At 37.0% G+C, this 242,102-nt stretch overlaps 5 protein-coding genes and 1 long non-coding RNA gene across 6 annotated transcripts in view; 3 read left to right on the top strand and 3 right to left on the bottom strand.

Moving 5' to 3' along the window:
• The first annotated feature begins 3,694 nt into the window (after positions 1-3,694).
• LOC140155011 (P2R1A-PPP2R2A-interacting phosphatase regulator 1-like) lies at positions 3,695-26,575 on the top strand. Its single transcript, XM_072177681.1, has 8 exons — positions 3,695-4,445; positions 12,983-13,070; positions 13,650-13,741; positions 15,204-15,255; positions 18,663-18,779; positions 19,453-19,591; positions 20,425-20,497; positions 21,664-26,575. The coding sequence occupies exons 1-8, from the start codon at positions 4,135-4,137 to the stop codon at positions 21,815-21,817; spliced, it is 1,026 nt and encodes a 341-aa protein (XP_072033782.1). The 5' UTR covers positions 3,695-4,134; the 3' UTR covers positions 21,818-26,575.
• An 8,131-nt stretch (positions 26,576-34,706) lies between these two features.
• LOC140154206 (methyltransferase-like protein 22) lies at positions 34,707-36,430 on the bottom strand. Its single transcript, XM_072176808.1, has one exon. The coding sequence runs from the start codon at positions 36,123-36,125 to the stop codon at positions 35,064-35,066; it is 1,062 nt and encodes a 353-aa protein (XP_072032909.1). The 5' UTR covers positions 36,126-36,430; the 3' UTR covers positions 34,707-35,063.
• A 13,141-nt stretch (positions 36,431-49,571) lies between these two features.
• On the bottom strand, positions 49,572-122,932 carry LOC140155010 (tyrosine-protein kinase RYK-like). The gene is made up of 14 exons (XM_072177680.1): positions 122,693-122,932; positions 66,872-66,993; positions 66,023-66,122; positions 63,866-64,000; positions 62,429-62,518; positions 60,281-60,425; positions 59,605-59,702; positions 59,068-59,184; positions 58,702-58,806; positions 57,389-57,585; positions 55,017-55,126; positions 52,711-52,870; positions 51,607-51,743; positions 49,572-50,634 (listed from the first exon to the last, which is right to left on the bottom strand). Exons 1-14 carry the CDS (start codon positions 122,811-122,813, stop codon positions 50,523-50,525), a joined length of 1,749 nt encoding a protein of 582 aa, XP_072033781.1. The 5' UTR covers positions 122,814-122,932; the 3' UTR covers positions 49,572-50,522.
• A 6,831-nt stretch (positions 122,933-129,763) lies between these two features.
• LOC140155009 (uncharacterized) lies at positions 129,764-147,958 on the top strand. Its single transcript, XR_011859334.1, has 8 exons — positions 129,764-129,892; positions 135,580-135,685; positions 136,091-136,205; positions 136,916-137,163; positions 138,153-138,235; positions 138,447-138,565; positions 141,307-141,338; positions 147,626-147,958. It is a non-coding gene; the product is annotated as an uncharacterized lncRNA (long non-coding RNA).
• Positions 147,959-155,796: 7,838 nt separating this feature from the next.
• On the bottom strand, positions 155,797-161,669 carry LOC140154364 (uncharacterized). The gene is made up of 7 exons (XM_072176930.1): positions 161,272-161,669; positions 159,730-159,970; positions 159,058-159,154; positions 157,984-158,297; positions 156,906-157,156; positions 156,409-156,509; positions 155,797-156,082 (listed from the first exon to the last, which is right to left on the bottom strand). The coding sequence occupies exons 1-5, from the start codon at positions 161,667-161,669 to the stop codon at positions 157,016-157,018; spliced, it is 1,191 nt and encodes a 396-aa protein (XP_072033031.1). The 3' UTR covers positions 155,797-156,082; positions 156,409-156,509; positions 156,906-157,015.
• Positions 161,670-219,957: 58,288 nt separating this feature from the next.
• Positions 219,958-242,102, top strand: part of LOC140155008 (aqualysin-1-like) — a 62,774-nt gene continuing 40,629 nt past the window's right edge. Inside the window, exons 1-4 of the mRNA XM_072177679.1 lie at positions 219,958-220,071; positions 222,077-222,214; positions 226,582-226,714; positions 237,147-237,253. Coding sequence (XP_072033780.1) covers positions 219,964-220,071; positions 222,077-222,214; positions 226,582-226,714; positions 237,147-237,253 — 486 coding nt within the window. The 5' untranslated portion in view covers positions 219,958-219,963. The remainder of the gene's footprint in view (positions 220,072-222,076; positions 222,215-226,581; positions 226,715-237,146; positions 237,254-242,102) is intronic.

Here is a 242,102-nt window from a genome sequence, read left to right as displayed (position 1 = left end):
ATAGGGGGTCTTCGGGTGACAGAGCATGTGTTCGTAATTTACAAATATGGTAGGCCTACTTGATATGTACTTGGGTTTGGTGGGGACTGGGAGAGAGCAGAGAAAACATACCAAACAGGGAGGTAAATAAGGATAATTCAATATGGCCAATTTAATTTAATTTGCCCTCAAATAATGGAAAGTAATTTACTGGGTGGGCAGCGATAATCATGGCATCCAGACGTTTGGATGGACATGTAGACCTGTTTATGCGTTCAACATGGCTTTGATGTCAAAAGTGGACTTTCCCCCTAATGCATCTTATGCCAATTTTTTCAATGCATATTCATGTAGAAACGTTCAAGAAAAATTGTAGGCCCCCTATAACATAATTATATTTCAATTTAGGTATTTAGAAATCTTATACTAGTAATCATGCTAATTATCACTCACCATTACTCCTACGTTGAAAAAAAGCAGTAAAATTAGATGGTAATTCTTATATGGTGCCCAATTTTTGTGGGCAAAATAATTTACTGGGTGGGCAGTTTTGGGCAATGGGCAAGTTGAATTTACTGGGTGGGCAAAATAATTTACTGGGTGGGCAAATGCCCACCCAGGTAACATGTTATTTCTCCCTGATATCAAGCACCTACAGACACCCAACCCTCATCTTCGTCAATATGACACGCCCCTCTACATTTTGGGATGGGGGACACAATATCAAATCCCCCCCCCCCTCATCCGTTCAGCAAATAGCCTACTTCCTTGGTCTAAGTATATAGGCTTACAGGCAATATTCGGTATCTTGATTTTTGACTAAAATAGTATGAAATTATATATTTTTTTTTTGACAAACTGGCCTATACCAGGCGCAAAAAGATTCCAACTAGAGAAACAAAGAGAAAACACAGTTTCTTCAATGAAGCGTTAATTATTTAAAGCAGTTTTTATTTCCGGTTTTTACTTCTGTGTACTTTTCATAACTTTCATTTTATTTGTCAGTTCTTTTGTTTCAGTTTTCTTTTTTCCCCTTTGTTTTAAATTCAAGCCAAACGCATAAATTAGCCATTCGCCACTCTCACTGCACTAGTCAAACCAGATGTCTAGTCTGTGGAGTTTTGAATAGGCCAGTTTGTCACTTTTAAAACGGGACCTCCGTCTAATCAAATGCTTGTAACTTTGCTTCTTGAAGTCACATTTGATTCAATGTGGTGTTATAATGTGCAGGATAAGCTATAGTGCATCTATTTAAAAAATACCCCAATATTGTTCAGTTTGGAAATTGTGATTATTTTCCTAAAGGATACTTTATTGGCACAGTATAGGTTTCTACTCCAAACCTATAGAGAGCGTAGAAATATCAGACTTCCAGCCCCACACGCATAATTCCAGACTTTTTCCTCCAACGACTTTTTTACTCTTAATTTATTTGCTAGAAAAGAACTGCAAACTAGATAGGGCGGACAAATTTTCAAAAATGTTTACCAAATTTGTTTGATTGATTGCTAGCGCCTATTTATAGTATACAAATATTGACTGCTATGAGGGGCATGGTTAATATTATAGGCCCAAGGTGATCTCAAAACCATGCTATGACCCGAGGCGCAGCCGAGGGTCATACTAGCATGGTTTTGAGATCACCGCGGGCCTATAATCTTAACCATGTCCCGAATAAAGCAGTCAATATTTGTTTTATATACCGAATTAATATAGATTTTTGTCATCTGATTGGTTAAAAGGCCTATTTTTATTGTTCATAGGCCATGGTAAAATTTACAAAGAAAGTATTTCGTTATGAACCGATCGCGTCACCGCAACTGGCAGGCATCGCGTTGGCACCGCGTGCGTAATGCGAACACGCCATCGCTCGCGTAATGCGAACACGCCAACGCGCGCGCCGATGATGTGAAAATGACTATTCCCGCTCTTTTAACCAATCAGATGACGGGAATCTTTAGATGAGGTATATAATAAATATTATATACCTCATATATAGATTCCTGTCATCTGATTGGTTAAAAGTGCAGTCATTGAATTTTACCATGGCCTATGAACAATAAAAATAGGCTTTTTAACCAATCAGATGACAAAAATCTATATTAATTCGGTATAGACCTTTTTCTCAGACGTCACCAATCAATCGATATTGGGGTCCAGCATTCGAGTCATCAGCACCCAAACGCAAATACCGCGCCGGCGCGAGCGATCAACTTTGCGCCACGCTATGCGTCCTGCGCGGAATTGCCAGCTCGCAATACGCGTTTAGTTCTTCACGGTGTAAAAAGTAAACAAAAATGTGAAACAAAACAAAGATTAATTTTCAAATCTAAAATAGCATGTATTTTGTGGTATCAAAACAAGCTGAAACAAAGATAACCAGTAGGCCTATAAAGTTCCATTTAAAAAATTATTTTATGGAAGCTAATGTGAAACATGACAAAACAGAGGAGAAAATACGCAGTATTTGGTGTTTTCACACTGTGGGCATGTGGGAAACGCACGTGTTGTTTGTTTACATCTGAGACCCCAATATCGATTAGGTGACGTCATCAGAAAAAGGTCTATATAAAACAAATATTGACTGCTTTATTCGGGACATGGTTAAGATTATAGGCCCGCGGTGATCTCAAAACCATGCTATGACCCTCGGCTGCGCCTCGGGTCATAGCATGGTTTTGAGATCACCTTGGGCCTATAATATTAACCATGCCCCTCATAGCAGTCAATATTTGTATATTATTAGTTCTTCTCCTTTTTTTGGCTCTTCACGGCCCCTATTTGATATTATATACCTCATATATAGATTCCTGTCATCTGATTGGTTGAAAGTGCAGTCATTGAATTAACTATGCCCGCAAAATGAACTATGGACCGGTCCATGGAAATGAACTATGGACCGGTCACGTGCGTGCACGATCAAACACGCATTTTTCCCAGCGTAAAATGATATTACGCACGCGTTAATGTTTTCACGCGTTATAATTACGCAGAAATCGCAGATTGTAATCTATGTGCCGTTCGCATTGAAACTATTAATTTCTCTTCCCAAAATCGATGCTTTTAACCAAACAGATGACAAGAATCTTAAGATTTGGTATATAAAACAAATATTGACTGCTTTTTATTCGGGGCATAGTTAAAATTATAGGCCCGCGGTGATCTCAAAACCATGACTATGCCCCTCGGCTACGCCTCGGGGCATAGTCATGGTTTTGAGATCACCTGGGCCTATAATTTTAACCATGCCCTCATAGCAGTCAATATTTGTATATGATATTGTGTCCCCATCATCCCAAATATTTGGCCAGCCTTTTATGGCAGTTGCAGGGGGCTGCAAAATTCTTCTTTTTTTCCTTTTGTTCAAATAAAAAATTGAATTTTCTTTCTTTCTTACTTTCTTTCTTTCTTTCTATTTTTCTTTCTTTCTTTGAAAACCCCGCCTACTTCACGAGCATAGCGCCATCGGTTGATTGCCCTTGTTTCAGTCGCCGGCTTCATCGAAATGAAGGCAAAAAGTGTCATGCAAAGAAAGACGTGATTGGTCAATCGTACTTCTACAGGAAGTTTTGTATCAGTGACATTAATCCACAGAATAATGAACTATTGCAAGTAATTTGTATATTTCATAAATAGTTGATGCAAGATTGAGTCGTACGTAAATATTGAGTTTAATCTGTTTAAGACAAGAAAAAATGAAGCTCAATGCTGAGGGTCTTTTGCTCAAGCCGTCCAATAGCCCACAGTTTTACATGCACTGTTTACATCTGCTTGCTGCGCATGGGCAGTTTGAGCTGATAAGACCGAAACAAACCTAAAATTGGATACTTTCAAAAGAATGAAAATGCTTGCATATTCCTTCAAAACGAATGTGAACATGAATCGAAAGGTGCAGTAACGTTTCTCTGGTATAGCTCATTCTTCATATTGATCGTTGAAGATATTTGAGTCCTGGTTTTCGAGGAAAAGTTGTATACAACAGGGGGTTTGGCAAGTTTTGTGTGTTGTTGTGAATGCTTGTCATGCTTGTGTGTGCAGTGTGTGTGTATCAACAACAACAACATTCATGCATTGCTGGTTATCAGTTCATTTATCGTTACAAAATTGTGTAACGACTTAACTTTAGAATTGGGAGAAATCAGATTGATTTGACTCATGGGAGACAGCGACGAGAGTAGAGGGAGTGACAATTCTTTAGATGGAGCTAAAGTAGAGAGAATGGAGATTGACCGTCCTGCAGTTGTACCACGAAATGCTCAAGCTGTAGTGAGAAGAAGCTTGTCAGGATCATCAGATAATCAGTTGATCTCAATGGCAATAACGAGCGCAAGTGGCGGATCAGGGTCCTCATCTATATCTCCTCCTGCAACTGTATCCTCGGGGAATGTCGGAACTGAAAGAGATGCAACTGGTGGCTTGCTGAGAAGATCAAATAGTGCACCCATGTTTAATGGACCAAACATGAGGTAGGACATTTTGTTTTATAATTCAGATTTCAGTGACTGCTAGTGCTACTTCAGTAATTATTGGATCATAGATCATGAGTATATGAATATTTTATAAGCCTATAAAAGCCATAAATGTACACAATTTTTAAATGAATTTGGTTAATAATTTTATTACCGTTTTACGGTAACCTGATTTTTTTAATCGTAATGTTTGTTTCCATATTTTGCAAACTTATTTTTCATTCAAAACATCAAACCGTATTACAATTGTCATATTTTTAACATCAAACCGTATTACAATTGTCATCAAACCGTATTACAAATTTTGTCATATTTTTAACTTACTTATTTTTAACCACAAGGCTGTGAGTGATTATCCCATCATTTAACTATTGTATTGACTTATATCCCAAAAATTGCCCAAGAAAGGTGTTCCTCTACATCACAGGGCTAATTCAGATGACTGGAAGATCAGTGATGATTTTGAGAGTAAAGATCTTATCACGGCAGAGATCAACGATCTTTGGAATGAGTTCAAGTATAGGGTGGAGTCGTCAATTAAATAAGAAATTAAGAATGTGCCAAGTAAAGCGGTAACAAAAATAAATATTTCACCATGGTTTATATGACAGCGTTCAATCAAGCTAATTAATTTGACTTGCGTTTGGCGGACAGAATGGAGGAAACTTAAGTGAAAGATATTAAAGGAACTTTTTCTAGGGTGAAATTTTGTGTAGAAACTGAATCTGACATAAAAAATGCATATAGATCATCAACTTGAAAATTTTCCCCATAGCACTGTTACAGGCCTATTTCTGCCCAAAATCCTCAAATTTGAGCGAAAATTTCTGTTAAAAAAATAAGTCCTTCAAAATGGAGATACTTAGGGCTAAACAAAAAACATGATTGCTCTAGCGAAAGGTATTGGTAAGAGTAACATGTTCTTTGTTTAGCCTTACACCTCCCAGTTTTGAAGGACAAAATCCATTACTTTTTTCACACCCTCAAAATTCTTAGGGGTGGGGGTAGCATAGGCCTATTGCAAGTTATTTTCTTTTCTGTAAATCTAGCTTATTTGTTATATCCCCGGGGTTATATCACCATTTGGTCGCATGTCATGAATTGGTCATCTTTTGTGTAACATAATGTAAAAGGAGGAAAATATCACCAATTGTGACCCACTTCAACACAACTTTTAATAAATACATTTTAGACCATTAAAAGTATATATTTCTGGAAAGCTTATATTACAAAGATGCCAAATCAACAAAATATAACATCATAATACAGGGTGGGTAAGAAATATACAGGGTGGAACATCAACAAAATTAGCATCTTTAACCCCATATTTTTCTTTTCTGAAAGCTATGTAGCTCAAAATAAATATGGATTCAGAAACACATTTTATGGGCCCTTCAAACAAATTAGAAAGAAAGAGTTATCCTTGTGTTAAACATACAGGGTGGTCAAAATTTGTAAAATAATTTTACAATTTTTATGACATTTATCAATTAAAACTTTTTCCCTTCATTTCTGGCACTAAAACTAATAGCATTATATTGAATTCCTCATCAAATTTCCTTAAAAATATGTGTACTTTTAAATAAGCAGGATGACTCGGGCCAAAGATGGGCCATTTAGAAATGTCAAAGCATTACGTGTACACTTTGTACAGTAACATATGGCTCAAAATAAGCTAAGGTGTCATAAAAGTGTAACACACAATTATTTGTCCAGCTCTTTTCTTTTGGTCTCCAACCAGGTTTAAATTATAGTATGCACATATATCGTTCATATTACACTAAAAGAATGATAAGTTATAGACCATTTACTTCACAAATTTAATTTTCTAGCCCTTGCGTACGTTATATTTGACAGACACAATTTTGATGATTTTCTGCAATCAAATAAAAATTTATAAAGTATTACATGTACATAAGGTATTTTGTGGTTATTTAGGTGTAGGACCTACAGCAACTGATTGTGGAAAAAAATGTGTTCAAATATTACAATAAGGAGGATAAATTGTTATAAATAAAATATGTGTGTCTGTCAAGCCATAACATACGCAAGATGTCTGTCAAATGTAACATACAGAATAATAATTTGGCAAAAACAGTAGTTCAAGATGGGAAATTGAATAAAGATCACATGCAGTTTATAAATCACATGTTTTAAAACACTTTTATAAACTCTAAACTATCATCATAATGTGAACATCAAGTGATTTTTAATTTTTTTAAACGTATGGCGTATGTTACTATTGACAAACACATACAAAACTATCGTTTGTTACTTGCGTACAAATGTTTGACAGACAACACTTAACAATGGATTGTGTCATCAAAAAGCTTCTCCTCACAAAGTGATAGTGCCACAAAGCTAGGTGGAGCTAAATGCTATGTCATGTAGCATAATTAGCTGTATCACCCTAGTTTAGCAGGAATTACAGCACCGTCTTGCGTATGTTACTATTTGACAGACATTTCAAGAAAAATTTTAAAATTGTTATATGTTCAAAAAGATGGCAGCCACTTACAAATTGATTATAATATGGAGAAATGAAGTTATTTACAATAGATTTACCCTTTAGTTTATGCTTCAAGTCTTTGTTTATAAAAAACTGAGGGACTTCAAAATCAATCAAAAGTTTGACAGACAATAGTAACATACGCAAGGCAAACTTTTAAATCCTTTTTTGATCTGTTAACTTATAATTCATAATGCCTCTTTCTGTTTTGTTTATTGGTTTACTGCACCATTTTGGGAAACAGGTCACATGAATTTCTATAAGGATCCATAAAAAAAATTAAAAAGCTGTTGAAAAAAGGCGTTTCTTGGCATGTTACAAATAAAAGTGTAAAAATAGGCATTTTTACAGCTATTTTTTAATTTTTTTTTATTTAGAGTGAAAGGATTTTACTTAAATTGTGTATGCTATGTCTTTACTTCCTAAACTTGCCACTAAACTAGCAAATATTCCATTTCTATAATTATTATTTTAAAAAAAAGATGTCAAAATATATGGCTATAATATGACACCTTAGCATATTTTGAGCCATATAGGAAAAACTGTCTTAATTAGCATTTAATTAGGCAATTAATTAGTTACATCTTACAGTTGATCTACTATGGGGTAGATCTACAATCCAGGATGATATGTGCAATTTGTGGTCCATGCTAGTTGTAGGCCTACTTTTTAAGATACAAAGGTTTCAAGTTTGCCATATTTTCACAATTTTGCAGACAATGGTGGACGACATTATTCATGTGGCAACAGCCAATATCGGCAATACTGCCTGGACATTAGACGCCCCGTGCCGAGTTGTGTTTTTAGCTCTATTGGCTCATAATTACAGAAAAAAAATGCACAAAATATATTTCTCAGTGAATGTAGCCGGGAGTGAGTGGGACTCGATCTCGGGACCCTATGCGAGTATGCGTGGCAGGCGAAAACTTTACCATTACACCACGCTAACCGTGATACACAGTGGAGGAAATTTGAAGTATATATCATAAACATACCGTGTGTTATTCATACAAAACATTCAAAAAACAGTACAAAATGAGGTTCACTGTCGAACCTCCAACGGATTTAGACTGATAAAATAGTACTTAATAACATGCGTACAGTTTTGGAATAATTTGAGACATTTTTGTGTTTGCACGTGAAAAACCAATCACGACGTCAAAATTCAGTCAATCTTGGGCGCCCCCCCGCAATTTTGTGTACAACCCTATGGGGCTCCCCCGCCCGGCTCCCCATTGACACATCTTACATTATTACATATTGAAGTATAAATCTCAAAGTAGTTGTCCAATTGACTTGGGTTTTTTTTGTATTTGACAAAGAACATAATTATCTACAAAATGACACCTAACTTTCCACAATAGGTACTATACTCTTAGAATAAACCAAACTTGAAGTGTGAAGAAAGCATTTTCATGTTACGGCTCATCCATTTTTGGGTGACCTGTTTATGACATGCGACCATTTACATGTAGCTATTGAAATACTGAGCAAAAAGACACTTTTAAAAAACATCCCTATAGCTTAGGGCTGCTAAGAATACGCAATTGCGTTATTTGCGCCGCAATTTGCGTATTTTGGCTCCAATTACGTTTTTTGACATTTTTGAAAAAATCTAGATACATTTTTTTTTTTTTTGGTTTTTTTTTTGCGATTTTTATTTATTTTTCGCGTTGATTTTGAGAGTCCCTGGACCTAACATCAAGTGCTACCATCATTTAAAAAAAAAATTTAAAAAAAAAAAAAAAATTGGAAAAAAGATACAAAAAAATTACAAGTTTGTATCCAAATGTGACCAATTTATTTGTAACTTGTGTTCACTTCAAAATCTATCTAAGATATAGACTTGTGTACAAAACCAATGCATTTTTATATCTTCAATGCAGTGAACACAAGTTACAAATCAGTCCCATTTGGATACAAACTTGTAATTTTTTTGTATCTTTTTTCCAATTTTTAAAAAATCAACCACAAATGATTGCAGTACTTCACTCTAGGTCAAGGGACTCTCTAAATCCATAAAATATTTTTAAAAACGCATTTTTTTAATTTTTAATTTTTTAAAAAAAATTTTCAAATTTTTTTTACTTATGATAGCACTTGATGTTAGGCGCAGGGACTCTCCAAATCCTGAAATTTTTTTTTTTAAATCGCAAAAAAATTTTAAAAAAATAAAATTATTTTTATATATTTTTTTTAGATTTTATGCTTTTTAGCGGAAATCATGGATTTTTGCATTTTTGGGAAATCGGGTGCGTTTTTTGGCCTATTAAATCGCGTATTCTTAGCAGGCCTACTATTATAGCTCATACCATTGTGGAGATATGGCATTTTCAAATCGAAAATGAGGCAAATATTATACTTTTTTCCAAATCAATTGTCACCAGAACCTTTGAGTTTCTACCCCTGCTACGAAAATAAAGAAATATATGGATCCCATTCAATGCTTTTAATATCACAATTGTACCCTTGTTACACAATTAGCATAGAAAATTCGGCACTATTTGATAGTTTTCATGTTCATTCACTCACAGGAAATTAGCAAGTCAAAATTTTTGTCACCCCAAAACGGCCATTTTTTTTTTTTTTTTTACCAAAAATGAATTTTTCTCAAAATCAGTGAAAAATAAGGGTTTTTAAGTGCCAAAATCTGAAAATATGTGACATCTTACCCCTAAAAACATTTTAAAAGTAATCAAGAATTTTGACTGTTTTCACTTTTTCACAAATTTGTCCGCCAAACGTAAGTCAAAGCTTGAACGCTGTCATATCAAGATATAAAATGCTATCAGAGGCATAAAAGAAGGGCATACAACACAGCCAACCGGAATGGGCTCCGACTCATAATTGGAAGGTTGCAGGTTCGAGCCCCGGCGGCGACGCCATCATGTTGTGCCCTTGAGTTCAAGGCACTTTATCTCGATTATCTGAGAGTGTGACCAGCCAACCCATTGGGTGAGTTGAGATGGACTGACCCATGTGTACTGTAAGTATCACTACAAAACCTGAATGCCATTATCAGTATGTGGATATATTCATAGAATTTGCAAGTGTACTTTTGCAATGTGCGTCGATACTCTTTTGAGGTTTTGCACAGTACTGGAAGAAGAAGAAGAAGAGTTGCTTGTGTTTCAGTCACAATAGCTTTGGAAACTGATACAGATTTGTTTGCAAGAGCAGGGATGTAGCTCTAGGATATTTTTGGTGCTGGGTGGCATTTGACGAAAATCTTGCAAATTTGGCCATTTTTTGCTAAAATGGACCAAATTCCTAACTAAGTCAATAAAATAGTGAAAAACCACCCACTGTAGCTACGTCAACCCTGTGCAAAAAGAACAACTAGGGTCACATTTTTGGCCTACATTTTTTGTATACATTGTATGTGGGGCTTATGTTATCATCCAAATGGTTGTTTGTTTGTTTGTTTCTTTATTTCTTTGTCCAGGCGGAAGCAAATTCATAAAATCCATTCTTCAGCTCCAACGCAATAACCGATCAACTTCAAATGTCTTCAGAATCTTGCATCCTATGTATACCTTTGTACATAACCTAGCTGTCCGATAAATTTGTGTATCGGTCGCCTGGAGCTACAAAATAGGATTTTTTCATATCTGTAGCCTCTTCATGGAGTGCATATACATCATATAGGCCTACTTTATGTGCAAAAGTCTCATTTGGTTCGGAATTTTTTTTTGTTAATGTGACATGCCATAACCAAAAATCACATTGTTCACCAAAAAACACATTTTTCACCAAAAATCACATTTTTGACCAAAATCAAATTTTGAGCAGAAATCACAATTTTACAGGTTTTTTTCATATCTGTAGCCTCTTCATAGAGTGCATAGTTCATATACTTTATGTGCAAAAGTCTCTTTTGGTGTGATTTTTTGTTGTTAATGTGACATGCCATGACCAAAAATCACATTTTCACCAAAAAACACATTTTTGACCAAATTTTTGCAAAAGAGCACATTTTAAGCAGAAATCACAATTTTAAGCAAAGTCACATTTTTAGCCAAAAAATGATGTTTTCTACTAAAAAAAAGTGTTTTTTTTTTACTAAAAATCATGTTTTTAAACAAAAAAGATTATGAAGACATAATAGTGATAAAATTGGATGGATACTTTCACATGATACCTGAATTTTTCGATCTTGCTAGAGTTTTCAAATATCACGCTCGAGCTCAACCGATAAATTCAGATATTGCAAAATTTAGAAAATCCCATAGGAAAATTGCCAAAAAATTGCTTGTGCCCTCCCAATCAGACCCGGTGCCCCCCAAATTCCCAATCATGGTCATGTGCTCCCCAATCGGATGACCCATGCTACGCCACTGGTGGTACCATACTTAAAATAATAGCAGACACTTCACAAAATGCAATGAAAACTAATACAAAACTTAAATTTAAAACTCGCAATGCATTTTTAGTGTGTAAAATACAAGTACCTCTTTTCTTGTCACGCTAGCATGTAGCTAACTCCTGACCATGGGCAGTGAAAATTTGGCATATTTTTTACATGACAGCTACATAATGTATGACACTACAAATTGCTGTGGTTAAAGAACACCCATTATTTTTTAATTTGTACAAGAAATCTACATCTTTGTTCAAACTAAATCATTTTAAAAATAGAAAAATATTGCTTGCATAGTGCTATATTAAAATGTGTCCATATAGGTTTATTTTTTTTATCCTTTGCAGTATTGAGTTCTTAAACCATCATGAAAGAATATTATTTATCACATCCTAGTGTCACCACCGTTAAGTTCATGCACTAATTAGTGTATATCCTCTTCATGGGTTTCCTGAAACAAGGAACCTTAACACCAAAGGATCTATGGTGTTATGATGACAACTATATCCTCTAATAGCATCAAGGTGTTTGTGATCAATTGGTTCAAGACATTAAATGCGATGCTGTTTGGATGTTGCAAGTTTTGATGCAACACTTTTCACACCTTTATTTTGTAAGAGCTCCGGAGTTCCTTAACTTGCTCCTACATGTAGCTCTATTTGAGGAGAGTTATTTATTGAGCTCCTTGTTCTTGTTCCAGTGATTTTTATGCTGACAATTTCCAATTGAGCTCCTTGAACTCTTAGACAATTCCATGAGTGTAAAAAAGAAAGCTCCATCAAATTCTAGGTATGAGGGCCTGACTTAGTCTTACAAAATTATGATTTAAAGTAGAATTTACTAAGTATTACATGTACACATGGGAAAAGTTGAAACATACAAGACTTGCTGCAAATGGGAAACAATATCATTTTCATTTTCACAACCCAGTTGTTAGAATTTTCTTGTTAAAAAACAAATTTGAATTTTTGGGTCATATTTATGTTTTTCTCCCCTTTTTCAAACCTTTAAACAGGGATACTCCTAATTATAACTTTTACTTAAGGGACCGTTCACAAACACTTGTAAGGGGGGCCTGATGCAAAAAGGGGGGCCCTGAAAAATTTGACCCTCCTAAGGGGGGGGCCTGAAAAAATGACCACAAATTTTCCTGGAAAAATTGAGTTTATATGCTTTTCTATGGGGTTGACCCATAATTTTCATGTCAAAAGGGGAGCCCTGAAATTTTTGAGGTCTGTAAAGGGGGGGGCCCGAAAAATTTTCGCGATGAAATTTTTTTGCATCAGCCCCCCCCCCCTTACAAGTGTTTGTGAACGGTCCCTAAGCACAGGAGGGAAACGCGATCGCGGTATTCGCAGCCGCAATTGTGTTTTTTGGGTGCAATTGCATTTTTTCAACCCCCCCAAAAAAATTTTGTTACAAAAATTGAAAAAAAATTACTAGTGTTATTGAAGGTTGAAATCAGAGCTGGATAAAGTTGCACATTTTGTTACTCTTGTTTCTATTGAAAAGCCAGGGACATATTGAATTAACATGCATTCCTAGCTGTTCAAAGCAAAAGTAATTAAACAATTAAATTACAATTCTCCTGTTTTTTGTATGTTACTATTTGAGTACTCTTCTAAATGTTTTACCTTGATCCGTTCATGTTGTTTTACATTTTAGTGATGACACACCAATATTTCAACCCATCATAGAGAGGCAGAGAGTTAGACGCATGAGTGCCAACCTGACAAGTCCCGGATCTAAAACTGTGAGTAATCTCATATGTTGATAAGCTATGCAAAGGCAAGTGTTGGAAAACCAAATTAAAGGGAATCAAACATGGTTTCATCTAAAGAGGAATCAAAACATAGTTTCATCTAAAGAGGAAATTATTACAAATGAAATGAAAGGTAAAACTTCATGTATCTAGTTTGATTTACTTATTTCTATTCACTTGATCATAGAATTAAAAATAGTTATGTCTAAAAATAGAACTGCCCTACATTCTGTACATACATGCAGCGCTTTGTGAATACATATATGTTATATTGTACATTGATCAGTGAATTTTTAATATTCGTGGTACAGTAACATCCACTTCCATAATTGGCTTCAAATACCCAGATATTTGCATGATATAGTGACAAATAGTTTTATTTTGTGAAAGCATGCTCAATGTTCAGCAGCCACAAAGAAAGAATCTGACAGAATTTTGGGTCCATGGCATGGGTGATAGCTCCGCAGGTCACCTCGAAAGACCCATTTACAAAGGTTCCATCAAAAGTACTGTAGCAGGTATTCTGGGGACCATAAGGTACTAAACATTTGTTTCTTTGAATTTGTGTAGGCGTCATCTTCAGTACGGACCCCATCAAGAATAAGTCAAATAAAACAGGAAGAAAGCTTAGACATTCGGAGCAGAGAAGCAGTTCACGAAAGGTAAATTCAGTAGATTGTTGAACTTGGTTTCAAACTAACATACTACTCTTATAATGTCTTGCAGCATGTAATTTGGTACAAAATCATTTACTAAATCACAGGAAACCCCATCTTGACATTGACTTTCATTGGCGGTGACAGTTACAGTTCTTTTGAACTTTTATTATGATTTATGAAATTGTTTGACATGGAACATGTCCATTTTGACTTTCAGAACATACATGTAGTACCTAATAAGTGCCCCATTCCTAAATTGTTTTAAGTGCTCAGAGTGCTAATTAGGCTATACAGTGGATATTATACAAATATATCCTGCCATGAGAGGTTCTGGGTTAAAACTATGGGCCCCGAGGTATTAATTGATCTCAACGAGGGACCATAGTTTTAACCAGAACTTCGAATGAAGGCAGTATATATTTGTTTTATATACTTCATTAATATGTTCTTTGTTCATTGATTGGTTAAAAGAAAATTATTTGATGTTTTGACTCTCCAGCTTCTATCCTGAGTGAACAGCACAACCAATTCAAGCACAACATATATTTTGCCCCTCAAAAAAACTCGAATAGGCTAAAATCGGGCTAACCAATTACAGCAGCGCAAAATCATGCTATGGCAGTTTCGCGTGCGTGAATTGTTCCGTCGCATCGAATGCGCGCACGCGGAAGGCAAGGCAAAAGTACTATTTACGGCTTGGAGGTACTATTTACGGCTCATCCGGGACATTGAAAATACTATTTACGGCTTACAGGTACTATTTACGGATAGGAGTACTGATGGCAGAACTATTTTTGGTCATGTGATCCACTTTTAACCAATCAATGAACAAGAATATATTAATGAAGTATATAAATTTAATTAGTTCGTTCGTGGTGCTGGATTATTGCAAATGTAAATCCTTGACAGGAGTTTAGTCAGCTTTCAAAGTTGCCTGCCTTTGTGCACCACAAGAAAATAGGAATCTGGGGTTACTTGATTGGGTAGGGGGTTTTCAACTGGAATAACCCATTACTGCACTGAAATTGCTCGTTTGTTGCATTCCTTTGGCAATCTTAAAAGTTTGGTAAGATAAAATATGTTTTCAGTAGTCATACACTGTATTGAATAGGCTCATGAATGGGTTCAACTTTTTTAGGCTGAATATATTTTTTCAGATTTCCCTGACAGAAAAAATAGTAATGCCTTAGTCCTTGACTATAAAAATGGCTGTTGATCTAATTGGATGGGATCATTTATTTTTTACATGTGTATGACATCAAAGCTTAAAACTAAATGTCCTTGTCAACACTGATCTGATTGTATATGAAAATAAGGGCCCTTATATCTACTAAATAACTAACCCCATTTTAGCTCAGGACCATTGAAGTGAACCAAAAAGTCTGATATATTAAAGCTCTATGAAGGGACCCCTTTGCTGTAGCTCAAACTCATGTGTGATTTGTTACTTCTATTATAATTGCAGAGAGGTCCAGTCAGCGTTCCAAATCAGTCATTCATGGGATGGTTTACATTTGGTAAGTTTGGAGCCTTAAGGTGGTACTATACACCCCCTGATAAATTTTGTGACTAATTTTGCATTTTTCTCCAAAAATAAGTACACACTGGTAACAAAAGTTATGTATATTATAGGGGCAATGAATTCAATTACTTCACTGAAATTTCAGTGATTCAAGACAAGTGGTTCATTATATATGTTAAGAAATGAGGTACATTCTATCGGTATCTCTTTTCTTATCATAAATAACATACCTCTTGTCTTGAGTCACTGAAATTCCAGTGTAGTAACTGGATTCCTTGCCCTATAATATACTTAACTTTTGTTACCTTGCTTACTTGCTTATGTCGACTTGTCTAGTCGGACTCCACTGATGGCCCTCCACACAACTCTGTTCTGCATGCAGTTCCTAATGTCTTGTCTCTCTATCCCAGTGTCCTCCATTAGTTGCTTAATGTAATCTTTCCGTGGTTGTCCTCTTGATCTTTTGCCATGCATAGGCTGCCACAGCAGAGCTCTGGAAGCTGCCTCTGTTTCACTTCTGGCACAGTGTCCAGCAAATCTCATCCTTTTAGCTTTCAGCCTCTCGGAAATTGGGGAGAGATTGCTGTACAGCTCCTTATTGGTGGTGTGCGACTGCCAGGTAACATTTGTTACCAGTGTGTTATTATTTTTTGAGAAAAATGCAAAAATAGTCACAAATTTATCAAGGGGTGTAGTACCACCTTAACTGCATTCATATTTTCTGGGTGATATGTGATTTAAAGGTATTTCATACACTCTTAGATAGCGAGAACCAATCACAGCAAGCGTTAGAAAAATCCAAACGTTAACTATGCATTGATTGTGTATATGCATGGGCACACACTCCGCATTCTATGTGCAATCCTTTCGGACACATTCATTTTTCTTGTGTGTTGATGCATTTATATTTGCTTGTATTTTCCAACACTTTTAGGGATAATTCGTCGTCCGTATTCCATAGTGGCGTATAGTGGGGCGCCTCGAATAAACAACTTTTCGAGAAAATCGGGTTTGAAGAAATGCCAATTTAAAATCGAGTTGTGTAAATCAGACATTCATTATATTTTGTAAATGATGTGAGATTTCTGTAGTAAACTAAATAGATTTTATTGTTATATATTTTTCAAAAGAAATAAATACATACTATTGCTGGCAAACTGAAAATAAAACTATACGTCACTATGGAAAACAAACAAAACGCAATACCCTAACCTAACGTTAACCGTACACCACCTCGGTCGCCGTGTAATCCCTATGACGTTACTTTCGTTGTTCGTATTCCATAGTGGCGTATAGGTCCGATACGATGTACGCCACTATGACATACGATGTTTTTCATTTTGCCGATATTTCATAATTATAAAATGTGTATAAAAAGTGGCGTATGGTCGATACGCCCACTATGGAATACAAAAATGTCACTTTGTAACTATATCGCCACATTTAATTAATTAATTACTAATTAATTAGCTAATTATGACTGATGAGACTTAGAAAAAATGAAAGAGAACATCATTAAAAACATATGTGCCAATTTTCAAAAAAATGACAAAAAATCAGTATACGTCACTATGGAATACAGCCAACGAATTTTGTTATAAAACAGCAAAAATCGCATGTTTTTCCTTTTCATGTTTGAAATACGTTAATGAAGGCATACTAGTTGCTTGAGAAATTAGATAAAATATGCACTTGTGCTGATGTTAATGTGTGCATTATTTTGTCTAATTTCTCTCCCAACAAGTAATACGCGTTCATTAACCTATAAATAACGTAGTAGGTCATAGCTACTTTTCCTGTCCCAAGTCTTACATAAGGAGGGTCCAAATGGAATTGAAAATTTACCTGTTTAGTTTTCGACCTTGTGCCAAAGATATCCTTTGTACATTGTAGCAGAAGGTACTCAACGTCAACACTTTCATTCAACCCATGAACAAATGTTTTCAAAATTGTGGTAAACTAATGAGATATTGATGATGGTACATGTATATTTAGTTAAAGGTATGTGCCTTACAGTGCCACAGTAATTGGTCATTGTTATGTAAAAAATCTTTTATATAGGGGCAATGTAAAGTACAAGTCTCAAGCAAAAACAAAAGGTAACCAGAAAGAAGTGGTGGATTCCCATTAAGGATCCAACTGTGTTTTATGTTTTAAAAAAAATTTTTTTTTTTTAATAGACTTTGTATGTGCTGGATCATGTCATCATTATTCGCTGCCGTAGTGCACGTTAGTAACCATTGGTTACTGGTTCAAGCCTGGGCTCATACACCTGTTCCGAATTTAGATATGCCATAGGCTAGGCACCGGAGTTTCGCGCGATTTAAAACGGCAAAATGCGCGGCCGTTTTTTTATAAAGCGCGAAAATTCAAGTCAAAAAGCGCAAAAATGCGTTTTCCAGTATTTACCCTGCTGCTAGTCAACCACTCAACCAGGAACATGGAAAACCATTGCAAAAACAATGCTAGTATAAGCTTCCAAATTAGACTTCTATTTCTTACCTTTTTTCTCTGCTGAAAAACATCACAAAGCAGATAATTATCACTTGTTATTTCCCTCTTCGTGTTCCGAATAAAATATTTGAGCCTTTGCTACACTGGAAATTATAACCCCCCCTCCGTGTATATAATTTTATTCTGAAAACATTTTAATACCCGCGCGCGTGGGAAATCTCTAGCATGCCCGTACGGGAAATCTCTAGCATGCCCCGTACCGCAAGAGTGGGAAACCCGTCCTCATATGACGTGACAGGTTTCCCACTCTTATCCCTGAGCCAAGAAAGAGTAAAGCTGACGGAAACATCACATCTCAGGAAGTGGATGCAGGAAGTAGGCCGATAGTTTATTAATTACATCATTAATTCACCAAATCCCCAGAGTTCTATTCAACATGTTCAAGTATTACTTACCATGTTTATAAACTATTGCGGATTATATTTTACAACTTCTGGAAGCCTGGTGAGTCATTATTTTTTCGTCGATGTTTGCATGAAAACTATTTATTATCAGTTTGTGTTTGTTTATTGGTGAATTTACATTGAAAAGTAGTGTGTTTGGCAAATTTCTCAAAATTCACGATGGACCACCAAAATCGCGATGGACCCCCAAAATCGTGATTTTTTTTTTTGCGCGATCGCGCGAAACTCCGGTGCCTACCATAGGCTTTATGTAGTGATCATTTCGATCAGTGGTTCGTAATAAAGAAAGCGTGAGCCAGTTGGCTAGCAATGGTCATATACTAACATGACATGCACTACGACAGCAAATATAAAAGCTGTGCACTACAAACAAGTGGTCAAAAATAACTGGTCAAGTGGTCAACACACACTAAAAACAAACAGGCAACAATTCATTGTTTGGGTGATTACTAATTGTAGGTTGCACTATATTTTCTTTATACAGGATGAAAGTATTAAAAACCTGCGGACTGAGAGTGGTTCAAGATTTTCGGATCCTATTAGTATAATACCACCTAATTTACCACTAGCGTCGTCACCGTCACCAACAAGAGTTGGAAGGGTAAGACTACAGACACAAATTTTCCGTTTTCTAAAAAGCAAATTCCGTTTTGTGCATAGCAATACCAGTTTTCAAATTGCAAAATAGCACCCTCCAGTCTCAACATATGCAGACCATTATTATTAGCATGAATTTGGAGTGTTTAAGGCAAAGCAAAGCTTAAAATGACATTGATCTGACAAAGTGTTCTCCAAGAAGTTGGAAATATAAACTGGTTTTCCACCATTTATTTACTGGTAAAACAGAAAATTCTTACTAGGTAAGACCATGACATATATCATGAGACTTGGTCAAGTATAATGAGCAATGGGCTACAACATATGAAATCTATGATATTCGAAATCCATGGATTTCATTTGTAGTCACCTATTTAGGTAACTTCATTTGATATTCACACTCCTAGTATTTGTTTAGTGTAAGCTTACACCCTGGAAGATTTGTCATTTAAACTTCATTTTGTCAAAACTATTTATAAATTAGGATTTTCTTGAAAATGAATCCCTGCATTTTACTATGTTGGCCCACTTACATAACACATAAGACACCAAATTGTGTACCATTCTTATGCCTTTGTCATTACTGAATATTAAAAAGACCCCTGACTTTAGAGATGTTGTAAGGCACTCAATTACATTTTGGTAATAATTTTCCTTGATATTTATTCTATCCACAGCAATGTTTCTCCCCATCCATGCAGATATCAGTAAGAAGTAATTCCTTAACACCAAGTCCTATTCCCAGTCCAACCAGGTCAACATTTACGAGACGGAGCATGAGTCCTGTACTCAGGCCAAGTACACTCAAAAGAAAATGTAAGTTACAAGCATAAATATATCACAAATCATGAAGCTGTAATTATAGTAATATCTGCTAATTTCATGTTTGTGTGTCTCATTTTAAATTGATGTAACACCATGTTGGATTTTGTAGTGGCAGATTTGAATCAGTGCATTTTTGTGGTTGGCCACCAGCGTAGGGACAGATCACCCGTCTACACGTGTGTAGGGATTAATTTAGCGTACACAATTCAAATCTGCCACTGTAAAACCCAACATGGTGTTACTCTCAACTTGAGACGAGACAGACTTATGATTATCAAAATTGCAAGTGTACATTTGACCATCAGATTTCAGGCATTTGTGATGGTGTTTCAGGCAGGCCTCAAATTTTAATTTCTTGGAGCACCCATTTTCAAGGCCACTGGGCAAAGACAAAGAAGGTCACCGAGCCCAACAAGTGATGAAGAATGCCTTGAAGTTGACAAAGTCTCTGGGGCACCAAGGCCAAAACTGAAAAAGAGCAGGCAATGGCCTTGGTGGCCTCCCTGGAATTCGAGCCCTGGTTTTGGGCAATAACCTGCAATAGGGTCACCACCAATATGATAAACAGGTTTTGACAAATTTCACGCATTTTACTTAAAGCCACTTACAATTCAGATTACATTTTAAAATTAATGGCATGGGAAAGACTTGACAAAATTTAATACAGTGTGTTTGGCATTACACACATACACAAATTTTCAAATCAGTAATGACAGTGGGTGTGCCCTATGCTGTCTGCACACTTGTTCCAGTTTCCTAGTAGAATTGTTTCATTTATAACACTTTTATAATACCTAAATGAAATTTTCTGTGGCTTTTAACAGATGATAGTGATAGTGATGTTACCCCACCCAAGAGGCAGCTGTTATCATCTCCTACACATCCAAGTACACACAGGTAAGGCTGCCATATGTTGTAAGCAAATAATTATATGACTGTAGTCAATTCAACAACACTAACCAGTTCATTTGAACTCTTATGCAATTTTTAAAAAGGGTGAGATAATTGATGAGAATCTTTCCAAGTTTGTGAATTAAAGAGAACCCTAACACATGTAGAGAGGGAAATAAGGAAGCGTTTCATCTTGGTAAGGGCTTTGAGGATGAGAATAATCAAGTAAGGAACTGAGGAAGAGACATTTAAGGGGGTACTACACCCCTGCCCAATTTTGTGCCTATTTTTGCATTTTTCTCAAAAATTATAGTGCATTGGGGACAAGTATATATATTATAGGGGCAATGACTACAACTACTGCACTGGAAATTTTATTTCAGCACAGACAACAGTTGTGGGGTTACAGTCAAAAATGAAGGAAAACCAATATTTGATCAATAAATCAATAACTACTTGCCTTGAGTTGCTGAATTTTCAGTGCAGTAGTTGTAGCCCTTGCCCTATAATATACATATCTTACTTGTCACCAATGCGCTATAATTTTGAGAAAAATGCAAAAATAGGCACAAAATTGGCCAGGGGTGTAGTACCCCTTAAGTGAGGAAATTGGAAGAGAATCCTTCTGGCAAGGGAGTTGAAAGCAAACCTTTCTAGTGAGGCACTTCAAGACACTTGGAGGCACTTGGGGTTTAAGTGAATAAATCAGGGAAGAGACTCTTTATAGAGCGGGAATTGAGGAAGAGAATCTTTTTGATGACAACTTTCAATGTGTCTTTTTGTTTACAAAAATTACTGACTTTTCTATTTTCAAGAATTACAAAAGTATATGAATGTTAAGTATATACACTTAATAGATTTTGTAGCCCATTTGAAATTTTCCAAGCTCTGGCTGTGTATTGATTATTATTAACAAAACAAAACAGATGAAATGAGTATTGAGACTGAGCGAAGATGATCTTCCTCATGATTGTAATTGGCTGGTGATTGGAATTCATAGAAAGGGTTGATTCTGTTTTAAAAGAGAACATGCTGCTTTCAAGAAGCTCTTACTTTAATCCTCTTCTGCTGGAATATAAGTGTTTGCAATATTTCTACCAGTACATGAAAATCCCATTGCCTCTTTTAGTCATCTTTGTTTTTCTTTTGTTCTGTTCTTTTTTCACTCACAGTATATGCAGCTTAAGTTCAGATGATGCAAGTCCCCCCACGCACCTGCACTCGGATGCTTCCAGCATCTCTGGTCTGTCAGCAGCATCAGTCTCCACCAGTGGATCATGTTTCTCATTTAATGCAGCAGTAAACAACAACAACTCACAAGTATGACCTTCAATGTGTTGCAGATGCTCTAATTTTTTATTTAGAAAGATGTTATTTTATTTTTTATTGTTGAATATTATTAGTTTTGTAGCCCTAAGTGGTTCATTTGTGGGAAATTTTATGGCAAGGCTATGCTTGAGTTGCGTACCTATAATGTGATCAGCTCATAAAAGGCAGGAATTATTCGGTTTTTGTTATAGAGTCCCAACTTAATGCCTGGCAATTCACAAAAGCATACATCAGTCGCGCAATATGTTAAGGGCAGTTCACGTAGGTGCTGCGCTCAGCTGTGTGTACACCGTTCTATATGAATCCACAATTTTATGAGTACCGCCCCGGGAGTATGGTACCGCCTATTACGTATGCTTATATTTGACACCATCAAGATCTTGTGCTTATTGACCTCGCATTGCTTTTTGTATTCAACAACCTTTTTGCAGGAAAATTCCATATATTCTTGACTCCAATTCTGTGTGATCATATTTCTCCTAAGTTAAAAAACAGATTATCCAAATAGTTCAAATCCATAATCTATTAATCCACAGCCCAGAGTCTAAACCGCTATAATACAAGGAGATATTCTTCAAAGCAGAGCTAGAATTTCATCACACATTGTCATCAATTTTGATTCTTGTAACTGTAACTACTCTTTAGAATTTGAAAATTTATCCGAGTCAACTTTGATTCATGCAATCTTTCAAGAATCTATGCGAAAATCGATACATGGAATTACGCTGAAAGTCTTAACCTTGTAAAAGAGTAAAGTTTAATGATCTGTATTGATGAGCCTTCCCCTACATTACCACAAAGCTCCTATACATATACCGGTGTTGATTATAAAAAGAAATGGAGTACAGAAAGAAGCACAGGATGTTGACATCACCAATAAGCTGCCTATTTAATACCTATACTTTATCAAGCACACAGTCAGGGACTTAGCTAGGAAAGTAGTAACTGGTGTAGCCCAATGCTAAAATATGCAGACATGTACTTTTCCCATTCCAAAATTTGGTCAGAAAGGGAGTGCCCAAGTTTTTACCCGCTTCTGCTGTCTTTTCAGTTCGGGTGTCTCTTTTAAATTCATGTTCTAGCTTTGTTATAACTTCAGGGTATTCACAAATTCAAGTCTAAAATTTCTTTACAAATACTAAAAGAAAGATATTGCAAAAAAATAATATATATTGTGTATGATAGCAAACAAAGTTATTCAGGAAAATGTTAGATCATCAACATGTACTCAGGTGTAATCGATAATCATGTACAGAAACATTGTAAAATTTAAGCAAAAATGGTGGTGTGTTTAAGGTGATGGTGTTGGATGACAACATTTTACCAGAATAAGCTATAAATTACATGCATTGTATTTCGTTACGAGTTACTTCTGAAGTAACTAACATACATGTATAGATACTTTGTTCTTCTGTGTGCTTTCACCTTAGATGAAAAAACAAATCATCTGATCTCCCCTGCAACTGATATTGGTCTATGTTGGCACTCAATTGAAGAAAGCTTTCTCTTCTCCATCACTCCTATATGTGACACGATCAAGGGAAATGAGTCAGAGTTCGCTAATATTGATTTTGAGATATTGGCAAAGAAAGTATTAAAATTCTTTTGTTTTATATTGTTTTCATCGATTGATAAATTGATGTAACTTCACAAAGAAAAGTCATAACAACATGGGGTTTTCAGTTTCTGAAAGCTCTGAATGTCCTCTTAAGAAACATGTGGAAAACTCATTTTCGACCAGGGACGACATGTGACTCATTCCCCTTGATCATGTCACATATGTTACTCATTGATTTTCTTGAGTCATAAGGTCAACAGCCAATTGCTTGATACTGTAATACAAAATGATTTCCCATTTAATTCTGGAATATATAGTGGCAATCATTAAGTTTGGAATCCTGATGCTATACAAGGCAAGAATTTTGTACTTTTGCATCAAGCAATCATCTTCATATCAAGGTTAATATTTTGTAACTAGGGCAGGGCTTAATGGAGTAAAGCAAAAAGGTTAAAACCATTTGGGAAAAGTAGATGAAACCGACTGTATTCTGTAGATGTTTTGGTCATCAAAATCAAAGTAAAAAATAATACCAGGATGATATCAGTGTGACTTTCGCTGCACAAAAAAATGTCTGTTTGGTTAAAAAGTCTGAAATATATTGAGAAGTGAAGAGATTTCAAACAAAAAATAACCAAATTCACCATCTTGGATTTAAAAAAGTCTGCATAGAATAAGATTGTGAAGTGTGAAGTTACACCTTATGACCCCTTCTTTGGTTTCAAAAGAGCAACCCATAGTTTTGAACTGTTTGCACATCCGTGGAGGGGAGGGTTATGTTATGATTATATTTCTGAAATTTGATAACAAAATATTACTTGAAATGAAAATGATCATTAAAGTTTGCCAAATAAGGAGTTGAAAATAAATGTTTCCGAATCATTGAATAATTATATAAATATTAGTAACTGAAATATATGTATATTTCCCTTTTTTTCTTTCAACAATTTTGTCGACTCCTAAGAAGATTGAAATGAACGAGCATAATTTGTGTATTTTTCATGGAAGGTTAATAGGACAGTAACTTAGGTCAGCTGCCATTAGATTCCCTACAAAGTGAAACAAGTGGTACATGTACTTGGTGTTCACATAGTGGGTCGCTTAGCGAGACACTTCCCACACTCATCTGATATTGTCAGTAATCATTAATTTGGTGAAAATGAAAACAAGATATGTATCTGACACTGGGGACCTTTGCTATGTACATAATCAATGGATATAAGCAGCATTGGGCTATTCCAGTTGAAATCCATACACCCCCTATGGAACACATGACCTTAATCTCCCATAGAGGGAGTGTAGATTTCAAATGTAACCCCATTTGAAATTCATACTCTTGTGTGGAAGATTAAGGTCATGTCTTACATGGGGTATATAGGTTTCAACTGGAATAGCCCATTGATTCCCCCCACTTGAAATCAAATCAGATGAAGGTGGAAAGATTCTCACCAGTGCATGTAGGAGTTCAAGCATGAAAGGGAAGCAAAACAAATACATTTTGTTTTCTTCCTTTGGTATGTAGCGACATGAATCAATAAAGAGGAGGGATATGTGCAAATGTACAAATTGTATATAGCTACAATAATTATATGTGTATATTTATATTATATAAAACAGAAATGTATACTGTTATTGTAAATAGTGTATATACACAGAGTATACATAGGAAAGATTATGTTTTGTACACCAGAAACTACATGTGTATTTGATACTGTAGTGGGTTTTCATTTTCATTGAAAAAAAGAATTTCTATTCTAAATTGTGGCGCTGAAACTTTTAGTTTTTGCACTGGATTTATAGAAAATGAACCAATCCACCTTATGATGCAAGGCATATGTGACACGATCTGGTCCATGGGGATCAAAGGCAGCAAATTTCAAATTGAGATAAGGGCAAAAATGTGGAGTAAAAAACAATAAAATACATAAGAAAATAGACATCATAAAACTTCATAACTTTAGAACCAAGTATGTTATACCTTTGTTTTGTTTAGTATATGATAGCCTAATGATTGTATAAGGTTATAATTATAGTAACTCAATTGTCAAAAATGCCTCCTTTGGCCCCCCATGGAGCAGATCATGTCACTTATTGAAATTACATGCGTGTGTTTTTAATTAATTTCATATGTTTAGCTTAAAATTAGATTGTTAATGTAGATTTGTTTACAAAAACATTTGAATTGCGAAATATAGGCCTATTCTTTGGTTCATCTCAAGATCGGTAGTGATGTCTAATTGTACACATAAGGTTATTGTGCAAGTAGATAATTCATTTCAACATGTAATGCACTACTCTCTGTTCAATTAGCTTAGATTCTTAGAAATGGGGTTTCAAATTGAGCTTTGGAATTTGAAAAGTATAAATTACATTTATATAAGGCTGTGCTAACACTATTCTTTGATGACTTTGACCACAATTTTTTTATTTTCTTAAAAAACAAGAATCTAAGCTAATTGAACAGATAGTAATACTTCGCTGTAATTAAAGAATACTTATTCCTAGTGTGAATATTGCTTTTTTTGAATACATACATATAAAACCATATCCTCTTTCATAAGTTATTTTGTAAATTGCTACTGGCACTCATTAAACAATGTTACTAAATAAATATGTCAAAGCTGATGGTGATAAGGCAGTCCAATGGATAAGTTGGTCAAGGAATTTGAGTATTAGCTTTTTATAGCCTGGTGCACTTTTTGTGTGAAACCGAAAGTAGGTAAAAAAAAGGAGATTTGCAGGTAAATCCATGTTAACATGTACATGGAGTGGCTGTGACATTATCTTCAGGCTATAATCTGTCACTGAGCTATTTTGTAAAATTCTGTCAAACACACTACTTGTGACAGATACTCAAGTCTTTTTTGACCTGTATACAAAAGAACCATGATACAGGCCTAATAGTTAAGTGTACATACACATGAAGGAGTCAAAAGGTCCTGTAAGGGTTATTATAGTCCATTTTGTGAACATTAAATGCTACTCCTGTAAATTACAAGCTTTAATGACCAGACTGAGTTAAAAGCTGACCCACGCTTCATAAAAGCTTTTTCCCAGGTTAGGTCAAAGAGCATATTGTAAGGGTCAATAGGGGTGGGTCATTTTATTGTGTTAGCTTCTTCGCTACAGTCAAATTAGGTTGAACTGTAATATGTACCTCAAAAGTAAAGGAGATAAGTTGAAATGCTGAAATGTGTAGCAGACCCAGGGGGGTCACTCCCATTGTGGCCTGTACACCATCCGCGATAATCAACTTTTGAAAAGCACCCTAAACAAGGATTTAACCCTTGGCTAAAACAATACCCTAAACAGGGATTTTATTCCTTGCATCAAATTTCATACCCTAAATTTCATTTCAGCGTATTAGCAATTGCAATTTTGCTACCCTTTTTCCCAATATTTCATCTTTTTGACGCCCTAAACGCGTTCCGCGCGTATAGTGCTTACCCACGAAAAACTACCCTTTTACGCGTTTTCATTATCGCGGATGGTGTACAGAGCCACAATGGGAGTGACCCCTCGGGGTAGCAGATAAGTGAGAAAAGGCACTTGGAATATAGCTGCTGTGTGATTGTTAAGGCGTGTAGTATTCACCAGAGAAAAACAATGTCGGTATTTGAATTAGTCACAATTCATGTCTGTGCCTCGGAATAGTGCTACTAGATTGATGGCGCATTACAAATGCTTATTATTATTATTATTAATACATTGTAATCCATACAAACTCGGGGAGCTAATCCAGGCTGTGAATGTCAATTGTGGAATGTCTAGGGTGTGTCCTGCTGAGCTGCAAAGTCTCAGAGTTGTTGGTAAATGGTTTATGGAATGCTATGGGCAGTTAGTGGTCAGCGACAGCCTGTAAAATTCTTTGAGGCTTGTGGATCAGTGTCGAGGCGTTGTGCCTGTGCAAAGTGCACTATAAATCACTGCACTATTTTTAATGATCACACAGAGAAAAGCGTTAGTACATTGTACATGACTTTTATTACTGTTTTGTCTGATAATTATAAATGTCCATAAACATTGCACATGTAGTGATATAAAGTACCAACTTTGTTGAATATGGTATTCATAAAAAGACAGCCTATAAAAAGTCTTGAACAGTGTTCCTTGAATTGTAGAACTTTTCACTTAATGCACACAGGTGCTATGTATGCAGGAACCACCAAGTAGTATAAAGCAAGATGAAACTTAAATCACATTACATTTATGATTAAATGTAGGAGATTCTTTGTCAGATAACATGTGATGTCATCATATCCCCAAAATGATATGATAAACATCTTGGGTGATTCATGACATCAGATGGGATCTGAAATATTTACAATGTGAAGATGTATTGTTGTGTTTGAAGTTTCATCGTGTTTTATTGATTTTGTACTGTACGTCTGAGCCTATTTTTCTCAGTATAGGGCGATTTCACAAAAGGTCGTCAGTTCAAATCTGCCTCCAGAAGACATGATGCATGTATAAAGCACAAACAAAATCCCCAGTTGAAGTGACATCATTATTGATTGGCTCATTTGCTTTGTACTTGTTCCATGCATCATATCTTTTTGGAGGCAGATTTGACCAATCACCTTTTGTGAAATTGCCCTACACTACTTTTATAATATTCATGAATGAATATTATTGTTCATAAATCAACCGTTCAATTGGTACAAATAAGTTTCTTTGTACTATACAATATTAAACATGTGCGCAGATGATGTGCACACATACATTTCTCTGATTGGCTTAATAATTGCATTGAAATTAGTCAGATTTATTTTTAATGTTGCCCAGTCAGGTAGTATAATTAATGATATTTGAATAGCTTTTTTTCGGGTCATACAAGAATGTAAATTGCACTCAGTACACAATACCTCTCGTCCATTGACCCGTGCAATATTTTTTCAAAGCCATTCAATATTATAAAATACAAATATTCATGAATAAATGTTACCATGATATCCTTTAAAATGAAAGATTTCAATTGATGCTTTTCAGGAAATGCAGTTTCCTACATTTTTTGTATACTGCGATGAACAAACTTTAATTTTTAGCCAGAGCCAGCGCACATAAAGGTTGAAAAAAACACACCAACCAATACATGTAGCACAACGCTCTAATCAACTGAGCCAGAGAAGAGCGGAAAATTAAAATCTATAGGTGTTGGGTTCAAATGATATTCATCACATTTCAAGTGGAAGGTATTAAAACTGCATTATAATAAATGCACAAAGTCATATAGGGAAGAAAATATACCCAATGCACATATTTCAGCTCTTCTACAACATGCTTCTGTGTCTCAGTTGGAGCCTCTTGTGTGTATTTGTTTGTTTGATTTATTTCTTCTTTAACCTGGGACACTCAATCAGTTTAAAATACAATTAATCATTGAGGCCCAGGTATTACGAAGGTCGCCGGTTCACATCCAAACTTCATGTGTGAGCTGATTGCTGTAGGAAAATATTAATTAAAATTGTGTTCATCCTATTAACAAGTATAATATTTTCATCCCTCATGAAGAGCTTATTTCCAAACCGTGTTAAGTCCTCACTCCACACGTGTCTGATTTACCTGTGCGATAAATTGCTATGGGTTGTGATGCTATGGGTATTATAATTTCAGTTGGATGCACCATTACAAAGCAAACAATGAATGGGCCTTTAGTAATAATATTGTGTGAGGCCTTTGATTCCCAAATGAGAACAATAGTCTGCATATTGTTAACCAGCATTGTTGTGGTAAATAATGGCTTGTTGATGGTACAACTCATTTGTGCTAATGTCAAACTTGTCAAAGTATAAATTGTCATTGTATCACACAAGTAAATGAGAAACTTGTGATTGTGGACTTAACAGGGTTTGGAAATAGCTCTTTATTTCCTGCTGTTGTGCAGTTCGAAAACACTATTGGACCCATTCATAACCTTTGAAACTTTATACACATGATGAGTAAATTTATTTTCAAAACATCCAGAGTTCAGCAATAGTAGAATATTAACATTGATATAATAAATATTTTACAGTAGCAATTTCTTTTTTTCATCAACTCAAATTGATAGGATTATTATTAATTCTAGCTGAGAACACAGATTTTGGGTTAAAAAAACAGGTGCGTCTATGACAACTCTTTATGCCAGTTTTTATAACAACCAAGGCTAACTTAAGGCTGCAATAACTTGAGCCAATCTTAAGCCTGTACAACAAATCTTGTGGTGTATGACATAGACATACATGTATATCTCCTGTGGGGTGTCACTCAATTATAAAAGTGCTACCAGTACCCATGCTACCCTGAATGGTGTAATTAATGTGCTACCCTAAATGGTGGAACTGTAAACATTTAGTACATGTACCCAAAAGGTGTAACCATTTCCTTCTAAATGGCTTAAGGGATGGGGTATGAACGTTTGGACAGTATTTATTGTGGGACATTAGAGCACATCAGACATATCGAATTGCATTCTGAAAACATAGAATGTCCTTCTGATATCAAATAATTTTGATTTTTTGAAATTTGCAATGTAATACACATTTTATGGCAAATGATTAAAATTGATATTTTTGATATTTAACAGTACTCGAAATAAACTTTATAAATCTGATGATTTATACTTAAAGTGTATGTAGGTATGAAGATATGGATTTTTTTTTTTTTTTTCCAACAAAAATTAGGTCTTTTTGGGAAAAAATCCATACCTTCAATATGAAAGGTCAAAATTTTCAATTGATCGTCGGCTTTTCCTCCCAGCTACATACATGTACACTTTAAGAATATATCATTAGATTTATAAAATTTATTTCGAGGACTGTTATATATCAAAAATGTGAAAAATATCAAAGATTGTCATAAAATTTGTATTATATCATGAATTTCAAAAATGAAAATTATTTGATATCAGAAAGACATTCTTCGTATTCAGAATGAAATTGATATGTCTGATGTGCTCTCATGTCCCACAAAAATACTGTCAAAACACTCATTCCAGATCCCTTAACATCACTTTTTGAATTATTGATGGTAAAAAAGAGAGACCCGCCAATGACAAGATGGCTGAAAATGGATCCCTACTTGGCAAAAAATGTTGGCAGCACTGTATGCTCAAAATCAGGCTGTTTTCCACTGTTTTGATTAATGCGGATACGTAGCATTTATATGCGAGTGATGCCCACAGCAAAATCTTGCTCGTCAACAATATCAGTTAAAACTATAGTTAGGATGCGGAGTAGATATACATGTATAGAGTGAATGTCATGCCTAGAGCTCAGTTGCTGATGTTATACATGAACCTCAAGTAGCAAAATGACATATCCTTGCTAAGGGTCAAGATCATGCTGTACATGTAAGTGCATCTGCTCTGTCTCTGGACTAAAAATCATTATTCTACAATAAAGTAGACTGTTTTAGCATGTTTCTTAATAATGGGTTTGTACAGGGTGTCCCAAAGGTCTCGATACCATTTTAAACGTTCATAACTCATAACTCCAGCACGCGATAACAAAAGTGAAGGTATCGTTGAAAAGAAAAACTCTGGCAATTTTTTGACACCAAATTTGACATGTAAACCCACTAACATAATAAATAATCTACGGTGAAACAGCTGGGCACATTACACAAAAACCATACAATAAGTTTACAGCTCATCTCCGGATCCCAACTATCCATTACCTCCTCTCAACTTCAAGACCAATGTCTCTCCATTCAATTCAATTGCAAATATCAAACAGTTCTCGTATTATAGAATTAGACTATCAAGATGATATACAACACCAGGAATTGTGTACTAATGCTTTGATTTTATTCAGAAATCAAGCCAGTAAAAGCTATTTTCTAAAGTTGTGTAATATTCCATTCTTCAATTCTCTGCTCTCTCACAACCTGCACAAAATTCCTGCACCAGGAATGTAAGGACATAACTCTTAATATTTCGCAGTGGATGATGAAAGACGGAGAGGTGAACATTTAAAGTATCGTTCTTCATATTGTAATTGCAAACACAAGGAAACAACCAGTTGTTTTCCATTACAAGTGTTCAAAAGTCAAGGCATATTCTAAGCATTAATAATAACACATTTGATCTTCAGTCGATGCTTCATCATCAGTGTGATCAGGGCCAGGGTTGAAACTTCTATTTGAATATATAACCATTGTTAGATTGGAAATTCTATGAAGAAATGTTTTCAATATATCATCATCAGCCATATCATAACAGAACAAGATAAGCTTTTTCTTCCAAATTTTACTAGAATAGAAGGCGAGGAGCGAAGTCTAAAAATCGATTTTATAATTCTCAGCATAAAGCGCATATTTTTGATTACCACTATTGACATGTTGCATTTTAGTTGCATTGTTCATTGGTCATATATGTCTTATTAAAAAAGGAAAATTTATCATGTTTGGCATCCAAATAATTGCCCGAATTTACTCTTTTCAAATATGTATTTTGATTTTCCCTCGGTTAATCCTAGCGAAAGATATGACGGTTCAAAAAGGTATCGAGACTTTTGGGACACCCTGTATCTGGAAATTGTACAAATGTAAATATGCACATAAACAAATTGTAAATCAATGTATAGATGTATAGTTTAATAAAGCTATCCTACGTTGAAGTTAAATAAACATGTTTTTGTGGGGTTTTTTTTGGTCTCTTTGTATAATTTGTCATTTGTTGCTTGTGGCCATCTCCTACTGACCAAATACACAGAAACGTTGTACATTATGATCAATTGTTTTCATTAAAATAGTGATGACAACTGGAGAAAGTCCCAGTACAGGATAATGGTGAACACATTGGACTAGTATAGTATTATATGTAGTAATTTAATATCAACCATTATTTGCCTACTAGCTATTGGTCAGTTGGTCAGATGAGCACAGAAACAGCTCCATATGGCAGTTCATTTCTAGAAACATTGGAAACTCTTAAGGGGGTACTACACCCTTGGCCAATTTTGTGCCTAATTTTGCATTTTCTCAAAATTATAGCACATTGGTGAAAGTAAGATATGTATATTATAAGGGCAAGGACTACATGTACAACTACTGCACTGAAAATTCAGCAACTCAAGGCAAGTAGTTAATATTAATTTATTGATCAAAAATTGGTTTTCTCTCATTTTTGACTATAACTCCACAACTGTTGTTTGTGCTGAAATAAAATTTCCAGTGCAGTAGATGTAGTCCTTGCCCCTATAATATACATCTTACTTGTCACCTATGCGCTATCATTTTTGAGAAAAATGCAAAAATAGGCACATTAAGTAGGGGTGTAGTACTCCCTTAAAAAAATGGACTAATCCATATGAAATCCACACCCCCACTGAAGGAGACTTAAGAATTCCAACCAGGGTTGTAGCTAAGATGTGTTTAGTGCTGGGTGGCATTTGATGACAATCTTAAATGGACCAAATTCTCGACTTATTTTAAATAAAATTGAACAAGTTTGACCTCTGAGTGGTGGGCTCCAGTGCTAAAATTGAAGCAGAGTGGTGGGCTCAAAAACTGAGATGTGGGCTCTGCCACCCACCACCTCCCACAGTAGCTACATCCTTGATTCCAACCACTAATGCCAGATTCAACCATTTTCATCCATAAAGAGTGAAAAATTTAGGAATTTTCTAATTTGAAGCCAAATATGAAATTCTACACAATTATCTCATTAAGGGCTGGGGTATGAGCGTTTGGACAGTATTTATTTTGGGACATTAGAGCACATCAGACATATCGAATTGCATTCTGAATACGAAGAATGTCATTCTGATATCAAATAATTTTGAATTTGTGAAATTAGCAATTTAATACACATTTTATGGCAAATCATTAAAAATTGATATTTTGATATTTAACAGTACTTGAAGTAAACTTTATAAATCTGATGATTTATACTTAAAGTGTATGTAGGTGGGTTGAAAAGCCGACGATCAATTGAAAATTTTGACCTTTCGTATTGAAGATATGGATTTTTTTTCCCAAAAAACACCAAAAAAATTAGGTCTTTTTGGTAAAAAAATCCATATCTTCAATATGAAAGGTCAAAATTTTCAATTGACTGTCGGCTTTTCCTCCTACATACACTTTAAAATATATCATTAGATTTATATAATTTACTTTAGGACTGTTATATATCAAAAATTAAAAAATATCAAATTTTTATAATTTGTCATAAAATTTGTATTATATTGTGATTTTCAAAAAATGAAAATTATTTGATATCAGAAAGACATGCTTCGTATTCAGAATACAATTCGATAGGTCTGAGGTGCTCTCATGTGCCACAAAAAATACTGTCGAAACGCAATAAACGCTCATTTTAGATCCCTTAGGCCACATTCTTTAGAACTCAACTGGATCAAAAATTTGCAAGTGGAACTAGTACAACATTTCCACTGAGCTGGATTGACCATAAGGTGCAACTAGAATTGAGATGGCATTGAAATCTTCCACAGGGGTGTGCAGATTCTAAATGGAATAGCCTAATGAATTTCCTGAATACAGAGATTTTTATTTTCACCTTAAGACTGTTGGACTATTTTGCAAAAGCCAGTACCGTAAATATAAATGAAGTGGTGATTATTATTCCTTGCGTTTTCACCTTTAAAATGGAAGTTAATCATGATATTATCTCATCTGTAAACTTGTACAAAATAAGGGTTTCCATTTCTTCAAGGTTTCATTTTTAAAATAATTTTGTTGGGTTACAATGCTTTTGCTAAGTGCAATAACTTGGATGAATTTTGTGGGAATAACAAAGTTGTTTCTTGAAAGTGATCCAATGTGTAGACTGAAAATTTAATTACAACAATGACAAGAATTATTTTCAATTCATGCAAATCCTGATGCTCAGAATCAAGGCTAATGTAACTAATTTGTGGATTCTTGCCAAACTTAAAACCCTATTTTGTAAAACAACCTATGACCATGATATTATTTTAATCAGTGATTTTCAAGAACTTTGAAATGAAAATATAGGGTTTTTATGTTAATCTTTTAATCAAAAAATCCTTTTGATCAATGAACCAAATTTGTATGATTTCTGTCAAATTTTAAATTTGTTATTCTTTATTCTAAATGTTGAAATAATAATTAGTAATAACTGCCTTTAAGGGTTGCTGTAATAGCAATGTATTAAATGAAAGAAATACCACTGGTTATTTTGGCCATTTAACATGCAGTTCTATAGGAGGACATATAGTCATTACAAAAATTATGACATTATGTCGAACTTGGCTGTGTTGACAAACACAACAAATTTGGCTGATTCCATATATCTAATAGTGCAAATTGGGACATGTGTAAACATTACAAATATGCAAAAAAATCAGGTTTAAAAAAAACCCCAAAATGTGACTTTAATACAAAGGATTTAAATGTAATTTGCTCTAAAGGCTTATATGTGAATGCTGGAAATGTCCCTCCTGAAACCAGTAACGAACTGGTAAAAAGGCTGAAAATGGACAGGAGTGGGTTGGGCAGCAAATAATATTTTACCTGTCAAAGGATGGAGGGAGGAGGTCAGTCAATTTGGAACAAAATTTTAGGAACATGTTTTAATATTGCAGAATATAACATTGAATTTTGATAACCAACATTTGGGCAGGTGCAAAAATGGAGGGTTAACATTTTGGTATGCCACTTGGAAGCAGGCACGCTATTACTGCAAATCCCATCAAAGTACCACCAGCACATGCTTAAAAAGCATCATGGACCACCAATCCTGGATGAAGCCGTTATTTGCCAGAGTTCAATCTGTTTGACTCTGTTGTAATTAAAATATTGTGTAAAGTCAGTAGATATCTGGTTTACACTGAATTGCACAGGGCTACCAGAAGATGAAGATACCAGATTGGTTAGATGGCTACGAAAATAGTCATACTCCTTGCAAGTAACATCCAAATCTGACAGAGTAAAATTGTACCGCCTTTCGAGTGAGATATAAGTCGTCTTCTTTCTTCCAAGATGCATGATTCTGACTAATGTCTTAAAGAATGCATCAGTAAGGTGATTATCATAGATTACATCTGCTGCAAAAATCACAGATGCTTTTGCCAAGTTTTTTTCATCTTCATTTCTCCAAGAAAATGAATTCGTTGGATCTTTATTCAGTTCTGTTTTAGTCCAATCCAATTCTCGTACAAACACAACTGGTGATTGCGTGGATGAATTGTCAAATAAATGGCTATTATTTTGTATATTTTCTTGACATTTGGTCAAGACTTGATTTCCAACATCTGTACAATACACCGTCTTAGCAACCATTGCCATGGCTATGCTACTCAAGCCCAATCCACCACCCAACTCGACTGCAATAGAATCCTTAAACTCTGACACCTTGCTCAAAATAAAATCACACATCAGTAGACTGCCTTGCCACACTTGTAGACCAACATCAGCTAGACTAGTACTCATACAATGGTCAATCATTATAACGTCCGTTTGACTTTCTGGGCTTGTTTTGTCATCTGAAGAATGTCTTTTAACAACAAGATCTCCATCTTCATCCAATTCAGCTTCTGTAACATCGGCCACCATGATTTGATCAGAAGTTGTGGGTTCAGTTTTTGATGTATCACTATCATCAGAATGAACTTCTGTACCGGTACCTACAACTTCTTGCGGGACTCTAAATGTAAATCGGCTCTTGTAATAATAAGTGACTTCATCAGCACTAGTTGGTCCAACAGCAGAAATGTTTTCAAGTTTTGTTGGTTGTAAATAGACATGAACATCAGATAAAACATCAAACTCCTGATTATCACACATGTTTACTGGCTTGTACACCGGTTGTATGTTTCTTTCCTCACGTGTACATTATCATTTATAACTGAAAGTGGAACTTGGAAGACTGCACTTTTTGGTAAGCTTAACTTAGTACAATTGGTAAGCTTAAATATACTATCATGTTCTCGACGTTAACACCCATTTGTCGTACTTCTTTTTTCACTGACATATCAACGTAGTCTCAGGTCATACAGAGTAATACAAAATGAAGCACGATGAGGATAGCCACCCTCAGAAAGCATAGTTATATGACAATTTGATTGTGCTTTCAAGCTCGATTTGCTTTGTTTTCCTCCAGCAGCTATTCGTAGTGTGTGACCCACACAAAACAGCCCGTCATCATAAGGGCGCACACCACTTGCTGAAATGCACGAAGTTACCCGTGGGGGGGGGCTGTTATGGGGAGAGACAACATTAATTTCAGTTGGGGGAAAGATCAATAAATTTTTTGTGCAAAATTGTCGCAAAAAGTGGACATTAACTTTGGTAGGCATGTTCATAAAATTTTGAAATTTAATAAATTCATCTAAAATTGCTTTCATTAAAAAGAAATCATTTAACTTAAAAAATGAGGGGTCAATCATGTATGTAGGCCTACAATTGGCAATGTTATGAGGAAAAGTAGCTCGCCTGAAATTCCCAAATTGTGTGTCCCAGCATTATCAATGGCTTCCTATCTCTTAACATGTGTGTATGTATTTTAGGGCCAAATTTTTGAGCACGCAGGGCCATTTTACAAAAATGTGCTAATGTTTCATGAAATGTGGCTTTCACTACTTCATAGTAAGTAGTATTCCACAGATGCATTTTTTCTAAAAATCATGCTAGGTTGGAGTTTTGAGGGTCAAAATCCAAATTTTCTTCATTTTCCTATTGGATTACACAGTTAAGGCAGGATCTTGGTGCACATGAAACATAATGAAGCCCGCCCTCACATGTTAAAATGTGACCATGGCTAACTTTGGGTTTTTACTGGAGAGGTATGGAGAAGTCCCATTCAGTGATCCTAGCTCAAGTGTAAAAAAGTTAAAATTGTTTATAGGCCTAACTGGTTAAAAGTGAAGGATAAGTCATTCAAATTGTCATTTGCTACTTTTGAAATGAAAGCAAAAAAGGAAGAAAATAGCAGTATTTTCCCCTAATTCTTGCAGGGCCACCCTGGCACATCATGACAATGACAAAGGTACCAAAATCTGAATTTTGATCATTTTTTATGATTGTCCAGATGAGCAAATCACAAATCTTTTTGCAGCAATAATTCATTATTTTGCCATATTATTGAAAAATTAGAATACTCTTACAGTTTCATGCATTGTGTAAACAAATACACAAAGGTACAAAACAGTACACAAAGGTCGATATACTATATAAGTTGTACTGGCAGTACAGCTGTAGTAGGCCTATATTGACCTGTTATTTTCTTGCCTTTTGAAGTTTTGTTTACCACTTAAAAAACCCAGATGTGTTAAATAATTGATGTTCACAAAATATTAAGGAAAAAGTAAGAGTCACCCCATCAAATGTCAAAAACAAGCGCCATAGACAGGGACAAACAATTTGCGCGGGAAAAAAATAGCCAATCGTGCAAAAAAAAGCAAATAGCAAGGAAATTCTCATAAAAAACGGCCACTTGTGCGGAGATTGCACGGAACTTTTATACATATAAAACACAGGAAGAAAAAAACATGTCAAAATATGAAAGTATTTACCTGTCATGCAGGGTATATGTATTTTTAGCATTATGATATCTTAATCATGCAATTTGTGGCAATTTTTGACCATTTTAGGTATTTTGGCAGCCGTTTTGAAAAGCGCTCTCTGTCTGGAGTTTCCCACCATTTGACCATTTCATACTATTACTTTTACATGCTTCAAAGTACAAATAAAAACCCACACTTTCAAATCATAATTATTTCCTGTGATTTGGTCACAAAATCACTATTTTCACCACTCCTACTATACATACTTCCCACAGAATTAGAGATGGTCCCCAATACGCGAAGTAAGCAACACTGGTACGAAACATTTAAATAAGCAAATGGTTACATTCATGTGTTTGTTAATCTATCGTTACATTACTGTGACGCTTCAAACAAGGCTGATATTTTGATACAGACAAACAAAAGACCATTTTTGTTTACATTTCATAGTGAATTGCGCAGGAAAACACACATTTCGGAGAAAAGGAAAATTTTGTGGCGCGAACATCGTTGGACCCTGGCCATAGGCATAGAGGGACTGCTGTAACCACTTTTTCATTTTAACCTGATCAAAATAGTTACAAGAATCAATATTTGGATGGGGTGGGGGCTATGGCTATCTGGCTAACTTCAAGACTGGTAGGATATTTTCACATTTTAATCCAAGTTTTATATTGATTGTTCCAAGTAAAATGCTAATATCTATTATTATTACACCTCATATTCATTAGTAAATCAGGCCACTTAATTGGTCAAACACAAATGACACAACCTATTTCACCTTGCAATAGTTTTCCCTACCACCACGATAACCTCATCTCCATAGTCAAAGTTCAGTCAAAACAAATACAACATGGTTTGTATCGCGGAAATAGGGCTCACAATTTTCCCTCAGTACTGGCTTTGGGCCTATATCTCTTATCACCCTCCAGCTTCGAGTGATAGGCCCATAGCCAGTACCTTGGGAAAATAGTTTGCCCTATTTCCCCTCTAAACATGTAGTATGTGTATACTATTATAAGTATCCACAGGTCCAAGGTAATTAATGAGTCGTCACTTGAGGTGGAACTGATAATAAATGATACTTACTTTTTACTATAAGAATAAAAATAAAAGTCCAAATCAAAATTGATTGTCATGTAAGGCGTAATTTATTTTATTCCTCATCCATCACATTCTACCAATTCGTGATTCACATGATATTTTCTTATAAAGAGTACATTATATGGTAACAAGCACTTGATGTCTAATTTGCATATTATTTGCATATTACATAATGAAATAAATATAAATATTTACATCATATTTTCATTTATTACAAGACAATTACTTTAAAAAGTGATATTTCATGACTTCCACATATACATATGCAAAAAACTAATCTTTAACCTTTGGTTTCTATTAATTAATAAGCAATGTACCAAAACATTCTGCTGTAACTCTTGCAATCCCCTCAAAGGGACCTGTACTATTCCTGATTCAAAAAAAATATAGTACTTATTGTTTTGGATCAACAAATATTATCCTGTTTTGCCAAATCCCAATCCTTTAGTTACAACACATATCCAGATCTGTGGTTACAAGAAAGTTAGAAACAAGTAATAAAAGTCTAATTTTAACTTTTGGCAAATTGTGGAAATAAGGCCAAAAAACATGGCTTTTTAGGGTGTTTATCGTATGCTGTTACAATAAAGCCCAAAGACTAATTTCAGGTTATGCATTTTGATTTTTGGAAAATACGTTTTTTGATCTTTCATAATCAATGAACAAAATTAATATAAAATATTAAAATTTGACTTTTATTACCAGTAAGTATTATTAACAACAGGATTAGAATTTGAATAAGTTTCATTTGCAAAAAAACAGGATAATATTTTCTGAATCCAAACAAAAATTAAAATTAGTGCTGTATATTTCTGGAATCAAAAGTTTGTTTGGATTCATTTTTGTTATACATGCATCAATGAAGTCTCCACTTACACTCATGTAAATTCACATAGTGTGTGCCAGCCATGCATTATGCAATGCGCAACTAGCATAGGTGTTGCGCCCAACTGTGTACACACCATTCTATATCAGTACACAATGTTATGGGTTTAACAAATATTTTTTGCCTATTATAAGCCAAAAAAACACTAGGCACTAATGTTGTGCTTTGCTACTCTTCACACTAATGAAAGCATCCCCTCGTGATATGCTGTGACCCCCACTGAAAATATGGAAAAATGTTAGAACTTAAGATATACCAGGCTACTAAAGTTCTCTCACTTGTGGAAAGAAATGTCCCATCTAGATGGGCTCATATCCAGGTTAGGGTTAGAGGAATCCACATACATATCACTTTGGAAAACTTCTCATTTTTAACTTGCCGCCAAGATTACACAGATGCTAATTGTCAGGATTAAACTTGTAGCAATGTGTGGCATAATCAATGAGCTGTTTCAATATATACTATGCCAATAAAGTATCCTTACACTTGGAAAAATAATCACAATTTCAAAACTGAACAATATTGGGGTAAATTTGTTTTTTAATAGACGCACTATCTAATCCTGCACATTATGACACCACATTGAATCCAATGTGACCTCAGAAGTAAAGTTACAAGCAATTGAATAGACGAAGGTCCAGTCTTGAAAGTGACAAACTGGTCTATACAAGGCGCAAAAAGATTCCAACAAGCGCAACAAAGCCACAACACCCTTTCTACAATGAAGCGTTATTTAAAGCAGTTTTTATTTCAGTTTTTACTTCTCTGTACTTTTCATAACTTTCATTTTATTTGCCAGTTCTTTTGTTTCCGTTTCCTTTTGTTCCTTTTGTTTTAATTTAAAGCCAAACGCATAAATTGGCCTTTCACCACTCTCAAACCAGATAGATGTCTAGTCTGTGGAGTTTTGAATAGGCCAGTTTGTCACTTTTAAAACTGTACCTTCGTCCAATCAAATGCTTGTAACTTTGCTTCTTGAAGTCACGTTGGATTCAATGTGGTGTCATAATGTGCAGGATTAGATAGTGCATCTATTAAAAAAACAAATTTACCCCAATTTTGTTCAATTTGGAAATTGTGATTATTTTTCCAAGTGTAAGGATACTTTATTGGCGCAGTATATTTGTAGAACACCTGTTTGATGAACCAATTAAGCTGTATGCTCTCAGGACATTGGCACCAGCTCACTGAAAACCCTGAATTGCACGCATACTATGGCATGAAGATGGATACCAAACTCTAGATAAACAAAGTTGAATAAATTCAAAATTACATATTTTTGCACATTAAACTTCCCCGTGTACAGCTGATTAATTAACATCACAATGTGTGTATGTGTCTAAACAAACCCCACTTGATTTTCCCTTTAGCTATTTCTGTAGGAAGGCTATTAATTGGGAAGATACTGATCAGGAAAACCAAAGGATCATACATATTACTTAACAACATTGGTGAAGCTGCACCAGAGTACAGCTGCATCAGTGTAGAAAGATGCTATTATCTTTAAAGCACCCATACAGGTTACTCCTTCATGGAATTTTACACAAACTTAGGGTTGGGGTTAAGGTTAGGATTAGGGTTAGTTTAGGATTAGGGTTAGGATTAGGATTAGGGTTTGGATTAGCTTACACAAAATAATTACATGAAAGTTCGATCCTAAGTTACAAAATTAGAGATCCAATCTCTCTGCAAATCAATTCCAAGATCTCTCCCTGTCATGTTGATGACTGACTTCATGTCGATGATGTTGGATACAACTATAATGAGCCATAGCTAGTATGTGACAGCAAACCACGGAATCAAAAGCAGAGAGCCTGGATTTCCTCTACCAAGACATGCAATAGCGCGGTCAGTTATGTGGACAAAATTGTGGCTATTCGGATCCGTCGCTCCGTAGATGCAGTTTGCACCATGAAGCGTTTCTAGTACCGCACACAAGCACTGATTAGTTTAAGGGTGCATTTCTAGCAAAACACAAATATCCCCAATATTTGCCCCATGTGTGTACATTGTATCAAGATAATGGCAAAGTCCTGGTTCTCTGGTTTTAATTCTGTGCAGCAAACTTGTCATAGCTATACAATGCTTAAGCTGAATATATTTAATTTGGTTATTACTAGTACATATACAGAGCAAAAATTAAAGAGAAACTTATCAATACCAATATATCTGATATTCTAAATAATACACATATAAGTTGGCCAATAAAATGGCTCTTACCCGCTTGTGTGTACTTTTTTAGTTAAATTCCAATTAATTAATAATTGCTAAATAATAATTTTAGCCTTGTACAGTCGGTGATGTCAACGTGCCGAGGTAGCTGTTATGCAAGCGCTTCTAAGCCCACACTTAAAATGTACACGCTTACTTCTAGCCCTTAAAATGAACGCTCACAGTTTGACGTTGCACGCAATGAACGACATTTGCACTAGCACCACAGACTGCAACTGGCAAATAAAGTAAAGTCAGGAATTATACAATGTTTTAAGCAACAAAACATAAATAACACATTTTAATATGATCAATAAATAGCTGATAGAATACATGTTTGAGGTATACAAAAATAATGAATACTTTTTACATTACAATAATAGGTTAATTAATAATATTAAGAGGTTATATCCAAAGCTAGGAAATGGTGGGTATAAACTTTTGAAAATGCACCATGACAACATTACCCTGTTTTTAGTGGAAATGATCAGCATTACTAGCCCATGCAGTGCCACTAAACGAAGGCATTTATATTATGCACAAGTTGAAATCAAATTCACTATACGCTATGATTCATGAATTCACATTGATTCATTTTACATTCAAATGCGCACAAAGGAAGCACACTGGTATGTGTGTGTCAAACATTATCAGTGAATAAAAAAAATAAGTTTATAGAATGGGAAAAATAATTGATGGAAGTTCTTTTTTGGGTAATTTGTTCATTCAGAATGACAATTTCACAATGGTAACTTGTAAGAAAATCATTGAGGAACATTTACAATATTGAATGATTATAGGTTATAACTTGTTGTTAAGGAGATAAATTAGACAAAATAATGCACACGCGCTGATGTTGAATTGGTGATGCGTCTAATGCACGAGCCCCGAAGGGGGGAGAGCATTATTTTGTCTAATTTCTCAAGCAACAAATAATTTTACACATTCATTAACCTATTTCATACATGAGAAGAAAAAACAATTGATTTTTGCTGTTTTTATAACAAAATGATCACTAAAAAAATTGGAAAACAGAACCAAATATAAATGCATCAACCCGCCCAAAAATGAATCAAGCTTACATTACGCGAACGTGTGTGCAAGCACTGCGAGTAGTACACGGAGTGCACAATATACACAATCAATGCATGGTTTGGATTTTTCTAACGATTGCTTGGTTCGCGCTATCTATGAGTGTACGAAAATAATATGAGAGTAATTCAGCAAGTAATATGTAATTTCATATGTTCTGTTGACAGGGAAGTGGTTTGATATAAATCAACAAAATCAATGGTATAATCAACAATCAATTGTGCACATAATTTGGCAATTTATTGGGCCATTCCAGTTGAAATCCATACATCCCTATGGAAAACATGACCTTATTAATCTCCCACACAGGGTTTGTAGATTACCGATGGAGTCGCCCATTCAGGTAAGTCCATTTGAAATTCACACTCCCTGTGTAGAAGATTGCAATAGTCCATTATTATTTCATAAGACATCTTCAAAATAGCCACAAATTGCACTTGTTTGATAATGCTGCTGCACCTCTACAATCACATCAGTTTTGGATTCTCTGCCCCTCACTATACAGAAAGCTAACATTTACTATTTCATTAAAATGTACTGTTGCCAGCAAGATAAATAATCAATACATTCTCCTCACTATGCAGATTTATCTCATTTCAAAAGCCACATCTTTATCACTCTTCTTGAATTTGAAATCATTTGCATAATGAACAATGGGTCTACTCATTTTGATGAAGCTAGCGTGTCCTGCGTGCTCAGCACATTTGGCAACTTTTAACAGCCTGACACACGTTGTGTCGGATTTTGTCAATATTGCAAATTTCCAAACAAAGAGGAAAATCCCCTCATTTCTTGAATTCATTCCCATTTTCTAATCACATAGAATGGCATATTCCAGTTGAAATGATACACCCAATATGGAAGACATCACCATAATCTCTCACACAGAGAGTGTGAAGACTACACTACTGTGTGGAAGATGAACATCATGTCTTCCATTAGGGATGTATGGATTTCAACTGACATTGCCCTATGTGATACTGATGGAAGATGTTCTCTGATAGCAAACCTCCTTACAACACAGCCACCTTCACTTGCTGTAGTTTTAATCTTGTTCTTTATCTCCTCATATCCCTAATTTATGAAAGCCCTGCCCTCCTAATGTCTAATCTGTGTTTGACCCATGTTTAATCTGTATACACAATTTTAAAGGTTGAGAGGCTAATAAGCAACAAATACAACAACATGGTATTAATGCACAATACCGTAAAAACTCAATAGTTAGCGTCCAGGGGGGGGCAAGCCTGTATGGGGCGGGGGCCTAAACTAGGGGGGGGGGGCCCAAATAGACAATTTTGCCAGGCTTATTGATAATAATCGTATGGTATTGCATATCGTATGGATTCCAATATCTCTCTTTTCCTCCCCTCCCTCTCTCTTTTCTCTGTTTTTTCCTCTCTCTCCTTCCTTTTTCCTTGCACTAGGGGCGGGGGGCCCAAATAGGCAATTTTGCCAGGGGCGATCGCCCCTGCCCCCGCAGCTACGCCACTGATTTGCTTTAATACTATCGAGCACTTTTAAAATATGCAAACATGAAGAGTCCCATCCATAAAAGTGTGAAGGGTTTGAGCAAATCATCGATACACAGTTATATACAAACAATTAAAGCTGCAAATGTGTTGTCTCAGCCCCATTAGCTCAGTTGGTAAAGCGCCGGATTTTGGTACAATTTCATGTTTTCAAAAGCGTTCGATAGTAAGCACATATGCTAACTATCAAGTTTTTACGGTATAGGTTTGAATTTTACTAATAAAAAAGCTATAGTTGATTTTGAGTATTTATCACTATATGAAAATGTATAGATTACTATGTAATACTAACAATGACCAACAAACACCGGTAGCTAGGAAACTTTGTGAAAATATGAATGATAACATTATTTTTGAATATATTTTTGAAATATTGGCAAAGGATTAATTTTCATTCAAATCTTATGAAATGGCACTGTAGACATTTGGAGAACAGCATAAACTGTCTCTTATGAGAGCAGTTAGGGCACTGACCACAGTTCTGAGTCCTAATATAAATTGTCATGTATCATTCTGTGCATCAAAGTGTTAGTCAAAAGCATTATTCAGCCAATTCTCAAGAATGACATTTTACTCAATCTATTGTTAGTATTTATCTGATATTGACAAACAGTACATATTTTATTTTTTATAAAACATCATTCACTACGATTCTTAAGAATTTCTGGTTAGTACTTAAATTAATCAGATATTGAAAGAGATAATTTGAGGATATATGTTAAGTAGGATAAGTAATCAGAAAGACTCAACTAAAAATGTATAGATCAGTACAAATTACATTTTGATAATGCATTATCTTCTGAAGCTTTACTTCGTTTCACATGGAGTTTGGAAGTGATGTAGGTGTGTACATTGCTGGTTGCAGTAACACAAAGCTAATGTAATCCTGCAGAGATTAGGTCATGGGAATGAAAGTTTCTGATTTGCGTCTGTCACTTTCAAATCATATGTGGCCGTTTTTCATTAGTTCTTTCAGTAGGCTTCTTCCGCAATGTAATTGCAAGCTACCACATCGGGTCCATGAATACTTAAGGTTATGAATTATTTTAAACTGTTGTGATTTGGTAGTTCACAGCATCTTACGAATGGTAGTGAGCTTTGGCAAAAACTGCATTGCTCAATTCATAGCGATCGTGTAGAAGAATTAAAATATCACAGCTATACTTTTATAGGTACTGCAGTTCTTGAGTTACGTTGTAAAGAGGGCTGAAACAACAACACTTTTGTAAAACGTACATAACTCATTAACAACAATAAATTAAGCAAGTTTGCAAAGTATACGATTTGTAGAATGAACTTTGCAAAACATCAAGGTGTTGTTTTTCAATAATATATTGATCTAGACAAAGAAAATCGATTTTAGGTTGCTTCGACCAACAATACCTCGTCTACCCTTAATATGCAGGGCGACACTGACATCATGCTGCTTATTTCCAAATTGGTATGGTGTGAAATGGAGAAGTTCAGTTTTATGTGCTTCGGAACTTGAAATATTGATTTCAGAACCTTGTTTTGTGGAAATATTGAAAATATTTTGAAAATAATGAAAATTTCATGTGGTAGGTTTCCATACAAGAGCAGTTTGTTGACACGCTTGTAGTGCAACTGCGTAAAAGCACCGAAAACTCCAGGTGAAATGGAAGTAACATGAACAATTAGCCCTCAAAAAAGGTGTCATCTCACTTTTGTCATCATTTTTTGTATCATGAATTTGGCAATAATTTAATACCCTGTATAATAAAGACTAACTTACGATAAAGTCCGCATTTAACGTCAACAGTCAAATTTTGCTCTGAACAGACTCGGACATGACAAATGAATTGGCTGAAATTCTATTGGTTACAGCAATTAAATTACATGTATTTGCATAAAATGATAAGGAGACTGGTCAAACTGACTAGCAGGATATTTTCGCTGGATTCATATTTTGCTATATATTTTCCTATGCAAACACCCATTCATGTGTTTCAAATTTGTTGTTAAATGTCGCTCTTTTATCGTGATAATTATTAGCTCAAAATCAAGTTTTCAAAATGCTTTAAGCAAGAGCAGTTTCCATTGAAATTCATTGTGTTTAGATACTGCAATTCCAAAATTGTACCCCTTCCCCCATTAAAGACTTGCTGTTCAAAATTGATCGCAAAAAAAGGCACAAATAAAACCCTATGCGAAAAGTTCCTACTTGACAGTAGAATTTAATATCTATCTATATGGATAGTGCATACACATCAAAATTTCTCTGTTGCATGATACTACAAGGTAATTTGCCATGCTTGAGGTTACACCTAATGAGTTGTGCAAATTAAATTGTGTCACATTCATGAAAATCGCATGACATACCATATTAAATCTAATTAACATCTCAGACACTTCAGTCATTTTTGGGGACCCTTATTTAAATTTACACACATTCACATTCAAAAACTCAATAGTTAGCGTCCAGGGGGGGGGGGGGCAAGCCTGTATGGGGCGGGGGCCTAAACCAGGGGGGCGGGGGCCCAAATAGACAATTTTGCCAGGCTTATTGATAATAATCGTATGGTATTGCATATCGTATGGATTCCAATATCTCTCTTTCCTCCTCTCCTCTCTCTTTTCTCTGTTTTTTCCTCTCTCTCCTTCCTTTTTCCTTGCACTAGGGGGCGGGGCCCAAATAGGCAATTTTTGCCAGGGGGGGGGCGATCGCCCCCCCCTGCCCGGCAGCTACGCCACTGATTTGCTTTAATACTATCGAGCACTTTTAAAATATGCAAACATGAAGAGTCCCATCCATAAAAGTGTGAAGGGTTTGAGCAAATCATCGATACACAGTTATATACAAACAATTAAAGCTGCAAATGTGTTGTCTCAGCCCCATTAGCTCAGTTGGTAAAGCGCCGGATTTTGGTACAATTTCATGTTTTCAAAAGCGTTCGATAGTAAGCACATATGCCAACTATCAAGTTTTTACGGTATAGGTTTGAATTTTACTAATAAAAAAGCTATAGTTGATTTTGAGTATTTATCACTATATGAAAATGTATAGATTACTATGTAATACTAACAATGACCAACAAACACCGGTAGCTAGGAAACTTTGTGAAAATATGAATGATAACATTATTTTTGAATATATTTTTGAAATATTGGCAAAGGATTAATTTTCATTCAAATCTTATGAAATGGCACTGTAGACATTTGGAGAACAGCATAAACTGTCTCTTATGAGAGCAGTTAGGGCACTGACCACAGTTCTGAGTCCTAATATAAATTGTCATGTATCATTCTGTGCATCAAAGTGTTAGTCAAAAGCATTATTCAGCCAATTCTCAAGAATGACATTTTACTCAATCTATTGTTAGTATTTATCTGATATTGACAAACAGTACATATTTTATTTTTTTATAAAACATCATTCACTACGTATTCTTAAGAATTTCTGGTTAGTACTTAAATTAATCAGATATTGAAAGAGATAATTTGAGGATATATGTTAAGTAGGATAAGTAATCAGAAAGACTCAACTAAAAATGTATAGATCAGTACAAATTACATTTTGATAATGCATTATCTTCTGAAGCTTTACTTCGTTTCACATGGAGTTTGGAAGTGATGTAGGTGTGTACATTGCTGGTTGCAGTAACACAAAGCTAATGTAATCCTGCAGAGATTAGGTCATGGGAATGAAAGTTTCTGATTTGGCGTCTGTCACTTTCAAATCATATGTGGCCGTTTTCATTAGTTCTTTCAGTAGGCTTCTTCCGCAATGTAATTGCAAGCTACCACATCGGGTCCATGAATACTTAAGGTTATGAATTATTTTAAACTGTTGTGATTTGGTAGTTCACAGCATCTTACTTTAATGGTAGTGAGCTTTGGCAAAAACTGCATTGCTCAATTCATAGCGATCGTGTAGAAGAATTAAAATATCACAGCTATACTTTTATAGGTACTGCAGTTCTTGAGTTACGTTGTAAAGAGGGCTGAAACAACAACACTTTTGTAAAACGTACATAACTCATTAACAACAATAAATTAAGCAAGTTTGCAAAGTATACGATTTGTAGAATGAACTTTTGCAAAACATCAAGGTGTTGTTTTTCAATAATATATTGATCTAGACAAAGAAAATCGATTTTTAGGTTGCTTCGACCAACAATACCTCGTCTACCCTTAATATGCAGGGCGACACTGACATCATGCTGCTTATTTCCAAATTGGTATGGTGTGAAATGGAGAAGTTCAGTTTTATGTGCTTCGGAACTTGAAATATTGATTTCAGAACCTTGTTTTGTGGAAATATTGAAAATATTTTGAAAATAATGAAAATTTCATGTGGTAGGTTTCCATACAAGAGCAGTTTGTTGACACGCTTGTAGTGCAACTGCGTAAAAGCACCGAAAACTCCAGGTGAAATGGAAGTAACATGAACAATTAGCCCTCAAAAAAGGTGTCATCTCACTTTTGTCATCATTTTTTGTATCATGAATTTGGCAATAATTTAATACCCTGTATAATAAAGACTAACTTACGATAAAGTCCGCATTTAACGTCAACAGTCAAATTTTGCTCTGAACAGACTCGGACATGACAAATGAATTGGCTGAAATTCTATTGGTTACAGCAATTAAATTACATGTATTTGCATAAAATGATAAGGAGACTGGTCAAACTGACTAGCAGGATATTTTCGCTGGATTCATATTTTGCTATATATTTTCCTATGCAAACACCCATTCATGTGTTTCAAATTTGTTGTTAAATGTCGCTCTTTTATCGAGATAATTATTAGCTCAAAATCAAGTTTTCAAAATGCTTTAAGCAAGAGCAGTTTCCATTGAAATTCATTGTGTTTAGATACTGCAATTTCAAAATTGTACCCCCTCCCCTATTAAATACTTGCTGTTCAAAATTAATCGCAAAAAAAGGCACAAATAAAACCCTATGCGAAAAGTTCCTACTTGACAGTAGAATTTAATATCTATCTATATGGATAGTGCATACACATCAAAATTTCTCTGTTGCATGATACTACAAGGTAATTTGCCATGCTTGAGGTTACACCTAATGAGTTGTGCAAATTAAATTGTGTCACATTCATGAAAATCGCATGACATACCATATTAAATCTAATTAACATCTCAGACACTTCAGTCATTTTTGGGGACCCTTATTTAAATTTACACACATTCACATTCAAAATACAGTGAATCTGAAGTCAGACAATTGATGGAATTTAATAGTTGTACACATGAAGTGAAAGGGGGGTGCTTGGACAGTTGTTACTTGAAAGAAAACTTCTGCATGGGGCACTTATTAGGTGAGGGGGCTAATTATTAGGTCAAATATGGTATTTCAAAACTTGTGGAAGAAAGGTTTTTGAACTACTGAAGAAGCCATGTAGAGATAACGAGTTGTAAAGCTTGTCTTGGTTGAACACCTTTGGCTAATGTTAATATGAATTACGGAGCTGTGTTAACTGTGCTGTTCATTAACATCAATATCTCTGCGTACATCTTTGGTCATTCATTCAATGATTCTGGTGTATACATGGACACCCTCAATATATGTCACCTGTACAATGCACAGATGCAATGTCATCAAACAAACTGTTTACTTGTCTGGAAACTTAACTTTATATTTTTCAATAATAAATCTCTACAGATGGACATGTTAGTTTATGTTTAAAGAATTTTTAGACACAGTTTTGAATTCTGAAAGGTGACTAAATAACAGAATAAGAAACCAGTTTAGTTTCACACAGCACTGTTTGTTTAATTGCATTACAAATGTTCACATACACTGGTACATGTGTGTTCTCATAGCATCTTTGGTTGGTCGATGGGAGCGTGGGTCAGATTGGTGGTTTCAATTTTACTTAAATGTAAATACCAAGAGCTCGATGGAAGTCTGTGAGAGCTGCACAAAGCTGTGTGAATTTGGGTCTGTCTTGTGGCATCAAAGCCCAACAGCATGCCATTAACGAAAACCTGCGTAAAGAAAGGAAATTATATAAATAGTAAGAAATAAATGACAACAATAGAATAAAATGTATTTATGGAGTGATATTTTCTACTTTATTTAAAAATTCTTGCCCTCAGTTACAACTAGCCTGGGTCCAAGGCTGGGGCTAAAGTCACAGCAAAGCGGGTTTTTTTTTTCAACTTATCTCCTTTCAAAGCATCAATAGGAAATACTGCAAGTATGTACCACATGGCATATGCCTATAGCTCAACCATTGCTTATGTCAGACACACCCTCATGAGTCAATGGTCAAATGTTGTGATAAATTGTGTTGGTTTCTTGGATGTTTTTCACAGTGTAATGGCTTTTTTATTATGGGTCAAACTCAAATATCCTACAGTATCAATGGTCATGGTCAGGGAATTGGGAGTGAGAGTAGATCTGGTTAACACACCATTGTCATCCGATTTAAATTCCTGAATATAGTATCAAATTATTAAGACAGTAAAAAACATCCCTTAATCTCTGTAATACCTTAAAATATATGACACAATCTGATCCAATCAGACCAAAGGTGTCAATTTTGAAAATTGAGTGATTATCACCGATATTCAATCATGCTATTGCTGAAAGCCTTACATCCCCAGCACACTTGGTTGTCAAGTTAAAAGCTGTTGTAATGCCAATTTCTGTGTGTATTTTATTTGGGATTTATTTTTTTCCTATTTTTCCCAGTACGTCAATTTCACAACTGTCCCCTTTAGCCTGATTGAATCAGATAACATCACATCTAAAAAATATAATTAAGTAGTGTGATCACACAAATTCATGCTTACTGCCAAAATCAATTTTGGAAGTTCAGTCAATTTGGATGGAGTTGTCAGCATATATTACACTATTTTATGAACAAGAATAGTAAATTAGAATACAAAGAATAGTAAATGGTAAAAATGAATATGGATAGCATGTGACCGATACAACTTGACCAATGGACTTACAATTCATCTGGACAGCTAGGAGGCTGTGCCATTCTGTAACCACTCTTCAAATATGATGCCATCTCAAATGGATCTAAATCTATGTATGGTGTCTGACCTAATGTGACTAGCTCCCACAGTAGTACTGCAAAGGACCACTGCAATCAAACATATTGTACAAAAATGTTAAGAACATAGCAAATATTGATTCATCGAGCCACCCTTTGACAGAATGAGGTTAGATTAAGTACAGAAGTACATCAAAATCTTATATATTTTTTAACCTCAGAAAACTGGTTCATCCGGCAATTTTGTTGACATGATGAACAAACCTCAAATTCTAACTATACTTTGATCAGCTCGTAATCGGCGGGAATTGTTTGGCTTTTACCACTACGCCGAAAAGCAGACCCATGTTGAGAGTGATATAGATGACCTGTCTGGTCTATATTGTGCATGTTAAATAAAGTATAGTACTTCAATTAATAATTTGTGACGCTTTCTCAAAATAAAATATATTGATATTAATCTGTGATGTTATAAGGCCCGCCGATTACGAGCTGATCAAACTATAAGCCACTGATCACATTTTGTTCTCATGGACAGCAAGAAGACATTATATACAGGATTAACAACATCTGTGTTGCAGTCATTCATGTTGTGATTACATGCAATTCACAAAAACCATACCAAAATTCAATCTTTCTTACTCCATTAGGTTAAAACAGGTTTGTTTCCTATTGTTGTGGCTGCTTTTTCACACTGTTTGACTTATCAATGGCAAAAATTATTCATTCTTTGTTATTGGGCATCAAAAATGTCACGGCTTATGCTCACATAAATTTATATAATCATATGCCTGTCACAGACCACAGACTACACAAAGCTTATCCAGCATAAAGATCTAGCATAAATGCACTGCATGCCATTGTATATCAATCCAGAATATTCTGAGTCTCACCATTTATAAGTCTAGACTTACTTACAAATTCGGTAAAATATGAATGCACAGACTGTTACTTTGATTTGATTTATTACTCTCAACTAGTCAATCCCTACGATGCTCAGTTCAGTTAACCTTTAACCCTGTGAACTACACCCTAAATAGTGAGACTGGATACTTACAACATCACTAGCAGTGCTAAATCTCCTATCTATTAAGCTTTCAATAGCCATCCACTTGACTGGCCGATTCTCATTATCTCCTAAACAATGGTAGTCTCCAGGAAATAAGTCCCGTGCCAATGCATTGTCGGTTATTTTTAAATTATAATCTTCATCAATTCTGTGATTGCAAGAATAGAAAAAACAATTTATGTAAGAGGCAATTAGTTCATTATCATTGTGGTCTACTCATATTGGTAAACACAAGATGAATTATAAACCATCCTCTTGCAGGGTTGTTAAAACTTTTTAGTGCCAAGGTGCAGTTATTTGGCTTGCCAAGCTGCAGTGAATGACTCTCAACTATTATTTTATAAATTGAAAAAAGGCGTTCAATACCTGAGATTTGGGTGGTTTTAGCCGAATATGGAACATAAATCACCCAATAGGGCAGAAAAGCATTTGACTTTAAAAAAAATTCCGGCACTTTATGGGAAGTCACCAACGGATCAATAAATGGTATTGAAATTCGGAGCTTCATAGACTTAAAACCTTTATAATTCAGCTAAATTAAATGGAAAATACTGCTACGGCCTGACACTTGCAAAAGTACCCAAATTTTAGGCAAGTACTGGCATGCTTTTTTGAGAAGCAGGGAGTGATCCCCAAGTAGCCAGAATGTGCGCCCAAGGTGTCCCATTGTATTTATACCAGATGTAGAGTGGTATTATCAATTTCATTTTGTCATACTCTCTACTCGAGATGGTTTATATTAACCTGTTAATCCTCAGTATGTGCAAATCGTAATGATACAAAAAGCTCAAACTCACTTCCTTTTTATATCAACAGCATAATAAAAGCAGACATGCCTTATACATGCTGTGATTGCTCATCCTCGAAGGAAGTTTGGTTGCAAACAAGATGCTGCTCTAATGTGACACCTGTGACATTAAACCTTCCCTTTAACTTATCAGTTTCACACAAACTTGCATCATATAGTAACCAAATCCAATTTGACATTAAAAGCTTCTCATGGTATAGTCTAAACATATCTTATTCAAAGTTGATCAATGTTACCTACTTTCATATTAATCTACTAAGATGATCCCAAAAGAAGTGGTATATTTGCATAAATTAACCTTTAAATCTTTTAACTCTGTCAGCTTTTAAGTCAAATGCACTTTGGGGGGATCATGTTTCATAACAAATTTCAGCGACTCTTATTTCTATTCGAGGCGTTAAGAGCAGGGGATTACAAAGACGTGAGATTCTCACATTGGCAAAGAGGGGCGCAGGTTAGTGACTTTCAAGTTACTTTAAGCCTATTATGAAAAGCTTTTTTTAAAATTATTTCTAAAGGAATGTGCTGGGCCTGTCAAGTCTCTGAAATTTTAATCTAAATATGCCCAATTTGAGGAATTATAGAGGTAAAAAAGAGGAAGAGTGAGTGGATGGGAGAGATGAGTAAAACCAAGATAGGATGTGTGGAAGGGAAAGATTAATACAGAGGGAGAGAGAGAGAGAGAGAGAGTGAGAGGGCAGAAGAGAAAGAGAGCTGGAGGGGGCGAGACAGATGGGAGAAAGAGATAGAGAGAGTGAGGGGGAGTGAGAATGAGACAGGCGGCGGATGACATGATCGCGCCGGCAACTTGTGAAACCGCCCGGCCGTATGGCTTTTTCCAATATAGTGGGTTTAGTTTGTGGGGTTCATTATCGAACCCCAACGGTTTTAGCTTGTATTTATATTATTTATCAACATAGGCCTATTTGTTTGTGATATTTCAAGCGTTTTAAAATTTCAAAATAATCCCATTCAATTACACGGTTGACGATGAAAATTTACTGAATTTAGAGAATGCAATGCGCCACCACCTGGAATGAGATAAAGAAATTACAGAGCCAGTGAGAGAGAAGATATGAGGGGAGAGAAGATGAAACAAGATAAAGAATGAGAAAAAGAGAGGGAGGAGAAAGGATAAGAGAGCAAGATACATGGAGAGAATGTGTAAAACAAGAAAAAGAAGCACATTGCCAGAGTTGTACATATGTGACACGATCTGGTCCATGGGGGCCAAAGGAGGCATTTTTGAAAATTGAGTTACTGTAATTATTACATTATACTTACAATAGGCTATCATTTACTGAAAACACCAAAGGTCCGGCATACTTGATTAAAAAGTTATGGAGTTTTTTGATGTCTATTTTCTTATGTATTTTATTGTTTTTTTGCTCCATATTTTTACCTTTATCTCAGTTTCAAATTTGCCGCCTTTGGCCCCCATGGACCAGATCGTGTCACATATGGACAGTATATAAAAGATACTTACACACAATTTCTAGCTGCTAAATCTCTATGTACTATTTTTCTCTTCCCCAGGTACATCATACCATGGGTTATTTGTATTGAAAGCTGTACTAGGTCTCGAGTTGATATTGACTGTAAGAAAACAAACAAACAGGTGCAATTTGAGCAAAAAAATGAGCATTACAAGGGAAATCCAATATGAGTAGTATGAATATTGCAGTTGGCATCCTAATCATCATATAATTACATACACAAACACTGGAGAGGCAACAGATTGCGGCATATAATATCCCATTTCACTTTTTTAATCCATCGTTTAAAGGAGTATTTCGTGATCCTAGCATCCTCTTTTTATGACATTTTTCAGTAGATATCCACGAAAAAAGCTTATTTCCAAACATTCAGTTGATTCCGATTTTGCGTTTGCGAGTTATGCATGATTATGTGTATTACACTGCTCCATAGACAATCACAATGTGTTTAATTTCGTTCTGGTGCACCAGAACGAAATTCAAATTTGGCGATATTTTTGCTAAACAAATTAATCTGCAAAGAAATATTTGGTACATAAACATTATGTAGCCAGAGGTATCCAGTGGTGTAAAATCTCAACTTTTTTGGGAAATGTGGGGGATGAGGCTGTGGATCACGAAATGCCCCTTTAAGTGCTAACTTTAAGTTGCTTCACATCTGCACTGTTGAAGGTATCTATTGAAACAGAACAGTGTCCCGGAGAACCATCTGAAGGCAAATCTGTAAACAATAACAATACGCCTACAAGGACACCTGCAGCACATTTAATTTACAAAATACATTCTTGCCAGCGTAACCTAATTGTGATTGAGTTTTTATGCAAATTCACAACATTCAAATTCAATTTGGTCTCATACTAAGTTTGAAATAAGTAGGGCACCTCCTGGCTACATGTTAACATGTTCTCATTACCTTCAACACACATGTACAATTGCACATTTTGGTCTTCAAATTTTAAAATTATCCTTTGCTAGAAATTTCATGATCAAATCAAAAAATTAACATGAAAAAACCTGAAGTAGATGAGTGCAAATCTGCCTGTTTAGTTCATCTAGTTCTGACTGTGATATTAATGACTACAAGCAGTGTTGCCAAAACTTGTCAGCGTCAAGGCGCGGCGCATTGACTCGCCAGGCCGCGGTAAGGATTCTCAAGTAGCCCAATTTTTTAAGCTTCCAAAAAGCGCCCAATACCGGATATTTGGGTGGATTTACCCGAATATAGAACGAAAAACACCCAATTGGGCGGAAAAACACTTGACTTTTAAACATCCGGTACTTACTGGGAAGTTACTGACCGATCAATAAATGGTCACAAAACCCATTGTAAATTCAATTTAGAGCTTCAAAGACTCAAAACCTTTATAAATCGGCTAAATTGAAAGGAAAGTACATCAAATTACTGCCGCGGCCTGAGACTGGCAAAAGTAGCCCAATTTTAGACAAGTAGCGGCATGCTTTTTTGAGTAGCGGCATGCTTTTTTGAGTAGCGGCAAGTGATCGCCAAGTAGCCCAATTGTGCGCCTAAGGCGCGGCGTTGGCATCACTGACTACAAGCACAAAATTTAATCAGCAAATGGCTATTCCAGTTAAAATCTATACACCCCCCATGGAAGACACAACCTTAATCTTCCACACAGGGAGTGTGAATTTCAAATGAAGTCCTGAATGAGTGACTCCATTTGAAATCTACACCCCTGTGTTGGAGGTTAAGATCACATCTTCCATATGGGGTGAATGGATTTCAACTGGAATAGCCCATTACAGTATCAAGGCAACAGGTGTATGAAAGATGTTTGCACTGTGGGGCAAATTTGACTAAGTAGATTAAGCTGCAATTTGAAAATATCATCCAAGAATATCAAAAGCTATTATGCAAAGATCCAAAGTAAAGTAAAGCAAAGTACTCACTCACTCACTTGTTCCTTCATTTTTTTTGCTTTGAATTTTTTTTTTTTTATTATTGTACTTCACATCATGTAACATAAGATTAGCAATTTAGCATGTTACAGATTCTTGTCCCTACCAAGAAAAGTAGTGCATTTTACAGATTATCTACATTATGACTTAAGCCCTAGGAGATGGACAATGAAAAATACACAAACAAGAAACTGTTAATACCATATTCCGCCATATTTACAATTTTTCCTCAAACCAATTCTTGCATTTACAGATTTAGAACAACTGATCCTTAATATGTATGTTTGGACTCACCTTGACGCATTACATACAAAGTCATATAACATACACAAGTTAATTACAAGACATCAATACTTCCACTTTGAATGCACCCTTATATATATACAACAAACAAACACCCATACACTCACTCACCCACACCCTGCATACTAAATCAACTTACTTGATGTGTGTCTCCAGGCCCTATTCTACCATTTCTTAAGAACTGCTTGAGATTGCCTAGATTCATGTAAGGAAATATGACAATGGGTTTGCCCTCTAAGCAGACATTCATAATGGATAAGATATTCTTGTGACTAAGGCCCCGTAGCATACAGCTCTCTCGTAGTAACAGGTTCTTTTGTTCCTCTGATGCTTGATCTGATGATAAGTAAGATGAATACAAGAAAAACACACATTAGCTACTTGATAATCGCATTAATCATGCATGTGCTAAGATGTGTCAAAGGCACAAGTATTTCAGTTTCAGCAGATACACCACTTGTAAAAGGATTAATTAAATCCACACCCTTATCAGAAAAGAAAAGTTCTGAACTTTATATTCACCTATTCTTTAAAAATTTGACTTATGTCCACCTTGGTATATATGAAATGGATTAATTTTCATGAATTGATTTTATTTGATTCTGTTAAACTTCATTCCAGAAAATTCTAATCCAAGCTGATTAGCTAAACCTTCTTTTGTACAAGTCAACTTTTTGTTCAAATTTGTTGAGAATGATTATGCTAACCAGTACTGGATTTCTTTGAGCTAAACCTTTTAGAGCTTTCAGACACTGAAATCCCCAAGTTGATATGACTTTTCTTTGCTAAGTTATGTTAACTTATCAATCGCTGAAAATAATATGAAACAAAAGAATTCGAAAAAATTCTTTGCCAATATCTCAAAATCAATATTAGCGACTTGTCACTTGCTTAATTTTAAATAGTATTTAATATTAGCATTAAACTTGATAAGGGCAACTAAATAATTTTAGTAAACATTGTTTTTCTGAACATTAAGAATTTTTTCATTCCAACATTGATTACTCTCGAGGTCCACCAAATTCATGTATTCTTCCATTTTCTGCTTGCTGCTTTGAATTTTTTTTTAATTCAAATTACTGATCCTGAATTTGTCAAAGGTGTTATTCTGGTATCTATATAAATTTAAAAAAAAATTTTGGATTCATATAGAATTCAAAACACTGTAATTTTGCTGCAACTGGCAAATTAACACATCAGATCGCATCAACTAGACCGGTTGCAGCTGAACCTGGCCCAAACCTATCCGCACTTGGATTATAACATCCACCAATTCACACAGTTATTTTCTATTCTAGATCTTCCACTGTTACCAAGAAATTGGCATGCTATCTTTTGGTAGAAAAACACACACATGTATATCAATTGTTTGTTTACCTCCTCAAACATCACTAGTAGTTCTTGTTACACATAATGACTAGGTTGTTTATACTTCAGCTTAGAAGTACTTACCAGTGACTGCTTTAATAAAGACTTCTGCATCAGTACCATCTTGGTATTCCTCTGTACTTGAGTTAGACATTATTAATTTCCCACGGTATACTCTGCCAAACGTACCTGAAACAAAAGGAATTATTATCAAATGAAACAAGGCTAACAATTTATAATTGAACTTATGGATTCTAAACTGGTTTTATGTAAAGTTGACTCTGAACTTTCTACTACTGAGTTGGCTTTAAAAGCCAGAAATGAAAAACCCAACTAAGTACTTGAATGTTATAAAATAACCACTTTCATGCAAAAAATAACCATCTGGTCTAAAAATATTGAATAATTCACCAAAATTCTTGTCATATAAAATGCTAACTACTTTCTCACCTTCTAGTAGTACATCCCCTAAGCTTAGTCTGTTTTCTTCTATGATAATATCAGCAAGTTTAATATGATAATCTACTGGTTCTGGTTTTTGATGTTCATGATATAAACTGGTATAAGCTGGAAAATTTAAGCAGAACAGAAATATATGCGAAATATTAGTACATCACCTAACAGTACAACAATATATCTGGGTCTACTGTATAGAGGTCTAGAATGACTGGATATTATATATTAGACACATAAGGATACACCATGACTGGGTCATAATCTTAGGCCTCTTCTTTTTTTTTTTTTAGCTGCAGTGAAACAAGTGAATGTCTATAGTATTGACTCATTGGTGCTTAATTTGTTCTGATGTGGCTTTTGTTCACCTCTGCATTCTTACATTCAAAACATACAACAAAGGAATATATAAACAAACACAAGTAAAAAGTAAAAAAAAAACCTGCAGCTAATATATGTTCATGTTCATCAGTAAACAATTAACTTGTAAGTGCCACATTATAACTAAATTGAGAGATGGGTATGTGAAGTTACCTTTTCCATTTGGGCCTCCATTACTAATGATGAGTGTAGGCTTGGTATAACCAGCAGCATTGTGCCCTGATGGTATGGTAGTAACCTGTGGTCCATTACTGGATACAAGATAAGAATACTAACATTAAATCTGTCTGGATAATCTTCTTCAATGTAGAGCACTTTCTAATTTTCCTATTTATCTTAGGGAATGCTTTAGTTTTCATCTTTTTTGAATGTTCTCTTTCATAAGATGCACTGGTTTAAACAGATTCAATAGTAGATCATGATCACAGTAAGAATTATTTCAAGACTAGAAATGTTTACAAATTAAGAGAATATACAATCAAATATGCTGAAGGTATAGAACAATCAATCTTGTTTTCTCCAATATCATGGTGTTTGTTGTCGCTGGGCAGGATTCCCTCCTCTGTATATTTTCACTGTTACTCATTTGGCAAAACAGGGACCAGCACAAAATGTCAACTTTGAAGGTATTTTCCTTTTGCAGGGGGCATCAATTAACTAATAAGAAACAATATTTTTAAGCATTTAGGCAGTTTTTGTGTCTCCTGCAAAGTGACAATACCTTCAAATTTGACAATTTATACTGTTCCTTGTTTTTCCAAATGAGTTAACAGTGAAAATTTACATGGGAGGTTTCCTGCCCAGCAACGATGTATAAGATTTGTCATACCTTTGGTCCTGATCAGAAGCCCTCATTGACTTTACATGCACAAATGCCACCAGCATAACTAGCATGAGAATGATCCCACACACAATGCCAACTGCTATGTAGAACATACTGGTGGATGTCACTGCTCCAATGTCACTATTTTCTGCTGAAAGAACAGAAGATAAAACCACCATGATTCTTATTGTTTAGGGTTCATACCACTAAATCCGCCTGTGAAGCGGTTTCCGGTAAAAGTTTATCACGCCTATAGTCCCAACTTTGCATAAAAATTGAAGAAAATCGGTACAATATTAACAATTTTAGTGTTAAAATTGTGTTTTACTAGATTTTGTGAATGTGATCTCTGCAAATTTGAAAAGAAAATGCGAAAATTTGAGTGATGTTTACGATTATGGGCGCATGAACACACGAGGTCAAAACGCGGTTAGCAGTCGAATGTAAACACGGGAAAATCTGGCCTTTTTATTTGACGCTAATTTTCTCAAAAAGTAGACGGAATATGTTATGCAGAATTTTGTTCTGATTAAGATGATATCAAATATATATTTTAAAGTAAGTGGTAACTCGACTTATGGCCTAAAACGCAACCCCTATTTTGCACGTAAAGTCTATGGAAAGCTATTTTGTGTTATGTACCCTTTATTTAGAAGCAAAATGTCCTGACAGCTGATATTAAATCTGAATGAACAACAACATCATAGATGTCAAGTATTCATTATTTTCTTCACAACAGCGGGGGAGGGGGGGTGTTGTCCCCTAAAATTTATAAGATATCAGATTGTGTGCATTTTTGGAAAAGCATAGAATGCGCTAATGAAATGGACAAATGGGCAAACCTGAAAGCTATCTGATGAAGACAGAAATTGAAGTTCCATACTTTGATTGTGCAAGCGAGGCTGGATTTGGGAAATCCTGGCTAATGATTGTACGCTAGTAGTCGACACTGAGGATAGCAATTTACACTTAGAGCAAATTATTTCCCATGTTTGCAGACACTGAGGATAGTTTTGGATACTGAAGATAGCAATATACTTGCAATGTTTTATGAAGACACAAGACACTTTGATCAAATTTATATTGCTAGGTATTTGGTGATGCATCTAGACAACATATTTTGTACAGATAATCCCTGCTAACCCCTTTAATGTGTTAAAACAAAGCCTTGTTTGCTTCATCACATATGCCGACTGGGTAATGTGACCAGACACATTGCGGTACTCCCTAAAAGCATTAATGGAATAGGATTAAATAACAAAAACAGCATTAGCCCTCCACTTACAGCAATTTCTCAACATGCCGCTAACACTTCATTACAAAATTTTGATAACAAATATAAACTGTAAACTTTCCTTGACATTCTTGGAATTAGTATTACGAAGACTTACTTCACTTAATCCAATCAAGCACTCTAAGAGGCATGGCTCGGATAATTTTCATGTTTGAAAATAATATTCTGAAACCACTAGTTGTATGTTCTGAAAATTGACAGAACATATCCCAATATCAGCATCATTCATGTTAAACGAGCCCTGCTATCTCAAAGAGTTCACCATGTTGTCGTCAAATCGCGCGTCGTATGCGTGCAAATTAATTCCATGACCCTAATCACTTACGAGACTTGTCATCGGCCCACAGCAAGCTGTTTGATTAACCATGGAGTAATGCTTGCTGATGAATCTCTATGCCGCATATCCCCAGAGGACGGAGGTGCTCCGATGATAACAAGTATGGTGAATGAATTACTTATGTGGTGATGCTCTGAAAATCATGTCAATAATGCCTGTATTGTTTAGGGACCACTAAAAGACTGTACAAGGCATATTGACTTGACTTAATTTCCCCCTGACTGTTTTCTTTCAATTTGACCTTGATTTCAACTTTTCTACATATTGGATGAAACTTTGAGTCTCCTGCTTGATCAAGCAGGATGTGATGCACTTTTAGCTTGATGTATATGAGTTTGAACAAATAATATGTATATATAGTCCCCTTGTATTCAATTCAGTCAGTCCTTTGCTCACTCACACACACATGACGCACACCCGCTCACTAGCTCGCCTACTCACTCACTCACTTGCTCAACCACTCACCCAACCAACCACTCACTCACCCATGTAATCATCCACATAACTCAATTATTAAACTTACTGTATGCAACAGAGGCATTAGCTATTTTATCTGGTGGGGGTATGATTGATTCTAGGTCTGGTCGATATGTTCCTTCAACTCGACTTTTATCTGCAATGATAGAAATAAGATGATTGGAAGAAAGTGAACTTTCTACAGCAAAATGATGTAATAGTTGGAAACATGCAAAAAGCTTAAAATTGTTGTCCCTTCCTCCATATTCTATCAGACATTATTAAAGTTTATGTTACTTCTTCCATGAATGTTGTACACATTTATCCTTTTTCTGAAAATGGGACCTTCTCAAATCATATACAGTTCACAGGGTACTTTTTCCTGCAAAAGTACATTCACTACAATGTTGAAAATTTTCTTCTCTTTTGAGATGTGGAATTGATATACTGCATACAACACCCATTTTGTACATGTCTGTGTCCCAACAGTGTCTTGACATATTTTAACATTAGGCTTGTTCAGACGGTCGCTTGTAAAGTCGCTTGTAACTACATTCAAATGTAAACTTGTATGTAGTGCCCGTCTAAACGCACTCGCATGTAGCTACATGCAAGTTACAAATGACGATTTTACATGTAAGATATCTTACATGTAGCGAGTAACATTCAAATGTAAGGCCAGTGTGAACAAGACTTGCATGTTAGCTCGCTTGTAAGCATGACCTTGATGACCCAATCCTATTCTGATTGTGCATAATCATGGCATAATTTACCAGTGAAGGTCACTCTTACAAGTGAGTTGGCTTACAAGTAAGTCCCGTGTGGACACACACTCGCTTGTAGCATAATTTAATTGCTGGCTCGCTTGTAAGTAACATTCAAATGTAGGCTACCGTCTAAACACACCTAAAATATAAGCCATTTTTGCATTTTCAGAAATCTCAGGCTGTGCATCAATATCCGGGTCTGTTTGAGAGATAACCAACCCAATCTCCTGCATTGACGATGCGTGTGATTAACCACGCCTGAAAGAGATTCCCTCATGATTTTACTTTCCTGGTTTCACACTAGCAGTTTCTAGCTAGCTCATCAATACCTTAACTTATGCAAGTGTTCAGAAGACATCAACACCAAAAAATATGCAAAACACAAGTGCAACGTTCACCCTCATTGAACTACTATGGTGAGTCCTCAATGTTTATCTCTCAAAAGTCTTATTAGATATTACCCACAACGCACTTTGATCTGAAATTGCAAAAAGGGCTTATTTAATGGGTACCACATTATATCACCAATATCACTCAATGATATGAACTCAAGACAGCAACCATTTTAATAGTGAGCAACATTGATGAGCTTGAGATCAAGATGGCACCATTTTTTTACATTTAATAGTGAGCAATATTGGTGTTGTGAGCTTGAGATCAAAGCCTTTTTGCTGATGACTCCTGTCAGCTTGATATACACTGGCTACAACAATAAATCAAAAAGCAATCACACTTACCCCTTAGACAATGTTTCCTCCTTTTGAAATTTAAGACGGTCAAATTAACAGCGGAGTGAAGTGTCAAGTTAACTTGCATGAGGACTCCAACTTCACCAGCCCCATTGCCAGTACAATCTAAGCTGACCGCGAATACTACAGATTTAAAAGATTATGTAAATTAGCTCATTAGACTATTCATGTATGCATAGATTATGACATCACAGACTACAGACTTGCATGATGGTACCAGGGAAGATGCCAACCATGCCAGTTTCTGTTCTTGATGCATTCCAAATTGATAACAAATCCTTGCCATGATTACGCATAATGTAAGAGGCTATTAGAAACCTGATATAGGATATCATCAACATGGTTTGCATATCACACATGGAAATGATACGGATTATGTTTCTCTCTTATGAGAATGGATGTAGCTACACATTCCATAGCAACAACATCAGGCTATTCCAGTTGAAATCCATACACCTCTATGGAAGACCTTAATATCCTACACAGGGAGAGTAAATTTTAAATGGGGTAACCTGAATGGTATATACACCCCCTGTGTGGGAGATTCAGGTCATGTCTTCCATAGGGGTATGTGGCTTTCAACTGGAATAGTCCATTACTATGCTTTTACCTTGTCATATTTCTATTTACTCATTTTGCACTAATAAATTTGTACTTTAGCAGTATTTTGAAGTGAATCAGTTCATCCCCTATCTCAGTACAAGTCCTCTATTTGAACAGACACTAGATGTCTGTTCATTGAAGTATCTCTTCAAACTTAATGTGATGATATCAATGATTCTAAATATACATGTGTATATCTCAAATCATGGTGTAATCTCAACATCACCCCTAGTTAGCTGGCTGTGTGTTATGTGTGCTGATAGATGGGATGAGGACAGGACATTTTGCTATGGCAAGGCAGATAGGGAGTATTGTTTCACATATTACACAATAAAAATGTATTTAAATTATTTGAACAAATATATACGCAGTATGCTTGCAACAGCTTTAGACCTTTTTAAGGTTTGGAATATAAAATCCCTCATATTAGTATGTGCAGGGGTCCAGATGTCCAGATGGGGAAAAGAAATTTTCATTGACAACAGACAAGCAAGCAATATTTTGCATGTCATGTCATTTGGACATTTTACCAGTCTCACAGGGCACATTCACATAATGATTGTGCAGCCTTATAATTGATCAGAACATGAATCAAATAAACCAAAGTTCCTTATACTCGTGGATGGTATTCACAATCTGTCATTTATAAACCTTCTTAAAATCTTGACGTGCTAAAATCTATTGCACCTTATGTAATCTGCTTTTAAAAGAAAAACCTTAATCAGTGCTACATGTTACATCAAGCTAGCACTTAAACTAATGGTATACTTTCAACATTTGCTCAATCATCAAGTGAATGAAGTACTTCCAGTAATGTACCACCAAATGTTTGGCACCACTACTACACAACAACAGGAAACTATTCATGTGACATTAAAAGTTTTTCCCAATGTGTGGTGGGAATAGGTTTCTATATTCAGATCAACATCTAGAGAGATTTTGTAGTGTTTACTCACTGAATGCTGGCCAGTATAAATACTTGGATAAAGGACAATCTAGGTTAATACAAACACAAGCAAACTACTTCACTTTAAAGTGTTTTTTTATCATTTGTTAAAAAGTGTACAAAAAGCTATCACTTCTGTCAGTCTACATGTACAGCACTGTAAGCTCATATTTCTGTTTTTCAATATGATTTCTCGTTTATAAAAATTTATATCTAGTTGAACAGAAATATTGTTGTGTATACAGTGCATATAAATATTACAAATTGGATTACACCAGGGATTGAAATATCATTGATCTTACTATGTCAGCAAAGTTTTCTAGGCTGTTATACTGGGGATTTTGATTAATGTTTTTTTGATTTCTTCCGTGGTCGGAGCTGTGCGTATCGCGAGTGAAACACACAGGCAAAACACGCTGATTGGCTGATCAGCAGTCTTGACAACAAGATGGTTTACCCATTTGTCGTCGCCGTGTATAAGGGGAGGAGACCTCGTGTCCTCGCCACTTCTACGTGATCGCACGTACCTCCACCATGGAAGACAAAAAATTAACTTTAATACCACCATCCTGTTTACGAGTGTATCATGGACTCACCTGTCTCTACTTTGGGTACTTCTCCATCATAGGTTATGTTGACTGTAGGATGCCGTAATAAGTACTGATTTTCTGATTTTAAAGACATAGAGTAATATACCTGCAAGGGGGAAAATCATCACAAAATTACCTTCCTCTCAATTTTGCATCACATTACAAATTTGCTAAATATTAGATTTCACTTCAAGGCATGACATATAGCAAATGTGATATTTCTTATTCAAATAGTGAAAATATCTACATTTAGTGGATAAAATGTAATAACTCCATATATGCCTTGATTGTGTTCCTTCTTCTGCTTTTGCTAGTAATATGCTACAAGTTATTTGAGCATCAGCATTGTTAAAACATGCCCCTGTCTGAATTGACAGAAACTTACCAAACAAATATGTGACGTGTCATGTCAAAAGGAGACACTTTTGGGCAGGTTATCAATTTTGAGGTTTTTGCATATCTTAAATACAGAGATATTTTGCTCCACAACGCCGTTTACCCCAATGAAATCGGACATTCCTAAGCGAAGATATTGAGTTCGTAAGTTATGGTATTATAAAATTGAAAATTGAGATATCGGCCTTTAAAAATATTATTGACAATGTTGAGAGTAGGAATTACCTTGAAAAATGTCTCAAAAAATACAAGATGCCAGTTATATTCCGGTCTGAAACTATCAGACAATATTTTAAACATTATCAATATCATAAATTTGCAACAAACTCAAATTGTGAAAAACTCACACCGGGCAGATTTTTGGCTATTTCTCCATTTACGAATCTGCCCAAAAGTGTCTCCTTTTGACATGACACGTCACATATTGAGACAAACAATAGAAAAGACAATGTGACTTACTTGACTATCTGTATACCAAAAGAAGTACAATTGTTTGATTTCTGCTCTGACTGGCATATTGAATTCTAATGCTGCCTCTCTAACTTCATCCTCACGTACATAGAATAGCTCTGCTGGCAAACCTGCAAGTAGAATAAAACAAAACAAAAATATGTTTTATTTACTACAGAAAAGATAATCAAGAACATTTTAAAGAAATGTGTACCCCAGAGCAGAGAAGATTTTCTCATCTTCTCTGCCCAGAGTTATCAGGAATTTCTGTTGTGTTGAAAACAAAGTACAAAATGAATCATACATGTAGTTGAACTATGATAGATGTCCATAAGTCAAAGCCGTCGATTTGTAAAAAGAGAGGTGAAATACAGAGAAAGCAGATTCGATTCCACTAAATGGCCAGCAGGTTCCAGTGACTGACAAAAGTCCAGTTACCATGAAGCATAAACTCAAGGCTTTCAGGGCTGGTGAAACTTGATGTTGACAACAGCTCGGAGATGGTAAACCAGGGTTTCATGATACTTTAAAGGGGCAATTACTAGTACTGGTTGCTAAATCAGACCTTTGCTCAAAATTCAGATTTTCAAGATACAACTACGAGCAGCCAATGCTGAGGGTAGCCATTATCACTTACACAATGGGTTATTAGCTATAGTTTGAAATAAGCATATTTATAAGTTATAATAATCAAATTGATACAATTTATGTTATCATTCGGTGGAGGAGTTACACAAAATGTGTTTTACCAGGAAAGTAGAGTTTCCTGGTTTTACAGAAAATCCACTTAGGAATCATCTGATCCCAGAATCAAAGTTGAATGCTCGTATTGGGCTATTCCAGAAAATAGATGCACACCCCCTATAGAGGAGTTCGGATATCCGGACTTTTTGTCCAGTCGTGACTGTTGGAAATCCAGACTTTAAAAGTGCCCAAAGGCAAAAAAATCCGGCAGAACAATAGTTCAAAATCAGAAATCCTCAATTTGAGAGCTCATTTGTAACATTTCCGTGATTTTTCCTTCATTTGATTGGATTTCCAAGCTTTTTCCAGTAACATTGGAAACTGGAATTCCAGTCGTTTTCAGAAAGCAGACTTGGAAATCCGGACATTTCTTCGATTGAAAATTTACTCCTCTATAGGGGGTGTGCACCTATTTTTTGGAATAGCCCATTAAGGAATGTTACCACTTTGCAACCTTTCTATTCCTGGAAATACATTTCAACTGCATACTTAATAGCAACATACATGTAAGTTATAATTAACCTTAATCTATAGCTCAAATGACTATAATCTAAAAGAGTAATATCAAGAAGGATGTTTGTTTGATGATTCTGTTCAGTGCCACTGATGTCCCCCTTAAATAGCATACAGTTTCTCTCACATAAAACTACGCAGTCAGTTTCCCTGAGACTTTGTTTTTTCACTCATTACATTATATACTCCTCTCTATCATCCATAAGGATGCAGTATTTTCCTTTCAAATTTATATATATTCTCTTATTTCAGTCTCATACTCTAGCTAGGTATAATTATTTCTACTTTTATGTAAGTAGAACACGGAGTAATAACACACAATATTTACATATGGTTCAATATTGGCACCTTGCTCTGTTTATAAAGCCATGCAAACAGAATGCATATAGCATGAAAACTATCATTTTACCATAGACAAGCAGACACAGGTCGCATTGAATTTCACCGATTACACAGAACAGCTTGATATGACAAGCTGATCGATTCACAAGCCTGGTCTAACATAAAATAAAACCACAAAATTGATATTGATACAAATATAACACACATTATCAAAATATGATATCTTTTAAGATGGAATTTCTATTTCAAAACCTCTCGCATCCCTGCTGCCATTTGCTCCTTTGATCATGAAGGTGACCTGCGTAATTATCACACCCCCAGGGCTGTGAAATCCGAGTTGGCTTTGTTGTATACAGAAACCTATGTGAACAACTGTGCTGTGGCATTGTTTGAGGGCATTGCCATGGAAAATTGAATGGGCAAATCATAGAGTATTAGCTGAATATATAGCAGAACTGCCTATGGAGGGATATTTTTTTTTTTTTTTTTAGTCGAGAGGGTGAACTAGAGTTTCTGTATTACAGAATTTTACACAAAGTACGACCTTTGTAGATTAAATAAATTACAAAATGCTACCATTTTATTGCAATTTTCTTTGACTTGAATCAAGACCACAGTTTTGCAACTATTTTTTTTACCATTTAATTTAAATATCATTAATTATCAATATCATCATCAGACATCAAGCGTAAAAAATTGTTTGATTGGCGTAACCCTGCTGACAAAAACCTTTTTTGTTACGTTTTCAGAAAAAGAAAAAATTGACCTCGACTTCATTATATTGTTTTTTAAATTTGGAATAAGATATTTTTATTGATATTTTTTATTTAATAGCATTGATTTTGAAAATCCAAATCTGATATCTGTAGGCCTATTTTTTGCAGTTTAATATTGTGATTTTTTGTGTGGCATATCCACATTGTTTTTATTATTTTTTATTATGACAGTATTAACTATAATATATTTTAAAAAAATTGATTGGCTGACTCTGAGCTTTTTGGATCCTTAAGCCAATCAAACAGTTTTTTCTCTATTTTTATGCTTCTTACATCTGTATACATGACCTTTGTATGGCTAGAATAAAATTGCCAATTTGCCATATGCTTTAATGATTTTACAGTCAATATTCTGCCTCATAATAACTTCTAAACAATGAAAAAAAATCAATAGGCCTAAAGTTAAATAAATAGTAATGATAAAATAACCAGCTATTCAAAACATAAGCTTCCATAAGCTTCCTGACAAGATGTTAACCCTGTAGGTTAAATACAATGCATAATTAATTTCATTTCATCTACACTATTACTCATCCAACCACATCAAAAATTTATACCAAATTCAATGCCAAAAAGTCTGCTATGAATTGAATAATTTGTGCTGTTGATGCAAAAAGTCGTTAAACCAAGACATCTGCTTACCCGAGTTAATTAATCTCAGCAACCTCACCACACTATGAAGTGGAAAAGTCGTCAGCACGGATATGACTAACCCATCATCATAAATATGATTGTGCTACTACTAGTAATACCGTAAGCACCAGATACATTATACAAAAGTCAATTTATATTGATGAAATCATGTCTAGTCTAGATTAAAAACCATATAATTAATATTCATTGAACATGAAATTGATTATGAGGCCTGAAGTGAGAGCACTGTCAGGCAATGTAACAGGTCTAAGCAAGAAGTCACTCCTATAAACCAATAAATCAAATCTGATATGTATGAATCAAATTTAAGGTGAGCAGGATCAGTTGTACTGGTGCCAGTTATCAGTGAATCATCATCTGATTTTTTTTCAGTTTGTTCATCAAATGGTTAAAAAGTAAAAGTGATTATTTGCTGCATTTCAGTAAGTTAAGTATAATATTATACTGCTTGTTAAAACTTATGACAACTTCAAGTTCAACAGAAATACAATAAATACCAGTATATATCTGATAGCACTATGATAACAATGTAACACTGGTGCTTTCTACATCCTGCTGTGGGTCACAGAACTGTCCCCAACTGCCAGGGTTTACTATTATCTCAGATTCTCAGTTGAACGAATATCTTCATTAGCCTACCAGGAATGATGGTCCTCTTACCATGCTTACACAATTAAACATCACATGGTAATAATTTACTCCAAATAAGTGTCTTTCCTCGGAACAATTAAATAATATTAGGATATAGGCCTACAGCTTCATATAAATCCAACCTCTTTTTTCAGGCCACATGGGACCAAGAATTGGCCGGATAAATGAAACATTTTGATATGTGAATTATCTAAAGTGCTCAAACTGGAACAACAAAAGAATACTTAGTACAAAATAACATTGTTACCATATTCCATTGTAATTTTAAACAATGAAAGATGGCATTTGAATGCTGTAAACTAAGGGAACAAACCAAAAGATCGATGACGTCCTATAAACGTAACTAGTTTCGTTTCTCAGCCGACCCCCTCCCTCCCTGCCAGAAACGTAATAATGAAATGTTGAAAATTTTGACATAATAATTATATTGACACATTCTTCAGACCGATGTTTTGGTACAAACGTAATCGAGTATTTTTACCCCCTCCCCCCTAAACGAAACTAGTTTCGTTTATAGGACGTCATCGATCTTTTGGTTTGTTCCCTAAATAGATGTCTTTCTGATGCATTGCCAGAGCATGAAATTACGGTGTCAAATCATTTAAAAAAACACATGTTTTCGCTATGAAGATCACACATCCGGATAACACACAAATCCGTAGATCCGGATAAGAGAGGTTAGACAGTACAACAAGTCAGGCAACTGATGCATTGTTTCTCATCATAACCAAAGGAACAAAATAAGGCAGCTGATATATTGGTTCAGGAAATGGCAAACTGTTACTTGAGGCATAGCAATTATTATCACCATGACGATGCTGCCACTTTGCACTGATTTGTTGGATATTTGACAAATCCGATCTGACAGCAGTGTGTAGTTAAGCCATTGCCAGACTAATCCTGACAGACTAGCAATGAAACACACAACTAGAACTGGAACATTGAACCTGGCAGATGGACAGCCAAATAAATGCTAGAATGGACAACTGCATTAAAGTGTAATTTACTTGCCATTCTCAGAACAACATACATGTGTAGATGATCTGCCAGTAAAATTGACTACAAACCTGGTCTATATGCAATAACTCATGAAAGTGATTTTGAGGCAAGCACAAATGAATCTACTTCAAACATCATCTAAAATGATATGAGATACATTCATGAGCAATTGAGCATAGTGTTTCTAGTGTTGGTGAAATAGGCATAAGGAGTATCACTTGCAAAGTGATAGTCACTCAACTTGAGGAGTCTTACCAAAGTGTAAAATGATCAAAGATCACTTTTCATATTTGAGATAATTTGCATTTAAAAACCACTGTCTCTTTTACACTATGAGATTTTAAATCTTCTAGTTTAACTGATTTTGAATTTGGCAAAATAATCCTGAAACTCAAAGCAAACTGTTCAGAAATTAGTTTACATTGGCCACAGACTGTGTTAAAAAATTGTCCTATATTCTTCTTCTCACTTTTTTCATTTATATTTAGAGTGTCAAACCTTGGTGTCAAACAGTCTTCAAACTATCTTCATTCACTCCCCACATACTTGAAGCAATTTAATTTTGATAAGAGAAGCTTTTCCTTAAATTCACATCATGAAATTGCCTAGAAAAAAAGAGTAGCTTTACCATTTTACCCAGGCGTTGATTGCACACATTTTTAGTGACATGCATCCTGGCAGGCAGGCAATCATGTCATCATCATTTTGATTGATTTCCATCTTGATTACATGACAACACATATTGGGTTCAAATTTCACTCAAAATTGATGATTTCTTGTCATCGGAGACACCTTGATTTTCCTCAATATTCTAGATCAGTTTCCTTGTTTATGATGACTATACATGTAATGATAGTGAGGATGCAGGTGATGATGAATCTGATGGGTACTGATCTATGGTGATAGTAATGGTCCATCTATGATATCAAGATTGACTTGATCTACTTTTGGGGAGCAATTTTCTTGAAATTAAGATTACTAGATGAAACAAGACCTTGCATGAGTCAATAAAATTATTTAATACTGCTCTGATATGCATGCTACAGTACATTTGCTTATTTTACTAGAAAACAAATTTATTTCTCATTCATAATAACACTGACAGACCACTCCAACGCTTCAAAATGCGTTTCATGCTTTTTTAATTCCAGAAATGCATTAGTCATTATCTGAAAACAGGAGTGAATGCGCTGCAGCAAAAGAAAAGGGATATCCTTCTACTAATGGTGTAATCAACGAGCTTTTAATGACGCCTCTCTAATTACACACAGACAAGGCTGACAAAGAGATATGAAATGAGATGTACAAAAAACACTTGACTTAATGGTACATTTGTCTGTCAATTAAAGCTCTAGTACCATGTCCGTACATTTTGGTTGAATGTATCTCCAGATAAAAGCTTGTTATTGTTAAGCATGAACCTTGAGGTCTAATGAAAGAGAGCAGCTAATTGGCCAAAAGTATATTATGAATGTATTATATTTTTTATTCATATTATTATTGTTCTTTTCATTTGTTTTCTGCCAATCACTCAAATTCGAGGCCTAGCCTTGGCAGTGTTTACTCAGAGGCCGTATATGTCTCAATTTTGGCCCAGTGAAAATTTTTTTTGGGCACACAAATTTGTAATGCTGTATTACAATTAGTCAATTTGGGGACTTACTGAGCCAAAATTGGGCGAATTTGGGAAGAAAATGTTTCATTTGGCGCACCCAATTTCCAGAGAGAGTAAACACTGAGCCTTGGTATTGCTTTGGTCTCAAATTTGATCTTGGATTTTGGTGTTGGAAAGGGTGGTCTCGTCCTTGGAGGGTGGTCTTGGTTTTGATCTTGGATGGTCAGATCTTGGGCCATGACACAAAGAGAAAAATGCACAAGATCATCTCTATCTTGTTAATACTAATATCCAAAGAAAGAAAGACATTCACTGTTGATGCATTAAGTTTCCACCCCTCAGTTCCACATTGATTTTATCTTCATCAAATTAAGTAAAAGGGCCATGTTTCAGATGTGACACATTAGGATCGCTTTAGTGCATCTTACAAGAAAGCAAAGCAATGGAAGATGGTTTTTTGTTTGCAAGTTTCCTCTCAAACTCTGTCATTACACTATTGCCCTTTTACTTTTAGCTATATTACATGTGCCTCAAAATTTTTGACGCTGAAGCAAAAATGAGTCATTTGCCAAGTGAGATCAAATGACATTTTTTCATTTCCTGTCATTTTCTGACCTATTTTATAGGTTTCATCCCATTGAAAAATGGATTTACTTCAACTATGGTTATATTCCATAGAGATACTATGCTGTCTGAGTTCCTCATTCTCTACAAATCAAGCAGAGAAAATTCTGGTAATGATTTTCTTCTTCCAAGTTTCACATCTTGACGGTCACTAGGTGACCACACCTTCAATGTTGCTGACCCATGCCTTTGGAACCTGCTCCCCCGGTGTTATCACTTAACATTGACTATGTGTACGCATGATCGTTCCCAATTTCGAGAAAAAAGGGGTTATGTTTAAACTACGTTCGCGAACATAAAATGTTCGCGATATTTAAAAAATAGGGTTGTTTTTGGCACGACGGTGTACTCGAAATTAAAAAATAGGGTATGGTATATTTTGTGAATCCTGATGTTGAAATCATTATACCATTTCTTGCTCAATTTACTCCCGGATTTCACTTTTGTGAAACTTTTGTGCATTCAAAGTAATATTCAGGAACTCACTTCCCAGTTTGGCCGCTGTGTTCTTTGGTATGTGTTCTAGAAATGTTAAAAAAAGGGGTGCTTCTGTAAAAGTGTACTTGAAATGCAAAAAATAGGGGTAATTTTTAAGGCTAATTTGTACCCGTTTTTGTGTAAAATAGGGGTAACAAATGCTGAAAATGTTCTTGAAACCAGCATAAAATAGGGGGGTATTTTTGACTTTGGGAACGATCATGCGTTACGCCTTTGAATAGGAAGTGACAACACCGGGCCTGCTCCCTCTCCATATCACACCTTTCAGTCAATGTGTTTTTAAGAATTGGTAAATGACACACCTTTTTTCCTATCTCAGTAATGTTTTGCTCCATGCATCATTGTTTATTATATTTAATGTTTCTGGGTTTTAATGTTATACATGTACATCATGTAGTTTAGTCATGTAAGGTACATAACTTATCATGTTGCTTTTTTTAAAATACTTATTGTTGTAAGTGATACTGTATTACTTCTTATAATTTTGTATGTATTATTGTGTTTTTAACTATGCTATTAGTGGTAATATTTTAAAATAGCGCTTAATTTAATTAACCCTAACACTAAATAAATCTGACAAAAACTTACAAAGCAAAGCCACTGTGCATGCCTCCATCCCACGTGATGTGAAGACGCGATCAGTCTACAAAAAAATGTACGTCATAAACGATGTATACGCACTGAAGGTGGCCCGGCACCCAAGAGATCTAGGATTCGAATCCTGAGGGAAACAAACAACTTTTTTGTTCATTTTCTTCCTTTAAAACTTCCACCTTTCGTTTCCCAGAACCAGAAAGCCCTGGTCCCATTAGGGTTAATAGCAAATGATTTCAAATCATTTTTTGCCACCTGCTGCAGATACTCTGGCTGTATAATTATTACATTTCACAACATACCTGTCTATGATTCTGACAGATACAACAAATCATTTAGTTACAGGTGGTGCAATACATTAATTTATTTTATCGGTTACTTATCCATATATACTATTTTATTGTTCATACCAAAAATACAGTGAAACTGAAAGGGTCCTATGAAAAATATTGTGGGGTATATTATGGTTTCAAGTTATTGTAAAAAGCAATCTTAATAAGAATTTTCTACTCACTATATTCCCAAAAAGATATTTATATTTTTGTAAGAATATCATAAAATATGGAGTTTAAAAAGAGAAAACATGCATACCAGCGGTTGAGGTCATGATCATGTGATGAGTTGGTCATTTGTGTTCAAAAATTCCATACATCACTTGCAAATGTACCAGGAAAAGGGTCTAGGACAGATATTTAGGCCTATGTAGAACAGAAGCCTTGGTCCACAAAGTATTACAAATTTCTCACCTTTCCTCCAATTTATTTTCCTCTCCAGTCTTTACCAACTCTCTACCTAAAATACACTTTTATCTCTTGATTTTTTCTTTTAAATTTCTACAAGTCCCACACGTCATACACAATGAAGTTAATCTACATAATTATATGTTGCTGGACAACTCCTTTTATAGGGATTTTTATCATTTTCCTTCCTTTTCATCTCTCAAAGGACTTCATTCAAATCTCTGCATGCACTACAGTTTGTTTGGCTTTTTAATTTGCAAAAATTATTTGTTTTTATGTCATTATCATTGTCATTATCATCATGTAAATTCATATAAGCGTGCGCCAGTCACACATTATGTAAAACAAAACTAGCATAAATGCTACGCCCAACTGTGTGTACCCTATTTTATATCAATACACAATGTTACGAGTCTCATTTTGTTCGCCAATCATAAGCCGAACAAACTATACGTCCGTAATTTGGCCACTGTGATAGAAGCATCTCTATCTATCTATCAGTAATAGGATTATAAGCTGAATGAAAATAAAATAAGTGGATTTAAAATAAAATAAGTGGATTTAGAGTTTTGTAGGTTAAGTGATACACAGGTCGAACAAGTTTTGATATGAATACATAAATATAAGATATAAATCCCATTGTACTCAATGTGATGTGATCAAGACGAGATTCAATTTGGACTCATCTTCTGCAAAACTAATTACCATATTTACCTAATTAGCCCCATCCCTAATAAGCACCTGTCCTAGGCACCTGTACAACTGAATTCTGTCAATTGTCTCAATGAAATTATCATCTAAACCTTCCAGCTTTACTTATGTTAACTTCAGTTATAATGCTGTCTTTATATTATTTAGGCCATAAATTCCCAATTTTCACTTTAATTTCATCTTTTAAATAAGCACCCCAAAGAGAGTGACAAAGAATTTTTTTAAAGAGCCAGGTCCAAATATTAAACACAGATCAGGTGCATTTGCCCCCACCCCACCCCAAATATTTTTCTTGCACCACCAGTTTTGAGGCAAACCTTCCAAATTACATAAATTTCAGTTTTTTGCGGCAATTTTGCGCAAAATTTGTTGATTTACCCACCCCCCCCCTGAATGTAGGTTTTCAAGTTTATCATTGAACTAATATTTGAACATTAGGCAATACCATGTATACATCAGGCATGCATTGCATTTAGGCCTTCATACTACAGTAAATAATTAAACCGGAATTTGAATTAGAGCGTAATTGATCAGTATAATTTGTAAAATATGTCAAATCAAATTGAATCAACCAAATTTAGCGCTTTAATAATGTCTACCTAACCAAGTACGCAGGCATGCACACGTAATTAACAGAGAACATTCCCTGGGGAGATAATAATTATTGCACTTGAAAAGGTCAGGTGCGTCAATAATCAATACAATGTTTTGCTGCTGGATCTTAGCAATGCTATTAAAAACAACTTAGACCAAATTAGCCACAAAGTCTAGAAATACATAGACAATTAGGCTATAGACTATATGCCTACACAGTCAGTCAACAATCCAATAATGTTCTGTTCGTTCAATAGGAGAGACTCATTATTTGTGCTTATCTATGGTACATTTGCTAGTTCGCTTATCGGATCGGTACTGATATGTGTGTCATCGGCAAGATATCGGATCAGATAAAAAATAATTAAAAAACTTCACCCAGCGTTGACAAAAAATACTTTTTTTTACGACATGGCATATTAAACTGGACATTAACTTTCGAATTAACTTTTTCTTTTTTTTTTTTTTTTTTGTTTCTCACCTTTCCAACCTTGAAAACAAGTAGGCCTAGCTGTTTAGGGTCTAAAACTTCTTTTTTTCAATTTTTTAATTATTATTTTAGTATCGGATCAGATCGGATATCGGCCGATAGTAGGAACATCAAAATCGGATATGTGGACAAAGTCTCACATTTTTTGAAAAACCTCTCAATCCCAGAAATTTGTTCTTGTTGGAGGATTTTTTGTGAAAAACCTAAAAAACAAACAAAAAAACTCTCAATCCCAGAAATTTAGGTTGGAGGGGAGGGGAACCAAACAATTAATTTTATACAGCCCAATACAAAAAGATGTGGATGAACAAAGTTCATTCTGTACTTTGCTATTATATGCATACTTACATGTATGCAGGATGTTGGAATGTGCCTATGTGTATGCCAAACAAAACAAAAATATATGAATCCTTTGAACAGAATATTGCTTTAGTTGCCCAGAAGGCATTAATCTTCTATTTAATATGGCCCTACATTCAGCCACTTTAGGGGTAGATAGAAGTTCAATGCTAACATTTTTGAAAATTAGGGGCTACATTAGCCTATGCAGTTGCACCCTACCCTAAAATTTATGCTCCAAACCTTGGTCAAAAGATGAAATCCACAAAAAAACTATCATGATCATTAAGCAACCTCATATCAGTTTTGTTGCAGCTAATACAAGTCATCCAGGGTGAACTTAATAGTAGGGATGCCCACTCTCAATACAGTTTCCACTAGAACGATTTTTCATTTACTGTGTGCGTGCACTCACACACGTATTGTCTATGGAGAAACTGATCGATACAAGAAATCCCAGGCATGTTAAATGGCGTACATACTTGTTTTGATCCAAATGTAGGCCTATATCAGGGTGTTTCAAGAAATTCCTGATTCCACCAGAAAACATTCACCAAACTTTTTCCTGTTTGGTCAGTAAATAGAGAGGACCTTCTTGCATGAAGAGATCAACTTTTTTAATGAAAAATTTAATGAGATGAGAACTACAACAGGTTGAAGTGACACCATTCCGTGCATCAGGTGTTCAAACGCAATTATCTCCGAATTTGGAGTGAATCAGACAAGCAAACTTACATACTCATAAAATTTAACTATTTATGAAGACAAAATGTGTAGGATGTTAAGAAATTTAAGAATGTTTAAGCCTACCACGGCCCATCTCAAATCATGCACTTCCCGTGCACTTCTCACTACCATGTCCATTTCATAGGGAGTATAAAAACCGGGGACCATCATGGCTTCCATGCACACAGTGTAGGCCTATTGCTCAATGTAGTAAAGATAACCTTTGAGTTGGAGCAAATTTCTCAAAATTGGTAGTGATTAATGTTACCAAACTTATGCCATGATGAAATATAATAATTTTTGAAGATAAAATGTGCTGACCTTAAAAGATTGAACAATGTTTAAGACTACTGCTTTTCATTTGAAATAATGCACTTATTGTTCATCTCCTCTATGGAGATATTTTCCATGGCGGCCATCTATGATCATGCTTGAGGTTTCAACAAACAAACCATGGGTTTTGAGGTCTTATAGTTTTTGTTGTATGTCAACAAAATCGATTAAATTTTAAGGATGATCTTATTTTCATGTTGTTATAAGCAAATATAATGTTCCAGATAAGATAGTTAATAAATACATTAAGAAAAGGTACCTTAAAGTTGCACTTTCTGTTAGTATTCCTTTTTGGACTTTAACTTTTTAACATGTTCTAGCAGCCCTATATAAAACCGTGACACTCAAAAGGCCATATCTCTGGAATGAAACGTCCGATTAAGATTATTTAAACGCCAAAATGTTTCTTTCATCAATTCCCATCCAATAAGTTAGGTCTGAATCAATTTAAAAGTACTTCAATTTTTAGTGGACATGCCTATTAATAGCAAACTTGGTGGTCCCTGGCATTTTTGATTTCAAGGTCTCTATTCTCAAATTCATGTTCACAACCAATTTCAAGGATCTCTTGGGAAGCATGCTCCATAGCAACCAAATGATCCAAGGGTCTGCTGGGATATTTCACTCCATAACAACTAAATTATTCAAGACATGGAGTAAACATGGATGATGCCATATGTCATGAACTTTGAATGGTATTACATTCTAGGTTCTACAAAAATTATTTTATTAAAGTTTCTTGTAATGTCTCATATAGCCCATTTCTACTGAGAGTTGCTATCTGTCACTGTTTATGTGAAGCTAAAAAAAAATAAAGAACACAAATTTATTCTACTTGTACAGTAGTACATGTAGGCCTTCTTTCTGATAATTATAAATTCAGTAAATTGCTGAAGACAGGACTACTATGTCTTGTGTTTGCCATTTTTTTGTTGTTGCTGTTCTTTCAGCTTACCCAGTGTATCAGACCTGGCTCTCTGGTTTCAGTGGATACAAGCTGGTATAAAAGGGGCATTGCCCAGAAAATAGCACATACAAAATAAAGAGTATTGTTGTGCACACGGTTCTTACATTATGCAGACTGGCAGACTGGAGCAGACTGGCAGACTGGGGCAGACTGGCAGACTGGGTTAGAATATGAGACTAGTATCAAAATATACCATTTGGTATACTAGTGGTAGTAATGTCAGGTTAGAACTACCCCTAATGGTGGACAAAAATTATCAAGGTCATGTCAGGGTCATACAGGCTCAAATTGCCACAGATTGTTGCAGGTTCTTAAAAATTGGTGTGAAGGAAAGCGAGACAACAAGCTACAACAAATGTCTGACGTAAAATCGATATATGAATACGTATAATATCTGGTAAAAATATATTATCGTTTTTATGTCATCAAACATACGTTAGAACTTAAGGGCTGTGCAATAATTATGAGCCCTGGGTGAGGGTAAAATTCAGGGGAATTTTTGGCGAGCCAAAAGGGGGGAGCAATTTTGGCAAGCCGAGAGGGGGGAGCAATTTTGGCAAGCCGAGAGGGGGGAGCAATTTTGGCAAGCCGAGAGGGGGCAAGCGATTTTCGGCACACACATTTCATGGGCGTCTTTTGAATAAAACATGCTAAAAGGCTTAGGAAAACGGGTGCACGGTACTGAAACGCTTTAATATGCAAATTTTCCTGCTACTAAGCTGCAACATTTATCAAGACCATTTAAGGTTTGTAAATTGGGATGTGCAAGGGGGGAGGCAAAGAATTTTTGGCGGGCCGAGTGGGGGGGCAAGCAATTTTTTGGCGAGCCGTTTAAATTTACCCCCCCACACAAAACACACTGGGGCTCATAATTATTGCACAGCCCCTAAACATTTAAATACTGAAAATAGAATGGGAATAGATTTAAAAAAATACGGTAGATATGTTACATCAAATATTTTACATCGAATAAAAAGTCTGTAGGGTGATAGGGTCACTAACACTATTAAGATTTGACAACCACTTTCCATCCTATTTATCATAAATCTAGGCCACCACACACTATATGGACCACAATGACCGCATCCCAATGGCATAGCCCAATAACCTGAATTAAACAATCATAGTGCAAAATTTGACCTGAAGTTGCAGAGTATGAGTTTTTATCCCCATATTTTTGAAGGTCATTCAATGAATGTACAAATGTATTGGGATTAAAGAACTGTGCCCCTGAAAGATGAGCATGTTGCGCAGTTGCGGATCCTAGTGACACTATGTGTATTATCCATTATAATACTAGGAACACAAGAGGATGAATTCCTAGCATGAGGGTCAACCCAAATACATTGCTCAATACAATAGGGGTATTTTGTTAAATAATTGAATTGAATTGAATACATACAATTATTAAGTATGACCTGTTTACACAGCAACTGTTGTAAAAAATTACAGTTTTATAATGATGGAAAGTATTTCATGAACATGCAACAATCCAGTCTGCCAGTCTGCCCCAGTCTGCCAGTCTGCCCCAGTCTGCCAGTCTGCCCCAGTCTGCCAGTCTGCATAATGTAAGAACCGTTGTGCACACATACAAAATAAAAAAGAGTATTGTTTTGCGCTCTCTATAGATGAGGTGACATGTGTTTACATTTGATACGCCCTCTGTTGGTCTGTGATCAAAATTGTCAGGCAAAAAACACTATAGTTTACATGGAAGAAGTTGATTTTTATTCATTAACTTTGGTTTCAAAGCAAATAATACACAAAATGGTATCAATCTTGTTTATAAATGCATCAAGCTATATACATAATATCACACAAAACTTCAAAGGTTTTTAAAAGTTGAGTTTTTAAGAGATTTATGTGGTCTGTCATAGACACTTCTGTGTTATTTTGCCTGCTTTGAAACAACAGAGGGCAGTCTGAATGTAAACATGTGACATCATAGGTCACCTCATCTATACACACACTGATAGGCGCAGGTTTGCGACTTAATAAATATTTTGATGTTTTGATTCAGCTCTATGATATCTTGCAGTCACAAAGTCTCCCAAAATGATGTTTGACATGCTCGGAAGACAGAGGTTTTAATAGATGTACGGTCATGTACCCCTCACAGTCTGCTTCATGATTTCCCCCAACACCTGTTCAACTTAAGTTCACTGACATCTAGAAAAACTGATGTCTATATACATTTAATTTGTTAGGATTGTAGGACTGATGCAGACAGAATAGGACAAATGCAATATGCAGTTTTAACACATGATACTATGGCTAAATGTACTACAAAATGAAAGGAAAAAGGAGATGGAAAGTACTCATTTCTCTCCAATTTAGTGGGTGGTTCAAGTTCAACAGATAAAAAAAATCATCAGAAGCTAGCTCTAGTATAGAGCCTCCATCAGCCATTCTTGGGCATGTTTGTGGCCATTACTCATATTAAGCAATTTATTAAGGTCTGCTACAACCGTTATCCACAATCAATCTGAGGTGGTGGGAAGGTTTCGGCCTTGGTGTCTGCGCTACGCGCTTCTTCTCAACTCGGCACCGTCTGTACACGGCACGCTTTGGTACCAGCGCTATGTGCCTTAGGCATTAATGTTGTACATGCCTCTTCTTCTTGACTTGGCACCCAGTGTTCGATTTACCACCTGCATACCTGCACCAGTGCATGTAACATTCCCTCTGTGCATGCAGCTTTTCACTACCTGCCTGCACACGTGCATGACAGTCAGTCCGATTGGGAAAAACCCAATCTATTTTTAGCGCAACATCTTCTGACTTCATTAGAAGGGCTGGCACAAATCGCACAATTGACAATTCGCGATACCCCTATCACGTGAGAACTGTCACTTTTTTCATTGACTTCCCTAGTCTTCTACACAGCCAGTTTGCATCGGTCTGATACTCGTCCATCCTAACGAACATTCGCGATAGCCACATACAGTCTGGTCCAAGACTATGACTTCCCTTAGAGGGCTAGCGTAATGTGACATCATATGCCACCAATTCCTGATACTCTCGCACATGTAGAAGAGTGTCATTTTCATTTCATTGAAAAAAAAAAAGAACCGAATTTAAACCGTGGGAAATATTTGTCTACGTCGGAAAATAATCATAATAATGTCCAGCAAAAAGGAAATAGCTCAAAAAACACTTGCATCATTCTGGAAATTGTGTACCTCGTCGGCGACTAGTTCTAGAACAGATGAAGCCACAGCATCCAGTGTTTTGGCTGAGAAATCGGCGAGTGAAGGGGCGAGTGATCGGCACAAAAATGACACTGACAGGGGAGCGGAAATATTATTACAAGCAACTGACAATGATCGTGATTCAATGTGATTTTATGTTTGCTTTAATTTTGGTGCATGCACACTTTTTGCTGTGCATGTAGAAATTTTGGGCTACATGCACCAGTGCAGGTAGGAAAAAAATTGTAAATCGGACACTGTTGGCACCGCATGCATTGGCCGTATCATCGCTATGTGCCTCTGCTCATTTGGACATCACGATCTGAGGACACTGATCAAGTTTTATGAGCAGGTTGTGGTTGCATTGTTTTATATGAAAATGACACAATTTCACTGCAAAATTAGGTTATACCACTGGATTTTGCATTTTGGATCTATAATTTACAAAACATGCAATGATTTTATGCATAATGGACACAATATAACTTTACATAGAAGTATTAAATTTAATAAATATTAAAGTTGAATTGTAATAAAGTAAAGTAATAACACTGCCGGAGGTACTATAAAAAGCTAACATTTCCCCTTTTTAAAAATCATTATCACAAAATAATTAATTTGAGAACCTGGTACGTCTTTTTGAAAATTTATTCCAAATCATTTAACTTTTGACATCAATCATCACTTAAAGAGTTCCAAAATAGATTATGTGCTAATCAATGACTTCAAACATTAAAACAATAAATACATAGCATACATTGACATAAACTGAACAGCATCAAAATGGCTACAGCACACAGATTCTTAATATCACCCACCATACCAGAGAGCTGGCTGGCTGGCTGGCTGGCTGGTGTATTTTGCCAGCTTATAATAATTGATTTCAACCTGGTATGGGATTCTGTAGAGGATAGGCAGGAATCTACTTCACACATTCTTATTACATCAATCACATCACCATCTTGTTCTCAAAAAAGGTCAACTCATCCAAATGATGAAGACAACCATGAAGCAACATTGCGACAGATAGAGAGAGAGAACATCATACTTTGCATGCATGCATGCATTGCAAGCGAGCGAGCATAACAAAATAAGGTTCATTCACATTTATACGATGTGTACAAGAGACAGCGAATACTGCTAGAATTTTGGTAGATGATACTCCCGGGATGATACTCTTCATTTTCTCAACATATGTTGCAGTGTTACAAAATACTATTGATTGAGATCTAATTAATTTATTTTGCTATTTTACATAAATGTAAGAAACCAATACCCTACCTTGGGATTTGAGTAAGGTTAGCTCCCATCTAGTATCTTTCACCCTCATCCACTTTAAATGAGCACCTGTCCCCCTCCACATACACTCCCCTCACCCAGTGTGTGTTCACTGCCAACCGCGGACATTGTGTATTGCTATATATTGTGTTTCCATTGCCTAACCATGGACAGATTATTTGTGTGTATGATACAAAACAGAATTGTACCCATCAACTCCAGACCGTATTTTTTACACATGGTCCACAGTTTTGAGCAAGTATCGCTCAATGCATTTAGCATGCATGCGGTCTATTGCAGCAGTTAAACTGCAGACGGGCCTCGGTTGTAGGAATGTCCACGGTAGAAAGCGAACAATATTGCGTAATGCGTATGTCCGCATTTGGCGGTAAACATGGTAAACACATACACACACACCCCCACCCCTTTTAACCCGCAACTGAGGACATGAAAATTGTGACATTTCTTTTTTCATAAATATTGAAACTCCAGACTTATCACAAATCTAATAATGCTGTGCCGTGGAGCTGATGTCCACAGTGTTTGTATACGTCCATGATTTATGAGCTTAAATTCATGTATACGAAAGTCCACGGTTGCTGGTGAAAATAGGCGCAGCCCCCTCTCCCACCCACACACACACCCCCTACATCCTGGTTGCTCGAGTTAGATGCAAATTTGAGACATTGGATGATATCAAAACTATATTCAAGAACCTGTTTGAACTGCTGACACACTTTTAAACTACACAACATGTTGTTTGTGCCAGTAGGGACTATTAACCACTCCTTGAACTGAGAAATCACACAACATGTTCAACTGTATTTTTAGGGTGAAACACAGCAATACCAATTTGACATGTTTGAACTAATGCCAAAAGGTACTGTATATTTCGTTTTGATATTATTTGCTTGTTTTCATCTCCGAATTTTTTCCCCTTTATCAAAGTTAACAGTTGATTAAGTATGATTTTGTTTCTATTTTGACACAAAAAGCACAAGACGGTCAAGACCTGCACACAAACCATTAATTAAATGCAAGCAAAACTGTTATCTGTAAAAACATTTTTCCCATGCACAATTCTTGATTTTGCACATTGATCTTCATTAATTTCAATATTGAAATAAAATTTAATTAATTCAAAAAGGTGGCCTCAAAAGCCAACCAAAAAAATCTAACAAAATAAGAAGGCAAAAATGGTCTGAACTGGCCAGTGTCACCTTGCATTTTAACTCCATCCCTAGGATACACAATCCCAGGTGACAGTCAGGTACTGCAGTGTGTATTTTATAATTTCAATTGCATGCATCATTGATTTGATCTTGTCATCTGGAGGAGAAGTCGTCAAATATGCTGGAAGCAGAAGCAACTAGGTAAGTCTCACACCTTGGGAACTGAGAAGTAAACAGTATACAGTCAGTTGACTGCAGTATGCTGCAATGTACATGTGTTACTTGGGAATAGCTGCATTATAAAAGTGCAAAGAAAAAAGATAGGTTTTCCTGTATCTTTTATGATTCCACTAACTTCCATGTGCATTTCAAGGGCATATACCAATAAAGATTGTGAATTGTATTCAAAAATGCCCCAAACCGTAATTTAAACCCTTTTCGGGCTAATGACCCTTTGGCAAACAGGTTGTTACCGTGAGGGCATGATGGCACAAGGGTAAAAAACTTTAACTCATAATTGTGGTTGTAGGTTCGAGTCCCTGCAGCCCCATTGAGTTGTGCACTTGGGCATGGAATTTTACAGCACTTTCCTCATCCCACCAAGGTGTAACGGGAGCTGTACAGAATCTAAATGATAAGAGCCACTTGCAGCAGCTTTTTTATTTGCAACTTCCTTGGCATACTTCCTTAGCATAACAAGGGTATCCTATACAAGAAACACTCTCACTTATGAATAATTCTAAGACCTTAATACTACTAATGAACAGCCATAAATAAAATTTACAATCTAATGAGTAAAAATATTTCACCACATCTCAGGAATCGCTGATCTTCTACATGTATTAACATGATGCTTGGATTCAAGGGATTGAGATTCTATTATGCTGCACACATCTTTTAAATTAACTGCTCACAATTAAAGGATGGTCCAATTTCATCAGTCTATTTCCACCTATGTCTTTTAATTGAATGATATTGACACTCACTCCTCACCTATGGAATGTCATTCCTGTATTTCATTCCATTTTCATGATGTGAGAACCCAAAATGTGTAATTAATGTCCATACTGTGTGAAAATAAGTAGGTATAATGAAGTTGTTGATTGAACCATTCTCCTTTAAATGCTGAGCTGAATACAACTGAAATCTGGACGACAAGAGTTAAATGTCATCATAGTCATCATCGACGACATCGGTTGGTTGTGTCTTGATCTAGTGGGATCAGTATTATTTATCCTATGAGGTCAGCTGGAAAATAATTTATATCATCTCAGGATTTGCTAACCATCTGCACAGTTGTGATTTACTATTATTTTACTAGAATGACATAATTTATCTATCATTTCCTTTTAGTCCACATCCAAAATTAATTTTTATCTCCATTGTGCATTTATTTAACTAAAAAATGAAATTAGATAGATGTGATGTTCGAGTAGATAAATATTATTGTTATTGTCATTGTAAGCTCATCTGTCATACGTTGATGTTTGATGTGGGTATTATATTATGTGGTTGTAATTCATTGCATTTTGGTGTAAGTGTGCATCTTTAAAAGAAGACAATAATAAATCAAAGTGTCCATTTTATAATAAGTACACAACTGTAGTAAAAATGTTCACACCATGACGAGATATACATTTTCTAGGTTGGTACCATAATACCTTCTGCATCGCCTCCTACTTCAACCAAAGTAGTAACTAGTAGAACTAGTTAGATGATTGATAAAGTTGTCAACTACCAGCATGAAATCTCTTGGGAGTTGTTGCTTCCTAGTTAAAAAGGAAAATGTACACATAGGCATCTCAAAGAGGAAAGATGCAGGAAGTTTGTCTCCCATCACGATGGCATCTTCAAATGCTACTTAAAGTCTTCATTGTGAATAATTGCATAAAACCCATCATTCCTGGGCTACTTAATGAACACTGATTTGAGTACAAGTGTACTGTACACTTACATGTACAGTTCAGTCCATACGGAACTGACTTCCATATGGTACAACTTGCAAACTAAAAAGATGGATAGTATACCTACATGTACCATTAGATTAAGATACTTTATTGATGCACACTTTATAGATTCTATTGCTCCTGACAAAGTTGTTTATATTTTCAGAAAGTGATGGTTCATAAATGTCTTATCATGCATTCCTAAAAATACAATTAAATGAATTTATTGTGTATTGTAAGGAATACTGATGTAATGGGCCATGGCAATGAAATATCTCTGCTTATATCTGTCTGCCACAAGCTTCAGGAAGAATCAAAGTATACGGTAAACTACATTACATTGTACAAGTTATATAATTAATGAGACTGCCTTGACAAATTTCAAAAGCCATTTCAGTAATGGCATCGTGATTGAGTAATCAATTTAAAGTTATGACATTAGAGGCTTTGATTAATTGGGTAGTTTACATAATGGCATTTTAGTTAATGAGATCAGAGCCAATCAATTAGTTTGATTGGTATTCAGTATTACCTTATTGCATTTTGTTATCAGCAGTTGATAGCTCATCATCATCCAGACTTTATACAGGTACTCACTGTTGGCAGGGCACCCTTTTTAAAGGGTGCCACTTGGAAATTTAGAAAATCCTTAAAAGGGTGGGGGTTTAAACTTTGTTGGTAAAAAGGGTGGATTGATATAAAGGGTGGGAGTAAAATAAAAAGGGTGGGAGTGCCAGCTAACCAGCTAACAATATATTTTCATTGAATGATAAAATAACCACAAGAATAAGTGCCAAACCACTGCCAGCAAAGGCATCGCAAGATAAAATTCCATTTGATGCATGTTTACATCCACTAGGTTATCGTGTGATGATAGGTGCAGAATTCAGCGTACTTGATTTACTTCAAACCAAATTGCCTGTGACTTCATGATGTATACAAATAGGGGGAAAAGCAAAAAGTGGTGGGGGTCAGGGATTTTCAGTATAAAGGGTGCCTCAGTAAAAAGCGTGGGGGTCAGGAATTTTCAATATAAAGGGTGCCTCAATAAAAAGGGTGGGGTAAAATAAAAAGGGTGGGGGTCAAACCCCACTGCCAAGTATGTACTGCTATCAGCAGTAGATAGCTCACAATCATCCAGACAGTATGTATTTTGCTATCAGCAGTAGATAGCACTTTACATTTTGCTATCAGCAAAAGATGGCTCACAATCACTGAGAATACATATTTAGCTATCAGCAGTAGATAGTTCATAATCATCCAGACTATTTATATATATATTTTGCTATCAGCAGTAGACAGCTCTTCATCTTCCACATTATATTTTGCTATCAGCAGTAGATAGCTCATCATTATCCAGTCTTTGTATTTTGCTATCAGCAGTAGATAGCTCACCATCTTCCACATTATATTTTGCTATCAGCAGTAGATAGCTCTTCATCATCCAGTCTTTGTATTTTGCTATCAGCAGTAGACAGCTCTTCATCTTCCACATTATATTTTGCTATCAGCAGTAGATAGCTAAGTCGAAATCATCCAGACTATATATTTTGCTATCAGCAGTAGACAGCTCTTCATCTTCCCAATTATATTTTGCTATCAGTAGATAGCTCATCATCATCCAGTCTTTGTATTTTGCTATCAGCAGTAGATAGCTTATCATCTTCCACATTATATTTTCATCCACACATGATATTTTGCTATCAGCAGTAGATATCTGGATAGCTCATCATCATCCACACCACTTTATATCTTGTTATATACTTCATTAATATATTCTTGTTCATTGATTGGTTAAAAGTGGATCACATGACCAAAAATAGTTCTACCATCAGTACTCCAATCCGTAAATAGTACCTCTAAGCCGTAAATAATATTTGCAATGTCCCGGATGAGCCGTAAATAGTACCTCCAAGCCGTAAATAGTACTTTTGACCATGCCTTCGGCGTGCGCGCATTTGACGCGACGGAACAGTTCAATCTCACACTACGATCAGATAGCGTGATTCCTCGCTGCTGTAATTGGTTAGCCCGATTTTAGCCTATTCGATTTTTTTGAAGGGCAAAATATAGGTTGTGCTTAAATTGGTCGTGCTGTTCACTCAGGATAGAAGCTGGAGAGTCAACCAATCAATGAACAAAGAATATATTAATGAAGTATATAAAACAAATATATACTGCCTTTATTCGAAGTTCTGGTTAAAACTATGGTCCCTCGTTGAGATCAATAAATACTATTTTACTTCGGGGCTGTGCCCCTCAGGAAAATAGTCATTGATCTCACCTCAGGCCCATAGTTTTAACCAGAACCTCTCATGGCAGTATATATTTGTATACTATCAGCAGAAGATAGCTCACAATCATCCAGAATATGTATTTTGCTATCTGCAGTAGATAGCTCATCATCGTCCACACTTTAAACCCTGCTATCAGCAGAAGATAGTAGCCCTACCATAGGGCTTCTTTTCTTTACCACGCTATACTCCGAGACACAATATACCCAGAGAACTGCTAAACCCAGTGCACTGTGTTTTTAGCAGTTCTCAGGATATAACATGGTGTTTGGAGTATAGTATATTTTAAAAAAGGGCCCTGTGGTAGGGCTAAAAGATAGCTCTTAGTAATCATTGAGAATATGTATTTAGCTATCAGCAGTAGATAGCTCTTCATCTTCCACATTGTTTTGCTATCAGCAGTAGATAGCTCATCATCATCCAGTCTTTGTATTTTGCTATCAGCAGTATAGCTCATCGTGACATCGTCCACACTTTATACCTTGCTATCAGGAGAAGATAGCTCCAAATCATTGAGAATATGTATTTTGCTATCAGCAGTAGATGCTCATCATCATCCAAACTTAACAATTTGCTAATAACAGAAGATAGCTCACAATAATCCAGAATGTATTTAGCTATCAGCAGTAGATAGCTCACCACACAGACTTTGTATTTTGTTATCAGCAGTAGATTGCTTTTTGTCTTCCACACTTTATATACTGCAGTAGATAACTTATAATTATTCAGACTATACATTTTGCTATCAGCATTAGATAGCTCTTCATCTTTCACATTTTATATTTTGCTATCAGCAGTAGATAGCTCATCATCATCCATCCATCTTTAAATTTTGCTATCAGCAGTAGACAGTGTATCTATATCCACACCTTATATTTTGCTCAATAGCAGTAGATAGCTAGCTCACAATCATCCAGAATATATATTTTGCTATCAGCAGTAGATAGCTCATCATCATCCACACTATTCAATTCAATGTTTATACTTATGGAAATCAAGTTGAATTAAATTGTATGCATGATTTTGTTATCAGCAGTAGACAACAAATAAATGGGTGTGATATCAATTTCTTTTTCTACATGCTTGTCACAACTTTACATATCATCTTTATCAGGGTATTGGGGTTGAACAAACATGAGAAAAGGTATGCCTAAAAAGATTTTAAGAAAGGAAATTAATACCTTTTGCTTTTGTAAAAGGAAGGAAGACGTCAATAAGGAAAAGTTCTTCTAAAAGGAAGGCGATCATCCTGCATAATGGATTTTGCAGACATGCTTTTACCATAATGTTCCTGCACATTTGCGGTTTCTATTAATAAAAAACATGCTGATGAAAACAGTTTTATAAATGCAAGGGGTTTTGAGGTCATGTGAGATGACATTCCTCGAATCCATAAATCTACTTCACTACTTCAGTCATTATTCGCTCCTTTCAGTGAATTTATTCTGCACTAAATACACATATTTGCTCCCGTGTGGATACAAGGTAAATAAAACACATGCCGCTGCAGAACAAAGGCTGCAGCAAAAATGTGAAAATGCTGCAAAATTTCTGAGTTTCTGACATTTGGTTAATATTAAGAACAATGAGGTAAAATATTATAGCGTAACTTGTCACTAATACATGTAGAACACTGTAGGCTTTGTTTTCATAGAACATGATAAACACATGCACACACCCAAAGGTGGGTGAGGTCTCCGAACCACATTGGCTTTCTGAAGGTTTCTATCCTGCATCGCTCTCATAAACTCTGCTTTGTCTATTCTCGTGGACATACAATTATGTAAAAACAAAACATTTGAGAAAAAGGGATGCCATCCTCCAGTCAGAATTAATAGGTAAATTTTCACGGGAAAATTTTCTGGACATGTGACACCCATGGGCGCAGACATATTAGCATTATGGAATGTGACCCCGAACACAACGGGTGGTCTTCCAATGTATTTGAATAGGAAGAATTCCTCTTTTGATGCAAAATAAATAACTTGTCGCAAGTTAAAAATATTATGGTAAGAGTTTCCGTAGATAAATATTTTTTTCCATAAGTAGAGATTTTTGAAATTACGTTTTGATGATATTGTGAAGAAATTAAGATTGCATGATATTCAATAAATTTGCAATACACAAATTTCTATCAAAATTGCGGCCACGAATACTATTCCAATTCAAAATTACTAAGACTTGAATAGCGAGGTCACCGATGGGGGTCAGAGATCAGGCTTGAGGTTACACTTACATTGATACGCATTGGTCACGTGTACAGAAAATTTTCCTGTGAAAACATACCCATTAATGTTGACTGTCCTCCTAAGAAAATATCACATTCTCCCTTTAATAGCTATATACAGAGCATTAATGGTAAATCCAGCAGGCTCTATTACAGGTCACTTCACACTCCTCACACTATCACTCAACCAAGTTTAATGCCACTTGTCACAATTTCATTATGTCTATGTGTCTGCAGGATCCTTTACTGTGAATCACATATATAATGTATAGTGTTCAACATTTTATGTTCAATAAAAAACCTGACTCTACACTTGAATATCAAAAGCATATGTATCCTATTAGGCAACAAATAAAATCCTGTTCCACAGGCGGACTGACCTACTTGAGTGGGGATGGTCGACTGGGTCTTTGAAATGTCTGGAATCATGAAATGACCCAAAAAATCACCAAAATCATACAGCATGTTTTTCCCTTTCTTGGCTTTATAGAAAACAATTGTAGCAAGATTCGGGTTTTTTTCATCTATTTCATTTATCATTACTAGGAGCTTACTTCCACATTCCACAGCACTCCCATTGGAAAAGACTGCTGAATGCTGATATCTAGTGTACATTGTATAATTTTGTATATTTTTTTTTCCTCAACTCAAACGAATAAACAGGCATTACCATGTTACTTTTGGTGTGTACTACACATGCATCACATATTTGGTACGGTATATGTACCTGTTGTGTTTAGGGGTTTTGCCTACAGTACAGTATCAATATGCACTTTTTATGAGCCAGCCTATTTGGTACAGAATAAACTATAGTTTCATCTCAAAACTAACAGGCACAATGATGAATGATCAAATTAACATCCAAATATACCCAAATAATTCAAGAAACAGAGTATACAATTTGGCTTGCGTCAATATTCTTTTTTGTTTGATCTGCCGCCTGATGGATAATAATATAAGCCGACAATGTAGTGGTAATTATGATCGATTAAGCTTTAGTGCATCAGTTATCATATACATATATCAAATGTGAGCTGCTTCATTTCAACTCATCATTTCTATATCACAAATATCATCAATATAGTAATTTTCTCATTTCCATTTAAATTGTGAATTGAGTGGAATGAGCTATTCAGTAATTGGGTGTAGGCTTTTACAATGTATGCCAATACTAATAATATCCAAGAAGGCCAATATTGACATGTATTTAGAAAAACAATGTGGTGGGTTAACAAATGAGTAGACTGAGTGAGTTTTGAAAGGTCTCTTCAATCCAAAACATCAGAAATAGAAATGGATATTGGCCTTGTGTACCTGGTCAAATACAATGCACTTTTAAGTTTTGGTAGATAGGCCCTGCACTGCAGCTTTCTGTGCTTTCAGCCTGAGAAGTGAGAGTTCTCTACTCACACTTCCCTGTTTCAGCATATCTTACAATCTGGTACTTTTTAGTAGCTGATATGATCTGTTAATACCATTGACCTAAATTTGGTTCAACAAAATATGATAACAGGCATGTAGTAAACAAATTACTTACCAAGATGGTGAATACCAATTGAAATCTAAATCCATATTTGACCAAAAATATCATTAATAAATATGCCTATGGGTTCTCTAGGTTTATCATCACTGGCACAGCTTGCACAGCTCCCCTGTATTTGAACCCTTCCCTTGGCAGAAAACAATTGAGCCATTATTATTTTAAAACCAAAATGACCCATCTTTGTATTTTTTTTTTTTTGAGTACAAACATACATGCTGCTGGTTCAGTGGCTATTATGAATAACTGTAATAATATGATTAAAACCTATATTTGCACAAGTTCAGCATAAAGAAACCAAGCTGATAAAAAAGTAGGTCAGATTATAAGATGGGTAATTTTTCAATTAAGCAAATCAACCATATTGCCTCTGGCGGGAAGAAGATCACTCCTCTTCATTTTATATAATGCATATTAATTTAACATGGTCAGGATGCAAGGCAGAAAATCTTGCCTGGAATATTAATTTGACTTGGCAGTATCGCACAAAACATCAATTTATTTCAGCTAACAAGAACAACTTCCTGCAGCTTACCATGTTATGTTTTTGCTTTATATCTTGAAGCAATAATTGCCCAATAATTGTCCCATACTTTTTGTAGTGGTAGCTCAGAGTAGTAGTAGTTATCCTTGTTTCTTGGCATACACAAAGTTTACACAATGTGATCTATGATCTCAAATTCACTGCCACATCATGTGAATTTTGAAGTACAATATGACAACTACGGTGTACCCTAAAAACAAAAACATTTCTACAAGGAGGTCCAATTCTTCCAATTTACCAAACAATATACAAGATTTTGAAGATTTTCAGGGGAAAGTGACAGCAACTTCAATTTTTGGAACAAATATTTTTCTCTGATAGGCTGCGCAGACCCTTGTATACTGCTGTTGAGTCACTGTTAGTTCTGCCTTGTTTGTATTTCACTAACATCAAAAAACAATGTAATGTAGGCCCCAAACCAGTGCTTGTAAATGAAAAGTGAAAGGCATACTCCCAAGCTACACACTAAAATACAATGTTCAATAGTCGTGTTTACATTTTGAGTTACACCCGGCGTAAACTTACGCTAACATTGATTAAAATTCCACAAATATTTTCCCTACTCCTACCGCGTGTCCACACCTAGCCTACTCCTAGCACTACGCCGACTAGTTTCACCAAGCATTCACTTCTGGTCGGTACAAACATTGGCTACCACTTCCGGTGTTTCTGTGACCTTTGTCAACCGCGCGATATGTAATTTCTTAGTTCCGACCAACTAAAGGTCAAACTTACTCCGGGTGCCAGGCGTAATCTGCGTTTACATTGCAACTTACGCCTGGCGGAGGTTACACAAAGCTCGCTACTCCTGACTTTTGTCAGGAGTAAATCGTCGGACGTCGCCTGGCGGAACTTACGCTGACCATCGTTCACACTGCACCTACTCCTGGCAGCGCATACCGCTACTCCTAGCAACTTGCGCCGACCAAGTTCCGCCGGGCGTACGTCCGAATGTGAACACGACTAATGTCACATAACATCTAAATATGGACCCCTGGGCATATACCCTGAGAATGTCCTTAGATCTGGGTTCAAATTTATTCTCCCTGAACTCAACTTGCACTTCACCTGTTAATGAACACTTGATATAATCACCTATAATAAATTATTTGATAAACTCAATTAAGATGGCAATAAAGGTACTTATTTACTGCCATGCAATCTTAGCTCAGAGGTGCTTGCTATTTGACATCAAAATTGTATCTCTCTCACTATTACAGAAAACCTATATGGACAACATCCATTGTCACTCACCAAATCTGTGAAAGAGACTCATCTAATTTTGACAATGACCTTTTACTCTTGCTGTACATAAACTTGGGAGCAGAGTCACGCAACCCCTTGTTCTAGAGGCCCAATTGAGCAGTTCTTGTTCTTGAATAGTTCCTTTCCTATAGACACCAATGGGGAAAATGACTGGATTTTCCATGTTTCATTCCACCTATCAACAGGATAAAGCTACAGGGGTACTCCCAAGTTTTGATGATTTCCGTGCAATAGCCAAAATGAAAATTGGGTGCTTTTCAATGCTGTGACTGCTTGGCAACACTGCTTTTAAGCAGGGATGTGAGTAGTCTTGGTGGTCCCAAGCTAATAGCATCATGCAGTGATTCCCCATTTACAGCACTCATCTCTACATGTACTTGACCTTTAATGCCCAGGACCCTTATGACACCATGTCTTCTGCTAATCATCATGGAAGTTCATTCTGATCCTCAGATGGGGCCTCCGCAATGGATGTAACTGGCATGTCGACCTAAAATATGCGAATAAGATTCATTTGCAGTGTCTCATCACTAACGTTTTTAAATTTTCATTATTTAAATCAAAAATAATAAAAACCATATAACAATCTAAGGCAACCGCTTGGTGAATAAATATCAAATCATCCAAGAGGCAAGATTTCCTTCCGACCTAGTCTGAAAGTAGGCATTTTACAAACAAATGTAGATCAAAGAAGCTATAGTTTTTAGCATGTTTAGTTTTTAAATTGCTGTATTTGCTTTTCCAGCATAAGATTTCATGGGTTAGGGGATTCATGATTCAATGCGTAATATCAACAGCCTTACATTACATGTTTCCTAAATTTGCACGTAGCAAGATGACAACATGTATACATTACAATGTATACAACAAAAGTTTAGTTCATTCAATATCATGTTGGACAGCATTAATAGTGTTGATATGTACTTGAGTCTCCCAGTCTGACATCTCATCCGTTCATTTAACATTCAAATCCAAAATAGCCAGTGTATCACTATCAAAGTTTCCGACAGTGCAAATAATGCTTGACAAGATAAGATATGGAGCCGTATACAAAGCTGATCAGATTTCATTTCTGTCCTCTAGCTCTGGCAATATTTGCATTTAAACACTTTCAGCACTAGTCAGCAATGATAGGATGAAACATTTGTGTTTAGGTTACTTAAAGCCATTTGTATTTGTAACATTTCTATCAAAAATAGATTAGTATTTCTTTTCAATAAAATATCAGCTTATGTCAGATACATGTATGTCCCCTTTTAATTTGAAGCCGAACGACTGAGTTAGAATTTACTACATTGTACCAGCGCCACTGCGTGTTACTCTGTTGGTTGAGCTACGGTCTTAATAAGATGGTTTATTCAAAATCTTGGATTTTGACGAAATACAGCACCTAAAGTCTTGATTTTTGCAGGGTATCTTAGTTTACTAAAGTACATTACAATTGTGTAAAAACCAGGATTAAAAAAAATATTGAGGGTGTCCTCCTTAGCAAATATTACAATATGGCTTTAAGAAGTTAGGCATGTGTACAATGATAATTCAACATTTTAAATTGACAACCACACCCACCAACCCATCCAATGACTTTCTTTCTGTTGCCCAATTTACAAAAATTGGCAAAATTTTAATATCAGTTTCCAACATGTTCAAGAGGAAAAATGTGATTTTTCATTATTTTTGCACAGTAATTTAATTAATAACCCCTAAAATTTTATTTGTCAAAACTTGTTGATTGATCCCGTTTCAGATGCTCCATATCATGTACTGACTACTGAAAATGTTACTCTTCGATTATTCTCATTTTGGAATTGCTGGCCAAACCCTAATCACTTTCAGACCCCAAACAGTTACAGGAATTAATCTTCATGATAGCTAGATGAAGTAGATCCATCACAAAAATGAAAATACCCACAAAAATTGTCACGTCTGCAACAGTCATGCCTCTAGCATACCACGTCTGCCATGTATGCTCTGATCCCTGCATATCTCATGAAATCACAGAAACATCACCCATGGCAGAAAACAGTAAAATAATAACAGAATAAAATTAAGATACATCATTTAGGTACTGATGGGACTAAGTGTTGCTGGCTACATAGCTACAGTGGCATCTGTACACAAGATTCATCGCCTTACTGATGAGGATGAATATTGAAAAATCAATTTGAACATCCCTGGCCCTTAATGCAGTGTCGGCAAGCTTTGCTCCATCCGCCTGCTTTAGGTAATCATGTCACGGCGTCTAACGTTTATCCAGCTCAAAGAGATATTATTTAATAAGCTGATGGATGCAAGCCTGTGAAGATCTAGAGTTTTTTTCTTTATAACTTCTTTGTTTCTCTCCCTCTCTCTCTCTCTCTGTCTCTCTTTCTGTCTCTTTCCTGTGTATATTATAAGACTGGTTAGGAAATGGTAATATGTTGTCACTATTTAGAACACAGTTTGCTGGTTTAGATTAATGATTAGTATAATTACAGTATTCATCCTATTTCACTTTTGCGTGTCATACAGGCACATGTATTTGATTGAATGTGGTTGTGTTGGTGGGTGGATCTGTGAATGCAGCCAAGGGGTGGTTTTGGAAGCTCAAGTTCCCCCACCCTGTTCAAGGCTTAAAGGAAATCTGTACCATAAACTAATCAATGGCTAATATAGTTATATACCCCTAAATTAAACATACCAGACGGTCTATATGAATTTCGGAATATAAAAAAAAAAAAAAAAGCACTTTTAATCCTTCGTTTCTGCGATTCATGGAAGCCGCCATGATAGCTGCTTGCGAATCCTTTCTGCCACAAGCAGTAGTGTAACCTTTCACACAGACCCTCGGCTACCTTCGGCGAGCGTGTGTTGCTGTGTGGCATTCGCGACCCCACAGCTTAATTTTGGTTTTAGTGCTGTTTTTACACTTTTCGTTCTCAAAAGACATTGTTGATACATTACCGTGCTTTTAAAATACATTTTTTTATGTTCTTCTGTAGTTTTATGGGTAAAAATTGTCGCGTTTTCTTTTGAACGAATGTTGAATCTGAACTTTGGTAGTATTCGCTTCGTGTCACCAAAGTTCACAAGGGACGAGGCTTGTGGCACGGATTTTGCTGGTTTCAAAATTGGGGTACCGTTACAGCGTAATAAAAATACATCGGGTATCAATATGGCAGCCACAAATGGATTGCAAACTGACGGCTAATCGTCGTAAGGAATTAAGAATTTCTCCTTTATTTGGACGATATATAAGCTTGGGACTTTTTACTGTTTGTCGCTTTTTATTATTGCTGCAACTATATAGCCATTGATTAGTTTATGGTACAGATTTCCTTTAAGAATACGACTGAGAATGAAGGGCGATTCACATTTTTCTCTTAGAAAGCCCTCATTTAATGAGCAACACTCAATGGATGGAGGTGAATTTGTTTTCCCCTGCCCGTTACAAAAGATAGATGAGTTATTGGCCTATTTTAAGGGGTGACATTTCCACCCCATGTGCATGATTTTCCTTTAGAAGGAAAACACCCAAAACATGATATATTAAATATTGGCCTTAGATCGCAAGATCTGTAAATATTAATGTGATTATTGGCTTCCTTGATTCATTTCGTATAAAGATCAATGTATTGCCATTAAGAATTACACTGGGAAAATATGCCTCCTGCACATCCTACTCGCCTTAAAAAATCTCATTGCACATGTCTGGATAAAATTGCATCTTTGAAAATGTTCAATGAGGAGGGTGAGGATGAGGAGGATGAGGATGAGGATGAAAATGAGGATGAGGATGAGGGTATTGGAAATCATAGAATTCATTTGTGATCAATACAAGCACAAGAAAGTTAGTCGGATGTCAAACAAAAATCACTTTCATAGTTTATTTGTTTATATTCAACAGGCTACTGCACATTAGTCCCAAACAAAAATGTTTGGTAGACTCATAACCGGTGCGATCTTACCTTTCCGATGTTGATTAAGATACTTCTTGCATCGATCCCGAGATGCGGAAAAACCAATAGTCATTTTGTCCCACATAAATGAATAAATAACAAAAACCCCGATCCCCGAGTGGACTCACCCATTCGGTGACGTCACACACGATAATCATCCCTTATCCGACTTGGGCAGCCCCTACTCGCCAAACTTGTAGGGGCGGCGGGGTCGGATAATCAACATCGGAAAGGTAAGATCGCACCGGTTATGAGTCTACCAAACATTTTTGTTTGGGACTAGACTCAGTACACCGGTCGATCTTACCGCTCGATGTTGATTAAGATACTTCTTGCATCAACATCTGAAAGATCGATCTAGCAAGTAACCGACGGATGGAGGTACAAGATTGGCCAGCATCTGATAAGGATCGGGAGAGTGGGTAGCATGGTAATCGCGAGGTCAAACTATTTCCCCCCCCTCACGGCCGGGAAACAGAAAGACTACGTGAACAGACAAAAACCCCTGAACTGAAAGTGCAGTGGTTAAGAATAGAAACACTGGTTCTTACCATGTTGGAATTCTGATGGTCCGCAAAACACCTGATACCCAACCACCATGTTATCTCCCCAGAACAGCCCTGGTGAACTTATCGCCTGGTCGTTGGTTTACGTTTTGTAGTAAACCGTGGAAAAGGACGACGGGTTCTTCCAGGACACAGCCTGACAAATCTCTTCAATGGGGACCCCCTATGGTAGGCCCACGAAGATGAGATAGATCTGGTTGAGTGGGCCTTGGGGCGGCGTCTTTTGCCGCCCCGAGTCCACTCAACACCTGGACCAGCCACCGTGCCAGAGTCTGTTTAGCGGCTGGACCGTGCGGTTCTGCGTGGGTGATAAATAAGCGGTCATGAGCCCCTCTTAAGGTTTGTGTTCGGCCAAGGTAGTGCTGTAGCGCCTCACGGGCACCACAACCTGTCTTCGGCTATTGATGAACCCTGCCCAATACTGGGTAGGAAGAGGGCGAGTGTCGGAATGTACTTCGCTCATTTTTTGCAAGGAGATCCGGGCGAAGAAACAGCGTCGCTCCGTTGTTAGTAAATACGGAGGCTGACTTCGAGACTGCGTGCAACTCCGAGCAGCGCCGTCCCGAAGCCAACGCCAGAAGAAAGGCCGCCTTAAGAGTGACGTATTTAAGGGTCGCTTTTGACAGGGGCTCAAAAGGGGGACCCTTAATATACTCCAAGACTGTGTTGAGGTCCCATGGAGGGACCACCTTCCTTTCGGCGGGCGCTCGTTGAACATACCGTCGAGAAGAAGACTTAGGGACCCATCTGAATTGATAGTCGACCCGTCTTCAAATCCCGATGAATCGAGAGAATGGCTGACTTGTAGTTGGCTATCGTTGCCTGCTGAAGTCCTGACCTGAACTTTTCTGTCAGAAAATCTGCCACTAGAGGCACAGGGGCTCTAGTGGGAGATGTCTTCTCTCATCGCACCATGCGTAGTAGGGAGCCAAACGCTGACTATACGTACGGAGGGTAGACTCTCGTCTACCCCTGGCGATGAGAGAAGCAGCTTCTGATGAAAAGCCTCCCTCCGCCGCACGTTCCCTGATAAGGGCCATGCAGCTAACTGCAGGTGCTCTAGTGGTAGACTTGGTACCTCTCCTCCGGGCATCCGGAGTAGATCTGGTAACTCGGGGAGTACTCGCGGCTGTGCCGCTAGTAGATCCACCATCGGCCGAAACCACAGGTGGCTCGGCCAGAACGGTGCTAGCAGAATGACGTTGCAATCCTCCCTCCCGATCTTGGCCACTACCCTTGCGAGCAGTGAGATCGGGGAAAGCGTAAGCAGTCATTCCTCCCAGTCTACGGACAGAGCGTCCACGGCGAATGCCTGTGGGTCTGCGACCTCGAGCAGTACACCGGCAGCTGATGATTTCGATGAGATGCGAACAAATCTATCGAGGGGTGGTACATCACCTCTAAGATCGTCTGGACGACCTGCGGAGCAAGCGACCATTCTGTAGGTCCCGACACCTTTCCTCGTGACAGATCGTCCGCGAGGATGTTGGTGACTCCCGCTATGTGCATCGCTCTCAACATATTCTGCCTGGCCTTGCACCACCCTATCATGCGCAGTGCGTGCAGGCACAACCGTGGTGACCTGGTGCCCCCTTGTCTGTTGAGGTAGGCCACCACGGTTGTGTTGTCCGTTTGGACAACGATATGAGATCCCACGATCACCTTCTCGAAGTGCTGGAGAGTTCTCTCCACTGCCCAAAGTTCGAGAAGGTTGATATGGAACTCCGTCTCCGTGGCCGACCATAGGCCCGAGACTGAGTCCCGGATGTGGCCCCCAGCCCAGCTTTGGCCGCTCGGTCGTCACTACGTGGCGCACCGCTGGTGCAGGAAACCTGACACCTTGAGTCAAATTGGGCTGATGGGTCCACCACCAGAGTTCCTCTCGCCGATCTCCGACATCGAACCGCGAGGGATATTGGGTGACGACTGGGCCTGTAAAAGGCTAGAAGGTGTAGTTGTATAGGCCTCATGCAGTGCGTGCACGAGGTCTACCATACTGGCCATAAGGCCCAAAACCTTCATCCATGCCACAGCGGTGCCCCTCTGACTCGGCCAAGAGTCGGGCACACCTCGCCATGTTCGTCACCCTCTCGGGTGAGGGCGCCATGATCCCTCCTTGAGGTTGATCTGGGCCCCTAAGAATAGTGGTGTCTCGCGTCGGGACCAAATTGGATTTCTTGGCGTTGATCAGAAATCCCAGGTCCCGCACCGGACGGACTACTAACTCCACGAGACACTGTGTCTCCAGTGGGGTGCGTCCGTAAATGAACCAATCGTCCAGGTAGCAACACATGTTGACTCCCCTGCGCTTCAGGTACGCTGCCACCGCCCTGACCAGGAGTGTAAACACTCTGGGGAGGTGGACAAGCCGAATGGCAGGCATCGAAACTGGTAAGTTTGACCCTGTACCTTGAAGCGTAGAAACCTCTGATCTTGAGGTGCGATCGAACATGCAGATATGCGTCCGAGAGATCTAGCGATGCCGCCCACATACCCTTGATGGGGCAGGCTAGCACCGGCGAGAGTCTCCATTCTGAACCTCTTGGGCCTGATGAACTCGTTCAACGGCTTGAGGTTCAGAATGTGCCTCCAGTCGCCGGTCTTCTTTGAAGCCAGAAAAAAAGTGCTCCAAAACCCCTTGGTGAAAGGGGGTGGACCGGGACAATCGCTTGCCGTGAGAAGCTGAGTGACCTCTGACAGTAGTGCCCGGCGCTGGGGGCCGTCTGGCGGCACTACCGTGGACCTCTGAATCGTGCAGGCGCGAGGGTGGCTGGTAAATTCCAGCCTGTAACCCCCACTGACCACTGACAATACCCAGGCACCCGGTGAGATGGCATGCCATCTCTGGGCGTAAAGCAATAAGCGGCCGCCCACAGGGGGAATCCCCTGTGGGAAGTCCAAGGCCTGCCGGCATGGACTGTCGACCGCCGTGCCCTCAGGACCGATCTGGTTTGCCACCCTTAGAAGAACGGCTCTTCTTAGGGGCTTGCCATCTGATCCAGCACTACTCTTGCGCTTCCCAGATTTTTGGGAGGTGCTGGAGTAACCTCGGGCTCGGGTGTAGTCTGTGGTGCGCGTCCTGCTGAAGCCGGAGCTGGCGCTGAAGAACGCTTAGAAGACTTCTTCTTCTTGTGCTTCTTCTTCGCCTTACTGCCCTTCCCCTTGGTCAGGGCAGCCTCTGACTTCTTCAGAGTGCTCTCATTGGTGGCCTTCTTTGCCCGGTCCTCCACCGTAGCGCAAAAGGCCTGTCCAAAGAGTAGCCCCTGTCCCACCGAGTCTGACTTCTTCATTGCTTCAGCAAAGTCGGAGCCGTAAGTTGACTGGAGGGACAGACAGGCATCGGCCCCGCGGCGAGATGACATCCTATGGGCTAGGCCCATAGAACTCTCGTTGAGGTTAGCTGTTAGCACCGCTAACAGATTAACCTCGCGCGAAGAGTTCGACGCGTTGCCCGTGGTCGTTCGCTACCTTCCTACCGAGGTGCTCGGCAAGCGTGGTAGCGGCGCTTAGAGACTCTGATAAGCGGCGTGCTCGCTTATCGATGAGCTTTAGCTCCTCCTCCCACTGGGGAGAGCGACCCGTGCGCCTTGGCCGCTAGCGGCAGGCGCTGGCAACGCGTCTGGATCCATGTCAGGGACCCTGAGGTAGGTTTCGTAGTCCTCCTGCGAAACACGCAGTGGAAGCGTGCAAGCACGCGGCGTCGAAGCTCCAGCGAGCCTGACAGCCCTCTGAAACCTACCCTTGAGGTCCGCCGGGAATGCAAGTGCGGGCGACCCTTGTGTGGACGCGCTAGCTGGGCATCCTACTGAACAAGATGCCCTGGTCCTCCTGAACGGACTCCTCCTGAGAGAAAGCCAGGCCCAAACCTTGGGCCACACGGCTCATCACCTCAGCGGTGTCCGCAGGCAGACCATTGCTAGCAAGTTCCTCACGGGGAAGCGGGGGAAGGATACCTGAAGCTAGCTGCACAGCCTCATCAGACTGTGAGTCGCTACTGGTTTCATCTTCCGACTCCTTTCCCTCGCCTTCAGACTCTGACTCACTCTCTGATGAGGAAGAGATCTGACGACGGGCATCTGAAGGTGGACAGGGAGGTGTCGCCACCGTGTGGCTAGCCAACTGAACACCAGCAGAAGAGGGAGTACTCCCGCTAGACCCAGAGATGCTAGCTATAGCACCCCGGGATCCGCACGCTCTCGCTGCTGCCGCCCTAGCCATAGCAGCGTGCGGCCTACCCTGAGCTGTATCAGGGTTAGCCACTCGCCGCCCAGGCTGGGTAACAACTGGTGGTACTGCTTGCCCAGCGCTAGGCGGCACTTGCCACGGTGGAACACCGTGGAGGCAACCACCCTGCGGCGGATACCACGGGGCATACCCTGTCGGTAGCTGACCCTGAAAGGATCCGCCACCAGGAAACCCCATGGAGCAGCAGTACCAGTACCGCCTCCCCTGTTGCCACAGAGACTGTGGTAACCAGGGCGAGTACTGCGGTACCTGCGTGGTTGTAGCGTAGGTGCCCGGTAGGGCTCCGGCTGCGTACCACTGTACCCATGCCTCACAGCGTTCCCGCTAGAGGATCAAGCCGTGTATGGGTACCCGCTATACTGGCTGTCCCTTGGCTAAAAGGAGCTTGCCTAGTATCACGGGTAGCTGAGCGTGTATACCCTCGATCAGTCACCTCGCTACCTGAATAGGCAGTATCAATCAATGGAGCCATGCTCCGCTGAATAGATAGTGATCGATCATAAGAGGGTAATTGACCCATTGACTGTAATGGATCACCCACGCTCTGCTGGCTCTCGAGGACATAAGTGGGTTGTTGATCAGCCAGGCTGTTCAAACTACCTACCCTAACCTCTTGAGCCTCGCCCAAGGTCGCTGTGTGTGGCGGACCACTCACGGCAGCTATGGGCGCGTGCATAGTGGCTACCACTGAAGTCGAGCCGTAGCTCGTCTCGGTAGCTGCCACCGTTTGCACTTGGGTCGCTGTCCGTGAGCCAGTCCCGGAGGACAGCCGGCAGCCATTCCAAGGCCCAGGGCATCACTCGGCGGTCCCGCCATGGAGCGCTGCCGTGTGACAACCCCAGTTGGTTCTGCTAAGACTACACCCGAGCGTTAGCCCCGGTATCGTCTCTGCTAAACCCATGCACGTTTTCATTCGACCCTTGCGGGGCGAAAGGCGTGCTGCGTGCCGTGGCGCAACCCAGGCAAGCGCGGGGTTCCACTGGCACGCTGCGTGCTACAGGCCGGCCGAGGCAAGCCCGGAGGTCCGTTTGCACGCTGTATGCTAGAGATTCAACCCAGGCAAGCCCGGGTACCCTTGGCATACTGTCCGTCGCCGGCTACTTCGCGGGTGCTAGACCCGCTCGTTAATCAAGCAATAGACGGGTGTCCACCTGCAAGAAACTTCGCTAGAGATCTCACTGGTAGACTGGTACTCGCCTGTTAGGGCAAGTACCGCCCTGCTGCCTGCTACTAGCTTAGACGTTAAGTCAGTGCTTTACGCTGGCTGCTAGGCCTTCGGGCTCGCTAGCAGTCCCGGAGGGTCCGCCTGCTTGCCGGGACCGGAGCCCCAGAGGTTACCTTAGCGTGGCCCTTGCCGGCCTCGCTAGTACCTACCATATCAATCTTACCTGTAGGCTTCTGTTTCTTAGTCTTCGTCTTCTGTCTGTGTCGAGACCCAAGCGAGCGCTACTTTCTAAATCCTCAAGTGGATGTCCGATAAGCCTATGCAAAAGGAAGCACACTTATTTGATTTAGAGCAATCCTGTGGGTGTAGCAGAGTGGATGCGGGTCCCACTCTGCCACAAGGAAGGGCATGATTGACAAGGCCTGGACATTGTAGTAATCGGGAGCGTACAGCACTACCCCCGAACACAAGCTCAAGCCCAATAAACAGACCCACACGCACAGTGGCTGTCGCTGATGTAGTGGTATGATATAAAAATATATGTACAAAGGGATGAAAAACTGAAAACCTTTTGGTATAGATTTGTCAGGCTGGTCCTTGAAACCCACGAACTCTTAGCAGTAACTTCGTCATCAGACGCCAGCGTACTGAAAGATATAACGATAGAGCACACCATAAACATAGCGATAATCACTCACCATACATGTATACACAGTACTGTACAAACATCTATTGTAACTTACTAGTCTGCTATAGTTGTTTTACGTGAGAACAAAAATAAAATGGCGTCCTAAGGGCGGCCATTTTGAAAACGTGTGTTCCGTATACGAACGGAAACACTCATACAAGCTAAGTTTTTGGATCGTTTTTGTCACTTTTCTAGTCGAAAAATGTCGTCAAAACTATCTCCCTAGCGTACTATACTGGTTGGTTTTTACCTCAGGTGTAACAAACAAACTGTATATCTCGATCCTTTGGTTCGTAATGATACTTAGCGTTGGTAAAGAAAAATCCACACGTCTATCTCATCTAGAAACCAAGGAGGATAAGGGATGATTATCGTGTGTGGCGTCACCGAATGGGTGAGTCCACTGGGGATCGGGTTTTTTGTTATTTATTCATTTATGTGGGACAAAATGACTATTGGTTTTTTCCGCATCTCGGGATCGATGCAAGAAGTATCTTAATCAACATCGGAAACGGTAAGATCGACCGGTGTACTGAGTCTTTTCATTCTGAATATCACATTGAAGTCGGACTGACAGTTTCAAAAGTTTAATGAATTACGCAGAACATACTGAAGCATTAAACTTTTTGTTTGGTTATGATTACACTTTTAAATCAATTGGACTTACAAATAACTCATTCTTTCTTGACATTGACAATGGTACATGTACAATGTATCACATTGTGTATTTTTAAAATCTGGTAGAATATCTCACCAACAGACACCACTCATGACAAACACACACCCCCACACCCCCAACAAAATCTCACAAAGACACATGGGCAAACAAACACCCAGCTCCTACACACCATTTCATCTTGTATGGTAGTCTTGGTAGAGATATAGACTGGAATGACATCGAAATAGCAGCCTCTGCTCCTATGCTAAAGCACTGATGATGTCAAGAGCCACTCAATTGTAAAACATTCAAATCACACGCACAATTTCATTTGATGAATACCAGATGATGATGCAAGCTATATATGTTTGCTCATCATGTTTCAAAGTACCATCGATGGTGGTGATGATCAGGATGATGATCTTTTTGAAACATTATGGAGCCGTTGATGCAGTAAGTTCAAAAGCATTCATTTGTAAACTGATTGGAATCAAACAAACTAATGATGAGAAATGGCTGATGCTGTAACAGGCAGTATGACAAATGATGAGAGTATAGCAGACGTAGCAGGGGAATGTAATTGGACAGGGAAAATTTGGACCCTCTCAAAATATAAATGGCTGAACATACACATCTACATGGTCAGTTCAATATATTTATAATCATAAATTGTGTAATATATAGGCCTATAGCATATTAACAACATTTGTGAAGATTAACTAATTTTTGTAGGCTATTTATAAAAAACAATTTTTTTTCAAGTGGCATCTGTCTAAGCACCCCCCCTTTTAATGCACATGCATGTAACTAAATATGGATGAACATCAGATTCACTGGAATATAAACTCCCAAAATGTAAATATCATTTTATATTTTTGCTGAACCATGAAATGGTATCAGCCTATAAGAGTGTATGTTACTAGCTTACTTACTAGCTTACTTACTAGCTTACTTACTAAGTTACTAGCTTACTAACTAACCATTTGGTCTGAAATGGACATATCTCTAAATGCCACGAAGGTATGACCCCATGAGTGGTGTCATATGAAAGAGGAAAACATGAAGAATATAATAAAAATATTTCCAAACGTCGGAGGTCATCCAGGGGTCACAGGGGTCAAAAAGGTCATTTTAACTGAAAATGCTCAGATTGAGCTTAAATTTAAATGTAATGATCCTTGTGACATTCTAAACATGTTTCAAACATTTAAAAATGTATTTAAGGTCATTAAGGGGTCATAAAGGGGTCAAAGGTCAAGGTTCTCAAAATGCTCCAATTGAGCTGAAATTTAAATGCAATGATCCTTATGATATTCTAAACATTTAAAAAATATTTTAAGATTCATTTAAAGTCATTAAGGGGTCAAAGGTCAAGTTTTCCAAAATGCTCCGATTGAGCTGAAATTTAAATGCAATGATCCTTATGACATTCTAAACATGTTGAAAATATTTTCAAATTCATTTAAGGCCATTAAGGGGGCAATAGAGGGTCAAAGGTCAAGTTTTCAAAATGCCTCAATTGACCTGAAATTTAAATGCAATGATCTTTATGACATTCTTAACATGTTTTAAATATTTTAAAATTCATTTACGGTCATTAAGGGTGTCATACAGAGGTCAAAAGTCAAGTTTTCAAAATGCCAGCTTCTCACGATCAAGGTATATTAAAACGGCAATTAATGAAACAGTCTTATTAAAATTAATACTATCCTGCACAGTATTGCTGCTTGATCAGATCGTCACAGTCATCCGCCTAACTTACCTCGTGCCCTTGCAAAGGGCACAGTTGCTCTAGTTTATTTTATATTCTTTACTTTTCCCAATTCATTAACACCATTCGGTGGTCATACCTTCGTAGCATTTCGAGTTATGTCCATTACAGACTCCGGGTGACAGTGGTATAGGCCTACCACAATATACTGCCAAAGCCACATGGTTCAGCTATGGTGCGGTTATCGCTCTATTTTTTTAAAGTGCCCACTCAGGTGCTAATTAGGTCACATATATAGTAGAGTTTCACACAGAATTTATCCACTCTCTATAAATATGCACTAATCAATGTCAAATTTTATTAAAAATGCATTTTATTTCAATCATGCAGCTCAATAAGCTAGCTGCTTCCTGTTCATGAGTAGGCAAATAAGGCAATAATTTATATTTTTGCACTTGCAATTACATGTACACTCCACCAATTTCACTTCTACTCAGTGTGCAACTTGCAAGATCAGCTCTGTTCTGTTGCAGCCTTAGATGCATTGATTATCAAACTTATCGTTAAGGGGGGGGGGAATAAAAAATTAACAAAAATCAGAAGATTATGCTCAAAATTATGTTAGATTTTCCCGAAGCAATGTATACATCGTAGTCTGTCAACATCATATCCAGCTAGCACTAGTAGCAGTATGGAGGATTATATTTACAGTGCAGTGTATTTACTCCAAGCTAATAATACAAGCATTTTTGGGAAGGGGAAAGTTGAAAGCAAAAAATCTTAAGATAACAATGAACAACAGGGCCAATCTGCTTTATAGGAGCAATGTATGGGTTCATGTTATAATCCTAGCACAATGAAATTACTAGTCGTATCATTCCCTAAGGTCCTCAACTTATTAGTTGTGCATGGATTTGCATATGTGGCACCATCTTGTGCAAAAGAAAACGCACTAAAATATGTCGCCCACAGGACGTTTCTATGCGTGCGCTTCAACAATTGTAGGCAGAGCAGCAGACTATCGTCAAACTGCCTCAGGCGTCGTTATTACATTCAGTGATAATTCTATGAGATTTCACACCAATTCAGTTCAGGGAGAAATTGCTGTTATCCGTTCTCATCAATTACTCACAGTGATGATAACCTATTTTGATGATCTGTTGTATTGTAATCAAATAAAGTTAAATAAATGTAATAAATCATTATACTACCAGTCCACTTTTAAATTCATAATTTTCTTTAGCTCTCTTACTAATTGAATTTAAGAAAAACAACATCTGTCTGGCACTGAAGCCATTTCCACTTACTTTAAAAAAAATTAAAGTGAGGTCAGATTTTTTGTAAATTCTAATGTACTGGACCTGCATAACTGCATGTTGGGTCCCATATTTGATGCAAATTGAAGCAAATACATGTTCAGCAAGGTGAGTAATGAGTATACACTGCGTATGTGATATTCTCTTTCTACATGTAATGCATGTTTGTGGATTGGGGTTAGCATCATCATTCACATGTATAATTTACACTTGATCTTTGTACGTAGTATGAATCTTATGATGAATTCATGAATTCATATTTTCAAAATCTACCGTATGTACATGTAATTTCACTGTGGGCATGTAGGTTCCTCCAAGATCTTTTCTGCAAGATGTTCAAAAGTTCTACAACATAGGCTTAGTCAAATCTTTGACTCCCAAGGGGCAATCCCTTTAAGCACCCCCCAGTCATCAAGAAAATTTGGTTTTGCCACCCCACCCCTACATGTATGTTAACTAGAGCAATAACCGCACCATAGCTGAACCATGTGGCTTCGGCAGTATAGGCTACATGTATTGTGGTAGGCCTATACCACTGTCGCCCGGTGTCAGTAATGGACATAATCTCGAAATGCTACGAAGGTATGACCGCCCGAGTGGTGTTAATTAAAAAGTGTTTAGAATGTCATAAAGATCATTGCATATAAATTTCAGCTCAATTGGAGCATTTTGAAAAACTTGACCTTTGACCCCTTTATGACCTTAAATGAATTTTAAAATATTGTTTAAATGTTTAGAATGTCATAAGGATCATTGCATTTAAATTTCAGCTCAATTGAAGCATTTTCAGTTAAAAATGACCTTTTTTGACCCCTGTGACCCCTAGATGACCTCTGACATTTGGAAATATTTTTATTATTCTTTACATTTTTCTCTTTCATATGACACCACTTGGGGGTCATACCTTCGTGGCATTTAGAGATATGTCCATTTTAGACCAAATGGTTAGTCAGTTAGTAAGCTAGTAAGTAAGCTAGTAAGTAAGTAAGTAAGCTAGTAAGTAAGTAAGTAACCTAGTAACATTCACTACTATAGGCTGATACCATTTCATGGTTCAGCAAAAATCTTCCTATGGTCTACAGTTTGCTTTGCACTTGGGAGCCAAAATGGTCTCATTTTGAGAAGCTCAGTTCATAGTATCTCAAAATTATGTGCCCAACGCATTTCAAAGGTCATTCAATGTCAGATGCAATGCAATGAAGGAACAAATCTATTGGGGTTAAAGAACTGAGTTGTGACAGCTAGATGCCCAAGCTTTACAATCCTACTAAAAGCCACATGAATATATGTATGTACTATGTAACGGAGCACATCGCAACAAATCTCTTCTTCACAATGGCCAAGTGTATTATGACAATACATGAGCACAAAAGCAAATCCTGCTAAGCCTAGCCATGGGCAAAAGAACAGCTGAGCTATCTACCTGGTTATTTGCTAGCGACAGTCTTGCCAATTTCATTCCAATAGCTATTCGCTCCAATTTCACTGCAGCTTCCGACATTCATGACATTGGAGATACCTTTAATGTTATCAATGGAAAGAACTTAAGAAAGTGGGCATCTGCAGTAGATTAAGTTCCAACCAATTGAGCAGTTCCATTCTTCTAATAAACTACTACCAAAATAAACTATGTGATTCATGAGAGAGGTGTGTTTGAATGACTGGCTTTCAAATATGGCAATATACAATTTTTCTCTTTTAGGCAACAACAAAAGAATATTGTTCTACTTTTCAAGTTGAGATAGTGGGTTATTATAATTGATTGTTGGTGTTGTTGTTTCCCTGCAACACATACTGTATTCCCAGCCAGAATATCTGAGGGTAAGATGAAACTGCCTCCAAGTGTCTATGTAGTACCAACTGAGTGAACCCCCTCCCTGACTGACTTAACAAAATGATCAATTGGTGTTGTAGGTCAGACACCAAAATGGATCTGTGATTGGGTGGGGACTAATTGGAACATTGCCTTAAATTTGCAACGGCACACCTGACTGTTTCACACTGCCCTCATTACCAATTGATGATTTGTAGTTCCATTGTTTTTACATGCAGAAGTTGTAAATTTCTCAAGCTGATAGATATGTGGGCAAACATTGTGAGTGAGAGAGTTTATAAGGATGCATCTCATGTGTATCAGTGTAGGTTACTATGTCAACAAAGTCGTATGCATGGGACACTTGATGCCTGGATCCCTCCAATGTTTAGAGAGAACACAGTAATGCCAAACCTCAAGTGTGTAAACACCCATATAACACTACCAAGTTCCAGTTCCATAGTGAAGTGCATTTTAAAAATTATCATAAATGGTGCACAGGTATGTTTGGTACTTAAAAATTAAAATAGGCTATATTTAATGTAAACTATAGGCCCTATGCCTATCACCTATCTTTTTGTTTTTTTAATGTCAAGCATTACAGCAGTTTTACAGCTGATATCACGGAGATACATGTAATGTTGATGAAACTTTGACCAATGTGAACCTAGCCAAGACTTTGTGACATTAAAAACATACATGTGATCAGCGAGTCTTTGGATCTGTGTGGAATGAAGAAACGTTTCCATGTTTTTCTGCAAAATCAGGGGTATTATATTTTAAAGGGTTTATTTTTTCCATACAGGTACCGTAATCTTAGAAAGATGTTTAAAATATTTATACAACTTTTTAAGTTGTGGAAATATTTTAAACATCTTAAACATGTTTAGCAAATGGATAAGAGGGCTTATTTCTTCCATAACTTGCTTAATTTCAAAGTCCGTGAGAGCAACAGACTGCGCTGATATACCCGAGTTTGTTGGATACTTACATGTACACTAAACTAAAGCAGTCATAAAAAATTAACTTGATTCATAAAGATTTGATATCCAACTACAAGAATTTCTGCACTTGAGTACCCATACAAAGCATAGGTTTAGTTAGCATGACATGGTGAGTTGAGGTTCTGAGTGTTTTCAAAAGAAGCAGCTGGTGTGAGATGAACTGGAAGTAAACTGCCCATTACCATGCATTGGTTAAAGGTTGAAGTCAATTGCTAGTAATGAAACTAAATTGAAGGCATCACCACATACAGCATGCACATTGTATGTGTGGTTGTTTTACAACAGCTTTATTTCAATGGATATGAAATTAAATGCTGAGTGACAAAGAATGCACCAGGAGATAGATCATCAGCTTGGTACAGACATCAGGCATACATCTCTTCTGCTGTCTACATGTAGATGCACTTCGTGTAGCTAAATTAATTTCGTTACCGTAGCAATTCAAATTCATACAATACATAGACACATATACGTTTTTTATTATTATTTCTGACTAAATTGCCAAAAAGACTCAAAATTTTTAGGTCTTTTAGGAAGAAAATGTATATCTTCAACATGAAAGGTCAAATTTTTCAAATGATGGTCAGCTTTTTCTCCCAGCTACATACACTTTAAGTACATATCATTAGATTTATACAATTTATTTCGAGGACTGTTATTAGATAAAAATATGTAGGCCCTATTATATCGCAAATTTCAAAAAATCAAAATTATTTGATATCATCAGGACTTTCCTCATATATTCAGAATGCAATTTGATATGTCTGGTGTGCTCTCATGTCCCACAAAAAATACTGTGCAAATGTTGCTATAGATTCCAAAAGATAGTCAATCTGCCTTTTTCTTCTTTTCCATCCCCACCCATCTTCTTTTTGTGTGGTTTTTAGGAACAAAAACATCACACATAAAATGCAAGACGTATAAGCTTGTTATGAAAATATTTGACTAAGTACATATTTAAAACCGTTTCAATTTGCCCAGTTCATAATGGCAGGCACACACAGGTGTTGTGTTTACACATGATAATCACACTGTCTTCAGTAGATAGCTTGGAATATAACTAGGTGAATGAACTAAAGTACTTTCCCTACACTCTCACAATACACCATAGGGCTCATCTGTTCATGATCGAGAATTTTAATTGTGTTTCTTCTACCAAAAACAAATCCAACGTGCCCTGTAAATAAAGTACCGTACCAGTATTACTTAGCTGATTTACCTTTTTAGTTGTTGTGTTTAGGTTTTCTACATGCTGGCCAGTTGATTTTAAGACATGTGCATACATGTATACATACTACTGTTTACTTCATTAATTTCAAAAACGATCCTTTTCATATCGTACAATTTCTTGTATTTAGTCAGTGGGTATTACCTTTTACAATTTTAAATACAGCACAACATGATTTTCTACTAGGGAGTACACACTTTCCTAAAAAAAAAGTACTTAGACATTTGGTTAAATGTTGGTGTCCATTTAAAAATGGGAGCAATGTCTCTGAAAAAAACACCCACTGCATGTAAGTACCTTGCCGGTACATAACACCAAAGTGGATCCAAAATCCAATAGACAAGCATGCTATCCATCCACTAGCAATGAATTTCAAGTAGATAGTGTAGAATCATAGATCGTGCAAGGAACACTTGAGACTCTATCACCTGACAGGTGGGGAGTCAAGACTTCGACCTATCAGTAACAGATATCACACACTGAAATGGGTGTATGTACGCATCTACATTCAAAAAGCTGCCACCTATAAAATGTACAATTTGTAGAGAAGTATTCTTGCAAACTGGCACAAAATTGAGGCCCTGTTCGTGATTTGCATAAAGAATAGATTTAGGATTCAATCATGTTTCACCGTTGTTCATCACCGATTAACAGCGATGCGTCAACGTCGTCTGAGTGGTTTACTTGCGAGGGCAGCTTTAGCTGCCCGAGCAAAGTAAACCATGCAGACGCGCCGGACGTGAGTGTACACATAAGCTGACATCCACGGGACATGTTAGCAAGCATTCGATCGGTGAACTCTAAATAAAACCAGGTCTCCCCGGTTTTAATATAAAAAGTTAAATTTTACTGTTATTAAAGCACTTCAGGCTTAGTCTTTTATGTGGTACATGTATTTTAGTACACCACTGAGCATTATAATTATGCAAAAAGTAGAAATCTGAGTAAAATTGAGGGCGTCGCTGTGAAGCAAATCACACATTACAACTTTAAGCAATAATGAAACGAACATTGGTGAATAGGTATTTACATATTGAAACACCCAGCACTAATACATGTATAATACTGATACAGTTGGAGACAACAGTTTGATCAACTGACAGTCTATCATGGCAACAACATCCTCAAGTTCCATGCCAAACAATCGGATGCCTGCACTTAAAATGTTACAATTTAAAAAAAAAAAACACACATTGTACAAAACAGAACCCAATATTTCAAAGTGATTCCATGGCATTCACACAGGATCCAATGCATTCACACATCTTGCTTTAAAAAAAAAACACATTAAAATTGGAATTTGAAATTTGCTGACATGGAGACTATTCTAGCTTGGCTGACAGGATTACAGTTCAATTTCAAAAGCCTTTGCTTCATTGAATACTGAGTTGTACCTGTATTGGGTTCAAAACAAATTGGCTTAACTTGGAAATAATGATGCAAATGAGCTTCAAGTTGATCTTGGAAAAAGATAAAAATAATTATTTATTTGGATATCACTATCACAATGTCATTAAAATATGCAATATATATGCTACATTTGTATATTTCGGATGATTTGACTGTGCTTGTAAATGTACCGCCGGCATTGTACAAGTGGTAAATCTGTACGATATGTACAACATTCAAAAATCTTCAAAATGTAAGCATTTTATTTTGATAACAAAGAAAATGAGATGCCTACAATGTATATAGAGCTATCTTAAGGGCTAAAAAAGATTTGTGTAGTGTTGCCCTTTTCGATCGACATTCAAATCTTGGGTTTTACCTGTTTGTACATTTTTGTAATTTGTACTACACTTGCTCAGATATTGATATCCTAAGCTAAGGCAACAAAAAACCACCGTTTTACGGCCGAATGAGATTTTTTTAATAGGGAGGCTAAAATGACCAAAATGAAATGACACTGAAAGCTTGAGAATTTGTCAAAAATTTGATAAATTTGCAAACATATTGTTAAAATATTCTGAATTTACATGATTTTAGCGAAAAAGAAATCTCACAAACGCAAAAATCTCCCAAAACACAAAAATCTGGGTTGGTGGGCCTGAAAAACAAATAGGGTTGGGGTTTTTTTCGTCGCCAAAAAGGACAATTTTTTTAAAATTTATTATTTTTAAACCCATGCTATTTTGTGTGTGATTTAATTAAACATCAACTGCACAGCAAAATTCTATACTTTTTCCAAAACTTTGAAAGGTTGTGATTTTGATAGTCTATTTGAGAGTCCAATTTTTCTACAGTGTCAAATATTTTTGAAAAATCTTGAATCTACATTGTATAAGATTCACAAGTGTCTTTTTTTAAACCAAATTGTTACTGGCATACATCCAGAAATAGCCCGAATAGACTACATGTAGAATTTACTTGACAACAAGTGCACTTTGGCATTTTAGAAGATGAATAACTCCAAACTACTACAACGTGATTGTTTCTGAAATGCAGGCACATATTCCAAGAGTGGAAATGTTTTCTTTTCTAAGTCAAAGCCATTATAGTAATAGCAAAGAGATCAATTGAAATTGAAAATTTGCAAGATGCTGGAAGAGAAAAATCACTACTGAATGCATAATCTATCATCAGAGAATACCGGCAGATTGTCAAGGGATTTAGAGCACCTCTATCCTCATCTTTAGGTATGCTTTGGAGAATGCACATTTCGTGTACATTTGTACCATGAATAATATTTTGTTTCTGCATTGTACATATATATATATATGTTCAGTTGCAAGGCCAAATTAAAAAAAGGTTTGTCTCAAAGCTCCCACATGCATTAGTTTATTCACCGCATTATTTAAAAAATTCTTTTTTTTTTCCAGAAAGTGTAAAAAATACGATCGAAATGCCGTTTTGAAAATTTAGAACCCCTGCTCTTACAATGTAGATTACCTCTCTTCAATACAATACATGTAGCAGCATCATTTTATTGTTCAATATGTCCAACACTTCATACAGTAGATAGGACTTTGAGTTTTTTTCACATTTGAAAAAAGCTTTGGAAAAAAAATAACAAAATAAAAACGCATTTCGCATTAGTTTTTCAGAGTTGGAGAGCTTTGAGACAAACCTTTTTTTAATTTGGCCTACTAGAAATATTTTTAGATCCCTTTTTTTCTATTTTCCCAATCAGCATATATATATAGTGGTTTTATAAACACTCAGTTAAAGGGATATTGTGACTTTTAGCATCCTCCTTTTATCATTGTTCAAATAAAAAGTACTTTTGTTCAACAGATATCCGCAAGCCTATTTTCTTCATAATTGTTGATTGCGACTTGAGGGCTAAGGGCAATTTGCCCCCGAAAATGCCAAAATAGATAGCCCTAAAAAATTTAATCATGGGGGCTATTTTTAATAGTTTATTACCTGTATTAGAGAGTAACCCCTGAAATCAGGAAAAGGAAACTATTTTGAGGCTTGTGGCTCAAATTATGGGGATAGGGTATTTATTACTGGTAGCCCCTAAAATCTTGAAAGTACATGTAGCCTCCAAAAGTTAAAATATGGGGGCAGGTTTTTCAAAAGTAGCCCCAAAATTTTTTCCCTTCCACCTTCCACCAGGCCCAAGTACAGGTGAATAAAAATGGAAAAACAAAACAAAAAGTATTTTGAGGTTTGCTTTGATGCAACATTGTACAAGTTCACTCCACAGACAAACCAAAAATTTTTTTTTTTTTTTTTTAAATTTCTGAAATTTTTCGAAAATTTGGAGGTGGGACTTTACTCGAAGGTGGGACTATACTCGCGTCAGTACGGTATTAGAGAGTAACCCCTGAAATCAGGAAAAGGAAACTATTTTGAGGCTTGTGGCTCAAATTATGGGGATAGGGTATTTATTACCGGTAGCCCCTAAAATCTTGAAAGTAGCCTCCAAAAGTTAAAATATGGGGGCGGGTTTTTCAAAAGTAGCCCCAAAAAATTTTCCCTTCCACCAGGCCCAAGTACAGGTGAATTTTTTATGGAAAAACAAAAAAAAAAGTATTTTGAGGTTTGCTTTGATGCAACATTGTACAAGTTCACTCCACAGACAAACCAAAAATACACCCAAATACTGTGTTTTACCAGGACTCATTGGGGTTAGACAAATGGTGCAATGATTTGGTGGTGTACAGTGCTCCCTTATAAATAAGGCGTGGCAAAAACGCAAACAGTTTTTGTTTTTGTCATACATTCATTCTTCCAGGGGATAACTGCATGTAACAGTACTGCACGTATTGTGCAATGTGAATTTGAATACATACATAGAGGATAAAGTGTGTGAGCAGCGCAAAAAATTTACAATGTATTTTAGCTAAAACTCAAGGTGTACATGTATATATGCATTGTATTTAAACCGAATATTGCTAGTACTTTGACAGTATGCCTACTTAGACCAATGAAGTATTTGCCTAAATGTAGGGGGGACATTTGATATTGTGTCCCCCATCCCAAAATGTGGGACATGTCCCCCTGTCCCCCCACCCCCGACCCCCGGGTTGACGCCCATGGCGCCCTTGCCCTGATTTGTCAATCGTTCAGGTCAATCGCACAATTCTTTGTTTATTTTCAATTTCGACCCTTTTTACCAATTTGTACTATGTTGGAATAATTTGATCCATTTCCACCCTTTCCTATCCATTCATCCATTTCGACCAAAATGTTACAAAATATACAACACCCATTCCACCAGTAGTGCATGCTATTGCTCTGTACGTATTCTTGCCTTTCCCCAACCAAACATTGTGTCTCCATGCAAGTCTAATCTATATAATTGCCTCTGGGTTCAAGTCTAAGGTCAAATCTCTTAACCATGCTAACCAGGTCACATTCCTGGTAAGTCAGTCAAGTGCTTATGAAAGGTGAGAGCTTCTGATGTGTAGAACTGCCTGCTTAGGTGCAGGTTGGGGGTTACCTGCCCATGTACATTGTACATGTACAAACCCAGAGTGCCTCTTCCCTAATAAGTGCCTCCAAATTTTCACTGACAACATAATTACTACTGAATGTACTGATACAGATTTCTCACCTATTCAGCCAAACGCTTGGTGGCACCATCATGGCTGGTCACTACAAGAGGTCTTCAAGTTCAAGTACTTTTGCAAAATTTATACATTGGTTCTGATATGGGTCCTGATCCTTTTGGGGGTTGTAGCCTCTTTTGGGGGTTGTAGCCTCTTTCAAAAGGGGTCTGGCCATGCCAGAATAAAATATGCATTTTAATTGGGCATGTAACCCCATTCCCATTGTGACCCATTTTGGCATCAAATTGTCTTGGAAATTGTACCCCATCTCATCTGGAAATTTTGCCAAGTACATTGTACGCCGCTGATTGTATTAACAGCATTGTATAGATCTTTTCATACTGAGTAATTCCGATAAAACCCAGAGCATAAATTAATTTCCCCTATCGCGCGCGCATAAAAGTACCTCTTCAGCATCATGTACAGAGTGACGTTCCAATGTGTTTTGTTTTAAATGATCTTCCCGTAGGAACTCGACAACGACCCATAATAGGAGATCAGAGGGTTAACGGCTTTTACGTTAAACTTTTACGTCTTTCAGGAAATGCCATTTCGTAAGACTTGCATCTTGACAATCCTTTTTGGATGGTACAATATTTGCTCTAGCCTTTTGGGTAACGAGAAAGGTTTAAATGATTCCATTCAGTCTCTAACACCACTAAAGTAACAGGCATCATTTCAATTACGTGATCATCATTTGAAAATACATTTATTGATCTTCTGATCATAAAAAATTAATAGAATATTACGGTAATCATTTTTTAATCCCTGACCACATTCCAATAGGCGCCCATGCCCCAATAAGCGCCCACCCAGGGTATTTTCAATTTGTTAAAGGGTACAATTAATGTTGAAGTGACAGATAGGTGTCGATACAGTGAAGTAGCTGCAGGACTACCGGTACAAGTCCTGCGTAAACTTGTAATACATTTTCTCATTTTTCTGCATCAGAAAAGCTATTAGAACGTCCCAGGACCCTTCTATAACATACGTAAATTCGTCTCTAATAAATTATGCCCATTACGAAAAAATTAGGTAAACAAAGTAAAAATAAGCGCCCACCCAAAATGATTTTGTTAAGCGCCCTGAAACGCGCTTATTGGAATGAATACGGTACATTAATTGAAATATTGCGAGTTTGCTCAAAATCACAATTACAGCTTCTTTGATGTACATAATCCATGACAGGGTGATTTTGTGTGCATGAAAGGTAGGCCTACCCTATAGTACATTGTATGTTACTCTTCACTAAAATATGTATTATGTCATGTAGACCATGAGATAACCAGAAAGTGAGGTTAGACTTTGCATTTAACCTGGTAACATCTCTAGAGGTCAATCAGGTCACTGGAATCGAAACTTGTTCTGATTGTGTTTACCTTGATGTATTCCTCTGATCATAGGGACTCAGAAAATGATGCATGCATGTAGTTTCTTTAGATGTACATTGTATCGCCAGCTGTAGCAACCGTACACAGTAGTGTAACAGTCTCCTACACGTAACCAGATTGTGTCGGTCTGACGCTCATCTGACCTATAAGCTGAAGCGAATATTGAAGATTCACATACAATGTATGTATCCACATGTTGAATATTAAAATGCTTTTATACATTGATATTATTATGAACTAATGAAGATAGTTATGGAAATCTCCACAATGCGTCTTGGCTCTGTTTAATTGTCTACTAAGTAATTGGATAATGCCTCATCGACTCCCTCTCCAAGCCTAAACTTTGAGTCGAATTATCACTTGGTGGCAGCGGTGGGATCCGAACCCACACCATCAAAATGACTGGTGTCTCAAACCAGAATCAAAGAATGCTCCTTTTTCTTTCCCTCAAAACAATTTATATTTATTCCAGTCACGTCTCGCTTGTTATATTCGCGTAAGCTTAGACACGCTGGACGCTGAAAGACCACACAACAAATGGCGCAATTAAAAACGGTATCTGCGGAGCTTGATAATTAAGATTTAAGATCTAATGATCAATTGGATTGATCATGACATTGCTATGTACAGATTTTTCTAAGTAAATCGAACCCTGGCGGTGGGTGTTCTTGAAATCATCTAGAAACACTTAAAAAGGCATTTCGTGATCCACAGCCTCATCCCCCCACTTTTCTCAAAAAAAGTTGAGATTTTTATATCACTGGAAACCTCTGGCTACATAATGTTTATGTACAAAATACATGTATTTCTTGCAGATTAATTCGTTTAGCAAAGATATCGTGAAATTTGAATTTCGTTCTGGTGCACCAGAACAAAATCACAACGCATCGTCTATGGAGCAGTGTAATACACATAATCATGCATAACTCGCGAACGCAAAAATCGGAATCAACTGAAATTTTGGGAATAGGTTTTTTTTCGTGGATATCTAATGAAAAATTACATAAATAGAGGATGCTAGGATCACGAAATACTCCTTTAAGGGGGTACTACACCCCTGACAAATTTTTTGCCTATTTTTGCATTTTTCTCAAAAATTATAGCGCATTGGTGACAAGTAAGATATCAGGCATGAGACTGCACTTTCCTAAAAAAACCTGAAAAAACTGAAAATGCGCGTGAAATTGGGCAAAAAGTACCAAAAACAGGCTGAAATTAAATAAAGTTGCGGAAATTTTGACTAAAATTTAAAAAAACTGAATTCAGTTTTTAAACTGAAAATTCTCATGCCTGAGATATGTATATTATAGGGGCAAGGACTACAACTACTGCACTGGAAATTTTTATTTCAGCACAGACAACAGTTGTGGAGTTACAGTAAAAAATGAGGGAAAACCAATATTTGATCAATAAATCAATAACTACTTGCCTTGAGTTGCTGAATTTTCAAAGCAGTAGTTGTAGTCCTTGCCCCTATAATATACATATCTTACTTGACACCAATGCACTATATTTTTTGAGAAAAATGCAAAAATAGGCACAAAATTGGCCAGGGGTGTAGTACCCCCTTAATTCGCTGGTATCTTTTCAGGCTGTCTTGGTACTACAAGTAGGTTCCTGCTAGGTCCAAATGAATATTCCGGTCCAAATATTGTGGGGTCCAGTTCCCGGTCCAGTTGGACCCCATCATCATCATGCCATAATCTGTAAAATTTGAAAACTATGGGGTCCCACTGTTGGCAGGGCACCCTTTTTAAAGGGTGCCACTTGGAAATTTGGAAAATCCTTAAAAGGGTGGGGGTTTAAACTTTGTTGGTAAAAAGGGTGGATTGATATAAAGGGTGGGAGTAAAATAGAAAGGGTGGGAGTGCCAGCTTACAATATATTTTCATTGAATGATAAAATAACCGCAAGAAAAAGTGCCAAACCACTGCCAGCAAAACATATCGCAAGATAAAATTCCATTTGATGCATGTTTACATCCACTAGGTTATCGTGTGATGATAGGTGCAGAATTCGGCGTACTTGATTTACTTCAAACCAAATTGCCTGTGACTTCATCAATGTATACAAATCAGTAAAAAGCGTGGGGGTCAGGAATTTTCAATATAAAGGGTGCCTCAATAAAAAGGGTGGGGGTAAAATAAAAAGGGTGGGGGTCAAACCCCACTGCCAAGTATGGGTCCCAAACAATTTTTGGGGGTCTTTAGACACAAATTTAGTCTCAAATGATGGGGTCCAGGTGGACCCCATAATTTTCACAATTTGAAAAATATGGAGTCCCTTGTTGTGATTTTACTATATGCTGAAAAAGACCCCAAAACTCCGTGTAGCGGGAACCCTGGTACAAAGTAGTGCCTACAACATCATACATGTCATACACTAGTTCCAGTATAAACTGTAACTTTGTATCTTGGTGATGAAGTCGGTCATGGGATTGTAACTCATGTTGGTCCGTACATGTATGTATCAGTATATCATCATGACTTCGAAGTCTTGCTCAGGTCAGGACTCCAGCAGCAGGAGTAGAGCAAGAGGATGAATTTACTATTACTATTGTTTTGTATTATTTTAGTTAGAAACTTAACTGTAGCACGCGAGTATCATAAGTACCATGATAAAACTGAACTTTAAAATGGACATGGCATGATTATTATAATGTATTTGACGCGACGACGGGCCGTGTCGCGTCTCCGAACCCACTGCCGTGTACACAGTAGAGAATGTGCCGTCACTTACCGAGAACACGTTTCACCTCCTCTCCGGTCATATAGAAATTCATATTTGACAAAGTTGTCTCCAAAAAAACCGGTAAAATTCCAAATATAATCCACATTCGATGATATGACTTCATCTTCATTACGGACTGATCCTATCTTCCAAGAAGTGGAGAGTTTTAGCTCTCAATATTTTGTTCCCTGGATCATTCTTCCACTGTTTCAAGATCCCAATTATTTGTTGACTATTCCTGCTGATTTCAGATTTTCCGTATTATTGTTGCAAAAGATAAACTACCGTGTATCAAAGCACGAAGTTAGAAAAGTGGTGGCGGTGTAACGTTAATTTTTGTCGTCCTGTAGGGTCAGGCAGGTGCAGGCAAACGGTGTAAGATTGAATTCATAATAATATTGCCTTAGCGGAGGGGGGGGGCAGGAGAATGTTGAACTATATATAAGGGTGAAAAACATGTCTTACATTCAGAAATTATGAAACATCTAGACTCAAACAACATCACCCAATACCAATATAAATATCTACATTTTATACCAACATGGGTGTAGACGCCTAGACGGGGTCACTCGTGTGAGTCTCAGCTCATTCAGACCATGCATGACCTTTTTACATCATTTGACAAACGCCTTCAATCTGATCTCTTAGTCCTTGACTTCTCGAAGGCGTTTGACACCGTCCCTCACCATAGACTCATGCTTAAACTTCAACATTATGGTATTACTGGATCATATCAGTGTACAAGTGGATTTCCGCTTTTTTGTCACAACGCTTACAACGTGTTGTAGTAGCGGGCGAGCACTCCCAGTGGGCGAAAGTCCAGTCTGGGGTACCTCAGGGTACAGTGCTCGGCCCGCTGCTATTTTTAGTCTATATAAATGACCTGCCGGAGAACATTACGTCCTCCGTCAGGTTATTTGCAGATGATTGTGTGTTATAGAAATGATGCTAAATCACTTCAGGATGATCTTGACAGGTTATCTGAATGGGAAAGCAAGTGGCTCATGAATTTTAATGCCCAGAAATGCTTCCTCCTTAGAATTACTGGCTCTAGGTCACCCATCATGACAAAATATAGTTTGGGCAATTCAGTTCTTGAAGAAACAACTTCTCACTCATACCTTGGAGTAGAAATTTCACAAGATCTCAAATAGCTCATATAATATTACTGCCTCTGCAAACAAAACACTTGGTTTCATAAAGAGAAACCTGAGTTCTTGTAATAAGGAAACCAAAAAAACTGACCACCGCCCAAAATATGACCTTTTTGCTTATAACTCAAGAACGGTATGTCGCAGGTAGGTCAAACTATACTTTTTCCTGAATCCTTGCAATGAGAGGAATAATTTGGTGTGCTTGTTAACCAGATTTGAGCAACTTTGAAATTTGACCCCTGTGTTGACCTTTTAACCTTGAATATGGCCGGAGTGCCGGGAAAATTTTTTTGTTAACATCTTGAATGTGTTATAGGACCATAAAAGGAAGTTAAAAAAGTTGGTTTGGTAGAGTCCTGGGGGGATGCACATTAAAACCTGGTAGATACCCGATTTGCAATGCATCGGAGACAGAGCCCGGAGACAGAGGTCGTCATTTATGAGAGAAGTTTCTGATATACCAAGGGACACAATTAGAAAATTGTCATCCTAGAATTTTGCTCTGATGTAAAAACACTTTTTTCAAAGAATGTTCGGTTGTGTTCACCTTAAGGGTGCAATAATTATGATCCCTGGGGAGGGTAAAATTGGTGGGGGGGATTTTTTTTTTTTTGCGAGCTGAAGGGGGTGGGGGCAAGCAATTTTTGGCACACATTCATGGGACGCCTTTTAAATAAAACGCTCTATTAAAAAGGCTTCTAGGAACAATACGGAAACGCTTTTTATGCAAATTTCCCTGCTCGCTGCGCTCGCAACATATAATTATCTAGACCATCTAAGGTTTGCAAACTCCCAAAAATAAGGAGGGTGGGGGGGGGAGATTTTTCGGCGGGCCGAGGGGGGGGGGGAAGCAATTTTGGCAGGCCGAGAGGGGGGGGCAATCGATTTTTGACGGGCCGTTCGGAAATTTTACACCCTGGGGAGGCTCATAATTATTGCACAGCCCCTATATTAAATTGAAGGGGTGGTCTGTAAAGGCAGTTTTAATAGGAAGTTATGGAAGTGGAGTGCTAGCCACCACAAATGGTCATTGTGAAGCTTTGTGAGTAGTGGTATGGGTGATACAATGCCACAATAAGCTACATGTCAGATCAGTAATTTGTGTAGGCCTATGTATTTAAATTGGAAACACTAATATTATGGTGACTGTAGCGCCATCTATAATTGTGCATGTGCTCAGGATATAGGCCTATAACCTGCTGCTGCCTGCTGGTCGCTTTATTGTGCATGTCGCAAGAGTATCGATACATAGGCCTATACAAGGATTTATATCGTATCCGGTACTTGGGTGCTCGCATCAGTCCAAACGTCTTCAGTCCGAAACGACCTCAGTCCGAAGTTCGAACAATCATCAGTCCGAAAATGAAATGCACTATTTTTATAGTTCGAAACATCTTCAGTCCGAAACGTCTTTACTCCGAAACGTCCGAATCTGCATGAATACGTCGTTAGTCCGAATCTGAAAAGCACGTCGTCAGTCCGAATCTGACAAGCACGTACGTCATCAGTCCGAATCTGAAAAACATAAAAATTAGTCCCGATGCTCCTGATGAAAACGCTGAACCACTCTTAAGAACCTGTTCTCAAAACTTGCCATTAATACAGATTGCAGGTGCCTTACTATAGGCACATTATCCGATGGTCCCTATGTTAGGGTTAGGAATAGGGTTAGGGTTAGGATTATAGGGTGTTAAACTTAGGATTATAGTTAATAGGATTTGCGTTAGGATTATGGTTCGGCTCAGGGTCATGGTTAGGGATAAGGGTTAGGATTATGGTTAGGATTAGGGTTCGGGTGCAGGTCAGGGTTAGGGTTAGACGCCAGAACAACTGCTCCCGAGGATTAAGAATATAGTCCCTAGGTTAGGGTTAGGATTAGGCTTAGGTTAGGATTAACGTCAGGGTTAAGGTTAGGGTTAAAGTTAGGGTTATAGTTAGGATTTGGGTTAGGATTATGGTTCGGCTTAGGGTCATGGTTAGGATTAGGGTTAGGGTTAGGATTAGGGTTCGGGTTTAGGTCAGGGTTAGGGTTAGGGTTAGACGCCTGAACAACTGCTCCCGAGGATTGTAAAGCGAAAGTCCCAAGGTTAGGGTTATGATTAGGCTTAGGTTATAAACGTCGGTGTTAAGGTTAGGGTTAGGATTTGGGTTATGATTAGGGTTCGGCTTAGGACCATGGTTAAGCATATGCTTCGGGTTAGGCTTAGGGTTAAGGTTAATGTTAGGATTAGGGTTCGGGTTCAAGTCAGGGTTTGGGTTAGACGCCGGAACAACTCTTAAGTATGACGGGTAAGTTTTGAGAACAGGTTCTAGCGTCTTAATCCTCGAGACCGCAGGGTCTAATTGTGTCTATAGCACCTGGCATAAAGAACTAGCAGAGTTTTAAGAACTGGTTCCTGGGAGTTGTTCCGACGTCTTAGCCTAATCCTATGGCACCTAGTATAAGGCACTAGCAATCCATATTAAGGGTAAGTTTCGAGAACAGGATCTCAGGAGTTGTTCCGGCGTCTTTGTCATCAGGACCATCGGGCATGTCGGGTAGAACCGGAGTCAAACCTTAACTCTAACCATCACCCAAACCCTAACCCGACCTTAACCCTGCTCCTAACCTTAACCCTCAACTTAACCCTGAGCCTAAACTAACCCTAACCCTAAGCCTAAACCTAACCCTAAACCGAAGCCTAACCCTAACCCTAAACATTACTCTATTAAACCCTAGGTTCTTAGGGTTATGGTTACAGTTATGGTTATTGTTAGTGTTAGGTAACTCATACCCTAGCCCTAATCCTAACCCTTACCCGAACCCTAACCCTAACCCAAGCCTAACGTAGGCATGGTAGGCACCATCGGATATAATTGTGCCTATAGCACCTATTATAAGGCAATCAGTATTAAGGTTACGTTTTGAGAACAGGTTAAGGTTCTTAGGAGTTCTTCCGGCGTCAAACCCGAACCCTTACCCTAACCATGACCAGGCCCGTAGCCAGGGGGTGCGGGGGTGCACCCCCAAATGTCAAAGGCCCAATTTGCGAGCGTAGCGAGCTAGATAATAGAGGTTTTTTTTATGCCTTTTTGGTCCAAAAAGTCCCATTTGCGATCGTAGCGAGCGAAAAAATAAAGGTTTTTTATGCCTTTTGGTCCAAAAATGTCCAAATCCGCCTCCCCAGTCCAAAAAGGTCCAAATTTAAAAAAAAGTCCACTTTTTCAAAATCAGCACCCCCCAAAATAAATCCTGGCTACGGGCCTGACCATGACCCTAACCCGAACCCTAGCCCTAAAATTAACCCTAACCTAGCCTAATCCTAACACTAAGCCTATCCCTAACCCTAAACCTAAGCCTAAACCTGTCGCAAATCCTAAACCGAAGCATTACCCTAACCCTAGGTTCTTAGAAGTTCTTACCCTAACCCTGACCAGAACCCGAACCCTAACCTTAACCTTAACCGTAAGCTTATAATCCTTACTCTAACCCTAGGTTCTTAGGAGTTGTTCTAACACTAACCCTTACCCGAACCCTAACCCAAACCTTCACCCTAACCCTAATCCTAAACTTAAGCCTAACCCTAACCCGAACATTAACTCTAACCCTAAGCCTTCGTGTTAGAACAAATATGTAATATGGATAATAACAAATCACCTGGATTTGGTCAATTTAATGTAAAGTTGCTCAAATTGGCTGCACCGTTTATTTCTGATTGCCTGGCCTACATCTGTAACTTGTCTTTAAGCAATTCTGTATTTCCTAATAACTGGAAAAAGGCAAAGGTAACACCTATTCACAAGTCTGGTGATAAAAATAATGTTGGTAATTATAGGTCAATTTCAGTCCTACCCATTGTGTCCAAGATTATTGAAAGGGCTGTATATAATCAATTATTATATGAGAACTTAAATGATGCAAATATTCTCTCAAGTGCACAATCTGGTTTCTGTGCCAATCATTCAACGACTACAACTCTATTTGATGTCCAAGATTTTGTTAAAAATAATATGGATAATGGATATGTGGGGATATGCTACAGATATGATCTTTCTTGATTTAAAAAAAGCTTTTGATGTGGTAAACCATGATATACTTATTGATAAACTGAGCAGATATGGCATAAATGGTAATGAACTATTTTGGTTTAAATCTTACTTAAACAACAGATCTCAGGCTGTTTAATGTAAATTCTACTCTTTCAAAATTTGAAGATATCAATATAGGTATTCCGCAGGGATCAATTTTAGGGCCATTGCTCTTTATAATATTTGTAAACATGTTAACCATCCACTGTAGACTGCACAATAGTCATGTACGCTGATGACACAACCTGAATTTGTAGAGCTATCAATGAAGTAGATCTTCAAGTACATTTGCAATAAAACATGTGTAACGTAGCAAGCTGGTTAACAGCTAACAAACTCATTTTAAATGTAGATAAAATTAAATTAATGATCCTTGGTAACAATCATATCATAGATAAATTTAGTAATGTAAATCTTATATACAACAATATGAGAACAGTTCAAATATCTAGGTGTTAAGTTTGATCATGGTCCTCTCACATTGATTATTTATCTAAAAATGTTTCAAAAAGAATTGGTATTATTAGGCGTTGTAGACATTTTCTTCCACACCACACTCTTGTTATGTTATCAAATGCTCTTGTAACCCCTAATTTTGATTATGCTAGTTCAGTGTGGTGTAATTTTTCTCTTGAATATTAAAGAAGGCTTCAGGTTTTACAAAATAGTTTAGCTAGGACGATTCTATGTGCTGATATTAGGACGCCAGTAATAGACATGTTAAACTCACTAGGGTGGATCCAACTAAGTGACAGATGGAAAAATCATATGCTTATTCTTACATTTAAATGTTTAAGAAATCTTAGTTCTTCATATTTATCATCTCATTTTGAATTTGTTCATAATACTCATGTGACCAGAAATGATTCGTCTAAAACATTTATTGTTCCAAAATACAACACTAATTCTGGATTGCGTTCATTTCACGTCAGAGCTGCTCATATTTGGAACAGTTTATCACCAATGATTCGAACTGATATGGAAAATATGTCTTTGAGACAATTCAAAACAAATGTTCTCATTTCATGTTAAAAGGTATAGTTTATGAATTGCTAATTGTGATTGCTTTTTTTATGTGTGTCTTATATTGTATCACTTTTGTGTACTATTATACTTAATATTATATTATGTTTTGCATTGACTGAGGGCCTGCTTGGAAAGCAGTACTGGTCACTGAAGTTGTTACCCTCAATAAAGAAAGAATAAACTAAACTAAAACTAACCCTAACCATATAGGTTCTTAGGAGTTGTTCCGGCGTCTCACTCTGGTCTAACCCTAAGCCTTACCTTAACCGTAACCGTAACCGTAACCAAAACCTTAACCCTAACCAAGAGCTTTAGGTAAACCTGTATTATCCGTCAATTTCTCCGAATTATGTTGAACAAAACTCATTAAAATTCTAATAAAAATAAAAATAATGGTGTCAAATGTGTATTTTTAATGTATAAATTACTGTTATACCCCCACTGTCATTAGAAATTGCCTATTTCCCCCCTCTATCGATCGCTAAAATGATAAACAGAGGGCAGTATCATTCTATTAATAAGAATTAAATACTGCCCTCTGTTGGCGACAAAGCAGCACATCTGCAGATCACGGCTGAGATGTTATAATTTGAATGTATGACACTCTTCCATGCCAAATTTGCTAAGCGATTTTCACGACTAAGAGTTACACAAGAGTTACAGTGACGTCAGCAGCATCTTACTTACCATACTATAATACGAAGGGGTAGGCAACGATGTATCACGTGACCCACTTTGACCAATCATATTTCATATTTCGTGAAATACATAATTTTAAAGGATCAATTTCTGACAGTTTTGTCACATTCCTTGACCTTTTTTTCGCGCGCGTCTTTGTGAAAAAAAACGCAAATTTCAAGGTCATCCAGACAGCGGATGTAAACACAATTACACAAAACACGACGGATGTGATACATGCATGCATGTTTGTCAGCGCTGCCTGTGCAAAACTAAAGGATTGGTGCAGGGTTGCCAAACCCGCGATTTGGGCGCCCAATTGGGCGATTTTCAACTTCCGTCCCGCGACAAAGAAAGTGCTCCCGCGATTTCGCGACATTTGGGCTACTTTGAAAATCTCACCCGCGAAATGTATAAAATGTTGGGCGAATTGTGACAAAGCCGACTTCAAAACTTATTTTTGATCATGATTGACAATTCTTTCAATGGTTATTCAACAAAAGCACCAAACAACTAATTCAATAAGCAAAAGTTACAAAACACTCTGTGGTCAGTGTGCTTCCCATGACAATGGTATGCACAGGGAGGGGGCTGGTTAATCGCATCACATGTTGTTGCTAGAGACCACTTGAGCTGGAGGATTATCCTTAGAATATTCCCAAATAAAATACTCACAAGTGGTTTTAGCTTCTTAGTGTCAGCGGGGTGCCAAGTTTAAGTTTCTACTTCAACATAAGTTTTTTTTTTCTGTTGGCGGTTCTTTTGAAATAAAAATGTGTAAACACCTACCGCACATTTTCTTTTGAAACGGCATGATGATCAAAAGTAGCCTTCTGGCCGTTTTGAATTTGATTAAAAATATGCATAATGTTGTTATCACTCAGCTGAAGGCACATTTTTGTAGGCCTAACCCCCCTATATTGCAATGAATGGCATGTTTATTAATAAATGTGATTGTTTTCCTGGCATTTTTTTTATAATTTATAATTTGTTTCAGCATTTCCCAACAATTAAAAAGATAGTGCAGAACCCCGTCAAAATTCAACATTTTTATTTTCCTTGCCGTTTATTTTTTTCATGAATTTTTGAAAATGTTTGTTAGTTTTTATTATTTCAATTTGCAGTTTAAACATTTTTTTTTTTTTTTTTTTTAGTTTATAATTTATTTCAATATTTTCACAAAAATTCACAAATAAATTTTCCTTTCAGTATGCCTAGGCCTAAATATTAAAACAATATATCAGTTTTTGTTAGTTTTTTATAATTTATTTCAGCATTAAAAAAATGGGCCGTCTTTTATTTTATTTTATTTTTTTTTAAACTTTTTTCATTTTTTTAAAGTTTTTTATAATTTATTTCAGCTTTTCCCAAAAATTCCAAAATAAAGGGGGTATAGAACCCCCTCAAATCGACTTTAAATTTTTCTTCCACTTTTTTTTTTTTTTTTTTTTTTTTTTTTTTTTTTTTTTTTTTCTTTTTTTTCATTTTTTGTTGTTTTTTAGAATTTATTTCAGCATTTTCCAAAAATTTAAAAATAAAACGGGGGTGTAGAACCCCCTAAATCGACTTTAAAATTTTGGGCGATTTTTTGGCTATTTGGGCGACATTTCACGGCTAATACCCGCGACTTGGGCTAAAATGTTTTGGCAACCCTGGATTGGTGAGTACTGTTGGTTTTATTCAATGTTATTATTATTTTAGTAAAATCTAAAGAGGGTGCAGATGTAATTTGCATGAAATTTGGGCATCAGTAAAGTTGATTTTGATGGCTTTTCGGCGCACAAGTCATGATGGCATTGGCATGTTGAATGGTTATAAGCTTACTTCATCATGTCATGAATTACCGTACCATGGTCATGATGGTACTTCACATTGTTCATCATGTTCAATGTCATGAATGTGCGTGTGTCGTGCATATGCAGGGGTGCATCATGATTCATGGTGTGCATTGAGAACTGTGCTGTATTAATTTTGAGGTTACGCTCGGGCGGATTTAGCTGGTACATTTAGGGAAGTGGTTTGGACTCCCCTTCAAGGACGTTATTAATTTTTGTCAACAAATGTGACGGCATCACCACATGACCAGGCTATGTAATCATGGTAATAATAAAAGTAAATTCAAATTTGCCATCAAACCGCATCATTTTATATTTGAAATTAAAGCCCTTGACAAGGCCGGCCTTGAGTAAAGAAAACCAAAACTGAAAACCGTTTTGTCATAGCACTTTCCATAGCACATGAGCAAAGTTACATTTGTCAAAATTTGAATTTCATCAAAAATATTCAGCCAACATTTAATTTTAATGCATCAATTAAAAAAAAACCAGCATAGTCTCATGATCGTTAGTGCAGCTTTTCTATGTGGAACTGCTATCACAAATCACAATCCTCTAAAATTCCATGTGCGATTGTCTCATCACAAAAAAAAAAAAAAAAAATTGGGTCAAGTCAAGTGAAGTATGGTACCGGTATAGTCGACAACATGGCTGGTAGTAAAATCCAATTTTCTTTGCTTTACCTCAGTTGTTCAGCTTAAAATTAAAAGGGGACATATCTGACAGTAAAAGCTAACATATGGAAAAGAAATACTAATCTATTTTGTATGAAAATGTTAAATAACATAATAAAGCAATGCCAATGGCTAGTAGTAGTAGTCAGTCACAAATTTTATTGCAAACTATAGACTATAGAGTATAGTACCGTATTTTGCAAAGTCCAGATTTTACGCACTGATCGTTATTTACGGCAGGGGGGTAATGGGCGTTTTGGAAAAAATATCGACCAAAAAATTTGTGTTTCCCCTTTGCGTCCACTCAAAATGTTCGGATTCCCCCTGCCCTGGCCTTGTTTTCTCAAATTTCACCCCCTTTTGGTTCAAAAAATTTTATGTTCCCCCTCAAGACCCCCAAAAATGCCCATTCACCCCCTGTGGTAAATAACAATCGCTCCCTAACTTACTCTGATCATCGTGTAAAAATAACTAGACCGGTAAAAATAAGGTAATTCTTGGCCATGCTCGACCACTTGGCTACATGCAAAACATGCGCACATAGTGCAGTACAGAAGAAAGCATGCACATGCCTTACTTACTTGGTGTACACGCTTAATACGCTACATGGCAGCAATTATAGGTACGCATTACGCTCGAGCTTGGCCAAGAATTACTTTATTTACTTGTAGGTCATGCCTGTTCCATGTGATGCTAGCCTATGCTATGGCATGCAGCTTCTTTTGGTCGATAATTTGATAGGCAATTTGTCTAGGTAGGTGACACCCTTGAGTTGACTCAAAATACTAAGAATTAGCACAAAAATCTCGCACAAAAGTACTGCTCCACCCTATTGGTGTACCCAGTTCAAAACATACGGCCATATGCTATGATCAGCTCAGTATATTCACATGACACAGGCAAGAATTTTTTTGTTACTGCACAATCCAATAAAGTCCCAACTTCCCACAGGTTTGCTTATTAAAATTAATGAAAGACCTGAAAAAGTGTGCATCATTTGAGCAATACATAGCGCAGTTGTTCATGTTGATGCTGGGCTCTATAGCTATGTATGCGAGCAGTAGGCCTAGATGCCTAGACACTACAGCCTAGATGTTGTCACTCCTACTTCCTGTTTGTAATTAGGGGTTCATTCATAGGATTGAGGGCATAAACAGCGATCATGCCCGAAATCCTATGAATGAACCCCGTTCATACATACCCAACATTCTTAGCAATTCAATACAGATGAAAATAATTGGGTTTACAAGTTTAAATTAAAAAACATTTCCATACCGTTTTCATTCATAAATTGGAAGAAAATGAGTAGGCCTACTTGCAGGAAGCAGCTCGGCTCATGATGTCAACGGCCGGGAGTCAACGCGTGATACGCGTCATCTTTTGTGCTCCGCGTGAGATGGGCGCGGTGACATGCGCGCGCACGCAACACTAGCAAATCGTGGATCGTGTTAATTGGGTTCCAACGCTGCATGGCGCAGCTTGTTTATGCCCTGCGTACTGGTCATAAACGGAATTTATGACCAGCAACAAAGGCCCCAAATCCAATCAGAAACATCGTTATATCGTGAGTATGTATGAACTTATATTCATAATTTCATACACTCCTATTCGCTGGAATAGTCATTACATCATCACCTTGGATAAAGACAGCCATGCATACAATTTGAAGTGGTTTGGTTCAAGCACCTCTCAAGGATATTCCCCTGTGTACCATGTTTGAACACAGTATGACCAATTGGATTTTTGGAAACCAACCAGTTGGTAAAAAGAATATGATAATTTCTGACAAAACTTCACATCTTCTGTAAGCAGGATATTATGATTTATTTTACTAATTACTATAACTGGACAAATTTTTAGCTCTTAAAACGGTCTAGTTTTTGAGCCATAATGCCATTTAGGTGGTGGATGTAAACTTCTTTTGATCAACACAAAGTCAATAGGAACCATGCATGACTGGGAACATGTTCTTGAACCAAAGTAGGCATACAGTCTGTATTATGACATCACACTATTCCAGCGAATATCAAAGCAGCCAATCAGAAAAGCTGTTACAAAAGTACTGAAACAGGCATTGATTGTGTATATTGTGCACTCAGCATATCACGTGGACACGCGCAGTGTTTCGTTCGCGTCACGTAGGGATTGATTCATTTTTCGGGCAGGTTGATGCATTTATATTTGATTCTGTATTCCAACATTTTTAGTGATATTTTGTTATATTAAAAAGTAAAAATCACATGTTTTTTTTCTTCTCGTGTATGAAATAGATTTAAACTTGTATTACTTATTGGGAGAGAAATTAGACAAAATAATGCACTTGCGCTGATGTTGATGCGTCTAATATAAAAAAAGCGTTCATAAACCTATATCAATTAGGCATTGGCTCAGACCTGTGTGAAAAAGCTATACGCAAAGAATCTACCTGTTCCCCATTTAGTTTTAGTATTTAATTTGAAGACCTAAAGTCATTGTAACATTCCATGAAAACACAGTGCTATCCAAGAACAAGAAACAGAAGCGCAGGGACATAACTGAATGGAAAAGAACATCCCTGCGCCCAAGACATGCTACCAGCAGGCAAACACTGGGGTCAGCCCGAAAAACACTCCAACAGCACCCCAGCTACCTAAACCAGTGTAAAGACCTGGATGAAGCCCTGACCACCACCACCGCCCACTCCATCCACCGGAGCACCCCCACGGATCCAAATCCACCACCCGTGAGCCAGCAGCCCCAGCATGCGTCCCAGGAGCCAACATCCCAAGGCAAGAACGAGCACACAGTCGACTCCCAGGTCCACATGCCATATAACATAAACCAATGCATTTATCACATTTGCGGATAGTAAAAATATCAGCATTTTACAACAAATTAATCTTAATTAACACTTAATCCTGCATTAGAATTAGAGAATAAATGATAGGATTTTGTCTTTTGCCTATACAATATCGTGTCATAATGGATGGGCTGGCCAATATTTTGAGTAGTGGATGCGGCGCAGCCGTATCCACTACGATAAAAATATTGGCCAGCCCATCCATTATGACACGATATTGGATAGGCAAAAAACAAAATCCTATCTTTTATTCTCATTCTTATTCAGTGTTAATGTCATTTTTGCAAGAAAAACTGCCTTTTTTCAGAAAAAAATCAAGTTACTTTTGTGAGGACATCCCCGTTGTTTTAAATGAACGAAACCATCACGAACATCTAAGCTGCCGAATCGCGTTTTAGTTCTCGCACGCGTATTCCGCGAACGCATTTTCGCGCGATCATAGAGGAGCAACAAGCGTGCCGCCGTTAGCGTGGCGGCGCTAGCCCCTGACTAATATCACTATCAACTATTGTGAGATATTATACACCAGAAAACCAATCAAATTACGCGAATTCTTTACAAGACGCACCCATTGAATAAGAATCCATTTTAATTCACTTTGTTCGTAATTGTTTTAAAATAGGATATTCTAGAGGAGGAGATTGATTGGTGGTACAAGTACTACGCATCCTGTGGGGAATTGGAGAAGGCAGGAGTACTACTTAGAAAGAGGCTACGACAATCTCATCGTAAGATTTAAGATTTCAACTTTCATTTCCACATACTGAAACATCAAAAGTGGTTACTAAAGCAGAAGCAGACCAAAAGCACTCAATTTAAAAACAACAAAATAAATAGTGAACAAAACCTCAAAGACACTGAACCATATTTACAGGAACTTTTCTGGCACAGTTAATAGGTTACGCTTATTTTCAATAGATGAATATTGCAATCAATAACTATTTATCAGCGAACCAAAAAGAGAGAAACCAGAAACATATATAGACCCGAGAGAGAGAGAGAACCAGAAACATTTCTATAATAAAGAGGAAAAAAAATGAGAACTTAGTAGCTATCTTTATCAAAAGTACAAAATCAAAATGACTCCTTAAAATTATCATGAAGTGTTTTTTGTATCTTTTTTTATTCTGTAGATTTACCCTGGTGAGCTAGAGAAGCAGGAAGATTGGCGATTTTTGTAACACATTCGAACTGAGTCGTGGCTAACAGAAACAAGACGAAGAGTCATCAGGAGTAGGAGAATTTAAGGTGAGAGACTTCCAGTGTATATTAACCCTAACGCTCCTGAATACTACAAAATACTACTTGATATATATGCGCTGTTCGTGCATGCATCCCACGTGGTGTGATGACGCAATCGCCCTAAGTGATATATAGGCACGGTTTAAGCTGACCAGCGAAGCCCAAGACCCGTGGCAAAGTGTCGCCGACCGAGTGCTTGGCATGCGAGGGGTCTCGGGTTCGAATCCCACCCAGAGCAAACAACTTCTTTCCTTCTTTTCTCTCTTTATTCTTTCCCTTCCCGTCGCCAAAAAGCCCCTAGGCGGTTAGGGTTAGTGCACAACAAAATCATCTAAATTAAGCAAGACAACCTGACAAATTCCCTCAATATCACTCATTGCACCCCCCACACACATGCAAGAACTTTGTTTCCACAAGGCCGGAATTGTCTGTTGGTATCAAGGGTATATGTCTCTGAAATGACATCAACTGTAATGTATAAGTAAACAAAATTTATCATAAGATGAGCCTCTCAGAACAAGACAATGTAAATTAGTTTTTCAGTAATGTTATTTCCAGTAAGCTCCTTGTAGGCTTCCCAATCTGTTTTCAGTTGAACTTCAATCAAATGTCCAAGTTTAAACTATTTCATTTGCCTAAATTGTGTGCAATTATAAAGTGAGAGTATATTTACATCAAATGTAACGTATGGTGTGCTTTATTCATAAATCTTGCAGGGTCTATTCCGTCTCTACCCCCTACCAGGAGACCTTAAAGCTGCACTCCCTCCCAAAGTCTTCCAGCATCTTCCACCAAGCACTCCAGTGGAGTGTGTGGTACATATCTACATCATCAAGGGAATTGATCTGCAACCTCAGGATCCTAGCGGATTTTCAGATCCGTTTCTGAAGATCAAACTCGGCAGGAAGAAGATCAATGATGACGATAACTATATCCCAAATACACTGAACCCTGTATTTGGAAAGTAAGTATTAGCTCAGGCTCTGAGCCAATCTCAGTTCTCAATTAAGGTGGTTTTAACGGCTAATGTGTCATGCTCAGAGACACTGTTGGCAGGGCACCCTTTTTAAAGGGTGCCACTTGGAAATTTGGAAAATCCTTAAAAGGGTGGGGGTTTAAACTTTGTTGGTAAAAAGGGTGGATTGATATAAAGGGTGGGAGTAAAATAAAAAGGGTGGGAGTGCCAGCTTACAATATATTTTCATTGAATGATAAAATCATCCTAGAATAAGTGCCAAACCACAAGAATAAGTGCCAAACCACTGCCAGCAAACCATATCGCAAGATAAAATTCCATTTGATGCATGTTTACATCCACTAGGCTATCGTGTGATGATAGGTGCAGAATTTGGCGTACTTGATTTACTTCCGACCAAACTGCCTGTGACTTCATCAATGTATACAAATAGGGGAAAAAAGCAAAAAGTGGTGGGGGTCAGGAATTTTCAGTATAAGGGGTGCCTCAGCAAAAAGCATGGGGGTCAGGAATTTTCAATATAAAGGGTGCCTCAATAACAAGGGTGGGGGTAAAATAAAAAGGGTGGGGGTCAAACCCCACTGCCAAGTATGGAGTTGCTTGAAAATAATACACTTTTGTTAATCGCAGCCTTTTGTGTTGTGGTCTTTGAAAATCATGCTTTTGGACCATGAAAAATCCTTGAATTTTAAAGATTTCTAGGTGCGGGTACCCTGTTGTAAGTACCCTCAATTGGGGCACACACATGAAAAATTGAATGGATGTGTTGCAGTAGGCATTAAATGGGAACCGATGTTCTCTGTGTATGCTGGACAGCATTGATAGATCGCAGGTAATATGGAAACACATTAATAACAATGTCCGCAGTTGTAGGGTTAGTCCACACAGAAAAATGTGTGAAACTAAACTTGAAGCGCCTCAAAATGAAGTTTTAAAATGATGTTTTATATCAGATTTTCTATCTATTTTTGTTACAGCTGATTTTGGCCTTGCTAGACAGAAGCAACCTGACTGCAGCAAAATGACATCTGTGGTTAGCACTATAATTATTATATAATTGGTAAGCTTGGTTTCTTTACATTGTATTTTTGAAATCAAAAATCTCTGAAATTAGATTACCGTATTTCCTCAAATCCCCCTTCAAATAAACCCCCACGTCACTTTTTTCAAACATTATAAAAAACGCATGTGTGAAACTGAACTTGAAGCGCGTCAAAATGAAGTTTTAAAATGATGTTTTATATCAGATTTTCTATCTATTTTTGTTACAGCTTACTTTGGCCTTGCTAGACCGATAGTTCTATAGGACTAATTGAACGTGGTGCCTTACAGTCCCATACAAATTTGTTGAACTTGAATAAAATTGATAGTGACTGCTGTAAAATTAATTGTAAGTATCATTGTCTTACATGTGTATTTTTATTGCCAATTTCATTAATTAATTCAGATGTAAATACAAAAATAGCTTTTTTTATATAAAACATATTTGTGTACATAACATCCTAATATTATTATGTACATACAGTGCATAGCTTAATTTGATCTTTGTACATAAATATTGACTGCACACATAGTGTGTTAATATCAAATCTGCAGTCTGCCAATTGCCAATTTCATTAATTAATTCAGATGTAAATACAAAACTATATTTGTGTACATAATATTTTGTCAGTGTAACATCTTAATATTATTATGTACATACAGTGCATAGCTTAATTTGATCTTTGTATATAAATATTGACTGCACACATAGTGTGTTAATATCAAATCTGCAGTCTGCAGTAGCTGCACAAATTGTGTATTAATATTTTGCAGAACTTTTTTTATTATACATAAATATACCCGTATTGATATTAATATTTTATATCTTGTATCTTTATTATTTATCAACATATATCACAATGTCACTGAGTAACGAGCAACAAAGTGTATTACAATTAAGTTCAAATTATAATTTGTTTCTAACAGGTCCCGCAGGCACGGGCAAAACTTTCCTTTTGCAGGCCATAATCAGATCCTTCCAGGAGAAGTATGGCCAACCCAGTGTTGGTGTAACAGCTTCCACTGGGAAGGCTGCACTTCCCCTTGGAGGATATACATTTCATACTTTTTTTGGTATAGGTTGCGGAACTCAATCAGCATACCAACTGTTGCATTATGTCAGATCTAAAGATGATCTTGTACACAAGATTCAAAATCTACAGGTGCTTATCATTGATGAGGTATCTATGCTTGGTGTTGATGTGTTCGAGAAGGTGGAATTTATTTGCCGTCAGATTCGTTGCAATTCATCCCCATTTGGAGGTGTACATCTCATTTTGTGTGGAGATTTCTATCAGTTACCCCCTGTCAATAGTTGCTATCTTTTCAAGTCTCCAATTTTCCTTTCTTCAATTGACATCTGTGTTGAACTTCAGGAGATTCATCGGCAGTCAGAGTCGGAACTCATTTCATTACTTCAGGATGCTCGTCAAGGGAATTTTTGTTCGTCGTCATTGTCTCTTTTGAATTTTTTAACTAGGCCCTTGGATGATCGATGTTGTATTAGGCTTTATTCGCATAGACAGGATGTAGAGATGTATAATAATCAAAGGATTGGTGAGTTTCAGGGTGAGAAGTTTGAGTACAAGGCGTGTGATTCTGGTCGTGACAAATCTGTTCTGAAATCTTGTAGTGCCCCGTCTGTTTTGGTTTTGAAGGTTGGAGCCCCAGTTATACTTGTCAAGAATATGTTTCATGTTTCTTCGTCACTTGTCAACGGGTTATCAGGTACAGTAACTGATATATCTTCAGCTGGCCCTATTGTTTCTTTTGAGAATGGACTGTCCTTCTGTGTAAGATCGTGTGATTTCCCCAAGTACAATTCCAGCGGCATGCTTTTGGCTACCAGAAAACAACTGCCTTTGCAACTAGCATTTGCAATCACTGTACATAGGGCACAAGGCATGTCCATTCCTAATCTGCAGGTAAGTATGAGAGATTTTTTTGAACCTGGCCAAGTATATGTTGCCCTCTCTAGGTGTACATCACTAGCTGGTCTGCAGGTCTTGCCTGGATTTTCTTTGGCTTTCCCCAGAGTTTCGGATGAAGTGGCTTCATTTTATTCATCGTTAGTCCATCCTTATGATTGTTTGAATCTTCCTTCAGTCTCAAAGCGTTTTTCTGTTCTTTGCCAGCCTGAGAGTCTTTCATCTATTCATCTTTCCCCGGTTCAAGCTGATGTTGCAGATTCGCCAGAATATCCTTCTCCTCCTCCTCTACGCGAAGAAGTCGACTTGCATGCCATTATTGGATCAATATGCCACAACCCTTTGAATGGTTCCTCTCTCAACACCTTTTTCCAAGAAATTAATCTTCTGTCTGCTGACCCTCCTCCTGAATTTTATGATTTTATTGCATATTGTACAAATTATTTTGACCACAAGATCTCTTCAGGTTCCAAGTCTCAGATTTCTTTTGTTTCACTCATTCATCATGCTGAAACTAGACACTGGTGGAGTAGAGTTTCAGATCTTTCTTCTTCTTCTTTTGCTAGTGATGTACTTCATTCTGCCCTCTGGCTCTCTATTCGTGAATGTCACAATTTTCTTATTTCTTTGCTGAAACAGAAGTCTTTAAATACATCAACTTCCTCAGATGATACTGTTTTGCACGAAATTATACCAAATTTTCAAGATATTATTATCAATGACATATTGTGTGGTACTATTAGGAATGTTGGGGGGTGGGTTGTTTATAAGTGTCGTCAGCAGTGTATCAAAGGGAAAAAGTACAATAAATATTCTGTTGCATTTGATCAGTTGCAATCGTTTTCCATTTCTCGTGAAGAAATCATGTCAACTACAAAATATCCATCAACTTTACATCATATACATAGATTTGACAGGGGAGGCCTTGTTTACATCAATGACTCATTGTTTGAATTTTTATGTTGTGTGGAACATATATGTCAACAACTGTACACGGAGGATAATGTCAACACCTTTCATTCTGATGTAACCAAAGTTGTTCAACATGCTATTCATTCTAATTTTTATTTACAAGACATGTGGAATAGCATGACCGTTTCATCATATTCTATAGCTCCTGCAGCAGATAATGACATATATGATCTTTCTGATTTGTTTTCAGATTCCATTTCACTATCTTCTGGAGAATCAGAGGTAACCAACATTAGTGTATCAGGAGTTCCTTCCTTAAGTTCATGCCGGAATTCACTTTTTTTGTTTGATATGATTTTGGCCAAGTATATTCACATGCGCCAAAAAGAATTCATCAAAAGACTTGGGGCATCCTTAAATCCCCAGAAATCAATTGCCCTAAGGAAGGAACTTCAAACAAAATCCACTCCAACCACATCAAGTACTAGCAAGTCCCCACCAAGTAGGAAACGGTTTTTTTTTAAACCTTGGATGGTATCCATGTTAGAATGTGATCAATCCAGGGGATTACACAAAGATAATAATACATTAGAATCAAGAGCCACAGAATTTGGATGCCCCCTGAACTCAATCAAAGGCTGGCACCAGAGATACAAGGCTAGGCATAGAACTACAGAGCCATGATTTATTATATCAGGTGGCATACCTGATATTTTGTGAACATATTTCTTTCTCATAATATGAAGTTATCAAGTGCTACTAGTGCTGTCCAGATGCTTGTTCCTATTTCTAAAAAGCACTTTGACCCAATCTCCTTAAAGGGTGTTCACAGATAGGGGTTCAAAGGTCTTTTTGGAGTTTTATGTCATTTAAAGAAAAACTTAAAAATGCTACTTACATAATTATGATCACTAATCTTATACTGCTGGCTTAAGCCACATAAATTGTGTGCTCATTTTGGGCTCAAAGATTATGTGGGATTATTAGATGTTATTTTGTGATAATCTTTAAAATACCTACTACTATAGCTTCGATCTCCAAGTTACCTGCTACGATCACAAAACTTGGTTAGAAGAACCCAAAATTCACCAAGCATCATAGAATCAAAGATCATACCAGGATCAATCGAGAGTTCTGCTCAATTATACTTAAACCTGGACTTATTAATACTCCATTGTTGACAAAATTGTTTTAAGGTCTAACATCGATTGCCATTGCAACTGGCAATGTTTAATTGTGCAGTAACAAAATGCCAGCAATTACTAAACGATTATACTAGGATTTGGGCAGGTAACATTGTATTTACAAATCACAATGTTCTTTTACACTGGTCCGGACCTTGGTGAATTGGAAGCTTTATTATCATGAATTATGTTTCGCTGTTGAGCCTGTGTATTAAAAACCTTTCGGATAAATCCAGATGTAAACACTCTTTACAGGAGTGTTATACCACAGATATTGAATACATTCCAATATCTGTGGTTATACATTTGTTACATGAGATGAGATCAAAGGTCACCAGGGGATCATCCAGGGTCATTAGGCCAGGGTGTGTCAAAACACAGACATTGGAACACTTCCAATATTTGTGGTCAAAATTGGGCTGAATTAACAATTAATGACAGTAATATTATGAGAGATGAGAGCATGCCAATCTCAGCAGGTCATTCAGGTCAAAGGTCATCCAGTGGTCAAGTGATCAAGTTACCCTCTGGCTACCAACATTGGTCATAAAAACCATCTGAATATGAGTATTGCATACTTTACATTGGTTAAGGTCAAAGGTCATGCATAGGTCATTATACAGCCACCTGATATTTGTGGTTCTTGAACCATGTACAGCTCAAGTTTTAATTGTGCATTAATTCAGACACTTCTTTTACATGATATATATACTATTATATTGATCAATCGTGCATCGATCTGGGAAAGTATTTGTTGTGGACTTATAATCCCAATTATTTTCAGTACTCATACATATAGCCTTATGTATTAGTGATTTGACATATCCTTTGGATCATATGTGATGATACTGTCTAGATGAATTGTAATGATCAGATAACATGTAGTTTCCCATTGTGCCAGGGCATTGTGCTCCTGTGCAGCTTTGAGGTCAGATCTTCAGATAAACTTAATGCAGTCTGAAATTAGATCAAAAGAAAATAATCAATAATACTAGCTTGGTTGATATACATGATGCATAACTACATGTTATAATCCTGAAGCTAGTGTACACAATTGTGCTTTATTGTTGGAGCGATGAGACACAGCAAGGTTTTGAGGTGGCTAACAAAATGATAGTTAAAGCAGGTGGGTTAATGTAGTGGTCTTCTCACTCACTTCTCACCCCATGCAGTCTGTTATACTACATCATCACCATCATCAGTCGGCTGCGGAACAGGTGACTACAAGCTTTCTCCAACTTTTGCGATCTTGGGCAAGTGAAACAATTTTGTTTTGTTTAGCTGCAGCATCCATTTGCGGCCATCCCGGTTTCCTCTTACCATGTGGTGGAATATGAAAAGGGCATATTCTTTCACTGGCTTGCCTTCTACGAGACAAAGTATATGGCCAAGAAAATTAGGTAGATAAATCTTTACACTGGCAACCAGTGGAGTGGTGTTGGTCAGATTGCAGATGATTTTATTTGAAATCTGATCCATGCGCTTGATGGTTAACATGATTCTCTAGCAAGATGTTGCAACTTGCAAAGGCATTGATCTTGTTTTCCATGTCCATGACTCGCACCCACACAGAAAAACAGTAACACAAGTTGTCTCAAACAGATTGATTTTTGTTTCGATTGGCAGAGATGGACTTCTCCAAAGGCGTTCCACTTTCCAGAAAGCTAGCTGCCAAAGGCTAGTGCTTTTCTTTTTTTTACACTAGAGCCTATCTTGGATCCCAAGTACTTGAAGTCTGTGACATGGTTGATGGTACTACCAACTACCATAGACTTCAAGTGCTGGTTAGGCATTACAGTTTGCGGTGATATATTCTGTTTTATGTGCACTGATGATGATGGCCTAGATCTGCTGCTGCAGTTGCAGTCCTAGTAAACTGTGACTGGGCCCGGGCTATGGGAGATTCCAACAGGGCAATATCATCAGCAAAATCCAGGTCATTCAGCATCCTAGCAGGACACCTGCTTGACCGACGTGGGTAGGTAACGATTCCAGCGTCAATTCCATAAGTTGATTTCTTCAGAATGTAGTATACCAGGATAATGAACAGGGATGGTGCCAACACATCACCATGAAGCACTCCAGTTGTTACTTGGAACATATTTCCATCTACCATAACGACACTATTGGAGTCCTTGTAGATCACCTGGATGGCACTGGCCACAATCTTTGGTATTCCATATTAAATGCCGCATTACTGAAAACATGATGGACATGTTAATGGATTTGAAGGCCTTTTTGCGTGAAGTCCACAAAAGTGACTGTCAAGGGAAGTTGGTACTCCTTGAAGCCTTCCATGATCCTCCTCAAAATGTGTATTTGCTGAGCACAGTCTGTGACCTGATCTAAAGCCTGATCTCAATAAAGAAGCAATGTGAGGTCAGATCCTGACATAAGCGAAATACCATGGTAGTTTGTCATGAAAGAGAGGTCGCCTTTCTTTGGTAGAGGAATGATTACATTTGTGACCTATTTATGTGGCGGTGTCAGCGCGTTGAGAATACTTACGTACAGATTTGAGAATCATATCAATCATGCTATCCCCTCCTCCCTGAAGTGCTTTAGCAGTTATAGCACAGTCCATGAGTCCAATACTGCTGCCTTGTTGGTCTTCATGGCTCCTATTGCTTCTATATTTCTTCACAAGTTGTGGGCTCAGTGATAATAGGAAGATCTTCAACAGCTGGTGCAGGAAGTTCTGTAGCCGCTGTGCCACTGTCGTTGTTAATGAGTGAGCTAATGGTTTTTATACAGTTTCTAAAATCGGACCTCAAATTAATATATCCCTGTCCCGTCTCATTTGGGTGATAAATTGGGTATTCTGTGGCGATGTGATCAACTGTCTGAATCTGGCTCCACATTCACAGCTAGGCTGGAATGCATGTCAGACAGACCCAGTTCAACATGTTGGTGTGAAGCACCCAAAGTCCTGGGCACATGCACATAAAGTGATAATGTGTGATATGCTCCACAGAGATGCCCTCAATTTTTGTTGAAGCAGCAACGTATGAACTGTGTGCATATCACTTTTGGTTTTGCGTCTTAGCGTATGACCTGTATGCATGTCGCTACGCCTTCTGTTTGTTTGTCCCAGCTGTGTGAAGCTACACCAATATTCATGATAATAATATGATCGGCGATCGAGCTAACACGCATTGTAGGTGCTGGAACGAACAGCATTTTTTTTTGTTTTACCTAATTTCTTTTGCTCAAAATTAAAAAGGGACAATGTGATGCAGTGAAAACTAAGATATAAATAGGAATCTATAATATGCAAATCGCATGCATGCTTGATGAGAGAGCAAATCAAAGCTTGTATGAATATTAATTGAAACTTATTTGGCATTTCAAAGGGATTTTAACCCATGCCTCAAGCTACGATTACTACGTTTATGCTGTACACGAATGTGTCCTTGCAGTATGTGGTGATGACGAAGGATAGCACAACAAGATTTGCATCAGAACTGTTCTCATATCCAGAGTAGGGGTCTTTTGGTCTGTAGTATTTTGTCCATATTGACATATCAGAATGCTTGTGCATGCAGCCTATTTGTTATAGCTACATACTGGGGATCAATGATAGGATTGATTCCTCATGCTTCAAGGAGCTTGTATATCATTATATGTTCATGTTGTTCTTTGAGACATTTCTTAGAATATTGGTGATAGGAATTGTTTACAACTGTTGCTCTTCACCAGATCTCTGGAATTTTACACCTTTCCGGGACCTGAACCAGGGTCCTGGAGCCTTGCCTGAAATAATTTTCTTGAGAGATCTAATAAGTCATTGTGGTGCTCATATCTTCTCTGTTGCTCTGCTGTAGCTTTCAAACATCCTTGAATGATCTGTGTGTGAGAAAAATGTGTTGATCGACCTGCTCCAAAGATTACTTAAATGGGACAATTGCGTATGGAAATTACGCCAATTCATGGCAAAATGTGTAATTTTAATGCTAAAAAAGGCCAAAATGATAATAATTTTTTATATTGTTACTACATGCCAAAAAGAGAAAACATGCAAGTCACATTATTTTTTTGAATTTTGGGTATACACCATTGCTAGCAGCGAATGAGTTTGACCTCGTGCAACCACCTGTGTTTCCAATACATGAAATGTTTTGTCAATAGTCAAAGTCTCTGGCTGTGGTACCCTGGCTTAAATAAAACAAATTTTTGTATCCTTAATCAGAAGATTCATCCAGAATTAAGAAATTCAGAAGATATAAAAGTTTTGCTTCATGACCTATGATGCCATGTGATATTAGATCATTTATTCATACAATGAATCAGGGGGGTGATTCTTCAGGATTTTTCTTGATTTAAGGTTTACTTTTACTAAAATTTATCCACTTGTATTGATTTTCAGCACATTTTGGGGGGTATTTTAGCCCAATTTCACACTTTTTTCAGGATTTTCCACTACTTTCAGGATATTTCACGAGCTTTGAATCACATCTCTGAATGGTCACACGTTATGGCCAGTTTACACCACATTTTGAATCATGGTGGAGCCTAAACATTTTGGACTTTTAAACATGCAAAATGAGATCAATTATACCAAAAATACCCAAATGTAGAAAATTGTGATACCTAATCTAGGGGTACCTTAAATGCTTTTGGTAAATAGCCAAATTTTCTATCACTGTAGCAAATAAGCAAACATTTTTGACTATAGGTCCAATTTTTAATTAAAAATTGTAAATTGATGGTCCAAATTTCAAATTCTCATATCCAAAACAAACTTGTAAACCTTTACGAGCTTAAATAGTGATCAAGTCTTCTCTGTCACTGCCAAAACATATTTGCTATATGATTTGAAAAATTCATGACTCAAAGATAAAGATCATAGTGAAAGCCTGAACATGTGTTGTTGTTTTTGGTTCCATTATCAAATGAAGTCGGGGGAATTTGATCCCAAAATTCACTTTTTGGGAAAGCATTAAAATAAAACCGAGATAAGACCAAACATGTTCACAACTTCACACCTAAAAGAACATACCTAAATTAACTCTATGATCAGTGCATATTATAAGCAGTGGTGTGGGCAAGGTGGGATGAGAAATCTTAGGCAACTGATTTAATCACAGGTATTATAAATTATGCAACTTTGCTATTTAAATAATGAATTGCATACTTAATATATCAGGGATGTTATTTATCTGGATTTTTCCAGATTTTTTGTGGCCAAAATTCACGCAATTTGATTTCAGCGTGTTTTAGGGTATTTTTGCCCAATTTCACGCTGTTTTTTTCTGGACTTTTTACTTTTTTCTGGATATTTCACAAGCTTCACACCATGATATATATTTATCATAAACTTTATTGATTACATGTTGTATATATGAAACTTATAAAGTTTTACATGAACTCTCTTATGTTCTGCAGGAAGTTTCCTATTCATGATGCAGATAGCTGTAAGTGTCAGTGGCGAGGTGGTATGTGTGTTTTCAAAGCAAGCACTTGCACCAAGCTGAAAGTTCTGTAACATCTTGTATAATGCAACCGTGACAGGGATGTAAGTTTGTAGCATTAATCCTGAATTCAGGATTTTTTTTTTGTTTCCAAATTTCCGCACTTTTATTTATTATCAGCCCGTTTGGGGGCTTTTTAACCCAAATGCACACACTTTTTCCAGATTTTCAGGTTTTTTTCTTCAGCTAGGCCTACTTACATCCCTGATGCAAATGTTATACAGTGTAAACTCATTAACACAAAACTGTGCAGAATTCAAAATTTATTTTTTGTTATCAGAAGTTCATGTTATCCAATTAAAAAAAAAAAAAAAAAGGTTTGTCTCAAAGCTCACGAGAAATTTAAAACAAATGCGAAATGCGATTTAAAAAAAATTTATTCCCGACTTTTTTTCATGGTATTTTGAGAAAAAAGTCTGATTTTCGCTGATTTTTTCTAGAAAAAAACTTTAAAAAATTTTTTTTTTGAAATAAAAAAAATCTGCATTTGTTTTTTATCAAATCGTGGGATTTTACAAACGCGCGCGCAAGCTTTGAGACGAACCCTTTTTTTTTTTTTTTTAATAGTAATAACATGTGAAATGTATATGCTTGGGACTGTAAAACATACTTCTTGTTATCAGGAACTTCATGTTAAGAGAATTCTTTTTTTTTTTTTTTCATTGTAAGTAGTAAAAAGTATAGCTTGAGAAGTCACATTTTGAAGCCAATTCATTCTATATTAAGAAAGAGGGACAAGGTCAGTGACATTGGAATTGTGTATGGTCATGAAAAAATTTGTGGTTCAATTACCGAATAGGGTGTAACTTGCTAGACTTGAGTCCGATTCTCGTTTACGGAGTTTAGGGTTAGACTTTAAGGTTGTGGTAGTCTTGTAATAAAACTATTGAGTTGCACCCTATTTGGCAATCGTTCCGAAATCGCACCAAAAATTGTTCAATGTAATTCACGAATGAATAAGTGAATGACTTCACAACCCATAGTTTGTTCAGCTTATAATTGGCTAAAAAGTAATCAGTTCTTGTTACTGCCTACATCCCCGGGCCTACATCACTGAAGCTCAAACGCAATCACTGATCAACTTCACACTTTGGCTTGTGATAGTATTATTTATATTTACCAACCTTTGTTGTGGGGGCCACCTTAATTACTTACAAACCGTGTAATTCTAGTTTCACTAATTATAAGCCGAACAAACTATAATAACCTTCAGGTACTTGTCTTAATTGCAATTGCCAAAACTTAGTGCTGTTATTGCGCATATGAATGATGGTATATTGCTGGTCCTGTTGAAAATTAATATATACCCGATTAAGCAAAAATTTTCTGAAGACAACTGTCGTGGCAAGGAAATTTTCAAATATTTGCATCATGATAAAGGGATGTTAATCAGTTGTGTATTGAATGCAAGTGGCATATAAAAATGTGACTTAAGAAAGCCATTTAACTTATCTTTGAAAACATTGTGTGTTTAACATAATTAGTGACTTAGTCATGTTTGTAGAATGTTATTAGAATTTTCGTAGCTATATTTCCAAACTTATTATTTGACATTTGACAGATATAATTGATATCACTTGCACTTACATGTATAATAATCGTAGCTCTCTATAGAAAAATTATCAAATTTGTGGACATCGTGGAATATTCAACTACGCTTGTTACTCCGCGACTAATCATGCTAACTACTGCTGCAGCATAACGCTACTCTCTGGCGTCCATATTAGCGAGGCTATCTGCATGCAAACTGCTTACTACGCACAGCCACGCAAAGAGTATGTTCCACAATGTCCACAAATTTGATAATTTTTCTGTAGTAAAATTTAACTCGGTCTACTCTACATGTATAAGATCAGGTATCCAAAATGGGCTTAATATATATACAGTTTGATTCCACTCACTCCACATAAAATAGCAGTTATATACCATAGCTATAGAGCCCCTGGTCATGCTATTTTCAGCACTGAACTCAATCACAGATCAACCGTTATAGCGACTCATAATCTCTGATCGATAGTATGTGTAGAGATCAAGCAAAATCAAACTCACAGTTGAAGAGAAATTAGGCTCAATATGTTGACAGTGCAGTTGCCAAAACTTTGTTTGCCAGGCTGCAAGTAGCCCAATTTCTAGTTTATGAAAAAGCCCAATATAGCATATTTGGGTGGATTTACCGGAATTTAGAATGAAAATCACCCACTTGGGCGGAAATGCAATTGACATAAAAATTAACTTCCGGAACTTAATGGGATTAGACTGATCAATAAATGGTCTAAATTCATTGTATTGTAATCGTCAGAGACTCAAAACCTTTATAAATTGACGAATTTGAAAGGAAAATAAGTCAAACTACTGCCACAGCTTAATACTGGCAAAACTAACCCAATTTTTAGGCAAGTAAATTATGCATGCATTTTTGAGTAGCGGCACATGGTCGCCAAGTAGCCTAATTGTGCGACAAATGTGTGGTCTTATTAGCATCACTGAATGTGGGTGTATAATTTTAAGAACCTTGTGAGACTGTAGTTGAACCTGTATTAATTCATTTTATGGAGATCAACTTTTTTGTTTATTATAAAGATAAATAATTGTTAATTAAGATTTCCTTGTTACGTAGTAGTAGCCTAGACAGTTTATATTATAAAAGCAGTTATTTAGCAACTGTGCTATTTGCAGTAGATCTCATTTAGATTTGATAGTTTGTTTTAATTTTATGTTCATTTCTCTATTTACTCACCAACCAATTTTTGACCCTTTTCCTTTAATGACCCTAAATTTACCTGCAAACCCATAACCTTCTGTATAGCTAAAATAATAATTTCTCGATCATGAGAGTATGAATGTACTGCATGCACTGCATAATGTCGCAAGTGTAGTGGAATGAAACGATAGCGCGATCGATTGTGCATGCACTGGAAATGCAGCACTACTCAAAGGCAAGTGTGTATGGTAGGCGTTGCACGCTGACGCAATTGTCATTGCGTGCCTATTGAGCTCTCATGATCGAGAAATTATTATTTTAGCCATAGAGGGTATATGCATGAGTAACATGACCATGCTATGCAATCTGTAGGAGTAGTATTTTCTGTTAAAATGGCCCTTTTTAACCCCTGTGACCCCTGGATGACCGCTGACGTTAAACAACCCATAACTTTTGTAGCCAGCTACACAATACTGCTTTTGACTAAGTTTTGTTGAAATCAAGGATGTGGAAATTGTGAGAGGAAAGAAAGAAAAAGAAATGGCAAGAAAGATGTGGAAATTGTGAGAGGAAAGAAAGAAGAAAAAAATGGCAAGAAAAAAATAAGTCAGGCGATTGGATGCCTAACTCAAGAAAGAAGAAAGAACTAGGACACCTGTACCCTTTCAAAGGGCACAAGGTAAGTTAGGCAAATATTAAACATGTTTAGAATGTATTTATTTATTTATTACACTTTATCACTGGTATATACAATAATTATAATATAAGATCAAAATATATTGCACATTAATATTCAAAAGTACATACAAAAATAATGAAGTAGATAAAATATTGCACCAGTGAAAGGCAAGGACTATATCTTTAGAACAGTCCCACCTCTTTGCTCCCAGTCAAGTAGGCCTATAATGTTTGAAACCAACTCAGAAGAAGATGCGAATGGGACCCAAATGACTGTAACTTGTGAATGAACAATTTGTGAGAGACGCTGTCAAATGCCTTAGAAAAATCCAACATGTCTAATTGCCCGGACTCATCTATTATAGAGCTTATTTCATGAAATACTGTGAGAAGCTGATACAGTTGATCTGCCTTTAACAAAACCATGCTGTAAGTGATGAATATGATCTTTAATTTGTGGACACATAATATTAAACACTGCTCTTTCGATGATCTTACCACAAACGCACACCCATGCAGCAAGGAAACAGGCCGATATTTTTCCACAAGTTGTTTGTCATCCATAAGGACCATTGCATTTAAATTTCAGCTCAATTGGAGCATTTTAAAAACTTGACCATTGACCCCTTCATGACCCATTTTAAAGGAGGATTTTGTGATCCTAGCATATTCTTTTTATGACATTTTTCAGTAGATATACCACGAAAAAAGCTTATTTGAACCAAGGGTCTGGTTTATGTTTCAGGGTCAAATTTTGGACAGGCTGTTTTGTTTAAAATGACAGGCATTTGATAAATCCTAAAGACCAATATCTTTGTGTGCCCCTTTTGTTTCTTTACAGGTAAATACCACATGAGTTGATATGAAAGCAGCTGCTGATTTGATGTTATCCTTCCTCAATGCAAAGCATCTAGTTCCAATAAGGTAGGACGTGAATTAAACTGAAATGTGATTTTCAAGAAAATCTATTTACTTAAAAGCTTGCTGTTCACTTATGTTTGTATTTTGTGATGCACGCTTTTTTAGAGGTTAATGCCTGCGCATCATTTGTTTTGAGGATATTGTGAAATATCTAAACATTGTGCTTTAGAATCTTGGAATATACCAAATATTCCAAGGTCCAAAGCAAAATGTTTAGATATTTCACAATATAGCGACCGATCACACTACTATTATGTGTGATTGGATTAAACACGTCAATTATGTGATGCGATCAACCAAAATCAGTCGGAACTCGGAAATACTGATTTTGAGATATAGCCATACAAAGTAAATATTTCCTTTTGTTTCCTCTTGTTTTGGAAACTCTATGGCTCATATCTTTGGAACTGGTTGTTCAATTTCAGTAGGGTTTTCCGTAAACCACAGTTTTGTAAATGCTTTTCACAATCCTATAAGAAACTCTAAATTTATTATTGCCGAGTTCCGACTGATTAAGCACAACTATACATAAAAAAATGTTAGATCATTCACATACTGGGCACACAGCCAATGACTTCCCAGTCGGGTGAGGGGATTATGATCTGTGAAAACAAGCACAGGGTATATTGTGGTACCCAAATACACATCAAAATGTAGCAATGCTAATAGCAATGCCAGACACTCCTTTTTAATTGTGGAGTAATTTCTCTGGTGCTTGTTGAATTTCCTAGGAAAAGTAACATATAGGGTGATCAATTTGATCTTCACCCTCTTGTATCACAACACCTCCACAGCCTATGTCACTGGCATCAACAGAATACTTGAACTGCTTCTGAAAATCAGGTGCAGTAAGTGCTGGTGAACTCATGAGTATTGATTTGACTTTGTGAAAAGCATTTTCACACTGTTCTGACCAAATGAATTTGGCATCTTTCTTCAACAAATCAGTCAAAGGACTTGTTATTTCTGAAAAGTTTGGACAGAACTTTCTATAGTAGTCAACCATTCCTAGATTTACTGTCAATTGTACTTTAGACAGCTTCTTAAACAATTGATGGAGTTGTTCTATGTGTTGTTCCCAAGTTTGACTGTAAACAATCAAATCATCTACATACGCTTCACATCCCTCTATGTCTGCCACAATTTGATTTACCATTCTCTGAAAGGTTGCGGACCTGTGCATTTTTCAACCCAAATAGCATAATCTCTTTGGCACGGTCTCTGAGTGGAACCTGCCAGTACCCTTTCAAAAGATCAAATTTGCTAACAAATTTTGCATTCCAAATTTTAATTTTTAATTTTTAATTGTCAATGCCATCATCAATTCTTGGAATTTGGTACGAGTCTTTGAATGAACATTTGCAGCTCTCATGTCTGCGACCAATCGGTATGAACCATCAGGCTTGGGAACAAGTATACACGGTGAACTCCATTCACTACTACTTGGTTCTATGATATCATTGTCTAGCATATAATTAATCTCATTTTTGAGATTTTCCATTTTCAATGGATTGACTCTGTAAGGATGCTGCTTGACTGGTTTTGTATCACCAATATCTATGTCAAGAAATGCAGCATTTGTTCTACTAGGCGCATCAGGAAATATATTGTAAAATTTGTGAAACTTTGTTGATCTTGAGAAAGATGACCTAACTTTGAGTCCAAATTAGTGAGCACATCAGAATTGTGCTCTAGCTCTTTATCCTGGTCAAATGTGACATCAGAATTGTCATCTTTACTCTTGTCTACATTGGCGATTTTGTCTACATCCTCAGCATGTTTTACTGTACACACAGATTTTGAAATGCCAATCTCTTTGAGCATATTTATGTGACATAACTGCCTGCTCTTGTGTCTACCAGGAGTCTTGATAATATAATCTACTTCACCCACTTTTGACTCTACCTCACATGGGCCATGATATCTGGCTTGCAATGGGTGTCCTGGAATTGGAAACAGTACTAGAACTTTGTCACCTGTTTTGAACACTCTTTCTTTGGTATATTTATCATATAGCTTTCACTATGTCACTGCTTTAATATTTCTCAAGGGTATGGATTCAGATTCAGGAAAGCGTGTTGACATATGAGTTTCAACAGGCAATATAAAAAATACATACCGTATTGTTCCTGGTAAGCGCTCAGTCTCTATTAAACGCCCACCAATAAAATTGACCAAAATTAAAAAGCAATAAAATTTACCATTAATAATCACAAATATACATAAAAAATGTTAGATCATTTACATACTGGGCACACAGCCAATGACTTCCCAGTCGGGTGAGTTGTTACATTACTTACATAGGGGCGGGCCACCAGCCACTTGCCTTAAATATACACGTAAGGGCCCCTATGGGTTTGTTCAGGTTTTCCTTCCCGGAATCATCAGTACTTTCTTTAAATTTAAGTGCTGTGATCTTTTTATTTGATTTGAATTTAACCATCCAAGTATGTGCACATGAACCAAATAGATTAAACTAACTGGCGCAACATTGAACTTGCAGGAATCCATATCATTCAGGAAAGAAATTCAAACAAACACAACTATATTCCCTCTGGCAATTCACAATGAAACCAGTGGAACAAAATTAATTTTCAACCTTAGATGTTTTATACCCCCTTTGTAAGATGACTGATACTAGGGATTGCACAATTTAGACAACTATACATTGGCATCTAGAGATGCATAATTTGGATGTTCCTAAGTTGACTAAAATACAGAACTAAATTTTATCTTGGAAGTTTAATGTTTTGCAAGATGAAACAGTCAATCATGATCTTTACATTCAACATTTTTGTTGCATATTTCCTTACAATAACATTGACCATATTCGCAGATTTGGTGGCATTCTGTTGACTTACAATGTACAAGTTACAAGCTAATAATTGATATTGCCTATAACTCTTTAAAATCGGTGTTTACTGCAGTTCATCCCGTGCTTGGCAGTGTACTCCCTCATCTGGACATAGGTGTTTATTGCTGGTCCTATATTTGGATTAGATAAATATAAAATAAAATTAAGTTTACATTGGATTTTAATAAATTTGAGACTTCCACTAATTTATGTGATACATTAGGTGCCTGAACGGTTTGAACACAATTTGAATTCCATCTAGATGAGGTTATATAGTATCTGTCAATGAATTGACCAGATCACCAGGCTGTCAATGTAGCTAGAGGAACTATATGACACAAATGGGTCAATGGGTTACATAAAAATGACCTTATATATGTAGAATTTAGGTCACCAGAAATGAGTTTTGCCTAAGGCAATTTGTGATTAAATGTTGATGTGTCACTGCAAGAGATATTACCCATATTAATTGATTTGGCTGAAATAGAAGGTGAGGCATGATCAATTCTGTTCAAGCAGTGAAACATAATGATAAGGGTACTGCATGATACTTAATTGTTGCAAAACAACTCATCAGCCAATGTAACATCTACCAACATCAATCATAATAGTTTCAATGTTGTTCTGTTTATGTTGATTTTTATATTTGGTGGTCTCTTTTCATTTTCTAGCTGTCTTCTTGGTCATAATGTGGCACCAAGGGCATGTGCTTCCCATTGCCCCTACTTGCTACGCTCTGGAAATTTGATGGATTCTAAATTATGACTATTTTAAATATAGCTGGATCAAAATCTTCAAACACAGGCTGGGGGCACTATTAACACTTATACTTGGAATAATTCACTGCTCATTTTTAGGACTAGACATTTTGCTATGTTCGGATATTATGATTTTGTGTATACTCACCATACTCAAGGGCGTTTGGCATATCATTAGGCCCATTAGCGCTTCTGATAAAACCGAACAGGTTTTCAGTTTTGTCCTGATTACTTTGTGAGGCATTGATGCCAGCTGCTGGAAATATTTCCAGCAGCATGGCACAATATGACCTAAATCCGAGAACCATTGATTGCAGGTCGAAATATAACTTGTCGGAAATAAATTGCTTTTTCCTCTCTTGCTTATTGAGGGTTGTGTTGTGATCTATTTGCCTATTCCATTCGTTAAAAAACTCCAAACAGCAATCGTTTTCTTGCAAACGGGGATCATCAGTGCTCCTGAAACAAAAAACCCACAAGTAACAGAAAATGAGTCACTTTGATGATGTAGCAGAAAGATATTTTACATTGGTGAAATCATACCTACCTACCACTATATAAATTGTCTAGGTGTTGCATGCTGTCCTTCTTGGTGCTCCGATGTATATTATCAGAAAACATGTAAATTGATATTGCTTGATCTTGTTGGTTCAAGTCCTTGGCGTGCCGCAGATGGCTGTTCCGTGTAAACTGATAGTGTTAGTGTCAACAATACCTTTTACTGTATTAGTATTAACGGTAAAATAAAACAAAACAAATAAATAAATGAAAATTAATTGGCTCACTTGATCGGTGATGTATTCTGGAAATTCTTCAGAAGCACAGTTGTGACTTGGATTAGGTGGATGGCACTCTGATTGTTTACATGTCTGTCATGCTGGTAGTTCTGTAATGATAATTGAAAACCAATATGGAAATTACCGAAAAAAATATCAAATGAGATTGACTGTAAGATACATGATGAATTTAAATCGAAAATACATTTTTATAACTTGGTCGGAGGACTTTCTTATTGATGCATTGATATTTGCTATTTTTATAACAAAATTTTCACTAATACAAGCAAATATACATGTTAATTTCAAATTGTTTTATAGTGAGGAATTGTATTATATATTTGGGTGGTCCGGGTCAGTTTTCAGAATCCTAACCTACAGTATTTTAAGTTCAGTTATTAATTGACAAATACCAAAACATTTATAATAGTAAATTTTATTATTGTAAATTAAGATTTCAGTATTAACTTAATCTTATGTATTACATCATTTTCAAAACTATGTACCTGCAGGAGCTCACACATGTGGTCACCGAGAATATCATAGGCCAGATGATTACGCATCCTTGATGAGGAGGTGAGATGAAAATGATCCTTGGTTAACCTGTGCGCTGTTTTCAAGCTGTTACTGTTAAATCGTAATCAAACGCATCAATGAACTGCTGCCATCTTACATCTTGGCCATTGATTTTTAGTTGCCTGGTCTTGCTGCTTACATGGCTTTTCTCCAGATTATTTCTGATCTTCTTGAAGTTGTGCTGCAAAAATGCAAAAATATAGACAATTTTGTGAGTATAATGTGTTCAACTTCTGCTGTTTATAATGTTTGCTTGTATTAATTATAAATTTGATTAAGGGGGTACTACACCCCTCGATAAATTTGTGTATATTTTTGCATTTTTCTCAAAAACTAATAACACAGTGGTAACAAAAGTTATGTATATCATAGGGGCAAGGACTCCAATTACTACACTGGACTTTCAGTGACCCAAGACAAGCGGTTTGTTATTTATGATAAGAAATAAGGTACCGCTATGGTGTACCTCATTTCCTATCATATATACTGAACCGCTTGTCTTGAGTCACTGAAATTTCAGTGTAGTAATTGGATTCCTTGCCCCAATAATATACATAACTTTTTTACCAGTTTGTTATTAATTTTTGAGAAAAATGCAAAAATAGTCACAAATTTACCACAGGGGTGTAGTACCCCCTTAATTATACGTTTAAGATAACTGTCTTTGTTCAAAATTGTGCTCTACTTTACATGCCGTGTGCATGAAAGACATAAATTTACGTGCATACAAGAATTACAGGGTTGACGTCCCATATAATAGACAAGTTGATCCATGGATGGAGCCAACACGAAAAGGTTAAAATAGGTCCTTAAACTATTTATACATTGGTGGTCATATCTTCAAAACTGTTTTATCAAATGAACGTGGGTGTTTTGCAATTAAGATAGTTAAATGGTGTGTCGTTTACATAAACAATGAAAGATTGGTGAAAATTCATTTTAAAATATCTTAACATTAGTTGGAACCTGTTTTTATGAGACACCCTGTATACAAATGTGTCAGCTTACGGATGGATCCATCATGAATATGTGTGGGTAACCGGTTACAAGATTGGATATTGTGAAATTGGCTTCCACTGCTGCTTCTGATGATTCGAAGTGGTTAATAATGAAGCTTCGATTGGCTTGAGCACCATCACATATTGCCATGTGCACGAAGAAACCTTTCTGATTCAATGCAAAGACTGCATCCCAGTATAGTGGAAATAGTGCTTCTGCTTTGATTTGCGTTGTAGGCCAATACGCAAACGGGAAGTGGAAACCTTCAACGCCGTTAAAGGTGAATTGGAGAATATGGGTGGCGACAACTGCTTTAAGGTTTCCTATAGAAAGACAACAAAATATATATACCAACTTTAAGATCATTCTAACCACAGGCATAGGAAGATTATCAACATGGGGGGGCTGAAAATGAAAATATTTTGGTGAGGTGGCCGGGGGGGGGGGAGTTTCTCCCCACGGAGTTGGAATATTTTATCACAATTTTTAACTGCACCTAGGATTATTGGGAGACTGAAAGGCATTCCAATCCTGCACCAAAGTTTTTAAGGGGGCTGAGCCCCTGCACCCGCTTAATAAGCCTTTGTCAACTCTTATTTCAGCTGACAATCAAGGTCAATTGTGTGCCTATAAGATGCGCATTGCAACATTTTGTTCAGTACCCACTCAATTTTACAGTTTGTAGACAAAAGTGACTCATATGAGCAGTGTTCGAAATAAGTACTTATCCTCTTGTCCTCTTGTCCCAAAATCACTGGGGACAACCATATTGAGCTATGTACTTATCCCCTGGACAATCACTATATTTTACCTCCAAAAGTATGACACATTATGGGGACAACCAAAATGTATGATGACAAGCAGAATTTATGCTTTAGTTATCCTCGGGATAACCTCCAGATTTTCCTTATTTCGGACACTGCATATGAGTATATGTTAAATGATGAGAAGGTGTTTTGTTTGATGACTAATACAATAACTTTCCCTCCCCCTGCTTTTTTTCATGATAGTATCATTATCAGTTGAATTATCAAAAATGTAATAGTTTTTATATGAATTCTGTATTGTTTCATAGATCCATACCGCTCCTGATGCATCGCAAATTATCGTTAAGTTCCCCAAGTTCTTCAAAGCCAGCAATTGAAAAGCTATCACCTTCTTTCTTCAGTTGGAGTTGACCCTGTAAAAGGAAGATGCATCTCTGTAAGTATATATTATTACCTTAAAACAATTTCAAGTGTTTACTTAGCTCTAAATTTGACCTTATATCATCAGCTGGGTTTAAATTTGATGGGTGAATGTTTATAATGCATGAGCAGGCATGATGTATTTCCGTAGTCCAGTTGTTCAGATGCGAAATGTCCAGATGAGTCGATTGGTCAAAAACACATTCTACCAAAAGGTTTCGTCTCAAAGCTTGAGCGCGCGTTTGTAAAATCGCACAATTTGACAAAAAAGAAATGCGGAAATTTTTTTTATTTCAAAAATTTTTAAGTTTTTTTCAGAAAAAATTGGCGAAAATCAGATTTTTTTCTCAAAATACCATGAAAAATCAGGAATAAAAAAAAAAAGCATTTCGCATTTGTTTTTAAATTTCTCATGAGCTTTGAGACAAACCTTTTTTTTTTTTTGCCTAATGTAGAATGAAACTGTTTTTGGGCACACATATATGTGATATCAATCATTTGAGATGCAATTTATCTTTAACATATGATTGTGGAAGATAATATTCAGTACACCTGTAATAATACTGACCTGTATCTTAATTTCATCAAATACAATAAATCCATGCTTTCCTCTTTCACATATCTTCTGTTCTTCTGCTCTTTGCTGCATCCATTCAAGCATTTCAACATTTAGTCCTGGCTTTTGTTTGATTTTGTTTTTTTTGTATTGGAGAAGGCGCTCAGAGGGAAGGCGTAGAAAGCCGCTGTCCCGTAAGTCGCTGTAACCAGCTTTTGATCTGTGCCAGAGTTGTAGGCACAATTCAATTATCCTGTGGTAAAACAAGATTGAATTAGTTATTGTACTATTAGGTGAAACCAGAGGAGATATCTTAGAATCCCAGAATCCTTTGGAACATGATACATCACCACATATCATCATTTTGTTGTTGTTTCAGGTCAGAGGAAAGTTTCAGAAAATAAAGAAGTTGATATATTATGATGAAGACTGAAAGACATGGTGAATTCCAAGGTAAGATTTTACTCAAGTTGCATGGTGACCCCTATACTATTAATGGAGCTTTTGATCATGTAATGGGAATTGACATCAGAAAGAGACTATTGACCGTGAAGCCTTTAATTAAGGGGACAACCCAAAAGTTTGATGAAGCCCTATAAAATAGAGTCTTTTCTGTTAGGGAGGGAGGGGGGGTCAAGAAGTCCGATTACGTTTGTAAAGAAGTAGTTAAAAACAGCGGTCAAAGTTGATCTTTTAAAGGATTTAATATATAATTGTAAAATTTTAATATTTTCTGAAGTACGATATTGCAACCTGCAAGTTGTAAGTTCATTTTTTAAAGCAGCTGTACCGCACTGTGATTCTTTTTTATTTGAAAATCCAGCAAGTCCTAATTTTATATGAAGAAAAATATTTCAAAATAAAATAAAATTATTATTTCTTAAATGTGATCAATATCCTAGCAATGTCGCACCCCTCCACAACCCCATAGCGACGGCCCTGTGCTCAATGAAAAAGGGTTGGAATTTTCGATATTTGACACTTACGTTATAGTCAGTCTACTCTGAAGTACAAAATACCGACGCGGACGCACGCATTGTGCCGACTTAAAAGGCACGCATACCTGCAGCAGAGACGCAGCACTACGCACTGTGAACGCGCTGTATACGCGCGCGTTGTCACTTTGTACTTCAGAGTGGACAAACTGTAGAGGGGAGGGGGTTAGCCTTCTAAAGAAAGGACTTTCGTATATAGGGCTTCATCGAACTTTTGGGTTGTTCCCTAAATTAAAAAAATATCTTACATGGAGTACACATTTGTTGAGAGGGTATATCTTTTTGTAGCCCAACAATGACACCACACTAAACAACCATTATATAAATGGAATTTAGAATGATCATCCAGGATGAAAAGGGCTCTCATCTTTATGCCTTGACACCCCTAGGAAAAGAACCTTAAGGAAGGAAATTATCTTTGATGGGTTATGTTGTGTCTGAATAAACATAACATAGATTAAATAAATGGGCAGATAGAAAAAAAAGTTATAGTGGCAAGAGATGGCGAGAATTTGGGAACATAACATTCCAATCAAATATCAATATTATAACAACTTACTCAGGATCCCATCTGTTCTGTTTTCCTTTTATACACAATCTTTGAGCTTCCCAAAGCTTTTGAGTTTTCTCATTTGTAAGTTGTAGGTCATCCTTGTCGAGGGCTTTGAAAATGCTCTCCATGTCATGATGGTCTTTTTGAGTGAGTCTAAGTTTAGTTGATATGTCTTTGTGGTATTGAGCTTTTGCAGATGCCGCTTTCAATTTACGCTTCAGTTCTTGTACTGTAGTTGTCGACTTGGAGGAATGTCCTGTGTTTATTCTGGATAGTTTTTGCCTTAGCCTATTAAAAAGTTTCTCGCATTCTGTGCATCTAGCATCCTGTATTAACTCCTCACATTTGTTTGACCGAATTATGTTTCGCGATTCAAGTTTTTCAATTGTATAATCATCTGCCATTTGTAGTTCCTCATACTGACTTCCTATTACACCAGGGCATTTTATTAAATTTTGCAAATATTTGAACAATTCATTTAAATGATTTCTGGTGTTGATCTGTGTTGAAATTGACTCCGGTAAGTTAATTATAGTTCCTTTGTAAGTGATTGTTGATTGTAGATTATGATTAATTTTGATTACAGTTGCTGGAAACATCCCATTGATTGGTTGAAGTTCATGTTTAATTAGTGTTATCCCTGATTGGTCTTGAAGAATTTCCCACGATTTTGGTTTGATTTCATAAATGATTTCCTGTAAACTTTGGATGTTTGGAATTTCATCAATGTTTGTCATTGTCATCTCAACAAATTGTGATATAAAACCATCTTCAACGTTGTTCTGTTTAGCACACAAGTTGGTATATATAGCTGTAAATTTATGGTTAAGGAAATAACAAAAAAAAATCTAATTTTATATTGTGTTATCATTTTCACACAGGTCATCTGCTGTAACGAACTCCACACCTTTCACATGAGCTGACTTCTGACGTCATTGCATGACTTTGTGCGCATGCAGCACCACAATTAACATTGTTTTTTGCCTGGCAGTATGCGCACGCATCATAATACTCCCGCCATATAACAATAAGGTGTGAACAGTGTGGTGGTTGTATGCAGTTCGCTCAAGCATATCAATATATCAGTCCCTTGAGGTCAACTCATCTATAGGAAACCTTAAAGTGGCCACACAATGGAAAATCACAAAAAAAAGCCCAATAGTCTGCATGTATAAAGGATATTTTCTGTCGCCGCTTATTGTCTTCCTCTCTTTTAACACTCCAAATGCTTCGGTCATCAGCTTGCCAAATACTGCGATATTGGATTGGCCATTTGCCTCACTGTAAATTTGAAATGCCTCCTCCACAGTTAAGTTGCACCCTTCTTTCTTTGCAAATAATGACTGTAATAACCTGGAAAAAATCACAGTGGAAAAATGTGTCAATAGGTAAATAGTCCATATTTTTTTGCAGCACAACTTTAAGAAAATAGGAAACAAATTTGCTAAAGCAGATTGTGTTTAAATAAGAATATATTTTTTTAAATTGTGAGTTTGGTCTGAAGGTTCTCTAGTCCGAACTTCCGAAGGTTCTCTAGTCCGAACTTCCGAAGGTTCTCTAGTCCAAAGGTTCTCTAGTCCGAATATAGAATTAGGGTTAGGGTTTAGGGTTAGGGTTATCGAGACTGATTCTATATTCGGACTAGAGAACCCAATATTCGGATTAGCGAACCTTTTTCAGAATTAGGACTAGCGAATGGTAAATAACGTGTTCGGACTAGTGAACCTTCGGGCTCAATGAGCCTTCGGGCTCAATGAGCCTTCGGACTAGGGAACCTTCAGACTAGAGAGTTGTCATCGTATGGTCTACTCAAATTTTGTAAACCCTATTGCAAGAAATCCATACAACTATTCCCAATATTGGCCTTTGCAACTCATCACATGAAGGTTGCCTGTAGGCTGTATGTATTATCACAGCAGATGCAGGAGAGGAAAATTGGTAGAGTTGCACCGATTAACATCCTCATTTATGTTGTATGTTATAGCCAAGGCCAAGTAAAATATAAAAAAATCATGTCCCAATTTTTCTTTTTAATGAAGGAGATAGAGGGGCTTTTTATTTTTATTGCAAAGTCAGTGTAAAAGGTTTTTACGTACCTATACAATGTTGTCTGGAAAGAGGACGATGCCTCTTTTATTTCGTGGGCCTGAGAGGTAGGCCCCTTCTAGTGACCTTAAAACCTTCCAAAAGTGTTCCATGTATATTAGCAAGTCTATAAAAAGCATCTCAACTTCCTAGAGATATTTTTTGAAAAGTTACAACTGAATTTCAAAAAATAAAACATTGTTGAATAAACAGAAAAAAAAGAAGTAGGAGGGACATGAAGCATGTTTATTGTTTTGTTTGGCCTTATAATTATGGTACATTTTGTTGTAAAGAGTGTGACAGTGACTCTCGATCTTCAGGTGTTACTTTAATATGAAAATAAAGTAATAAAATTTGATGCTGTATTGAATGTGTACGGAAATTTGTTTCATTTCTTTATGTTTAGTCTGTTTTATAAATGAAAATATATTCTGTACATGTAATAACTATAAGGTTCATTAAATACATATCTTGTAAATTGCTCTACATTGAAACAATGGTAATTATATTCAATTGCAATATTTCATTTTGCAAAATTGAATTTAATGTTGGATGAAAATATATTCCATTTCTCCAATATCATTTGTGTGAGCTATTAAAATGATATGTTTTTCAAACGTGGTTCATCTAAATGGAATTGGCCAATTATGCGTTTGCAGGTCAGCAGAACAATTTTAAATCTCTACTGACTGGGCCTACAATGATGATGGTCAGGGGACATAGTGTTGATGTGATACATGACATGTGCATACGTTTTCTTTATAACGAAGTAGACTACTAAAAATTAATTTGCAAGATTGACAAAAATATGTGCGTCTCTGATCATCCCTCTGCGGCGCACCCTTCCTCAGCACGTACCAATGGAGTATCACCCTGGGGTACTAGTAGCAGGATCCCCTCCCCAGCTCAGTCAACAGAAATATTGTGACAAAATTTATGATTTGCATCTTCCTTTTGGTATTTTAGACCTAAAATTAACACCATTTTGGGTAATTTAGCATTGGTTGAGATGAGGTTGTTTGTGACGGCTGTTTTGAATATTGCTTAATGTCTTCTATAGCTTTCTATGGTGGTTATTGAGTCTAGTCTTTGACTGTTTGGGATGAAATAGCTTTGTGTTGAATTAGTTTGTAGCGGGGGAGGGGGCACTCGACTTTGGAAGTGACTGGGATGAGCAGACAGCAGTTCCCAAAATGTTTGAAAAAGGGGGTCTTTTGGTGACTGGAAAACAAAGAAAGAGGGTCATTGGGAGTTCAGTAAAACAAAAAAGGCGGTCAATGGTGAGAGGGTGTTGAATAATGGGGGTCATTGTGGCCGCACATCCCCGTCACCCATTTTAGTGAGTGCTCCCCCCCTCGAAGATTGACATTAAAATAGGCTACCCCTATGCCTGAAGGCGTCGGCGCCAGCAGGTAGAAATTAATCCGACCCTGTCACCCCTCAACAATTTTGGTGGCTATGGAAAAAAAGTACCATTAGGCCACCCCCCAATAATTTGGTAAATAATATAATCATTTGTTTTAAATAAAAAGGCAATTTTATCATATTCATAGTGTTTCTTGCCATTTTGAATAGAATTTCTGATTCTCTCTGAAGAGAAATCTATTTTGTCTCGAAATAGTTGATCGTTTCAAGACAGTATTTATAGTACCCAATATACTAAACATCTCAAAAAAAGTAATGAATAATAATGACCATTATTCAAAAACGGGTGATTGTATTACAAATATGTGAAATGCGTTGGAAGCAGAATTTATTTCTGCACATTTTGACAACTCATTTGTAGCAATTAAATAAATATTGACGTCACAGCGTACATTTAAATCAATGAAAACCAAGATTTGAAAGTTGCAGTATTTTGTATTCAGTGTAATAGAAAGAAATCTGTGTAATGATATCCGAGTGTTTTTGTATTGTAAAAATTTGTGCAACTTTCAAATCTGGGCCATAGTATCAAATGAGGTGTCAAAATGCGCAGAAACAAATTCTGCTTCAAACGCATTTTAAAGATTTGTAATACAATAGCCCCTTTTTGATTAATGGTCATTATTTTAGGGGGGTAGTTACTTTTTTTGATATGTTTATAACACAATTAAAAGGGCATTTCGTGATCCACAGCCTCATCCCCCCACTTTTCTCCAAAAAAAAGTTGAGATTTTTATATCACTGGAAACCCCTGGCTATAGTTTATGTACAAACTATTTTTTGCAGATTAATTCGTTTAGCAAAGATATCGTGAAATTTGAATTTCGTTCTGGTGCACCAGAACGAAATTACAACGCATTGTCTATGGAGCAGTGTAATACACATAATCATGCATAACTCGCGAACGCAAAATCGGAATCAACTGAAATTTTGGGAATAGGTTTTTTTCGTGGATACCTAATGAAAAATGACATAAATTGAGGATGCTAGGATCACGAAATACTCCTTTAATTACGTGATTTGTGCATTATAATAATTAACACCATGGAATCTAAAAATTATTCTTCGATTGGTCTTCAGATCTCTAAAATTTGATGCTAGATTTGATTTTGAGAGTCTGTGACAAAAAATAGACAATCTTTTTGTATCTCAGGGAGGTTGCACTGTAAATGGTGAAGATATTTATTGAGATTTACGCTTTGGGTGTTGTCAGACATTTGTGTGGTGGATCGGGAAAATTAAAGGTCCGTAACCCGATCGACAGCATCATCCCCCGATTTTTTCATTGTTGATGAGGTTTTGGTATCACATAATAGAGTTGTTAATATTGAACGAAATTGGACAAATGGGGTATCAAAATGCGCGTAAATAAATCATCTTTTACTCCATGTTTAAATATTGTGAACATAATGATTAGTTCTAACGCTATTATAGGTGTATTTATAACACCTGCGTTACTTTATACTCGTATACAGGGTGTCCCTGAAAGAACTGTATCGTCGGAATCATATAATTGATTGGGCATTTTAACGCCACAACTAAAAATAACTAAATACTTGTAGTTGAGGAACTAATCAGCTATCACATAGGCCTACTTTTGAATTTTGACAATGGACCACAGCGTTCTTGAAATATAGGAATTTTTCGAAACTCTCATTAATAACAAGCCTTTCCACGGATTCAAATATCGATTGATGAGCTATAAAAAAAAAAGGTAGACACCGAAAGGAGGTGGGGTGTCTTTCAGTGAGAAGGCTAAAGGGTGGTCTTTCCGCGAGACTGCCATTCAGAACGGGGAAAATCTTGCCAAAAAAAGGGGGGAGGGGTAATTCAGTGAGACTGGTAAAAATTTTGGGTCAAGATATGAAAGTTGATAAAGCTAATGAAATGAAATGATTAGTTTCCTGACACATTTCTTTCAGTGGTATATGAGGTCATAATTTCATTATTCATTATTTTTGGAAAATTACATTATTGTCAAAACTTCCATTTACACGGCTATATTGTTGTTAATAGACCATCTCAAAACGGGTATTAATGCTCAGATCATCATTGCAGACATTTTGCAACAGCCGGATTGAGAAATGATTTGAATTTGTTTTAATTAAAATGAAAAGAAATGTGCAACTTTTAATCACTAGAAACATGACGAGGTAATCCTTAAATTTATATTATTTAGGCCCTACCACATCCTCTACGACAACTAAGAAAAACTTCTGATTGTGATCAACAGGGAATGTCAGACAGTTAATAGGGTGGGTGACAGGAAACTAATAATTTCATTTCATTAGCCTAAACTGGTGTCATCAGTGAGAGATAATAATTATAATTAATAAATTAGAACACGCTTTTTCCTAAATAGAACCAGTCGATGTCGATTCCAACGAAAGTGGCCCGTATTTATCACACGGGAGGAATGGTGGGTAATAGCTTAAACCACTAGGGCTTACAGGTGGTGTTTAGGGGGGGGGGGGTGCCTCATAGCAAACACAAATCGTTTTTAATTGCTGAATATTATTATGTTGGGCAACGGTGCCCAGAATATAGCTGAATATGTTCCTGCGCGGGGGTGTAGGAACTTCTGCAATGAGTTACCACAAGACGTTTTTGACAGTTTTGATAATGATTTATACCCTTTACCTATCATACCCTTTATAACCTGAATTTAACGTTCTCTCAACCTTTTGCGAATGGTGCCGAAAATGCTTTGTGTTTTCTGGGCACCCCCACACCCGAATATTTTTGGCAAAATCAGCCCATCTTTGGACCTAACAGCTCATACTACGGGATCTTTATTTGTGAGTGTATGGGGTGTGTTTATGGGGGGCGGGGGTAGTAACTAGGCATGAGAATGTTCAGTTTTAAACCTGAAACCAGGGTTTCTTATTGTTCAAATGTCCGCACTTTCCTTTATAATTTCAGCCCATTTGGCATTGTTAGCAGCCCATTTGCACGCACTTTTTCAAGTTTTTTCAAACACTTTCAGGTTTTTTTCATTGATGTTCATTCTCATACCTGCTTCATGCATGAGTAACATTATGGGACCAAAATGATGCACACTTGGGTTTTTTTCGTGGATGAACCATACCATAAACCCATATTAGGGGCTGTGCAATAATTATCAGCCCCTCCGGGGGGGGAAAATTTCCGAACAGCTCGCCAAAAATCGCTTGCCCCCCCTCTCGGCCCGCCAAAAATCGCTTGCCCCCCCCCTCTCGGCCTGCCAAAAATTCTTTGCCCCCCCCTTGAACATGCCAAATTTTTGGGATCCCCAATTCCAATCTTTAAATGGTCTAGATGTATGTTGCGAGCGTAGCGAGCTGGAAAATTTGCATATTTAAGCGTTTCCGTACCGTTTTCCTAAGCCTTTTTAGAGCGTTTTATTAAAAAGGCACCCCGTGAATGAGTGCCAAAAATCGCTTGCCCCCCCTCTTGGCTGCCCAAAACTTGCTTTCCCCCCCCCTTTCGGCTCGCCAAAAATTTCTTGCCCCCAATTTTACCCTCCCCAGGGCTCATAATTATTGCACAGCCCTTAACACTGGACATGACAAGTAACATCATACACATTTAATGAGCAAGAAGAGAAAGTTTGAAATTTATTATATTTAATAATGCTTTCATTTCAACGAAAAATAATGTGGAGAACAGTACTCTATTCTGAAGGACGGTTCCATTTCTCCAAATTTACATTGAGTTTCATTATTCCGAAGGGTCACATTCCGAAAGCTCGATAGGCTATTTGCTTTTTCTGATGAAGGGTCATTCCAAAATTATGAGTATAATGACCCTTCGAAGTAATAACGAGCCTATTAAAGCTTGCTCTAAATTTGGAGCATTGGCTCTTCAAAAGAACAACCATTGCTGTAAATTCTGAGTAACGATGGAGTAATGAACCTTCGGAGCAATTATCCTGCATAAACATTCATAATAACAACGCTTCATAATATCGAGGCATGAATGCAATCATGCATTATTTAAAGAAAAAAGTTTCCACGGCTTCAGAGGGGACTCGAAACAACGATATGTTACTTCTATACGGTCATTCGTTCAGTATAATGCTTAGCCTATATGCATCTTTACAGATATGTAACAAAGTGAGAAAAAATAGAATTTATTTTGAAAAGAAATTAGCAATTTTTGTAATCACGAGAAACATTATGAGGTAACCTTAAACGATATAGACTATACCCTATAACTAAGAAAAACTGGTGATTATGATTTGTTGATTGATTGATTGATTTCATTTTGTTTCCATACAAAACATAACATGATAATAATAGGAAATACACACGAGGGGGTATCCAAAAGTTTTTGACATCACCCAGAAGTGAAAGAGCTATACCGATGAAATTTTGTCAGTGTAACCACTGGTCCTATGTATACATTATGGTCCAAAAATGTTTACTTTCTTTACAGGTGGCGCTATTAAAATGGACAGTAGGCGCATAACCTGCAAGATGGTGAAAATTGAGGCACGCAGCGTGATTAAGTTCCTGTATTTGAAGGGTTAGGCCTACATGCTCAGAAAACCCGGCTATGATGAAATGAAGCAATCTACGGTGATGATTGCCCATCATATGGCACTATTGCTTTTTGAAAAAGGAATTTCCAAACTGGCCACATGTGAGCCAAGAAGTGGGCGTCCATCACTTACAGATGATGCGGCCACAGTGAAAAAACTCAAGAAAGTGGAGGATCTTATCATGAAAAGGTTATGCGCCTACTTCCCATCTCGCGCCACCTGTGAAGAAAGTAAACAAACTTATGAGACCATATTTGGACCATAATGTACATAAGGACCAGTGATTACACTGACAAAATTTCATAGGCTCTTTCACTTCTGGGTGATGTCAAAAACTTTTGGATACCCCCTCGTAAATATAATATTACATGATGTTTAAAAATACATTATGACACTATAGAAAAATAAAAAGAAATAAATATATATACAAAGTGATATGATAAAAATACACCAGCAACCTGGATAACCCATGATAAAAGCCAATGTTTCAGTCTTATTTCCAATGGGGTTCTTAATAAACAATAATTTTGGCAGAAAGGCAGAGAGTAGGCCTAAACAGCATACAACATACAGATCACACTGGATATTCGCCATTCTGATTCCGTATTCATAATATTGCACCCTAAATTGGGGATGTTTTTGATATCATTTGGAAGTATGTTCAAATCCCACTGTAATATAAAAGTAGTGGCAGTGCCACCTGAACTTTTGATTTCAGACACATGGACATTAAAAAGTCGCCTTCTAATCAAAGTGATACATGAGTACTAAAGGGCAATAGACCCATTGTAAAAAACTGTTTTTGCCTGGTTTAAACCGGGAAAAATTACAAACAATAATACACAACTATTGATCAGTCATTCAACATATTTTTGTCTCGTCTAGCTTAACCATAATGTAGGCCTAGAAAATGCTTTGAGCATGTTTTAAACAGATTAATTGAGTAGGGTAAAGTACACTGATCAATATGCCTTTTGTTTGGAGCAAATCGGACATACGGTTTCCATAATACATCAATTTATATTTTCTTTGTATCCTATTGTTTTTGTCAATAATCAATATAGTTAATGAGCTAAAACGACGGGAAAGGCTCATTAATATGTAATTTTGCCAATATTTTGCTAAAATCAATGCATAAATGTTCAGGGTACTTTTATTTTGCATACTTTTGCCCTGAAACTTGGTCAAAGTGTTTCTAATATGTTCTAATGTATTATAATTATAGTGAAGCCGCCCTCTAATTTGCATATTTGCATAATTAATGAGGTAATTTGCATAAATGCTAAAATGCTACACTGACAAAATTTCATAGGCTCTTTCACTTCTGGGTGATGTCAACAACTTTTGGATACCCCCTTGTAAATATAATATTACATGATGTTTAAAAATACATTATGACAGACACTATAGACAAATAAAAAGAAATAAATATATATATACAAAGTGCAACTATTGATCAGTCATTCAACATATTTTTTGTCTCGTTTAGCTTAACCATAATGTAGGCCTACTATCTTAACATGAAATTGATTAATTTTTAAAACCTGTTTTTTTGGCATATTTGTAATGTTTGAATAGGCCTATGTCCCAACTTACACCTAATGCAATCAGCCAAATTTGTTGTGTTTGTGGGTCAACAGAGAAATTTCGACATTAAGTCATAATTCATAAATTATGACTTCATGTCCTCATAGGCCAAATGACCTAAAGTTACCTTGTTATAACTCACAATGGCAGAAACCCTTCCTGACAATATTATTAATAGTAGGCTAATTATGTCAGCAGTGTACTGTGTAAGTATACAATTTATATTGTTAAAATTTGAAGGAAATCGTACATTATGACTCTAAAATGGAAAGGTTTGAATTTGATATGCTACAGAGCAATGAAAACCCATGCCTTTAATTCCTTGATATAAATAATGTTACTTATAATTACCATATCTGGTCTTGTTATTCTAAAGAAATTATTTTTTGTAACTTGTTTTGAGATGGAAAAAGTGAACTATTCATCACATTTTTAGTTTTTGTCATTTTTTACCTGTTTTTGCCAAGTGGTTAAAACCTCGGGTTTATCCACCAGCGAACCCTGATACAGAATGTTGTTTGATGTCAAAAAATCTTCCAATTGAATTTGAATAGATTATTTCCATCTCAAATTTCATTTAGTTGACATATTTATGAAAATAATTGAAAACTTTTAGTAGCCCTATAAATATTTAAGGGTAGTTGCTGAATTGTTGGTCGAAGCAGCCAAAACAAAAATCGATTTTTATTGTCTAAATCAATATATTATTAAAAAATAACACTTTGATATTTTGCAAAAGTTCATTCTACAAATTATATACTTTGAAAACTTGCTTAATTTATTGTTGTTAATGAGTTACGTACATTTTACAAAAGTGTTGTTGATAACTCAAGAACCACATATAAAAGCATTTCTGTGATATTTGAATTCTTCTACAAACTCATAAGGATATGAGCAATGCAATTTTTGCCGAAGCTCACTACCATTCGCGAGATGTTGTGAACTACCAAATCGCAACACTTTAAAATAGTGTACTATTTTGATTCTTCTACGTGATTTCATCATTTGACACCACGGATTTTATATTTGTACATTAATATACTCAATTATCTGCTCCTTTAAAAAAAAAAAAATGTTATTTAATAACCAAAGAGGTTATCGCACCAAAGCTGAACCATGGCGCTTAGGCAGTATTGTATGTTGTGGTAAACATTGTTACCAATACCCGGGGGTTCATACCTTCTTTGGATATTAGGAAGGGCCTAAAATAGGAATATTGACCCAAGTTACAAGGAATGTCACCCCGTGGCGAAATTGTACTTTTTTTCTCTTTCATTTGACACCACTCAGAGGGCCATACAAGATATGAAAAGGACCCACAATTATGAATATTGACCCAGGTCTTTTGAGGAGTGCACCCCCGATTGGAAAATTATTTTAATTATATTCTTCGCTAAAATAAATAATATGATATACATGTATAAAAAAAATGCAATGGTTAAACGTGAAACAATAAAACTGAAAGTGTCGCGGGCAAAACATAATTTAGATTCGGGATGGTTGAAAATTCAACACCATAGAATATGTATACATTTAAAAAGTATGGTTCTAAAAAACACAAAATAAAAAATTACTTCTGCTACCTAATGATTTTTAAAATGTAGCATCTCAATGGAAGACATGGAAGATGTGTCACTAAAACAATATAAACTAGAGTAAACTACCCATGCATACATGTGATAAATCCCCGGTGATCATGTCCGGATTGACCTTTTTGGGGCCACGGGCCAGGCCCAAATTATTTAAATATTTAATTGGATGTTAAAGTTAAAATCAACATTTTATTCAAAATAATGAAATATTTTGCCAGCAAATTGTTTTGAGCGGAGTAGGGTTACGGGAAACTAGGAATCGACTTTCATTAGGCCGTATAAAATTAATATTTTGGTTCTCGTCCAGAGGATTTTCATGAATTGATGAGGGAGGGAGGTTTTTTTTTTTTTTTTTTTTTCCAATGTAAAATCAGAATTGTCAGTAGTTTTCGGTTTTTTCATACGGTGCTTGAGGAAACGATGAGGCACTTTTTTTTTTTCAAATGTGAGATTCTGAGGATAAACCCCTAGAGTACCACAAAAGACTTGGAAGTGATCCTTGTTCTCTAATAAACTTATTTATATGTATGAAAAATTCATAGATCATTCCAAAGTCTAAAATAATTGAAATCTCTAAAAAAAAAAAAAAATCTGACAAATCACAGAAATTGAGGAGGGAGGGGACGAGAACCAAAACATTAATTTTATATGGCCTTAGCCTTATCGTACGGTATGTTTTGGATCCAATATTTTTACACACTTGGATTCATCCCAACATAATACTGCCAAAAGATAAGGCGCCGTCTGGGGTTTACTTCTCTTATCTTAGGTTTATGTTCCTTTTTTAGGGTTAAGGCGCCTTATTTGGGGTTGGGACTGGTTTATCTGAGGTGTACGTCCCTTATCAGGGATTTAGACTGCCAGATCTGAGTTTACGTCTCTTATCTGGGGTTAAGGCGCCTTATCTTGGATTTAGATGTCTTATCTGAGGTTTACGACCCTTATCTGGGGTTAACGACCCTTATCTAGAGTTAAGGCACCTTATGTGGGGTTTAGATGCCTTATCTTAGGTTTATGTTCCTCATTTAGGGTTAAAGCGCCTATTTGGGGTTTGGACTGCTTTATCGGCGGTCTACGCCCCTTATCTGGGGTTACGGCGCATTATCTGGGGTTTAGATGCCTTATCTGAGTTTAGACTGCTATATGTTAAGGTCAAAGCATCTATAGCCACAGGTAAGGAACATAAACCCAGGATAAGGCCGTCTAAACCACAGGTAAGGCGCCTTATCCCTAGATAAGGGATGTAAACCCAAGATAAGGCAGTTTAAACCCCATATAAGGGACATGGACCCCAGATAAGGCGGAAATGACACACTTATGTTTCTGCTCTCATTCAAAAATCACATTTACGCTCTACCAAATGGGGCCATCTTGGATTTCTGGGCAAAAATTATGTTATAACGTCAAATTAATGTCAGATTCGGATTTCCGAGGGTCGACTTACCGGAAAAAGTGTCTTTGTACACGATTTTAGGTAATTTGGTTCAAAACTTTTTTTTTTTTACAAGATGGCGCCGGCATACCATCTTGGATTTATGGGTAAATATGAGTTCGTAATGTCAAAGTAATGTCAAATTTGAAATCCTTGTGGTCGACTTATCCAAAAAGTGTCTTTGTACACGATTTTAGGTCCTCTTGTTCAAAACTAAATTTTTCAAAATTAAAATGATGCCGTAATGTCAAACTAATGTCAGAATCGGAATCCTTGTACTCGACATATCCGAAAAAGTGTCTTTGTGCATGATTATAGGTGCTCTGGTTCAAAACTTTAATTTTCAAAATGGTGGCGGCGGCCATTTTGGATTTTGGCCTCTAGCGAAAAATGCCGGAATTTTCGCGAGGGACGTGGTGGCTATTTTTTTTCTAAATGGTCCGTAGAAGTCGAATCAATCGTCAAACCTTACTAGCCAGAGAGTGGTCACCAAATTAAACTTTTTGACCTAACTATTAAAACGTTACATGATACGAAATGAAACACACACAAAACACCATAGAATATATATACAAATCCTAAGTCTGGTTATTAATACGCTTCGAAAAAAAAAAAATCAAGTGCATCAAATAAAAAAAAATAAAAAAAATCAAGTGCATCAAATAAAAAAAAAGAGAAAAATTCATTAATAAAACAAAAAGTACCGTTTGGACAAAATAAGTGAACAAAAGCAAATGTTTTAAAAAAGCAGTTTGGGCAAAATAAGTGAACAAAAGCAAGTGTTTTACTGCGCAGCTGTGGAATACAAAACGTGGAATTCATGTGAAATAATGAATGAAGTAAAATCATGAACACAAAGTCCGAAAAGATCAAATAGGAAACAATGAAAGCAGTCATAATTTAATTATAGGTTAATAAACGCTGAATGCACACATACTGAGATGTGTCTAATACTCGAGCCCCGAAGGGGGAGTGCATTAGACGCCATCAACATCTCAGTACAAGTGCATTATTTTGTACAATTTCTCGAGCAATAATTGCTACGCATTTATTAAACCTATTTCATACACGATTAAAAATTCCCGTGATTTTTGCAATTTTTATAACAAAAAATTGTCACTAAAAATGTTGGAAAATGCAAACAAATATATTATATAAGTGCATCCACCCGCAAGAAAAATGAACGCGTCCGAAAGCACTGCGCGTACTACGTGGAGTGCGCGCCTGTACAATTATAAAATATTTATGCACGGCTACTAATTAACTAACTCTTGCTGATTGGTTCTCACTATCTAGGAGTGTATGAAACTAAATTATAAAATGCAAATAAGATAATAGGTGTTTCAAATCAGTCATAATTTAATCTGGAACAAAAAACACCTCATTTTGATTAACATAGATTAGGAGATCAAATACTGTATATTGAGAACTATCACCAAACAACTGTCACATTAGTCTCAAAGTGGTATATCACAGTCAAGACTAATTCAACAGTTTGCTCAATTGAAAGGTTGCAACTTGGAAGCCCATTAAACAATTTTAAATTGGTCATAATTAAAACTTAATTTTAAAATATTAAAAAATCATTTAAACTGTACATGAAAAGTTTTGAAGTTCCAAAACGTGGCTCTTGATAGAACTAGCATCTGTCATACATGTACTGCTGCAATAAATAAATTAATGAAAAAAAAAATTAAATAATTAAAATATTGCCTTTGGCCCACAGTAGAGCAGTTGGTGCCTCTGCTCTAATTTGTTCCATCGAATGATCTAGGAGAATGCTTTTGAGTTACTATGTCAACTACTTCTCACAGTTATCAGTTAGATCACAGGACCTGGCAGTTCAAATTCCAAGATGTAACCTTGTTAGTCAAAAGCGATTATAAGCGGTCTTTCATTCCATCTATAGCCTGCCACACATTCCAGTAATTGTGAAAAGGAGGAGCTTCAAAAAGGAGGTAAACAGACATGTAGGGGCCAACCTGTCAGCTATATCGAAATGTAAAATGCCTTGATATGTTTTGACATAAAAAAAATAATGCTGCAATAAATAATAAAAAAGCAGTAAATAACAAAATAAATTAATAAAAAAAATAATTGGATTAATAAAAAAATAAAAAGGTACATGTAACTCATGAATAAATAACAAAATGATAAATACATAAATGAACAAACAGCCACCTCCTAATCCTAAACCCCAAAATTTGTCCAGCTTATAATTGGCGAAAAAATGAGACTCACTTGCGTGCAGCACCTGACGCTATACCATTTTCACCCTGATGTGGTAGTGATACGTTGAGACAACTGTTTCATTCACACATCTAAAAGCTCTTGTGTGTGTTCTCCAGCGCTTTGAGTGAACACTAGCAAATTGAAGATGTGCCAATAATGAAATAAATGTGAACTGATGTCACTGCCACATCAGGGTGAAAAATAGCATTGCTGCGCATTGCATAATATAGGTGATTCGTGTTTATGTTAACTTATTTAAGTTAGGACTTTATTGATGCACGCAGTACCAAAAGCAGAATAATTATCGCCATAGAGCATATTATGCCAGCAATCGCAGCCGCAGTGTGCGATTCAAATGTGGGTGCATTTTCACAATCACTGCCAACATTAACTAATCCGCTGCAGCGCTACTAGGGATATAGTGACAAAAGTTGTCATCAGGTTAATCAACTGGACACTACAGCATGCTAGCGAATAATCGATCAGATATCGATAATCGCTTTCCCAAAAAGCGGCGGAAGTTTTTTTTTTTAAAAGTTGTTGTTATTTCCGATTGCCTTGGATAATTAGAGGTTAAATTTAACTGCACATCTTTTATTTGGAGGGCCCACTGTGAAAATTCTACATTTTACATTTGAAACCTAAAGGATATTCTGAAATCCAAAGCAAAATGTTTAGATTTTTCATAGTGCCTACCACCGTCACTTTCATCTCTTCACTTCACAAAATAAAAAAATCTTACTCAAAATTTATAAAAAATAAACAAATTTTACATTTTGCCTTTCCAAAAACCGGGCATGCTAAAACAGGACGTCCAAAAATATTAAAAGTGTGAATCACATTCTGTGCAAATATGGGAGAGTACAAATCCAAATACAGCAGCCAGCATGCCCAGTTTGTTTGGCGCACTAATATTTTTCACCCTGATGTGGCAGTGATGTCCATGCATTGAGGCAACTGTTTTGTGCTCGCATCTATGCGGCACTTTTAAACATGTGCGTGTGTACACCAGCACTTTGAGCATTTTTTGTTGTGCACAATGAAATGGGCACTGATGTCACTGCTCCATCAAGGTGGAAAATGGTACTTTTAGTACTTGAGACGAGATGAAATCCTACATGTATGTAGGCCAAATTTGTCTCACTGTTGTGGTAGCGATGCAGCCCGTCACTCGGAAGACCCGGACACCCGGTAGTTAAAAGACCAGCTATTCATAAAACCCATAATTCAGAAAGCCCGCTAGTCAGAATTTTCTGACTAACGGGCATTCTGAATAACCGACTTTCTGAAAAGTGGGCTTTTGTCAAATTTTATGTAAAAATCCTGCTACTCAGCATTTTCTGAATAGCGGGCCTTCTGAATAGAGTTTTTTTCTATTCAGACTTCTGACAAGTGGGCTGTTTTTAACCCTAACCCCTAATATCTGAGAACTGGGTTTTCTGAATGGGGGGTTGTCTGAATAGAGGGTGTGCAAAGGGCCCGTTAATCAGTAGGCCCGCTACTCAGAAAATTACCCGCTACTCAGAAAATATTTTATGAGTAGCGGGCCTTATGATTAACGGGTTTTCTGATTAGCGAGTCTCCTGGTTAGTGGTTCATTTTAAATGAAAACAAGCCCTCTATTCAGAATTTGACAAGTTTTCTGAAAAGTGGGCCTTCTGAGTAAAGGGTCTTCTGAGTGACGGTTGCCCCTGTCAACGCGTTGAGGCAGCTATTTCGCTCACGTACATTCATACTCACATGATCGGGAAATTATTATTTTAGCTATAGTATCACTAAATACGACAGGCAAAATAAGCAATTATTGGCCAAGCTGGAACATGCGCGTTACGTGCATGTAGCGTACCGTACGCAATACAAGACTCAGACTCTTTCTTCTGTACCGATTACCGTACTTAATTTACCTATAACGTAAAGTTTGTTCGGCTTATTTAAGGCGGAAATTATTTGGCTTTTGTTACTTTCTGCGCATGTCAATAAAGCCTATAGGCCCAACTCACGCTCGCGTAAATTCACATGTGCACTAGTCTGAGTTACGAATTACGCAATGCACAACTAGCGTAGAGTCTTTTCTGTCTAAAACTCTAGCTATAGCCAAAATAACAAATTCTCGATAACGAGACGATGTACCTTCTGCGTCAGCGTACTTTTCATAGAATTACACGATAGCGCGACCTGCATGACCGAACCTTGACCTTGGTTAATTCTCAAAAGCTGAGCCTGTGCTTGCGCCGTAAGCACCGGTTTTGCGCAGTACGCTCGACGCAAATAACTGTGCGTACCCAAGTTGGCTCTCATGATCGAGAATTTAATATTTTGGCTATAATAGTACATGTAGTACATACTGCGTACACTGTTTTGTCATGTTTGTTACGCTTTAAGCTTACTTTCAAACAACTTGCTTGCAATGCATGACATGCAAATGCAAGTTTGATTATCGTTCTACCCTGCAGGCTGATGTGACTTACAGTGAGACTGTCAAAATGCACAGCATCCATGCATCACTATCATGACTATTCACATCATTTCAGGATGTCATGAATGTAAAAAAAACCATGAAACAGTCGTGATAGTTGACGTTTGCCTTGACCTTGTCATGCATCCACGTTTCACAGTCTACAGATCACATTCACATTGTCATTGAACTGGAGCGCCCAAGGAACTTTTTGCAGCGATTTGCTCACAATTGCCATCCATTATTTCCACAGCTGTTACCAGCTATTTGTCTCGTATTCGCTGCATTATCGTCACCAAATACCTTCAAATATCAATTTTTTTCGTCTCGATCGTGTATTCGAAACAACTTGACAAGATTGCTAACAAACAAGGTCAGATGGAAATAAAATAACAATAAAAGGATCGACATGACCGATGACCCAGGTCAAGCAAGTGATGAAAATTCGTGACATTGACGTTTTAACACCATAGAATTGAGAAAGGGACCGATTACCTCTCTCAAATACTACCGAAATTTCGTTTATTTTCAAAATTCTCGCTATTAAAATTTTGAATTGTTATCTACAGATGTAATATTACTCCGCAACGAAAGAAAAATGTTTACAAAATACTTCCAAAGAAAGAATTATACCCACCTTTCACTCGCAGGACTACTACATTTTCTCTTTCTTGCCTCCATCTTTACTGCAGTTTTACCGTCACGCCGATCAGCTTTCAGATCAGCAAGATCTTGCTGACGTCAGGCGCCCTGACATAGCAACGCAAAATTGGTATAGCAACGTGTGACAGAATTAGCAGATAAAAATCTGTGCCGTTGCACACCCATTCGTATTTAGCAGTAAACTCCGATAGAAATTGATGACGTCATCGTAATTATTCCTTGATTTCATCGGCATCAAGATTCTGGTCTCGAAACTCCGAGGCTGGAATTTGGCGATTATAATCAACAGAGGGCGCTATGTAGAGTAATTAACGACAGGGGGTGAAAGATCAGCTTCACGATATAAATCAAAGAAATACGATTTATTGAGTCATTGGCGATGACTGTATTTAAAATCATTGGTGTGTTTTTTAATCATGATTGTTTCAACGTCATGCATACGTATTGTAACACACATTTGACACCATAATTAATCAGATATTATAATTATTAGTATTTGTTCTACAAATTGGAGAAAAATTAACGGACAATACAGGTTTTCCTAGAGCTCATGCCTTAATCATTAACTTAAGCCTAACCCTAACAATAACCATAACCCTAAGCTTAAGCCTAACCCTTACTCATACCCTAAACCCAATCATAAACTTAAGCTTAACCCTTACCCTTACCCTAACATTAACCTAACCCTAACCCAAGCCTATAGCGTAGGCACCATCAGGTATAATTGTGCCTATAGCACCTATTATATTTAAAAAAACGGCAATCAGTATTTAAGTCAAGTTTTGAGAACAGGTTAAGGTTCTTAGGAGTTCTTCCGGCGTCAAACCCGAACCCTAGCCCTAACCCTACCCATAAGCCTAACCCTAATCCAAACCCTAAGCCTATTCCTAAGCATATACTATTCTAACCCAAAGCCTATCCTAACCCTAAACCTAACCCTAATCCTAAACCGAAGTATTACCCTAACCCTAGATTCTTAGGAGTTGTTCCCACGTCTAACCCGAACCCTGACCCAAACCCTAATCCTAAACTTAGCCCTAACCGTAACCCTAAGCCTAAACTAACCCTAAGCCTAAGCCTAAGACTAACACTAATCCCATCATCATCAGTCGGCTGCGGAGCAGGCGACTACAAGCTTTCTCCAACTAATGCGATCTTGGGCAAGCGAAACAATTTTGTTTGGCTGCAGCATCCCTTCAGTATCTCCCAGGAGGTGCTGGACATACTGTAAGTACAGTGTGCGTGGCCGTCCCAGTTTCCTCTTCCCATGTGGTGGAATATAAAGCGCATATTCTTTCACAGGCTCGCCATCTTCAAGACGCAGTATATGGCCGAGAGATTTGAGTTGATGAATCTTGACTCTGGCAACCAGTGGAGTGGTGTTGGTCAGGTTGTAGATGGTTTCTATTGGAATCCGATCCACACGCTTGATGTTTAACATGACTCTGTAGCAAGATGTTGCAAATGCATTGATCTTGTTTTCCATGTCCTTAGTAATTACCCATGACTCGCACCCGTACAGAAAGACAGTAACACACGTTGTCTGAAACAGCTTGATTTTTGTTTCGATTGGCAAGGACGGGCTTCTCCAAAGGCGTTCCAAGTTCCAGAAAGCTGCCCAGGCTAGTGCTTTTCTTCTTTTTAGGTCTCCAACACTAGAGCCCATCTTGGAACCCAAATACTTGAAGTCTGTGACATGGTTGATGGTACTACCATAGACTTCAAGTGCTGGTTGGGCGTTACAGTTTGCAGTCATATATTCTGTCTTAGGTGCGCTGATGACAAGGCCTAGATCTGCTGCTGCAGTTGCAGTCCTAGTAAGCTGTGACTGGGCCCGGTCTATGGAAGATTCCAGCAGGGCAATATCCAGGTCATTCAGCATCTTGGCAGGATACCTGCTTGACCGACGTGGGTAGGTAACAATTCCAGCGTCAATTCCAGAAGTTGATTTCATCAGAAGGTAGTCTACCAGGATAATGAACAGGAATGGTGCCAACACATCACCCTGAAGCACTCCAGTTGTTACTTGGAAAGGCTCTGAGATACTGCCATCTACCATAACAGCACTATTGGAGTCTTTGTAGAGCACCTGGATGGCATTGCCTACAACCTTTGGTATTCCATAATGCTGCAGCACTGAAAACATGACGGACCTGTTGATGGAGTCGAAGGCTTTTTTGAAGTCCACAAAAGTGACTGTTAAGGGAAGTTGGTACTCCCTGAAGCCTTCCATGATCCTCCTCAAAATGTGTATTTGCTGAGCACAGCGGCGACCCGATCTAAAGCCAGCCTGGTTGCTTCTCAGTAAAGGATCAATGTGGGGTCGGATCCTGTTCAGAAGGATCTTGTTGTACACTTTTGCGGCAATGGACATAAGCGAAATACCACGGTAGTTTGTCATGAGAGAGAGGTCACCTTTCTTTGGTAGAGGAATGATTACATTCGTAACCCATTGACGTGGCGGTGTCAGCGTTGAGAATACTTCCAAACAGAATTCGAGAATCATATCAATCATGCTATCCCCTCCTCCCTGAAGTGCTTCTGCGGTTATAGATCAGTCCAATCCTGCTGCCTTGTTGGTCTTCATGGCTGCTATTGCTTTGACTACTTCTTCACGAGTTGGGGGCTCAGTGATAATAGGAAGATCTTCAACAGCTGGTGCAGGAAGTTCTGAAGCTGCTGTGCCACTGTCGTTGTTAAGGAGTGAGCTAAAATATTCCTTCCATTCCTCAAGCAGTTCATGGTCACTGGTTGGAGCTGATCCATCTCTCTTTTTGACTTTCACCCCTTTCCTTGAGTTCTTCCCAGAAAACGAGTGTATAATTTTCCAGGTGGTGGTATAATTCCCCATCTCGTCGGCCAGCTTCAGGTCTTCCATTTGCTTATTGAGGGTAGCAAGCTCATCAGATTTATACGAGTTGTTAAGGCTGGTGTTCAAGTTCCTCCATCTTTCTCTAGATTGACGAGACTTTGAAATGGAGTACCGCTTTCTGGCCTCATCCCTTTCAAGTTTAAGTCTGATGGTTGCATCTGATACCCAACTTGGTAGTCCGCATGGCTCTTGTTTTCCAATAACTTTCTCAGCAACTTCACGGACCACTGTTTCGAAGGTCTCATACCTATCAGAGATGGGTGTGGTGTCATCCATGCTCAAGACCTGGAATCTGTTTGATAGCTCTAGCTGAAATTCCTCCTTTGTATCAGGATCTTGCAACTTCTTCCAGTTAAATTTTGGTCTCTTGCAAGGTTTTCCTTTGCTAGTTCGCAGACTGGCAGCTAGACGGATGCTCACAATACGATGATCGGAGTCCACTTCTACTGAGTTGTATGCTCGACAGTTGCGGAGAGAATGTACCCACTTGCTGTTTATTAGTATGTGATCTAACTGTGCATGGGTTGATCCAGCTGGATGGGTCCAAGTCCAGAGACGGTTCCTGGGTTGCAGGGAATCTCATCTGGGCCGGTCTGAGATTGTACTCCTGGCAGGTGTTGACCAGACGCTCACCATTGTCATTTGTTGAATCATGGTAGTAATGTGGACCAATGACCCAAGGATGGGAAAGATGACTGTCTGTTCCTATTCTGGCATTAAAATCGCCGAGGATGAGATGGATGTTGTGCCTTTTCATACCATCCAGGTGGTCAGATAGAGATGAATAGAATTTCTCCTTGTCAGAAGATGTTGCGCACTCAGTGGGTGCATATACAACAGTGATACTGAGCTGAGGGTTGCCATGGAATGTTACAAATAGTAACCTCTCGGAAACAGCTTCAACACTCTTAAGACATCTGTGAATGTGCTTGGACATGACCAGACCAACTCCTCCGTGACTAATCCCATACCGAAGCCTATCCCTAACGCTAAGCCTTACCCTAACCCTAGGTTCTCAGTTCCGGGGTCTAATCCTAACCCTGACCCAAACCCGAACCCTAACCTTAACCATAACCCTAAGCCTAAGCCTAACCCTAGCCTTAACCCTAACTCTAACCTATACCCTAACCCTAACCTTAACCATAATCACAGATTTAACCTTAACCCTAACCATATCCTATATAGGCTATACCATAACCCTAACCTTACCCGAAACAAATCTTGTTTGCATCTTTAGAAGAGGTAAACACTGGTATAATGGCATTAGAACGTCAGAAAAAAGACTAGCAAATGGCAAGGGAATTTTCAAAAAACTTTTATCATGAAATAAACTCATTATTTTGCTAATTTAAATATAAAATGTATGTAAATAACGCCCTCAGTTTGCACACAAATGTCCAGTTATAGAATAAAAATTACCACACACAAAAAAGATAAATAATTATTATCATTAGGGTTAGGGTTAAGGTTAACGTTAGGGTTCGGGTTAGGGTATAAGTTAGGGTTAGGGTTAAGGTTAGGGTTAGGCTTACGGTTATTGTTAAGGTTAGGGTTCGGGTTCTTGTTCGTGATTCGGGTCAGGGTTGGGATTAGAAGCCAGAACAACTCCTAAGAACCCAGGGTTAGGGTAAGACTTAGGGTTAGACTTTATAGGACGGTATAGGATTAGAGTTAGACTAAGGGTTAGGGTAACTTAGGCTTAGGGTTAGTTTAGGCTTAAGGGTTAGGGTTAAGTTTAGGATTAGGTTAGGGTTAAAGTTAGAGTTAGGGTATATGTTAGGGTTAGGGTTAAGTTAAGGATTAGGGTTAAGGTTAGGGTTAAGGTATAGGTTAGAGTTAGGGTTAAGGTTATGGTTATGGTTATGGTTAGGCTTAGGGTTAAGGTTAGGGTTAGGGTTCGGGGTCTTGTTCGTGTTTGGGTCTGGGTTAGGATTAGACGTCAGAACAACTCCTAAGAACCTAGGGTTAGGGTAAGACTTAGGGTTAGACTTCGGTATAGGATTAGGGATAGACTTAGGATTAGTTTTGGCTAAGGTTTAGGTTTAGGGTTAAGGTTTAGGGTATAAGTTAGGGTTAGGGTTAAGGTTAAGTTTAGGATTAGGGTTAAGGTTATGGTTAGGCTTATAGTTATGGTTGGGGTTGGGGTTAGGGTTCGGGTTCTTGTTCGGGTTTGTTCAGGGTTAGTTAGACGCCGCGGCGTCTAATCCGGAACAACTCCTGAAAACCTAGGGTTAGGGTACGGCTTAGGGTTAGGCTTATAGGCTTCGGTATAGGATTATGGTTAGACTTAGGCTTAGGGTTAGGCTTAGCGTTAGGGTTAGTGATCCTAAAAATTCGTATTGACGGCGCGGTGGTTCGGACTGACGGTGTTTCGGACTGACGGGTGTACCCTGGTTATGGTTATAGTTAGGCTTAGGCTTAAGTTCAGTATTAGGGATATAAGTAAGGGTTCGTGTCAGGGTTAGCGTTAGATGGGGGAACAATTACTAAGACACGGTTGTTTGATGTGATCATTTATAAATTGTTCTAACAAAACATAACATAATTTTCAATTCTAGACCTTTACAATACCAACAGCTATCACACTAATAATATACACATACATTGTTTAACTATTTTAAACTTGGATTTTATTTTGTTTATCAAAATTTCCATCTTTTTCTGCCTTTTGTGGTGATTTGTATTCTATAAACTGTATATTTATGGGCAAATTGAGGGTGCTATTTACATATATATATTTAATTTAGCCCAGTAATATTAATTATTCCTTTCATTTCATGATTAAAAGTAGTTTGACAATTTCCTTGCTATATATTACTCATTTTTATGCTGTTTTAATGCCATTATATTAGTGCAAAAAAGCAAACTAAAACAGTACCAAACTGACCAGCAGGGAAACTTTGAATGGATCTTAAAAAGATTCGAGTAGTGTACATAACCAAGGAAAATAAATGTTAAAAACTGTTTAATATGTACAACAACATTCAAAATTTAGGGTTAAAAAGACAAAACAACCGACGTTTCGGGAGCATAAAAACATCCTTTAAAAAAAAAAACACCCCTCTCTTGCAGTGCTAGCTACTAGTGCTACTTGTTTTAACCTGGTAAAAGGGATGTTTTTATACTCCCGAAACGTCGGTTGTTTTGTCTTTTTAACCCTAAATTTTGGATGTCAATGACCATTAACTTCAGGGATAGACCCTGTGTGCGCCTTTCTATCATGCAGTATCTTTACCCGCAGACATGTGCCCGTGTCATGTGCCAATATTGCGTAACGTTAAAGGTTAATATATTTCTTTGACATTGAATAGACTGTGTGATTCTATGGCCGAGCGGTCTAAGGCGTTGTGGTTTCTTAGTTGCTGATCTGAGCGTCGCTTGTTCAAAACCGTGCGTCTGTCACTTTTCTTATGCTGCTTTATTTTTCCAGCGTAGGGCCTAGAAAAACTACTTTATAATTTCATTTTGTATTATTTATTTATTTATTTATTAATTATTTATTAATTAATTAATTAATTAATTAATTAATTAATTAATTAATTAATTAATTATTTCATTCATTCATTCATTCATTCATTCATTCATTCATTCATTCATTCATTAATTAACTAATCAATCTAGGCCCTAGAAAAACTAATTTATAATTTCTTTTTGTATTATTTATTTATTTATATATTTATTTATTTATTTATTTATTTATTTATTTATTTATTTATTTATTTATTTATTTATTTATTTATTTATTTATTTATTTATTTTTCGATTGATTATTTGATGATTGAGTGAGCAGATTTATCGATCGCTACTTTAGTTGTGGGACTTCTATTTGATTTTGAATGACATCGTACATTAGTATTGATTTTTCCGTTAAGCATTATCAAGAATTAATATCACAGGTTTTAGTGCAGATAGGAAGTTGGCTTAGTGATACTAGAGAGCTTGCGAAATGGAGTTACTTAACTTTAACTTTAACGTCTATCTAGACGATTATAGAGGATTATGTATTCAAAACCACTCTGCCATTAAAGCCGCTTGAAGTTAAAGTTAACGCCAGAATCTATAGTGTGCCGTAAATTATGATGAAAATACCAGAAAAATACGTCATAATTAAAACAATGGTTTGCATATTTCCTCATAGACTACATAATTACCACTTATGTATTGTCTAATTAATAGACCAATTATTGGAAATCTAATTTGGTTTGGGTAAAAAACATGCCACATGATGCTAAAAATTACTGATTGAATTAGATCAAAATAAATTTTGTTCCAAACGTCACACTTGATATATACATTAATTTGTGTGTGCTCATGACGTACACCAAATCAGCTTGCGGAACCAAGTTTTTGGCTTGACTTCAACGCCAAGGGGATTAAGTTCCAGTAAAATGGACTGATTTTACGCGACCCAGCAGTGTAGTGAACTTCTGCGAATTGCAGCTACTGTGAACATTTTTTTACAACGTTGCGTGTCTTATAATTACACCTCTATATAACCAAATATGTTTGTACTGTTCAGGTATTTTATTATTATTTTATTCATTTAGGCCTACATTATGTACCCCAATTCAGCATAAAGCTGGTCTAACATGTGCCACGCTATTATACGCATATTATAGGCCTATGGGTATTGTATGTCAACCAAATTATTCATTATTAAAAGAGGAGGCCTATTTGTTACAAAAAATAAGAATGTCAGAAAAGGAGCATCCAGAAATATGTTGGTTGAAATTCAAAATTCTGGGAGTTTTTAAAGAACAAAATGAGGATCATTCGGGGAGATATATTTAATTCGATCAGAATGCAAAGAGGAGTCCTTGCCCTCCTAAAAGAAAACTCCTGGCAACGCCACTGGGGAGTGGGAAAGTGAGGATAGAAGAATAGATGGAGGGAGGGGATGATATGGAGAGGTGGTGATGGTGGTGGTGGTGGTGGGGGGGCTAGGAGAGCAAACAGATAAAATGGGCTTGTGTCCTGATGGAAATATAAAATTGACAAAGCTGACGTTTACTGGAATAATAATTGAGCTTTTATTATAATAATCCGGGACAATAATATAGGCATATCACAAGAATATTTAATTGAAACATGTTTAGAAGTATCATATTAGCGTATAGCTCATAACATAGGCCTAATTCCCATTGCATTGGTCATCGCCAAGAGATGTAATCCATGTTTATTCAAACTAAGCGCCTATTGTAATAAGTGTTACCAACAAACCACTTCAGCAAACAAAAGGGAGAAATTTGATGCAGTCGCTTTTACATGCCCTTCTTTTGATCACCCATTGATGCACTTCCCTAGTTTAAACAACAAGACGCTGTTGGTACAGAAACCAATCTGACGTTCGCGTTGAAGTGAAGTTGAGCAAGAAATCGAATCGATATTTTTGAAGTTGCCGTTAAAGTTCCAGTAACTTCATTCCGCAAGCTCTCTACTATCCGTTGATTCAGAACCGGAAGGTGTCGTGTTCGATTCCCACCTATGCCTATTTTTTTAAAGACTTGGAAAATGACTGCAGTAAGTTTATTTGGCGCGCGATCTCAAATACTCAAAACCATAATAAAGATATTAAAAATATGAAAGGAAAAATGTACCATGCAAATATTTTCAAAACATTATTAAACATTGTAATCTAATTATTGATATATGGAGGCACAGATGGCCAGACAAACCTCAATTCACATGGAGAAAAATATCTCTTGGTTTATTCTACGCTATATTTTGGGTGATTCACAAAGAGTTCACCTCTGGAGTTCATCGATGCTGTTGAAACTACTGATATTAAACCCTCTGTAAAATCAGACCATAATGCTATTTCATTAAAATTACAAATGGGAAAACAAATACTGGGCTAGGTTTTTGGAAATTTAATTCTTCACTCACAAATGATTATAATTACAAAAAAAGAGATTGGTAAAAAATGAAATAAAAAAGTTATTTGTTCTTGGCTAAAGGATTGTACCCGGCAAACATTATCAAATCAACGAATTACGTAAAAAAATATATAAAAGACTTCACTATAAAATATTGTAAAAAGAAATTGGTAAATGATGTTAAAGAATTAGAAGAGAAAATGGATAATGATGGAAATGTATTTAACAACAGATATATTGAGCAAAGTCAAACCTAAATAAGCTGTATAAAGAAACTACTAAAGGATTTATAATAATGCCAAGAGTCAAGTGGTTTGAGGAGGGATAAACAAATTCTAAATAATTCACGGGGCTCGAAAAACACGAAGCAACTAAAAATTCAACTTAGGTTGAAAAACGGTAAAAATATCACAGACACAGATGACATACTAAATGAAACTGTAGACTATTATACTACTCTGTATAAATCAAAGGAAATAAAAGATGATGATATTGATGCCTACATTAACAAAACTCGTGTAGAAACACTATCTAATGAAGAAACAATGTGATAAAAACAATTTGGATAATTTTCGGCCTACGTGTATAACTTTGTTAAATTATGATTATGATATGTACTGCAGTGCTATCAAATCGTGTCAACTATAGTTCGTGGGAACTATAGGGCCTATTGTGTTGTAAACTTTAATCATTCTTTTGTCATGTTTGTCTACCTGTGTTTTCGCGGTAGGTGTAAAACGGGTGATGGAATGCAGTTTAAAATTTCCGCCAAGGCCGAATCATTTCACATTTTGGGTGCATTGTAGCCGATGGCTACCCAACTAAAGGCTGCTTGTCAGGTGTAGGAATGCGTGGATTTGCATTCGTCTATACAATCTTATTCCATGTAAAAGGAATTTATATTTATGGAAACTTAGTAATTCAGATACATGTGATTTTTGTAATAGTATAGATAATTTGGAACATTTCTTTGTGTTCAAATAACAACGCATTCTGGATTAAAATTTTCAAACTTTATCTGTCAAATGGAAAATTGCAACTTGTTTAAAATTGTTTTGGCATGGTTTGCTACTTACAAATCTATAATAATATACAATGATATTGGAAAATCTATGGTTTAATGCAGAGGTACCGCGTGAACGTACTAGTACAGCGCGATATAATCAAAAATTGTTTGTACCTATTGTTATGGTAGTTAATCCGATTATTGCGTCACTTCGACAGCGAATTCGCCGTAGAAGTGACGTAATTAATCGGATTAACTGCATAGCAATAGATGAATACAATTGTGAATATATCGCCCTGCACTGCAACTTTCACGCGGTACCTATGCATTAAACCATAGATGTCAAAGAACAGGGATAAAGAACTGGATTGTAATTCTATAGAATATTCATATAATGCTGATAACTCGCACCTGTAAGATAAGTATCTTTGAAAAGAGTGGCATTGTATTCAATCTATGATTGCAGACAGACACTAGATGATGAGTGCAACTTGCATGTAGTGCAGGGCGATATATATACTTAAAAATTGTATTCATCTATGGTAGTTAATCCGATTGTTACGTCACTTCGACAGCGAATTATGCCAACATATACCTAAAAGGTTGAATGTCCTTTTTTGGAGAACCAGACCTAATTGACCGCACATCTTGAGCATTATGACCATTATCCTATTTACATTATAATGGTGACAATGATTTTGACCTCCCACACATGAGTGCTCACGGTGAATGTCCTTTGTTTTTTAATGTGTAGTCCAACAGGGAGAGATGTTATTTAATGTAGTCCTACTGGGAGGCAATTTTTGCCGTGAAGTCCTATGTGTTTTTTCTTCTGTAGTCCTACAGGGGGTAAAAAGTAGTCCTACAGGACAAATTTGTTTTTCCGTGTAGACTACAAGCTACTACAGTGGGGGAGAGGGTCGGTTTTTTGTTCTGTTTTTAGTATCAGTGTAGTCCTACAGGGGAATTCTTTACTGTGTAGTCCCACGAGTGTAGTTGTACGGGGACATTTATTCTTTACGGGGAGGACTTACTCCCGACGCCTTCAACAACTTACAGTGGCAACGCGGCGGATGTATTAAAATTTAGAGGGGGCACTGGCCGAGCATAATTATTTTGTTCTGGTTTTACTTGGACTATTTTCAAGTTCAGAATATTTTAACACTAAATGAAATTGTGTTTTGCTGTTTTATAGGTTGTACGTGCGAAGCGCATACACTATTTGAGCAATTGTACCCTATTTGGGCCCAAAACATGGTGCTTTTCGTGCAAAAAGGGAAGATAGACAGACTTATTGCTCAATTTTTTCTTCTATTATGATTTTTAGCCTACTGAACCTGTTTTTGCAAAAATGGGGGGGGCACGAGGCATAATGTATTTTAATTAGACTATGCATCGCGTTGGATGTAGGGGTATTGTAATGACCAACTTGGAACACCGGCTGCAGAATCGTAGGGGGCCTCTGAGGCCCGGCACCAATACCTTTGGTGGAGGCCCAAGTACCCTGCCCCCCTCAATAATTTAAGGGTAAAAGAAATTCAACATTTTAGAGTACAATTCCTAATTCATGGTAAAATTCATAATTTGAAGGTAAAATTCACAATTTGCCGGTATAATTCATAAAGTATCATGCCTTTCAAAAGTTTCCACGTTTCGCACGGAGGACCTCCCCTCTCGCCGTCAACTCTTAGCACCTTTGATGAGGCCTCATATCAACCCCCCCCCCATTGAAAATCGAGCAGACTCTGTTGGAAAATCTACAGCTGCATTTGTATGGCACACACAATGGTTCCTATCTGAGATGAGATTATTCTTATACAGATAGTAAGTCATTGACACCATCATTGTTTGCGTCATCTGTGGTCGACCGGTCTAGCTGATATCTCACGGTGGTGATGCAACTGCAAATTTCACTTTTGCAAACCTAATCATTCACCGAGTTACGCTGCATATTCACCTCATTTTTCTCAATCTTAGTGATTAAAGTCTAGAAATGAGTTGTAAAATTGCATTTATTTACGAACCGCGAAAGACGGGTGACCGCTAGTAATGAATTAGGATCGAGTGTGTGAGGACCCCACCGCGCCAGAAGAAAATCATCGCAAATCCTTTGCCCACGCATACAATTATCCAGCATCTAATTGCGCAGCTGAATGTGTCATTCTGATCTACTTATCGTTACATCCAGGGGCGGACTGGCCACTGTGGCCGCGTCATGATGCAGTCGTGTCTACAGTAGAATTCACCACGACCTTTGCAGGACTTAAACCCCATTAAAAGCTATTAAACCAAGATAACACTCATTGAAAACAGCTCAACTGATTAAATCTTCTCATACTGCAGTTACTGTCCGTTTTCCTATACACAATACACAGTGCTCTCACCATTGACGCGCGACCTTTACAAATAGTGTATGTTAGAAGTATATTGCATTTGCCGGCCAATATTTAAACTATTCTCCAAACTTCTAGCAAATATATTTCTCTAACATGACCTAAAATTACAGCTAGGCTAGATGTTCAGAAATAGTCGCACTTTCGTAGAATATGAGTGAGGGCAAGCATAGCTAGCTCATAGCTAGCCAACTCCCCGTGTTAATTGAATGGAGATTTGACCGAAAATATTGAGCTATATTGGTAACGGACCGCTCCGTTCTGAAGGATGCCACAAAAAAACGGTACAAGCTACATTTAAACTATTCTATGAAATTCTAGAAAATATAGTTTTGTAACATGTCCTAAATTTTTAGCTAATAATTTAGGTGTTTGGGAATAGTCGCACTTTTGTGTTTTAGGAAGGATATGTAAACGACAGATAACACCAAAAATATGAAGAAATTATTTCCAAACCGTGTTAAGTCAACAATCATTATGTTGCTCCTTTTCAAGAATGCTGGTTAACAAAAAGCAGGCCATTGTCTCATTTCGTGAACAAAGGTCCACATACCATTGTTTCCTTGCGTTTCCTTTATAATCAGTTACCCAACTGAAGCTGTATTATAGCACCTCATAGCGTTACCGCACATATAAAACAGACACATGTGCACAGCCAGAGAAGATCCGATTTAATCAGTTGAGCTGTTTCAATGAGTGTTATCTTGGTTTAATAGCTTTTAATGGGGTTTAAGTCCTGCAAAGGTCGAGATGAATTCTACTGTAGACATGACTGCATCATGTCTGGTTAAATCCACACAACACATGTTTCTGTTTTACCTGTGCAATGAGCAATGAGCTGGTATTATAGTTTCAGTTGGGTGAACGATTATAAAGCGAACGCTGGGTAACAATTCTGTATGGGCTTTTGTTTACGAAATGAGACAATAGTCTGCTTATTGTTAACCAGCGTTCTTGAAAATGAGAAGCATAGTGGTTTGCAGACTTAACACGGTTTGGAAATAATTTCTTCATATTTTTTGGTGTTATCTGTCGTTTACATAACACAAAAGTGCGAATATTTCCAAACCTAAATTAGCTAAAAATTTAGGACATGTTACAAAACTATATTTTCTAGAATTTCAGACAATACTTTAAATATTGGCCGGTTATTTTTCACACAATGACGTTAACTAGGCAATATCCTATTATCTATAACTACACTAAAATACCAAAGTGCGAATATTTCCAAACACCTAAATTAGCTAAAAATTTAGGACATGTTACAAAACTATATTTTCTAGAGTTTCAGAGAATACTTTAAATATTGGCCGGTTATTTTTCACACAGTGACGTTAACTAGGCAATTGCCTATACTTCTAACATACACTACTTGTGTAGGTCACGCGTCAATTGTGAGAGCTCTGTGTATTGTGTATAGAAAAACGGACAGTAATTGCAGTATGTTGCGTTGTGGTGATCGCCACATGGGCCGCTTGGTTACGGGCCGATATGGGCCGACAGGGCAGGTTGCTCAAAATGAAGAGAAAAAACAAAGAAAAAGAAAGAAGAAGAAGAAGAAGAAGAAACAATGGCCTTACCCTGTGGCGTAGCCAGGGGCAAAGTTGGGCCGGGGGAAGCTACCCCCTGTGAGAAATCTCCCCCCTCCTCCCCTTGTGGGATGCTGGCCGCCCTGATATGTAAGATTTTTAGCCCTTTTTGTACTTGTAAGCCCATTTTTGACCATTTTCGTCAAAGTTTGTCCCCCTTAAAAGTTGTCTTGCCCCCTTTCCCCACCCTCTGAAAAGGCGCGCATTTGTACAATTAACTTATTCTGTCGCCAAAAGGTGCTTGATTCACTATACTTCAAGACATTTTTTCCAACCCCATCCTCTCCCCATTTCAAAAAGAAATCTACGCCACTGATTCTGATCTAATAGGCCCTATATTAATAATAATTTTATATAAATAGCGAAATGTTGTATGTGTGCAGAGATTGAGTGTATGAGTTTGTATGTACGATGATGATTGAAAGACTCCGTCAGTTTGGATTTAAACTATATTTGGTTGGCCTCAAAAACAGTGATAAGAAAGAAAGAAAAAGAAAAAGAAAGAAAGAAAGAAAGAAAGAAAGAAAGAAAGAAAGAAAGAAAGAAAGAAAGAAAGAAAGAAAGAAAGAAAGAAAGAAAGAAAGAAAGAAAGAAAGAAAGAAAGAAAGAAAGAAAGAAAGAAAGAAAGAAAGAAAGAAAGAAAGAAAGAAAGAAAGAAAGAAAGAAAGAAAGAAAGAAAGAAAGAAAGAAAGAAAGAAAGAAAGAAAGAAAGAAAGAAAGAAAGAAAGAAAGAAAGAAAGAAAGAAAGAAAGAAAGAAAGAAAGAAAGAAAGAAAGAATATTTTACAACAGCATTTTGAACATAAAATGTTGCTGCAGTGTTCTTTGATATGAAACGTTTTAAAAATGTTTTGATGACCTTTATATAACCCGACATTTAAATGTTATCAAAATGTTGTGATCAGAATCAAAACGCGTTTATTACACGTTTATAACGTTTTAAAAAACATGTTTGTGTTTGCTGGGACATCACTTGCAATATTTTTGTAAGTGAAAAAATCAAAATCGCTGGTCCGAGGCTCAACAACCCTCTTTACCCACGAAGTTTGACCAATCACCTATCCTGCCATTAAAGGTGCATTGTTGGATGGTATGTCAACTGTTTTTCGCTAAAATGAGCGACTTAAGGAGAAGGATAGACTTAAAGGAGGATTTCGTGATCCTAGCATCCTCTTTTTATGACATTTTTCAGTAGATATCCACGAAAAAAGCTTATTTCCAAAATTTCAGTTGATTCCAATTTTGCGTTTGCGACTTATGCATGATTATGTATTACACTGCTCCATAGACAATGTGTTGTAATTTCGTTCTGGTGCACCAGAACGAAATTCAAATTTAACGATATTTTTGCTAAACGAATTAATCTGCAAGAAATATTTGGTACATAAACATTATGTAGCCAGAGGTATCCAGTGGTGTAAAAATCTCAACTTTTTGGGGAAAAGTGGGGGATGAGGCTGTGGATCACGAAATGCCCCTTTAAGATAATAGTCCAAGTCACTTTGTGGGCGTTTGGGGAAATATGTTGAGGCGGATCCCTACTAGTAAGACGAGAGTTAAAGAAAGTGAGATTAAAAAATATTGAGTAATTCCAGTACTAGAACACTAAATAGTGTTAGTTTGTACTAAATGGTATGGATAGTCATAGTTATTATGCATTCGACACCCTTGCCAGTTCCACTCATTTTTGAACAGCCATCCAAGTTCCGCGAAAGGTGCAATGGTGATGAGTTCCGGTTAAAAGTATGGCTACTGGAGACAATGTGGTGTCCTTAGGGACCATGTTCTTCGTGAGGTTGGCATGTTCTGATTTAAATGAAAGATGCTAACCTATTAATGACTAAAATAGATATGAAATTATGCAAATCGATTTCACAAGAAAAGTAGGCCCTGTCCGAATGACTGCTAACGGAACAAGTTTTTATGCTAGTTTTGGCGTCGAAATAGCGGCGTCGCTTTTCAAAATTTTTAAATAAAAAACTAAATCTGCAAAGTTCCCCAAAATTGAAGCTCAAATGAAATTTCAGTCCTTAATTAATACAGGGATGACGCTAAAAAGTGAAAAGATATTGTCACGTCTGGTAGAAAACACCGCTTAAAAAAGTTGATTTTTACGTGCTTTTCAAAGGAGAAGTTATTTGGTGGTTTACGCCCTTCATTCAATTTTGCCAAAGAAGGTCAGCCATTACTTTCCAAGTTTCATTCAATTGTTTCAAGACTAACTCGCACTTTTACTGACGTCAATAACCTCTACTGATAGCCTGTTATAGACCTACACTATAAGATAGGGTGACTGGTACAATATCGGATAACGATAACGAACAAATAGTCCACAATGATAATTGATCAAAAAACGCGTAAACGCCCTTGTAAACTAGGTTGAAAAGTGATAATATGAGAGAATTTTTCCAGCTGGTGACAGTGGTGTGTGTCTGTGAGAGTCCGCATGTCGTTCATCACGATATTTGGTCCCGGTATAGCATTCATATCTACATACTAACAAAGTATGATGTTTTGCATAACTTTTATTTTGCATAAAGAAACACCGCGCGATGTGTGTTGTAAGGGTGCATACCACCAAATTAATGTCCCTCATCATTTATTAGACATTAGGATAATCATCCCTGAAAACAGAAACATACAGTCATGCAGCGTACACTTAAGTGTGAAACATGTGTTTGAACGTCGAACCTGAGGTATACTAGTCTCAGGTTTGAACAAGAACACTAATTTATGCAGGATACACCCCATGCAGCCTGCGCCTATACGGTAGGTCTGACCAAACACGGAGAAGCTGAAGGTCACTCTGTTATTTATCTTCTACCTGACCAGCATGCAAATCCCTCAGAATTTAGACAACCGCAGGTCAAGGCCGTGTAGGCCCTATGTGTTGTTCGGTATCGGCCGCTTTAGGGGCAGAATGGATCCATACGGTCACTGTTCTAATATTCTCTTCTTTCAAAGAATAATTTATATTATATGTAGCCTAATACTTTAGGATTGTGGAGACAGATACAGATATTGCTAATTCATTTGTTACATACACAGTCCGCTATATTTTGCCTTTTAAAATATAAGTTACCAATCATTGTGACATGCGCCCTTATTCACAAACACGAACTGCACGGGGTTTCCCAGCAAAACTTGTATTTTTTCATAGTGACCGTAAAGTATGATATTTTGCATATGCAAAACTACATATTTTGCCGAAGTATGTCGTTTTGCATATGCAAAACTACATACTTTTGGAAAGTATGTAATTTTGCATATGCAAAATATCATATTTTGCAAAGGTATGTGCTTTTGCACGCAGCACCGGCATTATTGCACACTACAAATAATTAGAGCGGTTACCACACCATAGCTGAACCATGGAGCTTTGCCAGTATATTGTAGCAATGTTCAGTGGCGTAACTAGAGGGGGGCAGGGGGGCAACGTGCCCCGGGTGCCACCCTTACTGGCGCCAAATTAACCAGTTCAGCAATGATTCTGCGCCCCTCCAAGCGATTAAAGTCAAAATATTTCCGCGCTTCGCGCGCATTTCAGGACAAAATCAATTGAAAGAACATTTTAAGACCGATATTCAAGTTCTAGTAACCAAAATTAATTAGTGGTAGGCTGTATTTGTCCAAAATTTCGCGCACACCGCGCGCAATTGTTTCAAGTATTGGGAGGGGGCATTATGTTTCCTTAGCCCTGGGCGCCACAACCCTTAGGTACGCCACCGCTTGCGTCTAAGATAGTCTGGGGGGGGGGGGTAGGGGTGCCAATTTTGTTTCTTGCCCCGGGCGCTACCAACCCTAGTTACGTTACCGGCACTGTTCAGTACATGAGGAATGCCACTCCCGGTGTGAAATATATTTTCATTATATTCTTTACTCTTTTTCTCTTTCATTTGACATGTTTGACACCACCCGGGGAGTCATACATTCTTCGCATTTCGATATATATAAAATGGACCCAAAACAGGACTCGTTTAATTTTAGCATGAGATTCATATCAAATCACTCACACACTGTTGTTCCGTAAACATTGTGTTTCACCATATTTTTGACGAATTTTTCTTTTTTCATATATTTTAGGTACTTTAACCCTAGAAACACGAAGGGAGGGGTGTACCCACTAACATCACACGAAGGTTCGTTATCGGTCATGAAAAAATGCGCGTCTTTAGTTATTTTTTTCCGTAAATTTTATTCCCTAAACTTGGAGCTGGTGGTAGGAAAGAAAAACATACAAAATGGATCCACCAACTCCTACAGCACATCTTACATACCAATGTTAATATACAATTATAGAATTTACCGGATTTTTAGAGAGAGAGAAAAAAACTCACAAACAACAATGAACATTTAATGGTACACAATGACAAAATTATTCCTAAAGGCATATAAATAATTACAGACAGGGCAGGAAACGAATTGTATGAACATAAGATATCACCATATTTACCAAACATAATATCTAGTGGGGTCAATCAATGTAACAAGTAGACAATGGGAGGTATTTTCTGTTACGTATTTTTGTACTTTGATCCAAAAACATGACGAAACAGGACACTTGATAAAAAGGTGGGATAACGTCTCCTTTTCATCATTTAATACAAAATGCACATATATCGTTTTGACGTTTATTCATTTTAAACAACATTGCATTTATTCCGAGAACTCTGTGTATTATTCTGTACTGAAATCATCTTAATTTTACATCATTTGTAAATTTGAAATCGAGACTACAGATGTCTTCCCATTCTGTTTCCGTAAAATTGCACATTAACTCACTTTGCCACTTACACTTATTTGTAGGAGATCTGTATTGAACTTTCAACAAAATATCATAAAATAATCTACATCCCTTTTTGTTTGGCGTTACAATTGGATTTACACCATCTTGTTTCCTCAGTTTTTGCTCGAATTTAAGGGATCTAAAATGAGCGTTTATTGCGTTTCGACAGTATTTTTTGTGGGACATGAGAGCACCTCAGACCTATCGAATTGCATTCTGAATACGAAGCATGTCTTTCTGATATCAAATAATTTACATTTTTGAAAATCACAATATAATACAAATTTTATGACAAATTATAAAAATTTGATATTTTTCAAATTTTGATATATAACAGTCCTCGAAGTAAATTATATAAATCTAATGATATATTCTTAAAGTGTATGTAGCAGGGAGGAAAAGCCGACAGTCAATTGAAAATTTTGACCTTTCATATTGCAGATATGGATTTTTTTCCCAAAAAGACCTAATTTTTTTTGGTTTTTTGGGAAAAAATCCATATCTTCAATACGAAAGTTCAAAATTTTCAATTGATCGTCGGCTTTTCATCCCACCTACATACACTTTAAGTATAAATCATCAGATTTATAAAGTTTACTTCAAGTACTGTTAAATATCAAAAATATCAATTTTAATGATTTGCCATAAAATGTGTATTAAATTGCGAATTTCAAAAATCAAAATTATTTGATATCAGAATGACATTCTTCGTATTCATAATGCAATTCGATATGTCTGATGTGCTCTAATGTCCCAAAATAAATACTGTCCAAACGTTCATACCCCAGCCCTTAAAACCACCTTCAATTGCATGAATACTACTATAATATTCTATGAAATTGGTATGAATATCAAATAAGGTTTGCAAAAAAGAATCAAATATTTTAAAGCCACCATTGTCATCAAGAAGATCATTTATCACCAGAATTCCTTTTAAACTCCAATGTTTATAATGGACCGGTTTACAACCAATGATTATTTTATCATTCCACCAGAGACATTGCCTAGCAATCGAGTTATAGTCCAAATCCTGATTATTAAAAGCACAAATAACCTGCGACCAGGAGGATAATGCCAGAATTTATTTGAGATTCTATCCGGGGATTCTAACCTTAATGTCTTTAAACCTATATGTACCGAACATGAAAATTTCTTCCCGAGTCTAGTTATAGCACAGTTATATTATGTTTTGAACACAACAAAATTTGATTTGTCATTGTATGATGTCAAATCTTTGTTAAAATTAACATCCACCATATCAGATAGGTTTGTACTTATTCAAATTCTTGCATATTGGCTCTTTCCTGTTAATTTGCAGAGGTCTTTTTTACATTGATTTTAAGACAAGACATATCTTTAAAATCAATGTATTCATCGGATGGTTTCATGATTAGGAAGTTCCAATGAGAATTAAGGTTGTGTCCAGGCCCGTACGCAGGATTTCATTTGGGGGGTGCTGATTTTGAAAAAGTGGACCTTTTTTTCCAAATTTTGTGAAAAGTGGACTTTCTTCCTAAAATTTGGACCTTTTTGTCCAAAAAAGCGTAAAAACCCTGATTTTTTGGCTCGCTGCTCTCGCAAATTCTGTAATTTTTGGACTTTTTGTATACTTTTCCATATTTGGAGGCGTGCTGCGCACCCCCGCACCCCCCCTGCGTACGGGCCTGGTTGTGTCATGACTGTCATCGGCATATTGGGAGAGTTTAAAAGACATATTATTTATTACAATTCCTTTATTTGACTCATATACATCGGATCATCGAATCTACGATTTCAACACATAAAACAAAGATATAGGGGGACATAGGATCCCCCTGCCGGCTCCCGGCAGAAACATTAAAAGAATTAGATCTCTGAATCTGAATCTGAATGTATACTGCATAACACTCCTGGTGGAGTCATACACGCAGGATGAGGTGTGCGCATGAATTTAACTAGTCTTTAAATTGCTTGGTGTCTTCTATGGTGGTTACTGAGTAGGGAAGTGAGTTCCAATCTTTGACTGTTTGGGGGAAAAAACTGTATTTGTGACAGTTCTTGTTAGATGTGATGAGTTGATAGCAGTTGGGATGTTGGTGCCGTGACAGACGTCGGACCGGCAGAAGGAGGTCATTCACCGGCAGGGCGAGGAGGTTTTGTCTTGACTTCTGGAGAACTGATAATCTGCTTACTGTCCTTCTGTTCTTGAGTGAGTTCCATTGAAGGTTGGTGAGAATTTCAGTAACACTGCTGTGTCTGGAGTAGTCATTGACGACAAACCTTGCGGCTCTGCGTTGAATTTTTTTCTAATTTGTTAATAAGATCCTGTGTATGGGGTCCCAAACTGAAGATGAGTACTCCAAGAGTGGGCGAACTAAGGTGAAATATGCATTTTCTTTGATGGATTTGTTGCAAGAGTAAAGGTTCCTTTTTATAAAGCCAAGTGATCTATTGTCCATTAACTATTACAGATGAGGTGATTCTACCACAAAATGTATTAAACCATTTTATAACATCTTTACCCAAATTTAAAAAGTTAAGTGACTTTCTGACAAATTTATATTCCAGGTATGATGTTATTAATTGATTTTGAGAAAGCTTTTGCTTATTTCCTCTTGAGAATGTACTTGAATACCATTTACCTTTTCTAAACTAGGTATTTGCTTATTGATGTAATTTCTTTTTTCCAGGTTACAAAAATATTTGGTCGGTTTTTCACCTTGTTCAATCCATAGAGCTTTTGATCTCATAAAAGAACCCTTCAAACGTGCATCTCTTACCTGTTCTAAATCAGAGTTTGCTTCATTTAGCCTAGTCCTAATGTTAATTAGAACATCTGATTATTGTGATCAGCAATACTTTTTTCATGTTCAGTTTCCAGGTCCTGAATCAAAATTAGTCAAATTCACCTCTGTTGTGTTAGGATTTCAATGTGCGTCTTTATGCCCAAACGGCTTTAGAGAATCGTCGATCCATCCTTTGCGTGCACCTTACCCGGGGTAGGACAGTCTATCAAAAAATCATAGAGGGTGTGTGTGTGTGTGGGGGGGGGGGGGGGTTGGGGGGTGGGGGGGGGAACCAGAGGTTTCTACTGTAAAATCCATGATTTTCATTTCGACGTTTTAAAGTTATCCGAAGAGATATTGGCTTTTTACTTCTTAGTTTGTTATAGTCACTAATTTCCTTTTATGAATTATTTAGGAGTAAATTCGGTGAAAATGTTCGTGTAGAATTTTTAGCAGAAAATCAAATTTGCCTATACTTTTGTACATAGCCAGAATTTTACAATTTTGCAAGGGTGCGATCACATTATAACAGTATTATGTGGGAATGTTTGTACTTATTTTGGTATCATTGGATAGAGGGGACCCATAGCTATACATGAGTACCAAATATAACGCTATATGACGTTCATAACTGAAAATTTGGGGGTTGCAACAACCCCACCACCTTCGTAGTCCGTGTTACAAAATGAAGTTCTAGGGTTAATCTTAGCAAGGGGAACGTAGGATCACTCAAGTGGGCAATTTTAGACATTGTTTTTGTATCTTTAAAAGTAATAATGATAAGTACATAACAGTATACATTTTCAGCATACGAGGAATGTCCCTCTGATATCAATATATGAAATTCATGATATAATACAAATTTTATGGCAAATTATAAAAAATTGGTATTTTGTATGATATTAACGGTTCTGGAAGTAAACTTTATAAATCTAATGATATGTACTTAAAGTGTGTGTAGCTGGGTGGAAACCCGTCCATCATTTGACAATTTTGACGTTTCGTATTAAAGATATACATTTCCCCCCAAAAAACCTAAAAAAAATGTATATGTCCAATACTAAAGATCAATATCAATTTTTAATAATTCGCGATATATTTGTATTATATCGCGAATTTCAAAAAATCAAAAATGATTTGATATCAGATAATCAGAAGAGCATTCCTCGTATTCAGACTGCAATTTGATGGGTCTGGTGTGCTCTCGTGTCCCGCAAAAAAATACTGTACAAACGTTGCTACCCGATCCCTTAAGGCCCATTTTTGATGAAATTCATTGATGGACACATTTCTCCTTTCACAATTACCAAACGATGTAGGCCTACCATGGACGTCAATCGTGGGATTGGGCATATGGGACATGTTCTCTCCTCGCTCCGCCTTTCGAAAAAATTGTTACTTCGACATTGACCTTAATCTCTCACATAGGGTGTGTAGATTTCAAATGGAATCGCCTATTCAAGTAATCCCATTTGGAAATCATACTCCCTGTGCGGGAGATAAGGTCATGTCGTCCACATGCAAGGGGTGTATGGATATCATCTGGAATAGCACAATATACGGCTTGATACAATAATTATAATTATATTTTGATGATAATTCATTTATGTTTTCGATGCGAGGGTGGGCGTGGTTATTGATGATCACGAGGTGTTCACTTTTCGACAATGATATAGGCCTACTCCCGGGGGCTACTATAGTGTCAAATTTAGGCAAGTATAAGTAGCACGATTTGCTACCCTAAACAAGTACATGAGTTGTCTTTTCCACAACCATAAACAAGTAATTCATGCAATAACCCTAAACAAGTAAACACACAGAAACTGACAAGGCCGGATTTAACATTAGACCAGATGGGCCCGGGCCCAGGGCCCCCAAATTGCCCTGTGCATCGTCCTTTTTAGCCCAAAAAACACCCGGGGTGTTTTGGGACAAAATGGGGTAAAATTGCACAATTTTGCGCGCTTTGCGTGCATTGGCCCATTACGTTATGTAGCAAAATTCACCTTCAATTTGAGCTAAAATAAACTGAAATTCAAAAATTTTTCGCGCGCTTCGCGGGCAAATGTCCTAGTAAAACTTATGCTTGTCTAGTCTAAAATGTAATACTCCCGCCGCCATACCACTGACGATCTTATACATAAACCAAACCTTGTCCACTTGAGTGCACATGCCTTTCTCACTTTGAGTTTGGGGCCTCCACATTTTGCCATGACCCAGGGCCCACAAAAAGGTAAATCCGGCCATGAAAACCGGTGCTTTTAACCCTAAATAAGAAACTGCTGCCTCGGTCAATTTTGGAAATAACTTGGTGACAATCAAGCCCAGCAGGCCGCGACAATTTGTATTTTTAGTTTGCCCGATCGGGCAGGCAATAGTCAAAAATTCAGTGGTAGGCCGAAAATTACCCATTTTCCCGGCATCAATTGTCGACGAAGACACAAGCTGATTATAGTCTTAGGTCACAGGCCTACTCATGGCAAGTAGTGCCGAATTTGGCAGTTTCATTCTTACGGAAATCCGATATTTTTCTCAGTTACGTTGATACATAGGCCAACAGTATTCATGAAAACCAATAAAAAATAAACATTTCATTCAATACAGTTTGTTTCTTGTGGAAAATAATGTGCATTTTATGTGAAATTTTGTTCGTAAAGTCACAAGATTTACGTATTTTTGCCAACCACTACGGTATGTCTCAATCTCGATGTACATAAAATTATGTAAAAACATAGCCAGCAGATGTCATTGACCATGTTGACGAAACAGGTTCTATATAATTGGCTAAGCTATAGTGTAATACAAATACGTCACGTAGCGCCATGTTCATTAGCTTATATGTGACCCGTTCTGACAAAACCAGGAACAACTCGCATTTTTGACATTTCATGATTTGAATAACAATAACAGCGCGGGACAATAAGCTTCAAAATGATACCAAAATTATATACATAACATCAATACTTTTCAAGATATTGTAAATGATACCTTGATATTTTTACCGAACTGCTATTTCTGAGAAATGAGTTAATTAGTTTCCTGCTTTACACAGGATTGAATAGGGATTATCATTATTGATTAAATAAACCTCTTTTTAATAAATACTTTCAAGGATTTGAAAGTCCACTCAGTCCCAAGGTCAAATACCATGCAATTAAGAATTCCAAAATTACAAAACATGCCTGGCGACTTATTCCGGGTTTTGTTGGAACTGGTCACATATATATATGTTTGCCAGTCTGGAATGGGATCCCGGAATAAACGGCAGGTCTAACGAGTTTAGATCAGCTCCGAAATTTAAAAAAAATCTCAACCTGGTTTGTAAAATCGCTCGGAAACCACTCTTTTGTGTCAAATAACATGAAAAATATGTCACCACGAATTGGATAAGTGAAAACTACCTTAAGTACGTAAGAGCTCAAAAAACACACCCTTTTACACCAAAATTATATGACTTTAATACTCTATTCACGTTACGCACGTAACGTGCCCAAGTCTTAAAAAAATACCCTTTTTACGTGAATTTACGGACCCAGCTGATACCCCCATCACCATTACAGTGACCCCCGGGGATATACTTTATCTCCAACCAATTCCATTGGTCATTCTGTAAATATTAACTTGTGTGTTTATAGTGACAAATTCAGTTATTATGAGCCGGTATATAAAGCTTAGCACGTACCAGCAAACTGCTCACTTCTTGTCTTGGACTTCACATAAGTAGGTAAGTAGACGATGTATTGTTTCTCTTTGATTTGATTTGATTCGATTAGGCCTATATACTAGCTCTATACCGATATGTTTTTGCCTTGAAAATATATAATACATAATCGTACAGTTGATGTCTCTTCTCCTTCTAATCCGGATTACGGAGACAATATTCTCAAAGACGAGGGGCCTACAAGTTACATGACATCTTTGACCAGTTGTCAAAGATGTTATGTAACTTGTAGGCCCCCTCGTCACCACGCCCCCTATGGCGTTCGCCAAAAGGACTGTGAGCAGTGGTATGGGTTGCCAGTTTGAAGAAGATGCTAGATTATCATATCACTGAATACGTGAGTAAATATACCAACCTTTTATTAAGTTATTCCAAGGCGGCGCCCAAAGTTGTTTGTGCGACTAATTTGAATAAAATGAATGAACACGCTACGACCTGACGATTATGGCAAGTATATTGCACAATAGAACAGAAAAACCTGGGTTTTCGTCGATAAACCTGGTTTTTCAATCCTGTTGAAACCTGAAGAAACCTGTTTTTCGCCGATAAACCTGTTTTTCGCCGATAAACTTGGTTTTCAATTCGATTGTCATAGTTTTTGATAAACCTGGTGTTTCAATCGAAAAATCAAGTTTTTCGAATTCAATTGTCTTAGTTTTTTGAAAAACCAAGTTTATCGACCGAGAAACCTGGTTTTTCGCCGATAAACTTCTTTTTTCAATTCGATTGTCATATTTTTTTGGATAAACCTTTTTTTCAATCGAAAAACCAGGTTTTTCGAATTCGATTGTCATAGTTTTTTGATAAACCTGGTTTTCCTGGTTTTTCGCCGAAAAACCAGGTTTCTCTGTTCTATTGTGCAATATAGGCCTACTTGCCATAAGCGATACAGCTTGATACGCACAATGTATAATTATTTGAATACAAACAACTAATAATAAAGTCGGCTATTTAAATAGTACAACTGTTATAGGTGTCGATCGCACGACTTCGTGAATTATTTATTGGCAACATTTTCCAATATGTCGATCAGCGCTCAAATCATACACAATAGATGAATAAAAGCATAGAACAATACCTGGAAGCGGCAATAAAAATTAGCTTGAGGCGCATTGATATGTAAATGGCGTATTGTTATTGAAATTTGTGCTCAGAGTTATAGAGGGCGACAGTCATGTTAGCCAGACGGAGAATGGCTGGATATACCGGGCATGTCAAATTGCTGAGTGAAGGCTGATAATCACCGTTCGCAAATTCTTAAATTTTGGGACTTTTTGTATACTTTCGCAAATTTGGGGAGGTGCGGTCGTACCCCCCGCACCCCCCCCTGCGTACGGGCCTGGGTATAAGCTAGTATATTTCGTGTACCTGTTGGTTATAACAAAAAAATTAGTATCATATTAAATATATTAAGTGTATAAACTTTAGAGTACAAATGGCAATTAACTAGTAAACAAGCCTGAAATCTTTAAATGTTGCCACGTGATTTCCTGAACACATGATATGTCAACATGTGACCATATTAGTCAGATTTACCATAAATGTTTGGAGTATTGGTGCACGGCTTGCACATAGTCGTAGTCAACTGTGCATTTCTTTACCTCCGTATAAAATCAATAATTCATGCTGGGAGCCAAGTAACATTCTGTCTGATTAGTGCAGATTGGTATTTTATTTTACTTGAGAGCATAAATAGAAACACATAAGACGAATAAGGCGCCATGATGGTAGGTCGGGTCGGGTATCAAAGGTTATTGTAACTTCAAATACTACTTGTATTTCATACCTTGCCTCTGTCACTTATTTCCTTCATATTGTTGACAGCAAGTCCTAAATTTGACATTGCTATTGCAAAATGTCATTTCATATCAAATTAGTAGACTTTCTATGAAAAAACATATCACTGGTGCCTGATGGGAAATACCTGTCCGCCATTTCATAAACTAGAGGGTACATGCCACCAAATAGCTTGCCATAGACTTTACGTGCAAAACAGGGGTCACGTTTTAGGCTATAAGTCGAGTTACGTCTTACTTTGAAATATATATTTGATATCATTTTAATCAGAACAACATTCTGCATAACATATCTGAAAATGACACCATATTTTAGGTCTACTTTTTGAGAAAAATAGCGCTATATAAAAAGACCCGATTTTCCCGTGTTTACGTCTGACTGCTAACCGCGTTTTGACCTCGTGTGTTCATGCGCTCATCATCGTAAACATCACTCAAATTTTCGCGTTTTCTGTTCAAATTAGTAGAGATCACATTCACAAGTTCTAGCAAAACACGATTTGCAACACTAAAATTGTTAATATTGTACCGATTTTGCACATTTTTATGCAAAGTTGGGACTATAGTCGTGATAAACTTTTACCGGAAACCGCTTCACACGCGGATTTAGTGGTATGAACCCTTGAAGAGGCTAAAACATCGTTTTTAGGCCTTGAAAATGATTTTGTTATCTTTTTCACTACATTTTGAATTAATTGTAAGAAATTTTGAGTTATTTTCTTTCATACTTTAGACAGGATGCCGATTTCAAGCACAAGCATGATAGCCGACAATTGCCATTTTTCGTCATTTTGATGCACATGAATGCACAATGGTTGCTGATTTGCTATTTTCATGAAGATATTAATTGATGTTAATAGTAAACGTTCTTTGAACATCTTTTGCAAGTGCATAACTTCAAAATTAAAACATTCTCAGTACCTGCAGAATATTTAAAAAGACAAGAAATGTCAATCAAGTAGGCCTACCCCCCCCCCTCCATCGTCACTTTTAACCCATTTTGTCCAAAAAGCAAATGTAATGAATGGCTATTTGAAATTAAATATTAATATAAATTAAACTTTGAATGTTATAACAATTTAAAATACTGGACAGTGGTATAAATAAAGCAAACTAGAAACTTAAATATCTTAAATCTAATTTTTATGTAATTTTATTAAAATTGAAGGCCAAAACTTGAGTTTAAATGACAAAAAAATTGGTTCAAAAATAACAATGAAATTGAAAAACTTCTTTGTAACTTAAACACCAATAAACAATGTTTTCAATATTTTGAAACTCTTCTTTATTCATATCAAAAGGTTTCAAACTTCTACCAAAATCGGAACTTTTATCAAATTGGAAATAAAAGTAAGCCTATTCGCGGAAAACGCACGTACAGCGAAAAACATGGCGGCGTCCATGCACGCGCTTGTTGATGTCCTTCCTCATTTCTTCGCGTGCATTTTAAATAGATAAAGACGCGCGAAAAACGCATGGAATTGCTCCTTGAAGAGGCTAAAACATCGTTTTTAGGCCTTGAAAATGATTTTGTTATCTTTTTCACTACATTTTGAATTAATTGTAAGAAATTTTGAGTTATTTTCTTTCATACTTTAGACAGGATGCCGATTTCAAGCACAAGCATGATAGCCGACAATTGCCATTTTTCGTCATTTTGATGCACATGAATGCACAATGGTTGCTGATTTGCTATTTTCATGAAGATATTAATTGATGTTAATAGTAAACGTTCTTTGAACATCTTTTGCAAGTGCATAACTTCAAAATTAAAACATTCTCAGTACCTGCAGAATATATAAAAAGACAAGAAATGTCAATCAAGTAGGCCTACCCCCCTCCATCGTCACTTTTAACCCATTTTGTCCAAAAAGCAAATGTAATGAATGGCTATTTGAAATTAAATATTAATATAAATTAAACTTTGAATGTTATAACAATTTAAAATACTGGACAGTGGTATAAATAAAGCAAACTAGAAACTTAAATATCTTAAATCTAATTTTTTATGTAATTTTATTAAAATTGAAGGCCAAAACTTGAGTTTAAATGACAAAAAAATTGGTTCAAAAATAACAATGAAATTGAAAAACTTCTTTGTAACTTAAACACCAATAAACAATGTTTTCAATATTTTGAAACTCTTCTTTATTCATATCAAAAGGTTTCAAACTTCTACCAAAATCGGAACTTTTATCAAATTGGAAATAAAAGTAAGCCTATTCGCGGAAAACGCACGTACAGCGAAAAACATGGCGGCGTCCATGCACGCGCTTGTTGATGTCCTTCCTCATTTCTTCGCGTGCATTTTAAATAGATAAAGACGCGCGAAAAACGCATGGAATTGCTCCTTAAAGGGTACATGCCACCAAATAGCTTGCCATAGACTTTACGTGCAAAACAGGGTCACGTTTTAGGCTATAAGTCGAGTTACGTCTTACTTTGAAATATATATTTGATATCATTTTAATCAGAACAAAATTCTGCATAACATATCTGAAAATGACACCATATTTTAGGTCTACTTTTTGAGAAAAATAGCGCTATATAAAAAGACCCGATTTTCCCGTGTTTACGTCTGACTGCTAACCGCGTTTTGACCTCGTGTGTTCATGCGCTCATCATCGTAAACATCACTAAAATTTTCGCGTTTTCTGAACAAATTAGTAGAGATCACATTCACAAGTACTAACAAAACACGATTTGCAACACTAAAATTGTTAATATTGTACCGATTTTGCACATTTTTATGCAAAGTTGGGACTATAGTCGTGATAAACTTTTACCGGAAACCGCTTCACACGCGGATTTAGTGGTATGAACCCTAGATCGTTTTCGCCTGGTTTGTGCCCAGATGTATTGAGGGCGCGCTATGCTCTCATTGAACAGGCAAAGCAGACGACGGTGGACTACATTATTCACTGTGGCAACAGCCAATATCGTAAACAAAACAGACAATATGACGGCAACACTGCCTGGACATTGGAGGGGGCGCAACACTAAATAAGCGTCCCATAGGATAACGTGTGATTTCGGCCTACTTCGAGCGCCATTCCTGGCGTCCCTGCAATACTTGGCAACATAAATTTGGTATCAAATTAAAGCTCTGTTTCTGTAGATTCCAAAACTTTTGTCGGCATATATCGATGACCGTTGACTTTTTTCGCCATTTCGCGGTGCAAAAAATATGGCCTAAAAATATACTAAATTCACCACTCACATTTCAAAATCGGAAGTTGTCTTCTTCCGCCACAGAGAATTGCTTTTGAGATTAAATGTCCGGTTTTTTCTGCATCTTATCATTGAAGACACTTGTCGAATTCATATGAGCTGATTTTGAGTGATTTAAAGTGAACATGTCGGTAGATATGGTCGCTACAATCTCATATTCACTATGCACTATATTAGCCGAATTTCGTTCTCACATAAAATGCGTAGTGATTTAGTGTTGCGCCCCCTGGACGCCCCGTGCCGAGTTGTGTTTTTAGCTCTATTGGCCCCTTTACAGAAAAAAAATGCACAAAATATATTTCTCAGTGAATGTATAAATTTTCACATAAAAATAAATATTTTTGGATTCAAAATGAATGTGAAGAAAAAACATTATAGCCGGGAGTGCGCGGGACTCGATCTTGAGACCCTCTGCATCGCAGGCGACAACTTTACCATTACACCACGCTAACCGTGATACACAATGGGTGAAATTATAGGTATATATCATAAACATACCGTGCGTTATTCATACAAAACATTCAAAAAACAGTACTTACAATGAGGTTCACTGTCGAACCTCAACGGATTTAGACTGATAAAATAGTGCTTAATAACATACGTACAGTTTTGGAATAATTTGAGACATTTTGTGTTTACGTGTAAAACCAATGACGACGTCAAAATTCAGCCAATCTTGGCCGGCCCCCCTGAGGCAAAGTTCGCAAAACTAACAACGTTGTTATTTGCCAATCTCAATTAACATGATCCAAGGGGTCGAACATGAATTATTCATAACGGATCGATAACTGGCCTCATTTTCTATCTAGTAAACCAGCGGAATTTTTCATAGGTTTTGCGTTGCTAATAGAACAACCGTGAATTTAGTGTCACCCCCTTGATAAAAGCCTCAGTCCGTTGGTCGACCAGGGATGGATCATTGCTTTCAAGCAAGCTTGACCATATCTAGCAAATTTAACCGCAAGATCGTTTTGATTTACAACATTTGAAAATTCACCAAATTGATCAATCTGTTTATCAATCTTTGTTAATTTAGAGATTTTGGTAGCAAATGTGGTATCAAATTGCAGCAAAGAGTCTACATACAACCGTATCAATCAAATTGTTATTGATGACGGGTCGTTGGAGGCAGTACATTTTTGTGTAGTGTTTATTATAAAAATCCGCCAACTCATCAATTTTACATCATGTTTAACTCTGAAAATAAAAAGGGAAGAATAATCTTTAATGATAACCGAATATTTGGTACATTCTTTATTACTAATATTGCATACTTTTCCATGCTGTGATTATTTTCCATGTAAATTTTAAGACTTGCTCAAGTCAATTTAAACCTACATTATGTCCGTAAATCTTTTTCTCAGATGGTTATCTAATAAAGAACTTTGGGAATAGGACTCGCTAAATATTTTAACCGGCGAGGTAGGTACCAGGGAATGATCACACGGCTTGGTAGATGCGTCTTGGTTCACTCGTCTCGACTAGTCCCTCAAGATTGGTATTCGGTTCATCGTCTCTTCATCATAGATTTGGCCTGAGTAGGGGCGCTAAAATAAAGTTCTTCATAGAACCAGAGGTTCAACCAGGGACTTATTTAGGCTTTTAGAATCAGCCAAGCACGAGTATTATCACACAAACATGAAGACAATCAAAACCCAATTTACTGTTAATTAAGTTATATTTATTACTTACTACATCTTCTTCATTCGGTATAAAACTTTATATTAAAACTAACAAGAGAACTAGGAGTAGAACAAACTCCATTATCCAGTTATAATTAGCGAGAATTGTACTCGCTCTAAACTAAGAAGTTGTGTTCAAATCTTGACGCACACGGAGAGTTTATGGAGAGATGTTAACCATCTGAGTGAATGCCACAGACTACAATTAAACCTCCGTTTGCATCGTCCACAAAACCTCTCTTTACAAAAGACCATTGTGACGTTTAACGATAGTCTAATCGACATGATACGAGAGAGTGATCTCACTCGAGGTGAATGACACCATAGTTTTGAATAAATAAATAAATTAAAATAGAAGGCACGGGCTATAAAATAATATATCGCCACAACATACGCCCTCCCTAAAAGTTTTGGCGCCTGACAAAAGTAAATTTATTGAACACCAAATTTGTTCTACTTTCCAGTTCTTAATTGAATTGCAAATTTCATTTATGTTTATACAATCATTATTTGACTGTCTCTGATAACAATTCAGGACATATGTATAATTCATTGATTATTAAACAAAATTTTATGAAGGTAAATCCATGCGATATAAATCCTCTTATCCTCGTCAGTGTATCCTCGTTGTGTGATGATTCCTTGTTACGAAATGTAATTCATCAATGCATCGTCGTATCAGCATCTGTGGAACTCCTGATACCGAATTGACCCGAAAATTTACAATTATTGTTAAAGGCCTAATTTTCAGGTAATTTCGGTTTCACGGAAAAATCAATGACTAAATTTTATTTACATTACACAAACATCCCTTACATACCCTTTCACGTACTTAGGCAAAACTCTTCTCCGGGGTTCCAAAATGATTACATCGAGATGGGAATGTTTCTTTTGAGGATTTTCTCGAACTGATTTCCTTCAATATCGCAATACATTGTAACACGCTGTAGTACATTTCGCGAAATACAATAATTTACCTTACTTTAATTGAATCAAAATAAAATGATGGTGGCATCAACATTACAATTCTACATTTCTTAATTTCTTAAATGTTTCATTACTTAATTACCTACAGACAATTTGTTCCAATATTGTACAAATCCACAACATACGCGCCAACCAAATATACATTCGGGTTCATTGTCATTATAAATCAAAATACATTATTTTGTGATAATCCAATTCCACACAATTACAAATAGTACAATTGTGACAAACTTTCAAATTAAAATTCAAAATCAATTCATCATATAACTTTCTACATTTATCAAATGCCAAATATATTTGTTTTCATTTTGACGTCCTTTGACTTTTATATTAGTCATTCATAAATTTGTAAATGCACAAAAATCTTTAGAAGTATTCTTTGATAATTACAAATCACATAATAATTATAATATTATGCCTAATTTCACATTTGTCAAGACATCATTTTTTTTTTTTTCACACAGCCTTTTGATCGAGTTGCTTACAACTGATCTAACAATGATACTGATTCCATAGTCTGGCCTTTACAGTTTACCAGTAATTTTGACAGGATTGGTCTTCAGAGACTCAAGAGCAGCTGCGTTCAAGTTTGTCTCTGGTTCCCAAGTGTTTCTTGATTTTGGAAAATCCCGCCACTTTATGAGATATTCTAGACGCCCATTTCTATAGCGTCCTCTGATAATATGCTCAATCACATATTCAGGAGTTTTATCCTGAACTGGTGGCAGACCTGGAATGATTAGAACCTTTGTTTTCTCAGATTCTTGTGTGGCCAAAAGAGGAAGAAAAGAGTCCTCAGGACAATCGTCCGGAACAAGTCCTGGAATTGGATCTCTTTGTTCTAAATCTGTTGGTTCAGTATCATTGCTTGGTCGGACATACCTATCATATGCAAATTTCATACGATTGACGTGAATTGGTGTAGTAATCAATTTGTTGTTTTCTAGATTACGTACACGGAAATTGACTGGACCTGTTTGTTCAACAAGCAGGTATGGACCCGACCAGAATTTCTGAAGTTTGCGTGAAAGTCCTTGCTGCAATGCAGGAATATATACCCATACTGAGTCTCCAACTTGATAAGGAACTTCCGTTGCACTCTCATCGAAACGTTCCTTCATCTTGTTTTGATTTTGCTCTGCGTGACGTTGTGAGATCTTCCTTACAATTTCTAATTGAGAGATTAGATGATGAATGTGCTCTCTGAGATTCTGTTCTGCATAATTGCAGTCTGACGTGAGCGTTACATCTAAAGGAAGTCTCGCTTCTCTACCATACAAAAGAAAGAACGGACTGAATCCAACGGAGTTTTCAGCAGGAGTTGTACGATATGCAAACTGTATGGCTGTGATATATTGATCCCAATCAGTATGGAATTCATTTACATAGTGTGAAATGGTGTCTAAAATTACAGCATTGTACCGCTCTTGTATCGCGTTGCATTGTGGGTGATAACTTGAGGTATTCAATTTCTGTGTTCGCATGATTCGACACACTTCCAAAACGATCTTGCTTAGAAAATTTGTTCCTCTATCGCTTAATAACGTTTCTGGACAACCGTGGACACATATGACATTATCAAAAAATGCTCTTGCTATTGTTGAAGCATTTGTTACTTTCAAAGGTACCAAAATGGGCCACCTGGTGCAGTGATCCGTAAAGCAAAGAACATAACGGTTGCCAGAGGTTGTAATTGGTAAAGGTCCTAAAATATCAACACTAACGCGTTGGAAAGCACCTGGTACTTTCATGATTTGCATTGGGGCGATAACTTTGTGCCTATGCGTTTTGCGTTGAGAACAGGATATGCAAGATCTAACCCAGTTATCTACATCACGATACATCCCTTTCCAGAAGTACCGCTGACGAATTTTGCTGTAAGTTCTTTGAAATCCAAAATGTGCAGCTAACACGTGATCATGACAGTTGTTCAGAACTGTATCAACAAAAGTGATTGGAACATACAACTGATATGAGTATTCCTTTCTGGCATGTGCCTCTTTGCTGGAGTATGCCAAATGTGATATAATAATCCTTCATGGACATAATATTGATCAGCCTGCAACAACAGATTTCTAGCTTTGAGAGCATCATCTGGCAATTTGTCGTGCTCTAGAAAATTCAACATAGAACTAGCAAAAGTATCGGTCAGCAGTGCTTCTTTAAACCCTTGTAAATTGATTTCAGCTGGAAGAGTCGGTACATCTTTGTTTTCCACCTTTTGTCATTCCCAACACGTTTACCATATTGATAACGTATATTTTTGACAACATTCACTTCAGGTTTTGTGTCACTTCTAACATCACTATCTACATTGTCATCAGGCAGCTCAGACAAAACGTCCTCCGAAATCTTGTCTAAGTCTGAACCTATCCATACATTGTTTAATTCTTCAGAATTTTGTGAATCAGACTTACAATGGTTACAATCGACACAAGTGTTTAGAGAGTCATAGTTTAACCTACTAAGTGCATCAGCGTTACCATTATTGCGTCCCCTGACATGTACTACATCAAATGTATATGCTTGAAGTTTAATTGCCCACCTAGCTAAATGACCAATTGTTTGTTTCTTGCTGAAAAGCCATTTCAGTGCACAATGATCTGTGACTACTGTAAATTTTACACCATGTTGTAGATATGGGGCATATTTTTTGACTCCTTCAACAACTGCCAAGGCCTCTAATTCTGTGGTCGTGTAATTCTTCTCACCTTTGTGCAAAGCTCTACCACCATAAGATATGACTCGTTCTTTTCCATCTTGATTCTGAGCCAAAATGAATCCTAAGCCTACCCCACTGGCATCGGTTTGCAAAATGAATTCCGTGCCATCAAATCTAGGATATGCCAAAATTGGTGGTTCTTGCAACTTTTGTTTGAGTGTTTCAAAAGCAGTTTTACACTTTTCATCCCAAACGAAGTGCACTTCTTTTCTTGTTAAATTGGTGAGTGGTTCTGCAATCTTACAAAAATCTTTGATGTATTTTCTGTAGTACCCTACAAAACCCAAAAATGACCTGACCTCAGAGACCTTGGTAGGTGGGGGATACTCCTTTACAATTTTGACTTTGTCAGGATCTGTCGCAACACCATTTTCACTCACTATATGACCCAAGTATTTCACTTCTTTCTGACCAAATGAACATTTCTTTGGCTGTAGTTTTAGACCAGCTTGACGAAAACGGTCAAACACTTGTTTTAGATGACATAAATGCTCAGAAAATGAATTACTGAAAATGATGACGTCATCCAGATAACATAGAACAAACTGCCAGTTAAGACCTCTCAAAACTTCTTGCATAGCGCGTTGAAATGTCGCAGGAGCGTTATGAAGGCCAAATGGCATTCTTTGGAATTCAAATAGACCATCTTGTGTCACAAAAGCGGTGAGAGGTTTTGAACTCTCTTCTAAGCCTATTTGCCAATAACCTGAAGCAAGGTCTAAAGTTGAGAAGTATTTGGGTTTGGCAGCGCCTAAGCTATCTAGTGCGTCGTTAATGTTTGGCAAAGGAAAATTGTCACGTGGACAAATATCATTCAATTTCTTGAAATTTATCGCAAATCTATAAGAACCTGGAGAACCAGCCTTGGGTACCATACATACAGGAAAACACCATGGACTAGTTGACTCTGTAATAATTCCTTGATCTAACATTTCATTGACTTGTTTCTTGATTTCCGCTTGAATATGTGGAGTATATCTATATGGTCGAGATCTAATTGGTGGATGTCCATTTGTTTTTATTTCATGTTTTACACCAGAATAATCTCCATGCGGACCTCCTTCCACTTTAAATATATCAATGTATTCGTTGAACAAATTAGTAATTTCTGACATTTCTGAAGATGACAAATGATCAGTGTCTACAGATACTTTAGAAAGTACTTCTTGAAGTCTAGGATCCTCATCCTTACTATCAATTGGCGATGAGTGAATTTCATTGACAAATTCTTCCTTCAAGTTAGGAAATGGAACTATTTTCTCAGATTCCATCAGTGTAAAAGTGCCTAATTTAGTCCTAGGATACAAAATGATTGGTTCATCCGTTGTATTCATTACAACTAAATGAGCACATTGATCAATTACACTTGACACCGTATTGGCAACTAAAATTCCCAGGGCAGTAACACGCTTACCACCTTGACAGAGACCAATGGTTTGTACTGGTAGCCTATTGTTTATTTTTGCACAAACTACAGACTGAGTGTGAGGAGGAATTTCTTGTTTCTCTAGCACTCTAATCTGACTACGCTTTTTGAGCTTCAACTTACTATCACCACAATCAATAATGGCACAATGTTTCTTCAAAAACTTCTTGCCTAAAATGATGCAAGAACTAAGATTGCGTGCAATATTCAAAGGCACCGGAAAAAGTACACCATTGACAGATATGACCAAAACAATAAATCCTGTTACCTCTAAATCACTACCATTTGCTACTCGAGCAGATTTAATACGAGGTTTTTGTATCATATGATGAACAGAATGCAGGTTTGAATACAACCAATCATGGTTTATTAGATTAATTGAAGCACCTGTGTCAACCAAACATTCAACTGGATTGCAATTTATGGAAGCCGAAATGGTATTTGAATCAGACAAATTAATTTCAACAAATAAATCGGAATTGTTCATATCACTCTGTCCAAAAGGTGGTAAAGGGCTATGTCCTCCTTTTTGTCACAATTGGCAAATACATGTTCATTCTTACGACTATACTCACTCCCACCTGCATGTTTTTGAACATGCTTGTTTCTCTTACGATCCCTCGCAGATGGGTACATTAGTTTAAAGGTTTACCGTCAATTCCCTGTTTTGCATAACATTTTCTCCACCCATGGCCTATACGTCCACATCTATAACATGTTATGTTTCGTTTGGTAGACCTATTGATGGGCACATGATCTTGATATGAGTTTGCAAAGGAAACCTTTTTACTATCTTTGTCACTTTCTAACTTCCCCAGTCTAGTACTTATATTAGAAACCATGCTTGCTACAGAATCCAATGTTACATTTACTTCATCCACTGAATTACTAGAGTTTTCTATAGTTTTAGTACTAGATGTGTCACTTTCAGCGGTTTGCTGCACTGCGATACCTAATCGTGCCGCGTCTAAGGCATTACGGAATGTCTTAGGTTCTTTGGAAAACACAAATCCACGCAAAGGAGGCAATAGACCTCTGACAAAAATTGACATTTGCTCGGAATCTGTTTTACCAACTTGTCTGCACCAGCGCATAACATCTGACGCGTATACGTCCAAAGTTTCATTGGTGAGTTGTTTACGCGACAGCAATTTTGATTCAATTCCCCAACGCCACGAATCACCCTCAAAATTCTCCTTAAGAAGAGCCTTAATCTTATCAACCGTATCCTTATCGCTTTCGGGTATTGACTCAAGAAAGACGCTAGCATTGCCCTCAATTTTAATTGTCAGAGCCAATGCTGCTTTTGGCGCAGTATAATCTCGAAGTGCAGCATAATTTGAAAATTTGGTAATAAAAGAATCTAAATCATCTTCAGGATTTCCTGAATATTTGATTTTTAAATCGTACATGTCGTACTTAGTAGCCATGTTTAAATCAAAATCTAATATTTCATCATCAGAATTACTATCAGATGTATTACTATCAGATGAATTACTATCATCACCAGAAGCCATGGATGCTTACAAAAATTAAATCCATCATAATATTTGTCATCAAAATAAGTTGATAAATTGACTCGCTTTAATAATAAAGCAAAATTATTTAGAATATTTTCAAAGTCAACTTATTAATTTACATCAACAAAGTTTTTCAAATAACCTATATACAAGTTTCCACTTTCTATTTACATGCCATTAATTCACTGACCAAATAATTCATATTAGCAATCATAGTACATACTACAAACATGATGACCATCAATGAACCCGGTTGACTGACAAAGAAAGCAAATTCAATTGAATGAGTCAACGCGCGCGAATTTTAAATACATGCCACGCCACAGTTTATGACGGCTGAATGAACAATCAGACACAATACAAAGCCCAGCTTATAAGGACTGACCCAAGAAAGCAAGCTTCAATTCAATGAATACAATTGTACACTCCATTGATTACACATAAATGCAAACCCGTCACATACACAGCTGGTATCGATTGGCAGCCAACGCCCATGTTTAGCGCAAAATTACTCAACTCGTCAAATTTTGAAATGAAATAGGCCTATCTACTACGTGCCTAGACTATAGATTTACACACAATATATGTTGATGCCACCAAAATAAAACTTACCACCATCATTTTAACTTACCAAAATAAAATTTGAAACAAAAATGGTAAGGGTAGCCCGTAGCATCACTCAGAAACTCCGCTGACGTCTTCGGCCGGCGATGAACAAGATGTATTAATATATTGGGTAAAATTGTCTCTTGTAAGTGTGATCTTTAAAATAACATTGATATAAAAATATCAAAACGCCTTGGCTTTCTCCACCATTTCTAATAAAGAACTTTGGGAATAGGACTCGCTAAATATTTTAACCGGCGAGGTAGGTACCAGGGAATGATCACACGGCTTGGTAGATGCGTCTTGGTTCACTCGTCTCGACTAGTCCCTCAAGATTGGTATTCGGTTCATCGTCTCTTCATCATAGATTTGGCCTGAGTAGGGGCGCTAAAATAAAGTTCTTCATAGAACCAGAGGTTCAACCAGGGACTTATTTAGGCTTTTAGAATCAGCCAAGCACGAGTATTATCACACAAACATGAAGACAATCAAAACCCAATTTACTGTTAATTAAGTTATATTTATTACTTACTACATCTTCTTCATTCGGTATAAAACTTTATATTAAAACTAACAAGAGAACTAGGAGTAGAACAAACTCCATTATCCAGTTATAATTAGCGAGAATTGTACTCGCTCTAAACTAAGAAGTTGTGTTCAAATCTTGACGCACACGGAGAGTTTATGGAGAGATGTTAACCATCTGAGTGAATGCCACAGACTACAATTAAACCTCCGTTTGCATCGTCCACAAAACCTCTCTTTACAAAAGACCATTGTGACGTTTAACGATAGTCTAATCGACATGATACGAGAGAGTGATCTCACTCGAGGTGAATGACACCATAGTTTTGAATAAATAAATAAATTAAACTAGAAGGCACGGGCTATAAAATAATATATCGCCACAACAGTTACCTGTGCCTGGGTTTGAAAATGATTGATATCTTGCTCTGGTCTGCAGCGTACTCGTACATCGAGCCCATTGCTTTCAAAATCAAAATGATTGATTGATTGATATGTTAATTGATTGCTTGATTGATTTTCAAAGGTTTTATTGTGTAAGTCATCATGATGAGCTTTGCAAATTGTGACCGTCCACGGCGAATGAGCCGTAAATTCCTCCCCGTCAATTTTGTTTTATTTCGTGTTTAAACAATCAACATCATAAACTCAAAAATGGTATAACATTTGACATCAAACGATAACCAGAAGCAGAGTTATGGTTAGTTAAACTTTGCGCCTTCAACAAAATTATAGCTTTTTCGTTTCTATGTGTGTCTCTTTTTCAACATTGCCGGCAATAAATATCAAACAGTCATAATTGGCGGTCATTTCAAATCATCCCCAAGTCAACGAGGTTTAAGAAGTGTTCTCTCATTGTTAATTGTTGGTTATGCATACCTATACAAATAACCCACCACTTGAAAAGGATTTAGCAAAAGCAAACAAAGACCAGAGCTATTAAAAGTTCTATAGCCATCTAAGGTAGAAGCTTATTATCCACTTCAATAATAGGATTATTGATTGGTGTTGTGACTATCAAAATAAGACGGATGTCGCGCCAGCTTAAGTGACCGATGAATACGACCTTCGTACACATTTTACACCATAACTCAGAATACAATTTAGGGAATTTACGGCTCGTTTGTGCTGCCGGGTCACAATTTATTTGTATGTATAAAAATGTCTTTTAAAAATCTTCTTTTAAATCCAGAAAGATTCATCATGATGCTGTTGGTACTGTTCGCTGTTTTGGCCGTCTCTTGCGCAGAGCTAGCGCCGTTGATGACAGACAACGAGCCTGTACCAGGATCATACATTGTTGTGTTAGAGGTATGTTTTACTATTTAAATACTAATAATATAAACAAGTAAATCACCCGCCACTAATTGTAACAGAAACCATTTAATCACCATTCATTTCAGAAGCGTACACTCATAGAAATGACTTGTTCGCCTTGTTGGCGCAATTCAAAAGGAGTAAGTTTGGACAACTCAAAAATAGTGTAAAAGTTGACAAAAAAAATTCATTTTAGTTATCCGAACTTAAAAATGCTGAAAAAGCTCAAAAGTTCCGTCAACTAATCAACTTTGTTGGCATTACTTAAAAGTTGATGTAAGTCGTTGCGTCAACTTTTTAAGTAATGCCAACTTCTGAATTCAAGTTCAGGGAACTTAGAAAAATAAACAAGGTTCAAAGAACCAATTAGTTGAGTTATTGTAACTCAACATGTAAGTTGATGTAACTCGTTCATATTAAGTTACTGGTACTTTGTTACTTAATTCACGTAATTGGATCATTTTCTGCACAATTAGCAATCAGTGCAAAATTGTGTATACTATAGCAATTAGCACACCTCTAGAAAATTATGCTAACCTAGGCTAGTTTCATTTTCTGAGTTGTAACAACTCAATAAAGTAAGTGCAAATGAGTGCGACCAACATAATGATATCGAGTCAGCGTTACTCAAAAGATTGTACGCGTTGGCATTACTCGGAAAGTTGACGCAACGACTTACATCAACTTACTGAGTAATGCCAACGAACAATTTCTATGAGTGTATATAATGAACATATTAAAAGTCCGCAAAAGTCCAAGTAGTGGAACACTGCCTAATTTGCATAAATCCAAAATGGCTGCTTATGCAGGGGTGAAATTTCAAATTTGGTCCATTGTTGTTAATAACCATACAAATGTATTCCTATCGTCATAAGGATTCAGAAAAAGTATAGTTTGACTTGTCTCCGATATACATTTCTTGAGTTATGGGGGAAAAGGACAAATGTCAAAATTTGGATTCCACAAAAATGATCTGAATTTGATAAAAATGGTTTCATACTGCTCCGCTTGCAGAAACATTAAAAAAAAGAATAGTTTGTCATATTTCAGCTGGTTTGTTTGTTTGTTTGTTTGTTTTATTTCTTCTTTTGCCTGGGTTACTCATTCAGTGGATGTTTTAAGGTATCCTCTGTTCTTCCATGAGGCCCAGGGGTCACATAAAAATATACATTAAAATACATCAAAATAATGAAACAAAATATTTAAATACATAGGATACATAAATATATAAACCGCTGGTTTGTTACTTTGGGAACATGGCAAAGAAGATCAAATTCCATTGAGCTCTGTTGACCTTGAACCATTTTGTGATGTTACCTATGTATTAGACCAAAATAAAAATTCCCTTTTTGTCTCAAAGCTTGCGCGCGCATTTGTAAAATCGCGCGATTTGAAAAAAAAAAATGCGGATTTTTTTTTATTTCAAAAATTATAAAATATAATAAAATATTTTTTCACCCCTGCATAAAGCGGCAATTTTGGATATATGCAAATTAGGCACTGTTTCAGTACTTGGACTTTTTCTGAAATGAAGGGTGATTAAATGGTTTCTGTTACAATAAGTGGTGGGTTAAGCCCTGACGCCAGCTTTGATTCGGCTATTGTTCATCATTCTGAGCGCTGACAAAATGTCGCCAATCAATAATCATAAGATTGAACAATCAATGCACAGCCAAGGTCGATTTCCAGATAGAAAGAAAAAAAGAAAGAAAGAAAAAAGAAAGAAAAAAAAAGAAACAAACAAAAAAACAAACAAAGAAAGAAAAAAGAAAGAAAGACAGAAAGAAAAGAAAAGAAAAGAAAAGAAAAGAAAAGAAAAGAAAAGAAAAGAAAAGAAAAGAAAAGAAAAGAAAAGAAAAGAAAAGAAAAGAAAAGAAAAGAAAAGAAAAGAAAAGAAAGCAATACAAGAGTGCAGAAATTAAGTTTTGGAGCTTTTTAGTAAAAATTCACAAAAATTTCTCATAACGTCTAAATGCGCATTGCGTTGTTGTATTTTCAGGATAACGTTGATGTCGACCAATTCGCATCATCTCTGCAAATGATGGCTTTAACAAATGACGTTTCAACAATGGAAATCAAATGGAAGTATTCTTTTGGACTTGCCATACGTAGTTTCCCTGATGCAAACGTCAACTTGGTATGTGTTTTATATATTTATCACTTAATCTGATTATATGCTCGTTTATGTGGTTTTTGGGCCGGGTCTCATGCACAGCAGCATTCGCCATTAATCAAGTGTTTTTAAAATGCGTAAAAAAGGAACAACTTGATTTTAATACTAATTTATTGCACATGCTAAAGAAGTCTGATTACCTTTTGAAATAGCCGAGTGTGGTGTTTTGGATGAAATATTTTTGTGTAAAAACTGAAGCATCCTATGTATAAAAGAATATATGAATATTACTTGCACAACATATATAACGATACGTGATACCCAATTGTGGTACAGTTGATGTTGTTTAGGAGGCAGAGAATTTTATTTAAATTTTATATAGACGAATCCAATTTCACGCATTCCCACACCTCAATGGCAGCCATAACTGGGTCCCTCCTTAGGTCTATTCCACCTAAATGTGAAATGGTGTGGCCTTGGCGGGGATATTAAACTGCATTCCATTACCCGTGTTACACGTAGACAAAAGAATGATGAAAGTTTACAACACAATACAATCCAATATCGATATTTAAGCGGATTCAATCCACCCAACTGGGCAGTACCGGTAACAACACCAATTTTGTGCAGATGGGACCCAGTAATGGCCGACTGAATTCTGACCATCACTTGGCTCGTTGGATTCGTCTCTACGCCAAAATATTTTTTGAATTTAGTGAAAATGAGACTAAACAAATTGTGAAAAATCTATGTAAAAATTACATAGAACCCCGATAAAGATTACTGTTTCGTTTTTATGGTAATCTAATCTTCCATTTTCTTAAATTAATTTGGGGGTTCTACGCGAAAATCTTATAAAAAAAGGGGTGAAGCCCGACGTCCATACCCGGGGCACTGCGTCATCATCCCTATATCTTCGTGTCAAAAATTGCCGTGATAGTACGGCGAATCCTCTCGTTTTTCAAAAGCTACGCATGGCGATTTTGTTCGAGATAGGCCGAGCGACTCAGGCTAAGCATACCATTTACATGATATGAGATACCATAGAGCCTGCCGCTTAGTTTCTATTCTACGATTTGCGCATGATCAGTACCTCATATGGTGTTACTATTATAGAAAATTCGATTTGTTGTCAGGTAAAACGCAGGTTTTGTTTCCAGTACACTAACTCGAAAAGCAATACACTAATTAGCGGGGCCTTGCTGTTTGCTGTGGATATCTTTTACTGCATTTTATAAGTAAAGATTTTGAAATCCAAAGTAAAAATTATGATATATTCAACTATTTAACCCTAAGCTGATACCATGCATTTTGATATTCGTAATTTGTCATTTTAAAATTGCACGAATTTCCAAACAACGGTTCCTATGCTCACGATGATTAAACTTTTGATTTCAAATTTGGTATCAACCTTCTAAGGAAAGTGTATAGAAAATTATTATATAAATTATTTTGCCACAAACTCATCAGACTCTGATTAAATGGGAATGGAACTAGTGGCGACTTTTTTAATTTGGCTCACGTTAGTAAATATCTATCATTTCATAGCATAAAAATATAGATATAACCATTTTGGTGATCGTGACATGCAATTTTACTCATTTTCTCGGCTACTTTGGACATGTTCAAGCTTCTTTATTTTCAATATAATTACTTTTACTCGTTTTTAGTGCTTTACACAAATGTTTGGTATCTTATCCGTGGTCATGGCACGTAATTTAAGCAAACAATTGAGGTACATTGATTCTTGTAATTGGGCGACAAATTCTCTCCTTTGAGGACTTTAAGCCAGTCTTATACAGAACAATATCGTCATAAATTTAATTGTTTGGATATTTTATATTTTAACGCCACAATTAAACACAACAAATAACTGGCGTGGTTGAGGAAAATATCAGGTATCATGTACTTTTTGTATTTTGACAATTTACCACATTGTTCTTGAAATATTACAATTTTACGAAACTCCCTCAATTTCAAACCTTTCTACGGATTCAAATATCCATCGATGATCTGTATGCCGTCTATTGTCATTGATAATATTGACTCCGTGGAACGGATTGAAATGAGGTAGTTTCATCAAAATTCTTTATTTCAAAAACGGCGCGGTTAATTGTCAAAATTCAAAGAGTATGTGATAGCTGATATATTCCTCAACTACATTGCTAACGTTTGTATTTTTTGTGGGATCTGGGAGCACATCAGACATCTTGAATTGCATTCTGAATACGAGGAATGCCCTTCTGATATCAAATAATTTTGAGTCATGACTTTAAGGGAGGTGTAATGAGCGAACCATGGTTTGGATTCCAGAGGGAGGGTGTCTGTAAGAGGCACAGCCATCAGAAATTGAATAACTAAGATCGCGCGCCAAATAAACTTACTGCAGTAATTTTCCAAGTCTTTAAAAAATAGACATAGGTGGGAATCGAACCCGGCACCTTCTGGTTCTGAATCAACAGATAGTATCACTAAGCCAACTTCTAATCTGCACTAAAACCTGTGATATTAATTCTTGATAATGTTTAACAGAAAAAATCAATACTAATGTACGATGTCATTCAAAATAAATAGAAGTCCCACAACTAAAGTAGCAATCGATAAATCTGCTCACTCAATCATCAAATAATCAATCGAAAAATAAATAAATAAATAAATAAATAAATAAATAAATAAATAAATAAATAAATAAATAAATAAATAAATTAATTAATTAATTAATTAATTAATTAATTAATTAATTAATTAATTAATTAATTAATTAATTAATTAAAATTAGTTTTTCTAGGTACAACGCTGGAAAAATAAAGCAGCATAAGAAAAGTAACAGACGCACGGTTTCGAACAAGCGACGATCAAAACAGAAACGAAGAAACTGGCCACAACGCCTTAGACCGCTCGCCCATAGAAGCACACAGTCCTCTCAATGTCAAAAAAATATATTAACCTTTAACGTTACGCAATATTGGCACATGACACGGGCACATGTCTGCGGGTAAAGATACTGCATGATAGAAAGGCGTGCAAAGGGTCTATCCCTGAAGTTAATGGTCATTGACATGTAACCAATTCTTTGTATACCAGTCGTATACCAGCTACAGTCAACCTATACAAAGAAGTATATTATTAGGCGTTGACGCAATCATGAATGCGGGAAGTATAAAACCATAGTCGCCACTCGTGCACTTGTTTGAGTCCACAGGAATTCCGAAAACAGTCTTCAACCCCGAATTCAGAGGTCGAGTTTGGGTTGTTACATGCAAATACAAACTAATTATATCATGAAAAAAAACCACCAAGAGGACTACGATACTTATTCAGAGCCAATCTACATTCTGTTATTTACAAAAGCCGACGATCATAGTAAAATTATAAAAGGAGCAAGACCAGATATCAACGTTAAATCACGGTAAGCCTAAAATCGCATCGAAAACGCCAAAATGCAGTCACAAAATTTATAATATTACTAAATCACCACAACGAATTGTAACGTAGGTATGCAGAAAAGAGTTGTATTAGCAATAACAAAGTATGTGCAAAAAGATTTGTCTTTGGCATGTCGCTTTTTTGAAATATCGCAATTTTGGAAAAACGCCCCAAAATTTAAAACAAACACGAACCTTCCAAAATATATTAGCACTCGGCAGCCCAGTCACTACCTGTCGCTGTGATTTGGGGTAACTCGTTGCTTCCCTTCTCCAGATACCTGTACTTCAAGGTCGCCCATACCCCATGCCTTAAATCCCCCATAGAACTACATGTTAAACAGCCAAAATAGCCAGTAGGATTTCTTTCATTTTACCTTGTTATATATGCTTAAAATGGACAGAAACATTTCCCAGCAGTTATATCAAATATTATTTTGGGTAAAGAATAACAAAATTACAATTTGTCGGAAGAAAGATCAATCAATTGAGTTTGGTGAATGACTTCGGTGAATGACCTCGTCGACTCGACATGTCATTTTGATGAGACATTTTGAATAGACTATAGGAATAATATCCCTTGACAAATTTGACAAGTTTCTATTCAAAAATAAGTAGATCGTTTAAGAGTGTGCGGCAGAAATGACACCCCTTATACCAAGCCTTATGATCTACTTTATAAGTAGATCGTGTAAGAGTACAGCGTGTGACAGAAATGACACCACTTTAAATACCAAGCCTTGTGATATACTTTATAAAACCCAAGCCATTATCTTTTGTGTCAGCTTTATTCTCAATATTTGATTGCAAACATTTGATTGCTAGGTCGTGCTCCCCTCCGACCTGCGCGTATGAAGCTGAAACTTGAAATTTGATTTAAATGTAGGTGAGTGTTATGTACCAGGCTAGGTATCGTTTGAATAGGTCTGTATCGTCTGAATTCTATAATTGATTTTTATGTTGCAGCTTCAAGGATTGAAGGGCGTCAAATATGTAGAACAGGATGGGGTGGTGAAAGCTCTTCAAGGTGTAGGATCTTGGGGACTCGATCGTATTGATCAGAGGGGCGCAACCCTGGATAACATGTACAGCTATACGTGTAAGTATCATTTTAAATGTACATACTGTTACGAGTCGTACTTGACTCAAGGCCAAAATCACCTTTTACCCGAACTCACACGAATGCACAACACAAATACACTGTTTGATTAAGCTAACATAATCTAAGTCTTTAATTGAAAACAAAGTATGCTTGGTACATATAACAACAATATACACTAAAATCACACAATCAGTTTTACTCTATCGGTACTTAACCAGCGGTCTTCTTGTTGGTGATTCTAGAGTTCTTGCAATGTTCTGGACGACTGATGTAATATATCCTTATTCACTTGTCCTGCGAAAATCAGCGAAGTCCATAGTACACTTGCATTTATAAATCCTTGCGTATAAAATCCTCATACGAAAATGATGATGCTTCCTCCCATCTCCTTTGCGCTGCTATCTCCACAAATATATCTCCTTGCGCTGCTTTCTCCACAAATACATCTCCTTGCGCTGCTTTCTCTAAAAATGGTGTTTCTTTCACCAATCACTCTTTTCCCAGGGAACATGTTTCTTTAACACAGCTCCGCTGTTTTTGACAGATGCGTGGCCTTCACAAACCCAGCAAACTCCAGCAATTTGACAGAACTTTTAATCCTTTGATGAGGAAGAGCACTTTTGTGTGCTCGCTGTCTTCTTCGTTGCTGTATTAAAATTAGCTCAATTATTGGCTATATAAACTGGTTAAAATGTACTTCTTTTTGAAGCACGAAGACCATCACACACATGTGGAGTTTCTCAATCTCCCACGGCATTCTGTAAAGTCCCAACAAAAGCGTCCAGCTTTTTATATCAGTACTCATGCAAAAACCCATCATCTATTAATAAACCATTACTTCAATCACATTTTCACAACATTGCTGCAATCTTGGGATTTCCCAATATTAATTATACACATTCACCTTTCACATTACATCACTTCCTGGTTTTTTTTTCTGACTATGGTGCAATATACTGAACTGGGGATTTCCAAGTTCCAAACATAGATCTGACTTTGTTTACAATAATTTGGGGAATTCCAAAATGACTTTCCACACCATTATCTTGCACGTACAAGGGGGTTTCCCATCTCATGAAATACTTTCAGCTTGTAAACAAAGTTAAATAATTTAATTAAATCAAATTACTCAGGGCACATCACACCCTCCCCCTTAAAAGAAGAAAGTTCGAATGTAATGAAAACTTTCTTAAATGTTTTCTTCTTTTACATCAACTTCAACATTTATCAACTTTGAGTATTTAACTCATCATACACAGTGACTACTTGTCACACAAGTTCCCTTTTAAAAGGAACTTTTGTTTATCAAGTTTTTTTTATGCCATTCTGGACAGGGCATCAGCCATTACATTGTCTTTTCCCTTAATATGTTTGATGTCCAGATTGTACTCTTGCAAGGTCAAACTCCACCTCACCAGTCTTTGGTTTTTGTTCTTCATCCTGTTGATGAAGGTGTGGGGATTGTGATCTGTGAAAACAAGCACAGGGTATACTGTGGTACCCAAATACACATCAAAATGTAGCAGTGCTAATAGCAATGCTAGACACTCCTTCTCAATTGTGGAGTAATTTCTCTGGTGCTTGTTGAATTTCCTTGAAAAGTAACAAATGGGGTGATCTATTTGATCTTCACCCTCTTGCATCACAACACCTCCACAGCCTATGTCACTGGCATCAACAGTCAACTTGAACTGCTTCTGAATCAGGTGCAGTAAGTACTGGTGAACTCATGAGTATTGATTTGACTTTGTGAAAAGCATTTTCACACTGTTCTGACCAAATGAATTTTGCATCTTTCTTCAACAAATCAGTCAAAGGACTTGCTATCTCTGAAAAGTTTGGACAGAACTTTCTATAATAGCCAACCATTCCTAGAAATCTCATGAGTGCCTTCTTGTTTACAGGTGTGGGGTATTGCTCAATTGCTTCAACTTTGGCTTTGATAGGCTTCACCTGACCTTGACCTACAACATATCCTAAGTATGTGGCATGGCAAAACTCACTTTTTACCAGATTGACTGTCAATTGTACTTCAGACAGCTTCTCAAACAATTGATGGAGTTGTTCCATGTGTTGTTCCCAAGTTTGACTGTAAACAATCAAATCATCTACATACGCTTCACATCCCTCTATGTCTGCCACAATTTGGTTCACCATTCTCTGAAATGTTGCTGGGGCGTTTTTCAAACCGAATGGCATAACTTTGTACTGGTAAAGACCAAATGGTGTACAAAAAGCAGAAATCTCTTTGGCACGGTCTGTGAGTGGAACCTGCCAGTACCCTTTCAAAAGATCAAATTTGCTAACAAATTCCCAATTTTGTCAATGCAATCATCAATTCTTGGAATTGGGTACGAGTCTGTCTTTGAATGAACATTTGCAGCTCTCATGTCTGCGACCAATCGGTATGAACCATCATGACCATCAGGCTTGGGAACAAGAATGCATGGTGAACTCCACTCACTACTACTTGGTTCTATGATATCATTGTCTAGCATATAATTAATCTCATTTTTGAGATGTTCCATTTTCAATGGATTGACTCTGTAAGGATGCTGCTTGATTGGTTTTGTATCACCAACATCTACATCATGAAATGCAGCATTTGTTCTACTTGGCGTATCAGGAAATATATTGTCAAATTTGTGAATCAAATTTGCAATTTGACTTTTGTTGATCTTGAGAAAGATGACCTAACTTTGAGTCCAAATTAGTGAGCACATCAGAATTGTTCAATTTTACATTATACTCTTTGTGCTCCAGCTCTTTATCCTGGTCAAATGTGACATCAGAATGATCATCTTTACTCTTGTCTACATTGGCGATTTTGTCTACATCGGCATGTTTGTCTACATTATCAGCATGTTTTACTGTACACACAGGTTTTGGAATGCCACTGTCACTTCTTTCAACATACTCTTTGAGCATATTTATGTGGCATAACTGCCTGCTCTTGCGTCTACCAGGAGTCTTGATAATATAATCTACTTCACCCACTTTTGACTCTACATCACATGGGCCATGATATCTGGCTTGCAATGGGTGTCCTGGAATTGGAAACAGTACTAGAACTTTGTCACCTGGTTTGAACACTCTCTCTTTGGCATGTTTATCATACCATTGTTTCATTTTGGCCTGACCCTGTTTCAAGTTTTCTTTGGCGATATCAGTTACTCTGTTAAGCCTATGCTTAAAATTGGAGACATAATCCAATAAGTTGATATCTGATTTCTCATTGAGCCACTTTTCTTTCAACAACTTTAAGGGCCCGCGCACTGTGTGTCCAAACACCAACTCAAAAGGACTAAATCCTAATGTTTCCTGAACAGCTTCCCTGGCAGCAAACAACAACAACAAGTGTACTCCCTCATCCCAGTCCCTCTGAAATTCCAAACAGTATGTTCTGATCATGTTTTTCAAAGTTTGGTGGAACCTTTCTAGTGCACCTTGTGATTCTGGATGGTAAGCACTTGAGGTATACTGTTCTATACCTATTGATACATGACCTGCTGAAATACTCCAGAAGTAAAGTTTGATCATTGGTCTGACTGTATGGACTTGGGGAGCCCCACAAATGGTATGGCTTCAGGAAAGCGTGTTGACGCGCACATAATTGTCAGAAGGTATTGATTACCTGACTTAGTCTTTGGTAGGGGGCCTACACAATCAATAATAACCCTACTAAATGGTTCATCAAAGGCTGGAATTGGCTTTAACGGAGCAGGAGGTATTTTCTGATTTGGCTTCCCTACTACTTGGCATATGTGACATGTTTTGCAATATTCAGAAACATCTTTTCTGAGAGTGGGCCACCAGAAATGTCTCAGAATTCTTTCATGAGTTTTCTTAACACCCAAATGCCCTGCCATGGGACTATCATGTGCTATGTTAATTACTTCAGTGTGGTATACTTTTGGTACCACAATTTGGTGCACTACCTTCCACTCTTCATCGGCAGGTACATCAGGGGGGCGCCATTTTCTCATTGGCACATCACCTTGTTTGTAAAAACAGACAGAATTTTGTTCTGCTTCTTCTAGGGTCAATGCCCTTTGATTGATCTCTTTGAGTTCTGGGTCATTTTGTTGCTCCAGAATCAGCTTGTCATGACTTAATGGGTCTTTCATGGTTTCCCCAATTTGTTCATGCTCAGAGGCTGTGTCACTTTTAGGGGTATTTTTATCCCCAGGAGAAGGAAGATTATCTTCTTTCTTATTCAACTTTGACACAAATGTGTCTTCCAAATTGTAGCCTAAGTCATCAATTTGGTTGTCCTCAATTGTTTCTAATGAGGCCTTCTTACTCATTGCCCGTGTCACTGCACATGCAGGAAATATCTCCTTTTCCTCACTATTATCATCCTGTATACAGGGCTTATCTGTGACTATTGGGTCAGGAAAAACCTTCCCCCCTGCCAGATCATTTCCTAGCAACATGGACACTCCCTTGACTGGTAATTCATGTCTAACTCCTATGGTTACAGGACCAGAAACCAAGTCAGATGTCAAGTGGAGAGGTACATTAAGTATTTCCATCCCAATACCCTGGATCAAAGCATTACCAGCTGAACTATCCTCATTAAAGGGCAAAGTTCCTTCCAGAATCATAGACCGTGCACAACATGTGTCTCGCACAATCTTAATGGGCTTTGGACTACCATTATCACCTAGTGATACTACTCCCTCTAACTCAAAAGGTTCAAATTCCTCACACACCTTGTCTGTGTCACCTCCCTTTTGTGGGAATTCTTGTTTCTTGATTTGACTGACTTTTTTCTTTGACTCAAGTGACACTGCACATCCCACAGTATTACTAGCAGTTTGCTGCTGTTTTTGTGCGTCTTGTCTGCCTTTTAAGAAATAACACTGGGTCATCGTATGCCCTGGTCTCTTACAATGAGTACAAGTTACTTTGGATTTAAATTCAGTCCCAAATTTTGCTTTGTTACCTGAACTCCCTGGGGTCCCTCTACCACCAGCACTATGCTGTGAATTAGACTGAGGTTTCCCTTCTTGTGTACCACCCTGATTTGTTCTAGGTTGATTATGGCTGAACCTGTTTGAATAACTTCTGTTATGACCAAATCTACTCCCATTCAATTTGTGAGTTAAGCCATAGTCGTCCGCCATTGTCGCCGCCTCATTTAGCGTCTTAATTTTGCTAGCGCTTTCATCCAAATGGGTTTTAATGTCAACATGGACACATTTCTTGAACTCTTCTATAAGAACCAATTCGTCGGTCGCAACACATAGTGGCGTACGTGAAGGACAAAATACGTCTCCGAGCAAAACGTTTTTGAAGGATATGCTACTAGTAATTGCGTCGATACTCGTCCATTATTATCTCTTAGTGGTCATATTCCATATGAAATTGAAGTTTAAGGTTCAAACTATTACACTGTATCTTTAATATTAAATATAAATAACTATTATAAGATAATAGCTAGCTCTAAACCTGTACGCCACTATGTGAAACGGAAAGTTTGAAAAATCACTCTACGCCACTATGTGTTGCGACCGACGAATTGCTTAAGTTGGCCGAAATCATCTTTGACTTCTTTTGAACCAACCCACCTGTCAAACATTTGTTCTTTTACTCTAGCAAATTCTACATGGGTTTGATCTGCTTGCTTTCTTGAATCTTTCGACCTCTTTTCTCTTGCCCAAAATGGAATCCTCAAAATACTCTTCATCAACCAAAACCTCAATCAAGACATTTTTGATTACTTGTCTTCTTGTAGTTTGCTTTACTTTCAAGTCATAATGTTTGGCAAGTGCTAATAAATCAGGTTTCTTCAACTTATCAAATTTCTCCCAATCTATAGTTTCAAGAAACTCTTCTGCTTTAAACTCTGCCATACTGTACTTTCACTTTTAAGACTCAGTAAATTAATGTCAACAAATAATACGTAGTGTAAACGTCGAAATACATGTACGTAACGGCCTTCGTTTAGGAATTCGATCAACATAATGTTTAATTGTTGTCAAAAATATGGAAAGCCTCAAATGCCACTCGATACGCAACCACCACAACAAACATCACACAATATGTGTTTCCAGAGTCGGATTTCACATTGGGCAAGATGGGCCCGGGCCCAGGGCCCCCAACATTTGGGGGCCACCAAAATTGCCCTGTGTATGTTCCTTTGTAGCCCGAAAACACCATGTTTTTGACCAAAATATGGTGATATTGCACAATTTTGCGCGCTTCGCGATTTTACATAGCAATGTTTACCTTCATTTGGGGCTAAAATAGTCTGAAATTGCAATTTTTTGCGCGCTCCGCTCGTAAATGTCCTACTGAGTAAAATCGGAACAAAATATGCTCGTCACGCTCTAAATAATTGTAATGCTTTCGCCGCCACTGTCGATCATACATGTATAGTAGACGCCATTTTATAAACCAAAACATAGCCACTTGAATGCACATGCTTTCCTCACGGTGAGTTTGGGCCTCCAAATTTTGGCCTGGCCCAGGGCCCCCAAAAAGGTAAATCCGGCCTTGCCCTTACCCCTTTTTACCTAGAGGTCCTGTTTTCATGGTTTTGCTATCCGATTCTTCTTTCTGGCAACAAACATTTTTTGCTCTGGCTCAGTCGCAACCATCATTGATCACAACCATACATGTCACCTGACTTTTAATGGGTTAAAGGTCACCGAGGGGTCAAATAGGCCAAAAATATGATTTCAGCTAAAAATGCTTCTTCTCCTACATAAAACATCCTAAAATGACATCGCTTGCACATAAGCATCAGCTGTATCAAGTGTCTGTAGGGTGCACACAGAATTTGGGTCAAAGGTCATTAAGGGGGCATTTCTGGTATATAACTAAATACCTTCAAAATGCTTCTTCTGTCACCAATGACATAGCACAATAGCGTAACTTGCACATAGGCATCGGCATATAGCTTGTACACAGAATTGGGGTCAAAGGTCATTAAGGGGACATTTCCGGTATTAAATACCTTCAAAATGCTTCTTCTGTCACAAATTACATAGCACAATAACGTCACTTGCACATCGGCATCGGCTATATCCAGTGCCTATAACTTGTACACAGAATTGGGGTCAAAGGTCATTAAGGGGTAAGGGGTAAAATCTTTCAATTCGTCGGCTGTATTCCATAGTGGCGTATAGTGATTTTTGGTCATTTTTTTGAAAATTGGCACATATGTTTTTAATTATGTTTTCTTTCATTATTCTAAGTCTCATCAGTCAAAACTAGCTAATTAATTAGTAATTAATTAATTAAATGTGGCGTATAGTTACAAAGTGAAATTTTTTGTTTTCCATAGTGGCGTATCGACCATACGCCACTTTTTATCACATTTATAATTATGAAATATCGGCAAAATGAAAAACATTGTATGTCATAGTGGCGTACACGTCATAGTGACGTATCAAACGACGAAAAGTAACGCCATAAGGATTACACGGCGACCGAGGTGGCGTAAGGTTAACGTTAGGTTAGGGTATTGCGTTTTGCTTGTTTTTCTTAGTGACGTATAGCTTTGTGCTTTTTGTTTTCAGTTTCCCAGCAATAGTATGTATTTATTTCTTTTGAAAAATATATAACAATAAAATCTATTTAGTTTACTACAGAAATTTCACATCATTTACAAAATATAATGAATGTCTGATTTACACAACTCGATTTTAAATTGGAATTTCTGCAAACCCGATTTTCTCGAAAAGTTGTTTATTCGCGGCGCCCCACTATACGCCACTATGGAATACAGACGACGAATTGCATTATCTGGACATAAGTCAGGGGTATGGGGCTCAAACTCAGTGACAATAAACCTCATGACCAGGGGAATATTTTGCAGGGGTCGGGTCAAAAGTAGTGCAGAGATCAAATCTTAGAAATGCGGTTTTTTTTCTGGACATCTGTAAGGGGTATGGGGGGATCAAACTCTGTGACAACAAACTTTATGACCAGGGGAACATTTCGGAACATTTTGCAGTGGTCAGGACAAAGGTCATCTGAGGTCAAATCTTTGAATTTCATTATCTGGATATCTGTGAGGGATACGGGGCTTAAACTTGGTGACGGTAAACCTCATGACCAGAGGAGCATGCTGGAACATTTTGCAGGGGGTCAGGTCAAAGGTCATCTGGGCCAAATCTTAGAATTACCTTTTTAGGTTGCCAAATTACATTCAAAGTAAAAACCCAGGACACTTTTGATCTCATATCAACTAAGCTTTCTGAACAGATCATTCAAAACATTAAATATGCGGCCATTAGAGATGAATAAGCTTTAAGTCTACATTCAATATTCCATTCCTTCCCTGCGCTACTAATGACTAATGACTGTCCACGAGCTCACGGACTCTCAATTAGATCTTTTAGACAATCTCCATACAAATACCATCAAATCGTTTCTTGGTCTTTCCTCCCGTGTTCCATCCAACACCTGCCATTATTCACAGCCCCAGTGGTCTTGGCATTCCTAGGCTCTCCGGTGTTTATACGGAATCCCATACTCTTTTGCAAGATGTATGATGAAGGCTGACGATCGTGTTCTTCATGCCTTGAAATCAAAACATAATCGTGAAAGCCAATCAATGGAAGTGCAAAATACTTACGCATGGTGTTGTTCAATGGAAGTCAAATTTTGAAGCTACCAAAGGGGTCACGGATTCGCCAAAGAAAACATCAAAGACCTCCTGCTCTCCCAGCGCTCTGACTTTTGGAAAAATTATATCCTCCCTCTTATTGTTCACATCGAGTCGGAAAGCAGTGACCTCACTTGGAGATCAGTCAATTTTGACCTCCCGAGATGTGTGCTGAGTTTGGCGGTCCGTTCAGCTATTGACTTTCTTCCCACGTTCAATAACCTCCGGACCTGGGGGAAACGCTCCAGCTCCAACACTACCTGTAAACTTTGTCCCAACAAGGACCCCCCCGCACATTCTTAACATCTGTTCCACGTCCCGTCCTTCAACCAAGGTAGGTTTACTTGGCGGCACAACTCCGTCCTGTCGACCATTTGACTCGGTTACAGGCCGCTATTTCCCAAAATGCTATCTCTGGGGTTTTGATCTACGGATCTGGATGGACCATTGGTGGAGGTACCATTCCTTCCAATATTCTCACCACCAGCCAACGCCCAGATTTAGTTATTATAAATAACAACACCAAGCCCACCCAGGTTGTTGAACTTACCATCCCTTTCGAAATTGAGACTGAGTGATCTGAAATGTGTTCCGACTAGAAGCCGATCTGGTTAAGCCGATCTGGTTAAGCCGATTTGTTGAAATTGGTGCTAGAGGGCTTATAACTTCTGAGCACACGACCAGAGTACGTTCCATATTCAAATTTGCTGGTGCTGAATGTAAAAATTCTATGCTTTAAAATATCTCAAAAACTGTCCTGTTATACAGCTCTGCATTGTGGATCTCCAGACATGACCCCCTGTGGGAAGAGTGCCCCTACATCAAAATTTAGGTTCCTCTGACTGGGGTTCCACAATGCTTGCATCCACTGTATTTATATTTATTGCCTTGTTTTATATTGTATATTGTATTTATGTTTTTTTATGTTGTTTTGTCTGACCCTGCCTGAGTTGGGTTTTCCAGCTCGTGTCCTGGGTTTATATGTCATTTTATGTCGTTTTTAAAAATAAAGATTGATTGAATAATAATCTGGACATCTGCAAGAGGTACGGGGCTCAAACTTGATGACAACAAAGCTCATGACCAGGGGAACATTATGAAACATCTTGCAGGAGTCGGGTCAAATGCCATCTGGGGTCAAATCTAAGAATGGTATTATCTGGACTTCTGTAGAGGGTACGGGGCTCAAACTTGGTGACAAACCTCGTGAATAGGCGAACATTTTGGAACATTTTGGAACATTTTGCAGGGGTCAGGTCAAAGGTAATCTAGAGTCAAATGTTAGATTTACATTTTCTGGACAACAGTAATTAAGGAGTACGGGTCTCATATTCGGTGACAACACACCTCATGACCAGGGGAACATTTGTGGAACATTTTGTAGGGGTCAGATACCTTCAAAACACCAACACGCCCCATCTAGGTTTGTAGTCTTATTTGGGACTAGTCTTTTCCTTTACCTTCCCGATTTTTTCATTTTTTGTCAGAGACATTTTTCTCTTAATTTTTTTCCAATCAGGCCCCGGATCCACAGTTAAAAGCAAAACAATGATAACATCAATTCATTCTGATATAAACAAACCCGCAGAACCATTTCTTAGGTAGCAAAATGTCCTAGATAGTGCAAACTATTCTTTTTTGTAGGAACGTGTTACAAATAAACAAATGGACATTTTGTTGTGTTGTCGCATGAATCAACTCGCTAAAAATGAATGAGATATAAGAGGAATAATTCCAGATAATATCTGTATAATTTGTGACTCTGATTATGAATGTTAACGCATGTTTTGTCGCTCCCTTCGTTTACAGCAACTGGGAAAGATATTCCAGTTTGGGTTATTGATACAGGCATCAATTACGACCATGTTGATGTTTTGGGGCGTGCTGAGCTCTTCTTTGATTATGAAAATGGAGATGTAAGTTGCTGCTAGAATAGTATATGTAGCCTGCACAAATATAAATTGTCTTTAATTGTCTTTGGGCGTAATGGTTGAAATATTATCAAGAGGTGAAATGTGATTATATTTCTACAATTTAATATACGATAGCTAATATTTGTTTTATAGCAGTCATACATAAATTCTTTAACTTTCCGAGAATATTTTATACATGTCAATTCTTATTTCAAATAGTTTACCCTACACACTTACAGCCATATTGTAACATTTCCACACAAAAATAGATTTGTCTTTCTTTTCTACAAAATATTAGATTTCATATGTCAGTCCCCTTTTAATTTTGACGCGAACAGATAGGTAAAACAAAGAAAATCGTTATGTAACGTGGCTGTGTACTCAACACTCTAAATTACAAGGACATAAAATACATCCTTATGATTGTAATAGGGACCAATCAATTTCAGATTTTGATTAATCTTATAGATGTGAATTTTTCATCTTAAAGATTTGATTCTAATTTGTAAGATTTAACATGTTTAATTCTAAATCTAATACATGATTGGTCCATAATCACAATTCCTTAGGATTTATTTAAAAAGCATTCATGCAAAAAGAACTTGCAAATGTTTTTTCTTTTATGTCAGGCGGATTTATCCGCCTTATATACTGTGCTGCTCAAAATCTTTCTTCTTTTTTTAGTAGAACCAAAAAATGCTACTATTGCCAGACGCTTGAACCAATTTCGACCAAACTTAGCAACAAGAAGCACTGACCCCAGCTTAATATAAGTTACACGCAGATAGAGGTCAAAGGTCATGTAGGGGTTATTACGGTCATTTTGTGAAAATCTTAAAATGCTTCTCCTCCTTTAAATATATGTGCTATGAGTCTTGACCACCAAACGTGGTCAAAAGAACCGCTGCAGCGCGCAGGGCTGGCACAAGCGAGCTGACACAGCTTTAAATACGTTGTACGCGCTGTAAGATTTAAATACGTTGTACGCGTCGTAAGCTTTGAATACGTTGCCAGCGAGCTGTTACAAGCTTTAAATACGTTGTACCTCAGATTAGGGTCAAAGTTCATGTAAGGCTTAATAGGGGTCATTTTGTGAAAATATTTGTGTGAAATTTAATGAAGCAGCTATTATTAGAGGCAGCAATTGGGCAGATACCTGCCTGGACATTTGTTTACAATACGATTTCAAACATGTTTGGTCTATTAGGCCATTCACACCAAACAAACTACGGCATGTTCAGATGCAAATTGTGCTACTCTTGAGTGAGTTTGTTTATTGTCTATGGTATAACTTGTGATGTAATGCCTGTATGCTTGATATAAACAGACTTGTCATTAAGGTGAAGTTGAAGGTGAAGGTGATACACCATGCATCTAAGCAGCAATCATTAGGCACGCATGCATGCAGCTATTTTGGTAACTTTTAGAAAATTATCCCTGACACTTTAAGAGTATGAAACTTCAGGAGTATGAACCGCAAAGGTCATCAGAGGTCAATGGTCAGGTCAAATTTAAAGTTGCTCCGATCGAGCTGTAACTTTCAGACAATTATCCCTGAGTATAAAACGGCAAAGGTCATCTGAGGTCAAAGGTCAGGTCAAATTTGAAGTTGTTTCAATCGGCCTGTAACTCAGGGAAAACAATCCCTAACACATTAGGAGTATAAAACCGCAAAGGTCATCCGAGGTCAAAGGTCAGGTCAAATTTAAAGTTGCTCCGATCGAGCTGTAACTTTCAGAAAATGATCCCTGACAATTTAAGACTATGAAATCTCAAAGGTCATTCAAGGTCAAAGGTCAGGTCAAAGTTGAAGTTGCTCCAATCGGCCTTTAACTCAGGGAAAACAATCCCTGACACTTCAAGAGTACAAAATCGCAAATGTCATCTGAGGTCAAAGGTCAGGTCAAATTCAAAGTTGCTCCAAAGTTCAGGTCAAATTTTAAGTTGCTCCAATTGAGCTGCAACTCAGGGCAAATGATCCCTGACACTTAAGAAGTATGAAACCGCAAAGGTCATCCGAGGTCAGGTCAAATTTAAAGTTGCTCCGATCAAGCTGTAACCTGCACACAATAATCTCTGACACTTATGGAGTATGAAACCGCAAAGGTTATTCGAGATCGAAGACCAGGTCAAATTTAAAGTTGCTCTGATCGGGCTGTAACTTGCGGGAAATGATCCTTGGGGAGTAATCTGGGGAGGTAATCCGAGGTCAAAGGTCAGGGCAAATTAAAAGTTGCTCTATAACCAGGCTGTAACTTGTGGAAATTGATCCCTGACACGAATATGAAACCGTCAAGGTCATTCGAAGTCAGGAAAGGTCAAATGTTAAAATAGCCCCGATTGGGCTTAAATGTGATGCAAATTATCCTTGATTTGAGAGAGCATGAGTAGTCAACCCGAGTTTACCCAAGGTCAAAGGTCAAATGAGGTCAATCAGCAGCCGCCGCCTGACATTCGTGGCTCGTGAGCCTCAGTAGCTCTAGTTTTTTTTTATATATAACTGTGACTAATTCCTTATGTAATTACTGACATTTAGGCAAAAATTGTGTTGCCCTCAACCGTCCGACCCTAAATCCTGAAAAATCAGGGTCGCCATTTTTTTTAATGATGATTTTTACAGATTTGTTCAAAAAATCAATGTTTTTCACTTAAAATTAATATTTTATTGAAAGACTAGTATTTAATTGATGTCTAACAGGTATCCAGAAGTCGAAATTGACAAATGTCCCCTAATTAAAGAAGCATTATTTAATATTTGAGGGGATATATAAAAACTGAAGGTTAAAAAAGAAAGAAAAAAGAAACCCGACCGTCCGACCCAACTTTCTCATTTTCCCACTTGAGGGCAACACAACAATATTTTTTTTGGCCTTATACAGCGTGATATTGGTAAATCTTTAGTATTTTTTTTAATGATAATTATCATGGTTAAAAAAATAGAGGATTAAGCGCACAAAATTAAAAAAAAGGTGACTATAGGCCTATCTCATTAACCAATGATCCTATAGATATGCGACCACTGACTTTTTTGTTCCTTATGACCAGAGGAAAAGTTTGACATATGGCACGACTCTCTAGGATATTTTGTTAAAAAGATAGAGGGTTAAGTGCACAAAATTTAAAAAGTGGCTATATCTCATTAACCAATGATCCTACAGATATGCGACCACTGACATTTTTGTTCCTTATGAACAGAGGAAAAGTTCGACATAGGGCACGACTCTCTAGGATATTTGGTTAAAAAGATAGAGGGTTAAGTGCACATTTTTTTAAAAAGTGACTCGACTATATCTCATTAAGCAATGATCGTATAGATACGCGACCGCTGACTTTTTGACCAGATGAAAAGCTCGACATATCGCACGACTCTTTTGGATACTTGGTTAAAAAGATAGAGGGTTAAGTGCACAAAGTACAACGAATTGGTTTGTGACCGAATGCAAGACATCAAGGCATCTAAATATACATGTACAGATTTGGTGTGAAAACAACGGTTATGGAAAAAATCACGAAAATGTTAAATTTGGCCAACTTTTTTTGTACATCAATTATACAGGGTTCGAATTGGCATGTGGGCGAACTGGTTTGGGACTGAATTGACGAATATGTGGCCGAATTGGTTTGTGACCCTCCCGATACTATGATTCAAATAGACAGTCCAGTAGTACATCAGCGGTGGTCCGTTTCGTTGCTGCAAATAATATTGATATCGATATTGATATTTTTACAGATCATGTGATCTTTCGATATGATTCGAATTGTCACGTGATCGTCAAACCTGTATTAGAAGGTGTCAGTTCTCCAGGAACTGACACAAAAACTGTCTAATTAATCTCAAACGTGGTATACCACAGTCGAGACTAATTTGACAGTTTTTGGATGGGGGTGGGGTACGTCACACACGCGAAACAAGTTCCAATAACGCAACGCGTTGAGAAGTTGCACAATTTCGATCACAGTCCAAAATGTGACCACTTCAATTCCGATGTTCATATTCTCGGTGAAATGACAATTTAGCTACACGATAACTCAATCAATACCATGAATACAGCATCCATGGGCTATCACTAATGAAAAAAGCAAGATCGGCTCCAGAAACAGTTTGGTCTTTTCCCGATTTTATGCATCATTTTGTGCAGATTGGCGCGTGTGACTTTTTCATTTTGCTGCCTTATACATGTTATATGGTTAATATCTCAAACAATAAAGCCAATATCAAAAAAGCAAAAGAAAATGAAAAGAATTCAAAAATTTTCCTGGAAACAAACATTTTTGGAAAGAGTATTTTTGTTTGCAAAAAATCACTTTTGTGATTTGTTTTCACACCATATCTGTGTTTATTTTTAGATTCCTTGATGTCTTGCCTTTAAAAATATAAACTACTTTCATATGTCTTGACTGTCATTAATATATTGTAAAACGGACAAAATGTGTGCCTTTTCTACGTTGTTCGCACGTTCATTTTGTACGTAGGATAAATACGCGACCTCGTTCCGTTAACGTTACATGCCGTACAGAAGAGTGATTTTCAAAAGAAAGATAGGAGTACGATCACGACGTTTGGAAGTCGCGACCTTTTATCTCTAATATTTCAGTCGTGATAATTAAGGGCTCGGATAGCGACGTTTTCACGTATTTTTGGGGGACCTGAGAGTACATATCGAATTGCATTTTTAAAACGAGGAATGTCCTTCTGATATCAAATAATTTAGATTTTTGAAATTCGCGATATTATACACATTTTAAGACAAATAATTAAAATTGATATTTTTGAAATTTAATAGTACGTATTGCCTCATCTGTTGGGCAAAAAAAAAAGAGGGCGTATCTGACAGTGGAAACTAACATTGTG

This window comes from Amphiura filiformis, chromosome 6 (assembly GCF_039555335.1).
Source record: "Amphiura filiformis chromosome 6, Afil_fr2py, whole genome shotgun sequence".
In the NCBI taxonomy this organism is placed as follows: Eukaryota; Metazoa; Echinodermata; class Ophiuroidea; order Amphilepidida; family Amphiuridae; genus Amphiura; species Amphiura filiformis.
This window is presented reverse-complemented; position numbering and strand designations above follow the sequence as displayed.

Bases quoted from the DNA above. Each gene is read 5' to 3' on its own strand.
- LOC140155011 (XM_072177681.1), top strand. From the start codon at position 4,135: ATGGGAGACAGCGACGAGAGTAGAGGGAGTGACAATTCTTTAGATGGA. The intron at 13,742-15,203 runs GTAAATTCAGTA...TTATAATTGCAG, and splicing joins AGAGAAGCAGTTCACGAAAG to AGAGGTCCAGTCAGCGTTCC. The intron at 20,498-21,663 runs GTAAGGCTGCCA...TTTCACTCACAG, and splicing joins ACACATCCAAGTACACACAG to TATATGCAGCTTAAGTTCAG.
- LOC140154206 (XM_072176808.1), bottom strand. From the start codon at position 36,125: ATGTGTGATAATCAGGAGTTTGATGTTTTATCTGATGTTCATGTCTAT.
- LOC140155010 (XM_072177680.1), bottom strand. From the start codon at position 122,813: ATGAAGATGAAGTCATATCATCGAATGTGGATTATATTTGGAATTTTA. The intron at 60,426-62,428 runs GTAAGTTTAATA...CTGTTCTTTCAG, and splicing joins TAATGCCTCTGTTGCATACA to CAGAAAATAGTGACATTGGA. The intron at 57,586-58,701 runs GTAAGTACTTCT...ACTTATCATCAG, and splicing joins CTTTATTAAAGCAGTCACTG to ATCAAGCATCAGAGGAACAA.
- LOC140154364 (XM_072176930.1), bottom strand. From the start codon at position 161,669: ATGGCAGATGATTATACAATTGAAAAACTTGAATCGCGAAACATAATT. The intron at 158,298-159,057 runs GTATGGATCTAT...GTCTTTCTATAG, and splicing joins TTTGCGATGCATCAGGAGCG to GAAACCTTAAAGCAGTTGTC. The intron at 157,157-157,983 runs GTAAGCTGACAC...GCATTTTTGCAG, and splicing joins TATTCATGATGGATCCATCC to CACAACTTCAAGAAGATCAG.